Source organism: Dromiciops gliroides, chromosome 3 (genome assembly GCF_019393635.1).
Source record: "Dromiciops gliroides isolate mDroGli1 chromosome 3, mDroGli1.pri, whole genome shotgun sequence".
NCBI classification, from domain to species: Eukaryota; Metazoa; Chordata; class Mammalia; order Microbiotheria; family Microbiotheriidae; genus Dromiciops; species Dromiciops gliroides.
The window spans coordinates 527959410-528247767 of record NC_057863.1 but is presented as its reverse complement, the minus strand read 5'-3'; the positions used below and the strand labels follow the sequence as shown (position 1 = coordinate 528247767).

The following is a 288358-nucleotide window of genomic DNA, read 5'->3' as shown; positions in this document are numbered from 1 at the left end:
ACAATTTAGAGTACCGTATTTAGTTCTTGGTATCTCATTTTAGAGTGTAGACAAGGTGGAATGAGTCCAGAAGTGGGTGACAGGGGTGGTAATGGACTTGAAGACTTCTACATAGAGGGATCAGTTGAAAAAACCCCAGCACATTATTTTTTTTTCTAGAGAAGACTGGTGAGGATCTTGAAATTGTCTTCAAGGATTTGAAGGTCTGCCATGCATAAGATGATTTAGATTTACTCTCCTAGGCCCTAGAGGTCAAGAGGAAATGGTGGAAATATGGTGGAAAGAATGCTGCATTTAATGTTGGAGGGTTTATGTTCAAATTGCACTTTTGACACTTACTACCTTTCTGACCTTGGATAAATCATGACCTCCATGGGTCTTGGTTTCCCCATCTACAAAACAAAGGGATTTGACTAGATAGCCTCTGAGAATGCTTCCATCTTAGACCTATTATCCTAAAACCATTGTCTCAATATGATGAAATACTGCTGTTCAAAAATGGAATGGGTACTTCAAGAGTGAGTTCCTTATTACTGGAGACCTTCAAGCTATTGCTGTAAAACTTCTTGTTAGAAATGCTGTCGAGATTATTCATGTTTAAGGTATGGGTTGGACTTGATGACTTTATGATTCCTTATGAAAGCATTGTGAGACAGCAATGGTAGCACTGTTGGCTTTTATCATCCCATTCAAAAAACAAGTTGGCAAAAACGCTCATTTTGATGTTACTGAATGATGTTCAGAAAATTCTAAGTGTTAATTTATTAGCAAACCAATCAATGATAAACAAACAAATGCAATTCATGTTAATGGACTTTTTGCTTCATTACTTAGCAACACATGTATACTGAGCCCAGCTGAAATGTGCCTTTGATGATTCATTTGTCACACTTGTAATTGTGCAGAAACAAGCACCATTTGTCTATGGCCCTGAGGGTCTGGGCTGCCCAAGTTAGAAGCATCCTGTGCTCCTGTGTCTAAGAGGCAAACAAAGATTTCCAAGTCTAACTCAGTAAGTATTATTTATTAAGCACTTACTAATTGAAAGACACTGTGCTAGGCACTGGAAATATAAACATGCCCAGAAAAAGAAATGGTTTCTAACTCAAAGAGCAGGATACTTAATATAAGTAAGGAAATTATAAAAGAGCCCCTATAGGCAACTAGGTTATGGTACAATGGATAGAGTGAGTTCAAATCTAGCCTCAGACACTTATAGCTATGTGACCTTCAGCAAGTCACTTAATCCTGTTTGCTTCCGTGTCCTCATCTGTAAAATGAGCTGGAGAAGGAAATGGGAAACTACTCTAGTATCTTTACCAAGAAAATTCCAAATGGGGTCATGAAGAGTTGGACACAAGTAAAACGACTGAACAACAACAAAAGAGCACCTAGCTGTTCTTGATAGGTTCAAATAATTTAGCCCCTATGAATTATATTTTGGGGTCTAGAAAGAACTGGTAAGGGCGATTGCTGAATCACTTCTAGTGACAAGATTATGAAAAATGAGAAAACTACTGCAGGATAGTAAAAGACAAATGTACCACTTTAAAAAAATAGAAAAGAATACAGTTTTCTAATTGCAGCTTGATTATGTCACCCAGGTGAAGCCCACCCCTCAAAAGGCAGAGGAGTCTAAACTGGGTTGAAAGCAGAAAAGTTTTATTAGGAGCGAAAATCAGATACTAGTGATGAGGCCCCCAGTACAAGGTACCAAAGAACTTGTGGTCCAGGAGAGGCAGGGAAGATTTATGCTGGAAAACCACAACGGGGATGCTAAGGGAGGGGTTGAGCACAAGAATAGACAATCTTTCCTAGGAACAGGTAGACATAGAAGCAGGATGTTTTGTAGGAATAGTTGACTGCAAGGATGATTTGAGCCCACAATTCAGAATGGTCAGCCAACAAATATAATTAAAGGTATCTGGGAGTGAACATGATTTTTGCTCACTGCAGGCTCCTGATTGGCTCCTTTCAGCAAACAGGCTTACTCTGTGTCTAGTGCATCTGCCTGGTAAGGTAACTCATAGAAAACAGACATATTAATTTCAGGGGTATTTCCCCAACTTCAATTCCTGGGAAAGATCTAGAATGTCTTATTAAAGAGATGGTTAGTAAACATTCACAAAAGGAAGCAGCAATCACAAAGGGTTAGCATGATTTCCTCAAGACTAGGCCATGCAAGACTAATTTTATTTCCTTCTTTGACTGGGTTATTAAACCAGGAGGTCAGGGAAACAGTGTAGTACTTTGCCAACCTTTAAGTGTTCTATAAATACAAACTATTGTCATTATCATCATCATCATCATCATCATTGTTTTGGTGAGGCAACTGGGGTTAAGTGACTTGCCCAGAGTCACACAGCTAATAAGTGTCAAGTGTCTGAGGTCAGATTTGAACTCAGGTCCTCCTGACTCCAGGGCTGGTGCTCTATCTACTGTGTCACCTAGCTGCCCCTATTGTCATTATTGCTTAGTTTTTAGCACAATAATTGATTATGTCTTCCTACTCTTATGAAAAAAAAAGATAGAAATGTGGGCAAAATATTACAATTATAGAGAACTGGAACTGGTTAAATGGTCAGACTCAAAGAGGAGAACTGTACTTGATGATTCAGTGTCTGCTTGGAAGGTCTCTGGTAGAGTGCTCCAAGGACCTGGGCTTGGCCTTGAACTGGTTTTCATTTTTGTCAGAGACTTGTATATTAGCATAGATGGCATGCTCATCACAATTGCACAGGACACAAAGCTGAGGGGCCTAGCTAAAATGTTGGATCACAGAGTCATCCAGAAATATATTGATGGCTAGGGCATTGGGCTAAAGTGAATAAGATGAAATCTAATATAAATAAATGTAATCATATACTTTGGCTAAAAACCTGACTTCATAAGTTCAAGGTGGGGGTATATTTTGACTTCAGTTAGACGAATGAATGTTAAACTAGAAGATCAATATAGCAGAAAAAAGCTAATACCATTGGAGGCTATGTTAAAAGAAAGAAGAAAAGAATGGTTACTAGGAATAAGTAAGTCATAGATAGTCTTGTTGAGCTCTGCCCTGGCCAGACCTTATTTGTAACATTGTGTTCTGTTCTGACCATCTTTTAGGAAGTATATTTATTTAGAGAGCATCTAAGGATCCTTAACCTTTTTTTGTCCTGTGAATCATGGACCTCTTTGTCTTTCTGGTGAGTCCTATTGAACTCTTCCCTGAAGAATGTTATAAAATGAATAAAATAACATCCACAGGATCACAAAGGTGAATAATTATATTGAAATAGTTTTCAAAATATTTTTTCAAAAAGAATTTTATAGAATCCCAGTTAAGACTCCCCTATCTAGAAGATGGCAACTAGAAGGATGAAGGACCTTGAATAATGCCATATATGGATTGGTTGACGCAACTGGGGATTTTCAGCCTTCAGATGAGAAGACTTGGGGGGACGTGAAAGTTGTCTTTAAGTATTTGAAGGGCTGTCATTGGTTGCTATATTTTGTCCCAAAAGGAGAACCAGTGACAAGAGCTAAAATGTTTAAAGAGGCCAATTTAGCAGAAATTAGGCATAGACCAACGTCTTACACCTTATACTAATATAAGGTCAAAATGGGTACATGATTTAGGCATAAAAGGTGATACCATAGGCAAATTAGGAGAGGAAGGAATAGTTTACCTTTCAGATCTTTGGAAAGGAGAACAGTTTATGACCAAACAAGAGATAGAGAATATTATGAAATACAAAATGGATGATTTTGATTACATTAAATTTAAAAGTTTTTATATAAACAGAAGCAATACATCCAAAATTAGAAGGGAGGCAGAAAGCTAGGAAACAATTTTTATAGCCAATACTTCTACCTCATTTCTTTTTTTTTTTTTTAAGTGAGGCAATTGGGGCTAAGTGACTTGCCCAGGGTCACACAGCTAGTAAGTGTTAAGTGTCTGAGGCCGGATTTGAACTCAGGTACTCCTGACTCCAGGGCCGGTGCTCTTTCCACTGCGCCATCTAGCTGCCCCAAAAGGCCTCATTTCTAAAATATATCAGGAACTAAATCAAATTTATAAGAATCCAAGTCATTCCCCAATTGAGAGATGGTCAAAGGACATGAACAGGCAGTTTTCTGATGAAGAAATCAGAGCTATCTATTGCCATATGAAAAAATGCTCTAAATCACTATTTATTAGAGAGATGCAAATTAAAACAACTCTGAGGTACTACCTGACACCTATCAGATTGGCTAATATGACAAAAAAAGGAAAATAATAAATGTTGGAGAAACTGTGGAAAAATTGGAACACTAATGCATTGTTGGTGGAGCTGTGAACTGATCCAACCATTCTGGAGAGCAATTTGGAATTATGCCCAAAGGGCTATAAAGCTGTGCATACCCTTTAACCCAGCAATACCACTACTGGGTCTTTTTCCCATAGTGTTCTATGAATGTAATGGAATTCTATTGTGCTGTAAGAAATGATGAGTAGGGGGCTTTCAGAGAAACCTGGAAGGACTTGAATGAACTGATGATGAGTGAGATGAGCAGAACCAGAAGAACATTGTACAAAGTATCATCAACATTATGTGTTGATGTGATAGACTTGATTCTTCTCAGCAATTCAATGGTCCAAGACAGTTCCAAAGGACTCATAATGGAAAATGCTCTCCACATCCAGAAAAAAAGAACTGTGGAATAAGGATGCAGATTGAACCATACTATTTCTTTTGCTTTTGGTGCTGTTGTTTTTCTTTTTTGAGGTTTTTCCTTTTTGTTCTGATTCTTCTCTTATACCATGACTAATGCAGAAATATGTTTAATGTCACTGTACATATATAAACTACATCAGATTGCTTGCTGTCTAGGGGTGGGGAGGAGGTAGGGAAGGGAGGGAGAAAAATTTGAAACTAGAAATCTTATAAAAACAAATGTTGAAAACTATCTCTACATGTAACTGGAAAATAATAAAATATTTTTATAATTAAAAATACCTATCTTCTTAAAGAAAAAAATAAAGAGGCCAATTTAGAATTGGTAACATGAAAAACTTCCAGCAATTGAAAATATCCATAAATACAAATGGGCTACTTTGAGAGGTAGTGGGTTCTCCCTTATGGTTGATCTTTGGGAAGGGACTGAGTATATCATAGTGAATTCATTTTCTGATGTGGGCTAGACTATATGTCCACCAAGGTTCTTTCTTTCCAAAAAATTCTATGATTCTTACTGTATAGTTCATTAAATGCTTTTGCTTTGAATTAATTCTATCCTCAGGCTAAGTGGTAAAAGTAATTGTATTGATGGTGTCTCATAGGCTCTGTGGGCCCATAGACAACTTTGAGGACCTGTCTGGGGGCTCACTTGCTAGAAAGGGATCCATGGAAGCTACACCTATATGGAGTATTAAAAGTGGTCACATCCTGTAGATCCTGTAGCACTCACCCAGCTTGTGTATGACCTTTATCAGACACCTTGGGATTACAGGGGGAGGAAAAGAGAACAATTCCCATTGCATACCAGTATTGCTGCTGGGATCCTATAATCTCTGGAGAGACATAGCCAAGAGAAAAGGGAAGGGCTCAGTAGGTGTTATAACTGGCGTAGTTGTTGCTGACTTTGTGACACAATACAAATACTACATTCCTTTGGCATATATTATGACTTAAGACCTCTAGCAGCTTGGAATATAGCCCTTGACACGACTCCATCTGGCATCACGAAAACTTAGGGGAACACAGATGCAGGCACATAAGGAAAGTCATCATGACTGCCTGAAACTACCACAGTTTTCACTTAGCTCTCTTATTTTCCCTCTTGACAACATAGTCAATTCTCAGCATGGGGGCTGGTTTAGAAAGCTGGCCAAGAAGCCTGGGCTAGCTCTGCTTTTATAGCTGGTTACAGCCAGTCTCAGAGAGAAGAGACAATCTGGTGACCTCATTAGGATTGTGGGTAACAGCTACTGACATCCTGCTTCACACATCAATGGTCCTACCTTGCTGGTTGTGGCAACAGGACCTTATATATTTCAAGGACTCCTGACTCACCGAATTTTTTATTCTGAACTTTAATTTTCATTAGAGCTTGACTGCCACTTCTTCCAGATGTGTCTGCAATCTCTTTTTTTTTGTTTGTTTTGTTTTTTTGTGGGTCAATGGGGGTTAAGTGACTTGCCCAGGGTCATACAGCTAGTAATTGTCAAGTGTCTGGGGCTGGATTTGAACTCAGGTCCTCCTGAATCCAGGGCTGGTGCTTTATCCACTGTGCCACCTAGCTGCCCCTGCAATCTCTTTTAACAGAGCTCAATTCAACAAATGTTGCCTGAACTGAAATTATTATTGGGTATGTTTAGAATCCAAAATATGGTATCTCAGATTTGAATAGGATTTTATCTTAAGAGCTTACTGTGTGTTCATGGATGATTCATTTATCTTCTCAGGGTCTCAGTTTTCCTATAAAATGGTTATATGTTTTGCCATGCTTCTAGAGATTTATCATATTCATCCTTTCTTATAGCATGATAATATTCCATTACATTCATGAACCATGATTTGTTTAGCCAATCTTAAATCAATGGGCTTCACCCATGTTTCCAGTTCATTGCTCTTACATAAGTGCTGGTAAGTATCTTGGTATATATGGGACCTTTCTTTTCATCATTGATCATCTTTGGGAATATTCCTAGTGGTGGAATATCTAAGTCAAAGTTTAAGAGTTTACTGTGAAAGGTACCTAAGGAGACTCTCTTTAGCTCATGATTACTCTAACTGGGAAGCTGGGAACTTTTGTCAAGAGCAGAGCAAGAGACAATGACAATAGGATAACAGGGGCCAGGGGAAAAGTGTTCTAGCTTCTACCTCCTCTGTAGCCACAATTACTGAAGACTTGGAAGAAAAAGTTTTTAAGTTCTTGCTACCAAAGTTCTTGGCACTGTCTAGTGGCTCAACATTAGAACTAGAAATAGTTTTAACCAAGCAAATGCCATAAAATAACATTCATTCCCATCTGCCTTGTCAGGGTGCCCTAAGGACCACTGACTGTTTCTGACCTGTAACTGAAAACTCCTATATATGTTGTCTCTCCCCATTAGAATGTGGGTTACTAGAGAGCAGGGAAAGTTTTGCTTTTTTATTTGTATTCCCAGCTCTTAGCATAGTGCTTTGCATATATGGTAAAGGCTTTTAGTTTATTCATTCATTTATAATATTTGTGCTATAACCTTATAGGGTTGTTGTGAGAAAAATATCTTGCTAAGTTTAAAGTACTTGATGTTATTAATAATATTTTTATTTTAGGGGCAGCTAGGTGGCACAGTAGATAAAGCACAGGCCCTGGATTCAGGAGGACCTGAGCTCAATTCTGGCCTCAGACACTTGACACTTATTAGCTGTGTGACTCTGGGAAAATCACTTAACCCTCATTGCCCCACCCCCCAAAATAATACTTTTATTTGGTTCAACCCTTATCTGAAGCATAGTTTCCTTCTCTACAGTTGACAATCTAGCTTCTGTTTGATTGAATGTGTCCTACAATGGGGAGTTTACTATCAATGGAAGCGGTCCATTCCATTTCTGAATATAAATAATTGTTCAGAATCTAATTTTGTATCAGGCTAAAATATGCTTCCTTATAACTTCTTCCATTCCATGTTTTGCCCTCTTGGAAAAAGCAGAAACAACTCTAATTCCCCTCCTATGTTAGAACGATGATCATTCCTCCATGACACCCCCTTCTCTCCCCTCTTCCATCCAAGTCTTTTCTTCTCTGGGGTAAACATCCCTAGGTACTTCAACTACGTTTGGTTATTATGACCTTAAGGTTGAGATTTGTCACATTATTGCAGTAGCTTTTCTTCGGATAGCTTCTAGTTTATCAATGCCCCTGCCAGAGTTTGGCTCCCCAAACTAGTCACACAATTCCTGGTTAGATCTATACAGGAGAAAATACAGTGGCATTATCACTCTGATCATTAGGATGCCATACTCCTTACTCATGCAGGCTTAGATCATGCTACCTTTTATTTTTTTTGCCTACTGTTACTGCCAAACTGAATGTGCAATTCACTAAAAACCTGTGAAAGTTTTTTTTTTAAGTTTTTTTTTTTAACATGAATGATTATCTAGCTATGTCTGACTTGTACAATTAATATTTTGAACCCGAGTTCAGGACTTTATCCTGATCCAAATTAATTTTTTTCTATTGGGTCTAACAAAATCCTGCTACAGGCACAAATGATTCCATTCCATGCTGTTTTCTTTGGTTTCCTAATATCTTACACTATACTTCACTCTCCCTTCACTTATTCTGTGATCCAGTGACACAGGTCTTCTGGCTGTCCCTCAACCAAGACACTTGCTCTTCCAATTCTGGGCATTTTTATCAACTGTTCTTTTTCCTTGGAATGCTCTCCTTCCTTATCTCCCTTTCCTGGTTTTCCTGGTTTCCTTCAAATCCCACTTTCTATGGGAAGTCTTTCCTGATCCTTCTTTTTTTTTTGGTGAGGCAATTGGGGTTAAGTGACTTGCCCAGGGTCACAAGCCAGTAAGTGTTAAGTGTCTGAGGCCAGATTTGAACTCAGGTCTTCCTGACTCCAGGGCTGGTGCTCTATCCACTGTACCATCTAGCTGCCCCCCTGATCCTTCTTAATTCCAGTGCCTTCTCACTGCTATTTCTAATTGATCTTGTATATAGTTTTTTAATATATATTTGTATGTAATCTCCCTCATTAGCTTGTTAGTTCTTCAAGAGCAGGGGCTATCTTTTTCTATCTCCAGCACTTAGCACAGTTCCTTGCAGACAATAAATGCTTAATAAATGTTTATTGGTTAAATCTTTTTGAATCACAACTCAGACATCACTCTCAGCTTCATGCCATCCATAAGTTTGATAAGCATGTCATCAGTGTCGTTACCTAAGTCACTGATAAAAAGATTGAAAGGAATAGGCTTAGGATAGATCCGTTAATCAACACTACCTGAGTACTGTTTATTCATTAAGGCCCAAATCTACATAGAGTACATACAATTCTACATCTAGTCCATAGCTTTGTGTCTTAGGACTAAAGATCTGGAGCTATATGGGAACTTAGTGCCTATCAAATCCAAACCTCTAATTTTATAGATGAGGAAACTGAAGTCCAGAGAAGTTAAATGACTTGTCTAAGGTCATACAGGTAATACGTACCAGAGGCAGCATCAAAACCTATGCTTTCTTCTCCCTAGTACCACATGTCCATAAGGATCTTATGAGACTGTCAAATTTTATGATGAAATACAGGTATGTCTATGCTATACCCCAATTTAGTGGTCTAGTAACCCTGCCAAAATAGGAAATGGGGTTAGTCTGGTACAGTATGTTCTAAGTGAACCTATTCTGTCTTCTAGTGCTCACCATTTCTAACTGTTAATGAGTTATTCCTTAAATAATACATTAGGATATTTTTCTGAGAATAGATAATTGTAAGATGGGGTAGTTAGTTGTTGAAAACTTCCAAATGAATTTTAATTTTTTCTCCTTTTGTCTTCACTCCACTATGCTTCTTAGGTTTGTGCATTTATACAGAAGTATAAACCTGGGGGGGCAGGTTTATGAAGAGTGCTTGGTCTGAAGTCAGGAAGACTCATCCTCCTGAGTTCAAATTTGGCCTCAGACAGTTACTAGTTGTTTGACCCTATGCAAGTGATTTAAACCTTTTTGACTCAGTTTCTCATCTGCAAAATAATGAGCTCTAAAAGGAAATGGCAAGTCACTCTAGTGTCTTTGCCAAGAAACCCCAAATGGGATCACAAAGAGTCAGACCTGACTGAAACAACCGAACAAGGTCATACAGCTTGAAATTCAATGCTATTTCACTTCCTTTTCTATCAGAGGTTCAAATTAGACTTCAGAAAATGCAGTTCTTTAATCAGAAAAAAGAAATGTCTTTCCTTTCCCCTGGTTTTCTCTTGTCCAATGATATTGCATGTTAATGAAAAGTGCTTTTGGGTCTCCAGGAAGGTTTTTCAAGAGACAATTTGCACACTGATTAGTCATGGGATGCCCTGTAGGCAGCTTTCTTTGGTTAGCAGAAACCCAAATATTTGCATTTTTATTTGTCACCCAAATGTGGACCCTCTGGGTTTCTTGGAAATAGCTACAACTTTCTCTTGCTAGCCTGGATGAAAAGGATCAGTTAGGTCCATTTCATTTTCATTCTGAAGGAGAATAATGAGGTTTACAGGCACTCTTCTTGTTCTTGGGATTGAATTATGGAGGTCTAAAAGACTGAAGTTTCATTTGGCAAAATGCAGTCCATGAAGTACTGTATTTTCAGTGGTGATTCTTCACATTTAGCACCCCTTTGCCACGGATGTAAAGAATCCCAGGAACTTCATCATAAACAACTTTGTTGACAGGCAAATGAAATTGCCCACTTTTTGATAAACCTCTGTAAAAAGAGCAGAATGATAAACATTACATCTGGATTCTAAATCGTATCCAAGAATGGCCATTGTATAAAGCTGTTCTGAGCTCTGTATTACAAAACAGGGTATGGATTTATTCTGAAGGAAAACCAAGGCTCCTAAACTGAGGAGAATGAGCAGGTCAGATTCAAATGTCTGTGACCCAGCCCTCTTCTGGGCAGAATGATATATTAAACACAGTTTGTCCCCTGCTTTCCCATTCTGTTCCCCTTTCCCTATTAAGAACAGTTCTCTTGTCCCATTATCCTTTCTCCACTGACGGTAGCAGCCCACCCAAGCTTTCCCTTTGGGTATGATATCACACAATCTAAAATAATCTCTGCCTCTTGTCATTTCATACTCAGTGAAAACTTCCATTCCCACAAAACCCTGCTTGTAGCTAGGAAAGTGAACAGATAGATAATCTTGTGTTAGAAATGAATCTCTAAAGGCAGAAGTGCAGCCTATGTGGGAAGTGCCAAGACAGGCGATCCTTTGGGGGCAGAAGGACCTTCATGGTGACTCCAAAATCATACCACAAAACAACCACTGTCTACTCAAATCAATTCAGCTCAATAAGTATTTATTAAATAATCTTTATGTGCCAGGTCTCATGCCAAGGTACATATACAGAAAGTACAAATGAAAAGCTCCCTGTCCTCAAGGAGGTTATAATCTAATCCATCTGAGTGGTAATACTGGTTCCTCCAGGGATCTTTTAAACACTGAGGTAAATGACCAAGTGGAACATTTTACAGAATTAGTATTACTGTTCAGTAGATACCTGGGCTTCTCAAAAGTGGAGAGAGCAGGGATGCACTTAAAGCAGAGGATGAGAGGGCATGCTTAAGCGGCAGTGCCATAGTCTGCTTTATCTCCATGGAAAATTACATCACATGCATCAATGCTGCAGAGCCTTGGATGAAATCTAAAAAAAAAATGTGGTAGGTAAAGGGATGTATTTGGAGTCAGGAAAGCCTGGGCTCACATCCTACCTCTAACACTTATCACCTGTCTTATTGTGGGTAAGTCACAACATCTGAAAGCATCAGTTTTTTTCTTCCTACTTGTAAAGTAGTAATAGTAATAGAATCTACTTCACAGGGCTGTTGCGAGGCTTAAATGAGATAATGTAGGTAGAGAGCTTTTTCAGCCTTAAGGTGTTATGTAAATATTGGCTATTATAACTGGGTTATTTGCTGACCTCAAAGGATTTCCCACCTCCACACTTTTGAGCAGGCTTTTCCTTGAGCCTAGAATGTACTTCCTTTTCTACCTCCATCTCTTAGAATTTCTATTTTGTTTCAAGTCTTGGCTATTGTTCCCTCTTCTCCAGGAAATCTTTCTTGGTTTTTCCTTTTTTGGGCTACCACAATCCATTAGTTTGTGAACCTCTTGAGGGAAAGGACTGTGTTTTGACTTTTTTTTTTTTTGTATATCCAGTGCTTACCACAGTGCCTGACACATAGTGCTTAATAAATGTTTATTGATTATTATCGATTGATTACCATTTCCTATTCCTCAAATTATCAGTAATACACTTATCTGTTTACATATATTCTCCTTTAGGGCAGGGATTTTTTTTTTCCATTTTGTTTTTGTTTTTTCAGGGTCCAGCACAGCATCTTGTATATATTAGGCACTTGATATGTGTTTGTTGCAGTATATTGGAGTTGTTTGGAGGACGGCCTGTAGAGATTATGAGAAAGTCCTTTGAAAATTGTAAATTGCTATGTCATTATGATTTTAAACTTGGTTCCTATAAAAGCACTGAGCCTTTGTTATTCAGGAGATTGTAGGAATTTTTTTTTTCCCTACAAAAGACATGTCACTATGCAAACAGTAAACATTATAATGAAGTTTATCAAAGGGAACTCCTAGGTGAGGAACTTCTCCCAATGCAAGTCAACATCTTTGTACTTATAGACTTAGAGAACTGCCTAGGGCATTGAGAGTAAATGATTTGCTCATGGTCACATGGCCAATATGGATCAGAGGTGAGATGGGAACCATGGTTCTTGTGGCTTTGAGGTGAGCCCTCTATCTACTATACAACACTGCCTTTTGGAGTTTATGAAAAGAAACAAAAAATTCAACATAGCTTAATAGTAGGAGCTTAAAGATTCTCAAAATTTCTCAAATTATCCATAATTCTCATTTGCTTTCTATAGCAACCCTTTGAGGCAGGTAGTGCAAGTTTTATTATTACCCATTTTAAAGATGAAGAACCTGAGGCTTAGAGAGGTGAGGTAATTTGCTCAGGGTCATGAAGTCAGAAAGTGGCAGAACCAAGGACTAAGACCCACATCTTCAGATTATGTGCCCATTCCTTTATCCACAAAGGCAGAACTGCCTAGAACCAGTGGTATCAAATTCAAAGAGAAACAAATCCCTGCTGATCACATGTTGACTTAGAATACAACAAATTAACATTATCTATGTTGAATTTTTATTTATTTTTATACTTCCCAATTACATTTTAGTCTGGTTCAGTCACACTTGGGAGTGTTGAAGGTCAAATGTGGTCAGTAGACTGCATGTTTGACATGACTGGTGATGAAGAAGGAATGCTAAATGTGGTGTCAGAAGATGTGGTTTTAGGTCCAGGCTTCATGTGAACTATTGAAAGGGAAGGGAACCTTAAAGGTCCTGTAGTTATTAATCCAGGGGTCCAGTAGTTATTAATCTTTAGAATTCTAGGCAATCTATTGAAATAGATAATATATACAGTTTTCTAAGATTTATATCTGTCTGGGCTGTACCACACTGTAGTTAGATCTTCAGTGTTATTCTATATGGTTTCATATTTGAACAACTTTATGAGGTTAGGGAACTATCTATCTATCTATCATCTATCTCTCTCTATATATCTATCTCACTAGCTATCTATCAATCAATCTATCCATCTATATGTACATACATATTTGTATTTCACATATATGTTCTATATCTCAGATATTTAAATCATCAAATACGGGTTGGGAGGATGACTCAAGCACAGTATTATTGTCACTAAATTTTTGTTTGCTTTTGGTGGGGCAATTGGGGTTAAGTGACTTGCCCAGGGTCATACAGCTAGTAGGTGTCAAGTGTCTGAGGCTGGATTTGAACTCAGGACCTCCTGAATCCAGGGCCAGTGCTCTATCCACTGTGCCACCTAGCTGCCCCCTGTCACTAAATTAGTTTTAAAGTAAAAAACATACACATACATACATACATATGTGTGTATGTGCCTTTGGCTTTTTATTGCAGAATCTGTATTTTATAGGAATTACAGCCAAAAGTCATTGCTTGCCTCCTTTCTTTCAGGGGGATCCCAAAAGAAATAACTGAGTAAACTGTGTGCATGTGTTATGTGTGTGTGTGTGCAATCTGAGGTGTATTAGCAGAATTACTTTTGTTACATCACTGAAAGCATTAGGATTATGAAGTTGTTTTTTTTTTTAAATAGATACTGCTGGGGGCAGCTAGGTGGTGCAGTGGATAGGGCACTGGCCCTGGATTCAGGAGGACCTGAGTTCAAATCTGGCCTCAGACACTTGACACTTACTAGCTGTGTGACCCTGGGCAAGTCACTTAACCCTCATTGTCCCCCCCCCCCCACCAAAAGCAAAAAATAAAAATGTAAAAAAAAAAAATAGATACTGCTTATATTCACTGATGGAAGCTATAGCTACATATCCAGTCCAACTTAAAGCCTGCTACTGGGTTCCTGGGGCTCATCCTGAATTGGACTGTGCTCTAATCTCACCCCAATAAGACAGACCTTTCCTGTTGACCTTCTAACTTGTCTTATGATGAAAAATTGCTTCACCCCTTCTTTTCTTGGTTCTGCTGCTTCAGAATCCATGTTGAAACATTAAAGTTGTTTGGAGGGGAATTTAGGAATGCTCAGGTGAATCTCTGCCTTTACTCCACCATATTGGCTCTACCTCCCTCACATTTTCTATTAAAAAAGGTCCCTCTATGCTTATGTTTTGTAAGGTTTTTAGCATAATTGAGTATTGTACTTTGCCAAAGTCTTTCCCTGCATCCATCAAGATGGTTGTGTAGTTTGGGATGCTTTGGTTTTTATTATAATGAATTATGTTGATTTTTTCCCCCTAATGTTGAACCATAGTTGCATCCTTGCCATAAATCTTATTTGATCATAATGAATGATTCCTTGGACAAATTGATGTAGTATATTTGATAGGATTTTGTTTAATTTTTTTGAGTAAAATAAAATATCATTAAGATTGAAAAAAATTTTGTGTCAATGCTTATTAATGATATTGACTTATGGTTTTCTTTCTGTGTTTTATGCTTCCCTGATTTAAGTATTGGGACTATATTTTTCTCACAAAAGGATTTTGGTAAGAGTGTTTATTACAGTATTTTATACTTTCCTGGTTTAGGTATTTGGACTATATTTGTCTCACAAAAGGATTTTGGTAGGTGTTTATTCTCAATTTTTGAGAATAATTCGTTAAGTATGGGTACTGGTTTTTAAAAGTATGATAGAATTCTCTCATGAATCCAACATTACCAGGAGGTTTGTGTTTGTTTGTTTTGGGTTTTTTGATAGCTCTTTTACAGCTAGATATACTTCCTTTCCTATGATTGGGCTAACTTTCTTGTTTTCTGATATTTTGGGTGTTGCATATTTTTGAAGGTATTTCTCTATTTCCTTCATATTCTCAGTTTTGTTAGAATATCACTGTGCGTAATATTTTGTGATAATATTTTTATTTTTATTTCTTCTGGTTTTGCTTTGATTTCACCTTGCTCCTTTGCTATTCTATTGATTTGGTTTTCTGTCCTCTTTTTAAAAAATCAGATTAGCTAAGAGTCTATACATTTTATTAGTCTTTTCAAAGAGCAAGCTGTTAGTTTTATTTAGGATTTCAGTTGTTTTTTTTTTGTTTACAAATTATTTCCCCTCTAATACTTAGTATTTCCTCATTTGTACTTATTTTAATTTTGTTGATTTTTTCTAATTTCAAAAAATGGATATTCAGTTCATTAATCTTTTCTTTTTTATTTTATTGGTGTAAGTTTGTAAAAGCTATGATTTTCTCCCTAAGGTCTGCTTTAGTGGAATCTCAGAAATTTTGGTTTGATGTTTAGTTATTATCATTCTTTTTTACATGGCTATTGTTTCTATGATTCATTCTTTGTCTGACTCATTATTTAACATTCCATTTTAAAATCTCTTTTTGAGTCTGAATTTTTTTTTTGTTTTGGATCCTGAAACAACTTTTATTTTTATTGCATTATGGTTTATAAAATAAGTATTAACTATTTCTGCCATTTTACATTTGCTAGCAATATTCCTGTGCATAGTACATGGTCACTTTTTGTAAAAGTTCCATATGATACAGAGAAATATGTATATTCCTTTGCTATTCCATTTAGAAGATTCCACAAGTCTTTGAATTCTATTTTCCCAACAAATTTGCTCAGTTACATGCTTTGCATTTTATCTTTCTATTAGACTTATCCAAAACTAAGAGAAGGATATCAAAGCCTCCTGTCACTATTATGTTACTGACTATATCTTATAGAAGCTCAGATAATCTTTCCATTTTGAATTTGTATTCTAAGGTATTTGGAGCACAAAAGTTTATTACTGATATTAGGTTTTTGTTAATGGTTTCTTCCAACTTAAAATAATTTACTTGTTTATCCCTTTTGATTTTTGAATGTTTGTTTTTGACTTGTCAGGTAGCATGATGACAGTTCTTGCTTTTTAGGATTCACTTGATGCATAATAATTTTTTTCAACCCCAGTTTTAGTTTGTGTATGTATTTGTTTTTCCAAATGTATTTCTTGTTTTTTGTTTGTTTGTTTTGTTTGCTTTTGCAGGGCAATGAGGGTTAAGTGACTTGCCCAGGGTCACACAACTAGTAAGTGTCAAGTGTCTGAGACCGGATTTGAACTCAGGTCCTCCTGAATCCAGGGCCAGTGCTTTATCCACTGTACCACCTAGCTACCCCTCAAATGTATTTCTTGTAAGGAAATAGAGTGTGGGGTTTTGTTTTCTTATCTAACCTGTCACTTTTTAAAAATGTTATTAGATTGTTTAAGCCATTCCCACATATGTTTCTAAAACATTTTACAGTATTTATAGTAGAAAAGGAGAAAGATGAAAACAAAAATGTTTTAGAAACATATGTGGGAATGACTTAAACAATCTAATAACATTTTTAAAAAGTGACAGGTTAGATAATGAGTGGTCACCAATAAATTATAAGCTTTAGCAAGAGTTAGACTTCTAGGCATTTATTAAGGAGAATAAGAATTTTGTAAAGAGAGAGAGAGAAAGGCCTAGATTCCTCTATCTATTAAAGGGAGAGAGCATTCCTAGCTCCACCCTCCGCCAGAGTCCACAGGAAAGAGAGAGAGTCAGAGTGCCAGGCTCCCCCTTCTTCCTCCCACAAGCAAACATCACTTCCTGACACCAAAGAAAAGACGCATGGTCTTGCCCTCAGAGACCTTCACCTCATAGGTGGAGCTCCTCTACAGTAAGTCTCCAGCAGGTGGCATCATTTCAATAATTACAGTATATTATTATGCTCCTTCGAATACTTTAATTTAATCTTTTCAAGGTGGTCCTGTTCCCACTGGTTCTCTTCCCCTCATGCCTCATCTAATCTTCTCATTTGTTACCCCTTTCTCTTTAGCATTTTATTAGTTCCTTTTTTTCTCTTTTATCTGGTTAAATTTCCTCCCCCTCTTTTTTCCTAAGATGGCCAAGTAGATTCCCCCTTCTTCTCTTCTTCTATAGCTAATCCTGTTCATTAGTTTTTTTGTTAGTTTGTTTGTTTTTTGTTGTTAGTGAGGCAATTGGGGTTAAGTGACTTGCCCAGGGTCACACAGCTAGTAAGTGTTAAGTGTCTGAGGATTTGAACTCAGGTACTCCTGACTCCAGGGCCAGTGCTCTTTCCACTGCACCATCTAGCTGCCCCTCATTAGTTTTTTAAATTTCATTTTTTTGCTCCTCTTACCCAAAAGTATTTCCCTTATTCCCTTCATCATCTATCCTCTCTGTCTATTTTAGACTCATTTTCTGATTCATAATCTCTATAATTATCTGATCTCTTTCTTTTCTCTGTACTATTCATTCAATCAAAGCTTCCAAGGTATCCATTCTAGGGTCTCTCCTTTAGGTGCTTTCTCCCACTGCCTTGTAGGGTTTGTCTCATAGATTCCCCTTTTCCATTGTGCTTTACTCCTAGAACAATGTCAATTGTCACATGTCAGAGAGGACACTGTGCACCAAGGTAAGGCCTCTGCCCCACATCTTTGATTTTGCAACACCCACTGATCTATACCTTTTATTGTGTACTTCCCCTCCCTTACCTTTCCCTTGAAATCTCTTTCCTGTATCTATGTTCTCCTACTCCTCCAGGTGCCAATTGTCCCCAGAGGTTCCAAATACTCCCCTTCCAATGTAAGACAAGAAGACCTATTCATATACCAAATCTCATCCATTTAAAATCCTCACTTTTTTGCACAGACCATCTCCCTTCACCCAAAGGAATATTCATCAATGGAATGAACCCCTTCCTTCATCCAAAGTAAGGCCTTTTTCCTTTCCTTTCACTTCCAATCTTTCCTCCTTTATTCACTCCTCTGCAGACTCTTCTCTTTCTGAGACCACAGAAGTCACCTTTCCCTTATTGCTAGCCCTTAATTTGACCCCAACACATCATTTACTCCTTTTTATTCTTCTTTTTTCCATCCTCATTTTATGTACCCTCTGATGTTATAATGTAGTCCCACAAAAGAAGCATTTACTTGTAAATAGATTGTTGCCAAGTCTATCCATAATGGGCCCTGTCCACATTTTCACTGTCAACTATGCCAGATTTCTGCCTTCATACCTGTCTCCTTGTGTACATTTAGAAAAAAGTCTCTTATTGTTTTTTACTGTCACATAGTAGTAATTATATACATATATACACATGCATATATAACACACACATATATCTCTATATGTATCTCTATGTATAGAACTTGAATTACCTGAGAACAGTGACTATTTTTCCTTGGAGTCCCCAGAACTCAGCACAGTTCTTGTCATATAGTAAGCATTTAATAAGTTATTTTTATTGATTAATATAATCTTTGTGAAATGGGGATAATGACACTTGTGCTACTTACTTTTAAAAGGTTGTTGTGAGGCTCATATAGGATAGATAATACAGTGGATAGAGTGCTGAGCCTGGAGTCAGGAAGTTGTTCAGCTGTTTCAGTCATGTCTAACTCTTTGTGACCCCATTTTAGGTCTTCTTTGCAAAGATGCTGGAGTGGTTTGCTATTTCTTTCTCTAGCTCATTTTTCAGATGAGGAAACTGAGGCAGACAGAAGTTAAGTGACTTGGCTAGGGTCTCATACCTGCTAAGTATCTGAGGCCAGATTTGAGCTTAGGTCTTCCTGAAGACTTGAGTTCAAACCTGACCTCAGACATGTATTACCTGTGTGACCCTAGCCAAGTCACTTATCCTCTGTCTGCCTTAGTTTCCTCATCTATAAAATGGGGATAATAGTAACACTTGTCTCCCAAGGTTGTCATGAGAATCAAATGAAATAATAATTATAAAGCACTTAGCACAGGGCCTGGCACATAGTAGATGCTATATTAATGTTAACTATTGTAATTAATTACTCTTATAATTCCTGTAAAATATTATTGTAATAATAAAGTACCATGGCTAGTATCTCATAGGCATGACACTGCAACCCTTTTCTCTCTTTTCTTTGAATTGGCTTACTTGCCCTAACCTGCACTTGCATACTGACAGGTCTAGGCATTCTACAACTGCTAAAGTTAGCTTTGAGTTGTAGAGGGGTAACCCTGGTGGATGGATTACATTCCTGCTTCTGTAAATTGCACCTCCCAAGCACCTATCAGTGTTTTCTATTTAACAGAACAGACTATTGAGTCTGAACTGAAGTCCCTTAACTCTTTAAAAAAATTATTATTATTATCATTATTAATTTTGAGGGGCAATGAGGGTTAAGTGACTTGCCCAGGGTCACACAGCTAGTAAGTGTCAAGTGTCTGAGGCCAGATTTGAACTCGGGTCTTCCTGAATCCAGGGCTGGTGCTTTATCCACTGAGCCACCTAGCTGCCCTTCCCTTAACTCTTTTTTTTAAAGTGAGGCAATTGGGGTTAAGTGACTTGCCCAGGGTCACACAGCTAGTAAGTGTTAAGTGTCTGAGGCCGGATTTGAACTCAGGTACTCCTGACCCCAGGGCTGGTGCTCTATCCACTGCACCATCTAGCTGCCCCTCCCTTAACTCTTAATCAGAAAGATTTACTAAGCAGAAGGCAAAGCAAAAAATAATAATAGCATCCTATTAATAAAACAGGCACGCACTATCTCAGTGATGCACAGTGTCCATGGAGAGAGAATGGGCATAGTTATAATCATCCACCTCTCATGCAACAGGGAAAAGCAAAGTAAAAAAACCAAACGTGTCTTTCTCCAGTGAGTCAGCAAGTGACATAGTGGATTGAGTACTGGATTTTGGGTCAGGAAGACTTGAATTCAAATCCTGCCTCAGTTACTTACTGGCTGTGTGACACAGAGTAAGTTGTTTAACTTCTTTGTGCAATAGTTTCTTCATCTATAAAATGAAAGTCTTGGACCTTGTGATCCCTAAGGTTCTTTCCAGCTCTAAATTTTTGTTCTTGTGGCCTAGTAAGTTCTTGCAAGTAGCTGGAAGCAGTGAAAGCTCTGAGGTCTCTTCCCAAACCCTAGCTGATTTTTCCAGTATTTCTCATAGCTGTCCTTGGTTCTGCCCTTTTCCCTTAGCAAAACAGTCTACATCTAAAAGGGGCATCTCTTTGCACTAGCAACCTTTATAGACAAGTCCTTAGAGATGTGGGGGAAAAGTTATCTTGTCACAGAGGTTGTGATGCAGGGCTTATGATGAGCAAAATCTTTCTATTGCTATTCCAGTTTGTTGAGGTACTAATTAATTGATTGACAGGGTCAAACTTTGGACTTCTATCATCTAGGACAGCCTTGGTCCTGAAGCACATGGACCAAACTGAGGAACCAACTGTCTCAAAGTAGGATGGTTGGTTAGGTTCAAAAAATATTTGTTGTTGGTGATGTCAGTCACGAAATCTTAGCATCTTAGAACTGTAATTGGGCCTTAGCCTGAGCCCTACCTGAAATAATGTGATGATTAGAGATACTATATATAGATACTATAGTCACTGAGCTGAAGGAGTTTAAATTATTATTTTTTTTGGGTGAGGGTTGAGTGACTTGCCCAGGGTCACACAGCTAGTAAGTGTCAAATGTCTGAGGTTGGATTTGAACTCAGGTCCTCCTGAATCTAGGGCTTGTGCTTTATCTACTGTGCCACCTAGCTGCCCCTAGATACATTTTCCATATTCTCAAAGGGGAAACACAAATATCTGAAATGTAGATAATGGATTTGAGAGCAAAAAACTTTGGAAAGAATGATTGTTAATGATGATGATCATGATAGGCAGGCAATATGACTAGTATTCAAGAAAACCACAGTTTGTGTCCCACCTCTGACACATGGCCCTGTGCTTTTTGGCCCTTGGCAAGTAATTTTCCCTTTTAGTAGGCCAAATAATGCTCTAAGACCATAAATTAATGAGCAGATACTGAAATACATTGGTAGAGGGGGTTTATTTAACAGGAATTCCTCATAGCAATGAAATCACAGGATCAAAATAAAGTAATAGCATAGTGTTTTAAGGATTGAAATATAAATATATGTATTATTATATGTATATGTATGTGTGCATATATATTTATATGCAATTTCATTTTAATTCCATAACAACTTCCTGAAGTAGGTCATACAAATAATATTATCCCCATTTTATAGATGAAGAAACTGAGGCTCAGATAAAGTAAGTAACTTAATCATGTCTCCACCTTAGCAAATATTTTAGAATGAATTTGAACCCAGTTCTTCTGATTCTAAGTATAACACTCAACTTTATAGCATAACCCAGACCATAGAGGGATCATAGTAGTGATACAGTTCTTTTCATGAAATGATGATATTCCTTATGAGAATGTAAAGGATTAATAATACAAAAATACTTGTAAGAGATTGAATTTAATCTTAACAGAACTAAATGCATAGCTAATCGAATCCTATAAAAATGTTTTCCACCAAAGGACTTGAAGATGTCATATCTGCAGTACTGCAGTCCGTATGACATAGAAATTTCAAGAACAGTGGGAGACAAAGGCAGGAGTCAAAAATAGAAGCCTACTCTTGATGAATTTCTTGAAACAAATCATGGACAAGTTAGAGTTTCCTTTGGGTCTGACTGTAACAAATGTGATGTTATTTTTCAACTTTTCACATAATGCTTTGATAGCAAAACTGAAGGAAGCAGAGTTGGATTAGGAAATGGGGAGTGAGTCTTGGCAGATTCCCTGGTATGTGGATATCTGGTGCAAGTGAATGAATGAACAAATGAAAAAAAAGCATTTGTTACGGTTGTATTATGTTGTAGGTGTTGTGCTTAGCTCTGGAGATACAAATACAAAATACAAAAGGAAGGCATCTCCTGCCCTTGAGGAGATTACATTTCAGAAGAGAGTGAGAACAAACATATGAGTGATGATTTAGCAGGAAAAGGCTATCTGGGAGATCTTATTGATGGTGAGTTGATTCTTAGGGAAGTCAATTGAGACAATCTTTCCAGGAACAATGATAGTATTTCTGTGATAACTCTGTCCAGAGTAAGTGTGTGTGTGTGTGTGTGTGTGTGTGTGTGTGTGTGTGTGTGGTCTGGTAGTAGGGTTGATAGCAAGATGGCTGAAGTATATGGATGCATGGGATGTTAAGCATTTTTTTATATGGGTCCTGGAGCCAGGGTGATAGTTTTTTTTTTTTTTTAAGTAGTATTTAATTTTTTTTTTCAATTACACATAAAGACAGTTTTTAGCTTTCATTTTTAAAAAAATCAAGTTCCAAATTTTTCCCCTCCTTCCCTTCCCTGTCCTTTCCTTAAAATGGTAAATAATTTGATATAGGTTACATATGTGTAATCATATAAAATATTTCCATATTAGTCCTGTTGTGAAAAAAGACACGGACCAAAAGGGAAAAAATACAAAAAAAAAGTTAAAATTGTAGCTTTGATCTATATTCAGACTCCAACAATTCTTTCTCTGGATTTGAATAGCATTTTCCATCATGAGTCCTTTGGCATTGTCTTAGATCATTTTATTGCTTGGAAGAACCAAGTCATTCATAGTTGATTACAGCACATTACTTTTATTGTGTACAATGTTTTCCTGGTTCTGCTCATTTCACTTTGCATCATTTCATGTAAGTCTTTCCAAGTTTTTCTGAAATCTACTGCTCATCATTTCTTATAGTACAAGAATATTCTATTACATCGATATACCACAACTTGTTCAGGCATTCCTCAATTGATGGGCATCCCCTCAATTTCTAATTCTTTGCCATCACAAAAAGAGCAATAAATATTTTGGAACAAAAAGGTCCTTTTCCCTTTTTTATTATCTCTTTGGGATACAGACCTAGTAGTTGTATTGCTGGATCAAAGGGGATGCACAGTGTGATTTCCCTTTGGGCATGGTTCCAGATTGCTCTCCAGAGTGGTTGGATCAGTTCACAATTCCACCTACAATGCACCCATGTCCCAATTTTCTCACATCCTCTCCAACATTTATAATTTTCCTTTTCTGTCATATTAGTCAATCTGATAGTTGTGAGGTGGGACCTCAAGGTTGTTTTAATTTACATTTCTCTAATTGATTAATGATTTAGACCATTTTTATATGACTGTTCATAAAATTTAAACATTTATCAATTGGGGAATGACTTGTATTAGGATAGTAGTTCTAAAAAAGAGTGGATTAACACCCTCAGGGGCTGGTATGGGAGAGTTGGATGGTGATAGATGTTTTCTGATGCTTTAAGCACAGTTTGGAGGTACAATATATTGCAGGTAGAGAGAAACAGAATCAGGGGAGAATATTTCTTCTGGAAAAGTTTTAACATTCTTGGACTTTTAGTTTTTACTTTCATTAAACTCGATCATTGAGTCCATATTTAAAAATGAGGTTTTTGCTAGGTCACCTCAAAAACTTCTCTTTATGCCTCTGAATTAGCCTTTGTCAGGGTTTAATCTTTATTCTGATACTTCAGCCCTGAGTCAGCACCCAAACCACAAGGGAATCACCTCTTCATGCTGTTTCTGAGTGCCCTGTGGGTAGATATAATCAAGATCTCTCCCAACCTTCCTGCCCTGACTCTGTCAACCGATTTGAGAAGTCTTCAGATTTTCTTAGTTAATAGACCATGAACTGTTCCTGAACATGAAAATGGGTTGTTTTCCAAGAAAGATTCAGCAAAGGTACACATTCACTTAATGGCTATGTGAAGGGTACTTTAAAAAAGAAGCACAGTTTCAATACTTTCTCTTTTATAATGAAAACAACACATCCTGTTTATTTGGTGGAAGGGAAAGGGGTGGGAAGGAATTTGGTTTGGTACTCCAATGCATTCCTTCTTTATATAGTGGGAAGAGAATTGACTGGGAGCATCAGTTTTCTTGTCTTTAAAGGAGGGATAATAATCCTCCTCTAAGGATTGTTATGAGAATCAAGTGAGAAATAATTTTTAGAATTAAGAATTAAGTAAATTAAAAGACCATATATGTGGCAGTTATGAGTATTACCTTATTTCCCACCTTGATCATCCATATAAAGGGGAAAAACAACTGGAGATTGAGTTTGCCATATATGAATGATTTACTTTTAAAGATGGCTTTAGGTAAGAGAACAGTGTGACATTTTTAGGATTTGGAAGAAAGATTCTTTTCTACATTGTGGATTGTCTATAATCCAAGGAGTATGTCAGCACTTTTTTTTCTCTTCTCCTGCCCTGCCCAATAATCACAAAGCTTTCAGTTTTGTTATCTAAGCATTTTGTAAAAAGGAGAAAAACACAATTCATTTTCCTAAGTGGGATTTTATTTTTAAAAAATGTATGGTTAGCATTTGTTCAAAGTTATAGCTACTGTCCTTTGTCCAGAAATCCACATGTATTTAAGTGACCCACCTGGGGGGAGTTATATAATTACAAGTACTCAAGTGACCTAGAAAAGGTTGCTTTTTGTCCCACAATATTTCAAACCATTCCTGGCTTCAGCCAAGGAGTTTACACAGCTTCCTTTGGAAGTATCTCACCTATGTATGGGTATGTGGGAAGGAGGAAGTGGTCAACTATACCAACTATCTGAAATCATGGGTATTTTCTGGTCCTCTATAATATACTTAGGCACTATGTATCATGAAACATCTTAACAGAAATGTTATTCATGAAACCTTTCATTTAATCTTCAGAGCAACACTTAGATAATAAAAGGGTTATAATCCTCATTTTAAAAATAAAGAAACATCCCCAATGCCACAATACCTACAGCCTCTGACTTTAAATCTAGTGCTTTTCCTACAATACCATCCTGAAACCTCTTTAGCTTTATGAACAAAGTGTCTTTTCTAAGAGGTTAATTATATTATATTGAGATTAAGAATTCTTATAAGTATAATAGTTATTTTCCTATAGAAAATAATTAAGAGACATACATACAGTGTTGTTTGAACTTTCTTTTTATTATTATGTCATATCTCAGGATTAAAGTTTTAAAAAAACCAAAGTGGTCTGGCAATCAGAAGACCTGGGTTTGGCATAGCATCACCAGACCTCAAACTATTTTATCCAGCAATAATCATCAAAGATATTTGGTCCTTTAGTTACCAGTAGAAAAATAGATGAGTGGAACAGGCTAGAGAAGCAATACTCAGAAGCAATCATAATCAATGTTCTATAAATATAAGAATATAAACTTCTGGAAGGATGATTCTCTATTGAACAAGACATACTAGGAGCAGCTAGGTGGCACAATGGATAAAGCACAGGCCCTGGAGTCAGGAGTACCTGAGTTCAAATCCAGCCTCAGACACTTGACAATTACTAGCTGTGTGACCCTGGGCAAGTCACTTGATCCCAATTGCCTCACTTAAAAAAAAAAAAGACATACTAAGAAGACTGGAAAATGGTTGGACAGAAAGTTAGACCAGGACCATAAAAAGCTCTGGATGAAATTCAATCCAAATATCAAAACTCATATCATTAACAAAAATAAAGAATTAAAGTAAGTACCATTCAAAATTATGCAGAAGGAAAATTTCTAACCAAATGAGATAGAGGAGATCACAGAAGACACAATAGACCATTTTGATTTTAATTTAATTAAAATCAAATAGATTTTATACAAAAAAAATGCTGCTAGAATTATAATAGAAACTAGGGAGTGGGGAAAATCTTTATATGAAATATAACAACAACAACAATAATAATAATTTACATATATAGAGAACATTAAGGTTTGTGAAATACTCTACAAATATTATCTCATTTGATAAAATCTAATATCTAAATTAAATAGATAATTAACACAAATAGAGAAATGCAAGGATATTTCTCTAATTTGTTAGTCTGTCATGCAGTTGTATCCAACTTTTCATGACATACTGTGCATGGGGTTTTCTTGGCAAAGATGCTGGAGTGGTTCACTATTTCCTTCTCCAGTGGATTAAGGAAAACAAAGGTTAAGTGACTTGCCCAGTTTCACTCAGCAAATAAATGCCTGAGGCTAGATTTAAATTCAGGACTGACTCCAGGCCCAGCCAGGTAGCTGCCTCAAAATCTCTAATAGAAGAGATTAAAATATATGAATAAAAAGTTTTCTAAAAAACTTCAAACTATAAGTGACTTTATACTTCAAATCAATAATGATGGAAATGCAAATTAAAATAACTTTAGATTTCACTTCATACCTATCAAAATGGCAGAGATGAATCAAGAAGAAATAGTGTTGGAGGAACAATGGGAAGACAGGCATATCAATCCATTGTTTGGTAGAGTTATGAATTAGTTCAAGTGTTACAGAAAATGATTTAGAATTATGCAAGAAAAGTGACTAAACTTCCTACACTTTGACCCAGTGATCCTACTATTGAAAAGATCCAGGGCACCCCCCCACCCCCACCTTTTTTGTGGTAGCAAACAGATAGAAACAAAGTGCCTGCTGGCTGATGGCAGAATAAAATATGATATGAATGCATTGGAATTGTTTTGTGGAGTTAGAAATAACAAATATAAGAAATTAATAGAAGTATGGGACCATTTGTATGAACTGATCCAATATAAAATAAGCAAAACCAGTAGAACATATACACCATCACTATCCTAATGAAAATGAAGAACCTTACATAGAAACTAAATTCTGAGGAATTGTGGTGATCAAACTAAGTCTCTAAGTTGTAGAAAACAGCTAATGAAGCAGCCTTCCCTCTTTCTTATGTAATGATTGGAATGATGCCACCTACTGGAGACTTACTATAGGAAAGCTCCACCATGAAGTGAAGGTCTTTGAGGGCAAGACCAGGAGTCTTTTCTTTGGCGTCAAGAAGTGACATTTGCTTGTGGGAGGAAGAAGGGGGGAGCCTGGCGCTCTGACTGGGGCTCTTTCCTGGGGACTTTGGCAGAGAAGGGAGCTAGAAATGTGCTCTCCCTTTAATAGATAGATGAATGTAGGCCTTTCTCTCTCTCTTTACCAAATTCTTATTCTCTTTAATAAATGCTTAAAAGTCTAACTCTTGCTAAAGCTTATAATTTATTGGCGACTACTCATTAGATATTTTAGACAGATTAGCTAGAATTTTACCCTTAACACTTACTTTCTTTTTTTTTCTTTTTTTTTTTTTTTAGTGAGGCAATTGGGGTTAAGTGACTTGCCCAAGGTCACACAGCTAGTAAGTATTAAGTGTCTGAGGCCGGATTTGAACTCAGGTACTCCTGAATCCAGGACCGGTGCTCTATCCACTGCACCACCTAGCTGCCCCAATGCTTACTTTCATTAGTGTGATGACTATGTAAATGGCAGAAATGTGTGGGGGCAACTATGGGAGCAGAGTATTGGATATGTTGTCAGACATGGTCACTGTACTGATTGTTTTTGTTTAATAGTTGTTACTAGGGAAGGTTTAATGTCAGAGGTATATGGGGATGGGAACTATATCCAGGAATGACTTTTATGCAAAACCAAAAAGCATCCCTAAAACTCATGATTAAGGTTAGATAAATTTGGATGAGTCATATAGCATCTCTGAGCTCATTCCTATTATCAATAAAGAGACTAATATTTTCACCATGGAACTCTCAGAATTGTGAGATAAGTGCTTTGGAAACTGAGAAAAAAGTAAGGATAGAGACTAGACCTGTGGTTTTGCTGTTTTAGGAATTTTCCAAATGGGGAAACACCCTCTACCAATGCAGGTTGGCAGTCTTCCTGTACCTGGTAGTTGCCTAGTACACTGACAGGAATGCATAGCCACTAGCTATCCAAGGTGGGACCTGATCATAGGTCTTCCTGACTATGAGGCCATCTGTCTATCCATTATGTCATGGTGCCTCTGTAAACTGGAAAACAATATAAAATATGAATTATTATCATTACTCACAAGTGTGATGAGCTTTTAGTAAAAATATCAAGTTGCATTTATAGTAAATCTGGTGAAGTGCTATGGCTTTTGCTAACAAAGCAAATGATGCCACTTGCAATATGGGATTATTTAATTTCTGCCTTTGTATCCCAGCACCTAGCATAGTGTCTGATTGTTGAGTTGATATTAGGAATTACGGAACACACCTCCCATAAAAATTGCAAAGGACCACAATCTCAATTCAATAAAGATTTACGAAGTATCTACTATGTGCCAGGCAAAGTGTTAAGTACTAGGGATACAAATAAGAAAAAGAGATGGTCCCTGACTGCAAAGAGCTTACAACCTAATGGGAAAAGACAACACACAAAAGAAATCAGAAAAACTAGGTGGGAGGAGGGGGCACCCATCAAGGGGCATGTTATTCCTTGGAGTTGTGGCCAAGTGGAGCAGCTGATGGAAAATGGAGTCACCAGGAAGGCTTTGGGAGGAGTTTAGCACTCTGTGCTTTAGCCCTTCACTTATTGGGAGAGGTAAGAGAAGAAATTCACTGCTTTTGAATGTCTTCTAGACAACAGGACTCTGGATCAGGAGCCAGAGGACTGAGGTCTGAATCCTAGTTCTGCCACTTTTACTCCCTGTGTGACCTAGGAGTTGCTCCTCCCCAGGCCTCAGTTTCCTCATGCTTGATCTATGCTTACTAATTGATTGATTGGACTAGAAGGCTTCTAAAGTCCTTTCTAGCTCTAAATAATATTACCTTGCCTTCCTTTAAATGACCTTGTTTAAAGTAAAAGTGAAACCCTTGACTGTGCAAACTTGGCATAGCAGATGCTTGCATATTTTGGTGCTTCAAGGATAGTCCTTATGCTCTGAGGAAGATCTCAACTCTTCTAACTACTTAGAAGATGGTTTTTGAGAATTGCTGTGCTAAATGCCCAAAATAGGGCGTCCTAAAAGTCTAAATGCATATTCTAAGCTTTATACAACTACACTAGGACTTTAGGGACACTGTACCTAATTATCTTCATCATAGTAGGCACTTAATAAATCTTTACTATGACTGTGTTGACTGTTTTGCAATTATGATCCTACTTGATCCTCACAAAAACCCTGGTAGATAGATGCTATTATTATCATCCCCATTTTACAGATGAAGAAACTGAGGCAAACAGAAGTTAAATGACATACACAGCTAGTAACTGTCTGAGGTAGAATTTGGACTCAGGTCTTCCTGATTTTAAGCCTTGCGTTCTGTCCACTGTGCCACCTAGCTGTGATTCTATGACTAATCTGCTCATGAGCCTCTTTGAACTTAGATGGACACATATTTGAAAGATAGATGTCTAGTCCATTGCTGGTCCAAACTCAAATATTTTCAGCTGAGTATGACCGACCTGAGATTGCTATGGAGACTAGCCTTTGAGAATGCTGAGTCACCTCCACCACCATGATGAAGCATCACAGCAGAATTCTAGTGGAGGAGATGTTTATTTAAATAAAACCATGCCTGCTGATCCATGGGAATTTAATGTGAACAGAGAAAATGCCAGGTAAAATGATAAGACTGTTTCCTTTAAGAAGCACACTATCCCTTCCATGTAGTTGCACTGGAGACCTAGACACTGGCTTCAATAATGCTGCAGGTGGTCAAACTATTTCTGGAGGTTCTTTTGTGGAATCAAGTTTAGGAGCAATTCCTCATTACTTCATAATGATACCCCAATTATCACCTAAGGAACAGCACTGCATAACTTACCTTGTCCTTCAGAGTTGATCCCAAATGACTCCAAAAAGACGCAGATGTGGTAGAGTGGAATGAGTGTCTGGATTCTAGTCTCGGTTCTGTTACCAACCAGCTGTGTGGCCTTGGGCAAATTAACTAACATCTCTGGGTCTTAAAGATTCTCATCTTGAATGAGGGGGTTGGATGAATGGATTTATGGGCTCACTTCTAGCTCAGACATTTTGTGATTCCAAAGACCTCTTTCAGAGGATAACAACAATAACAACAAATGGTTTGCAAAGCACCTTACACATGTTATCTTACTTAATCTTCACCATATCCCTGAGAGCTTGGTGGTTCTACTATTATGCCCATTTTTGAGAAGAGGAAACTCTGAGAGAGGTTAAACGACTTTACCAGTGTCATTAAGCTAATAACTGACTGAATAAACAGTTACAAGCAGATAGGGCATGCACTGAGCTTGAAGTCAGGAGGTCTGAATTCCAATCCAACCTACTTCCTAGCTGTGTGACCCTGAGCAAGTCCCTTAACCGCTATCTGTCTCAGTTTCCTCATCAGTAAAATGGGGATAATAATAGGGTTGCTGTGAGAATCAAATGAGCATGAATTTAGGGTTAGTAATGTACTTAACACAGTGCTTGGCATATAGTAGACAATATATAAATGTTAGCTGTTATACTATAGTGTCTGAGGGCAGTTCTCAAAGTATGAATTACAAAAACATTTTGAGCAATGAAACCGCCATTGGAATAGATGCAAAGCTTCTCCTTGTGGAGAGGAAAACCCTACTTTAAGGGACAGCATTCATTTGGAAATTCTGAAAAATTTGTATAAAAATCAGTAGTGTTATTATCTCAACTCAGAGATGTCAGACCACATATCCCAAAAGCTTTTTCAGGAAGTACTTTTTGAGCATACATTTTAAAAGTGATATATTAAGTATAACACAGGAAAAATGGCTGTGTCAGCACAGAAATTATTATCACATTTTAAAAGCCCAAGGCCAATTCCTATTTTATGCAATATAACAATTATGCTATTAATCCATTACTTAGTCTTTTGATGATTACACACTTATTGAAAGAGATGCCAACTATCAATTCCTTTTAGTCAAAGAAAATATGTGGCTTAGCAAAGTAGTTTTCAAATTGAATTCCCCAAATCCTTGAGGTTCTCTAATGTGGTCTTGAGTATTCTTCAAGGTAACAGTCATTGTACTGGATGGACCCACACAGCAAACCCATCTACTTCATTGTTTGTGTGGGATGCATCATGTGGTTGCATGTGTATGTGTTTTCTGCCACTATAGGAAATCAGTAGAGATGGACTGAAATTGATCACATGTGACTCAAAAGTTTGATTTGAATGGTCTCTATTCAATCATCAAATCCTATCTATGGTAAAATAATGGAATTTGGCAGAGCTCAAAGAGTGGCAGAATTAATCCCTTGCATGGTATCTATGGGGCCTTTAACAGTAGAACATTCATTTTTGCTTATGCCTGATGCTCTTGTAAATCTATTAGGTCGTGATCTTCTTTGTAAACTTATAGCAACCATATCTTGTGCTCCAGATGGGGCTGTCTCCCTACAATTGCCAGAGGATACTATTCATTTATTACCAGTTTTGATTACAGACACTCAAGGAACAGTAGGGGATACATCCAAAATCCCCTCTGACATTCCTGAGTCCCTATGGGCCTCATCTTTTACTGAGGTGGGGCTTCTTAAATCTGCTATGCTTGTTACCATTAAAGTTAAATGGGGACCACCCCTATACCTTCCACAGTATCCATTGTCTAAAGAAGCTATAGAAGGAATCACCCCTATAATTGAGGCTTTGAAAAGCCAGAGTATTATTGTTCCATGCCATCATTCTCCATGCAATACTCCCATTTTGCCAGTTAAAAAACCCAAGCTTGGGCCAGATGGTAAACCTATTTATTGTTTCTTACAAGATCTTAGAATGATAAACTCTTATGTTAAGGCAGTTCGGAGGGGAGGAAGTTTTGGATCTAGAGGTCCCTCATTATTTTCTGAACCCCAATATTACAGTGTCACCCAATTAACTCTCCCCATATTAAATTTGGCCTCTACATATTTGAATCAGGTCATATGATCCTATACCAGAAAGCTGGAATGTTCTGACTTTAAACTGTATTTGCTCATGTCAGTGATGTTGCCGGGCAGCTATTGGGGACCTTTAAGTGTGGCCCATGTACATTTACATGATTGAATACATTTGATGATTGAATATAAACTAATCAAAAAGAAACTTTTCAGTCATGTGATAAATTTAGACCAATCTCTAAGAGTTCTTTATATTGACTGAAGTTATGCATGGTCTGCAACCAACATCTATAGCAAAGACAGTGGGTTTGATGGTTATTTTGGTACACAATTACAACTTTTATTTTCAGGGAACCCCATTAGATTATATATAATTATTTTTTAAAAACACCTGAAGGATTCAGTTAAATAACTAGTTACTAACCCTTCTTGGCATTTTTCACGTATGTTTCAAGCAGAAACCCTATCAGAACCAAAAAGGTTTCCCCTAAAACAGTTTGAGGAGGAAACTTTTTTTGGGGGGGCAGGGCAATGAGGGTTAAGTGACTTTCCCAGGGTCACACAGCTAGTAAGTGTCAAGTTTCTGAGGCTAGATTTGAACTCAGGTCTTCCTGAATCCAGGGCCGGCACTTTATCCACTGAGCCACCTAGATGCACCTGGAAACTTTTTTAAAAAGTATTTTTAGTTCATGAGTTTGCTTTAGGGAGCACAGCGATCTGGTTTGTATATGTTTATCAATTTTGTACTTAGAAATATGGAGCTGGAGCTCTGGGGAAAAGGATGGGTTGGGAGCACAGATTTGGGAGTAACCCCAAAAGATGTACATGTACCCACTATCTATCAATCAGATAGCAATCAGAAGGATATGCTACTTAGGAAAACATTTCAGTTTTATTCTTTCTATCCCTTTAGGTCCTTTTAGGTAGGTAGTTTCTCTAGTGTTTAGCCCTATAAACTTACCCTACATTCAATATTTTACAGTTAACAGCATACATGTATTTCAGGTTGCAACAAAAATAATTTTTTTTTTTTGGTGGGGCAATGGGGGTTAAGTGACTTGCCCAGGGTCACACAGCTAGTAAGTGTCAAGTGTCTGAGGCCGGATTTGAACTCAGGTACTCCTGAATCCAGGGCCAGTGCTTTAGCCACTGCGCCACCTAGCCGCCCCCAAAAATAATTTTTTAAAGAAAACTAAAATTTAGGACAGAAGTAAAACAGTGAAGTTTAAAAAAATAAAATTATACTAATGACTTTTGTTTTTAATATCACTTAAAATTTCTTCTACATCCCTCTCTTCACCCCTTCCAGAGACATCTCTCATAACAAAGAATTTTTCTTAAAATAAACAAAAGAGAAAGAGAAAAAAAATCAGCCACGTTTATCAGTACATTGAAAAAAGTCTTACAATATGTGTTATGTTCTACACTTATGGACCCCCTAACTCTGGAAAGAAATGGGGAGGATGTTTTCTCATATCGCTTCTTTGTGATCAAATTGGTTATTTGTAATTTTGTAAAATTCATTTTTAGTTATTTTGCATTTATCTTATTATAATCATTGTGTATCTTATTTTCTTTGCTTTACTTCACTTTGCATAAGTTTATGTCTTTCCATGCCTTTCTGTTTTCATAGTCTTATATTCGTAGTTTCTTACAGCACAACAATATTACATTACCTTTATATACCATAATTTGTTTAATGCTTCTCCAGTAGATAGTTGTGTACTTTATTTCCAGTTTTTAAAAAAACAACTTTAAAAATTTTGCTTTTAGGGGCAGCTAGGTGGTGCAGTGGATAGAGCACCAGCCCTGGAGTCAGGAGGACCTGAGTTCAAATCCGGCCTCAGATACTTAACACTTACTGGCTGTGTGACCCTGGGCAAGTCACTTAACCCCAACTGCCTCATCAAAAAAAAAAACAAAAAAAGTTTGCTTTTAATTTATGGAGTAAAACAAGCATTTTCATAACATAGAACAATAAAATGATGATTGTACATGAAACTGCAAATTTACTATGCACAACTTGCTATTGCTATTCCTTTAAAAAAATGCAACACAATTATCACGTAAATTTCTTTTTTTTCCTTCCCTACTTCCTCTTGCTCCCTCTAGATATGGCTAGATATGGACACAAATAGGTGCATATATGTAAAATTATTCTATACATACTTCTATTTATTAGTTCTTTCTCTGGATGTAGATAGTATCTTTCTTCATATGTCCTTTATAGTTAATTTGGGTATTTATTTATTTATTTATTATTATTATTATTTTTTTTGGTGAGGCAATTGGGGTTAAGTGACTTGCCTAGGGTCACACAGCTAGTAATTGTTAAGTGTCTGAGGCCGGATTTGAACTCAGGTCCTCCTGAATCCAGGGCCGGTGCTCTATCCACTGTGCCACCTAGCTGCCCCCTGCCACCTAGCTGCCCCCAATTTATAATATTTATATATTATATTATATATTATATTATTTATAATAGAAAAAATAACTTATTTGGTCAAAATTTTTCTTAAAATGAAATTGCTGTTACTGTCTACAAAGTTCTCTTGGTTCTGCTCATTTTGCTCTTCATTATTTAGTGCAAGTCTTTCCAGGGTTTTCTAAAATCATTGAGGTCATCATTTCTTAGAGCACAGTAGTATTGCATCATAATCAAATACCACAACTTGTTCAGCCATTCCCCAATTGATGGATAGCCCTGCAATTTTCAGTTCTTTGCCAACACAAAGAGAACGGCTATAAATGTTTTAGAACATATAGGTTCTTTACCTTTTCCCCTCGTCTTCTTTGGAAATAAACCAAGTAGTGGTATTGCTGGGTTAAAATATAGGTAGTTTAGAAACTCTTTGGGCATAATTCCAGATTGCTCTCCAAAATGATCGCATCATTTTACAATTCTACCAACAATGAATTGGTGTCCTGATTTTTCCCCATCCTCTCCAATATTCGTCACTTTCCCCTTCTGTCATTTTAGCCAATCTGGTAGGTGTAAAATGATATTGCAATGTTTTAATCTGCTTTTCTCTAATCAATAATGATTTTGAGCATTTAAAAATATGACTATAAATTGTTTTGATTTCTTCATTGGAAAACTTTTGACCATTTATCAATTAGGGAATATTTCAAGCTTTTTTAAACCATAGAAACTGCTCCTATAAATATTTTAATATATACAGAGCCATTCTCTTAGAGTATGTGTCTGGCAGTGAGATAACTGGGTCTACAATTATGGACATTTTAGCCACTTCATTTACATAATTAGAAATTGTTTCCATGAATGGTTGTACTAATTCACAGCTCTACCAACTATGTATTAGCATCTCTATTTTTCACAACCCCTCCAACATTACTTAAAAGAGTAGTTTAAATTAATTTCACTCTAAGGACTAAAGGATGGATCTCAGAGAAGGGAGAGAACAAGGAGAGCCAGAAGGCTCAGGGAAGAGTTTTTGTAGGAAAACCTGAGCTAGGTCTTCAAGGATATTCAGGTTTAGGGTGGGTACAAAGAATAGGGAAGAATTTATACCATGGGAAAAACCATATGAGCAAAGGCACAAAGGCAGGAATAAACTTGGCATATGGCATATGTGAAGGGTAACAATAAGACCAGTTTAAATTTACAGAAGGTTGCAATGGGGATGATGTACTGGAAAGAGCCTTGGACTTGGATTCAGGTGACTTGGATTCAAATCCCTCCTTTGCTATTTATAAGCTGTGTGACCTTGTGCAAATCATTTCCTCTCTCTGAGACTCAGTCTCCTCATCTGTCAATAAAGAGGCTTGGGGCGGCTAGGTGGCGCAGTGGATGGAGCACCGGCCCTGGATTCAGGAGTTCCTGAGTTCAGGTCCAGGCCTCAGACACTTGACACTTGCTGGCTGTGTGGCCCTGGACAAGTCACTTAACCCCATTGCCCCGTAAAAAAAAAAAAAAAAGAGGCTTGGACTAGATGATCTCTAAGGTCCCTTATGGCTTCAAATCTGTGACTCATCTGTGAGAAGGAATAAGTGGGAGATAAGGATAGAAAGGTTGAAGGCAAAGTGATGCTCATTCAGCAACTTCAAACCAGGAAAGATGATTAAGACTATTAGAACTGGTAATGTTATCTCCCAATGTTTGTTCTATATTGCTCATAGTGACACAGACATAATGTTGACCTATAAACATTTAAGAACAATATTGTAATACCAGAGATATCACCATAATAAATACTTATAATCTCCAAACTATGTGGAATGAAAAGCTTTCAAAATATAGAGACCCAGTAGAGGATATTAAAACCATGTTGGAACAAGATGAAATATCCTTGTTGTCCTGAAGGCTACTGAAGTTCACTCAAAGATGCTTTCTGTAAGTTTACAGAAGAAGAGTTTACATTTTAATTCTTTTTAAATTTAATTAATAAAACTACTGTTTCATCTACCTGGGTGTAATAGTTCCTTGAACATTAAGAATAAGAGAACAACACAAGTCACATAAGATAGTGATATGTCCAGACCATTTAAAAAAATCTGATTTCCAGTAAATATAAGAGTAAAGGAATGAGGGTACTATACCACCAAGATCACTACCAACAGAAATGACAGGACTCATGTTTTTAAAGCACTATAAGGTTTAATGTTGTTTGTAGCATCTGTTCTTTGTGACCCCATTTGGGGTTTTCTTGGCAAAGATACTAGAGTGGTTTGCCATTTCCTTTTCCAGTTCATTTTACAGATGAGGAAACTGAGGCAAACAGGGTTAAGTGACTTGCCCAGGGTCATGCAGCAAGTAAGTGTCTGAGGCCAAATTTGAACTCAGAAAGAAGGGTATTCCTGATTCCAGGCCTGATACTCTTCACTCCCCCATTTAGCTACCCACTATAGGGTTTACAAAACAAATTAGATTTAAAATAAAACTAGAGAGAAGGCCTGGATGTATCATTCACTGGCATAGAAAACTACAGGATGAAAGAGAACTCCTTCTGCCAAAGTAGATTGGCTCAGTTCTGGAATTTACAGTCTTAGAGAGTTGCCCAGGGCACTGAGAAGTTAAGTGACTTGACTGATAATACCAAAGTGAAAACAAAACCCGTAATAGCCTTTAATATAGCACAAGACAGTGCTGAACTCCAGCTAAGGGAATTTAATAACCAGAAGTACTAGAAAGGTCTTATTACATAGTCTTGTGGCACAGATACCAAGCCTGGCATGTCAGTGAGACTCCCAGTGTGATTTGTGCTGATGTGGCACCTTGTTCCTAAGTATACACAAGGATGCTGAACTCAGCCTTGGCCTTCAGGCTCCCTCACAGCTCCCAGGTTTCTTAAGGCCTTTGAAGTCAAATCCTCCACTAATGGTTTCCTTTCAGACTAAAGAGGCAGGCAAAAGCTGCAAGAGGGAAATACTGAGGTTTATGAAATAAAGGATATTGGCCTCTGTGAGATGATCATTTGCTTCCTGCTGTTTTTATCCACTTCTTGCCTGCCCTGATTTATGTGGAAGAACATAAACCATGTTGTGCAGCTCCACCTTGTCCAGAAAACAGCTGACTCATAAAGTTCTTACTGTTCTTTAGACAGGAATATGTTCTTTAAGGGTTTTTTTTTTTAGTTTAATTTTGTCATTTACCAAGAGAATTTTAAGGAGCAAACATATTTTGAAAGTAAATCCATTTCTAATATTGCCTGTGTATGTATATCCTTCATTCTTAAAAAGACTTATGAATTCTTTATGTTCTACTGGTCTTTCTATTCATGTATGCATGTGCTTGTGTGTGTGCTTGTGTGTTTTTTTTTGTTTGTTTTTGGTGAGGCATTTGGGGTTAAGTGACTTGCCCAGGGTCACACAGCTAGTAAGTGTAAAGTGTCTGAGGCTGGATTTGAACTCAGGTCCGCCTGAATCCAGGGCTGGTGCTCTATCCACTGCGCCACCTAGCTGCCCCTGTGTGTGTGTTTTTAATACAATAGCTGTTTAGTATATGTCTTCTCGTCAATAGGACTTTTTCTTGTAACAATGAAAATATGAAAGAGGGATTAGATCTGGTTTTGTTGTTGCTGATGTTTTGGGTTTTAATTTAATATAATCTTATTTATTTATTTATTCATTTATCTTTTTGTTTGTTTGTTTGCTTCAGTGGGAAGAGGAAGAAACAGGGAGTGAAAATTGCAAAGAATTAAATTTGCCTCCAGGGCAGGAAACACTTAGTTTATCTGAAAGTGGAATGAACTACCTTTGGAAGTAGTGGGTTCCCTGACTACCATACCACCAACCTGCCACTTGTCAGATATGTTGTAGGGGGAAAGTCTTCAGGCATCAGTGGGGCTAAATCTGAGATTCTATGATTCTATGAAGACCAGTTAAGCAAAAATGATGGACAAGATGAATGCTTCTGACAGTATGTGCACCATTCCCCTCTTGCAGTTGGAAAGCATGTTTTGTTATCTTTTCTTTAAAACCAGTGTTCAGCTGCCTACTAGTGTTTGAATTTTCATTACTGTAGTCACTGTGTATATTGTTTTTCTGGCTCTGCTTTCTTCCCAGTAGCTAGTGCCATTCTCCACCTCCAACACCTTCTATCTCTTTGGTAATTACCTACATATGTGCATATTTCTTCTGCTAGAATATGTAAGCTCCACAAGGGGAAGAGGACTTTCCCAATTTTGTCTCTGTATCCTCAGCACTCAGTAGTCAATTAACAAGTATATTTCAGTGCTGTAATGTGCTGAGCATTGTACAAAGCATTGAGTGTACAAAGCAAGGCAAAAAGATGGTCCCTGCTTTCTCTCAAGAAGCTCATATTCTAATGGGGAGGAAATTAACAAATAACTGTGTAGAAACAAGATACATACAGTTTAAACGGAAGGTGATCTCAAAGGGAAGGCTTAGCAGTAGGAGAGACTAGGAAAGGCACCTTGAAAAGGTGATGTTTGAGGGAAAGGATGGAAATAATAATTAATAATGATAATAAAAACAACTAATAGTTATATAGTACTTACTATGTGTTAAGCACTGTGCTAAACACTTCACAAGTATTATCTCATTAGATCCTCATAACAACCCTGTGAGGTAGGTGCTATTATCACCCCATTTTATAGTTAAGGAAACTGAGGCAGACTTGATTCAATAATTATTCAGGGTCACACATTAGAAGGTATCTGAGGCTGAATTTGAACTTAGGTCTTCCTAACCTAGTTGCTGGGATGTAATGTGAGTCTTGAAAAGCTAGGAGGCAGAGACAAGGAGGAAGGGAGACAACAAGGGTTAGGAGATGGAGTGTTATTTGCAAGAGGCAGGTGTTGCAGATTATAACATGTACACGGAGGAGAAAATTGAGACAGGACAGGTTGTAGATGGCTTTAAATGACAAATAGAGGACTTTATGTTTGATCCTGGATGTAATAGGTATCTGCTGAAGTTTATTGAGCTTTCAATTCTATGTAGTTTGGAGGTAATGAGCATTTGTTATGGTGATATCTACAGTATTACAAATATTGTTCTTAAATGTTTATAGGTTAATGTTATGGCTGGGTGATTGTGGGCAACAGAGAATCAGCATTTGGGAAGAATATTACCAGTTCTAATGCTCTTTTTTTTGGGGGGGTGCAGGGCAATGAGAGTTAAGTGACTTGCCCAGGGTCACACAGCTAGTAAGTGTCAAGTATCTGAGGATGGATTTGAACTCAGGTCCTCCTGAATCCAGGGCCAGTGCTTTATCTACTACGTCACCTAGCTGCCCCCTAGTTCTAATAACTCTTAATCATCTTTCTTGGTCTGAATGAGGGTTTCTTTGTCTTCAGCCTTCCTGTCCTTACCTCCCACTTATTCGTTAATAAAGACTACTGAGTCAAAGAGTAGATCCAGACCTTAGAAATCACCTTGTTCAATTTTCCTCATTGACAGATGAGAAAAGTGAGGCTCATAAAGAAGTAGCTTCCTGAAAGTCTTAAAGGTAGCTAGATGGTCCAGTAGATAGAGCCCTGGATCTGAAGTTAGGAAAATTTGAGTTTAAATATTTAAATTTCCTCATCTGTAAAAGAGGTATAACATGAATGCCAACCTCTCTGGATTGTTTCAAGAACAAAATGACATACTGTTTGTAAAATGTATTGCAAAACCCAAAGCTGTATGTAAATGCTAGCTGTTATTAAGATCAATTTGCCTGGGGACAGCTAGGTGGCACAGTGGATAGAGCACTGGCCCTGGATTCAGGAGTACCTGAGTTCAAATCCGGCCTTAGACACTTGACACTTAATAGCTGTGTGACCCTGGGCAAGTCACTTAACCCCCATTGCCCTGCAAAAAAAAAAAAAGATCAATATGCCTATTGAGTAGAGGATGGTTTGGAGTGGGGAGAAATGATGTATGGAGACTAACCACAAGGTTATTACCATAGACTGGGTGAGAGGTGATAGGTACTTGAATTGGATGTATGGGTAGAGAGAAGGGGACACATTTGAGAAATGTTGTTGGAATATAAATCACAAGATTTGGGTACTTATTGGATATGTGGAATGGGAGAGAGAATGACACTTAGGTTGTGAAGCTCGGTGATTGGTATGAAAAATGATAATTGATAACCAATAATTTTGGGGCAAGAGATTACTCTCTCTTTCCTTCTTCCAAAGTCCTGGCTTAGTCCAATTTTTGATGAATCTCAATCATTGATAATGAGATTGCATTAACTCTCCTCTTGGTTAGAGCCCACTGAACCATGCAAGGAATTTGATCTAGGGTAGGGGAGCTCATTGTGTTCTACTCAGGCTTGCATGGAAACAGATCTTTTTGTCTAGATAATTGAAGGCATCTCTGTCCAGAGGTCACTCATTCCCCCCCCCCTCCCCATTGAAGAGGGGATATATTCCTTGATTTGATAGCCCAAGGCTGGGGGTGGCCTGAGTAGAGATAATATCTCTGTGCAGGGGTCAACTCTCAGCCCCACTGACCACCTATTGTTTCAAGGGTATATAAACTGTGAGCCCTGACACCATGATTGTCTTTGGGCTAAGAGAGACAATCAAATCATCATCCTTTTATTAATAACCTTCTGGTCTTGTTAATAAAATGCTTAAGTTACCAAGAAACTATGTTTCTCAACTTTTTAATTGTCACACTAGGAGGATAGTAGCATCTTCAACAGTAACAGGAAAGTTGAGATGAGAGGAAGGTTTATTTTTGGGTGGGGGGTGGGGTGGGCAGGAAACATAATGAGTTCCACATTTGACATGTTGAGTTTAAGATGTCTATGGAACATCCATTTAAATATGTCCAAAAGTTATCTGGGATTGGAACTCAGGAGAGAGAGATTAATCACATATATACATGTATACATACATATATACACACATATACATATACACATACTCAGATATATAATCAAGTTACAAATCCTCAAAGTTGTTAATTTTTCACATATTCTTGCCTTTTATCCTTAACAAATAAACTTATTTATATTCAAATAACATGTCAGAATGGATAGAAAGAGTTGGCTTTGGATCCAGAAATACCTGACTTTGTCTTATCTATGAAACATACCAGTTTGTGTGACTCTGGGCAAGTCTAACCACTCAGGACTCTAGGCAATTCTCTAAGACTCTAAGTTGTGGAGAAACTGCCAGCCTGTTTTGGTGAAGGGAGTTTCCTGGCTTGGGAGTTCCTTATATCAAGGAAATCATAGGCTCGTCCTTATCTCTGTATGTTTTGCAGTACTTAGCTTTACATATAGTAGGTGATCAATAATTTTTATTTACTCATTAATTTTTCTTTTGGTGAGGCAATTGGGGTTAAGTGACTTGCCCAGGGTCACACAGCTAGTAAGTGTTAAGTGTCTGAGACTGGATTTGAACTCAGGTCCTCCTGAATCCAGGGTAAGTGCTCTATCCACTGCACCACCTAGCTGCCCCTATTCATTCTTATTTATTATTGCTATATGATAATAGTTTGTCATTCATTCTTGACATTTATGTAGTGTTATAAGGTTTGTAACATGCTTTACACCTATTTCATTTGATTTGATTTTCATAAATGTGAGGTAGGTGCTATTATAACCTCTCTCTCTCTCTCTCTCTCTCTCTCTCTCTCTCTCTCTCTCTCTCTCTCTCTCTCTCTCTCTCTCTCTCGCATATATATAATGTATATCATCTCAGGTCTTCCTTACTTAATGTCAGGCTATCTCTCCACCTGGGTGCCTCATGATCCATTCATTGGATTTTTGCATGATGGACCACCTGGCTAACTATATATTGAATTCAACTAAATTAGAAGCAGTCAATTAGAAGGTTGGGGACTTATTGGGATGAACCAGTAGCCCAGAAATTTGGACAAGGATAGACCGAGTAAGTGCAGGATCATAAAGGTGGTTGAAGGATCAGGCATTTCAATATAAAATATAGAGAATGAACTGAGTGATGCCATTAGTCATATATTCAGAGGTAAATGAAAAGATCAATGTGTCCTCAGCAGTCTGGCTTACAATGTACATATGTAACTATTATCAGGGTCTTCTTGCACTTTTTGACTTTTAAGATTTCTGAAAGAATAGGGAAGGACTTAGAAGGTGTTGTAAAGGATACTGCTGTCACTGACCTTGAGGAATAGTCATTATTTTCCAGCCATTTGGGCTTTCTTCCAGAAACTGTGCACTCTTTATATCATAGCACAAGACTTTCCCCAAGAAGGCACAAAGCACAACATTCTACCATGTGTAAAGCAACCTAGCTGAATCTCAGAGCAAAACGATCTAATAGGTCATTTGGTTTAATCTGTAGCTGGGTAGGAATCCTCCCTGTAATATCCCTGACAAGCTATTATCTTTCTTCTGTTGATCAAGTCCAGATGATTATCTCTGTGCAAATGATTCTCAGATGTGTCAAACCCTGTTCTCTTCCTGAGTTTCAGTCCTGTATCACCAATTTCCTACTGGCAATTATTAACTCAATGTCCTGGGGGATCTTGAACATGACATGTCCAAAACAGAACTTATTATAACTCTCCCCTTATCCATGCTCCACCCCCACCCCCAATCCTCTGTTCTTCACAACTTTTCTATTACTTTTAAGGGCACTACTCTACTTAGCATTCAACACTCCTTACATAATGTCCCTTTCCTATATTTCCAGTCTTTTTTTTTTCTTAACACATTTTCCCTCTCTCCTTTCTATCTCCATGATATTACAAGGCTGCTCCCCATGCCTAGAATTCTCTTCTTCCTTACTCCCACCACTGAGAATTCCTGGCTTCCTTTAAGACTTGGTTCAAATTCTGCCCCCACTCAGCCCTGCCCCCCCCCCCCCCCCCCGCACCCCCCCCCCCCCGCAGCTGCTAGTCCTCTGTCTAATCTATAACTTGTATATACACATGTATAATTTGTCTCATTATTAGTATATAATCTCCTTGAAGGCAGGGACTATTTTTGCTTGCATCCCATCTGGTCTCTTCTTGTCTCCTACCCTCCCCTCTTCTCTCTTTTCCTAGTGTTTAAGCACTGTACCTGACACAAAATAAGTGCTTTATAAATGTTTGTTCCTTGAGGGATTAAATTAGCTTCTGCTGGGGAGATCCAAAGTTTAGATTCAATGCGTGCTTGTCTTCTTGAAATGTATAGTTTGATACCCTTTCTGGTACTACTGGCATTGATTCCTGCCTCCTTGCTTTCACAGCTTCAGTGACCTAAACCACCTTTGCTCTATGGTGCTGGTTGATACTTATAAAGCCCAACCTTTTAGCCCCCCAAACAATTGGCCCTTCCCACTGACTTCTGCACTCCACTGGCCAGGAACATAAGAGTAATGTTTAATAGCTATCACAAAGCCATTGTTCCAAAAGACCCACCACATCTTTAATTTCTGTCCACCAGGTAGGACTTTCTGATACTATAGCTTTCTACCAGTTCATAGCTGGAGTCATTATTAGAGATTCTATTTACATTTTCAGTCATCAGAAACTCAACTTTGTCATTTGTGTAAAAGGGGGTCTTTCTTCCCCATTTGGTCTTTAAGAGGAAGAACTGGAGGATGTGTAATATTATTTGCAATTTCAAAAAGGACCCCTTATAGTTACTCTTTTCAGCTACAGTGGCCTCTTTTTCTCTTAGATCAGTAGTCATTTAAAACAAGTTGTTGAAAATCATCTAGTAGTCACCTACTTGAACTCATTTTCTGTGTGACCTTGAGCAAATCACCTTACTGTTCTGGGCCTCATGACTGTTTGGTCATCTATAAAATGCAGAAGATTGACTAAATGAACTCTAAGGTCCCTTTCAGCTCTAATAGAACCCAATCTACTTCAACCTAATAAGCATTTTAAAAACACTTTTTACTTGCTAGACACTGTGCTAGGTGCTGGGGCTACAAAAATAAAAATGAAAGTTTTTTTTAATAGTTTACCGAAAGAGAAACAACATGTACACAGATAAAAAAGACTGTATACAGAACAATTTTGGTGGGTGTAGGGGTGGGAGTACCAACAACTGGGAATCATCAGGACATTGTGATGGTTAGCTTATTTTTTGTAAACAATTCAACCAATGTATTTATTTATACATTGAGCAGAACACTACGTGGGACTAATTTCCTATTTATTCCTGCCTCTCCATACCATGGACAGCCACCTAAAATCATGTGTAGGAAGTATCTGTTGAAAACACCTTCTTCCCTGATGAACAAATCCAAGCCAAACACTATATGCTGCTACTGTACCCAGCCTGGTGCTGATTTGGTTGCTATCCCACATGTTTTAATAAAATGTCAATGACTCTTTCCTTAGAACCTTCTTCCTTGAAAAGCTATGGGTATTCATTCTAGGAGAGAGAATCAAGAAGCCCAAAGAATTTCTTGCAAACAAGCTTTCCAAAGGCAAGCTTGTTAACAAAACACAGCAGCCCCTCAGTGGTTTCTAGTGAAAATCTCATTACACGGTCCCTCAGCAGAATGTCTCCTCATTAAGCAGAGTCACAGTGTTAGTTATTTTAATTTTCAGTCATCGAGCCAGAGTGCATCTGAGCTGACCAAGAACACCACTGCTTCAGAACCTGCCCAGTCATCCTGGACTTGAGTTGTACCTCAGTCATTTGTTCAAATGAGGCTGGAAAAAATTATCAATGATATATTGCAAAGGTGATTCACTGTAAGTAAGACACTATGTCACAAACTGTCTTGTTTAACAGGCTTACATGGTATTTATGGTTTCCATAGAAACAAAACTAAATCCTTACTTGAATATAATCCTAGGGGTCTCTGTATGCTTGTGAAATATTCTGTGAGCTGTCAAAACCCTTTTCCATTTAACAAGGAGAAAAAAAGAATTTGTTGTTCTATCATATTGTTCTGTGTTGTACAACTTGCCTGTGATCCTAATTAGAACTCAGACTTTCTAGATTACAATGGATTTTATCTCTCCCTCAGTCTTTTATTTCACCCCTGATTTCAACAAATGTGTCTGACCAAGAGAGTTCATTCTGATGTCTTTTATTTCATTGTATGTGTTTTTCAATTTATAGATATACATATGTACACATATGTATGTATATTTTGTATATATACATAGTTGTATATATATCCTAGAATCAAAAATATGTTTCAGATCAAAACTCACTCTACTTTCTACCTAGATAATTTCTAACTTCATAATAAAAATTCAAAATGTGTCACTGCCACCCTCAACATAAGTACTGGTTTATTCAGTCCATCTTTTTTCATTTTTCAGTAGCATTATGGGGAAAAACCCTCAAAGAATTTTCATCCCAGTCCTTCTAAGTATATACTGTTACTTTGGAGTTTTTTCTAACTTGTATGGACCTCCATGTATTGATCATAAATGGAGATGTATATGTTGATCTATGTTATAAGAAAGCTTTGGAATGCATAGGAAAGAAATGATAATGGTTTCAAAAGTATAAAGTTCAAGCACCTCTTATTAGAACTGAGGCTGGATATCTTCAATGGGGAATAGTTTGTTAGTATAAAATTAATGCAGTCATAAAACCATTGATTTAGAACCAAAAAAACATCCAATTCCTTCATTTTACAGATGAGGAAACAGGCACAGTGAGGTTAAATAACTTACCCAGAGTCACAACAGCTAGTAAGCATCTGATGTAGGATCTGATCCCATACCTTCCTTACTATAGGTCTGGTGATTTTTGCATAACATTGTGTTGACTCTCAACCCTTACTAGTTCAGTTATAATGGAAAAGCAAAATACTGTGGCAACCTTAGGAATACATTGGGCAAGGAAAGAAGACATCCACTACTGAGGAAGTAAAGATCTGAAGCATCAAAAATTCAAGCAATATTTTAAAACACATAAAAGGAAAAAGCAGAAACTCATACCTTATCTTCCTATCAACTTGATCATTCATTCAGAGGTTGATTTATCAAGTTGTGGGTCACTTGTATCCTGAGTCTTTTCTTCTTTTTCTTAAGTCATTTAGTTGCTAATTAGTATCCCATTTGAAACCTGCAAAGTATTAATTTCACCCTAATTTGAAGGACAGTGTTTCCCTCTCCAAAGCTCACTATCTCTAAACTTATTTGGGAAGGGCAGGGTTTTTTAATTTTTACTTTTTGTTATCGAAGAGATTGATTGTGTAAATGATGAAACATATTTTGTGGCTTTAAAAAAATCACAACTCTTTTTCTATTTCACAGTATTCAAGAAAATCCCACCCCCCCAAAACCTATAGTGACAGACTCTTTGACTTAGTGAGATATGATCTGCTATTTTGGAGCTCTGCTGTAGTTAAAAGGATGGTAAGATTATATGGTAAGGAAAAGTTGCATAAGAAATGTAGTTAAAATGCAACATTAGTACCTTCAGAACCCAGGTGCTAGAGGGATTCCTATTTCAGGAGCCACTGGCCCAAAATATAATTACAATTAGGATTCTGGAAACTGTAGCTGTGTCTATATGATGCCAAAACATCTGGATGGAAAATGAAAAATTCAGTCAATCATCTGAATATTAAATGTTGCCAAATGACAAGCTATTTGCAACAAAGCTATACATACACACGTATGTACATATGTACATGTATTTATATATCAGCTTTATATATAAAGTTCATAGGTCTGGATGTGGTATGCTCAGACTGACTGATTTTTTCAATTTTTGTCTGGATGTTTTAGGGCAATGTGGATACAGATAAAAATTGAGATTTGAGGCCAACTAAGAGATAGAATCAGCTCAGAATATCAAGAAAAAAGACTCAGCTGTTGTTTGATGGTGAAAATCTTACCTTAGGAAATAATATTTTAGCTTTCTTGGATACAGAAGCTTCAGCTAAACCTATTTCCCATAGGTACTGTACTCTGGTTATTGTCCAGATTACTGACCTTTTGGGCTCCAGTGGATTGCTGTGTGTTAAATGCCTTGTGAGAACTCTTTTCCCTCCCTCCCTCCTTTCTTTCTTTCTTTCTTTCTTTCTTTCTTTCTTTCTTTCTTTCTTTCTTTCTTTCTTTCTTTCTTTCTTTCTTTCTTTCTTTCTTTCTTTCTTTCTTTCTTTCTTTCTTTCTTTCTTTCTTCCTTCCTTCCTTCCTTCCTTCCTTCCTTCCTTCCTTCCTTCCTTCCTTCCTTCCTTCCTTCCTTCCTTCCTTCCTTCCTTCCTTCCTTCCTTCCTTCTTCCCTCCCTCCCTCCTCCTCCTTCCTTTTACCAGTTGACTTCACTTATGTTCATAGAATTACAGATAATTAAATATTATCAATTAATATAGAAAAGTGATCATTAAAGAAATGATTATTCCATCCTTTAAAAATGTTGAGGGACCAAGAAGGAGCTAGTTATTTTGGAACTGATTCTTTAACCAATAAGGAGGAATGAATTGCTGAAGCAGAGTTTAGGTGAACTTTGGTGGAGGAAAAGATATCACTCCAATGTAGCATTTGTAGTTGAGAAGGGATTGAAAGCTGGGTATCATTTGATCTCTGGAGAATAGCTATTGGAGAATCCAGGGAAAGTATAAGTAGTATGCCATGGCCTAAAACCCTATAGGGGAAATAAGTTTAAGAAGAATAGAAAGCTCTTAGGAATGAAATTCTGAAGACAAAAAGAAACAATTCAAATGAAAAAGAAAAATGGCACTTCTCTAAAGAAACTGATGTGGATACACAGGAAACACAAATAATGACTTAGATATTAAAAAGATGAAACCAAATATGGAGACAGGACAGTGAGCAGAGAATGGATACAAAAGGGTTGATGGTACTATGAGAATAATAAATCTCAAAACAAACTGAGATTGTCAAGGAAAACTAAACACAAGAAAAAGGTGTTTCCCCTCCACCCCCCAGCCCCTGCCCCCAAAGCTAAATTGGTGAAGAGAAGGACCTTAGAAAGGATATAACTATTGCTCATGACAATTGCCAGAACAATAGAAAGAAGGCTGAGTTGTTCACTTCTCATTTTCCTTCTGTTTTATTGAATAATATTTCAACTGGAAAGGATAGAATAAAGATGGTAATAGTTGATAGCCTAGTCAAATAAGGAGATAGTATGAGAACATTTAGTTGCCTTGATGAGTTCAAATAACCCAATTCTGGTGAACTGCATCCTCAGGTACTAAAATAACTGGTAGGTATAATTGCTGAGCCACTGTCAGTGATTTTTGAAAGTTTTTGGAGAATTGGAGAATGGAAGAAAGGAAAATGAGAGAGAGACAGACAGACAGAGACAGAGAGACAGTGAGAGAGACAGCGAGACAGAGAGGGAGTTTAACTTTAATTCCTGGCATCATGAAAGAAATGTTTAGTGGAAATCTGGAGAGGGAAGCTGTGATCATAAAGAGCCAATATGGCTTCATTCATCAGGAACAGCTCATGTCAGTCTAGCTATGGTTAAAATCAGACAACAAATTGTTTGCAATCCTTCTTCCCTTGGTGTACCCTGTTCCACCTGGCAAAGAGAACTCAGTCTTAGCTTCCTTTGCTGCTATATGGAAATGCTGCCCTTTTAATACACTTACTATTGGGTCCAGTCAAAGAGAATATATTGACTAATGACTTCAGGATCTGAAATATATTCTCTTGGTATAGAAAATTAGAAAATAACGCCAATCTGGGAAAGCACAATTATACCCACTTCACAGAATCTTGGCCTCCTCACATAATAACAATTTTTTGCAAAATGGAAGAATTGGGATGATTTTTAATTATGAATGGGAAAGACCAACATATTTCAGTTGCCATGTTCAATATAGTAGAACTAGAAACAGTTATAACAAGGTTAGGCAGTATAGTTTAGTTCTTCTGTACATTAAGTACTTTCAAAAAAAACCCTTTGAAATTCCTAAAGAACATTGTAGCAACACTAGAGACAAAAGAAAACCCTAATCATTATCTAAGGTTATGGTCTATGGTTCTTTTTTAATGCTTGTCTGCCTTTCTTCTGTACTTGTACCTACTTAGGATTTGTAAACCCAGCATGTTCTCACCTTTGATTCCATTTACATTTTATTTTATTTGGCAGAGGTCGTGGCAAAACCCAAGAATAATATTGGACAGAACAGAGGGTACCAGAAGGAATGAAAGTAAGCCAAGGACATGAGCTAAAGACAGAGAATACCTCTTTGAACAGGATTACTAGATTGGTAGATCAGGAGAATTCTGTATGAGGCAGTATGATATAATACAAAGAACACTGGGCTTGTAGTCACAAGATCTTGGTTCAAGACCCAGCTTCAGCATTTATTAGATGTATGGCCATAGGCAACTAATGAATCTCTGAGTGTCATTTTACTCATTTGTAAAATAGGGATGATTTTCCAGGTCCCTGTGATGTGTGGCAGAGGAATGTCCAAGAGGCTAGAAAAGGCTCAGAAAGCACTGTCAAGGAGATATCTTGTGCTGTACTATCCGGTATCACTTTGGTAGATGGAGTGTCTTTATATATGGATTATATGTTTGTTGTCCTTGCATAACCTTCTCCCTGGACATCTACAGAACACAGAAGAACACAAACATAGGAACTTGGGGAAACCGATTTAAGTTACCTAGATCTGATTTGTTCTGCCACACAGACTATCTTGCTCCTTGATAATACAGGTACTGCTATATAAAATCAGACAGTATAGGAATCGTTGGGGGCAGCTAGGTAGTGCAGTGGATAGACCATTGGGCCTGGAGTCAGGAATACTCATCTTCCTGAGTTCAAATGTGACCCTCTCCAAGAGACTTAACCCTGTTTGCCTCAGTTTTCTCATCTGTAAAATGAACTGGGGAAGGAAATTGGCAAACCAGTCCAGTATCTTTACCAAGAAAACACCAAATGGTGTCACAAAGAGTCAAATATCACTAAACAACAACAATGAAACCCTGGCCCAGAAATCTGTGCAAGTTTTGCTTTTAGAGACAGGCAACCCCAGAAGGGGAAAGAAGTCTGTCCCCTTCAGATTAGCCATAGATACCACCTTCCCATTCTCTACATCATTTGAGCTCTCTTTCTGATTTTGGTAATAATGATCCAGCTTGCAACAATACAACATGCACCAAGAAAAAATAGTGTTGTTGTAAAGCTGAAATTGCTATGGAAATGTGAATTATTCTCATTGTTTTGTGGGGGGTTTTGTTTGCAAATACCCATGATTTCATCTCTATCAAGAATGACTGGTGGTTAAATTTCTCAGTATAGATGCAAACTGGAAAGTTCTCTCTAAGTTATAGTCTTAGAAATGTGTCTGGAGGGGCACCTAGGTGGCACAGTGGATAGAGCACTGGCCCTGGATTCAGGAGGACCTGAATTCAGATCCAATCTCAGACACTTGACACTTACTAGCTGTGTGACCCTGGGCAAGTCACTTAACCCACATTGCCCCCCACACACAAAAGAAAGAAATGTGTCTGGGATACTGAGAAGCTAAGTAACTCACCCAAAGTCACTAGATGTGTTAGATGCAGGGCATAAAACAAGGTTTTTATGACTTCAAGTCTGGTCTTCTTTCCAATATGCCACATTGTGCTAAGCACTAAGGATACAAAGAAAGGCAAACACTGTCCTTGCTTTTTTTGAATTCTAATGGGAGGGGATGGCAGGCTGCAAATAATTTTATCATCATCATCATTGTGATGGTGGTGGTGATAGTGATGATATTCATTCAGCAAGGTATCTGAGCTGTGAAAGGGAAGCATGCCAAAATATAGATATGAGTGTGGGTGGTTCAACTCCAGGTGGGAGAAGGCAGGATGAGAATGGGAATGGGGTAGTGAGGAATCTAATTGGGCCACCTGTAGAGTGCTTAGATGGAAATAACTTGAGTTCAGCCTGGAAAGGCTGATTGGAGCCAGAGTGTGCAGAGGTTTGAAATGTAATAGGAACTTCCCTTAGCAAATACCAGTTTTTGATCAAGGGAGTGTCATGATTAGACTAGAAGCTTTAGGCAGATTGCAGCATAGTACAGTGACTGGAGAGACCCTTACAGCCAGAGAGACATGAATTCTAGTCCCACCTCTGACATGCTGGCTATATGTCCATAGGTAAGGCACTTATCCCTCTCAGTGCCCTCAGGGTTGAGGGTTGATCTTTCAGTGTCTAGGGAGAAGAGAGTTGTTATAAATGTGAACAGCCACTGACCTATAGAAGTTGATTGTATTTTCTCACTGGGAGCTTACTACACTGATGAAATCATAGTACTGGGACCAAAAAAAAAAGCAACCTTTTTATGGTGGCTAAAAATTGGAAATCAAAGGAATGCTCATCAATTGGGGAATGGCTAAACAAACTCTGGTATTTGATGGTGATGGAATATTACGATGCAATAAAAAATGACAAACAGGATGATGTCAAAAAAGCTTGGAAAGACATGTATGAAATGATGTATCAGGAAATGAGCAGAACCAAGAGAACACTGTACGCAGAGACAGCAATACTGTTCAATGAAGAACCATGACTCTCTTGACTTTTCTCACCAATATAATAATCCAAAACAATCCCAAAAGAATATTGATGAAACATACTATCCACCTCCAAAGAAAGAAGTGATATTGATATTGATGGAACAGACTGGAGCATGCTATTTTTCACATTCTTTCATTAAGTGACAAATATGGTGATGTTTTGCATGACTGTATATGTATAAGCCATCTCAGATTGTTTGCCACCTCGGGAAGTGGGGGAGGAGAGGGAGAGAAGGAAGGATAGAGATTGGAACAGAAAAATATAAATAAAAATGTTTAACCTGAAAATAAATAGATAGATAGATAGATAGATAAACAAACAAACAAACAAACAAATAAATAAAATACTTAGGAGGTTGGAGCTGGAAGCAAGTCAGCCCAGATTCCTAGAAGTCATCAGTACATACAGATAGCCAGCTGATAATGCTTTATAAGGATCAACCCCAAACAGTCCACAGTCTTGACTACCTCTTCAACCCATAGTAGTCTCCATGGAGCCACTGCCTTGGAAATAATAGAGAAATAAAATATCCTAATAAGTATGTTATTAAAAAAAAGAGAGAGAATTCAGACCCAAGGTCATGTCAGCCTGTACTGGAAAGGTAGCAATGGAGGAATGCGTCACAGTTCCCCCCATCCACTGCCCCTTGGAGGATATCTCAGCTGTAGGTTTAGCTGCCTGAGAGAATGAGGCCTACTCATATGCTGGAGCCTTTTTCTCAACATGTAAGAATCAGCCTTTCTTTGTTTTAGAGTTCCATTGTATAACAGACTACTTCAAAGCAAATCAGGCAAAGGCCTGCCTAATTCTGTAATAAGTTTAAACATCTGCTGAAAAAAAAAATTAAAGGAGACTTTGAGTAAATATGAGATGCAATGGGTTCCTTGGATGAATTAAGTGAATGACTGTGTTTTATCATTGTTTTTATTTCCTTCATTTCCTGCATAGACAAATGAAATCTCTAATGACCCCTAGGGGCATTCCCCTTAGGGGCACATCCCATTCTTTGCCTGATGGAAGTTTTGATTAAAGGAGGAGATTTAGTTATGTTTACTCTGGCCCAGAATATTTGAACATAGTTAAATTGTGTACAACATAATTTGAAAATAACTTTGGAGAAAAAAACAGGAATGGTGTTGCCATGTTCGAGACCATGTATGAAACAGATGTGGCAACAAGTAGGAACCAAAGATCCTGAGGGATAGATGATATAATAGATAAAACAATGAACTAGAAGTTAGGAAATGCTGGATCCAAATCTTCCTCAGGGACTTATTTACTCTGTGACCCTGGGCAAATAACTTAACCGTGTGGACTTCAGTTTTCTCATTTACAAAATGAGGCTTTTGGCCTTGGTGCCCTTTAAGGTCCCTTCCAGCTCTGTTGCTGTGATCTGATAAGAGATTCTTTTTTTTTTTTTTTAGTGAGGCAATTGGGTTAAGTGACTTGCCTAGGGTCACACAGCTAGTAACTGTTAAGTGTCTGAGGTCAAATTTGAACTCAGGTCCTCCTGAATCTAGGGCCGGTGCTGATCTACTATGCCACCTAGCTGCCCTGTGATAAGAGATTCTTAAAGTGGACTCCTTCCTAAGAATATTAAGGCTATCAGACTGGTTTTCAGTAAAGCTTGGAACCTAGTTACCTTGGATATTATATATAACTTTACTTCTGGAAGTCACGAGTATTAATTCCAACTGTGCAAAATCAATGTGACTTGTAATGATTGTCTGAATTCAGTATTCTGGTCATGACACTAATACAGATTCCATTGTATTTGAAAGACATTTAATTTGGTTATATATCGCATGATAAGAAAGGGACAAATCTTGAGGTAGAACAATAGAGGGGTGGAGACAATTTCCCTAATTTCAGTATCTTTTTCCCAGGTTCCCACAAACTATCATGCACACACTTGAAAGAGTTGAGGAAGCTCGTTCTGAATGGGCTTAATCTTTTAGCAAAGAAGGAAATGACATTTGTTGACAGTGAGGGTAATGTAAGTGGAACAGAGAATATGAATGTTAAGTGGAAAAAGGAGAAAAAGTTTAGAATGCCTTCGATAGAATAGGAAGTTGATCACAAACCATAAAAAGATGACTGAATCTATGTCACTGACACCTAACCAAATAGATTCAGAGAAATATATTGGATTAAACAAGTGGATTAAAGGAGTGGGGGAGGGAAGCAGATTTGCTTTAGGAAGGACTGGCTCCTAAATTACTGCGTCTTTTCCTGCCTTGGTTCCTTGGTGTATTTGTAGCATGAAAATGAGACACTCCTTTCTTTTCCTCCCATGAGAGTTGTCAAAATGTCAAATGAGATCTTTTTTGGAAATTATTATCCAGCTGTTTCATTTAGGGGAAGTCTCTTAACCTCTCTGACCTTTAGTTTATAAAATCAACTTCTATGAAATCACAAGTTTGGACTCTTAAAGTCCTTTCCTGTTTTTTTTTTGTTTTTGTTTTTTTTTTTTTTTTTGCAGGGCAGTGGGGGTTAAGTGACTTGCCCAGGGTCACACAGCTAGTAAGTATCAAGTGTCTGAGGCCGGATTTGAACTCAGGTACTCCTGAATCCAAGGCTGGTGCTTTATCCACTGTGCCACCTTGCTGGCCCCCTTCCTGTTTTAAAGTTCTAATTGTCTGCTTGACATTTCCAGTTGGATGTCCCATGTAAATCTTAAACTCCCAGTCCCTGCTAGTGTACTGTTCTTGCTATACCTGCTAATCAAATGTCCTGATTTCTCCTCCAGTGCTCTTTCCTTTACATCATGCTACCTTCCTTCAAAGAGTCATTTCCATCTGGATCACACCTGACTCTTAGGATTCCTTCCTGCAGTGTTTTCCCCTTACCACATTCTGTGCCATCAGTATGAACTGGCTCCGGATTGTATTTTTCATTCCTCCTTTTTTGTTTTTCACTGGTCTCTTCCTTTGAAGTTTCCATTGGCAATTTTCTATGTTGGTCCCCAGTGTCATTCAGCACTGCATAGACGCCTTTCTCTCTGATTTACTGGTCTTTTGTTTCCATGTCTTTGTTCCCCAAATCTTTTTTCTCCTAGAGAGTTTCTACTTTTGTCTTCTAGCCATTCACATTCTTATCTCTTGACTCTTGGCTTCTCTTGTTTGCCCATCCCATCAACTACCTTTCTTCCATATTTGCCATTTCCTTTATGACCCTTCTTTCCTCCTTCCCAGTCTTTCTGATGAGACTGCAATAATGGAGATACTTCAAGGATCTGTGATTTCGTCAGTTTGCTTAGTCCTTCCAGAAGTGGAGATTGTAACCTCTTGGTGTCTTTTATTGTTTTTGAAAGCAGCTGTGGCTGAAAAATTCATCACCCTGCAGAGAGCCTGGTGATAAACCTCTTTGAATGTAGCAAGGCCAACACTGAACTTGTATTTAAAGCCCTGTCATCTTGGTTTGACCCAAAGAACTTGTATTTCCTTGGTATAACCTTCAAAAACACTGGAGTGGGGAATTTAATGAAGAATCATATCTCACATTAAATATGAAATATTTATTCGTCCCTTTTATCTATCTCAAAGCATTTTCACACCTAGTACCTTGCTCAAGCATCAGAATAATACTTCAACTTAGATGGTCCGTGAAAGAACAGAAGCACAGGGAATTTATATTGTTTGCTAAAGGTCACATAGCAAATCATTCATTCAACTCTCATTTATTAAACAGTTATGTGTCAGGCACTGTGCTGGGCCCTGAGGTTACAAAATCAAAAATAATTCTTGTCCTCAGGAAGCTTATTTTCAACTGGTCCAGAAACAATTAAAGAAAATTAAAAACTAAAGAAAAAAATGAAAAATTAAAGGTAGAGTCCAGATTTTCTAAGTTCCAGTAAGATAAAGCAATCAGGTTATATAAAGTGAGTGGTAGAAAGTTTGATCTATCCATTCTCACTAATTGTCTTCCCATATCTTTCCCTCATTTTGGGCCTAATATCCTTGAAAAGGCCATCTATAAGAGGTGTCTTCACTGCCTTTCCTCTCATTTTCTTCTTAACTATAATCTGGCTTCCAACTTTATTATTCCACTGAAACGGCTTTCTCCAAAGTTACCTATTAATTGCTAAATCTCATCACTTTTTCTCAATCTTCATTCTTTTTGACCTCTGAAGCCTTTGAAATTGTCGATCACTCTATAGCTTGATATTTTCTTATCTTCAGGTTTTTGTATCATTTTTCTTTCCTGGTCTCCCATCTCTCTGAATACTCCTCAGTTTCCACCACTGGATCTTTATCCAGGTTATGCCCATTAAACATGGATGTCCCATAGGGCTTTGTTCTATGCCCTCTTCTTTTTTTTCCTTTATACTACTTCATTTGGTAATCTCATCAGCTTCCATGGATTTAATTATCATATCTATGCTTGTGATTCTCAAATCTACCTATCCAGCCCTAATTTCTTTGCTGACCTCCAGTCTTGCACCTCTAATTGCCTTTCAGACATCTCAAACTGGGTGTTTAATAGACATTTTAAACTCAACATGTTCAAAGCTGAACTCATTATCTTCTTCCCTAAACCATCTCCCTATTACTGGAGAAGACACCACCATCCTCCCTGTACCCAAGGCTCAAATACTAGGCATTATCCTTGGCTTTGAAATTATTATTTTCTGTTATATTAATAACCAATTATTAAATCAGGATCTAGGCTTTTCTTTTTTTATTTCTTCATTGGGGACTGGCCCCTGTAGATCAGTCAGCCAGTCTCTGAAGGGTGTGGCTGATAGAGACTGCCCTAATTCACAGGGTACATGCTCCTTGATCTTAGGCAGGACCTTACCCAACCAGGAGACCTTACTTTTCTTTAGAATATAAACAGAATCAAATATAGGTGAATTTCTGCTACAAAGCAATAAACTCAAGCCCTTGTACCCCTCTATTGGAGTTTAGGGTGAGCCAGGTTAGGCAAGAGAAAACCAACCTGAGTAGAGATGGATTCCTTTGTCCAGATTTCTGGAGGTATCTGAGTCTCATGATCAAGCCACGTTCTCATCCGGAGGAGCTGAAGATTTAGCCCACCCCCTCATTAACTGTTCACAGATCAGGGTTGATTTTCATTTGTCAGAGGCACCTCTTTTCTAGAACTATATTAAAGCTTCCAGTCTCTTCATGTCTTTGTCTTTGGTTCCTAAGAGAAATCACTGACCATTGATGTGATTGTTAGCAAACCTAATTAATTAATTACCCAGAAACTCTGCCTCTCAGATTTTTCTTTCATTAACAGCTTCTCACTCCCTTTCATCTCCCATATCCAATATGTTGCCAACGATTGTGAATTTTGCTTTTGTAGGACCTCTCACACATGGCTCCTTCTCTCCTCTGACACTGCCACCACTTTGGCGCAGGGCCTTGTTATTTCATGCTTTGCTTATTGTAATAGATGCTTGTTGGTTTTCTTGCCACAAGTTTTTCCATACTCTAAACTATCCTCCACTTAGCTGCCAAAGTGATCTTATAAAATTGAAGAGTGATTATGTCAATTCCTTTACCTCCAATTCAATAAATTCCACTGGCTCCCTATTATCACCAGAATCAAATATAAGATCCTTCATTTGGCATTCAAATGCTTTTATAAACTGTCACCCTTACTTTTCCAGCTGGTAACACAAAGGAGAGAGTTCTGGACACGGAGTCAGGAAGTCCTGAGTTCAAATTCAGATTCATACACTTACTGGCGGTGTGACCTTGGTCAACTCACCTAATCTCTGTCTCAGTTTCCTCATCTGTAAAATGGGGATAATAATAGTGTCAATGTTATTATGAAGATCAAATGAGATGATATTTGTAGAAAGTGCAGAGCAAAATATCTGGGAAATAGTAGGTGCTATATAAAATTGATATTGCTTTCCCTTCAAGTCTTCTTATGATTCCATCACCTTCCCCAGTGTATTCTTTGATTTAATCACACTCACCTCCTTGCTCTAGCTCAAACAAAACACTCCATCTCTCCATTCTGGTATGTCTGTCCCCCATATCTCTACCACCTTGTTTCCCTGGCTTCCTTCAAGTCCCAGTATACCTTTCCCATGCCCTTAATTTTAGTGCCTTCCCTCTGTCGATTTCCACTATCCCATCTATAGCTTGTTTGTATGGAGTTGTTTGCATGTTTTCTTCTTTGTTAGACTGTGAGCTCCTTAGGAGCTCACCTTTATTTGGATCCTCAGCCATTGCACACTTCTGGCACATAGTAGGAGACTTAATACATGTTCAGTGACTGACTGGCCAAGCCAACTCCCATTTTCTTTCTCTCAGTTGCAGAAGATGCAACAATTTATCCTTGCTAGTTAAGGGGAGAAAGCCTGACTTCTGCAAGGAAGGGAGCATGACACATAGAGTGAATAAGAGCTTGGGAAAGATTTCGAAACTTGGCCTTCCAATCCTGCCTTAGTCATTGAATAACTGCAATGTTAGGTGCAATGTCACCTGTAGGAGCCTCATTTTTCTCAACTGTAAAATAGGAATAATGCTTGCACTACTGCTCTTATAGGAGTGTTCTGAGGATCAGGTAAGGTCATGGAAAGATCAGGATTAGATCTTTTCTCTTGGGACCCAGAAAGGTGATGGTAGGTTTGAGGAAAGGAAAAACTTCCTAACCTTTGAGATACCCCAAAGTAGACTAGACTGCCTCAGAGGATTGTGGGTTTTCTTTCCCTGGAGGTCTTGGATGATCATTTTCTGGATGTGAGAGTGGGGATGCTTCTTCAGGTATGGTTTGGAGTAGATGGCTGCTGAGTTCCCCTTCAGCTTGAAGATTCTGAGATTCTGTAATGTTTGTAAAGTGCCTTATAAACCTTAAAGTGCTATGGAAGAGGGAGTTACTATTACTACTCCTTTAGGAAGGGCACAGGCCTTTACATACCTGGACAGCTTTTTTCAATGACCCTCTAGCTGCTCAGCCTCCATCTCCCCTTATAAGAGCACAGAGCTTAAGGATACTTAGATATTTCAGTGCACTTGAAAATTAGGTACAGATACTTTGCGGGGGGAGGGGGGGCAATTCACTCCTCCTCCTTGATATTTCCCATTTCATTTTGTATAGCCTTTCCAGCTGGACCCCAGAGATGTTCTAATCATTTCTTAGGGATGAGATTGTATAGATTCCAATGGGCATTGCCTTTGGGCAAAAGAAATTGGTTCTCTTCTGTAATCATGTTTTAATACTCTGGCATTTGGACAAACCTGAATTTGGCTCTTTGCTTCCTGGGTGATTTTTTTAATTCCTTTTTTCCCTTGGTACATTGCAAGAACAAAAATGTATATCCTATGGTGGGCACAAGTCAATAAAAGAAGTATAGTGAGTGAAGGGTATCAGAAAAGGGTCAGAGAACTGGAGTCTCTTTTAATTCTATCACCAATCCAAGAGGTGTCCCTGAACTCTCTCTGTAACTCAGTTTCCTTTCCTGCAAAATAAGTGCAAAATGACATAAACAGAGTAAAGGAGTCTGCTCTAAATTAACCCCAACTGGATTCATGTACTCCATCTACACTATTAAAATTCAGCAATCAAATGTTCAAATCAACCAGATAAGCTCCTAAAGGCCAGGGATTGTGTCTCATTTATCTTTTTTATCTTTATAGCTTTGCATGTGGGAGCTGCTTAATAAATGTTAAGTGTTAAAATCAAAGTCCAAAGTCTATCTAGTTTCAGTATCAGCCAGACAAATTTGAAGGCTTACTCAATTATCTGAGCTTGGAGAGGTATCATCCATGAATTGACATGCTGATAACTGATAAATTCTCAAAAAATATATAATCACTTCCATGCAACTTAGCACTTAAATTACACTGTTTTTATTGTTCTTTCTTGTTCATATTCCTGGACATCAACCATCTCTTGAGCTCCTGAAACACAGGAACTGTGTCTTGAGTTTTATTTAGAAGCATCACAACACTTAAAGTGCTCCTGGCACATAGTAGCTATTCACAAATACTTGTTGCTCCATTAGTAATAGTGGAAAATGTGCTTGACTTGTGATCATGAGAACTGGTTTCTTGCTCTGCTTTTAATCTGTTCAATGAAGGTTTAGAGCAGGCAATCATGAAATCATAGACTGTAAATCCAGAAAAGATTTTAGAGAGTGTCTAGTATATCAATTTCATATTTCCGCTGAGGTAACAGAGACCGAGAGAAAATAAGAGACTTGCTTGAGGCTTCCAAAGGCAAAGCTTTCTAAAGTACTTTCCAACTCTAAAATTCTATGGTTGTGATTTATTGTTCCTCTGCCCACCACCATTTATATCTGGAAGAGATGACAATAATATACTAAATACCATCATAATTTTATTCTTTGGGAACAAAGCACATATCATTTTTGTGTGTGAGGAAATTCAGGGTAAGTGATTTGCCCAGGGTCACACAGCTAGTAAGTGTCAAGTGTCTGAGGCCAGATTTGAACTCAGGTCCTCCTGACTCCAGGGCTGGTGCTCTATCCACTGTGCCACCTACCTGCCCCAGCACATATCATTTTAATGAGTCTGCAGTGACGGGGAAAGACAAACTACTGAAGTCAAGAATAGTAGTGGAAATCACATCTTTCCCCTTTTATCCATTCATATAGCCAGCACTTTTTTCTCAGGTGCTTGTTGCCTCTTGCTTGGACTATTTCAATGCCATGTTAATTGGTCTCTCTGCCCCTAGTTACTTTTCTCCCCCCAATTCTTCTTCTTCAATTTAGCTCCCAAATTACTCAAATACTCAAAGGATCTTTGAGTTTACTAATTTGGGAGTTCCCTCCTACCATACAGATAAAAACCTATCTATTCCTGACTATCCCATACAATGCATTTATGTCTTTATAGAAATTTGTCACAGGGGCCTATTAGTGGCCTTTCTCATTTCTCCCAATATTGACAGGGTAACAGTGGGGCACTCATGTTTTCTTGTGCCAAGTGCTTGGGATATGAATGCAGAAGACAATCCTTGCACTCTCAAGTAGCTCACAATGTTCTCTGGAAAGAAAAAAAATGAATAATTATATGCAAGCAATGGACACAGCATAAATTGAAGATAAGCAATGGAGAGAAGGCATTGGAATTAAGAGGGATCAGGAAAGACTTCCTGTCGAATGTGGAATTTTATTTCAGATTTGAAGGAAATAAGGGAAGTTAGGGGGCAGAGATAAGGAGAGAGTTCTGGGCACGGAGGATAGCCCCTGAAAATCCATAGAATCAGAGCTTCCTGTGTAAGGAAGAATAAGGAGGCCATTAGCGCTAGATCACACAATATGGGGAGAGAATAAAGTATAAAAAGATTGGAAAGCTAGGCCAGAGAGAAGAGAAGAAGGCTTAGGGCAGAGCCTTTTGGGACATCCATGGCTAGCAGGTGCAACGTGGATCAAGATCCAGTAAGGTAGATAGAGAAAGGGAATCAGATAGATAGGAGAACGAGTATAGAGTAGTGTCCCTAATAAGCCTAGAAAGAAGGGAATTTCAAGAAGTGTGATCAACAATATCAAAGGATATAGAGTGTTCTAGGATAAGGTTTGAAAAAAAAGATCATTATATTTGGCAATTAGATCATTGGTAACATTGGAGAAAGCAATTTTGGTTAAATAATGAGGTCAGAAGTCATATTGTAGAGAGTTTAGAAGTGATGAGAAGAGAGGAAGTAGAAGCACATACTTTCTCAAGGAATTTAGCCACAAAAGGGAAGAGAGATACAGAACAATATTTAATTGGGATGGAAGGATCAAGAGGGTAGGCATATATAGGTATGTTATGGGCTTATGAGGTATTTTGGGAGGACCAGAACCTCTTGTGTGAGGACTTGCTGAGCCCTTTTCAGGGTTGCTCATCCACCTTTGGTATCCATCTTCACCCAACTCTCACCTGTGATTCCAAGAAGCTGCAGCATGCAGAGTGGCCACACCCTGGTAAACTGTCCCAGCAGATGTGCTAAGTCAGGTTGAGGGTACCTGAGGGTATCAAACCCATCAGTGAGTTAGGGGGTTGTCTAGCCCAAGCAGATGAAGACTTTTCCTGGCAGAATAGGCAGATGAGAAGAATTTGTTGCAATGGCCATGAAGGCAGCTGAAGCAGGTACTGTGGGGTGCTTAGAATTTGCTTGGACACTGAAGATGCCAAAGTTATCCACTGCATCCCAGGCCATTGCCATTTGTCTTAACTCTCATCCTGCCACTGAACTTCAACAATTCTGGAAGAGAGAATGAGGCCGATGACTTTGTGTATCTCTGCTTCACTTAAATCCAATTCACTGCAAGTCAAGAGAGCACCCTGTGATGTTATCCGTCCTTTTCAAAAACAAAGGACGAACAACAACAAGGCAGTTGGTAAGGATCCAGCAGATAGGGAGAAATTACAGATAAATGAGGGATTGAAGATGATAAAGGGAGAAATACGGTGGAGAAGATGAGGTGGGATGGGATCACCTGTACATCTAAAAGTGTTTGGCAAGAAGGGGCCTTCTCTTCATGTGACAGGGATTAAAGGGGAAATAGTGTCATAAGGCATCTGAGTAATGTGAGATAAGGAGGAGAAAAGAGGGAGCTCTCAATTTTTTCAGAGAAATATGAGGCAAGATTTCCAGTTGAAATGATGGGGAGGGAGTGAGGGAGCCAGGGGTAGTTTGAGGAAGGATGAAAAGGTTTGGAAAAGCCACTGTGGTGAGCAGGATAATGAGTCAATAGGGGTAGGTTATAAAAGGGTTTCCTTGCCTCAGTGAGGACCCAGGGGATATTATATACCACAAATTTAGTACTGGATTCAGGCAGCATGATTTCATGATTTTCTCTAGCTCCATTCAGTAGCATATGGGTAAGAGCCAAGTCAGTATATAGTAGGAGTAATCCAGGGCTGAGGATAGGATATTTGACTGAATATCAATATATATCCATGAATATGAGGGTAGGAGTTAAGGAGGAGAGAAAGACTGTGAACCAGATACTGAAGTCGTTGAGGAAGGAAGAGGAATATCCTAGAAGTCTTTATACAAGAACAACAGAATCTTGATTAGGTGATAAATGTGCATTGAATGAATTTCAATCACTGAGAGATGGTGGTAGTGGGACAGCCTGGAAGTAGCAATGGGTAACAAGGAGTATTCCTACTCCCCCACCATGGCCATGAGTAGGGGATGGTGGTATGTGTGAAAGTTCAAGCAGTGCTAGAAATGGTGACCAGGGAAGCTATGTCATCAGGAGGGAGCAAGGTCTTAGTGAGTGTGAGAAAATGGAAGGATCAGGAAAGGAAAGGGTTTGAGATGAAAGGCATTCCAGAGAGCACAGTGGGTAGCTTTACTATGAGATAATGATGGAGTTGGGTGAGAAGGGAATAAAGAAGTGGCTAGTGGGGGACCAAGAATAGGGTTCGAACCATAGCAGCCAGGGGTTCAGAATTATAAGGAGGTGTGGGGGGGAGATAATGGGATAAAGCTATGTTATACGTTATAGTAGAAACACAAAAAACCCAGGTTTAAAATGTTCTAACTCTGGGAACTAACTTCACTATATCCTTTGTATTATGAATATTAGATGTAATATATTCATATATTTATATTTAGGTCCCTATATGTCTTTGAATAAATAAATACATAGGATGAGGGATGGAGTCAGCAGTCAGAGATTTCATCCCAGAAAATTCTGGCCAGATAAGAGTAAATAGGCCTGAGTTGGAAGGTCAGATATAATTAAAATATCAAAATATAAGTAACTTTTCATCTAAAAAGTGATCTACTGATCGGAAAGCTCTTAACAATCAATTACAGCTGGCTAGTTATACCTGCTTATCCAGTATCTCAATGCCAATTACAACTATAAACCTTCATTTATAGTTTGATGCAGCAGTGTACAGAAGAAAGAAACAACACTGACACTGGAGTCAGATGATCTGGGTTCAAATTCTGTCTCTGATATTTACTACCTGTATCACCTTAGGTTAATCACTTAATCTCTTTGGACCTCAGTTTCTTCACTTGTAAAATTAGGGGGTTGGACTAGTTGGCCTCTGAGGTCACTTTTAGCTGAAGATATATGATCCTGTGGCCTGGATTTTATAGTGGCCAAAGAAATACTATAGATCATATACCTTGGAGTAGGTAGAGGTGCTATGTATATTTAATCAAAATGTGGTAATAGGGAAATACTATGGACTACTTGACCTAGATAATGAGGATGAGCTGGCTATGTTAAATGAAATTAGGGAAGCAATAAAATTAGGTCAGATGGTAATAATAAGGTCCTTCAATTATCCACTCAGAGATTGAGCAAATACTTGACTGAGATGAGACGTGGAGAGAAGTAATGATTGCTTCTTAGAACAAGCAGTTCTAGAAGGCACGAGGCCACATTAGGACACCACATTTCTCATTAACAACATCATTGCAGTTGAGGGACTACCAGGACACTCCAGCTGCATTAGATCATTGAATTACCAAATCTCAGACTTTGTAAGCAATTTCTGGGACTATCTAGCCTAACCTGAACAGGAATGCAACTTCCTTACAACTTCCCCAAGTGTTCATTCAGTCTCCATTTGCAAATGTCCTGTGTTGAAGAATTCACTATCCCCTGAAGTAGCCCATTATTCTTTTGACCAGCTCAAATTATTAGGATTTTTTTCCTTATGAAGAGCCAAAATCTGTCTCCTAGCAACTTCTACCAAATATTCCTTTTTGGGTCCAAGAAAAATAAGCACAATCCCTCTTTTATATGACAGCCTGCCAAACACTTGAAGGCAGCTATTATATCTTTTCTTCTCCAGGCTGATACAAAAAGAGATTGGGCTAACTATCCATCCTGAAAAAGTCTTGCTATGACATGAAGCTAGATAGGCAGCCTTTTGAGTCAGTCCATTAATTGATACCATTTTGGACAGGAACAAAATCTTCTCTTTTCCAGGTCAAATACCCTCAGTTAGTTCAGCTAATCCTTGTTTATATTTCTGGCATGATTTCAGGACAAGGGTCATGTCAAAACTCATCTGTATTGAAGAAGATTGAAAAGGAAGTCATTATTTTTGACTCAAAGGTCAGTGCCCTTGGTTTGTGACCCCAGCTTTTGCATCAATTCCGTGCCTGTTCCTAGCTTCCAAGATGCTGAGATTTCAGATCTGTTTTGGAGTCTCATCATTCTTATATCCCTCAGCTGCTCATACCTTGAAACATTTAAAACCAAAAGCACCCTTTGCATAGTACTGTCCAGTCATTAATTTTTATCCCTTACACCTGTACCTAATCCAGTGGATTGGATAGTGGGAGTTTTGGCAGGTGTTTTAAATGATCTCGAATTAGTCTTTAGCCTTTGGGGCCTCTTTATTGCATCTGATATTTCTAGGCCATGGTTTGATAGCTAAATCCAGCTTTTTACAGTTAGCCCCACTTCAGAGGGCCCATTTGAAATTCAAGATTAGTTACCTGAGAGACCAATTAATCTAATTTGGGTCTCTAAGCAACTTGGGCCATTTACATGCTGTCTGATCTAAAGCCTGGGTTCTTCCATTTTGTTTTCCTAGAGCAGCCGGGGAGAGGCTGAGGGTTGCTCAAGATTGGCAGGCCATGCCCTTCACATCTCAGGCAGGTGTCAGGATTCCAGACATGCCTTGGCACACAGTGATGTTTTCCCCTAGTTCTCCGGCTGCCACCAGACTCTTGGATGAGGGATGGAGGGCAATGGAAGAATAAATCAATGTGCAGAAGCACAGCTCTTTCCTTCATCAGTTGCCCCCACACTCACTCCCAAATTGGCATTTTGGGGGAAAAGGAGCATCAAGGCGTTTGTTTCAGCGGCTGTCTCCTCTTTGACTAGCTCATTTGTCAGCAGTGATGGTGCCTTCTTGAGCTTCTGTGACTTATGAGCTGAATTGCCACTGACTGCAAATTGGGCTGGTTCTCCAGACAAGGACTGAAATGAAATCAAGCATGTGGTGGGGGCTGGGCAGTAATACAAATAAGGGACCTGATTCCTACCAATGGAGTTGGGTAAGTGTAGAGGGAGTACAAATCCTCACAAAATTAGAGATTCCCTCTTTGTCATAAATGGTAGCTGAAAATGAGCCTGTAGAAGAACAAACAGCACTTCTGAACTGGCCAGGTAGTTATTGGCCTGAATGCCTTTTGGAGAGCGCCGTGATGACATTATCAGAGAATATCAGCAGCTCTGTGGCACAGAAGGTACTACTTGCCTCAGTCAAATGAGTGTCCTCTACACAAGAATCCTGGTCATAGGAGGTTCTGGCATTATCTTTCATGTATGTTCCTTGTATGTTCTCCATACGTATTCCATGGTTATGAGATCATATCGTTAAAGCACTTAGCGCAGTACTCAGCACATAGCAGGTGCTAATGTGCTAAAGGGTGGTTGGGTGGCACAGTGGAGAAAGTGCTGGTCCTGAAGTCAGGAAGACTCATCTTCTTGAGTTCAAATCTGACCTCAGATACTAACTAGCTGTGTGATACTGGACAAGTCATTTAACCCTGTTTGCCTCAGTTGCCTAAAATGAGCTGAAGAAGGAAATGGCAAACAACTCCAGTATCTTTTTTTTTTTAAGTGAGGCAATTGGGGTTAAGTGACTTGCCCAGGGTCACACAGCTAGTAAGTGTTAAGTGTCTGAGGCCGGATCCGAACTCAGGCACTCCTGACTCCAGGGCTGGTGCTCTATCCACTTCACCATCTAGCTGCCCCCACTCCAGTATCTTTGCCAGGAAAACCCCAAATGGGGTCATGGAGAATGGGACATGATTGAAAAAAAAGACTGAACAACAATGTGCTAAATGCTTATTCTCTCCTTCACATGTGTTCTCTGTGCCTATGCCCTTCTACTCCTGGTTTGGCATCCTGAAGAAGTGTACCCTAGGTATACACAGAAGGACCTATTTTTGTCATTTTATTTGCTAGTTTATCTGCAAGTTTAATTGAATACGTCTTGCTTAGAATCAGTGTGTACCTTTGGTTGGCTGGTAAGAGTAAACACATTTGTGGGGTACTCACCCACAATCTGCCTTGAATCTGCTTTTCTAGTGGTTCATGCCTTAGAAGGGGGTAGAACTTATACCACATGCCGGAGGAGTAAATTAATTCTTCCAAAGCTAAGTAAGGTAATTATCAGACAAAAAGAAAGAAAAAACCCCAACAACCTTGAATGAGGTGCTACATAAATTCCTGGAACCTATAATTAATTGTTTGTTGACTTGACAGAGTACTGTGTTTAGAATTGCACAAAACTAGTGAATCAAGCTCCTTCTATCTTTGGAAATGGAAGCTAAATCCTAAAAGGGGTTTAACAATCAGGGATACCCTCAGAGCATCTGCTTAAGCTAAAGATTTGTCCCTTTTCCTGTAGAGTCAATAAACAACATTTATTGAAGTTTTTTTTTAATTGTAGAAAACTCAGCACAGTACTATGAAATGGAGTTGCAAAAGAAAAAGATGGTCTTAGTTTCAATAAGCCCTTATCTAGCTTGGAACCTCAACTTTAGAGATCTGAGAAAATCCACAAATGTGACATATCCCTCAGCTTACCCTAAGACTATTTCCCCACTTGCAAGCATAGAATTTACATGCCTGAAAAAAGAAGGAAGTTTTAAAAGTTTGTAAAAGCAAATCTCCAAATAAAATAGAACAAAACAAAACAGAAAAGTCCATAGAAAGCAAGGCTCATAATTATCATTTAATATAATAATTATATCATATCAATCATAATTATCAAGTTGATGAAAATTGCATTGTTATATTGTTATATCTCAATATTAAACCTCAATCAATCAACAAGCATTTGTTACATACTTGTTATATGCCAGGTACTATGCTAGATGCTAGAAATACAAATACAAAGAATGAATCAATTCTTCCTGTGCTTCCCTACCTGTTTTCAATTCCATGGAACAAGATGCCCCTCTCAGGATAAGCTCATCACTTCAAAAGTCCCCACCATGCTGCTAACTCCAACCTTGACCGACACGACTTCCCTCAGCTTCCTCTCCCTTCTGTGTGGAGGGCATAGTACCAAACTCCTCCCAGTGCCTTCTTTACAGAGAGCAGAAACTGAACTTTTTGGATCATTCCACTTTGTGTCTGTTGCCCTGCCTGGCTTCAACTCCATGACACAAGAAGCTTCCATGCTAGGCATCTTCTGGTATCCTATTCCTTCCCCTCTCTTTTCTGCTTCCTTTTTGCATTTTGCCTCCCCCTTTAGATTGTAAGTTTCTTGAGGGCAGGGACTATCTGTTTATTAATTGTATCCTCAGTGCTTGGCACAATACCTGGAACACAGTAGGCATTTAATAAATTTTTTTTGGATTGGATTACTTACAAGGATATTCCATTCATTTGGATTATATTTGATGTTAACTTGTGTGTGTGTGTGTGTGTGTGTGTGTGTGTGTGTGTGTGTGTGTACAGTCAAGAGAAAATAATGCATGGGAAGTAGGAGTTTCCTTATCCAGAAAATTTCCTATGCTAATGATGAAATCACAGGTCCAGTTTAGATCCTCATCTCTCTGATTATGGGGGACCTTTTCCTCTTTCTCTTTTTAAAGGAAGGGTGTTGCCTGAGGCAGTTGATGCTGAAGACCTTGGGGAAGCAACACTCTTGCCCTACCCCCTCCACTTTAGGTGGGCCTGTAACTAGTAAGAAATGCCAAATAGTCTTAAAGTGCCATGTAAATATCAGCTATAACAATTGTGATGAACAAATGCAAATATACATATAATCACACTCCAGAGCTATTACACTTAGAACACAGGAGAAGAGTAAACCGAATGTAGGATATTTTACTGGAAACATTTTCAGCAAATTGTGTATCGGAATTAATGAGATCACAGAGCCCCAGATCTGCCTACCTGATTCCCCACTTTCCCCTCCAGCCCCCATCCTGGGTACAGAGGTAGAGTCACATCCTATTGCATGCTAGATGGTATCTTAAATAGAAAAAAAAATTCCTGGCTCTTCTTCCCTGAAGAGCTATGTGGAGCAAGCCATTAGAAGAATTCTTAATTATTTACCAGAGATTTCCTTCCTGTGTACAATCATTACAAAGAATGACATGTTGACATGCCTCCCTCAGCCTCTTTTAACACTACTTCATTCAGTTGGGGGAAAGAGTAGTGTTATCTTCAGCTGGAACCAGGGATTCCAAGTAAGAAACTGGCTAATCCCTCTGAAGATTAATTTGCAATAGTGAAAGAAAAGACGCTATTGCCATAGAAAAGTTCTTTGTTGATAATTATGAAAAGCTCCGGGGATTTATATTATTTCTAATGCTTATTCCATTCTAATAGTCTGTTTTGTTCATGCAGAATGAAAAATAAAAACTTTCCTACTCAGTCACGACCCTGATTTTGGCAGGGGGATGTTGTAGGGGCTTATTTTGTTTCCATTTTGTCTTTATGGCCTTTCTCCTTGGACCTCACAAAGCCCTTTCTTTTGTAATTCTCTCATTTGATTACCTTAAATGTATGTTAGTTAGCACTATCTGTGTTGATATCTCACCCCCCTCCTAGACTGCAAACCACCTGAGGGCAAGAAATGGTCTTATATCTCTATTTCCCCCAGCGCATAGTGTAGTACTCTGCACACAGTAGACATTTAATAAATATTTAATGAATGAATGAATGACATTAGTGTTGAATTTTCATGTTATGGGGCTAAAATCAAAACCATGTTTGAAAATCTAAGGGCCTCTAGCATTGTTGGATGAATGTATAGGGTGACAGGTGGGAAGTAGGATGAGAATTAAGAACATAACAGCTCAACCAAGAAATGAAGGGAAAATACAAATTGCTAAGTCAAATCCTCACATCACAATCATTTATAGGTGATTTTGTTGTTTCAAACAAGCTAAGGGATACCATAAAGGTTTGCTTATAGGTCCTATGCAAATCTAGATATGTCCACAAATCTTGTTTAACTGGTTCCAAGTTCTTTTTGTATTTAGTCTAAGACTTATGAGTGAATTGACTAATTGGGCATCTTGAGTAAATTAATTATCCCATCCTTGCATCAGATTGATGTATCAAGTAATTATAAAATATAGCCTATTCTAAATTGGTAAAACATTTACTACTAGCTAGGGATGGCATAATAAGGAATGGTTTTATTGAAAATAGGATAGACATGGGATACCTACCCAAGCCCCTTCTGCTAGCTCCCTTCTGGCATATCTGGATTTGCCCAGGTAGATCTGAATAAACTCAATTTAACATCATTTTAAGGACCAGCATTTTAATGATTATGTTGCTCTCCATATTAATGTTTATTTGGATTAGTGACCAAAGGATTAGCTACTAGGTGATAAATTTTATGACCACAGAAACTTATGAAATAATTTACTAAGGTGATTTAGTAATCTATCCAAGCTCAAACAGCTAGTAGGTTAGCTGAGTCAATATTAGTAATACTGAGAGGTGGTTGGGAGGGGAAATAAGTCTTGTAGAGAGAAGAAAAGGAAGTTTCTTCATGGAAGGTCTTCTTTAAATTGCTGTGAAGGAATGAACCAACAGGTGAACAAACCCATTGGATACACATAAAAATGACCACTGGTTTGTAGCTGCACCTTATCCTTTTATGGATCTGTTGCTGTTGGCAGCTTTACCTCCTCCTTTTACTTAGAACAGTGCCAGATTCCAGATGGCCATGTTGGGTGGGTGGGGGGTGTTCATTCTAAGCTGTCCACAGATTTTTGAATGAGTTGAAGTTACATTTAAGTTAAATTTCAATATATACATTAATGGGACTGAAGGGGACTTTTCAGAGGTGCCAGTCAATGCTGAAAGCAATAAATCAATTTATTTGGCACATTTAAAAGAAAACTACATGGCTTAAGTAGAGACATCCAAGGGGGCATGGCATGGAGGGTTGGAGCAGAGCCAGCAAGAGAAGGGTACTTGGGTAGCATCTGCACTCTCCTCTCAAACTAGTATAACGGCACACCCCTAAACCAGGGAAGCACATTCACACATGTATAGTCGACCCAAGACTGATACTTCCAAAGTATCAGGGACACACTAGGAATGTTTATGGGGAGCTTTGGGCACAGTGATCGCCCCTCAGAAAGGAGTCAACTGTGGTCTTGTGAGAGGCTGCTCCCGGTACTTGTTGTACCTAGTTATTTTGGGCTTCCTGGATCTATCTCCATGTTTCAGGGCAGCTCAGGTATTTAAAGGGATGGGGGGGGGGGCGGGGTTCCTGCCTGAGTACGGACAAGTTTGCTCAGGTGGATCTGTCTAACCGATTTCCCACACCTGAGGTCACTATCAGAAAGACTCTAATCAGCTTTGAAACAGAAAGTTTCTGGCTTGGAAGCCTCCTAAAAGATCAAGGTAGGGGGCAGAGGGTTACAGAGAAAGGGCAGGGGAAAAGGAATGGATCATAGATAAAGTTAGAAGGAATCTCATGATCCAACTCCCTCAGCTTACAAACGAGGAAAAAAGGCAAGATCACCCAGATAGTGACCGAGTTCCTCTGATTTCAGAGTCAGTACCATACTGCCTCTAAGGGGTAGGAGGAAGAAAGAGGGCTGGGGCAAGCTCAAAGACTGCTTGTTCTATGGAAAAAGACCAAGCCAGAAATGTGGCTGCAACATGTTCAAAGAAGCAATGTGACATGGTATTTGTAGTCTTGGATTTAAAGTCAGGAAGACTTTGTTTCCAAAGTCGTTTCTGACACTTACTAGCTGAGTGACCCTGGGCAAGTGTCTTAATCTTTATGTTTTTCAGAAATATCCCCAGGATTTTTCTACTGTATCATAAATGGCCGAGATCACTGGGCTGACAAAATCATGTATGCTTCGAATATATACTTAAAAACTTTCTTTTGTCCACTCTGCTTTTGTTAAAAAAATTCTGGATTATATGGCAGATAATCTTTTCTTAATATTTAGTATAATATTGACTTCATAGGTGATATATGTGTTAAAAAATCCGGATGTGCTGTCTAAGACAGGTCCAGTTCTGATATTGATGGAGGAGGCAAAAAAGGGTTAACAGATAAACTGAAGCTTGAGTACTTATCAATAAAACCTAAAAGGGTTAACAGAGAAACTAAGGTTTGTGTTCTTACAGTATCCAAGAGGGTTTGTCCCTATCAACCCTCACTATCAACAGAGACAGTAACCAGGGACCATTAACCATTAATAGCCATTAATATTTCTAGATGACAGGACATCTAGAAACCAGATCTTAAGTAAAGAGATATCATAAACACAGAGACCTTCTGGGTTTGACAAGTTTAAGCATGTCTTTATGTACATGTGCAGAGAAAGCCAAATGTGTCCTTAGGTTCACCTTATGAACCCCCAAAACACACCTCCAAGGAAAAAGGTACCCACCTCAGAGGTTGTCTTAGGACCCCAGGTAATCCAAATTGGGATAAAACCTCCCATGGCCCTCCCACAAGGAGGAGATTAAGATAATAAGGAGATAACCTATTTTTTTCTCACTATAAATATAACCATTTTCATCTCCCTATTCCAGACACTTAGCTCTTTGGTGCTCTCCCTGTGGTCAGCACAGTATTTCACTAAAATTTAGGAAACTGAGTCTTGTAATTCTTTGGGATGCCTCATGATCAATTTGATCAATTAAACCCACCCCCCACATGAGTATCACTCCTGCTCCTTTTTAAATTCAAGAAATGCAGTTAGATTATTCACCTTAGCCTTAGGTATTTACTTAACTACTTCATTTACTAAGAAATACCATCTTGGTTGCTGAGTGAATGGCTGCCTGCAGAGGTAAGGCTTAGCTCTGCCACAGTGGGAGAAGTTACAGCTTTATTGGTCCTTCAGAGACTGGCCTTGAATCTTCTAGAAGTACTGTTAGAAGTAGTAATTTCACTGAGGTTTTTATTTGTAGACCTCTTATAGAAGTGGGCTGGCAAAAAAAAAAAGTCAACAGGCTAATAACCCTCTAATTATTCACAAAGTAAAGTTCTGGAATATTGAAATCCTTCAAACCCACTTTTGTTAAAATGAAAAATTAGGTAAAACCCAACTCTGGGCATAATTTGCTGATTTCACAGGCTTAATTAACATTTGCAGGATACAAACAAGCAGCTTGCAGGATACTTTGTGAGGATGAATATCTGAAAGAGAGGAAATCCTACTTTCTGCCCTCCAATGAGCTGGTTCCATTCTGGGAATGGGGCGATATCTGTGGGAGTGATGTTGCCCAGCACTCATCCATCAGCATAATTACCCACCTGTTCTTTTTGCTTCATTCTATGAATGAATGGATGAGTGAATGAATGTTATATTTCTATTCTCCCATTTTTGTCTTAGAAATAGATCAGTAGGCAGCTGTGGTATAACTGAAAGAAAAAGGGATTGACTTGTAACCAAAACACCAAGTTCTGTGTATTAACTATGCAGCTAGATGGCTCCATGGGTAGAGTGCTGGGCCTGGAGTCAGGAAGACCTGAGTTCAAATTTGGCATTCAGACACTTAGTAGCTTTGTGACCCTCAGCTAATCACTTAACCTCTATTTGCTCTAATCTGTCGGAGAAGGCAATAACAAAGCACTCCAGTATCTTTTTTTATGGCAGTGCAATAGATGGAGGGCTGGGCCTGGAGTCAGGAAGACTCATCTTCCTGAGTACAAATCTGACCTCAGACACTTACTAGCTGTGTGACCTTGGGCAAATCACTTGCCCCTGTTTGCCTCAGGTTCCTCATCTAGAAGATGAACTGGAGAAGGAAATGGCAAACCACTCTAGTATCTTTGCCAAGAAAACCCCTAATGGGGTCATGAAGAGTTGTACACCACTGAAAAATGAATAACTGATTTGGGGTTACTTTCCTACTCTGTGACCCATTTCCCCCATTTTAAAAACAACTGGGTTGTAGTAAATGACCTCTAAGGTAAGTTACCAAACTAATATATTATGGTATTATGAATGTCTTGTTAACTTCGGTCATCAGTTGCTTGAAATAATCAAAATTCTGAATTAAAGCAATAGTAACTCATAATCTTTATAGCATGAATGCATTCTTCCTCTCTTCCTCCTCTCCCTCCACACTAAATATGAAGCTGGCATCTTTTAAAAGGTAAAAGCAGCTCAGATTGTATATTAATATCTCCTTTCCATCAACCTGGTGAAATGAAGGCTTTCAGGAAAGAGGTACTACTTAGTAATTACAGTTATATTGGCTTAATTTTTCAAACACCCCAGAAATCTGTTGATGCTTGGCAATAGTGACACTTCGGCAAGCAGCTGATTTTAGATTTCTTTGCTATATCAGTTCATCTGAGGCTTTTCATTGCTAATTGCAGTCTAAATTCCTCACTTTTGCAAAGAAATCCTGTGAAACTAATCTATCTTGCAACAACTCTCTGAAACTGCAGCTAAATATGGAAAGTGGTCTCATTGTCAGGGTCTTATGTACCATGAGACTCTGATTTTTAATATGTGCAATCCTACTGTGACATGAAGGACATGGATTTATGTATGCCAAAGGTCAATTCATGTTCATTCTCCAAACATACCAATTGCAAGCTGTAAAAGTGTACTGTGACTCGGCTATTCTTTGAGACAATTGTTGGTTATGGCAATCTCTGTGAATGTTATTAAGTGATACACTGAGATATTTTAGGTTTAAAAATCCTTTACACAAAAGCTTTCCAGATAATGATCTTGATTTCTTAATAGGTCTGGAAATTGAGAGTGATGTTCTCTTTGGATGTCCCCCCCAAAATAAATCATAAAACAGTAGCAACCAGGAATAAAAATATCAATCTTCATATGTATAAGACATGGTTAGTGGGCCAAATTTTAAACTTAAACTTAATTTAAAGCACCACCTTTGTGCAGTGGACTATGTGCTGGGGGAGAAACAAAGATTAAATATTAATAACAACTGACATTTACATAGCATTTTAATGTTCTCAAATTGCTTTACATATAGGACCTCCTTGGAGCCTGTCAACAATTCCATGAAGAACAACAGTTTTTTACTGTCCACATTCTATAGATGGGAAACTGAAGTTCATCAACATTAACTGACTTGCCTATGGTTGAGCAGCTAGTATGCATCATAGGATGAATTTGAATCCAGGTCTTCCTGGCTCCATATTCAGCAATATATCCATTGTATTATACTATCACCTCCTCAGATATGTTCCCTTCCCTTTGGGAATTCGCAATCTAGTAGGGGACTGGGATTTACATAAGTAACTGGAAAAAACATAATAATAGCACTTAGTAAGCACTTAATACCTTTTTTTGAGTTAAATAAGAAATCCAACATTATAATGTGATAAAATAATGGGATTTGGCAGATGCTCAGGGGCCCCCACCTGAAGATTGATTTGGAATTGATTGAATTGGGTGAGACTGAGAAACTGACTGAGAACCTACTTAAAGTTGATAAAATCGAGACCATGCCTGGCCGGCCCTGAGTGGGGTGTTGTTCTCAGAGGCTGTGGACTACAACATCAAGAGGAGACCACCCTCAACCAATCAGATTGAAGGACCTCCCCTTTTGGGGAGGAAGACAGGAAGTAGGAAGGTGAGGGTGGCTCCCTGGATCACTCTCTTTTCATCCAGGACTTTGGAGAGGTGGTAGAACTTCACGTGGACTGCTAGGAAAAGGCAAGGTTTTCTCTTGGGCTATACTGAATAGATCTAAGCTAGGGTTTTCCATTCTATAAGAGATCTGTTCTCATCCTCTCTCTCTTCACTAACTTCTAATATACTTTAATAAATACTTAAAAGCCTCAACTCTTGCTGGATTTATCAGTAAATCTTAGCTAGTTTCCCCACCAAAACTGGGGGGGGGGGAGGATAAAATGAGGTAATATTCATAAAATATTTTGCAAACCTGAAAATACTAATTATAATTATTAACTCTCAGTTTTAAGTCCTATAACTCACTTAGAATTAGAAAATTCCTTTTAACTCCTGTTGAATCTTGAATTTGTGTCCTCAAAATCCATTTTACCCAAAACAACCTTATAGGAGCTATGTTGGGTGAAGAAGTTCCCCTCAATTTCTAGATCCCCTTTAATTGACATGCAAATGAAGTTAGGAGCAAAATCAAAAGATCAGGTCATTATCCTATAGCCCTTTCGCATCTCTGCCTTGATTATTTATATCTGCCAGCAACAGAAGCACTGGTACCTTAGTTTTGTATTTTTCCCAGCATAAAAAGTACCATCCTTCCACTTAATAAGCTGTTGTAATTTTGTTATTTCACCATAATCATCATCATTACTATTATCCACCCCAAATGAGTGACTAGAACTGTTAGGTTTCCTTCTCTTGAATGTATCTTGAAATCTGAAGCTAATGTCCTCTCATGCTTCAATAACCTGTGATTTTGTTGTTGGCACCATCCCCTCTGCTGGGATCTATCACAACCCTTCTATGACATCATAGTCTTTGACCATTGCAGAATTCATCACGTTGTGTCCAAACTGCTCCTGATAGTTTCTAAACTTAGCTAGGCTGTTTCTCTGATGACGGGCACACTGAGCCTTTATTAGGAACCTTTCAGCTTGATTGGACCTGACAAGACTTTGTGATTTTCTGTCATAGTCTACCTAGTAAGGTATCAGAACAGGATTTTGGTGGTTGTACCTTTTATGATATTTGATGGAATGGGAGTCTTTCCTAATTCTATAAAGCTAGAAATCAAATCTCTTTGTACAATAGTTAGCCCTTTTTTATTCGAGGGGAAGTGTGGGTAAGACCTCTTTGGGCTGCCAAGATTTGGGCCATTTCATCAAATCAGCATTTCTTTATCAAGGAAAGAGAGAGAAAAAAGGGTGGGAGGTTCTAATCACAGACAGCAGTCCTGAACACTACTGAAGGAGAAGATAAAGGAGATGATGAATGACTTAAACAAGGCTTTTGTGAGTTTCCCTATGACACTTTCAGAGCAGGCCATATGTCATATATGGTCTCCTTTTAATACTCACCTTCAATTACTTTTATCAGTCTCCTTGTACCAGAGACATCTCTTGCTCTGAGTAGCACTAACCTTTTCCCTTTAGTTTTAAAACATGGAATGGATTCTGTGTGTGTGTGTGTGTGTGTGTGTGCGTATGTGTGTATATGCATGTGTGTGTAGCATGTCTAAACATTCTTAGGTTTAATACCTCCTTTTCTGACACAGGGAAACAATTCCACTTGTGAGCACTTTTCACAGAAAAGGAAGAAAAAAAATCCAGAAGTGTATTTTACCCCTGCTTGTGTAGCCAGAAACAGACATTGGATTGTGTCCCCAGCTCCCTGCTTACCTCACTGCTGGACCTACTTCGTCAGCACCAAGGTAAACATCAGTCGTCATTCACCTTCCAGCCCGGCAAAATTTTTCCAGGATGGAGAAACTCCTTGCCTGCCAAATGGAACAGGCTAAAACTGGAAGGGAAATAAATGTTATTTTCATGCTTCTAGGAGCATATTACAAAAATAGAAGCTGAACACAAAGGGAAAAAAAAAGGGAAGAGTTCAGTTTTGCTGTCGCACACATGAATGAAGATGAAATTTCTTTAGGGGATTGTGGGTCCAGAGCATAATCATCTCCAGCATCCTGGGTACAGATCAATAAGATCTTTAACAAGTTTCATCTTTAATTCAGGATGACTGCATCAACACAGTGTAGCTGTCATTCTTTGTTCCTCTCCTTCATATCATCCTATGAGTAAATATTTCAGAAGATTACCTGGAGTCCTCCTGCTGGCCCCATTGGCTACTGGGACAGAAATAGTTTTTCAGGTTATTAAATGGTTGATGATATTTTGCCAGTGCCCCTCAAAAAAACCCCATTAAATTAAAAAGCAAACAAACCAATGCACCCCTAACCCCTGCTGTTTCTAATAAAAACATTGTCACCAGAGGAAATGTGGGTTTTCATCTTTTTCAGGTCCAGCATTTACAAAGTTCCATTAAACAATGAATTTCCATACAGGAGCGGAGAAAGAAGCAAAGGAGGCCTGGTTGCCTCAGGGCCCAGAAGTAATAGGCTGGTTGAGAAACCTGGACACGTTCACCGTGTTCACTGTACCAGGGGACAGCCAGGGGCTGGAGTTAATGCACATCAGATGAGATGTCACACTTTCAGGAGTAGAAAAGCAGTTAATACAGGCCAGATTCTCTGCTCTTTGCATTCTCTGTTTCAGTCAGTAGGGACCAAACTTTTAAAACATCACAGCCAGGCTGACTGGCTTACAGAGAGCAGGTAGCAGAAAGAGAAAGAAGGATAGATTACTGGTAAAATTGGGACCTGGGGGATAGTGTTTTAGCCCTGTTCATCTATGAAATTAAGTCAATGTGTCTGGATCTTGAGGTAAGTCAGAGTTATATTTTGTTAAATTGCAAGCATTGAAAGGATTCACCTTTTTTTTTTTCCTTTGATAGTATTTTTTTTCCAATTACATAGAAAGATAGTCTTCAACATTCATTTTTGTAAGATTTTTGAGTTAAAAACTTTTCTCCCTCCCTTCCTCCCCCATTCCCCTAGACAGTAAGAAATCTGAAATAGGCTATATATGTATGATCATGTTAAACATATTTCTGTAAGGATTCACCTTATTGAGTTGGTAACAGAATAGAGAAGGAGCAGCAGATAAAGCCTAGAGTCAGGAAGATCTGAGTTCAAATCCAGCCTCAGACACTAACTAGCTCTGTAACCTTTGTTTGCCTCAGTCTTTTCTTCTGTAAAATGGGGCTAATAATAGTACCTACCTCCCAGAGCTGTTGTGAGGATCAGATGAGATAATATTTATAGAGCATATAGCATAGTGCCTGTCACATAGTGCTATATACATATTATTATTATTATTGGTATTGTTGATAAATAATAGAACAGCAGTGTGATCTGAGCAGTGTTTGTGTACTCATGCATGAATGCGTGTGTGTGTGTGTGTGTGTGTGTGTGTGTGTGTATGTATGGGCAGTTGTGTGGGTAAATGAGAGTGAAGGTGAAACTCCCAGAGAGAGAGAGATGGAATGCATGTAAGTAAAGAGGGTTAAAATTGTGAAATATTTGAAATATAACTTTGGTGCTATCTTTTTTTCAGGGCTCTCTCTCCCATCATGGGAGCCATGGCCTCTTTCCAGCTTACTGATGCCCCATAGAACCATTGCCCATAGCTTGTTTTCCCAGCTGGGCTGAGCATTATCAATGACTTTTAAGGTGCTCTCTTGAAGCTGAACACCTAAAAGTTAGTCTCTACTAAGATTCTCACATGAGCCTTCCTTCTATTAGCGCACTATTCTGCTCTCCTCCCTGCCTACCTTCCTCTTCCCTTCTAATCTCTTTTTGTTGTTGTTGTTGTTTTGTGGGGCAATAAGGGTTAAGTGACTTGCCTGAGGTCACACAGCTAGTAAGTGTCAAGTGTCTGAGGCCGAATTTGAACTCAGGTCCTCTTGAATCCAGGGCCAGTACTTTATCCCCTTTGCAACCTAGCTGCGCCCCCCTTTTCATCTCTTAAGCTCTCCTTTCCCTCCATAGAAATGTACTTGTATCTTATCCCTCCCATATAAGGCAAGTGGTTTAATTCCTAAGATCCTTACTTTAGTAACCTGAGGATCTGTAATTTTGTTGGTGTGGGTAATCCCTCTACCAGTGCTAGTTTCTATAATTCTATAATTCAGTATATGGCTATGAAAAACTTCTATGGTCAAAATATTTACCTGATGCTGTAGACAAGTTGGTGATGAGCACATTCAAATTTTGCAAGGCCAGGGACAGCTAGGTGGCACAGTGGATAAAGTACTGGCCCTGGATTCAGGAGGACCTGAGTTCAAATTTGGCCTCAGACACTTGACACTTACTAGTTGTGTGACCCTGGGCAAGTCACTTAACTTTCATTGCCCTGCAAAAAACCAACCCCCCCCAAAAAAAAAACCCCAACCAAACAAAAGCCCACAAAACTTTGCAAGATCGACCTGATTTACACACCTTTGCAGCCTGATGGTATCTGCCGCATCTTGTTCTATACTGGTATAATCTTTGAGAGTCTGAAGTTATCTCTCCCTCATAGTGAAGTATAACAATTGGACTTTGTTCTCAATCTTCTGGAGCTATCTACTAACATATTTGCAAACTCATTGGCTTTAATATGCGAACAGGAAGCTGGGTGGCACACTGGGTAAGAGAATTTGACTTGGGAGTCTGGAAAATCCTGGCTCAGACTCTTGCTAGGGCTGTGTGACCACGGGCAAGTCATTTAACCTCTGTTGCCTCACTTTCCTCATAGAACCCACTTTCCAGGGTTGTTGTGAAGATCAAATGAGATATTTGTAAAGTACACAGCACAGTACCTGGCACATAAGTTCAATGTAAATGCTATATTAATAATAATAATATCATTTAGGCAACTTAAAGGTTAGGCCTTTTAGGTCATATTGTGAAAGAAAACACAGACCAACCCTCCTCCCCTCAAGAAAAATAAAGTTAAAAAAAAGTAGGCTTTGATCTGTATTCAGACTCCATCAGTTCTTTCTCTGGAGATGGAAACTATTTTTCATCATATACCCACAACTTTATTGACAATTTTTCTCAATTTTCCCACATCCCCTTCAACATTTGTAACTTTCATTTTCTATCATATTAGCCAATCTGATAGGTGTGGGGTTATGCATCAGGGTTATTTTAATTTGCATTTCTATAATTAATCATGATTTAGAGCATTTTATTCATATGACTATAGATATGATTACTTTGTCTGAAAACTGCCTGTTCATAGTCTTTGACCATTTATCAAATGGGGAATGGCTCTTATTTTTACAAATTTCACTCAATTCTCTATATATTTGAGAAATAAGGTCTTTATCAGAGAAACTTGGTACAATTTTTTTTCCACAGGTATGATTCCAATGTATTTTCCTTCATCCTATCCCCTGCCCTCATGTATCCTACTCTTTCTCTCCTTTCACTCTGTTCATCTTCAAAAATGTTTTGCTTCTGACTACTACCTCCCCTAATCTACCCTCCTTTTAATCAACACCACCTCCCTTCTTTTATTCCCTTCCCCATCTCCTTTCCCACAGGGCAATATCGATTTCCATGCTCAACTGGGTTCTGATGAGAGTAAGGCTCAAGTGTTCCCCTTGCTTCTCCCATGTTTCCCTCCAATATAAAAGTTTTTTTAAACATCTTTTATGTGGGGCAATTTACCCCATTCTACATCTCCCTTCCCCTTTCTCCCAATGCATTCTTCTTTCTCAGCCCTTAATTTTAGTATTTTTAGATATCATTCTATCATATTCAACTCATACCCATGTACTCTGTCCACATATACTCTTTCTAATTGTCCTAACAATGAGAAAGTTCTTAGGAGTTACAAATATAATCCTCCCATGTAGGGATGTAGAAAGTTTAACCTTATTGAATCCCTTATGATTTCTCTTTCTTGTCTCAGGTCTAGGACCCAAAGACCCTGAGTCTCTGGATCCATGGACATTTATACACAATGACTCCTCCCACTATTTAATATAATCCAAGGGGTACAAATACAATAAGTATAGAATAGGAAAAAAACCTATCAGTCAGATACTAGCACGGTCATTTGTCATCCTATATATCCTACTTAAAATAGCCCTATTAATTTTTTTTTTTTTTAGTGAGGCAATTGGGGTTAAGTGACTTGCCCAGGGTCACACAGCTAGTAAGTGTTAAGTGTCTGAGGCCGGATTTGAACTCAGGTACTCCTGACTCCAGGGCCGGTGCTCTATCCACTACGCCATCTAGCTGCCCTAAAATAGCCCTATTACTAAGTAACAGGCTCATAACATAATAAGCCATCTACTGGATTTCATCTTTGCTATCACGTACATAGCCTCTTTGGTCTATCTTTCTCTGAGTTGTTTCTCAGCTATCAAGACTTTCCACCATATCGGTTAAGCTTGGCTTTCCAACTTCTCCCTGCTCTGATTGGTCCCTTAAAACTCAGAAGTTACTATTTTAGGTATCTGAACTTTAAGCTGATTGGTGGCTATACCTAACCACAATTGGAAGTCAAATAGTTGAATCTTTGCTTAAGCTTGTGTTGTTTAAAAATCTAAATGTAGGTTCTAATCTGTCCCCCGCAGGTTTTTTTGGGAAACCAGCTAAAATCGCTGCTAAATTCACCAAGAGTTTAGGGTTTATTAAAAGATATAAGATAGTAAAGAGAGAGAAAGTTTGAGAACAGATTTCTTATAGCATGGAAATCCTAGCCTTCCTAACCTCCCATGTGAAGTCCTGCCACCAAGCCAATGTCTCAAACCCAAAGAGGAAGAACCCCTCCACCAGTGTCTGCTTCCTACTTTGTGTTCTCCTCCAAGAAATGGGAGGGTCCTCGAGTTGATTGGCTGGTAGCTTTGATAGACAGTACCCATGAGCAAATGTCACTTTCTGATGCCAAGGAACTGATCATATGGCTTGCCCTCAGATGCCTTCTCCTCATGGCGGAGCTTTTCTACAGTAACTCTCCAGCAGGTGGCATCACTCTAATCACTACATTGTGGAGTAGACAAGTTACCATTTGCCTTAGCTCCTTTCAATATCTATCTTACTCTTAAGCTACTAAAAAAATCAAAATGTTTTAACTCTTAATTTATAGTCTATAAACTGATTAGTACTATAGTTAAATCACTTGTATCTGAGAAGTGGGGAAAATCTCACTCACTGGTGTCCTAGTGCTCCTTCTCACCCTGGGACTGCAACCCAGGATTATGATCTGGATCTACATATGGTCAGTGAAACAGAATCCTAAATCCAGTGCCAGCAAAGGGACCCTTGTAATCTTCTCACCAATTGTCTGACCCCCTTGCCATCCATAGGAGCTCCAGAAGCCATTGCTTCCACAGCTGATTCAGTCACTCTCAAGGCCTACTGCTGGTTTGCTGGGTTGTTACCTTCAATGGTGCAGTCTGAACTGTAGTATATTCCATTCTTACCCTGCTGTGACAGATGTTTATTGCCAACTTTCTATAACCTTCTATCTTGGGCTGGAAAAAAATTTTCCCCCTGTCCTTTTATGGGTTTTGCCACTCCAGAATTCATTTTGAGGTGTTATTTAAAGTTAGTTGGAGGGAGATTTGGGAGAGCTCAGATGAGTCCCTGTCTTTTCTCTGCCATATTGGCTCTACCCCCAAGTGTTGTCTTTTGAGAGACAGAGCCAGTTTAGCTGAATTGCACAGTGCATGAAGGGAAGTAAACACCAGTAAGGCTGGAAAGATAGGCCAGGGTCAGATTATGTAGGGCTCTAAAGGCTAAACAGAGGCACCAAGAAGCCACTGGAATTGATTGGGGAGTCACATGGTCACCTCTGTGCTTAAAGAAAGTGACTGTCATAGCAGGGTGTATGAGGGATGAGAATGGTAAAAGACTTGAGGCACTGAGAAGGCTGTTGCATTAATCTTTTTTTTTTTTTTAAGTGAGGCAATGGGGGTTAAGTGACTTGCCCAGGGTCACACAGCTAGTAAGTATTAAGTGTCTGAGGCTGGATTTGAACTCAGGTCCTCCTGAATCCAGGGCCAGTGCTTTATCCACTGTGCTACCTAGCTGCCCCTGCATTAATCTTGGTAACAGGTGATGGCCTGAACTAAGTTGGTAGCTATGTGAGTAGAGGGAATGGGTTGGATGGGAGAGATTCCTTTTCAAATATCACTGTTTTTATAGGGAAAGAAGTCAAACAAGAGTTGAGCTGTAGAAACCTCTCTATCACTGCTTATTTTCAGCCCATAGAGATCATTTGGATTAACTCATCAAAGGCATATTTAGCATGCAAATGTTATCCGGGAACAGCCGCATTCACCACAGCCTTTCTCTGTTGCTTTGTTGTGTTGTAGAGGTAATCCTGGAGGCACAAAGTTTAGGCTGGTTGAGCACAAATTTCTCAGGTCCTAGCAAACTGGGACAGCTTCAGAAGGAATTGTGGTAAGGGACTGTGTGTCTGCGATCAAAAATCCACCTAGTTAACTTCAGAGAGGTTCATCACATGACAGTTGCCCCAAAGCAATGTGTACTTTAATCGCAGCAGTTCATGAACATCGTCTTTTTAGGTCTACATGGTTCACAATATTGGATTTTTATATTTGTATCCCTAGATCTTAGTGTAGCATCTGGAACATAGTAATCACTTAATAAATGCTTTTTCTTTCATTTATTCACTGAATGGAGTATCCATAAAATGAAATTATATATTCTTGAAGTATAGAAGTTGCTGGGAAAGGTAGGAAATCAAGGAATTACCAGATATTTACATTTTAGTTTGAATTAGCTAGCCAGTCTACTAAGGGTTCCTCCAAACTCCTGATACTGACACATAATAAGGGAATGAATGGTTCAGATGGCACTATGAACACTTCAGTCTTTTCTAAGCATATGATATAGCCTCACCTTTATGGGTCATTTTGATGTTTTCTGTGCTCAGGATTTTGGACAGCTTAGCATCATGGCCCAATGCACAAACCTATGTGACCTTCTCTCCTGCTCTCCCAACACAGACACAGACACAGACACAGACACACACACACACACACACACACACACAAACACACGATTGTGCATAGTATAGGAGAAATGTATACATAAATCAAGAGGGGAAAATCCCCAAGGACAATCAATTCTTATAGTCACACTACTACCCTGTGACAAGATTCCACATATTTTCTTTAAGTAACACATGTTCTTCATAGGAAATATGAATCATGGATCCAAGAGATGGATGTTAGAGGTCATCTAGTCCAACCTATTCATTTTAAATCTTAAGTAACTGAGATGAGTGAAGGGACTTGCCCTACATATATAGAATTTGTGAGAGGTATGCTTTGAACTCAGGTTTTATGACACTAGACCCATTGTTCTTTCTTTTCTCTGTACCCTACTATCTGGTTGATTAGGGCTGACTTCCAGACAGAATCAGGGAATGCTTGATTCTCCTATTTACATGTCTTGGCTTTAGGGAGCCGAAGCGTGGAACAAAGGTTGGTATACTTCTCAGATCTAGAGACTATGGCTGCTACTTTTCTGCCCCCATAGCTCAGATGCATGACCTTCTATGCTCTGTTACTTTAATGAGAGGGAAATAAGGTCATTTCTTCATGTCTCATTTTTTTTTGTCATCTGCAAACTCAGAAGTTTTGACCAGATGTCATCCAAATCTCTTTCAACTTCAACATTATCTGACTCACCTGATTCCAGAGAAGGCAGATCAGAAAAAACATGGGTTCATTTGTGAGGGAGAATAGGCTCTGATGGGGGTACCATAGTGGAGGGCCTTAGGAGATTGTGTTGAAATTGTATCTTTTCTGGTCCTCCTGACCACCCTTCACCTTCTAGTCAGTATAGCAAGTTTAGAAGTAGGCACTATAAAGTTACACTAGGAGGAAGTAAGATTACCAAGGTGAACCTAGAAGTCACTTAACAGACTGTCTCATAGGTCCAAGGAGCATAACAGTTACCTGCCAGACTGCATAGTAACTAAAAATCACATTCTGAAACTGTGTGCTACATCAGGGGATGCCAGGTAGGCCTTTCTGTTAAGGACTTTTGGTCCTATGATCTCTATGCCCGCAGTAAGACCAACAGGACACCAAATATTGTTGATAACCTTGAGGGGATGTAGATAGGATAATGAACTAACCCCAAGGTGGCATGAATAGGAATTAGTCTGTCCCCCACCAAACTGAGACGTCATATTCCTTCTTCCAGCACTCCTCCATCTCCATCTGACTTGATTCTACTGAGTTCTCCCAACTCCTACCTCATTACATGAGTGACTCCCCATTTTCTTCCCTGCACTGCCTGCCTTACTGCGCCACCCCATCTTCATCCCCATATTGTCTGCCTTTGAACTCTTCTTGCCCTTGGCCTCTGTACTTACCATGCCTCTTCACCCCTATACCTGCTGTGCTTTATTAAAGTGTGATTGCAGCCTTACTTCCTGCTTCTGCCATGTCTTTCCTGGATAATACCCAAAGAACCAGGTGTGCCTGTCCCCATTTAATAGCTCCATAATTTAAGTAGCAATCCAGAAGTCATGGAACATGAAGTCATTGGCAGGCGCGTTAAACACAGGGGAAGGGGAGACATTGGGCAGAGCACTGAATTTGGAATTATCTGAGAACTGGGTTCAAGTCCCAGCTATTACCTTTATACTTACTAGTCATGTGACTCTGGGCAAGTCAATGAATCTCTCTGAGCCTCAGTTTCAGGATCTTAAAGTAGGAGTGATAGTTGTGCACTGTTGAACATACATTTTGCCACAGAAATTGCTTGGTGAATTATACATTTTTGATGCTGAATTTAAAAATGCAAACACAATTTCCCACCCACCATTGTTGAATGATATGCATTTTGCTATAAATTATGCTATATGATAAAGTAATAAAATATGGTTTGTTTAATAGGGATATGTGTGAGGAGGTGGGTGTAGTTTAATGAGAAGTCACTAAATAGTTTGTTCTCATATGCTTAGTAAATGCACATCTGATTTGCTAGTTGGCTAGGAAGGTTCAGAATTTTTTAGGCCTGCCGGCTCTCCTAATTGGTGAGTTCCCAGTCCAGTTGTCATTTTTGGAGAGAGATCAGCCATACTTACTTCACTCCTCACTCAACTAACCCTCCAGGCTATTCCACCTCCTTAGCAGCAAGTCTCCTTAATGTTTTGTCTTCCTGTATTAGAATGTAGATTCCTTAAAAGTAAGGTGGATAGGGACAGCTAGGTGGTGCAGTGGATAGAGCACCAGCCTTGGAGTCAGGAGGACTTGAGTTCAAATCTGGCCTCAGACATTTGACACTTACTAGTTGTGTGACCATGGGCAAGTAACTTAACCCTCAATGCCCCACAAAAAAAAAAAAAAGATAAAAGGTGGTGGTGGTGATTGTTGTTGTTCCGTCATTTTGTAGTCCTGTTCAACTCTTTGTGGTTCCATTTTGGGGTTTTCCTGGCAAAGATACTGCACTGATTTTCCATTTCCTTCCCCAGCTCATTTTACAGATGAGGAACTGAGGCAAACAGGGTTAAGTGACTTGCCCCGTCACATAGCTACTAACTCTCTGAGCCCAGATTTGAACTCATGAAGATTAGTTTTCTTCATTCCAGGCCCAGCACACTATCCACTGTGTCACCTAGCTGCCCTGAAAGTAAGGACCATCTTGTCTTATTGTATTTGTGTCACTAGCACTTACCACAGTGCCTGGTACTTAGTAAGCATTTAATAAATGATCTATCATCTCTATCTATCTATCTATCTATCTATCTATCTATCTATCTATCTATCTATCTATCTATCTATCTATCTACCATCCATCCATCCATCCATCCATCCATCCATCCATCCATCCATCCATCCATCCATCCATCATCATCATCTATCCTCACATGTGTTGAGTCATGCAGTAATACTCCCAATATGTAGCAGACTATTCTGTCAGTTGTATTCCAGACGTCATCTGGTAAACATCATTACTGTTTCTATTCTTGATTTTTCAAATATTTTGTATTCCGTAGCTGTTGGTGTGCATTGCTCAAATTCTCAGTGTGCCTCATAAGGATGTCAATCATTTGAATAGTTTTTGTTATTCATGTGATAAGCTTTTAAATCTTAGAGACAAAACTTTACTTCTATAGTTAAGAAAGCATATGAGTCCTGTTTTACTTGTAAAATAGGAGAAGATAAATTTTGGGCATATTTTTTTCATGCTGCATCTCTTATGTTACACTATTAACTGCTAGGATACATGGCCCTTGTCATATACCCTTGGTGTTTCCTAGGATTTGTTAAGAACAAAAAACCCATTCAATTGATTTCTCTTTTTGCTAAACATACTTATCAGGGATTACTTCCAAGTTTAAACATACTCTATAATATCCAAATTCACCATATCTAAAAGGCCCATTTTGCACAGATAAAGAAAGTGATTCAGATTGTCATAATGAGGCTTAGCATGACAAAGTATGAGGCCAGAAAGGTGGTGATTCACCTTTGAAGTAGCCTTTCTGTTCTCAGATCTTAATTTAATAATGCAAACAGACTTAAATAACATTCTTTATGAGCTTAATAACTTATGCAAAGGACTGGCTAATCTTGACAAAAATTATATTTTTTCAATGAATAAAAACTATCTATTTCTTTTTCCCTTACCTCTGTAAAGAATTAATTGTTATTTGAGGTTTTTATGACCCCATCTTTTGGCTAGATTAAAAAAAAACCCAGCGTGCGCACTGACCTGGGGCTCAGACACAGCACCTCTGCAAATGCACAGCATGGTGTTCCACCCACTGGTTGTAGCTGTCGCCATGGCGCTGACACCTCATGTCATCACCACTCGCTGCCTACATGGGGCTGGCAAAATTATAATGACTGGAATCCCAGTGAGGGCAGTCATGTGACTGTCAGAGCAGCCAGCCAATTGGCTTGGGGCTATGTTTGGTCAGCCTGGGGTCTGCTGAGAAGAAGGGAGGTTTTTTGCCATTCTAGTTTGAAGCTGGAAGGCGACAGGACGCTGCTGTATGTTCTCAGCTGATTCCTGGGCGGTGGTGTGATTCAGGTTGTATTATTTCCCTTCCCCATTTTATTTCCTTTCCCTTAATCCTACTGATCCTGTTTGTGTTTTTTAAGTTTGTTCTTGTTAAATAAATCCTGCTCTGTCTTGAGGGAGGCTGTTGGTCTCCTTGCTTGCCCCAATATTTTGGCGAGCCGCCTAGCTAACACTCCCCAATTAAAATTGGTCCCTTAACCTCACCATTGTACAAAGAAAAGAAAACCCTAAATATTTTAACAAGCAATCAAACAAACCAAATTCTTGCATTGGCCATGTCCAAAGAATATGTGTCTCAAATTTTACCACGAGGCCATTTGGGTACCATGCTTTATCATTAGCCTCTGGCATCCTTGTTGGTCATTATATTGGTCAGAGATCTCAAATTTTCCAGTTATATGTCTTTGTAATGCTGTTGTTATTATATAAATTGTTCTGCTAGTTCTACTTGCTTTACTTTAGTTGAATATTAAAATATAGTTTTTGTATCTGCCTGTCTCCTACAAACAGATTAGAGAAATAATGTTTAATCTCTCTTATAAAATTAATAAACAGATCAGAGAAATTATAATATCTTATAATACCTCCTACTAATTAGATCAGGGAACATGATATCCATACCTGTCCTCTTACGAAATAGATGAGAGACAGACAGAAAAAACATAATATCAATTTAATATTTTGTCCCAAGAAGAAAGACTTAACACATGGTGATGTGGAGACTTCCCTCCTAAGAGGTTTTTAAGAGTTTTTAAGGTTTACTGGTTACAGGGTGATGTCAGTTTTATTAGCATGATACAAATTAACCTAAAGCAAATACTATAAAAGGTAGCTTAAAGACACAGGACAAGGATGTCTAGATATTTGCTCTATTTACTCTTTGGGGGAAAAAAGATAGTGAATGGGGACTTAATAGTTGAAGTTTAGTCAAAAGGGGCATTTTGATTTGTTTACTATCTGGGATCAGCCTGAAGTTTTAGCCAAAGGGCATTTTCCAGGGTCTCATAAAATCCATTTGGATAGTAAGGAACTCCATCAAATCCAGGTGATCCATATATTCATATTAACACTTTGTATCAGTTCATCTAATTCTTCCCCGGTTTCTTTGGAACTGATCCTTTCATAATTTCTTATACTATAATTTTCTCAACTATTCCCTTATTTTCCACAAAAGAGCTTTTATCAATATCTTTGTACCTATGAGGCCTTTTTCTTTAATACCTTTTTGATATAGGTCTCCTAGTAATATTACTGCCTTGAAGGGTATTCAGAGTTTAGTGATTTGGAAGGCACAGTTCCAAATTGTTTTGAAGAAAGGCTGGTCTAGTTCAAAGCCTCACCAACTATTTATTATCTGTCTAAATTTTTTGTTTCCAGACTGAAAGGATGAATTCCCTTACAAGGGGACACTAAAATGTCTTTGAATCCTGAGACTTCCCTTGATAAACTTTAAGTATAGAAAGCATTCTGGATGGATCTGTGGGGATATAAATGATTGAGCTTTTACTAGGATTGCAATTTGAGTTTAGCAAATTCTGCAGCTTTATTTGAAAATGGGGTAGTACGGACAATAAAAATTTCCCCCAATAAACTTGAACTAAAGAAAAATTTTATCTAGTTAATGGATCAAACTAATGCTAGGCCTATAGTTAAAAAGACCTGATTTCAAATCCAACTTTAGATGCTTTCTAGCTGTGTGACTTCTCTCTGACTCACTTTTCCTATCTGTAAAATGAAAATAATAGTAGCATTTATCTCCCAGGGTCATTGTGAGGATAAAATGAGATAATATTTGTAGAGCACTTTACAAACCTTGTAGTGCTATAAACACCAATGTTATCATCAGAGAAAATTTGTTAGGATAAATGAGGCTAAAATCAAAACAAGGTCTAAATAAGAGAAATTTTGAAAAACAAATATTTTGAAGAACAGTAGAAGAAACTGGAGAAAATGAATGGAAATAATTTTTAAAAGTTACCAAAAACTTTTGGGGAAACTACAGAGCAGAAAATAACCAAGAAATTGTTCATGATCTTTTCAAAGCCTCAAAAGTTATGGGATATAACACATTACTTGAAATCCATTTCTTGGATTCATATTTGGATTTTTTCCCAGAAATCTTGGATGCTATCAGTGATGAGAACAGGGCATGTTTGCATCAAGAAATCTCTACAATGCAAAAATGATACTAGGGGGAAAATCCAAGCAAGCTGGCTGATTCTGATAGAATTCTGAGGAGGGGTGTTTTATAGGCAAAATGCAACAGTAAATCAGCAGGAGCTACATTTTAGGTGAGTTAAATGAACACAATTTTGCTTATTAAAATTATTTTAAAATAAATGTGGCATTCATGTGAAAACAGTAGGTGATCCTCAAAATCTAAAGCCATATTTGTATTCAGTACAAAAAGTTTCACCTATTTTTATGGACATGACAGAATTTTTTTTTTTGTTATTGTTGGACAGTATAATATTTCACAGAGTTACTGTGAAGAAAGCATTTTGCAAAACTGCTATATAAATGTGAGAAGTTATTATTTATTATAAAAGCATGAGTGAGAACAGAAAGGAAGACAGTGGAGCTCTGGAGAGAATTTCAACTACTTTAAAATTTTGCCTGGGGCAGCCCTGATCCTTCTGTCCATATTTTGGACATTTGGATGCTCATTAGCATCTGCCCTCAGGTTGAGCAAGACAAAGGAGAGCCAGTCTGCAAGTATTGATTAAGTGCCTTAAGTATGCTAGGTATTACTGGTGATACCAAGCAAGTAGTTGACAAAGTCTAGCCCTCACAGAGTTTGCAATCTAAATGGGGGAAATAAAACTAACACATAAGAAAGGAGTGTTAAACTGAGTGATATTAACATTGCTGTACATTTGGAAAATTCTGGTCAATCTAGAGTTCCTCATTGGTGCAAATTTAGTTCTCTGGAAAGTAAATAGAATGAATCTAATGCTGAATTTGAGGTTTGAGGGAAAGCTGTGGATTTTCATTGATTTACCCCCCTCTACCTCTCATTAACCACCCCCCCCCCCAAACCCCAGCTGGGAATAAGAATAACCCTGCTGGGAATAATAGAAGAATCTATGATTTCGTCATCATAGGGAACTTTGGAAAGGAAGCTCTTTCTTTCTGGAAAGCAGATAATACCTGTGGTTTCTTTTAGAAGTCCTAGAAAGTTGACTGAGGTTTATAGGGATTAAATGACTTGCCCAGCATCACAACTCAGTTCTTCCTGGCTCCAGGCCTAGCCCTCTATAAACAGGCCCCATGCCATGCTGCCTCTGTAATCTGACATGTGGAAGGAATATCTTGATAGCCAAATATGTCATAACTCCAGGAATTAATTTTTCCCCTTAGAAGAGACTAATATTTGAGGGATACACTTCTTATTTTTCCTATACTCTTCTCTCTACCCCTGTACTGTTACTTCCCTTACCATCCAAAGCCCCCTCTCTCTAATATTCTTGAATGAATGAGAACACATATGTTAAACACTTGCTATGTGCAAGGCACATTTGGAATACAAAAATTAAAAGAGCTAGAAAAAATAATAACAAAATTCATCTAGAAAAACAAAAGTTCGAGGATATCATGGGAATAAATAAAAAATACAGAAGAAGGTAGTCTAGCAGTACCAGATCCCAAACTGTATTATTATTATTATTATTATGGGGCAATGAGGGTTAAGTGACTTGCCCAGGGTCACACAGCTAGTAAGTGTCAAGTGTTTGAGGCTGAATTGAACGCAGGTTTTCCTGAATTTAGGGCTGGGGCTTTATCCATTGTGCCACCTGGTTGCTCCTTCAAACTGTTTTATAAAGCATTAATTATCAAAACAATCTGGTACTGGCTAAGAAATAGAAATGTAGATCAGTGGAATAGAATAGACAGAAATTACACTATAGTAAATGACTATAGTAATCTAGTATATGATAAACCCAAAGATCCAAGCTTTTGGAACAAAAACTCATTGTTTAACAAAAACTGCTGGGAAAACTGGAAAACAGTATGGCAGAAATTAGGTATAGACCAACATCTTACACCATATACTAAAATAAGGTCAAAATGGGTACATGATTTACACATAAAGGATGATACCATAAGTAAATTAAGGGAGTATGGAATTGTTTATCTTTCAGATTTATGGGCAGGGGAAGAATTCAGTAACAAAGAAGATATAGAGAATAAAATTAAATGTAAAATAGATCATTTTGATTATATAAAATTAAAAAGCTTTTGCACAAACAAAACTAATGTAACCAAGATTATAAGGGAAGTAGAAAACTGGGAAAGAATTTTTGAAAAAAATATCTCTGCTAAAGGACTCATTTCTCAAGTATATAGAGAACTGAGTCAAATTTATAAAAATACAAGTCATTCCCCAATTGATAAATAGCCAAAGGTTACGAACAGGCAGTTTTCAGACAAAGAAATCAAAGCTATCTATAATCATATGAAAAAATGCTCTAGATCATTATTGATTAGATAAATGCAAATTGAAACATCTCTGAGGTACCACCTCACACCTATCAGAGTGGCAAATATAACAAAAATGGAAAATGTTGGATGTTGGAGGGGATATGGGAAAGTTGGGAAGCTAATCCACGGTTGGTGGACTTGTGAACTGATCCAACCATTCTGGAGAGCAATTTGGAACTATGCCCAAAGGTCTATAAAACTGTGCATACCCTTTGATCCAGCAATACCATTGCTAGATTTATATCCCAAAGATATCCCCCAAAAGAGAAAAAGACCTATTTGTACAAAAATATTTATAGCAGCTCTTTCTGTGGTGGCTAAGAATTAGAAATCAAAGGAATGTTCATCAATTGGGGAATGGGTAAACAAACTGTGATATATGATTATGATGGAATAGTATTGTGCTATAAGAAATGGCAAGCAGGATGATTTTAGAAAGGCCTGGAAAGACATATATGAAATGATGTGTAGTGAAGTGAACAGAATCAAGAGAATGTTTTGCACAGAAACAGCAGTATTGTTTGATGAAGAATTGTAAATGACTTCACTATTCTCAACAATACAATGATTCAAGACAATCCCAAAGGGCTATTCATGAAACATACTATCTACCTCCAAAGAAAGAACTGACATTGATGGAACAGAATGAAGCACACTATTTTTCACTTTCTTTCATTTTTTTTCTTTTAATCACATTTTCTTAGTTTAAAAAAATTATTTTAATTTTTTTTGGCAGGGCAATGGGGGTTAAGTGACTTGCTCAGGGTCACACAGCTAGTAAGTGTCTGAGGCCATATTTGAACTCAGGTCCTACTGAATCCAGGGCCAGTGCTTTATCCACTGTGTCACCTAGCTGCCCCCAATCAAGTTTTCTTGTACAAAATGACAAATTATGGCAATGTTTTACATAATCATACATATATAACCCATATCTGATTGTTTGCCACCTCAGGGAGGAGAAAGGGGAGGGAGGGAAAGAGGGATAAAAATTGGAACCCCAAACTATAAATAAAAAGGTTTATTATTATTTTTTTAAAAAGAATGAAATGAAAATATTATTTTTTTCAGAGAGAGAGAGAGAGAGAGAGAGAGAGAGAGAGTGGAGTCTTTACCCTCAGGGAACTTACATTCTAATAGGGGGAGACAAAGCCTAAAAAGGATAGAGGTAATAAGGGAAGGTTTTTTTGTTCTGAGGAGAGGAGAGGGAGGGGAGGAGCAAAGAGCAAAAGGATACCTAGACAGGAGGATGGTGAGATGGCTTAGGAGAATAATTGAATGGGAAGACACTGAAGCATGAGCTCCTCTAATTGGTAAGATCTCCCCTAACACTTCACCATTTGCAATTTCTTCCTACAGCCATGAATCTGAGAGATAGGGGCTTTGACTGGCTGTAGAAGTGCAGGAGGAGATGGAAGAGGGAGAAGAGCTGTATTATTGGACATATGGTCATGCTTTTAATAAACAAAAGGAAATGATGTACCATGGGGCCTGAATGAGACCAGCACACTCCAATCTCAGTTTCAGCTTGTTCTCTTTTTATTCTGATAGGATTTGATGAATCCTTTAAATAAATTTTTCATTAGTCTCTCAGATAACCAGAAGACATATGGTGCTAATGTTTCCCCAGCTTTTTATGAAGAGGAGCAGCTGGTAAGCTGAAAGGAACATTTTTAAAAGGAAAAAGTGAGCCTCTGGGGAGTGAATTTATGTATTAATCTCTCCAGAATTCCCCTCTCTTGACTAGGAGAATTATACAGAGAGAGGAAGGAGTGGACATGGACTCACTGGAGCTAAGTGGCTTTAAAGGAAGTTCAGAAACTGTTGGCTGGAATAGGACTGAGGCCTGGGTTTTCTGTGGAAGGAGTTCAGTAGGCAGTCATTACACATTGTGGGTCTGTGGGCCATCAGCAGGAACGGAGCTAAGAAGAGAACCAAGCCTCATGTGCTCTGTACCTGGAGCTCCCTTCATCAATTCCACTCTGGGAGCAGGGAGAGGGTAATGAATAAGAACAGACACTTTATGAATGGCTTGGGATTTGTAATGTATTGTATTTGAGACTTCTCTAAGGTTCAAGATAAACCTCTCTCACTTGCACTAGCATCTCTCTCTAAATGTTTACAAATTGTTCCAGTGGTGACTTGAGCTGGGATCCTGCAGGATAGGATGCTCACTACTTGAGGCTAGGGATTGTTTCATTTTTGTGTTTGTATCACTAATGTCTAGAACAGCACCTGGCACATGGTAGGCTTTCAAGAAATGTTTGTCGAATTGAATTGAATCTAGCTTCAACATCCAACTAGGAAGGATTTTTAGTCTCACCGAACAGTCTTCTGGAAAACTTCTATTAGGCTAGATTCTTCCATAACATTTTCTTTATGACCAAGTTTAAAATGTATGAAATTCCTTGGGCTCTTATTTGGGAAAGGGTATGGATTTCTTTAAAATATCCTGAAATTTCTAGACAAAGATTTCTACAAGATGGATCCTCCCAAGCATTTTCAACTCATCTTCCTAATGAAGGTTCCTGAAAATCATTTGAAACTGTGGGTCTTAAAGAACAAAAGGAAGTTTGGAAGAGGACAAAGACAAGCAAATCAATGGGGAAAAACATATTAAATTTGAAATAAACCAAGAAACTTAATCATTACTAACAAAAAATCCCCCGAAATTATAAATAGTATAGATTCATAGCTTCATATGCCATCTTATGTTTCTGTTCTTTGTATAGGGGAATCTTTATGTTTGTTTGTAAGTTCATAATAATAAGTTCAAGTTCATAATAATAATAAAACAATAACAAATAAAAAATATTAAGATAAAAAGAAGAATTTTTAGAAAAGAGAGCGTGTCATCCCAGTTTTTTAGCCATGCCTATACATACAGAGAGCATAGACACTATGAGGAGAATGGCAGATTCTGTGAGGGATAATCCTACCCCACAATGGACAATGGAGCCTATGTTTTATACTTTATTTAAGATGACTCCTTATGATCCTACTCTAGCATCTTATTAGGGTTCTTAAAAGCTATTGTGTCATTTGAAATATTGGGGGGAAGCCTGTCTCTGTTCTGTTATTGGGGAACATTTCTGGGGTTTCTAATATATTGCTGTTTTTAAATTAGAGGCCACTGCTCCAGTTTTGGCATGAAGCATTTATTAATTATATTAAATGTTAGCAAAGAGAAAGCACATGGCTCCGAATTAGAGTTCAGAAGCCCTACATTGCCTAGATAGAGAGGAGAGCAAGGGTGGGGGAAATGTGGCTGCCTCCTTCAGCATCCCAGGCCAAGAGAGAAAGCAAGCTTCCTGGGGACCAGAGGAGAGGCGACCCTTAAACACTGTTCCAAGCTAATTGGCTAGCATTGTTCAAATCTATTGGTTTACTGGACCTGAGGGTGGTCCATATTAAAATGAGCAATACTTGCTGAGCTCAGGGTCTAAGCCTTTGCTCTGAGGACAAAGGCTTTCAGATATGTGTGGTTTCTATTGTTTACTAAATGAATCTGATCTCTAATTTCTACTGACTTTGGGCTGGTTCTAAGAAACCAGCCAGAGCCCCTGAGTGTGTATGGGGGGGGGGTCCCTGGGTCCCCCCCCCCCAAACTCATTATTAATAATTATTTTCTCATACTATGATGGTGGAACACAGGCTGTAGCAGGTCCTACCAGACCATAACGGCCTCATATTTTGTCCCTGTAATGTATTGTTTGTCTATTTTCCAATGACCAAAGTGGTTAGTTTTGGAGAGACATCACCAGGTTGGCCATGAGATGATGCATTTTTCAGCCACATCGACTGTCAAAAGTCATCTTCTAAGTTATAAAAGATGGGTAAATAAAGGAACTTCTCAGTATTCTGGGTGAGTAAAGAGAACTTCTCACATCAGTAAAACGATGGTCCTTGAAACTATGTAGTATTTGAGATGAGAAGGACAAAGGTAGGTTGGATCTCTCTGGTCATTTGCCCCAGTAGTTTGCCCTATTCTTTGGATATAGTTCAGTTCTAGTTCTGCAAATAAATGGATAAAGAATTTGTTTTTTTTTTAAATTACATTTTATTTTTTTCAAGTTTTATGCATTTATTTTTTCTCTTGCTACCTTTAGGAAAAAAGGAAAGAAAAACACGACTAACCCTGCTAACAAATAAGTATAGTCAAACAAAGTAAATTCCATATTGGTCATGTCCAAAAATGTTGTGTTTTATCCTGTACAATATTTGTAAGGTATATTTTGCCAAAGTTGGGAGACATAAGTGTTCTGGCAAACATTTTTCTCCAAAGCTACTTTTTCAAATTGGTGATGAGTGTTGCTAGGGAAAACGGCGGAGCAGTTAATCTTCTGAAAGGAGTGAAGGTACAGTTTCCACCAATGTGTGCTCCATTAAGTAGCTGAAATAAATAAAACTGTCAGGCGATTTTTTTTCAAGGTGCCAAAAATGCTTTTGCCAGCCATTTCTTTGTGTTGAAAAACTCAAAGAGCAGTTCTTCATTTTCTCAGCACCTGACATGGGATTAAGCACTGAAAGGTGATACCAGATCTGATAACTAAAGGAGCATCCTTTGTGATCCAGAAAGAACATTTCTCATCACTTTTCATGTATTAAGCATAAAAAAAATGTGGGCCTAGTTCTCTTTCTTTTTTTGTCCAGCTTTGTACCACCTGATTTTAATGGAGTCATAATTCAGAAAATAGAGATATAGATATAGCTATCACTACTTAAATAGCCAATGCTTTGACAGAGAAATTAGGTGACTTGCCTGAAGCAATGCAGCAAGTTAGAGGGAGAGTCAATATTGGAATTCAAATCTCCTGTTAATCTATTTATTATTTCCACTATTCGGTACTGCTACGGGCCATGCAAGGGGTTCATTAATTCTTTGAAGGCACAAGGATCACAACTATAGAGTATACTGCATCTCTGATATACATTTAGCAAAACATTTTAAAATATTTTATATAATATTCCCCCAATTACATTAGAACAATTTTTAACATTTAAAAAAAAGTTTTGAGTTCTAAATAATGTCCCTCCCTGCTTCCCTCTCTTCTCCCTTCTCTGAGATGGTAAACAATCAGATATAGATTATACTAGCATCATACTTTTAGAACGGGAAGGGACTTTAGAGAACATCTGGTGCAAACTTCTCATTGCTTTGCCTATTATTTTATAGTCGGGGCTCAGAAAGATCAATTGGCTTGTCTTTGGTCATAGTTGTACATGGAAGAACTGGGATTTGAACCCAGGTGATATAATACTAAATATAGCTCTTTCTGTTGTACCATTCATTCTTGACCGAAGATCACTGCTGCCAGAGCTTTACTGTTCCCTGGTTCTTCACAGCTCTTCACAGGCTCAAGAGGAAAACCAGATGTAGTCACTTTTCCAGCACTCTTCATCATGTTGGGATCTATCTGACTATACTAAATTCTTTAGTGAATCTCACTTGTATACATTGGGCTGTTTTAGTTTTCAGTAGTAGGGCAATCATGCTTGCCACATGACCATTCACTTAAAGAACATTTGCTACTAAATGTTGGAGGAATAGCAAGAAAGACTGATCAATTCTTTAGCCTGTGAAATTCCTTCAAATTCATGACATCTGAAAAATGGAGCCAATAACTAGCAACTCTTGTGACTATTTTTACTTCAGTCATTCACTAATATAGCCATTCCCTGAACTTTATCACTCAGAACCACTTGATCTAAATTCCCTGTCCATTGTCCACCTATCATTTAGTTTTTCTCCTACCTGGCCTCCCAGTTTGTCTCCTACCATTCCCTTACTGAACTATTCCACTCTCTGTTCCCCACCCAGACCTCTTTTACTCTTCAGGATGACCAACTAGGAAAGGAACATTCGTGTATATTCAAGAAACAATGTTTGTTACTTTTCTTTTCTTTCTTTCTTTCTTCTTCTTTTCTTCTCCTTCTTCTCCTTCTCCTTCTCCTTCTCCTTCTCCTTCTCCTTCTCCTTCTCCTTCTCCTTCTCCTTCTCCTTCTTCTTCTTCTTCTTCTTCTTCTTCTTCTTCTTCTTCTTCTTCTTCTTCTTCTTCTTCTTCTTTTTTGTGAGGCAATTGGGGTTAAGTGACTTGCCTAGGGTCACGCAACTAGTAAGTGTTAAGTGTCTGAGGTCACATTTGAACTCAGGTCCTCCTGACTCCAGGGCCAGTGCTCTATCCACTGTGCCACCTAGCTGCCCCAGTATTCCTCACTTTTGATGATTTTAACTGACATTTATATGACACTCTAGTTTGCAAAATTTTTATGTAGAATTCTTGTGTACATTGTCTTATTTGAACTTCATTTCAAACCCCCATTTTAACGATGAGGCTCAGAGAGGATAAGTGACTTGACCCAAGTTACAGATCTCCTAAGTGTCAAAGGTGAGAGCTGAATGAAAAATAGTAACTTTCAGTGGGTCATGGTTGGCCTTGTCAACCTTGAAAACATAGGGAAGAAATAGAGATCTTCCCAGAAAAGTCACTGAAAACCAGTGCTGCTAGAGATCCATTTCTTGTCCAGTAGCTACCCTGGAGGTTTAAGAACGTCAGAGCTAGAAGGGACTTTTAAAAAGCCCATTAAGTCTAATAGCTCTCTAAATAAGAATTCCCTTTATAATTTTTCCAACAAGTCGTTACACATCCTCTGTTTGATCCAGTCAGCCAAGGGGCCCATCTGGGCATCTTGCCATTTACTCTGCCTCCCTCCTCTCCACCTGACCTTCAGACTCCATGTTCCTTCTTCTGGGGAGAACTAACCCACTCATCTTTGAAAAGCCACCTCGGGGCTGAGCGGTTCCTTTTTGGTGAGTGCAAACTCACCTAACCCCCTCCATGCAGCTGGCTCTAGAATAGTCTCTGTATTCCATCAAGTTATATAGGAAGAAACACAGGCCATCTTGCCATTTGTCCTGATTTGACACTATCCTTCCCTCTCTCTTCCCCTTCCTTGTGGCTCTGCTCACAAGCCCTGTGATTCTCCAGACCACAACTCCCTTCCTTAGCCTCTACCCCCAGAATGTGTTGTCTCCTCTGGTTAGAATGAAAGCTCCTCAAGCCCACTTTGGGATTTGCATCCCCGGTGCCTAGCACTGTGCCTGGTACACAGTAGGCACTTAATAAATGCCTTTCATTCAATCTCATGAACTCCAATAGGGCAAAATCTACTTCCTGAGGCAGCCCATTCTACTTTGGGAAAGCTGTAATTGTTAGTAAAATTTTTATGTCAAGCCTAAATTAGCCTCTTTGTAATTTTCCCCCATTGATCTTTGTTCTACTCCCAGGGGCCAAGCACAATAAGCGGACTGAGTTAATGTTCCTGTCTAGGTACCTAATTGACTACTTCGGCACTGGGAACATGGAGTTTCTGGGAGATCTGGGGAACCAATTTTCTTGGGAATTGGGCTGATTTTCAAGTCTAAATGATAAAACCTCAGGATTCTTCTTCACCTGCTGTGACTGAAGCAGATTAAGAAGACTTGGCAGAGAAAGCTAAATCCGATCCATCTACCCAGGCTGTCCTTATTAATCACAGGCTCCTCATGTTGCACTGAAATGAAGGTCCCCTTGGTGTTCTCTGCTGTTCTTTAGAATACATCAGCGTGGTGGTGCTTGCTTTTCTACCCTCCACTTAGGCTCTGGAGGAAAAAGTGCTTTGTGGAGGGGGAGAGTTTTGTTGATGCATCTCATTTAGGAATATATCCCACACGTCTAATACCCTTAAAGACTTCCATGGTTGTTCTTGCCTGGGTGAAAGCAAAGTACCTCCACTTCTCTCCTTTTGGAATCTCTTCAGGCAGTTCTGGAACTGCCAATAATATTTGCTTTCTTGACTGGTTCTGCTTGTAGAGGGGAACAATTTTGTATCTTTGTTTCAAATATGCAGCAGCAGAGAATAACAGCCTTGCTCTCTGAGACTGAAAATAATGGCCAATGGAGCACAGCAGGGCTGATGGTCCTACAGAGTCAGTCAGTCAGTCAGTCAGTCAGTCAGTCAGTCAGTCAACAAGCTTTTATTAAAGCAGCTTCAGGCCTGAACGAACAGATGGGTCTGACTTCAATATTTTTTTCCTTCATCCCTCATATTTTTGGGCCAAAAGAATCTTATTCACACAGAGTAATGATCTATGTTTGAGCAGCAGTAAAGAAAGTTCTATATTTTGGGAGAGGATGGGCTGATGACATTTTGGGGGGGTCTGGTCATTTTTTTCCTTTTTTCAACATTACACTGAGAGAATACAAACACCTCTCTGCAGGAAAAACTAAAACAAAATCCCAGAGTTCTCAAACACAAATTCCCAAGAATACCAACATTCTTATTGAAACCTCAGAGCTGTTATTCCTATAACTTCCTCTGCTAATTAAATCTTACCACCCACCACCTATCACTAATATCCCCTTTACATTATCCCTTTTATCTACAATTACAATTATGGATGGAACCATTCCTCCCATAATCTCTTTTCTAGTCAGCTCATTCTTCCCTCTCCTTGGGCCTAATCCACTGTTCCCTATAGAATATCCATTTTATTGTCAAGAAATACTGATATATTTTTAGGCAGCTAGATGCCCTGTGGATAAAAGGACTGGGCCTGGAATCGGGAAGGTCTGAGTTCAAATACCACTTCATACACATACTAGCTGTGGGACTCTGGGCAAGTCTCTTAACTGCTGCCCACCTCAGTTTTTGTTTTTGTTTTTGTGGGCCAGTGAGGGTCAAGTGACTTGCCCAGAGTCACATAGCTAGTAAGTGTCAAATGCCTGAGGTCAGATTTGAACTCAGGTCCTTCTGAATCCAGGGCCAGTGCCTTATCCACTGCGCCACCTAGCTGCACCCCCACCTCAGTTTTTTCTATTGCAAAGTGGAGATAATAATAGTACTTATCTCACAGGGTTGCTGCAAAGATCAGATGAGATACTTGTAAAAACATTTAGCAAAGTTCCTGGCAAATAGTAGATTCTTAATAAATGCTTGTTCCCTTTCTTCCCCCTTTTTATCTTTCTATAAAATGCTTCTTGGGTAGCTAGGAGACACAGGGGACAGACTGCTGGGCCTGGAGTCAGGAAAACCTGAGTTCAAATCTGGCCTCAGACTAGCTGTGTGACCCTGGCAAGTCACTTAACTCAGCTTGCCTCATTTTCCTCATCTGTAAAATAAACTGGAGAAGGAAATGGCAAACCATTCAAGTATCTTTCCCAAGAAAACCCCAAAATAGGGTCATGAAGAGTTGGAGAAGACTCAAAACAAAACAAAACAAAACTGAACAACAAAATGCTTCTTCCATTTCCTAGCTTCAAACAAAACTGACTTTCTACAGATTATATCCCTTCTTTTGCAGTCCTCTCCAATGAAGACCATTCTTTTCCTAATACCACATGAATCAGAGAGGAGTTAATATCTTCACTCCCACTTCCAGAATACCTTTCTACTAACACAGAACAACCTCTTTTCAGTTGAAGTACACACCATCTTCTCTACTGACAATTCTCACCATCCTTGTTGCTGTTGTTTACTGATCTCTAGGTCACTCTTTCATTTCTCTTTGTAGCTTCAGCAGCAGGTCCTCAGTCTTTTTTCTCTAGCCCATCCTTAGGCATTATCCTTGGTGCCTTCAGTAGCTATGTTGATTTCCTTTCCAACATCCTGGCCTCACAATTTTTCAGCTTTCTCAAGTCCAATCACCTTCTGCCCCATTTAAGTACTCACTAGCACAACCATACCTGGAAATACACCAACATTTAGAATTGTTTGCTTCTAGCTTCTGTCTCTAAAATTCCTCTCTAACCACAATCTCCAATTGCTCTACTTTTTGAGCCTACTCCTCACATTTGTTGAGATGGCTAATTATTCTGTCCTTTCCTATTCTGAACAAGCAATACTCTCTAGGATTCCTTTACCTCCCTGCTTGTCCTAAATCCTGTAGACAGTCCTTTCAAAGACACTCTTGTATGTATTTTTATTTTTATCTCTCAGATGCATTCATCACAGTCTAATTTAGTAGGGGCAGCTAGGTGGTGTGGTAGATAGAGCACCGGACTCGAGACAAGAAATCCTGAGTTCAACTCTGGCCTCAGAGACTGGGCAAGTCACTTAACCTCTCTTTTCCTCAGTTTCCTCACCTGTAAAATGAAGATAAAATAGCATCTACCTCTCAGGGTTGTTGTGAGGGTCAAATGAGATATTAATAAAATAATAATTGAAAATAATAAAAATACCTGATAATCAAGTGAAATAATAATAAAGCACATGGCACATAGTAAGCATTATATAAATGTTAGCTATTATTATTGTTAATGTGAATTATAATTATTAAATTACCTGTCTTATCTTTCCTATTAGAGAAGAAACTACTTGGGTTCAGGGATTTATTTTTATTTATCTTTGAATATTGCTCAGCATGGAATCTGAGTTCAGTTACAAGAAGAAATCATTATAGACAGTCAGGTACTCCAGATGTTCCTTTTGATGGATGATATCATATTGATTTCAGAAAACTCTAGAACACTGCAGTCATCTATAGCTGTATAAAATAATTCAGTAGTCACTAATCAATAAACATTTATTAAATACCTATTGTGTACTAGATACTGTGCCAAACACTAAGGATACAAATATGAAAAAAGATAGTCCCTGTCCTCAAGGCACTTACAATCTAACAGCAGAAGATGACATAAAAAAAGGAAGCTGGAAGAGGGGGGCAGAAGGTATCAGGGCATGTCAGAGAAGTCAGAGAAATCCCAAAGTAGTAGCCATATGAGAACAAATCAAAATAATTCATTCTCACTATCCTCACACAAACAGACAGATGAAGGATTCTTTTTGTCTAGAGTACAATTAGCTTGGTAACCCAAAGGACTGTTCCATATACCTTAGACAGACACTGTACGTGGACAGTAGACTGGCCCCAGAATTGAATAGATGGAGGGCAGCTTGCATGGCCTTTAGACAATTTTGCAGCATTTTAAATGGCCTCAAGCTGCTTCCTGAAACAAAGGCCCTTATTTCAATAACATTAACATTCTCCTGGTGATTATGTATGATTGTGAGTCATGTAATGGTACAGTCTCAGCAGATTTAAAGTTGTAGGTCACCCAAAGGATAATGGAAAGTTATATGGTGGATATGAGTAGTTTGTAACATATCACCAATAAAGAACTGGGAAAGAAGTAGAATAGAGTATAGCTCAGAGGGATGTGTGACTGGAAAAGGCAACGGGTTCTTCATTTAGTCAGAGAAAGGGATTTATTACTGGGAAGACTTTTATCTACAAATTGTCAAGAGATCTAGTGTAAGCTTCCTGGTATGTTAAATACCTCCCTCCCCCAGAGGATTTATGGAAAAATGTGAGGAGGAATTACACAGAATGAAAAGTCAGGAATAGGGTATAATCTATATCCTATTTTGAGAGGACTGACCACATAGATGCAATCATAGATGCATTAAACAAATTCTTCAGAGCCAATATAGTCATATGCAGATTGTAGTTACTCGATAAGTGTTTCCTGAATTGAATAAACTTTTATAATAAAAATTTATGAAGCTAAAATGAGAAAATCCACATGAAAAGACTTTGAGAAGTTAAAAAAACATTAAGCAAAGGTAAGGAAATATTATTTAGTAACTACTGAAATGTCACAACCTACTAGCTGTATAAATTGGCATAATTAATTGCATCTATGTGAAACACCAAATCTCAGTGCAAAATGGAAGCAATGGTGTCAACCTGAAGCTTTTAACCTGAGCTTGCCCCAGAGGAGCTGTCCATAGTAGTGACAGAGGACTGAGTATCATGTTTCCAGGCAGTATGGAGAGCAGGCAGTTATTTCTAATGGCTTGCGTCTAGTATTCGATGCTTGTCTTTCTGTCTGCTGTGGAAAAGAAACTTCAACCTGGGCTCAAAGTACAGGCTAGTCTCCTTCCTAGAAGAGAAGCTGAAAGGGCTAGAGGAATATCTCTTCAAATTCCATGTTATTAGAACAAAGAGTTCCTTTAAATAAAAAACAAACAAACAAACTTCAGGATAAAAATAAAGGGAATCTCAAGAAGAAGAGAACCCAGGAGATCAGGAGTCCAGAGGATGGAAGAATGTAACAGAAAGAAGAAAGGGAAGAAGCATCATCTAACCCTTGGCACTAAATAATGTATTTGAAGATCCATATAACTTGTGAATCCATGGGTACTATCAGGAGAGAAAGCATTCAAAGAGTGATGATCAGTGGTTGGTGTAACTGTGATCGCTGATTCTCTTGAGCAATACAAAAATTGGTTGCCCTAACATTAGCAATAGAGGGGCCTGCTGCCTTCCCCCCAGCATGTATCTATTATTGATTAAGCCATTATTGTATCCTCTTCAGGGTCAGCCATTCAAATGGTACTAAATCCAATGCTAGTGCACATTTCTCTATCTTTGTCCACAAAGATAACATGGAAGACTTTGTCAAATTCTTCACTAAAATCAAGGAAGCCAGTAACTGCTAAATTTCCCAATTTATCAGTTTACTAACCATGTCAAAAAACAAATAAGGAAGGTAATGAGGTTATTCAGCCATGGCCTGCTCTTCCTAGCTTCTTCCATCTACCATGGAAATTATTTTTCTTTAAATTTTTTTCATTGATAACTTTTCTTATTCACATTGTTTAAAATTTCTCCTTAGGATGGAATGCCTGTTAGAACCCTGAGGAAAGTAATAGTCATCCAGCCCTATAGGGATCTCAACCAGCAAGTTGGGAGGAGTGGCCCCAGAGGTAGTATTACCCCATGTATCCCTTGAGAACATCAGTTCACTTGAAGGTCTATGACCAAATCCCATGGCTTCTTCTCTTATCCCATCCTTCTCAGCTTTTGATGTTGTTGACTCCTCCCTTATTCTTGAAATTCTCCCATTTTCCTGTGGCGTGCTATACAAGGGCTTCTTAAACATTCCATTCATGACCCCTTTTCACCTGAGAAATTTTTACGTGATCCTGGGTATAAAGGTATATAATACAATACAATACAATACAATATAATATATATTACATAAAACCTTTTACTGTTGCTAAATTTTTTCAACCCCCCCATTCAGTTCAGTTACATGACCTCATATGGGGGTCAAAACATACAGTTTAAGAAGCTAGGCTCTATACTACCCTCCTGATACTTACTCTCTGATTTCCCTTCTGGTTTCTTTCCCTTCTCTCTCCCCTTCAATATGAGCATTCTTCAAAATCTTGTTTTTTCTCTCTCCTTTTCTTCTCCTATGTCCCTTGGAGATCTCATTTAGGTCTACAGCTTCAAATATCACCTCCACATGGATTCATATTTGTCTAGCTCTATCTGCTGTCCCAAGCTCCTGTCAGTTATGCCTATTTATTATGTAACATTGGAACAAAAAATTTAATGTGTATAAAAAAGTAAATACTGAATTTCCTTAAAACCAATTTTTTTTTTCCTGACGCTTGATTTTTTTTTTTTGAGTTCTGGATTAGTATTTAATAGTGTTTAGTAGAACACTCATTTTTTTGTAATAAACATTTTTATTTATAGTTTTGGGGTCCAATTTTATCCCTATTTCCCTCCCTCCCTTTCCCCCTCCCTGAGGTGGCAAACAATCAGATATGGGTTATACATGTATGATTATATAAAACATTACCATATTTGTCATTTGTACAAGAAAACTTGATTAAAAGAAAAAAATGAAAGAAAGTGAAAAATAGCATGTTTCAGTCTGTGTTACATTAATATCAGTTCTTTCTTTGGAGGTGGATAGTCCTTTAGAATTGTCTTGGATCATTGTATTGTTGAGGATAGTCAAGTTATTCACAGTTCTTCATCAAACAATATTGCTGTCTTTGTGCACGATGTTCTCTTGGTTTTCCTCACTCCACTATACATCAGTTCATACATATCTTTCCAGGCCTTTCTGAAGTCATCCTGCTTGTCATTTCTTATAGCACAATAATATTCCATCACCATCATATACCACAGTTTGTTTAGCCATTCCCCAATTGATGGGCATTCCTTTGATTTCCAATTATTAGCCACCACACAAAGAGCTGCTATAAATATTTTTGTACAAATAGGTCTTTTTCTCTTTTTGGGGACTGACTCGATTTCTCTAACTGCTATAGCTATTCTTTCTTCCTGGAGACCCAGGAAGTCTGTGACTTCCTGTTTCACCCAGGCTAAAAGCACAGGGCTCTTACCGTCATGGTCACTTCTGCATCTGCCTCATGTGATCAGCTAGATAGTCAACTCCTGGAGGACAGGGAAATGGTTTGTATTTATTTGTATCTTCTGAAAAACCTTGCAGAGAGGAGGCACTCTACAAATATTTTGGAATGAACAAATAAGCCCCCCTAAATGAAATTAAACAGTGAAAAATTCTAAAAATCATAGAATTATGAACTCTTTGGGAATGTAGACACTATCTAGTCCAGTTTCTACTCAATGCAGAACCCCCCATCATAAAGTTTGACATTTACATTAAAAAATCAATTGCATAAAAGCAGGATCAAGGCATCCTGGCTTGGCAACAATTCATGTGGAAAAAAAGAGATCTGGAGTTTGATTAACCATAAATTTAATATGACTCAACAGAATGATGCAATTGCTAAAAATGCTAATGTAATATTATGCTGTATAAACAGAAATACAATGGAAAAATATGCTGATGTGCATAGGCTGAAAAAAACCATCTAACTACAATACAAAGTTTGAGCAAACAATATGTGCCCAGATAAGTGCCCAGCATAGAATCACAATTTCAGAATTAAAAGAAAACTCAGAGTTGAAGTCTAAGCTACACCTGAAATGGAATCCCAGCTACCATGCCTCTCTACAAATACTTATTAAACTTGAATGGAACAGTGAAACTTAAGTTCCTTAAGGGCAGAGACTATTTCTTTTTGGTATTTATGTCCCCAGTGCCTGGCACGGTGCCTGGCATGTACTAGGTGCTTAATAAATGCTTGTTGAGTGATAGAATGATGGATATTCACTCTTTTTCTTGGAACTGTCCTCCCTTGGCTATTGTTGGGGACAATTCTCAAGGCCTCTCTGAAGATCTTTGGAATTGATTATGAAATGTGAGAGATACTGGCAAAGGACCACCCAGCATGGCAGGTTCACATCAAAGAAGGTGTTCTATGAATGAAGCAGAATTGCAGTAGCCCAAGAGAAATGCACAAATTTAAAGATATCTCCACTCCAAATGTTCACATGAACTATTTGTGCCCCTTTTGTGGTAGAACCTTCTGAGATTGTGTTGTTCTGATCAGCCATAGTCAGACACACCGTACCTTGACTCCAACATAGTGATGTCATCTGGTCCAATTTTGAGAATGAACAACATCAGTGTTGGGGAGCATATTGCCACCTGTGGTAGAATTGAGAAGACCTGGCAGCTCATTGGATATGGGGTAAAGATGAAAAGGGGATACTAGGATGATATCAAGTCTGTGAAGATAGGTACCTGAAAGTTCGAAGTTGTCCTCTAGAGAAATAAGGTAGTCAATAGGAGGGACAGATTTAGAGGAAAAGAATATGAGTCCCATTTTGGATGTGTTTGAGTTCAAGATGTCAATATGGTATCCAGCTAAAGATGTCTTTCCAGCAGTTGATGATGAAGAACTGACATTAAGAAGGAAGACTAAGGCTGGATATAGAAATGTGATAATCATCTATAGAGAAATGGTCATTTAAACTATGGGAACAAAGAAGATCAACAAGGGGAAGAGTATAGAGAACATAGAGAAGGGTGCTTAGGAGGCAAAAGAATTTCCAAATGGGGAACAAGGAAGGAATTTCTTAATGGGGGCAAGTAGGTGGTACACTGGGTAGAATTCTGGACTTGAATCCAGACAAAGCCTGAGTTCAAATCCTGCCTTAGAAATTAACAAGTTGTGTGACCCTGGACTTACTCTGCCTCAGTTCCCTCATTTGTAAAATGGGAATAATGAGAGAAGCTATCTCACAGGGTTGTTACAAGGATCAAATGAAATAACATGTAAAACATTTTACAAACTTTAAAGCATTGTGTAAATATTAGTTATTATTAGTTGTTGTTACAATAGAAGCCAAGGGAGGAACGTTCCAAGAAAAAGAGTTAGACATTGCAGACAGTTTGAGGTAGAGGAGCAATATGAACAAACTACTGAATGTAGCAGTTAAGAGATCACTGGTGGGGCAGCTAGGTGGCGCAGTGGATAGAGCACCGGCCCTGGATTCAGGAGGACCTGAGTTCAAATCTAGCCTCAGACACTTAACACTTACTAGCTGTGTGACCCTGGGCAAGTCACTTAACCCCAATTGCCTCACTTAAAAAAAAAAAGAGTTCACTGGTAAGCTTTGAGAGAGCTGTTCAATGGAGAGGTGGGGTCATAAGGGAAATCTCCCAGGATTAAGAATCAGTTGAGTAATCAGAAAGGCAAGGCACAGAACACAGAACACTTTTCTAGGACTTGTGCCATGAAAGTTCAGAAATATAAAGGATGGAGGGATTGTAGGGTTGAGTGAATATTTTTTAAGGATTGGGGGTGACCTAAACATATTTATAGTGTAAAGGAACAAAATAGTGGGCAGAAATGGAAGATGAGAGCAAGGAAATTATGTATCCCACAGGCTGCTAGAAGAAGGAAAAAGAATTTTGGAATGTAGGTAGAAGTTAACCTTGTCAAGGACAATAACTCTTTCTTTCTCAGGTGCTTAAGCAAAAGAGGAGAGGAGACATGCATATTTAGAGATGTTTTAAAGTAGGGAGTGGGGGATGTGAGGTGCTCACAGCAATCCCAGTGGATAGCAGGGGCAATACAGAGTGACAAAACTCATATTTTTCTTGTTTCTCCTACTGAGAGGAATGATCTTTAGGTTGTTCATTGTTAGGACACTGAAATCCAAAGTAAAGGAGAGAATGGTAAGGGCAGCTAGGTACTGAAAGAGATTGGGAGATAAGATTGCTGAATGTCTGTTGGTAATACTAGGTCAAGGTCAAGAAGAAAGATAATGAAGAAATTAATAGAAATATCTATGATCAAGAAACATTCCCCAACACACATGTTGCCAAAAGGATACAAGCAGACAGTTTTCACAACAATTACAAAACCATAACAATTGTCCAGGTAAGAGCTAAGAGACCAAGGTAGGATAGTAATGGTGTTAGTAAAGAGATGAGATTGAATGCAACCTCTGGATTTTGAAAGGCAATTTTGTGACAGAGCATGTATTTGTCCTACTTGGCTCGAGAAAGCAGAGCTCAGAGCAATGGATAGAAGTCCCTGAAAGGTAAATCTTTGCTTGATGTAAAACTTGCTAACAATTAGTACTATTCAGGGTGGCAGCTAGGTGGCAAAGTGGATAAAGCGCCAGCCCAGGATTTAGGAGGACCTGAATTCAAATGTGACCTCAGACACTTGACACTTACTAGCTGTGTGATCCTGGGCAAGTCACTTAACCCTCATTGCCCTGCAAAAAACCAAAAACCAAAAAAAACCACCCCAAAACCCCCAAACCAACAACAAACAAACAAAAACAAAACAATTAGTGCTATTCAAAAGCAGAATAGGAAACATGGGGAGGTACTGGATGTCTTCAAGAAGAGACTGGACTACCATTTGTCAGTAAGGTTACAGAATAGCAGGTAAGGACTTGTTTAGATGACCCGTGAGGTCCCTTTCAACTTTGAGATTCTTCAATCTGTGATGCTAAAGAGGGAATATACTTATTCTGCAATCCAGAAATAACATTAACAGGTAGAAGTTGTAAGGACCAACTTTCTAATGACTAAAGCTGTATGATAATAGAACAGGCTTCTTTCAGAGCAGTTTGTTTGAGGGAAGGCACTATTTTGTTTTTGTTTTTGTATACCCAGCACATGACACAATGCCAGGCACATAGCAGGTTTAGGCCTAGGGACTGGACCTGTGATTTCTTTGGTTGATAACTTTTCTGTAATGTAGAGTCTTAAGGTATTGCCTAGAGCACTGAGAGGTTAAATGACTTGCCCAGCAAATATATTAGAGGTGGCACTTGGTCAAGGCTAAAATTTTAACCCCACTAGGCTAAAATTATTTTCAAGTAGTATTCGACATATTTTGAGTTCATCCCTATGAGCAATTTCTTTGACTCTTTTGACATAAACAAATTGGGTCATTTGTCCTTGACTGATGTGTTGGCTCAATAAAAAGGCATGACATATTTTGGATGTGATCAACAGCCTGCTTCCTAAATAGGAACCTTATATGTACTTCGTTTCTTCCCAATGAGATAAATTGATAGGCAAGCAGACAGACAGATTGATCAATCTACCTGTCATATTGATTGATAGATAAATAGATAGATACATACATAGATATTGGGCATTTGTTTAGTACTCACAATGACTAGGCAGCACACTGGGGGAACAACGGCAAGCAAGGTAGTCCTTGAGCTGAAGGAGCTTAAATTCTAATGGAAGAAGACTACCTAAAGGAGCTACATAAAGACACTTCCAACCCTAGGAGTTGGACATAAGGGTGGAGTGTACAACAGAATGGTGTGGAGATGACCAAAAAATGATATGCCTGATTCTGGGCAAGATAAGACAACAGTTGACCTGTCATAACTTAGTGACACAGTGCCAGAGTCCAAGATTCTAGTGGGAGGTAGATGAGAAAGTTGGAGGTCAGGCAGCACAGTGTGAGAACAACTGGGAAGAGATTATTTCATTCTTTATATTTGTACCCCCATTACCTCAAACAGTGGGCCTGGAAGTAGGTGCTTAATAATTTCTTCTTGATTCATTCATAATGCTTTTCACACATAGTTACTGTAAGAATACTTCCTCTTGTGTGGAATGAAGAAATAAAAAAAAAATCCCAACAATGAGCTAGAACTGAAAAAGGAATTAGAAAGAATGTAACTATCTCCACTGGAAGTTTATTTCTAAGTGATGAGATAATAGCTATTGTTACACAAAGGGCCTTGTCTTGGCTATAACATCATCATCATCACAACTAACTGGCACTATGTGCCAGGCACTGTGCTAAGTAAGCACTTTACAATTCTTATCTCATTTGATCCTCACCACAAGTTATCAACCAAAGAAATCACAGGCCTAGTCCCTAGGCCTAAACCTGCTATGTGCCTGGCATTGTGTCATGTGCTGGGGATACAAGAACAAAAACAAAATAGTGCCTGCCCTCAAACTGCTCTGAAAGAAGCCTGTTCTATTATCATACAGCTTTAGTCATTAGAAAGTTGGTCCTTACAACTTCTACCTGTTAATGTTATTTCTGGATTGCAGAATAAGTATATTCCCTCTTTAGCATCACAGATTGAAGAATCTCAAAGTTGAAAGGGACCTCACCAGTCATCTAGACAAGTCCTTACCTGCTGTTCTGTAACCTTACTGACAAATGGTAGTCCAGTCTCTTCTTGAAACCTCCAGTACCTCCCCATGTTTCCTATTTTACTTTTGAATAGTACTAATTGTTTTGTTTTCGATTATTTGTTTTGTGTGGGGCAATGAGGATTAAGTGACTTGCCCAGTGACTTGTCAAGTGTCTGAGGCCACATTTGAACTCAGGTACTCCTGAATCCTGGGCCTGCCCCACTTTATTCACTGCAACACCTAGCTGCCCCCGTGTTCACTGTTTTTGATGATATTTTATCATCCTATCATTTGATGTTTGATGCTCTTGTTTCCTGTGGGGCTAGGAAGTAATTATTACTCTTCTTGCTTCCCCTGAAGAGAACTATTGCCACTTATGTCTCTGCTCTGCTTCCCCTGACAAGACTCATAATTTGCATAGGAATGGAGACTGGGTAACAACTTGTGCAGGAGCAGGAACTTTGTGTAAGGAATAGAGTAGCAGCACCCTAGACTAAGGCCACCGTGGAAATCTCTCCCCTCATCATATTGAGCAATAAATGGCAAGAAATCCAAATAGGCTGGAAAAACATAAAACAGTTTGAGTGTAGTCCAGCTTAGATGTAGGAGGTTGGCCAAATGGCCTTTAAAACTTCCTGAAAGCCATGGGTCGTAGATTTAGAGCTGAAAGAGACCTTAGAGAACTCCTCCAATCCCCTCATTCTAGAGAAGTGGAAACTGAGGTTTGATAAGGCTACAATGACATGCCCAAAGCCACACAGGTGGTGATTATCAGAGTTAGTACTTGAGTCCAAGTTCCTTCAGAACTAGTACACTAGAATCCCATCATTGCATGGTTAGGATCATAGGATTTGAAACTAGGGCGATATCTGTATTGTTTTTTGTAATGATTAGCAAGGACAAATCAATATTGGAAGACTGCCCACAATAACAATTTGGGGAAAATACAGAAAACATTTTTTTTAATTGAGATGAATCGATTGTTTCCAATAGGCTGCTCTAAGAACTAATTTCTTAAAAGGATTGCACCTCCCTTTTCTGAAATTAAAAAAAAAATAAATCCATCTTAAACACAAACCACGAGGTAGATCTGTTTGTGGTGGCAAGATGTCACTGTATATGTGTTCTTAGTGGTCATAGGTTCCCAGAATAGACATTAATGGTATTGGTTCATTCAGGCAAACACAACTTGTTTGGCAAAAGCCATATGTTCCAAATAACCGCATTCCAGGTTACAATGGGTAGTGGTTAAAAGATGCAACCAATGGGCTTTAGTCTGTTGGACATTTGGGTCCTACCATTAGGTTAGTTGAGAGTATGTTCTTTGCTGAGAAAATAAAATGCATACATTCTTGGGGGTGGGGGTGGGGCAGAACTCAGTGCCTATATTTTTTTCCTTTTCCTTCTTTCCCTTTTTTCTTTTATTTTTCCCTTCCTTTTCCTTTCATTTTTCTCTTTTTAAAATTTGAAATGGCATTTTGGACGAGAACAAATAGAATAGGGATGAAGAATGAGCCCAAATTAGAGAGGGAGGGGTTTTTCACTTTTAGAACATAATTGCAATCTCCCTGGTGTCAGAGCCTTGGGCATTTATGGTTTAAATGCCTTTTAACTTTGGCTGTGAAGAATTGAACTGGCAAACCAAATACCTGTTACTATAGGAGAAATTTGAATGCTTAAATAGGTAAAACCCAAGATAGTTAATTAGAATAAGTGCTGCTGGGGAAGGCTTTCCTTTGAAGTATTGCCAGGAGGCAGGATAAAGAATTTAGAAAAATTAATTTTGCATTCAGGGAAAGGTGAAAGATGCCCAATGATTTGCTCAGTGCCTGTTAAAGACATTTTGGCATCTGAGCCGTAAAGCAAAATGTCAACCATGTGTGAGTTATGTTCCCCTGCTTGTTTTCCAGGAGACACTAACAGATTCAACATCGACACTTCCTTTCATTTTCTACTGCCAAGTTAATGACTTAAGACTGAAATGGGATGGGGTCCACGTATATTGTAGAATAAATGGGCAAAATAAGGCAAGACCAAGGGCAGCTGTGCTAACTGTGGAGATAGCAGTGCAGGAGTTGTTGCTATTCTCATCTGTGACTTTTAATTTTAGAGTGTAATAGCTTTCTCAACATTTTCCCTCCATGATTTTCATTTTGGCATTGAAGAGCTTCCATAATCTGGCTTCTCACTACCTTTCCAATCTTGTTTCTCTGATACCCGGTCCCCTTTATGAATTTCACTGTGTAGCCAAATTGGATTATTATTAGCAAGCAGTTCTGTGTACTTGATTCTTCAAGTCCTAACTAGTACTCTACTTTTGTATAAGCTAGTTCCCTCCAGCCTGGATTTCACTCCTTCGATTTACACTGCTTGGAATCCCTTGAAGGCTCAACTGAGCTCCTGCCTCCTCTGTGAAATCTTTCCTGATTCCTTTAGTTAGTTCTCTTTCCATCCTCCATTTTCCTTGTACTGTGCTGCTCTATATGAGAACTATACTTAGCTATGTGTGTAAAGGGTGGATCCCTGAGGAAAACCTACTCTACTGGAAGGCAAGGATTTTTACCAGCTTTCTAACCCCATCACCTCCCATAGGGCTTTCCCATAGCAGTCATTGAACCAGTGTTTGTTTAACTGAATTGAAGTGACTGTCTATCTTAGTTAAAACCACACAGCAATGGGGGCTGCTAGGTGGCGCAGTGGATAGAGCACCGGCCCTGGAGTCAGGAATACCTGAGTTCAAATCTGACCTCAGACACTTAACACTTACTAGCTGTGTGACCCTGGGCAAGTCACTTAACCCCAATTGCCTCACTAAAAAAAAACAAAAACAAAACCAAAAAAACCCACACAGCAATAATAGCAAGAAAATCCCAGCTCTTTTGTGTACAGATGTCATCCTGCTTATGCAAAGACTTATGGGGTGACTAGCAGGTGAGCCTAGCAAACACCACCCAAAATAACAGAAAAACAACAGAGTAGGCTTGATAGGTAACAGCAATCTTCTTTCACCATCCTTCTTTGGGCATCATTGAAATCCAGCTATCACATGGCTTAGTGAGGAGACTATGGAAGGGCAGGTTACCCTATGGGAGGAGCTGGTCATAGCCCAAGGAGGAAATGGTAGGAAATAGGATACCAGAGGAGCCAGATGGAGATTGGGGGTGATTATATACCTCTGCAGAAGGGACATGACTACTAGATGGTTAGTATTTACGTGGCAATTTAAGGTTTGCAAAACACTTAACAAAATTTTGATTTTCATAATAACCCTGGTAGCTAAGTGCTATTACTGATTCCCATTTTACAGATGAGAAAACTGAGGCTGACAGAGGTTAAGTGACTTGGCTAGGGTTACACAGCTAGATTGGAGTTGTCTGAGATTGGATTTGATCTCAGGTCTTTCCTTACACCTAGCTGTCATAAGGAACCCTTGTAGAACTTGTGTCCCATAGGTTGGAGCTTCAAGAAATCAACTTCTGAGCCCCAGTGACCTCTGGAAAAGTCAAAATTTTTGCTAATCACACAAAAGATATTTATGGAGTTCTAAAGGAGACTTCCATGTATCTAGCAAACACTACTCGCATACATTACCCACTTCAGCTAAACCTTCTAATTTGATTAAAAAATTTTTTTTCTGGGGCAATGAGGGTTAAGTGACTTGTCCAGGGTCACATAGCTAATGTCAAGTGTCTGAGGCCAGATTTGAACTCAGGTCCTCCCGAATCCAGGGTCAGGGCTTTATCCACTGCGCCACCTAAACCTTCTAATTTGTAGAAAGCATACACTTGACAGTAATCAATCACATTTTTTGTTGGGGGGGGGGAGGGATGGCTAATTACTTTAATCTGCACAGGAAGCATGTAGAAGGTGACAAAGGGAAAAGAGGAAAGGTAAATGATCCCTTCCCAAGTACCTTCTATTTCTTTCTCTGAAAACTCTGTGTGTGTGTGTGTGTGTGTGTGTGTGTGTGTAAGTCTGGCCTCCAGCCTCTGACACTATGAATTGCCCTCATTTGAGCAACTCTCTCAAAAATAAGAATCTCCATGATTTATTAATGTTCAATCTCCAGTTAATGTTTCTTGACCCAGGAAACATCAAAATACCACTAATTTCTCTCCCTTTAAAGGACTCTTAGGTTTTGTGAGGAAATAGGGAATGGTCTCCTCTCAATAAGGATATAATAGTTGGTGGGGCAGCTAGGTGGCGCAGTGAATAGAGCACTGGCCCTGGAGTCAGGAGTACCTGAGTTCAAATCCGGCCTCAGACACTTAACACTTACTAGCTGTGTGACCCTGGGCAAGTCATTTAACCCCAATTGACTCACCCCCCCCCCAAAAAAAAAAGAAAGAAAGAAAGAAAGGAAGGAAGGAGGAAAGAATATAACAGTTGGGGCAGCTAGGTGGCACAGTGGATAAAGCACTGGCCCTGGATTCAGGAGGACCTGAGTTCAAATCTGGCCTCAGATACTTGACACTTACTAGCTGTGTGACCCTGGGCAAGTCACACATTGCCTCATTGCCCTGGAAAAAAAAAAAGAATATAATAGTCACCATTCAAATTACACTCCTTGGAAAAAGGTCTCAGTCCCCCTCCTTCCCCTCTAGCAAACAAGATCACATGATCCAAGGAGCCCTGAGCTGGTCTCAATTGGGTCCTCTCATGAGCTATGTTCATAGAAGGGAGGATTGAAGAAATGCCCCTGTGTCATCTCCCCCATTGGCTAAGGACCCAAAGAATAATTATGGAAATTGGGGTTAGGAATACTGCGTTCTGGTTAGCTAGTTTTTGATCATAGATTGTAACCCTTGAGTAATCAGACCAGTGATGAAAAAGGGGAGGGTCCGTTTGTGTTAGGGACTGGGGTTTAAAACGGGGCCTGGGAGTCTCCATTCTTTGCATCCACCAGCTGCACACTGGGTTGCCCTTTCTCACAAGAATGACAATAAATGAGCCTTTGACACATCCCCGCCACTGAGTTCCAGAGAATTATTGAGCGGGAGTCATTTTCCTCACAGGTTTCTTGCATGAATTCAGACTAATAAGATAGAAAATAAAGAACATGTTATTTATTCTGACAAATGAGCAAACCTGCCAATGTCCCTGAGCCTTAGTTTGTTCAACTGCAAGAAGAGGTAAATAATTTTGTGGTTGTTCAGTCATTTTTTTTTCAGTAGTGTCTAACTTTTTGTGACCCCATTAGAGTTTTCTTGGGAGAGATCCTGGAATGGTTTGCTATATCCTTCATCTTACAGAAGAAACTGAAGCAAGAAGGATTAAGTGACTTGTCCAGCTTACAAGTGTCTGAGGCTGGATTTTAATTCAGATTTTCCTGACTCTAGGCCTAGCACTCTCTCTACTGTGTCACCTAGCTGCTCTGGGGCAATAGTAGCTAGCAGTTATTTAATACCCACTATTGACCAAGTACTGTGCTTACTACTTTGCAATTATCATTTCAGCCAATTATTTTAACAGCCCTGTGACAGGAGTGGTATTATTATTCCTATTTTGCAAATGAGGAAACAAGTAAATAGAGACTAAATGACTTGCTCAAGGTCAGCTAGTGTCTGAAGTCAAATTTGAATTTAGGTCTTCCTGCCTGGCAGCTCAGTTCTCTATCCATTGTGCTGCCCCTAATATCCACCTAGCTGCTTCTGATAATAGCTGTAATACCTGACAGGGTGGCTGCACAATTTAAATGGGATAATGTATGGTGACTAAAATCTCATTATGAGGCAGCTAGGTGATGGGTGCATAGGGCTCCTTGGTGAACGTTCCTCTGTTTTCCCAATCCTTCTTCCCCTTTGAAGGTATAGATAATTTGATCAGTGAGCCTCTTTCCATGTCAGAGAACAAATTGATTTTGTCAGAAGTTGGAGCCTACCTGCCATACCAGTAATATTTCGGTCACTATTATAGAAGGTGAGTATATGCTGTCTATAAATTTGGAGGTGTGGCTTTAAAAACTATATGTTTAAAAAAAGGGCAGCTAGGTGGCCCAGTGGATAAAGCGCCGGCCCTGGATTGAGGAGGACCTGAGTTCAAATCCAACCTCAGACACTTGGCACTTGCTAGCTGTGTGACCTGGGGCAAGTCACTTAACCCCTATTGCTTCAACCCCCCCCCCAAAAAAAATAGAATTATATGGTCTCCTTATTTCTGTCCCAAACTAAGGGAAAATTAGCTGGGGTTTCTAATATATTGCTACATATAAATTAGAAGCTTTAGCCCCAGTTTGGGGCATTAAGCATTTATTAAAGCATACCAAATATCAGTAAAGAGAGAACACGTGACTCAGAAAGTTAAGGCCTATCTAGCCTAGTGGAGAGATAGAGCTCAGCCTGGCTTCCTTTTTTCTCCAAGTCCTCCACTACGAGCATGTCTGAGAGCCTCTCCTGCTCTCAAGGAGAGCCTCCCTTCCATCCAGCTGCAAGCTAATTGGCTAGCATCCTTCAAATCTATTGGTTTACTGGACTTGAGGGTGGTCCATGAGCAGAACGTGCTGAGGTCAGAGTTCAGAGAACACACCCTCTGAGGGCCAAGCTTTTAGGTAGGTGTGGTTTTAATTAAGTTAACTTTAAGTGAGTTAATCAGCAAAGTCAATCCAATCAATCAATATTATCCCCTTGGGGTGGGTGGGGTGGCTATGGGCATCCCCAAACCCATTATTTTCTCACAGAGGATTTAGCTGAAGCGAGCATTTTCATCTCTTTTTCCATTTTCTGTTATTGAATGTGTCTATTTTGCACTAAGGCTCTATCTCTTCTCTGCCATTTCTGTCCTGTACCAGTCCTTGGAAGAATTCGGTTCTTTTTGGTGGTTGTATGACCTCCAAGGCTTCTCTCCCAGCCTGTGTGTAGCCCAACACCTCTCTGTGTGCTTGTGTCTCTTTTTGTCCTCTCTCATAGGAAGGCATCACTGCAGTTTCTGGTGTCTCCTCTTAAAGGAGAGTATCATAGGAACATAGATTTTGAACCAAAAATGATTCTGAAGTTCAAATTCATCCTCCCACCCATTTTGCATATTAGGAAACTAGAGCACAGCATGGTTAAGTAATTTGCTCAAGGACACACAGCTAGAATGTGTCTGAGGCTGTATTTGAACCCCCTTCCTCCTGACATTATGTTCAGGGTCCTAGCCACAATGAAACTCTGTCTCTATGATAGTCTAATTTGGCTCTTTTGTCTCCTTCTTGTTGGTTTGTAGAATTACAGAGTAATCTTCTTTAAAAAGCCAAGCCCTGAGTCCAGCCCAAGTGAACTATGACCTACAGGAGGCTTTAAAAAAACACAGACACTAGGGGCAGCTAGGTGATGCAGTGGATAAAGCACAGGCCCTGGATTCAGGAGGACCTGAGTTCAAATCTGGCCTGAGACACTTGACACTTACTAGCTGTGTGACCTTGGGTAAGTCACTTAACCATCATTGCCCGGCAAAAACCCCAAAAACATAGACACTGTATATACCCACCTTACAAACAGACATATTGGATAAAGTCATACATTTTTAGAGCAGGAAATGGCTTACATTTCCATAGCACCACAAGGGCTCAAAGGCATGTGTTATCACACCTGATCCTCACAATGCCCCTGTGAAGTAGGAAGTACTGATATTTACCTCAGAATCTCAGAGTTGGACCTTAGAGTCCAATTAGTCCAGTGTTTTCAGACTCAACTAGGAATGGATCCCTGAAGGCCCCAGATTGATCTAGAAAATCCACAAATTAACATTACCTATGTTGCTTTGTGTTTTTATTTATTCTGTTAAACATTTCCCAATTACATTTTAATCTGGTACCGTGCCACTAGGGAGTCTCCCAGCCAGGGGTTTGACATCTCTGATTTAGTGCACCCTGTACTTCAACAGTGTTTTCCTCTTTAATATCCCAATAAGTAGTCATCCAAACTTCACTTAAAGACTTAGTGAGAAGGAAGCCATTGCCTCCTGAGACAATCCATTTCACTTTGGACAGCTCTAATTGGGAATCTCTTCCTTACACTGAACCTAAACCTGCTCTCTCTGAAACTTGCACTCACTGATACAGTTCCTTCTGCTCACCCTCTGGGGCCAAGATGAATATATGAGAGCCCTTTTCCACATGACAGTTTTTCAAATACTCAAAAGAGTGTTATCTTGCTGGTTACTTCCATTTTATAGTTAAAGAAACTGAGATTCAGAGAGATTAAGGGATTTATCATGGAATTGGAAAGCAGACCAGCTGGAATTTGAACCCAAATCTTCTGACATGAACTATACTATAACATGCTGCTGACACTTTAGGGAGCATAGTTGTAATGATCTCCTACCATTGCTGTATGTGTTCTCATCCGTGATCTCCCTGGTGTAAATTGAGTTCAACAAGTTCAAATTTGTCCTTAGACACTTACTAGCTGTGTTACCCTGGGCAAGTCACTTAACCCAGTTTGCCTCAGTTTCCTCATCTCTAATATGAGCTAGAGAAGGAAATGGCGAACTGTTCTATTATCTTGGCTAAGAAAACCCCAAAATGGTATCAGAAAGGATCTGATATTACTGAAATAACTCAATAACAACAATAACAATGACAACAACAACAACAACAAAAGGCATAAGTGAGCACCCCAGGCAGTAAACTCATACACACAACTTTTATTCTAACTGCAAAAGTGAACATAACTTTTACCTAATAAAAATGCTCATTGTCTTAAGAAACATACATGTAAGCAAACACAACTAGAAAAAATGATATCAATCTGACAAGTCAGCAGGTTTAAAAAAATGAAACAATAGAATCAGTGTTCAGCTTAAAATGATGTTTCTTGTTACTCTAGCTGCCAATTAGTATAGTGTATGAATTGGTGGAACAAATGAGGAGTATAAATGTCAGGACCATTAATTATGTCTTGCTGTTAATTAAACAGTAGATGCATCATCAGGAAGACCTAGCATGTCCTGTAATGGTTATATGAACTTTTGTATCCTAATTTTATTGCTTAAAGAGAATGATCAGCATTTGTGGTGCTTAATGGTAAAATATACACTGAACCTTATTATAATGCTCTCTTTGGGTTTACTTTTTAAATGAAACTATCTACCATAATGTCCTTTTGGGAATTCAGCAGTGAAAGTTCTCTGATTAGATTTCAAGTTGGATCAGCCTTATTCTGAATTCTACTGTCTAGAAGATAGTGTTATTGTGAGATTCTAGAGTCAGAAGATGCCAAAATGGGAAATGAACAACCTCCTTAGGACTTTGAGTGATGATTCCTGTGAAGACATTTGAGTGACATGTGAGAATTGGAATGACGCCCCCTGCTGGAAAGATACTACAGGAAAGTTCCGCCATGAGGAGAAGGCATCTGAGGACAAGTCATGTGGCTTGGAAGGTCAGTTCCTTGGTGTCAGGAAGTGACGTTTGTTTGTGGGTACTGTCAATCAAAGCTACCAGCCAATTAGCTTGGAGCTGTGTGTGTGTGTGTGTGTGTGTGTGTGTGTACGGGCTGTTTCCATTTTTGCGGGAGGCTTCTGGGATGAAGAAGGGGGTGAGGCTCTCTCTTTTGCCGGGACCTTATGTAGAGTGGAGCTGAGATACTGGCTCCCTTAGATAGATAGATGAAGGCATCTTGGCCTCTTTCTCTCTCCTCACCAAATTCTTATGCTCCTTAATAAATGCTTAAAAGTCTAAACTGTTGCTAAAGCTTCTAATTTATTGGCAACCATTAATTAGATTTTTAGACAGTCTAGCTAGAATTACAGACATCAACTTTACCCTTATGAAGTATCAAGATATGCACACCATTCCATTACCTCTGAATAGACTGAGAGCTAGTGTGCCCAAGATGGAGGGCCAGTTTAGAAGGCAGGAAAGAGTTCTAGTTGCTTCTGTAGGTGTGTCATGAGCAAGGGAGACTCAAGAATTTAATGTGGAAATCTTAAAGAACCATGGGAAAAAGGCCTAGGTGATATTTAGAAAGAGAGTGTGCTTAGGCTATTGCTCTTGATATAGGAAAGGGCAAGTAGAACTAAAGGAAGATTGAGAGTAGGAATAGAGACAAACTTCCTTTGGGAATTGAGTTAGTTCTCTGGTTTGATTATATCTAAAGATAGGATTTCTGTGATCTATAAACTTGTCAAATATGTATTTTGTATACCTTTTCATGTTCTTTAGCTCTTTTAGGAAAAACATTGTCTCAGCAACTATTGTTTTAATTGTACCAAGAGATGGAGAAAGGATTGGTTCATATTTAACCCTAGATTATTACCATAGTAGATATAATAATGACTATCAGGGAAAGGGGCCGCCAACCCAGACAGAGCTGGAGGGGCTGGTATACTAGAGAGTGAGGAATACCTCAAGTATGATAAATGGAGCACAGGATTGAGTTCTTCCTTCTTTTCTGAATGGGATATTATCTTACAGTAATTCAATCATTTAGCCCCCTCCCCCCTTAATTAAATAAATAAAACATAGGGTATGTTCAAGAGTCGTTTCCAAACTCTACCTATGGCATGACAGGTGACCATTTATAGATGTAACCAATCATAGGCAAGTCTAAAGATCCTAACACCAATTATGATTATTGATGTATGTCCGATAAAGGTGAACTACAAAGTATTTCATTAAGAAATTGTGTGACTGCTAACCACAGAAAGCACTTGCTATTGCTGGTAACTCTATGCTCTAGGAATACCTCTTAACGTGGCTTAACCTTATTCTAAAAGATCATTAGTGCCAGAATTTTGGGCTTGTAATTTGTTGTATTCATTTGAGGCTTATTTGTTGGATATTTTAAATATCATGCCACCTAGGTGCCCCAAATCTGACCTATATTTATTTATCATCTCAAAAATGCTAAGCAATAGAGGCAGTTGGTGATAGAATGCTAGATCTGGAATCAGGAGGACCTGAGTTCAAATCCTATCTCAGATGTTTAGTAGCTGTATGACTGTAGGCAAGTCACTTAACCTCTGTGTCAGTATCCTCAACTGTAAAATGGGGATAACAACAGCATTCACCTCTAAGCATAGTTGTGAGGATCAAATGAAATAATACTTGTAAGAACACTTAACACAGTGCTTGACATATATTAGGCACTATACAAATGCTTATTCCCCTCCTTTTGGGAAAGTTTTCATCGAAATAAGGATATAATAATTGCTAATCAGCTATAATGCAACCTTATAAAAGTGACTCAGTTTCTTGAGGGAAGAACTTCTACAGATTAATCAATGTACTTGCATATTATATATAGCAGGGTAAACAATGCCTTGGAGTTCCAAGATGGACTCCTGTCTCCTTCCTTCTAATAGACTTGGATATTCACAGTGTATCTGAGAACTGCATAAAATTAACTTCTGGACAGAACAAAATAAAACTTTTCAATAGAACAAACAGAACTCTTTGAATAGGACACTGAGGGAAAAGTTTAAAGAGGAGTCATGCGGTTCATCAAGGGTTTATATGAATGCCCTGAAGAGGAGAAAATGATTTTGCATTCAGCAAACATCCTAAACAATATTCCAATGGTCTTAAGTTTGGTGAAGTCTGAATCACTTCTTACTCATGGCACAGTTTTTTATTTATCTTTGAACCAAAGTGAACTTCAGCTTAGAGAAAAATTGAATTTAGTTACTTCTGATTCTTTTATATTCCACTCATTGCATTGTTGTTTTAGAGGAGTCCTTGGGTATCCATTGAATGCTCTGTCCCTTCTTATTCATCCTTAAGGCTATTTTTACTTTAATAAAGGAACTTTAATTTGATCATCAGTAAGGGAATCAAAACTCATCAAATATGTTTGATTGGGTACACAGAACCCATTAAATTTGAGTGGGCACAGGAAATATATTCTTTCTACTCTAGTCAAAACAAGACCTTGGTTTCTCTAAGTCATGTTAGCACTCAAGCAAGACCTTCAAAACTTATACCTGGTCTTACTGGGTTTATTACAATAAGAGCTTCTTTTTTTCCTTTTCTCTTCATGGTATACCAAACTGAATGGGTCCTATCCTATCCTATCCCATCCCATCCCAGCATAGCCTAAGCTGAGCTGGCCTAGTTTGTTCCTTTTGTTTATTTTGTCTTGGTGTGGATGTTAAATTAATTGTGTTTGCCTATAATGATAACAGCAAAGGGAGGAATAAAGAAAGCCTGAAAACATCTTGAGACAGTGAAGGGGAAACCATGTAGAATATGGTGAAGAATAGCATATCAAGTTGTTACTGTAGAGGGAATTGAGTTAACAAGATGCAATTACCAAAACTGGAATTTGGCCAGGATAATATTGCTCAAAGCCTTGATTGAAAACCAGGGTATTAGACCCCATTCTTCATTTTTTCCCAACTGGTGAAACTGTGATTGGAGTCAAGGAAACAACAAATATACTTAAATATAATGTAATGGGGCCATATTTCTCAGAGATTTGAGTTTCAGAAGAATACTTTCTCTTTTTGTTTTCCTGTGGCACTCCCCAAAATGCTTGACACACACCAAAGTCACCCTACTAATCTCTGATGCTCTCCACTGGCTGTTTTAGGAAAAAGTCAATATCTATCTTCTCGCAATTTCACCCCTCCCACTTATTTCTCTATTTCTGTTGAGGGCACCACCGTACTTTCAATTACATAGGTTTATTTTCTACTCTTCCTTCTCCTTCTTACCTACAATTAGTTGGCAAATCTTTTTGATTCAACCTCAATTATCTTTCACATCCACCCCCTTTTCCTAACACTTTTGTCTTCTATCCAAATTCAGGTCCTCTTGATGTCTCACCTGGATTATTTTAATAACCAACTGGTCTTCTAAACTCTCATATTTAGATCATTATGGCACACAATTTCCAGATATGAGTTTCCATTGCCACCACTAACATCGGATACACAGAATTCTATAGGCACATTCATAGTACAGTAACTGCCTGAAATGGGTCCTTAGGAACGTGTATGCAATTTGCAGGGCTGATATTTTGCGAGAACTAATCTCAAATGCCCATGTGTTTTCTTTTTTTAGATTCCTTTTTTAAAATTTATTTTTATTTATTTCATTAAATATTTTCCAATAATATTTTTTTAAAATTAAGCATTGGAACATTTTCCAAGGTCCAAATTCTCTTCCTCCCTTCCACTACTCCTCTATTCCTTGAGAAGGCAAGCAATAAGATATCAATTATATGTCATGCAAAATGCATTTCCATATTAGTCATGTTACAAGAGAAAACACACAAAAATACCTGTGTATTTTCAATTAGTTCTTGCTCTGGAAATACCCAATTTGATAACCTTGTAAAAATAACACCCTATGATCATAGAATTGGAGCTTCATTCATTCATTCACTTATTTGTTTGGGAGGGACCATAAGCCCTTTTTGTATGATATGATTGATTTATTCCTTCCTTTCAGTGGAGGTTAAGAGAAATACTACAATATGCTCTGGATGCTATACCTATCTCTAAGTCACAGAGGTAAAGTTTGTCTTTGGCACCCCTGGTCCCTTCTCATTTTAGAGGTGCCCATTCTCATTCACTTAGATGCTTAATATCAGTATCCTCATAGCGGTTTAGGGATGGAAATGTGATTTTCCTTGCACCCCTTCCCCACCTCCCCAAATCAATTGTTGAAGTCACAAAAAGTAAAGAATGGATAACAGAGGTAATGGAGGGTTAATATGTTAACACCCAGCGGTCACTTACAAGGTACAACAATTTCTCTGAGTCAGAAGTGAACATTATGATTGGCTAAGCCAAATATTAGCTACCTTCGTGAGGACTTTAAATAGCTAAGGCTTAAGCAGCTGGGGAATGAAGACTGAGAAGCACTTGGTGGAGGAAACCCTTGCAAGAAGGAGAGGAGGGGATTTCTCACTACTCCCCCCACCCACATAAGTATGGAGTCTAGCACCAGCATACTAAAAACAAAAGACAAACAAACAAAATGAATAAACAAACAAACAAAATGAATAAACAAACAAACAAAAAACCCCACCAAACCACCCTCTGATAAAATCTATTAAAGATAAACAATGAACTCTGATCAAATTTAAGTAGGAAATTGGGCTAGATCACATTTGGAAAACTAAATAGGGACTTCAATGACCCCAAGTTTGTTTTCTGCCACAAACCCAATATCTTTAATGCCAATATTTTGTTGGTGATGCCATATGGCTGTGAAATTCAGTAATCCAAAGAACAATAGGAATTCACATGGTAAGTATAAGTAGATGGAATGGTATGAAAAACTGACCATTTAGGACATTCAGGAACAGAAAAGTGTGTGTGAGAGAGGTAGTTATATAGTAATATAATTGATTTTCTTTCTTATTGTTATACATGACACTAATCTCCTGTTTCTGTGTCTTTGGACTGATGATCTCCTTTGCCAGGAAAGTATTCCCTCTTTACCTCTACTTCTTGGAACTCCAGGTCTCCTTCATGACTCAGGTTAAGCACCACCTTCTTTGTTAAGCTTTTCCTGATCCACCCTTCCAGCTGCTGGTAACTTTCCAGCCAAGGATGCCATATATATGTTTTGTTTATACCTAACATATTGTCTTCCCCACTAGAATAGAAATTCCTTAAGGGCAAGGACCATTTTGTTGTCTTTGTTTCTCCTGTTCCAGACACATAATAGGTGCGTGATAAATGCTTGCTGATTGATTAATAATGGGACAATAGCCTTAATACTACACCTGTGTGACTTTGACCTATTAATTAGAAGGACCAGAATTGAATAATACCTTGAAGGGCTGAGCTATGCTAATGGAAGCAGTGCATTTTTTTCAGTTTTATGCATTTTTGATGGTAGAAAGTTATGCCATTCAACTTTGTCTGAAAAGGAACAAAAGACAAATGTTCTCAGGAAATTAGAATACAGTGGAAAGGAGAGACACACGGGTCCTATTGCTAGTCAGTACAGAAATACTGAGAGGGAAGAACACTCAACTTCATTTATATTTATGATTGAGTATTTAGCAGGGTCAGAATTAGATATTGGACAGATGTATTAAAAACAGGCCGAAGTTGTTCATTATTTCCATTACAGGAAGTAAGTAGTGAACTTCTGGTGAGAACTTTGCTTAATCATTTAGCAAATAGAACTGTAAGGAAAAGAGTAGGCTGGTTCTTGCACCTGTATTGGTGGTCGCATGTGTATATATGAGTTTGTGTGTATTCATTTGTGTTTGTATGTGCTCAGCTTACTAATGTCTATATAAGGTATAATTGTACTTCCTTATCTACCCTTCCCTCCCCACACATCACAAGCACCACTGAATGTACTACTAATAATCAAGGAGGGAAGGAAATAAGCATTTATTAAGCAACTACTATGTACTGGGCACTGTGCTCAGTACTTCAAAAATATCTCACAGAAAGAAGCAGTGCATTTTTTAAAAAATCCATAGTCAAAGAAAAATAGAGACAGTAGGATGAAAATGTTTATTTCAAAGTAAAATTCTCATATATTTTTAATAATTGTTTGTATTTAAAATTCATTTGCACATATAAGAGAAAATAAATTATAGTGGATTATCATAAAACTATAAAAATGGCATTAATTTGTATGCTTGGTTTTTCTAGTATTTAAATATCCAGTGGAAGGCCTCAGGGAAGTTGGATTATTCCCTATAGAGGAGTCCCATATGAATACTCTCTCAATATGGATAAGAATCACATGGATGAGGAAGCATGAAGAATTATATGATTTATATCAGTGGAGGAATTGTCCCTGTTGATGAAATGACAGATATGTCAAAGTATCTTCCTAGGGTATAGAAACATTGAATGAATGAATGAACAAACAAAAAAGCAGTTATTAAAACACTGGGGATATAAAGTAGAAAAAGTTACCTTTAAAGAGCTAACATTCTCATTGGGAAATCAACATGCACATAATTATACATATATAGCAGACAGAAATCAACATGTATATACAGATGAAAGACATTCATATATATGTACATAATACATGTATATGTATGCATGTGTGTATATGTGTGTACATATATGTGGTGTCCTAGGAAAGTATAGTTATTAGGGTTAGGCAGGAGATAGAGGGTAGTTTTCTTTCTTTTTTGGGGGGTGGGTGGGGCAATTGGGGTTAAGTGACTTGCCCAGGGTCACACAGCTGGTGTTAAGTGTCTAAGGCTGGATTTGAATTCAGGTCCTCCTGAATCCAAGGCTAGTGCTCTATCCACTGAGCCACCTAGCTGCCCCTCTGGTTTTCAAATCAACAAATAGAATAGTATTATTGAACCATAGAGTACATGGAGGGGAATGGTAGGTAAGATTGTTAAGGTAATAATAGTAGGCTTCTGCCAGTCCTGGACGACCATGGATCAGCGCCTTGAAGAGCCACAGGCCACATTGTGGCCGTGCAATCCGATACGGGAGCTGCAGCTTTTGGATCTCAGACATGAAACATTGAACAGGCCTCCATCCTACCAGGAATTCAGATAGATGCCAGATGTTTATACAGTACTTGAAGTTTTATGAAACACTTCACAAACATGATCTCATTTGATCCTCACAACAGCTCAAGGAGGTAAGTCCTAGTATTAATTTTATTTTACAGATGAGGAGACTGAAGCAAACATAGATTAAATGACTTGCCCAGAGTTATATAACTAGTAAATGTCTGAGGCGGGATTTGAATTCAAGTCTATCTGACTCCAGGTCCAGCACTCTATCCATGGCATCACCTAGTTGCCAAAGATAGAAAGGGAAAAGCTCATTAAGATTTTTAAGTGATATAAACAGAAGTTTATAATTGATCCTAGACGTCATATGGAGTCACTGAAGTTTATTGAATAGTGGAGAATGATGGTCAGACCTACTTTTTAAGAGAAAGTAAAAGAACTTCAGGTCAGAGTAGGGAGAGACTTGAGGCAAGGAGAAAAATTAGGAAACTATTGCAATAGGCCTGGTGAGAGATGATGATGACCTGACTGAAAAGTTCGAGTAGAGATAATGGGGTGAAAGATATAATGGTGACAGAAAAACTTTAATGATCAATTATAGATATGGGATGAGTAAAGGTAAGAAGATGACACTGAGGTTTTAAATCTGGACAACTAGAAAAATTGCAGTGCCTTTCACCATACCAGGGAAATTGGGAAGAGGAGTGGGTTTATATGGAAACATAATGATTTCTGTACTTGTTAACTTCCAGATGCCTATGGGTTATTCAATTCAAAATGTCTCATAGGCAGTTGGAGATCTGGGATTGGAGCTCAGAGGAGAGACCAGTCTGAATCTAGAGATCTGGAAATCATTAGTATGATAACTAAATTGCAATTATCTGGTGAGGTTATCACGTGAGAAAATATAGATTAAAAGAGAGAAGACAAAAGACAGAGCTCAACATTAGTAAGTATGACATGGATGTTGATCATCCAGAAAAGGAGGTAGATCAGACAGAATAATCAGACATGTAGGAGGAGAATCAGGAAAAAAAATAGTGTCACGAGAACACATAGAGGAGAGAGTATCAAAGAAGAAGAAGAAGATTAACAATGGGAAGTATGGAGAGGTCAAGAAGGATAAGGACTGAGAAAAGATCCTAAGATTCGGCAATTCAGAGGTCACTGGTTAAACATGGAGAGGACAGTTTCAGTTGAGTGATGAGTTTGGAAGCCAGATTTCAGAGACCTGAAAGTGAGAGAAGAGAAAATGAAGGCAACACTCAATTACTTAAAAAAGATGTCTATACCAGTGCTGTTTTTCTCATAAGAGACATCTTTGGGTCCAAAGGTTAGGGAAGTGAGAATGCTTTTGAATCATGGTCTCTTCATAGTTTGTGGTGTGATATATAAAAAGTTTGAAAGACAGTTTCTAGGTAATTAATCATTTTATTAATCATGCTAGCAGATAACTAACAAAAGGAGTCAGTGACACTTTCAAATGCCAACAGCAGAATCCACTTTTACCCAGACCTGTCTGAATAAATCTCAATGGACCAGAATCCATCAATTCACCTAAACTAAAATTTCTTTACCTTTTGAACAGATCTGAGTTTTCCCTCTCCCTATCCGCCCTGCACTTCAAGGGTTCCTTGAATAGTCAGGGACTGATTTCTGAATGAGGAAGTAGAAAAGGGGGAAAACCTTAGTCCTAATTCAATAATTAGTTATTGTTAAAGGAAGAAATAATCATTTCTTTCTGTTACAAAGAAGATGTGCTCTCAGGTAGGTGATGGAACCCAGATGTTGCTGTTCAGTTTTGTCCAACTCTTCCTGACCCCATGTGGGGTTTTCTTGGCAATGATACTAGAGTGGTTTGACATTTCTTCAGCTCATTTCACAGATGAGGAATTGAGGCAAACAGGGTTAAGTGACTTGCCTTGGGTCATACAGCTAGTAAGTGTTTGAGGCCAGATTTGAACTCAGGAAGATGTCTTCCTGACTTCAGGCCCAGCATTCTATCCACTGCAGCACCTAGATGCCCAGAACCTATATGATATCACTTAATAACCTCTGTTTGGTTGTTATTGTTGTTCATCCTTTGTTTTTGAAGAGGACCAATGATATCACTGATATCTTGATATGTGTCAATTGGATTTAAGTGAGACAGAGTTGCACAAAATCATAATCCAAACTTTTTCTTCCTGAGTCATTAAAGTCTAGTGGCAGGACAAAAGTCAAGATGACTGGTGATGACTGGCCCTGTTTACTAGACAGTAGAGTTCTCCACAAAGTAGGATTTTAAAGCAGTTCAGATACATGCTGAGGGGGAAATGGGAGAAAAAGAAAACGGATGATATAATACTGATTACTCTATCTGGCAAAACTTATTCAATACAGTGTGTCTGGCTTTTAGAAGCCTTTCTTTTTTTCCTAATGAAGATGCAGTGGGGCATCCTAGTATGTGGCAAATGATAAAGCCCAAATGTTACAAGAACAGGCTGAATAAAATAGAATAGAATCTTATTGCTTTGAAATGCAAAATGATTGTGTTTCTATTTTTATACTTGCCTTTTTATTTCTGATGTTCTTTAAGTATTTTAGCATAATTTCAAGCTCAAAAAGATGCATATCAAAAAGATATTGGGGAGTGGAAAATGTGGCTGTCTAGTCAAGCAGGATAAACACACATCCATTGATAGAGTTTCATTTTAAAAATTGACTTTCTGGCCCTTTTAATTTTTTCTCCTCTTACTTTAGCTGATTCTCTTTTTTAACATTCTACTTGGGCACACATTAATAGATAGTCTTTTGTATGCAGAAAGGAGAATTTTCAATGACTGGCCTGTACTGCTAAGTATTGACTCTTGACTTAAATGAAAACAAGGTGTTTGATGTTTTCTTAGAGACTTCTGTGTGATTCTGTGTATCCTCCTGAGATTATGAAGTCATGCCCTAGAGAAGATCAAGCCTGTGAATTCTTCATATTCAAGGAAAAGTGTAAAGTAGTTTAGCCTCTAGTTTTGCACTCTCTTAAAATGAATACAATAGCTATTCTACATAGTAGTTTGTGCATTTTAAATACTTTAAATCTATTACTCTCTTGAAAATACACAAATAGGTTCTATTTGATCCGGCTCCCATGTCCCTGCACAATTTCATTTGCATTGTAGACTATAATATTTATATTTTACATTTGCTGCAATAACTTTCCTTTGGAAAGAATGGGACAGGAAGGATGGAAGTAAGGAGGGAAAGAAAAGAGGAAGAAAAAGAGGAAGAATATATTTTTGGAGAAAGATAATGAATTTTATTTTGAATAAGGTCAGTTTAAACACCTTTAGGATATCCACTAGGTAGCTGATGATGTGAGACTAGATTATCAGGAGAAAAACTGAGACTTGATATGTAGATCTAGGAATCATCTTCATAGAGATGATAATCAAGTGTATAGAAACAAATGAGATCATCAAAAGAAATAGTGTAGTTTGAATTGAAGGGGTCATGGTCCTAGAGCAAGATGGGAATTCATTGTACATCTATCCAACCCCATAATTTTACAAATGATAAAACCAAAGATGGAAAGAACTCTGGTCCTGAGTGAATCAAGGGTCAAAGGACCTGAGTGAAATTCCACTTCTGCTCCTGCCTAGGTGACCTTGGGGAGAATCACTTCATATTGTTAGGCATCAGCATCCTTAATAAAATGAGGGGTAGAACTAGATGTTCTCTGAGGTCTTTCTATTTCTATATCCATGATCTGAAGACTCAAGAAGGTCAGGATGGAGTTTGGGTGCACCTGCAGCTACGGGATAGAATATGAATGATGAGCCATTGTAGGAGATGAGGAAGAAGAGTTAGACAGACAGTGCATTGGAGAACCAAGAGAGAGATGTCTTGAAAGTCCCAAAACTTCTATACCTTCTCACTTGATGACCTTGATCACCAGTTAATGGTAAAGAGGAAAGATTATCCTGAAGGAAACTATGTGCTGTGGTAGTCAACAAAGTAGTGAAGGAGGAAGATTGAGAAAAGGCAATTGAATCTGTTACTTAAGAGGTGATTGGTAACTGTGGAGAGGGCAGTCTTACCTGAATGATGAAATTAGTAATCTCTATGTTGGATCTCTTCCATGACAGCAATGAGCAAATGTTTGTTGTTTTATGTTTCTCATGTGTCTGACCATGTCACTCCCTGGCTCCCTAATACCTTTTGGATCAAATACCAATTCTTTTGTCTGGCATCTAAAGCCTTCACAACCTAGATTCAACCTACTTTTTTAAACCTTATTTGATTATAAATATACATAAAGTAATTTTGAATAGGTAGGCAATAACCACTGGGGAGATAAAAACTCCATGAGAGATGGGACCGTGTCTTATCAATCCAAACAATATGAACACTGATAACTGATACATTGGATGCTTCACCATAATTTATTGGATACAATGAGTTATATTTTCTAGGCCCTTAGCCTGTGTTTAAGAATATGTCTACAAAAAGTTCAAACTGATTGAAGAGTGAAAACTCTTAATTCGTCACCACTTGCTTTTGGAATCTGGCTGCCTTATAATGGGTGTAAATATTTTTTAATCAATTTGCCTTATTGAGAAGAAGCATTTGGAGTCAGAGGACCTGGCATTGAATCCTGGTGACATTTCTCAGTTCCTATCTGACTTTGGGTAAGTTATATAACTACCCTGTAATTGAGTATTGTCTGTAAAATGAGGCAGTTGGACATCATCATCATCATAACATTTACATAGTGCTTTAAGGTTTATAAAACACTTTATATATATTATCTCATTTGATTCCTACCATATCTAAATGCTCTCTATCCTAAGATTTTCAATATAATTTAAAGTGATGTGAGGATTTTTTTTTTGCTATTTTCATGTTATTTGATTTCTAGACTGAATTATTTAAGGCTCTGACATATATGTATATATGGAAATATATATGTGTGTGTGTGTGTGTGTGTGTGTGTGTGTGTTGTCTTTAATTATCCACTCTATCTGCTTGCTATTTGGCAAATCTCAATTTTACTATGTGCTCTGTTATATTTGCTTGCTCTTCATGGGGTAAGGTATAAGAGCACAATGGAAATAAATGACACATTCAATAAGTAAGATTTCTTATGTTACTCTGATGTCGCAAAAGTGGACCCAGATTCAGAATCTAGGTCTTATCCTTGGTTCCTGACTAACCACTCTCCTATCCAATCAGTTGTTAAATCTCATTGATTTTCTGTCCCCCAAATTTTTAACATAGCTTCTCCTCTTGTACCATGGTGTCTCTTATTCAGTTCTGAATCTCCTCTTATCAATACCAAGGCAACACCCTCCTAATTGGTCTCCCTGCTTTCCATTTCTTTCATCCTTAACATAATCTTTGAATAGCTGCTAAGGAATTAATCTTCCTAAAGTATCGATCTGACTATGTCACTCTGTTTAAGAGACTTCAGAGGCTCCCTCTTGCCCCTTGGATCAAATATAAACTCCTTTTGGGCCTTTAAAGTCCTTTGTGGGTTTGATTCTAGTCTATCTTTCCAGACTTTCCAGAAAGATCACTTTCTTCCTACATTCTAGGATCCATCCAAACTGGCCTCCTCAAACATGTATTTCCATGTCTTCCCTTCCATACCTCCCCAATGCATGGAATTACCTGGAATGCTTTTCTTTCTTAACCTTGAAACTTCTATTTTACTGTATTTGGAACCTTAATCTTGGAATCTTTTTTATCATATTGTATATATTTTGAAAATATCTTGTATTTACTTATCTGTGAACATGTTACATCTCTCTAGTGGAATGTAAGCTTCTTGAGGGCAGAGACTGTATCACCATTTGTATTTGTGTCCAGTGTCCAGCAGAATTCTTGGAATATCAGAAGGACTTAGTAACTGTTGATCAATCAATTAATAAATTGATAAAATGTCCTTCCTTGCTATATAGATATCCTGGGTTGGTCAGATTTTTCAGTTCAATTTGCTCGTTGTTGATACATAAACATGGCCTTAGTGTACATTCAGACATTAGCGGCTCCACTGAAATTGCCAACAAGGACACCAATTAGTGCAAATTGTAGCAGTAATTGTAATGAGAATTTGTTTGGAAAAGACTAGATACTGCCAATTCATTTCACAAAACCCCTAGTGCATATAATGATGCTCAGTGAGTGCTGGCCCAGACATGAGAAAACAAAGTAGCATTTTATAAACCCATTTTACCCAAGGGTATTTATTATTCATGGCACCATTAGCCATGCCTTTGACAAATTGTTTATAAGGAATATCTCCTTGTGTTTTACATAAAGGATATTACCTTCCTTCCATCTCCGATATTCTGTACATCTCTGATTCTATGTGGTTTGGGAGATAGGAAGAAAACCATTACAGTGTGGGATCTGAGGGGAGGAACTGTGGGAGAGGAACCAATCCAAGAGGAAGGATATGATCAATGGTGTCAAATACTACAAAGAAGTTAAGGACAATGAGGAGAGAAAAAAATTGAGTCATTCACTAGTGGCCTGGGAGTAAGTTACCTCAGTATATTGGAAATGGAGGCAAGATTGCAAGAAGGTAAAGAGCAAGTGAGTGGAGTCAGTGAGTATAGACCAGTTTTCTAGAAATTTGATCATAGATAGCAGGAGAAAGATAAGATGGTAGTTTAAGTTGATAAGAGGGTTGAGGGAAGATGTTTTAGGGTATGGAAGACTTGAATGCATTTGTAGACTAAGGGAAAACTCTCACAGAAGGGAAAGATTGAAGAAAGAGGAGAGAAGCACACACACATACAGACAGAGAGACAGAGAAAGACAGAGAGAGACAGAGAAAGACAGAGAGGGAGGACAGAGAGAAAATAGTTGAGGATACATGGGGGGTTGGGGATGAGGGTCCAGAAAGAAGGTTTAGCTTTGATAATGAGGAGGGAACCTCTTTGGAGAACAGAGGGAAGGAAGAATAAAGAGGAGAGGAAGAAAGGGATATAAGTTCAGTATGAGTCAAGGGCATGATACAAAAACCATAAAAGCTTGTGAGATCTTTGGCTGCATCAAGAGAAGCATAGGTTCCATGTATAAGGAGGTGAGAGTATATCTGTAGTATTGTGCTCAGTTCTAGATACTAGATTTAGGAAGGACATTGGTAACCTAGAAAGCTCCCAGAGAAAGGCACCCAGGATAGTAAAAGTCCTTGAGTTCATATTGATATGAAGATTATTTGGATGTGCTGAGAATATTTAGCTGGGAGAAACAAAGATTCATGGTAGAAGATGGGGCATTAGTGTAGTATTCCCTCTGCATTACTCAATACTCAACTCAATACTCACAGTTTGGTAGGTTGAGCCCTTTGAGGTCAGTCGATACTCTCACAGATTCTTGGATACTTTAAAATGGAACTATACTGCTAATAACATAGATTGTGAACCCCAATGAGTATGCTTTCCCTTTACTGTAATTCCAGCAGACAAATTCATTTTCAGAAAAGGTATTTACTCAGAATAGTAAGAACAGTTGCTATAAAACATTTCCCCATAAAACTGGGACACACCCTCTTACAAATATATGCGATATTCATAGAAAGAGTAGGCACAAACTTGAAGCATAATGATAGTGAGACACAAATGGAGAGAACACATTTGTTCAAGGCAATTCTACTAGGAGGCCGAACTAAACCTAGGTATTGGGATAGTGCAAATGATTAACTCAGAACAAATGAGAGATTTAAAAGAATACGTGTATTTAGTTTATACTGATATAGCTGTATAGTACAGAGCAATGATATGTGTTGATAGTACTTGTATTGATTCTATGTCTGGTCCTGGCACTGTGTCCCCTGCATTGGATGGTTTTATATGTCTGCAAGATAGTCAAATACAACTTTACTAGCTCAAAGCCTCTGTTATATATGAAACAAAGACACTTTTGCATTCTAACTGCCTGTGTGGCAAGGGGCTACTACTGTCCATCAGCCCTTTCCAACACCCAGTGGTTTATAATTTCATGTGCTCCATAGGTTGGGGACTTTGAAATTTTATCTATATCACAACTTAGGAATTTGGACCTACCCTGGAGTTGCTTCCTCCATTGTGATGTGTCTAGGCTTGGACATAACCTCCTTTCCTCTACTCACAAGGAAGAGGGAAGGGAAGGTGGAGGTCACTTTCGCATTTTCTAGATGAAAAAACTAAAGCCAAGAGAAGGGAAGTAATTAGGTCAAAGCCACATAGGTTAAGTTTAGTAGAACGAAGTTTTAAAAGCAAGTCTCATGATTCCAGATCTACTGCTCTTTTCACCATAGATATAGGCAGGAGATGGCAGCAGGGCAGGTAACAGAGGATAAGTTTGGGACAATGATCCAGCTGAGGTCAAAAGCTCAGAATGAACTGAGGCTGGTGAGGAAAGCTAAACACATAATTTATCTCTACTTCACCTTGGCCTCCCACTTCTAGAGTGTGGTTTTAAGTTCCGAGCACCACTGTTTAAGAAAGACATCGATGAATTGGAGAGCTACCAGCAAGATGAAGGGCCTTGAGGCAATGAAGTTCAATTGAAGGAATTGAGAATAGTTAGCCTGGAGAAGAGAAGACTCAGAGTGAACATCAAAGCTCTCTTTAAGTATTTGAAAGGTGGTCATTTGGGAGAGGGTTTAGATTTTGTAGAAACAGTTGGTGGAAGTTGCCAAGAGAATTTAGGCTTAATGTTAAGGGAAGAGGTTTTTTTTTTTTTAATTTTCTTAAAACAATGGGAACTGTCCAAAGGCAGAAGGAATGGGTAGCCTTGAAAGTTATCAGGCATCTCCTCTTGGAGGGCTTCAAGCAAAGGCTCTTTTATTACCTTTTATGAATACCATAGTGGAGACACCCCTTCTAACTCCAAAACTTGGTGACTCTGTGAATGTGGACTCTGAATGGCTAGCATGAGTGTAATAGAAGAGCAGAATGTAAGAGTTGGAAGAGACTTCAGAAACCATTGTTTCTGAACTCCTCATCCAGAAGCAGCTGCTGTTTGGTATTCTAGAAATGACTTTTTCAATCTACATTTGCAAACAGAGATTATAAGCATCAGCCGTTAATGATTTTTAAAAAAATTACTAGGGAAACATATGAGAGGCAGAGTAAAAGAGTGGATAGAAAGCTGGCTGTGAAATCAGGATGACTTGGATTTCCCTTCTGAGAGAGAGAGAGAGAGAGAGAGAGAGAGAGAGAGAGAGAGAGAGTATGGTGGACACCTCACTTAAAATCTCAGTGCCGTTGGGTAACTAAATTGGAAAATGCAGAGAAGGTGCCCATCTGTAGTGGTAGAGGAAATTCCATGCTGTCCATGCTGGGAGCCCTTTGAATTGATTAAATCATAAGTCTGGTTGAAATTTATACACACACAATATATACATATTGTTGTTCAGTATGTCTGACTCTTTGTGACCCCATTTGGGTTTTCTTGGCAAAGATATGGGAACAATTTGTATTTCCTTTCCAGTTCATTTTACAGATGAGGAATTGAGGCAAACAGGGTTGCCTAGGGTCACACAACTAGTAAGTGTCTGAGGCTAGATTTGAACTCAGGAAGAGGAGTCTTCCTGACTCCAGGCCCAGAGCTCTATCACTGCACCAGCCAGCTGCCTCCCCCCCCCCAGAATGCATATATTGTAAAATATAAACTATATAAATACATACAGACATATGTATATCATGAAATATAAGCTATATCTATATACATATGTATAGGTATATCATATTTTATTCTACTTTTATATCATTCTCATAGATGACATAGCATTATTTAGTGGCAAGAATGCTTGATCTGGATCGGAGACCTGGGTTTAGATTTTAGTATTGATATTTCCTACCTGTTATTTTCTGTTTGTTATCTGCCTTCCAGCTAGGCAAGATTTTGTTTAGTTGCATCTCTTGCCAAGCATTATTTAAAATGATTTTTCTCTTCACTACTTCCCTCTTTTTATGAGGCAATATTGCTCATATTCTTGTGCTATCCTTCTCAGAAAATTATACAGATTAATTTATATTTTAAATAAGAGTTGCATTTAATTGCCATATTTCTCTTCTTTGTAACTTGTGTTTGCTGACTAAGGTGATTTGAAATGCTTTTGATCTTGTAATTATGGAAATACTCTATAGAATATTGATTAAAATATCCCATAAAATTATCTAATCCACCTGTAACACATTTTTCAGCATCAATAGCTTGTTTAAATAGTTCAGAATGTATTTTTTTCAATTTCATACAATATCTTCTCATTTTCAGGGATTCAAAATCATGTTTCCTTAACTGCTGGCTCATCTTGGAACTTTCTTCAGTGCCTCCCTGTCCTAGAATACCCTACCCCCACTGCAGTCTGCTCAACTTGTTATACTCCTTTATAAGGACCTGTCCCTCCCTCCCACCCCTGACATTTTCACATTGCTGAGTTCCTCTTGGAGTCTTCATTTTGTGTCTGATCTATCTTCATTCCCTTCCCAGTCCTTTTCATGACCTTCCAGAATTCTAAACCATGCTCATGTGCCAAATCCTTTCTTCTTCCCCTTCACTCTCTGTCCTTTTCAGCTCCCTTTTAGGTATTGTCTTCCCCTATTAAGAGTGTGAGCTCCTTAAAGTCAGGTATTGCCTTTTTATTTTACTTGTAATTGTATTTCCAGCACTTATTGCAGTGCCTAGCACATATTAAACATTAATAAATGCTTGTTTATTTTTTGTATCCTTCCTTCCTCCCTCCCTTCCTTCTTTCCTTCCATCCTTTTTTTAGTCTTCTAATGTTAATATCATGCCTACCTTCATAGACTTTGAGAACTGATTCATAAATCTTTATGTTTTCTTTTTTTCCTTGTAACACAAAATTCCTCTATGTATAATTGATCTAATATAGCTGCTTTTTGAATCTGTTTGCTTTATTGCCATTCCTATTCCCTCTATTCTCTATTAAGTTGATGGTCTGTCCATATAGAGTTTACCAATTCAGTAATGGTTCCCATGTCAGGAAAACATTTTTCCCTGTCTGTTAAAATATTACTAATTTTATTTTTTTGTGTTATAACTTTTTGGGGTGGGGTGGGGCAATGAGGTTTAAGTGACTTGTCCAGGGTCACACAACTAGTAAGTGTCAAGTGTGTGAGGCTGTATTTGAACTCAGGTCCTCCTGAATCCAGGGCTGGTACTTTATCCACTGCACCACCTAGCTGCCCCTGTGTTATAACTTTTTACTTGCCATTTTTAGTACCTTCCTTTTTTTTTCTCCAAGGAAATTTTTAGTACTATATAGCTGTTCACATTTTTAGCCATTTCATTTCTTATATTGAATCAATATTCCAATGTTTTTCTCTGTCTTTAACTATTCTAACTTTTGTATTAAAGTCACCAAGTATCAAAACACAAGTTGATTTAATTTAAACAATTTAAATCAGTTCTCCATCGAATTTCTCTGCTTCTTCTTACTCTGCAACATGATATGAAAGGCACAATTATTTTCATGGTGGTCTTTTTTTTTTAAAGTAAAAACTTATTGTGAGCTAGATGATCAAAATTTCTATGAAATGATTTTTCTTATTGAATTTGGAAGCATGATATGACCAATACTGTCAAATATACCTCTCTAAGGAGAAGCTATGAAACATCCTTCCATTTAGCCATAACTTCTTGGAATTAGAAAATCATAAAATTGGAAAGGATCTCAGCAGCTATCTATTGCAATCAACACCCAAAAGGAATCTTCATTTTAACAGACAAGTGATCATCAAGATTCTGCTTGAAGACCTAAAATGAGAATGAACCCACTACTTTTTTTTTTTTTTAGTGAGGCAATTGGGGTTAAGTGACTTGCCCAGGGTCACACAGCTAGTAAGTGTTAAGTGTCTGAGGTTGGATTTGAACTCAGGTACTCCTGACTTCAGGGCCAGTGCTCTATCCACTGTCCCACCTACCTGCCCTGAACCCACTACTTCTCAAGGCAGTTACCTCCATTCTGAACAACTCTAATTTTTATGAGGTTTTTCTTGACAGCAGATTTTTACAGCTTCCACCTTTTGCTCATGAGTCTATCCTCCAGGGCCACACAGAACAAGGCTTTCACATTACAGCCCTTCTAATCTTGAAGACAGTATCATGTTCCCCCCAAGTATTCTCTAGATTAAACATCTCTAGTTCCTTCAATCAGTTTTTCTGTGACCTAGACTCAAGGCTATCTACTGGTTTGGTAGCCCTTCCCTGACTGTCCTCTTGAGTATCAACAACCTCCTTAAACTATGGCATTCAGAACTAAACACATACTTCTGATGTAGTCTGACTCGAATAACAGGGACTGTCATCTCCTTATTGCTGGAAGTGATGCCACTCTTAATGCAGGCCCAAATTTCATTAGCTCTTTATGTGATAGCACATTGCTGACTCATTGATCTTGTAGTCTACTGCAGGTCAATAAAGAATAAATGTAAAGTATTATGCTTGTGTCCAAGAAATCAGCTTCACAAGAATGGGAAGGCATAGTTAGCAGTTTGTTTTAAAACTTTATGGTTTTTTTTTTAGTGAACTAAAATGTAATATTTAGAGATAAGGAAGGGATCATTTTGGTCACAGTCTGTCAGGTGAGAGAGCTGTGGGCAGGATTAAGGGGGCTGGCCTTAATGAGAAGGGTTATATATTCATCAGAAACTGAGTAAATGAAAAAAAAATATGGTAGATGATGTCAAGGGCTTTTGAGATGTAGAAAGCAGGGAGAGGTAGTAATTCATGGCAAATGGCTTCTATTTTGTGGGCAGCTAGGTAGTGCAGTGGATAAAGCACTGGCCCTGGAGCTAGGAGGACCTGAGTTTAAATCTGGCCTTGGACACTTAACACTTACTAGCTGTGTGACCCTGGGCAAGTCACTTAACTTCAATTGCCTAAAACAAAACAAAACAAAAAAAACCTCAAAACAAACAAAAAGATGGCTTCTATTTTCTCAGCAAAGTATGAAGTGAGATAGTATGGGGAGAGATTGGCCTGGGAGGATTGAAGAGAAGAGGTTTAAAACAGCCTTGTGGTGATTATAATAGACAATCAATTCTGGTGGAGTAAAAGGATTGTCATTCTGCAGTGAGGGCCCAGCAGAGATTAGATGGAATAACTTTGTAATGAATCCCATCAGCCACACATGAAAGGAGAAGAGGCAGATGGGAAGAGTAATCCAGGGTTGAGGTTTGGCAAGACTTGAGCTGAAATAGGACAAGGAGTAAAGGGATTCTAGGAATTTAGTCTATATCTAACTATATAGATAGATCTCTGTATATGCTCATGTGTGCAACATCTTCTGATACCTTGTGGGGTTCATGTTATGCTCAACAAAGCTAGGTGAGATTACCCAATTAATTAATTTAGCTAATTAAATAACCCAGATTTTGCTAAGAAACCTGTCCAAAGGGTCAAAACCTATAGAAATATTGGAAAAACCTCATTATAATTCACTTTGACCAAAATCTTGAAGATGGTACTTCTGAATTAGTTTGTGCCTCCTATACATAAATACATATGTGTATGTATATATGTGTATTTTATCTAGGCTAAATAATGAAAGGATATTGACTGTATACATGCATATATATGTAAGTATATGCACATATACATGCATGTGTGTGTGTGTAAAATCTTTAGCTTTCTATTTCCTGATTTTTTTCTCTTATTTCACTTTCTTTGGTATGTATCTGGGTTCAGTTCAACTGACTATAGAAATAGGGAAAAACTTCCCTAAAAATGATTGGGGAATTATCATCACTGAATAGTGTAATTAGTAACAGACTGTGATATCAGCTTTGATCTCAAAATTGCCACTCCCTTTAGCTTTTATTCTTCATTCTAGTTTATCTTTGCTACTGTGATTTGCTGGCCTCTTGTGTGTGATAGTAATATGTCTCTTCTGGCATTTGTTGCAAAGGCATAGCTATCAAATTAGCAGTGTGTTTCTTCAGCTGGTTATCCCTGAATTGTAGTGGCATTTAAATCTCATTTCTAGTTCTCTAGACACAATTTTAAAAAAGAAAAAAAATCATTACATACTGTTACCAAGAACTAAGAACCCCCAAAATACTATTTTACCAGTACAAAGGACTCCACTCACTTTAGTCCTCAAGTCTCTTCTGTTATAAATATCTAGAAGAGACACATTAACTCTTTCATTCCAGGAGAAGAACATTTAGTGATCTCTAACAGAAAGTGCACTAAATTTAATGCATTCATTTCAGTTAATCAATCACTCACTCCATCAGTAAGCATTTATTATGTGTCTACTTTGTGCCAGGTAATGTGTGAGGTGCTGGCAATATAAACACAAAAATGAAAAATTGCTTCTCTCCTCAAGAAGCTTACAATCTAACTAGATTAAGACAACTTGGACACAATAAATGGATGCAAGGCAATTTGGCCTGGAAGCCTTTAGCTTTGGTGGCAGTGGGGGTGGGTAAATCAGGAAAGGCTTCACGTAGAAGGTGAGATGAGTTGAGCCCTATAGGAATATAAGGATTTTGGAAGATAGAGTTGAGGAAGAAGTGCATGCCAGGTATGAGGACCAGAAAGGCATAGGCACAGAGGCTGGAGATGAAGTGAGAAGTAGTTAAAAAGTTGAGTGGACAAACTAATGATTATGAAGAGTCTCAGTTTTTTGGTTGGAAGACTTCTGATGACACAGAGTTCAATGCTGTACATATGGGAGTACCTACACTGCCTTAGAAGGGGAAAGAATGGGATTTAGACACCACATACTATACAATGATGTCTTTGCTGCCATAGTCTCCATTTACCAGTCCTATGTAATTACATATTTATATTAGAATGTGGGTTAACTGTGGTATATCATGTGAGGCAAAGTGATGCAACAGTCAAGCTTGAACTCTCCTAAAGAGCTATGGGTAGATTCTAGGACTAACTAGCAATTTTTCCACTTGGACCAAGTGACACAAAATATATCAAGAGGTCCTCAGTTCATCAGAATGGGGTGGGGAGGAGCTCATATAATTTTTAACCACTAAGAGAGGAAGCTTAGTTGTTAGTAAGTCAGTACTAAAAGATAGCAAATAATGTCAGTGCTCTCTCAATTTCCATACTTTAGAGGCATAGCTTCAGTAATCCAGCATAATTATGGCTCTTCTAGGTAAAATTGTACCTTTTATACATAGAGAGGAAAGGGAGAGACCAAAAGCAGTGATCCCTCATTTCTAGACACTTTATCTACTGGCATGCTATCATCATGGGAATTTACCTTGTTGGTACAAGTCACCTACCCTTGGCTTTCAGACATAGTATTTTCATTTAAGAATACCTAGCATTTATCTAGTATGTTATGGTTTGCAAAACCCTTTACAACAACCCTGTGAGGTGGGTGCTATTATTAGCCCCATTTTACAAATGAGAAAACTGAGACACAAAGAGATTATATAATTTTCCCAGGGTAACACAGCTAGTATCTAAGGTAGTATTTGAATTTAGGGCTTATTGATCTAATTCTCTAACCATTGTGCCACCAGCTGCTTGTATGTCATTCCTCAGAAAGAATGTGTCTACTGATAGGTCCTGGATGTATTAAAATATAGAAATGTCCACAGTTAAATGAAACTTTGTTATAAAAATATTTATGAATCTTGACCTTTAATGATTTATATTAGGGAAATGTATTGGGGTGAATTTGATTTCCCCTCCTCAATTTTGTTTTATTTTTGCTCAGTCCTAGGGGATGTAAACAAATTGGGGTGAGCCTAGGCAGAACTCCAGAGTCTTTAGGATTCTACAGGGATGAGGTAGATTTATTTCAGGACTTTGAGTGAATGAATAAAGCACATGGAGCAGAATACAATGAAGAATTGGAGAAGGAAAGGGAGCAGCCCTTGACTGAACAGGAGAGAATGTACCAGAAAACATTATATTTATCCAGTATCCAATTTTTACCTTTGGTGGTGGATGATTAAAAGATAAAATCACTCCAAAACCTGATTTAGATTTCTTGCCTTGATGTTTTCCAAGTTTGGACTTTGGAGTGGGAAATTGCTATGAATCTAAATATGTTTCTTCCTTAAAGCAAATCATTCAATTCTCTGCTAAATTCACTTATATGTAGGCTTTCACAGATCCTATTTCTCTCTGTTTTGCCCACTAAAAATATCAGTGACAGCTTTTGTAATTAGTTTCTTTTTTTCTAAGTGGTTACAATTCTTATGAAATCAAATTTGAATAATTATAGTCTTTTGGGATTTATTTTTTAAAATCTTATCAAGTATCAAGTAAAAATGTCTAATGCCTCATTTAGCCTTCCTGAAGAAAATAAGAGATATTAAAATATTTTGAGTTGGAGGTTGAGAATGACCAAAAAAAAACCCCAAGCCTTCAGACAGTGACTACTGATTATGCTTGTGTTTAGCATTAGTTATCCAGGAGGGATTACAAAGCCATTGAACTACATTTAACCTATAGGATTTTCCTCCGGACACTGAAGATTTCTGGCTCTGGTTGATTATGCCATTTAAGTCAGTGAAACCTGACTTTGCAAACCTATGATTCTATTTTTTTTAAACTAAAATAAATTAAAATGACCTTTGGAACTAAAAACCCCAAACTCCTCAGTGAACTATGTTCTTTGAGATCTATGAAGACTTCAAATTGGAAAACAAAGGTGGAGACTTGTTATTCTTTACTCTTATGCCAAGAATCTACTGGTTGTATGTGTATCTTATAAATTCATGCTATTGTTTTGCATTCCCAGGTAGGCTTTCACTGCAATTCAGGAATATTTTTATTCAGTTCTTATTGATCCTCAGAGAGAGGCAGTGTGGCATAGCACAGCAGATTGCCCTTGGAGTCAGTAAGACCTGGTTCAAGTATTGCTTCTGACATACTATGTGACTGTAGGCATGTCATTTAATTTCAAACTATAAATTACTGATGAGTTGTTGATCTTCATTGGTGGACAGAAATGTGCTGCATTGGTGTTGTGCCACCACTGGCTTTCTATTTGGTGCTGCTTTCAACCACATCTCTGAAGGCAACTGGCCCCAGGTTGTTCACAAACATTTTTCCCATGTCTGCGCACAGACTTTCTATGTTAACAATTCACCATGTGGTGTTTGGCTACTCTTGTTTTCGTGATTATACTTAGTAGCTAAACTACTAACATCCCACAAAAACTTTTAACTCTCCTAAAGTCACCAGCTCTTCCTTAATCTCAGCCAATGGCCTCGTCTGTTTTATTGAGGAAGTTACTTCAAGAATCTTCTCCCTCTTTCATCTTCCATGAGAGTGTATTAAGCACTTATTATAGTGACCTGCATTTGACTCTGATGAAGTTTGGTTGTTGGTTTTTCTTTTTTTTTTGGATAGCACTTGTGACCTGTGATTTCATTAATTCTCAATCAATGTAGGTCCCACTTTCTCTGCAATTCATAGTCTTAGAGTTGTCTGGGGGGCACTTAAAGGTTAGGCTTCTTGTTCAGGTCACACAGACATATGCATCAAAGATGGGACTCAAGTCAGGTCTTCTTGACTCTGTGATCAATTCTCTGCCTATTATGCTAACCTGCCTCATTGATGAGCATACAAAGATCAGACAGGATGCTAACCCTCAAAAAGCTTGAAATTTAGTAGGGGTATAACTGCATGAATATAAATAAATACAATACCAACCATCTTCTTGGAGTAAGGTAAATCAGGAATGAGGGTGGGGATCAGGGAAAATTTCTTGAGACAAATGACATTTGACACATCAAAACTCTCTCCTTATCAGAGGAAATGGTGGATCCTCCTTTTTGTTGTGGCTAATCTGTCCAACTATTCCCTTGCTCTCATTCCTTACTGCTTTCTTTGGGACCTTGTTCCTTCAATAATCCCCTAGTAGGCCATTCATTACTCTCTTCCTCTCCACTATTCTGCCTCTTCCTACAAAGATTCTTAGGTACCATGTTTCTAAGATGAACTCTTAAGCTCTTTTACAGATGTGCCCCCAAACTTCTCCAAGCCTTTGCTGGCTACATCTACATATGAAAGAGCCAGAAATGTGACTGAGAAGATGAGGAAGAAGACTTTGAGCTTGACATTTTCTCTCTCTTTCCTACCCATTCTCCTACATGAGAAAATTGAAGAGACAGGGTTCAAGAATGTTGGAACCCAGGGGGCGGCTAGGTGGCGCAGTGGATAAAGCACCGGCCATGGATTCAGGCGTACCTGAGTTCAAATCCAGCCTCAGACACTTGACACTTACTAGCGGTGTGACCCTGGGCAAGTCACTTAACCCCCATTGCCCCGCAAAAAAAAAAAAAAAAAAAAAGAATGTTGGAACCCCAGAGCTTTTCTGGGTAGTTTGAGCAAATAATCATCATCTGACTCACAGTAGAACTTTCAGAAATAAAACTGAGAGGCATATAGAATACTGACTATGAACAAGAGTGGAATTTAGGCCAAAGCAAAACTTCAGCATGAGAGCCATTAGTTAGTTGGGAGAAACCTTTTATTCCAAAGAGTTTAACACGCTTAGTGGACAAGACCAGAGAAATTAGAAAGGGTTTTAGCCATTTCCAGGCAAGGATTTCTCCTTTTTTTTTTTTCCTAAAGGAATTGTAGGAGGAAAAAGCCTATGCACCTTAAGCTAAAAAAAATTAATTTTTTTTTTTAGAACCTAGCAATACCCATTCTTCTCTTGAGCAAGAGAAAGTCAAGGATTCCTGCTAATCCAAATTTGGACATGGTGAACAAAGTACAAATGTTAATAAATTCCATGTTTTGGGAATGGTTAACTACCACTATTTTTACTCTTTATTTCATTAAATATATTTTTCTTCAAAAAGTAATTATAATAGGTAGCATTTATATAATGCCTTAAAGTTTACAAAATACTTTACACCTATTATTTCATTTTTATTCTCATAACAACCCTGAGAGGTAGGTGTTATTATTATTCTCATTTTACAGATAAAGAAACTGAGGCTTAGAGATATTGAGTGACTTGCCCAGTGTCATAAAACCAGTAAGTTTTTGAGACAGGATTTGAACTTAGGTGTTCTTGACTCCCAGGTCTTGCACTGTATTCACTCTACTTCTTGGCTGCCTCTGATAATTATGTCTTTCTTCTTCCTCTATGTCTACATCTATGTCTTCATCTTCATCTATGCCTTCTTCTCCTCCTCCTCTTCCTCCTTCTTTTTCTTCTTCTTCATCTCCTTCTCCTCTTTCTTTTCTTCTCCTGCTTGTTGTTCTCCTCCTCCTCCTTGTTCTTGTTCTTTTTGTTCCTGTTCTTGTTCTTTTCCTTCTCCTCTTCTTACCCCTCCTTTTCTGTCTTCTTCTCATTAGTGTTACCAACCATGATATTGATCATCAAATAAAGGCTACATTCCTTACATTCCTTAACCTGATTTTTAAGGGCTTCTATAGTTTGTCATTCCCCTTTGGTGTACTATAAACTCAAGCTAAACTAGATTATTTCTCATTCCCTTAAAATATCCCATGATTCCCTGACTCTGTTCCCTTTCCTATGTGATTATTCTCTAAGTTTAGAATACTTTCTCCCCATTTCTACCTTTTGAAATATTACCTGTTGTTCAAAGCTTATTTCAGAAGGTACTTTCTCCATGAAGGCTTTCTTATTCCTCCATCTCAGGAAACTCTCCCTGCCTTCTCACCCTTCTCTCCCTCTTTTTCTCTCTCTCTTTCCCTCTTCCTCTCCCTTTCCCTTTCCTCCCTTTCTTTCACATAGGGTGCAGGATATAAAATCAGGAAAACCTGAATTTGAATCCTGTCCTATACACACTTATTAACTGTGTGACCCTGGGCAAGTCACTTAGCTTCTCTTAGTTTCAGTTTCCTGACATCTAAAATGGAGATAATAATAAAACATACCTCAGAGGGTTGTTGTGAGGATAATATGAGGAAATATATGTGAATCACTTTCCAAACCTTAAAGTGCTATAGAAATGCCACCACCATCACCACCATCATCATCATCTCTTATAGCAAGCACATTGCCACATTCTCATTCACTTAACACAATCTATTTTGTATCATTTTGTATATGTCTCTTACTCTCTCCTACAAGGCTTTAATCTTAAAGGAAGAAACTGTATTTAATTTGTTTTTGTATCCTATTCACCACCTAGCATAATTCCTTGAATGTCTAGGCACTTAGCAAATGTTTGTCGAGTGAATAATATAACTTTTAAAACTTTGGTAATGCTCCAGGGTATTGTATATGACTGAATTATTAAATAAGATTGATTATGACAGATGTGGCTGGTCCTTGACAGCAGAGTGATCAATCCTGGCTACACAGTGTGGAATAAAATTGATTTTAATTCAAGGAGGTATTTGAGGTAGGAACAGAACAGTATCATATTTAACTAGGGTCTGAAATCAGCTAGACAAGGCTGCATCATTGGGTAGTTTTAAATAGCAGGACTCAACTATGTCCAAAGGGCTGGGGATTCATCAGTGTGGGTGCTTTCTCCATTGATGTAGGGAGGGGGGACTCATGCATTCTTTTTTTTTTTTTTTTAGTGAGGCAATTGGGGTTAAGTGACTTGCCCAGGATCACACAGCTAGTAAGTGTTAAGTGTCTGAGGCCGATTTGAACTCCTGACTCTAGGGCCGGTGTTCTATCCACTGTGCCACTGAACTGCCCCTCATGCCTTCTTTATAAGACTATCTTCATGAATAGCAGAAGAAAAAAAAATCACTTAGTGTCCAACCTCCTGGTGGGGAGTTATTCCTTTCTAAATCCAAGACAGCTTTTGGAGGGTCTGGATGCTTGGTATTGATTTAACAAGGCAATACTTATCAGGCAGTAATTTGGGTTATTGATAAAAGTAAGCCAAACTGCTTGAGGTAGAAAATGGAGTCAGCTAGCTAGCTATACAGAATTCTAAAGATAAACCCATAGGTAGCATGGGACAGTGGAACATGAACTAGGTTCAAATCTTGACCCACATACAACCTTTGGCAAGTTGTTTTACCTCCAAGTTTCCTCAGTTTCCTCATTTGTAAAAAAGAAATCTCAATTTTCTTATGTGCAAAAGGAGAACAATAATACTAATACCATCTACCTGATGGGTTGTTTTGAGGACCTAATTGATATTATGTATTGTAGGGGCCAAATTTAATATGGGGAGAGTTAATTGGGTGGCTCACCTTAATATTGGGGTTGAGAAAATAATGAGGGACCTCTAGGTCCAAAGTTTCCTCCCTTCCAAACTGCCCTTTTTTAGTTATTTCTCCCAGGCCAATAAGAAAGGAGATTAACAGCCTCTTTTCTACAAACAAACCAGGTTTTATTAATGGGAATAAAATACACAGCAAAGGTGAAATTAATTAAACCAATGACAAGGGAATAGGGAAAGAGAAAAATGGATAAGCTCCCTGGCTCTAGCAAAGACTGACACAATCCCCGAACTTATTTCCAGCTCAGCTAATTCAAAGAACTGGACTCATTTTTATTAACTCACCACCTGGGGCCCATAGTTTTAATAGGAGACAGCTGTGCAGCCCCTCTGCAGTCTGCTCTCAGAAACTCACCGACAAGAAAGATGCGCTCCCCTCAGTGAACATTCCCTTTTCTACTTTTACTCTCCCTCCCCCAAAAGGGAGGTCCTTCAAGCTGGATGTTGGTGAGTGGTCCCCCTGCTGACATCAGCAGCATATGTCACTCAGGGCAGGCCAGGTGTGGCCCATATCCAATCATTCCAAGCAGGTACCTAACTGGTTTCCTCAAACAGTACTAGATCATTCAGGTGGGACCCGTGGGTGTCTGCCAAATTCTATTATTTTATCACAGCATTTAAAAGTCATAAAGTAACATATAACAAGATATCCCAAAAGCCTAGTATTATTGTAAGCTTTAAAAAGTTAAAAACCTTAAAAAAAGTTAAAAATGTGTGTGTGTGTGTGTGTGTGTGTGTGTGTGTGTGTGTGTGTGTGAGAAAGAGAGAGAGAGAACTTCTTAATACTGAAATCCCCAAGGGGATGAATCTCTAATGTCATTAATGTGAGTATTCCATCCAAAAATGCAAAGCACAACCCATCTATGCTTGTCCATCCTTTGTGGAACATGTAGATTATTATTATTGAGTTAGAAATTTACTTATTTGTTCTTAGCATTCTTACCTAAAGGAGACAGGATGACAGTGGAGAGAGAACCTCAAAGTCAGGAAGATCTGGGTTCAAGTCCTACCTCAGATACACACTATTTTATATGATGCTGAGAAAGTCATTTAACTTTCTCCTAGTGCCCTAGGCAACCCTCTAAGACTACAACTTGCAGAACAGGTGCTGACCTGAATTGCTGGAAGGAATTTCCTCATCCTGAAATTCCTTATGTCAATGAAATTTCAGTTAACAATTCTTACCGATGTAGAATAAGTAGTGAGTGAAAGAAGAAGGAGGAGGATGGGAAGCCATTTTAAAAATTGTATGTCTAATATTAGCCTCTTTTATAAGCAAAGCTTATATTTTTTGAAGCAACTAGGTGGCACAGTGGATAGGGTACTGGACCTGGAGTCAAGAAGACCTGAATTCAAATCCAACCTCAGACATTTACTATTTGTGTGAGCCTGGAAAGCTCACTTAATCTTTGTCAGCATTAGTCTTCTCATCTATAAAATGCAAATAAATAATAGCATCTATTCCCCCATCCCAAGGGTTATGGTGAGGACAAAATGAGATAATGTTTGTAAGGCACTTTGAAAACCTTAAAATGTTAAATAAATGATAAAAATAGTGATATTATTATAAATTATTACAAATAGCATTAATAATGAGAATTAATTTTTAATATTTAGAGTGTTTTGATACATAGAAATTGTTATTTGCCTAATATCAATGATATACCATATACAGTTTGCAGGTTTGGAGTCAAAAGACTTGTATTCAACTTGCTAGCTCTGTTACATACTATTTGTGTAATCATTGGCCTCTCTGGGTTTCAGTTTTATCATATGAACTAGATGATCTCTATCTAAGGTGGCTTCCAGTTTTATATCTATGATTCTATGCTCATAACCCTATTTTGCTCCTGGACTGTCATCGGTATTCCTCTGTATGATCAGTACTACTTTGAGAATTCTTTCTTATTCTGCAGTGGTACAATGGCTTAAAGCTTCAGATATCGATTATTGGGTAGATGCTGCAAATGGATGTACCAGAGCAAAGAAAATTGTCCCCAGACAACCATTTCTCTGAAAGACAAGACCAAATTGTCCCACTTATTCAAAAACTCTCTAAGGTCCATTAAGCTCTCCAGGGCCTGTTTAGTGAAATCAATAGGACAGGCCATATTATTAAAGAATTATGAGGGCCCAATTGAGTGCTTGAATGCTTCTGGGTATGTGGCCAAAGGCTTGGACAAGATGAAGCCAAAGGAATATTCTCTTCCTCTCTCTATTCTTCTTGATGAAAGTATCCCAGTGACCTCTACTGAGTATTATACAGGAAACCTGGTAATAAAAAATAATATAAAGGAAAGTACATGCATCTAGTCCTATGCAACAGACTTGACAGTCAAAGTGGTCAACACAAAGGTTTCCCACAGATCTTGGCAACTGCTGCAGACACTACTCCCTGATGTTCCCTTTTGCTCTTGCTGCAAATGCTGTGGTATAACTAATGGTGATGGTGAGATTATGATTTTTATCACATGAGAATAATTATTATTGTTATATATCACTACAATTTCCAGTATATTGTATCATATAGTAATTTTCCCATATATCATGTGTATTATAGTTTAGGTCTATTGTTTTAGACCCCTGTGTGATAACCTTTCAAAAGAGGACTGTCAAACTGGTAATTATAATAGCCTCCTAAATGGTCTTCCTGTCTTCAGTCTAGCTTATCTCCAGCCCAATTCATCCTTCATACTACCACCCAAGAAATTCCACTCAAAAAAACTCCCTTGGTTCCCCATTGGCTATTGAGTATATTATAATCTTCTGATTCTGAGGTTCAAAGATCTGGCTCCAGCCTATCTTATACTATTTTCCTTCAAATACTGTACATTATAACCTGGTCAGACTATAATCTAGCTTTCATTTGCACACTGCTCTCCCATGTTTCTGTCCATTTGCTTATGCTATTCTCTCCACTTAGAGTAGTCTCACCATCTTTGCCTGTCAAATATCTTCCATTTTTTTTTTTTTGCAGGGTAATGACGGTTAAGTGACTTGCCCAGGGTCACACAGCTAGTAATTGTCAAGTGTCTGAGGCCAGATTTGAACTCAGGTTCTCCTCTAGGGCTGGTGCTGTATCCACTGAACCACCTAGCTGCCCCCATATTTTCCTTTTTTTCAGAGCCAACCAGCCTATTCCCAAAAACCTTCCTTGCCCCACCCACCTCTACTCCAGGTGAGAGTGGTATTTCTTTTCTCAAACATTTCACCAAAGTTTGTCTAAACCTCTCAATTTTATATGTGTGTGTGTGTATGTGTGTGCATATATACAAACAAGTGTTTATGTATATGTATATTATCAGCCTATCTAGATGTATATTTTTCACCTATTAGATTACAAACCTATTAGATTATTAACTTATTTGCAGAATAGGTTTGTGTTGTATTTACCTCTGTATCCTTAATGCTTAGCATAGTGTCTTGAACATAGTAAATGTTTAACAACTGCTTGTTGAGTAAATGAATGAATTTCTGTTCTAGTGAGGAAGGGTAGGATATAATTGGCATGTGAGTTTCCACTAGGTTGGGGGTAGTTACAGACCCCAGGGATGGGAGAGAGGCAGAGAAATGGAGATGAGGTGACAACAAAAGGGTCATGATAATGGCACTAAAAATCCTCTGAATCAGTTTGCTTGTGACAGACTCCTGTCTTTAGCTTTCTATTGTGAGGGAGTGGAGAACTTTAATCAGAAATATTTTACTTATCTTCATGGGAGTTTCCCTGAAAGTTCTGTTCTCTGCTAAAACTTGGTTCTGTCGTGGGAGAAATTGGTGGGGGAGAAGAAATGGAAGCATTGTTAGATTTTATATTCTTGGGCTCAAAGATCACTTCATGTAGTGACTATAGCCATGAAATTAAAAGACTCTTGCTCCTTGAAAGGAAAGCCATGGCAAATTTGTACAGTATACTGAAAATCAGAGATATCACCTTGCTGACAAAGGTCTTTATAGTCAAAGCTTTGGTTTTTCCAGTAGCAGTTGGACTACAAGGAAAACTGAGTACCACAGAATTACTGCTTTCAAATTGTGATGCTAGGGAAGACTTTTTTAAAATCATAAGAAAGCAATCCGATATAGGTTATATATGTACAATAACATCAAACATATTTCTGCATTAGTCATGTTGTGAAAGAAGCATCATAACAAAAGGGAAAAACCTCAAAAAAACAAACCCAAAAAACCAAAAGTAGGAATAGTATAGTTAAATCTGCATTCAGAATCCACAATTCTTTTTTTCCAGATGTGGAGAACATTTTTGATCATGGGTTCTTTGGAATTGTCTTGGATCATTACACTGCTAAGAAGAGCCAAGTCTATCACAGTTGATCATCACATGATGTTGCTATTACTGTGTACAATGTTCTCCTAGTTCTGCTCACTTCACTCAGCATCAGTTCACTTAAGTCTTTCCAGGTTTTTCTGAAATCTGCCTCCTCCTCATTTCTTACAGTACAATAGTATTCCAGGGGACAGCTAGGTGGCACAGTGGATAAAGTACTGGCCCTGGATTCAGGAGGAACTGAGTTCAAATCTGACCTCAGACACTTGACACTTACTAGCTGTGTGGCACTGGGCAAATCACTTTACTCTCATTGTCCCACAAAATACAAAACAAAACAAAACCCACACCAAACCAAAAAACAAAACAACACCCCCCCAAAACCCCCCAACCCCAATAGTATTCCATTACATTCATATTCCACAACTTGTTCAGCCATTCCCCAATTGATAGGCATTCCCTCAATTTCCAACTCCTTGCCACCACAAAGAGAACTGCTATAAACATTTTTGTACATATGGGTCCTTTTCCCTTTTTCATGATCTCCTTGGGATACAGACCTAGTAGTGGTATTACTGGGTCAAAGGGTATGCACAGTCCCATAGCCCTTCAGGCAAAAGGATGAGGATGAATGTTCTCACTTTCAATATCCCTGTGTATGTGTGTTAGTATGTATTTAACTAGGTATAATATTACTTTCCTTGTTTTGGATACTATATCTTTTAATTTTGTCTAAGATCAAATTAGCTTTTTTTTTTTTTTAGTTACCATGCCATACTACTGATTAGTTTTGAGGTTGCAATCCACCAAAATTTCTCATTTCATTTTCATAGGAACTGCTATATAACCATATCTCTTTCATTCTATATTTGTATAATTGAATTTTTGAACTCAACTGTAACATTTTGCATTTATCCTTTTAAAATTCCTCTGTTGGGGGCAGCTAGGTGGTACAGTGGGTAAAGCACCAGTCCCAGATTCAGGAGGACCTGAGTTCAAATCTGGCCTCAGACACTTGACAATTATTAGCTGTGTGACCCTGGGCAAGTCACTTAACCCTCATCACCTGCAAAAAAACAAACACACAAACAAAAACCTCTGTAGTTTAGCCCTACTGATCTAGCCTTAGAAGATCTTTTTAGATTATATCATCCAAATTACTAGATATGACTTTCAGTTTTATGTCATCTATAAATTTAATCATTATGCTTTTCTCTAAATTATTGTTTAAAATGTTGATCAGCACCCAAAAAAGACAAATTATTGCATTACTCCACTGAAAACTTCCTACCAGGTTGACTTTGATTCATTAATCAACACCCTTTGAGTTCAGTTAGTTAACTAATTTTGGACCCACCTAACTCTTCACTCATCCAGCCCATAGTTCTTTGTCTGGTCCTCAATGCTAGACTTTGTGAAGTGCCTTCCTGAAATCCACCTATAGTTAATCTATGACATTCCTCACATATATCAGTCTAAAATGGAGAGAAAATAGTGTTGCATTTAAAATAATTACAATAGACACCAGATAACAAGCATGTTATCAGTTTATCAATTTCTACCAACCAGGGATTGACAAAAAGGACTCTAACTTTTCATGGTCCAGAAAGAGGCATGGCTACCTGTCCAGGCTTTTTTTTTATCTCTTTTCAATAAGAGGCAGGTCATTATATATTAATCAAATCTAATCAGGCCATTAGACAGCAATCAAATCTAATTGGTTAATGTAATTAAAACTGGATTACATCAGGTCAAAGAATTCAGACCCCACCTAGACTGCACCAGGACTAGCTACTATCTGGGTGTAGTCCTGACCGGGCAGCCAGTCTATCTGACAGCATGTAACACAAAGGGGAATCTGAAGTTCCCTATACACTGGTAATCAATAATTGTTTTCTCACAATAGGATGTGGGGGGGGGGCAGCTAGGTGACACTTACTATCTGTGTGACCCTGGGCAAGTCACTTAACCCTCATTGCCCTACCAAAACAAAAAACAAAAAAAACCACAATAGGACATGGGATGAAAACAGTCTAAGCTGTTTACACTTTGGGCTTAGTTGGGTACAGCATGCTAAAACAGATATTAGGTCTTCCTTTAGCTTTTCTATTTATTCTTGAGTCATATTCATAGTCTGAGTTTAATTCTGGTTAAACTTAAATGGAAAATAAAGTCATGAGCTTTAAGAGTGCATGGGGGCAGCTAGGTGGTGCAGTGGATAACGAACTGGCCCTGGATTCAGGAGGACCTGAGTTCAAATCTGGCCTCAGACACTTAATACTTACTAGCTGTGTGACCCTGGGCAAGTCACTTAACCCTCATTGCCCTACAAAAAACAAACAAAAAATAAACAGACAAATATTTTAAAAAAAAGAGTGCATGGGGTTGGTTCTCCTCCAAGGTATCAGAGATTAGGCACCTGAAAATTATTCCCTTCATTTTCAGGTGGGAAATCAAGCTCTACTCATGGAAACTTTCTTCATAATTCTTTTTAGCAATAGGTCAATCTAACTGGGGCCTAGACAAATCATCTCTAGTTGTCTTTTCACACACTGGGACTTAAGAATTTTAATGGATTCCTTTAACACATTAGATGAGTCTACTGGAGATTGAGACAAATTTCATTTTTTTTCTGTACCACAGGGTATCCAAAATTTCCCCAAAGAATCTCTTCTCATGCATTAAGGAAAGTCAAATGGAGTTCTTAACTCATCTCTCACTAGGATAAGTAGCTTACATTAAAGGGGAAATAAATGTTGAAAATCTCCAAAGAAGTGTTGAGCTCCCCAAATGGTATAAAACACTTGGGGGTTGATTTTTAGGGTTTTTAGACTGACAGAAAAACCTTACCTACCACCTTTAGTTCATTAAGCCCTTAGACTGCCTGAATTCACATCATAATAAGGCAAGTAGTCTGTCTGCTTACAAGTAAAACAGGAAAAAAAAAGAAAAGAAAGAAAGAAAACAGCTAACATTGATGAGCTGTCCCATTGAGCTCTAGGTGAAACACTAGGTCCTTATATTTCTGAGCTACAAAAATCCAAAATGAAAATTCCATGCTGCCTATAGTAGCTTCAACATGTGACTAAGTCATTGCACAATTTTACTCAAATTAATAGAGTGGTACAACATGTATTAGAAGTAAAACATTCAAATATGCAAAGATTGACATCAAGAATCAGGTCAAACTTGTAAGGAATCATATGAGAAAATGTTTAATTTTGTTCAGTTGTAGTCTAAAAGATAAAAAAAATCCTTTAAAAAAGGCTAAGAATAAGATTCCTAGGTGGAGAATCTCTCCAGTCTGAGTTTGCAAATGTGAAAGACCCCAAAATTATCTTGCACAAAGCTCCCACAGTGTGTCATGTTCTTTGGGTCTATTTCTTTAAATCCTACTCTCATTGGTTGGCTAGGTCACTAGAGGGTAATTACTACCTTCCCCTCTCAGGATTCTATGATTAGATGGATAATTCTGTTTAAAATCTAATAATTCTATAATTAGATAGAATACTAATTAATACTAATATCAGACAGAATACTAATTAGATATAATCATGAGGTGGGGATAGGTAGAATCCTGAGGGTTATTGTGGTATTCTAGTAATGCTGCTCATGAACCCCCACCAGTGTGTTTTCCATTAGTTATCAGATTTAATTCACTTTTACAAAGTGTTTACTAAATAGGGTTATCATGGAGACTTGGTACAAGAAAAATCTCCCAAAAGTCTGGGACACTTTCCACCACAAATACATACAAGGCCCATGGGAAGAGTGGGCACAAACTTAAAATACAACAATGGTGAAGCACGTGTAGAAAATGCATGTGGCCAACACATAAACTCATAAGATTCTGATCACCTGGCAAGATAAGGTGTTGAACACTGAAATCTTTTCTTGAGCTGACCTGACAAGCATTCAAACCCTATTGCAGAAAGTGAAAACTCCAATGGGCTGGCCATATTGTACAAATTGCCAAAAGTATGTTTGCCTAACATACTATTTTTATGGAGAACTCATACAAGGCAAGAGCTCAACCAAACGTCAAAAGAAACAATACAAAGACACTCTCAAGATCTCTTTGAAGAACTTTGGAATTGATTTTGAGACATGCAAAATACTGGCACAGGACTGCCCAGCATGGCATACTCGCCTTAAATTAGATGTGCTCTATGAGCAAAAAAGAATTGAGCAAAGCTCAAAAGAAACATGAGACGCACAAATTTAGAGACATCTAAATAGAGACATCTCTATTCCAAATGTTCATATGGACTAATTTGTACCCAACCTTTGGTGGAGCCTTCTGAGCTGATTAGTCTGATCAGCCACAGTTGGACACATTGTACATTGACCTCAACATAGTGATGTCATTTTCATCTTTTTTGAGTACAAAGGACAACAATCACCTTTCTTGAATCCATTGTCAGAATTTTTTCCTCCAGTGGTAGGTGGGTGTCATATTTCCTCAAACATCTTCCTTCTTCTAATGACTGTCTTTCTGCATCTGTGTTTGTCCTCAGTCTGGCTCTATTCTCCTGGATGGATATTTGTTACTAGTCTGGTCTCTGATGACACAGTCAATGGTGTGTGTGTGTGTGTGTGTGTGTGTGTGTGTGTGTGTGAAGGCACACACATATAATACACCTTCTGGACTCACCATCCTCCCCCTACCACCTTGTCCTCTGGTACTGACACAAGAATTTGCCTTCTTAAGGCAATCCCAGCCCAGATAAAAAGCTCCCAAAGTTGGACTGCCTTCTGTTGAAATTCTTCTATTTATTTAAAATCCCCCCTCTCCCTCCGAGGTTTGGTCACCTTGTTTACTTAACCAATTAAGCTTGATCCAGAGATTCATATCTCATTATGCTGCTCACACATATAACAATTCATAAAGACACTTGAAAACTATATTAAAATGTTATTATAAAAGCCCTATTATTCTAAAAGGCTTTATAATGATTACATTTTATTCACTGATGTAAGAAACAGATAAACTGAGGCAGGACCCCCAGTCTGGGGCAAAGCAGGAAGGCCATTTATTCTCAGTCTTGCATGATTGGGCAAGTACCCCTTTGGGGGGATACTGCAATTTGTTCCAGTGAAGTTCCCCTTTTTATCCTAGATCTAATGCAATGTCCCTCCCCCATCTGGGTTGACATTCTTCATGACACTTATAAACATGTAGATCACCCCCCACCCCAGATGTGGTGCCACTGCTGCCCCCACCCCGTGGGAGCACTAGACCCTGAGATTTTACAATCTTTAGTTCTCTTAACTTTAGAAAACCTCTGTTGACTCATCAGGGAAAAAGAAGGGAAATTTTGGGGAGTGGGAATAAGCTTTTAGGGTTTGGATTATGTAGTTTGTTCTTATCTGAGAGAAACACACTCTACTGGTTAGCTATTAACTCAGCAGGAAAAAAGAAGGAATGGTAGAGATGGGGGGAGAAGCCCCCAGGACTTGAATAATGTATCCTATCAACTGAGGCAGACACACCATTTCTATCAATTGAGATAAGGGTATGGACTACCCCTATAGATGGAAGTTTTTATCTATAAAAGGTATATAGTCATTTGAGCCCAGGATTTTTATATCTCCTTGATTTTATTGTATTTAAGCTCCAATAATGGGATAAAGGTCATGGATTTAATCTCTATTTGGTCTAGTTAGTGTCATTTTGCCATGTGACCACCGACTGCATCTTTGACTGCAACTGTTTGATAAATGGATATTGTTGGTGGCTGTGTAAATGAATGTGGGGGGATTTAAAAACAAACAAACAATTAGGGATTACCTTGTAGGAAATGGTTTCCTTTTAAACTGTTCTTTCCCCTACTTTTGCCCATTCCTTACTGTTTCTAAGGTTGAGGTAGACTCAGTTTTTCACTCAATTTTTTTAAGGCTTCAGTTTCCTCAAATGTAAAATGGAATAATGGCTCCTAAGGTACCTTGGAGCTCTAAATATATGATCCTATGATCCTGTAACCTTATGAGAAAGGAGGTAAGAAAGTTTAATTATAAGCTGATTGGTTGGGCCAAATATTAGGGCTCTCTTAGGAAAATCAGATATCTCCTCCCCTTTCCAATTCTCTTTTCTTCCTTTCTATTTCCTCCCCCCTCCCCCCCCCCACCCATGTCCTTGCTCTCCCTCCTTCCCTATGCAAACCATGTCTTTGTGTTCTTACCTTTTCTTCTATCAAATCCTATTCTCAGGAAGCTAATTCTGATAAACTCAATCACAATGAAATGAACATGAATATGGTTGTAAGAAAGGTCAAATATTTCACCTCTTCCAGGGGTATTTTCATTTTAACAGGTGAATACCTTTACCCAAAGGAAGAGGTAATATGTTATGAAGTTTCAGGCATTAGCCAGTACAGATGAGAATCTGTTAGTGGGTAGGAGGCCCTCCCTGCATCTGAAATCTTAGACATTAGAGTTATTTGTCTATGTCATATCCCTATCCTAGACTGCAAATTTCAGGAAGACACTGAGAGGTTAAGCACGTTGTCTGAAGTCACATAGCTGCTATCTGTCAAAGGCAGCACTTGAACCTAGGTTTTCCAAACTGAGGCTGATCTTATGCATTGTGCCATGCTGCTCTTATTTTCAAATATTAGAAATATCTATATAAACATGTTATTATTATAAAAGGCCGAGGTTAATAAAGGGCAAAGTCCGTGTGAATATCAACACAATTCTGTTTGAAAAGAATTTTGAGTTCCTCAAATGTCCTAGTCTTTTGTTAACATTTCAACATCATTGTGCTTTACATAGGCCCTCATTAGTAGTAATGTTATGTACCTTTGTAGCATCATTAGGAAGAAGATATTTCTTTTGCCACTAAATTCGTGGGCAAAGAGGGTCGCATTAAGAGTCCTCATCTATTATCTTAGCCCTATGTCTTCTAACTGTGTGATTTTGGACAATTCAAGAGGCACAGCCCCTTTATCCTCCGATTTCTTTGTCTGTGGCCATAAAGTGCACAGAAAGAGTGTTTAATGGTCACCAGGAAAATAGAATTATAATGTCATGGGGCGCAGAGCACCCCAGAATTTCTCTGGGGCACACCGAGGAATCTTCTCCTTGAGAAACTAAACCAGAGGACAGATAACTCCTAGAGAGATAAGCTGAACCAAATCAGACTGAGCTAGCTTTGGATTCCCACCCTTCATTCTGGTCTCCCTTATCCTGGGGAGATAAGTTTGGGTGTGGCTTCGGCCTTTGTGTTCTGAAGAGGGATCTGTAGCCACCCCTCACCCAATTCCTTTAGTCACTACCAGTGGGGGATGGTCCTCCACTGCTCACCCAATTCCCCCAGCTACCACCAGTGGGGGATGGTCCTCCCTCACTAAAGGAACTTTCCACAGGAAGATGGTCCACCCCCATCAGTCCTATATAAAAGTACCTTCCAGTCTCCTGTTCGAGGAGATTTGGTACCTCTGAGTCATGTGCTTTATGCCAAATCTCCCCATGAAAAGTCCAAGGATTTCTTTCATGGTTTCCCTCCCCCCACCCTTCCCTTCCCTTGCTCCTAAATAAACTATCACCTTATTCTAACTAAGTTTTGTGTGCAAGAGGGTGTAATTCTTTAAAGAGGAATTCCTAAGAACCCCAACCCGTACCCCATTTCCCACCATATCAATAAGCAGCCCTATACTGATGAGGCATCATGGTATAGCCATAATCTTGGGTTCTTGAGGGCTAAATCAGCAGACTACAAGCTGGGAAAAGTCCTAACACATGGAGAAGTTTCAAGTGTAGGCCTAGAGATGAAGAGACTGCATATCTGTGGTCTGAGGACCAGCCTAGCTAAGTTTGGAGAATGTCATTACCAGATTATCCACAAAGTAATAACAGGTCATGAAGACTGTCTCACCTGGCTGAACTCTTCTTCCTATTCAAACTTTTCATGACTTTCATCATGCCCCTCCTCCAGGCACCCTACTTTCCTATCTCCTGTGCTTTTCAGTTTCATTTTGTATGTTGTTTCCCCCCATTAGATTGTGAACTCCTTGAGGGCAGGGCCTGTGTTTTGTCTTTGTATCCGGAGCACTTAGCATGGTGCCTGGCACATAGTAGCTGCTTAATAAATGTTTATTGACTTACTGCTAAAGCAAAGAGGGATTGTATCTGGTGTTATTGGAAGGGATACCCACACTGATGGAAACATGGGTCTTTGAAGTACTGAAGCATTTGATTATTATGTCCATTTTCAACATTTCCAGTGTTCCAGTGATATTACTTTTCTTCTGTCCTGTGAGTTTAAAAATTAGAATCACTCTACAAGAGGCAGGAGAGAAAAGATCATACTAGTTGCATGATCCATGGCGAGTCACTTAGCTTCTCTGAGTCTTAGTTTCTTCATATGTAAAGTAGGAATAATAGTTGCAGCACTTACCTCAAAGTATTACTATGATTTAAGGTATTTGTAATCATAGAAAAATTATGGAAATATGATTTGTTGTTACTCCATACTTTCCTTGAAGCCATCACTAAATCTTGCTGATTTTTTCAGTAATGGTTTCTGGATTTTCCTTTTTCCTTTTTCTCTCCTAGACATAGTCCTGGAATAGGCCCTAACCATTTTAAATTTGGGCTACTGCCACAATAGTAAACTCACTGGCACTCTTGGGAGTATCTTTCTATTTGCTGATGCCTGGGCTCCAAATGAAAATACCCTTCTATTCTTCTTCACTTTACAAAGTGGTAAAGGAAACATTAAGTAGAAATGTTTGTTTACTGTTATGCCAACATTTCCAGAATGGCCATAGACAGTCTTTATCTGCAGATGCTGTCCTCTAGACCAGCATTTTTTGTTAACTCAGGAGAAACAAGGCAAAAAAAGAGAGAATCCAATCAGCATCTTCCAGTGTTCCTGAATCCTTAACTACTATCAAACACTATCCAACTATAAAGTTTTGTCATATCAACCAATCGAAACCATGACTGACTGGTTGGATGCAGATTAATAGGGTAGGAGAAGGGAGGGATGATCTCCTAATATAACAAATCTAGTAAGAATAGACATTTTTATTGAACCATACTATTTCTTTTGTTTTTGGTGCTGTTATTTTTCTATTTTGAGGTTTTTCCTTATTGCTCTGATTCTTCTTTTATAGTATGACTGATGCAGAAATATGTTTAAAGTTGTTATGTATGTGTTTATGTGTATATATGTACATATATGTATATGTGTATATATCTATATCTATATAAAACCTATATTGGATCGCCTGCTGTCTGGGGGAGGGGGGAGAAAATTTTGAAATTGAAAATCTTATGTAAACAAATGCTGAAAGTTATCTCTACATGTAACTGGAAAATAATAAAATACTTTTATTTTTAAAAAAAGAATAGACATTTTTATGTGGCTTCTAGCCATGTTGGAGATTTATTTAGCACACAATTATTATTTAGCCTAGGCTGTTCCAGGACCTCTAAGTTGTATTCTTTCTTCCATTGTCTCCATCAAACCACATGAATTTCCTATATAGCTCCAGTATCATCAATTCAATGAAGTCTTTCTAGATCAGATCCTTCATACTTTACAGGTATTTCAGTCATTGTAGCATCTGTCAGAATTCAGATACAAATAGAATCAGTTGTGTGTTTTTGTTTCTGTGACACATGTTCTTGTATTTTTAGTTGGTGTCTTTCCCAACTCCTCAGATAACCCATTCCCTGTCAAAATTAGCTTTAACATAAACTGCCTAAAATTGTACTTCCCAAAGATATTCAATCATAATTGAGAAAATAATTTTTTAAAAGAAGAGGTAGTAATTAATGGGGGCAGTGGTAATCCTTGAGGGCAGGGACTCTATTGTTTAAAACTGTACATTCTTATTAGGACTAGTACTGCTGTGCAGTAAACAACTGGGTGGCTCATTTAAAGTAGGTACATAGGCACAGTCAACAAGTGGATTTTTTTTAATGACAGAATGAGTAAGTAAATGAGTGAATGAATGTATGAATGAATAGATGAATGGATGGATGGATGGATGGATGAATGAATGAAAAGCCTTCTTCAGAATTATCAGTATCCATCCCCCAGTGCAGCCAGAACTTTATCATCATACCATGGGTTATATCTTTCTTTGCTTTTTGATGAGCCAGATGGTATGCATACATCAGAGAGAATTGAGCTTGACATCCATTTGAGTCACACTGAATATATGCTTGGTTAAATATTTTTCCATTTTCTGAAAATTGTTCTTACTGAGTATTTGCTCTAGAGAGCACAGCTTTCTTTTCCCCCTCTAAAGCACAAGTCAAACAGTGAGGAATACTGAAATGAAGGGAATGAATAATGAGGCATGAAGGGACCTGGATAGCCACTTGCCATAAGACTTCAAAGAATCCAAGCCCTATCATGAACTGTGAGCTTCTCTTCATTATAATAGGCAAACAAGGTCAAGAGTCAACCCTTTGAGAGAGGATGTTACTACTTAGGAAAGGCATCCTTTGACCCCATTCTTCTGTAGTTGCACATACTTTGTTAAATTGCATCTAAATGAAGCAGGAAGTCCTTGGTGTTCCTGATGAAGATCATAGCCCTAAAAATAGCTTACTTTTATAGAGCACTTGAGAGCAGGTCCTCCATATTTTATCTCATGATCCTCACAATCACCTTGTCATGTAGATGGTGCAAAAATCACAAACATTTTATGGATGAGAAGGCAGAGGCTGGCAGAGGGAAAGTAGCTACAGTTATTAAGTCACGGGGGTCAGGACTTGAACGCACATCTCAATGCTTAGTTGTTTAGTGCAATTTTCCAGGACATTGAACAACTAGACCTAAATATTACAATAAACTTCCTAGAAAGGAAGACTTTTTCTCCTATATTATTATGGGTAGAGCTTCATTATCTCTATACAATATTTTGTAATATCTTTGGTTTTCTGACTTTATTTCTTTGACATAAATTTTCTCTTGTTAGCTATGTAAGTCAGTGAATGAATAAACATTTATTAAGTGCCTACTATATGTCAGGCACTGTGCTAAGCTCTGGGAATACAAGGAAATATAAACACCTCTTTCTTCAGATGCACTTATTTCTAGGTAAACAACAATCAATACAATAGTCAAATGTAGTCTATGATTATGTTGTGCCATCAATTATATTGTAAATATTTATAATGTCCCTCCTCATTCAGAACAATTTGAATAGGTAAACATGCCTAACTAATATGGAGTTTGTTTCAGTCATATACTTAGGAAGATCTTACATTACATCACAATTTTATTTGGTTATTTTCCATTTATGTCTGACTCTTTATGACCCTGTATGGGGTTTTCTTCAAAAAGATACTGGAGTGGTTTGTCATGTTCTTCTCCAGCTCATTTTATAGATGATAAAAACTAAGGCAAAGAGTGTTAAGTGACTTGCCCAGGTTCACACAGCTGTAAGTGTCTGGTACCAGATATGAACTCAGATGAGTCTTCTTGATTCCAGGTCTATCATTATAGCTATCCCCTGTGCTGCCCTTTATCACAATAAGAGAGCCGATGTAGGGAAGCCACTTCATTTTAGGCATATTGAAACTCATCTATGACCTAGTAGTACATTCTAAGTATCTGCCAGTGATACACAGAATTTAAGAAGCTTGCTCAGGGATATTATACTAGCTTCTTAATTGGTTTTCTGCCTCAGGTTTTTTTCCTTTCCAATTGTTTATAAGGCCAACAAAATAATCTTAAGGCACAGGTACATGTCTCCTTTACTCAAAAAATCTTCAGTGATTTTCTGTTGTTTTTAATATAAATATGGATAGAGTTCTGGGTTTGGAATCATCATCTCTGTGTTTGAATTAATCTGACTAGGGGTAAGCTATGCTGGTCAGTGAAGATACAAAACCCAAAAGGAGACAGACTCTTAGAGGCTGTGTGTTCTCTTAGGTGGTTCTAATATGAACATAGAAAAATTAATCAAAGGAAATTTGGGGAGGGGGAGAGAACTTATAACTCGGTGCTTAGTTGTTTAGTGCAATTTTCCAGGACATCGAACAACTGGTACATTGTTGGTGGCATTGTGAACTAGTTTAATCATTCTGGAGAGCAATTTGGAACTATGTCCAAAAGGTTATCAAACTCTGCATACCCTTTGACCCAACAATACCACTACTAGGTCTGTATCACAAAGAGAACAAGGAAAAGGGGAAAGGGTTTCTTTCTTTTTTTAAAAATAATAATAACCATTTTTATTTATAGTCTGGAGTTCCAATTTTTATCCCTCTTTCCCTCCCTCCCCTCCCCTCTCCCTGAGATGGCAAATAATCATATATGGGTTATACATGTATGATCATGTAAAACATTACCATATTTGTCATTTGTACAATAAAACTTGATTAAAAGAAAAAAATGAAAGAAAGTGAAAAATAACATGCTTCAGTCTGTTCATCAATATCAGTTCTTTCTTTGGAGGTGGATAGTATATTTCATCAATAGTCCTTTGGTATTGTCTTGGATCATTGTGTCATGGGGTGCAGAGCACCCCAGAAGTTCTCTGGGGCACATCAAGGAACCTTCTCCTTGAGAAACTAAACCAGAGGACAGATAACTCCTAGAGAGATAAGCTGAACCAAATCAGACTGAGCTAGCTTCCCACCCTTCATTCTGGTCTCCCTTATCCTGGGGAGATAAATTTGGGTGTGGCTGCGGCCTTTGTGTCCTGAAGAGAGAGGTCTGTAGCCACCCCTCACCCAATTCCTCTAGTCACTACCAGTGGAGGATGGTTCTCCCTCACTAAAGGAACTTTCCACAGTCAAATGGTGACCCCTCCCCCCATCAGTCTTCTATAAAAGTACCTTCCAGTCTCCTGTTCAAGGAGATTTGGTACCTCTGAGCCATGTGCTTTGTGCCTATCTCCCCATGAGAAGTCCAAGGATTTCTTTCATGGTTCCCCTCTCACCCCCTTCCCTTCCCTTGGCCCTAAATAAACCACCACCTTATTCTAACTACTTTTGTGTGCAAGAGGGTGTAATTCTTTAAAGAGGAATTCCTAAGAACCCCAACCCTATCCCAACCCATACCCCATTTCCCCACCATTGCAATTGTATTGTTGAGAATAGTCAAGTCATTCACGGTTCTTCATCAAACAGCGTTGCTGTCTCTGTGCACAATATTCTCTTGGTTCTGCTCACTTCAGTATACATCATTTCATACATGTCTTTCCAGGCCTTTCTGAAGTTATCCTGCTTGTCATTTCTTATAGCACAATAATATTCCATCATCATCATATACCACAGTTTGTTTAGCCATTCCCCAATTGATGGGCATTCCTTTGATTTCCAATTATTAGCCACCACAAAAAGAACTGCTATAAATATTTTTGTACAAATAGGTCTTTTTCTCTTTTTGGGGATGTCTTTGGGATATAAACCAACAATGGTATTGCTGGATCAAAGGGTATGCACAGTTCTATAGTCCTTTGGGCATAGTTCCAAATTGCTCTCCAGAATGGTTGCATCTTTTCACAGCTCCACCGATAGTAGATTAGTGTCCCAACTTTCCCACATCCTGTCCAACATTCAATATTTTCCATTTTTGTTATATTTGCAATTCTGATAGGTGTAAGGTGATACTTCAGAGTTGTTTTTATTTATTGCAGGGCAATGAGGGTTAAGTGACTTGCCCAGGGTCATACAGCTAGTAAGTGTCAAGTGTCTGAGGCTGGATTTGAACTCAGGTCCTCCTGAATCCAGGGCCAGTGCTTTATCCACTGTGCCATCTAGCTGCCCCCATCCAGAGTTGTTTTAATTTGCATTTCTCTGATCAATAATGATTTAAAGCATTTTTTCATATGTATATAGATAGCTTTGATTTATTTGTCTAAATATTTATAGCAGCTTTTTTTATGGTGGCAAAGAATTGGAAATCAGGTGGATACCCATCAGTTGGGAAATGGCTGAACAAGTTTTAGTATATGATGGTGATGAAACACTATTGTGCTATAAGAAATGATAAGCAGGATGGCTTCAGAAAAACCTGGGAAGACATATGAACTCAAGCAAAGTGAAGTAAATAGAATCAGGAGAACATTATACATAGTAACAGCAATACCATAAGGCTGACCAACTGTGAAAGATTTAGCTATTCTGATCAAGAAAATGATCCAAGACAATTGACAATGACCAATGATGAAAAAATGCTATCTGCCTCCAGAGAGAAAACTGATGAACTCTGAATGCAGGTTGAAGCACAATTTTATTTTACTTTCTTTATTTTTATTGTTTTATGTTGTTTTTTGCAACATAGCTAATATGGAAATATGTTTTGCATGATTATGTTGTGGGAACTTGCAACCTGGTTGGGGAGGGCTAACTCACCCAAAGAATTGGAGGCTCATAACAAATTTTGTAAAATAAAAAGATTTATTAGGTGAGAGGAATATATGACTGGGAGATAGAGTCATTATGGAGACTGTCTCTCTGAGTAAGAAAAGAGCTGGTCTCTTTATATATTTACAAAAAATAGAAAACTGTCAAAACAACTGGAGAGGGGATTAAAACAACTGGGACAAAACAACTGGGGAATGCCTAGAGTTTGAATAATGAATGGGCTATCAATACCCATCCATATGTTGTATATCATCTTTTTTCCTTGCAGACCAGGGTCTTTGTGCTCTGGCTACACCCACATTCCTGAGGTGGGAGGAAGACCTGTTTTTCCCTTTGGAAAGTTTAAGGATTATTAAATTTCTTGGGGCTCCACATTCCACTACACCCATTATGTTTACACATGTATAATCAATATCAAATTGTTTGCCTTCTCAAGGAGGGGTTAATTATGGGAAGGAAGGAGAAAATTTGGAACTCAAAATTTAAAAATATGATTGTTAAAAACACTTTTTTACATGTAATTGGGAAATATTCATTCAAACTAATAAAAATAATTATAAAAAATTCACAAATGCATGATGAAGGAAGTATAAGTAGGTAACATTTCTTTTAGGGGCTTCAAGGCAAGATCATTATGAATGAGAGAATGAGAGAAATTATTTCTCTCTTGTATTAATAACTAATTATTGAATCAAGACTAAAGTTTTCCCCCTTTTCTACTTCCTCATCCAGAAATCAACCTGTGTGGTAAATCTTTCTTAAAGGCTTTCCCAGGCAAAGATCCAAAAGAAATTCTAAGTTTAGACTAATGGGTGAATTCCTGCTCATTATATTCACTCAGACAGATATGGGAAAATGTGGGTTCTCCCTTTTGTCAGATAGGTGACATGGAAATTGATATCTCTTTGACCAAGACATGAATAATCATTCCTCAAGATCCTCATTTTAATATAGCCAGTATCTCATTATAATATTCATTCTCTCATTAGTTTTTAACCAATCACATTGCCACATTCAGAAACACCTGATCTTCCAAGAGCATATAAACTGTGAGCCGACCATCAATGAGGGGCCTTTGACATTTTAGCCACTGACTTCTTTTTATTATTAAATGTTAGCCTTATTAATAAAATAATTAAATCACCCAGAAACTATGTTTTCCAAAAATTTTAAATGTCACATTAATCAACAGCATGATATATTAGCAAAAAACCCCAACCCTATTGTATTTTTAGTTTGCATTGAGAGAAGATTAATGTCCAGTATAAGGGAAGTGATGGTCTCACTGCATACTGCCCTGGTCAAAGCATTTCTATAATATAATGTGCAGATATGTATACTACATTTTAATACTCAGTTTTACAGTACTACTTTGACCAACTGAAGTGTATTTTGTATACTGAGTGGACTGGATACCATGCTATAACTAGATTGGTTGAAGGAGGTTGGGAATTTAGATTGGAAAAGAGACGACAAGAAGAAAATAGGAACTTGCCTCAAGTTTTTGAAATGCTGTTATCTGGATATTTTCAACTTGGCCCTGAAAGGCAGAATTAACAACAGTGGGTGACAGTTCCAGAGAGGCAGCTTTAAACTCAACCTACCAACCAAAGTTGTATCAAAGTAGGTTGAACTGCTTCTGAGCTAGTGGGGTCCCTTTCACTAGAGCTCTTCAAGCAGAGAGCTTGGGGATATTGGAATTGGGATACTGTTGAACTAGATGGGCTCCGAGATTCTCTAACTTCTTATGAGCCTATTGTGTGTAAGGCACTGCAGTAACTTGCTAGGCACTGGGGATGTCAGTACAAATAGGAGCACTCCTCCTGCTTTCAAGGTGCTGACAATCTAATGGGGGAAGTGTTCTAACGTGGATGAATTGGGTAGAATGTAACAAACAGAAAGAAAAGCTCTGCACAAAATGCCCAAGGGAGACTGGAGGAGAGAGAGAGATTTCTTTTATCTGGGAAGATAGGGGAAAACTTCACAGAGAAGGAAGCACCTAAATTGTACCTTGAAGCAAGAGAGGAATGTCAGCAAGTAGAGGTGAGAAAGATCTGTATTCAAGGCATGTATGAATCTGCAAATATAGGAGAGGGCAGGATGAGATCAGGGGCTGCTAATAGCCTAATTTGGCTGGAACATAGAGTTCATGAAGGAAGATAATGTGAAATAAATCTGGAAAGGTCAGTTGGAGCCAGATTGTGGGAAGCTTTAAATGCCAGGCAGAGAACCTTGTGTAACAATGTGGCATAGGGGAAAGAGGGCTGCATTTGTGTTCAGGGGAGCGGGGTTTGCATTTTGGATTTCCTACTTACTATAGGAGTTACCTTTGATGCCATGTAACCTCTTTAGGTCCAGTTGCTTCATTAGTAAAAGCTGTGAGTTGTATTAAATGATCCACCTTTAAATCCTATTTTAGGTGTTAGCTTCTGAAGATTTTGGAGTAGGAAACTGAGCCTGAGATCAGTCATACTTGTTCATTGGAAGGATACAGTACTAAGTGGTTCAAAGTGATTTGGAAATCTACCAAACTTTTAAGGTCAATATTATTTGGCTGTTTGGTTCTTTTAGATAATAAAATCCAGGAGCTTCATCATGATTCATTGCAGTGCTGCTGTTTTCTTGGCTCTGTGCATTTCACTGCTGCAGGCAAGAAGTGAGATCAATGTGGCTTAGGTGTTTGTTTCATTGTTGATGTTCTGTGGTCTGTCACCTTTGTAGGACAAGGCATGCATACAGTAGACAAGGAGCCAGGGGAGATCTGGCATATGCCAGATGGGGGTGTGTGATACAGTCTCTATGGACAATGGGAATGACTAGCTAAGTGGCATGCTGAGCAACAAAGCATCTACCTATTGCTGGGTTGAATTAATTACACTCAATCAGCTATGTGCCAGCTAAAAATAGCTATTGATTTGACTACATTTCCATTTTGGAAGGCTTGATCTTTGCCCAACAAAAGCATCATCTTTTTATTGGTGTGTTTCTTGGAAAGTAATGCAGGTGCTATCTCTCTCAAGGAGATACAGGTGAATTCTCAGCAAGACATTGGCATTTTAAATACATTTTTATTCCAAGAAATTTGATCTAGTTGGTAGTGACTGAGCCTTTGTTGCTTCCCCTAACATGTTTAATTGAGCTTTATGATGGGGTTTTATTTTGTGAGCAGTCTGTATTCTTTGCTTCTACAGCAAAATGGATTTAAAAACATTGCTTATTATTTACTGGGGTATATTTCATGTAACTGTTTACTTTTTAGTTAAAACTAATCTCTGTTAATAGCTCAAGTATTATTCTAATAGCTTCTTAATACTCAACCTAAATTGAATAGATTATTTTTTTCCCCATTTAGAATTTCCAAATGGGATGTTCATGGTTTCCCCCAATGATTATGGAAGGTACTCTTTTATCCACTCCCCTTCCTCCTAAAACCTCACAGTTATAATTAAAAAAAAAACATTTATTTAAACTGCATCTTTTTAATGAGTGATTTGATCTATTATGAATTTGTATTTTTTGGATCTAAAACACTTCTAGGTTGTTCAGTTGATAGAAAGCTAGGCCTGGAATCAGGAAGACCTGAATTAAAATCCAGCTTTAGATACGTGCTAGCTGTGTAAACAAGTCATTTAATCTATTTACCTCAGGTTCCTCAACTGTAAGATTGGTATCACAATAACACCTGCATCTCAGTTGTTTAGTGCCTGACCACAGTTGTACTTAATAAATCCATCCTTCCTTCCTTCTTTCCTTCCTTCCTAAATGTACTGTACTACCTAAATGCACCTTTTTATGAAGATTCATCATTGTTTCCTTAGAAAATTAATCATACATTAATATTTCTTCAAATGGATAGTACTCATGTAGCTTCTCTTTGTTAAACTGTTTTTAAAAGTCCCCCCAGCTTTTTGTTTTAACCAACAACATTGTAAACAAAGGCCATTAAAATCTGTTAAAAATCCTGCTTTGAATTCTTCAAATGATTTCAGGTCTCAGAGTTCACAGTTTGTAGTCTAAATTTTTTTCTAGATCATCTTAAATTAATTTTCAATTGTCTTTGATTTGGAGGAGCTTCTGGAAGCAGGATCAGTTTTCTGATAACTGCTGACATTGCTCTTTTAGAATTGTAATGGGTCTTAGAGACTATAGTAGGAAGCATGGTGGCATCTCAATAATTAACAAACCTGTATTAAGTGTGTAATGTGTGCGAGGCATTATTCTAGGTACAGGGGATAAGACAAAAAGGGAAAAGGAAAGAAAAGAAAAAGAAACAGTACCTGACTAAAGGGAGGGCATTTCTAGCAAGGAAAGAAAAACACTATAGATCTTAGAATCAAAGACCCTGGAGTTCAAATCTGGCCATTGCATTTACTGCCACTGCAGCATTGATTAAATTCCTTAACTTCTTTGGATCTTGGTTTCCTTTTCTGTAAAATGAGGATTGGATGTGATGACCTCAACAATCCATTTCAGTTCTAAATCTATGATTCTATCCCAGCCTAATCCCATCACTCAGCAGAAGATCCTGAAGCAGAAATTTAAGTTACATAACCAAGATAACTCTCCAGTTATTGGCAATTAGAACTACAACCTAGGTTTTCTGGTAGCCATAGTAGTATAATTTCCATTACACCAAGCTTTGATTCCACAACAGCATTGGTTTTGGGGAAAACTAAAGGTTTCCTCGAAATCATTCAGTTGTTAAAACAAAGACCTTTTATGTATTTGTCTTTCCCTTCATATGGTCTTTTACTTATCAGAATTAAATGAATTAAGTTAAGACAGGTTGCCAAAGTATAGCAACAAACAATATAAAACACTATAACTCAGACACATTTCAACTTTACAATAAAAAGGAAATCTATCAAGTCCAGTAAATACATTAGAGTAAAATAGATCAAATACTGAATTTATTAAATTACTGCTCATCAGTGTCAAATCCCAGTACTGTCTGGAACATTATTATAGAATCATAAGGCAGAAAGAAATCTTCCAGAGGTAATCTAGTCTATTCTCTTAGTTAACTGAGGTTGGGAGTAGGTGAGGAGTTTGTGTGTGTGTGTGTGTGCTCAAGTACATGTGCTCAAGTGTGTATGTGCATAGGATTGTGTGGAGGGTCAAAACTTTTCTTAGGCAGTGGTGGGGGAACTTTTTTTTTCCTAAGAAAGATAAATATAAAATATCTAACTCGCCTACCTTAAGAATTAGGAATAGAGAATTTAAACTTCATTTGGTAGGAAAAACAAATAATAAATTTTCAATTTTCAGATTATAAAATGTTGAAGGATAAAGAGAATAAAAAGTCCCACCAAAAGAAAGAAGGAAAACCATAAGAGAAAGGAAAAGAAATAAGCACTTGTATGGCATGTACCACATGTGAGGGTCTTTGCTAAGCACTTTTTATAAATATTATCTCAAATGATCCTCACAACAATCCTGGGAGGTAGGTGCTATTATCCCCATTGAAAAGTTGAGGTAACTCCTTCTACTTCTAATGAACACCAAATGGAGGATGACTCCGGTGTTGCAGGAGGAGCTGGAGGCCCTGGGGCCCCAGAGTCGGAGGCCGAGGGGGCTTCTTCAGTGGCTTCTGTGGTGGCTTTGGCAGTGGAGGCTGAGGTCGGGGCCGTGGTCAAGGCTGGGGTCATAGCTGCAGGCCCGAGAAGGAAAGGCCAAAGATAAGGAGTGGGTTCCTGTCACCAAGCTGGGTGGGCTAGTCAAGGACATGAAGATCAAGCCTTTGGAGGAGATCTATCTTTTTTCCCTTCCTATTAAGGAATCTAAGATCATAGATTTCTTCCTGGGGCCTTTACTGAAGGATGAGGTTCTGAAGATCATGCTTATTCAGAAACAAACTAGAGCTGAACAATGTACCAGATTCAAGGCTTTTGTGGCCATTGGTGACAACAATGGCCATGTTGGCTTGGGTGTCAAGTGCTCCAAGGAAGTAGCCAGTTATTCGTGGTGCTCTCATTCTGGCCAAGCTGTCCATCGTTCCTGTGAGACGTGGCTATTAGGGGAACAAGAATGGCAAGCCTTACACATTGCCTTGCAAGGTCACTGGGCACTGTGAAATGATTTTGGTGCCCCTGATTCCCTCCCCTCGAGGTACTGGCATTGTCTCAGCTCAGCTACACTTCTGCAAGGGGCTGTACTGCCACTCTGGGCAACTTTGCTAAAGCTACTTTCGATGCCATCTCCAAAACATACAGCTACTTAACCCCAGACCTGTGGAAGGAGACTGTGTTTATTAAGTCTCCCTATCAGGAATTCACTGACCACACTCCAGTATCTGTCCAGAGGACCCAGGCAGCTGCTATGGCAACCACATAAGATGTTTTTTATAAACAGTGAATAAACAGAACTATGCCTGTTAAAAAGAAAAAAAAGAGAGAAGAAAGTTGAAGAAACTGAGTCAAATAAGGTGAAATGACTTGCCCAAGGTCAAACAGCTAGTAAGTGTCTGAGGCTGGAAATAAGCCCAGGTTTTCCTGATTTCAGGACAAGAACTATATCCAATGTGCCATCAGTTGCTTCAAAAGATAGATGGAGGAAGAGAGTTAGGGAAAGAGAACTTACTTAGAAGCTGTAAAGAATTAATTGTTATTTGAGGTTCTTATGACCCCATCTTTTGGCTAGAATTTTTCACTCCCCAGTTAAAAATTGGTCCCCACAGAAATATCCCCAGAAAGACAAAAGCTTCAGTTCTATCATAGAGTGGAAAATGCTTTTATGTTTTAAGCCAAAATACCTGGGGTCACATCCTAACTTTACCATTTATTACCTGTGTAATCTTGGAGAAGTCACTTAACCTTTTCTGGCCTCACTTCATAAAAGGAGAGAGATAAGAATAGATTATTTTTAAGATCTTGTTCGGGTCCAAGTACTAATGGCATCAATATTTTAAAGGAACAGAACACAATAGACATTTAACAAGGTTATCAGACTTGATATATGCCACAAGTCTTAGTGCAGATATAAGCTTTAGCTTAAATATTTTAAGCATTAGCAAGGATTTGGGGGACACCTTTTACATTCAAACAGGTTTTTCTAAGATTCTAGTAGACACTTGGGTTAATGGAAATGATTGTGTCTGCTTAAATTTTTAAGTCTTTGTGACATTTAGTGAATTCAATAAATACTTATTAAAGGACATATTGTATGCAGAGCCCTGTATTGAGCCTGGGAGGATGCAAAGATAAATATGAGTAGTTCCTGACCTCTTGGATATCAGTAGGCAGGTTAGATAACTTTGGAAAGCCAGTTCTAACATTGTACACATGTATTTATATAAATCAAGGCTTCTTAAACTTTTTCCATTCAAGAACCCTTTTCACCTGAGACATTTTTATGCGACCCCAGATATATAGGTATATAAAACAGTTATACATAAACTTTTACTGTTGCTAAAATTTTTTCCAACCCCCACATTCAGTTATATGACCCCATTTGGGATCACAACCCACAGTTTAAGAAGCTTTGATGTTAACACTAATATAAAATGTGAGAGGTACAATCAAAGTAATATGATAGGTCCTCCTAGGAAGGAAAGGTAATTGTTGTTGGGTTTTTTTTTTTTTTTTTGGTGAGGCAATTGGGGTTAAGTGATTTGTCCAGGGTCACACAGCTAGTAAGTGTTAAGTGTCTGAGGCCGAATTTGAACTCAGGTCCTCCTGAATCCAGGGCCAGTGCTCTATCCACTGCGCCACCTAGCTGCCCCAGGTAATTGTTTTTTTTATTTGTATTTTTTTACAATTTTCATCAACTTTATTTTTCCCATTTATTTAGAATTTTATTTTCCCCTCAATTATATGTAAAAACAATTTTAAAAATCTATCAGTCTAAAGATGTAGCCTAGGATCATATTGCAGAGGGGTTGGAATGGAGTTTGCACTTTATTATTAGACAATAGGGAGCCATCAGATAGGTTTTTTTAACCGTGAAGCACATGATCAGAACTGTACATTAGAGAGGTTTATCAGTGTTGTGCAGGATGGATTGTTGTGGGTGATAGTGTAAAGGCTGGAAATACTGAAGAGACACAGTAGTTCAAGTGGATGGTGATTAAAACCTGAACTAGGGTGTTGATTGTGGTAATGATAAAGAAGGACAAGAATGCAAGTTATGTGGTAGTATCAAAGGTGAAAGAGTGAGGCAAATGGGCTGTGATTATGGGTGAATAGGTGAGTTACAGCACCATTGCCAGAGAGAAGGAAGGAAATCAGGAGAAGAGTAGAGGGAAAGATTGTAGCAGTAATAATGAGATTTGAGCTACTCCCTGGAAGTCTAGGGAGAGAGTTCAGAGGGATCTGGGCCAGAAACATGAACTTGGCAGTCTTTTGGGTAAAACTGATAGTTGAAGCCCTGTGAGTAAATGAAATTGTCAAGGTAGAGAGGAAAGAGAGAAAGAGAGAGATGGAGAGACAGAGACAGAGACACAGAGGGAGACAGAGACACAGAGAGACAGAGAAAAACTGAGACATAGATAGAGGTAGGGAGAGAAGCATACAGATACACACACACATACAGAGAGAGAGAGAGAGAGAGAGAGAGAATAGAACACAGAATAAGACTTTGCAGAAATCCAATTAAGGGATTGGGGTGAAAAAGAGGACTTGTGAAGGAGACAGAGAAAGAGCTATTGGAGAAGTAGAGGAGTCACAAAATCAAAGGAGAGAGAAAATATTCAGAGGAAAAGGACTAGTCAATTGTCTAAATCTGAAGAAGTTATAGGAAGGTCATCTATGGATGATAATATGTGATATGGTACTCTCCTGAGTCTTGTCCTACTTCTCAGTTTTTTTCCATTTCCTTGGGAGGATGAGATATGATACTATAAAGGATAGCATGATCAATCAATCAATCAATTGGCATTTATTTGCAACCTTTTATGTACCAGGCACTATAGGAAGTGCTGGGAATACAAAGAGAAAAATGAAAAATGAAACAGTCTCTTCCTTCAAGGATTATACATTTTATTTTCAGAGAGGGAAAAATATACACAGATAAGTAAATATAAAATATTTACAAAGTGAATATAAAATCATTTCTTGGTCAGGGTTAGGAGTACTAGCAGTTGGAAACACCAAGGTAAGGTTGCTATAAGGGGTGGTGCTTGACTGAATCCTGAAGGAAATGGGGGTTTCTGGTAGATGGAGATGGGAAAGTAGAATATTCCATGCCTAGGGAATAGCAAGGAGATAGGAAATCAAATGTATATGAGAATAGTAAGGAATCATGGGAAGGAGAACAGTGTTCATTTAACTAGGATAGGTAGGCCAGAGGCACATTATGAAGATATTTAGATGTCAAATGAGTTTGTATTTTATCCAACAGGTGAGAAGGAACCATTGGAATTTTCTGAGCAAAGAAGTAATATGATCAGAACTTTGTTTTAGGAATACGGCTTTGGAAATGGTGTGAAGGAAAGATTAGAGAAGGAAAAAAGCTGAGGTTAGGAGATGAAATCATCTAGATGAGAAGTGAGTGACAAGGGCCTGATTGAGGGTGGCAGCCTTTGTGAATAGAGAAAAGAAGGGTAGAGTAATAGAGACACAGAGAAAGAGAGAGAGCGAGAGCACTGTTTTTATTTTTGCAACTGTGTAGATGATGGATTGAAAATGGAAAAGACTGTGGGGCAGCTATGTGGCACAGTGCATAAAGCACTGGCCCTGGAGTCAGGAGGACCTGAGTTCAAATCTGACCTCAGACACTTGACACTTACTAGCTGGGTGACCTTGGGCAGGTCACTTAACCCCCATTGCCCCGCAAAAAAAAAAAAATGGAAAAGACTGGAATTAGAGAGACCAATTAGGAAAATGTTGGAATGTTTTAGAAAAGAGGCTATATGAGTAGAAAGATGAAAATGGATGAGAAAGATGTGGAGGTAGAAGTGACTGGGTTTGGCAACTGATGAGGTATGGTGGGTGAGGGACTGAGAAGAATTAAAACATAAACCAGAGGTTGTGAACCTAAGCGACTGGAAGAATGGTGGGGCCCTCAATATAAATAAACAATTGAGGAGGAGGAACACCTTCACAGATGGATGATACTAAGTATCAATTTAGGCAATGTTCCACTTGAGATGCCAGTAGAGTGCCTAGTGGGAAAAGCTAAACAGACAGTTGGTGCTAAAGACATACTTATAGCGAGACTCATGGAGAGACAGAGAGAGCTATAGAGATGGAGAGGTAAAGAGAGATTGAGGAAAGATCACAGAATATAGAATGAAACTTTGTAGAAACCCAACTTTAAGAAATAGGGGTGAAGAAGAGGAACTTGCAAAGACAGAGGAGCTGGAGAGGCAGGAGAGAGATGAAAGTTTTTATCTGTCTTATGTATCTATCTACCTATCAACACACATACATATATACATATAATAGAGATGTCATATTCCAAGTTCTAAAGATATAAAGCTTAAATTCAGGGATAACAGGAATATAATCAATCCAACATTGGACAAGTATTTTTCTTCTGATATTCTAGAGTGATAATCACAGCTGAATTAGGCAGAAACCTTGTATTGACTTTCACATTTGTAGTTAATATCATTGTTCTAGAAATGTATAAAGGAACAGTTGGATTCTGATGATGAAGATAATACAAATATCCAAATCTTCATGCATTTTGTGAATGACAGAGCATATGGATCATTTAAATGCATCATACTTGACTGTGAGCATGTTAAGCCTGTTCTACAAAAAAATATATATATATCAAAACCAGAAGAGATGTATTATCTTTCTAGCATATGGATGATGGCTTTGGCTGAAGTATTAAACTTCCTGATTTCCCAAAATGCATGAGGCTTAGTGAGGGCTGTTTGAACACATGGACGCCTAGAATGTTGCTGCTGCTTCTACTTCTGATGAGTTTGAGAGACCAGTTATCTACAGTGAGCTATTGATAGCAAGCAGAGTCTGCATAGCAACATATAGAAATAATTAAGGAGAAAGGTTTTTCATTGGGCAGTCCTTTAGTCATTAAGTATTTTTTTTTAATAGTCATTAAGTATTAGTTAAGGAGAAGGGAGTGGAGAGAGAGAGAATATGGAGCTAAAAATGTTAATTTTTTAATAGAGAAAAATAAAAATCAAATGTAAAGAAAGTATTAATTAAACACCTATTGTGTGGCACATACTTAGTACAAGTGCTGGGGATACAAAGAAAGGCAAAAACAGTCCCTTGCCCTTAAAAAGCCTACTTTCTTATGGCAAACACACATAAAAGGAAGTACTTACAAAATATATACAAAGGTCATCTCAGAGGGGGAAGGTAACCTCAGAGGGGAAGGTAACAGCAACATCAACTGCTAGTACCCTCTCCCTTAAATTTATTCTGTATATACATAAACAGATTTTAAGCTTTCAATAACCAGAAAACTTCACGAAGACTTCATGTATATGTAGGTGTATATGTGTGTGTACATGTATACATACATCTGTGGGTATATGTAAGCTCATTGAGGGCAAAGACTGACTTTTTTTCTTGTTTCTCTAGTACCTAGTATAACGTCCAGCACTAAGTAGATATTTATTAAATGTTTGTAGATTGATTGATTGATTGATTGACCAGGGTCAATACTTGGCCATTGTCTTGCTCTTGGAAAAGTGAAAGGAAGTTAATATGAATGAATTGATACTGTCTGTGGTAATTAATTGATAGTTTAGATTAAATTTAGAGCTTTAGAGGAGATCATTCAAGTAACCTATGCTGGAGAATAATAAATGTTGATTGGACTTCATTAGACCTATGTTTGCCATGGTTCATCATTTACATTTATCTACATTAGTTTAAAAAACAACAACAACCTATCAGAGTTCTATTATCTAAGTGGAGTAAATGGATGGTAATTTTACCTTTTGTCATACTAACAGTGTTGTAAATAAAAGAAAGTACTAAGTAAAGTTTTATATTTGTGCTTGTTTATCTTGAAGATTTCACATTTTTACTCATTCTCTAATCTATATCCATTCTGAAATGATTTCATAACAATCATATTATAATTGAAGATCAAATTCAGAGAAATCTAGTTATCAAGCTGTAGTTAATTCTCATTTTGCTAATTATATCTGAGTAATTACTAAATTCAGAAAAATACAATGGCCAACTTTTAAAATTAGATAGAAAGGTAGTAACTATATTGAACAGGCTGGAACAAGTTTCATTTAGCATTAAAAGGTCAGACCAGAGACATTTCTAAATGACATTTCCAAGAACTGTGAGGCTCTTATTGCCAAACTGAACTGAAAGAATAAAAGACATTTTCTCCAAATTGTGTACATGTAAAAATAAATCAAAGAAATTACCTCCAGTTTCATTCTTTTAACTGCATGCCACTGATCAGCATGAATGTTTGCTCAGATAGCCTGTTTAATGACTTTGTAAACTATTAGTTTCCCCAATGGCAGTAACTGTTGCATTGGGTAATAAGGATTCATCTCCCTGTTCCTTTGGAATGGCTTGTCAAATCTCTGTCTTTCAGAGGCTTTGATACCTTTTAAAAAATATTTAATTGTTAGGGTCAGAGGAGGAAAACTTATGGATCCTTAGGCTACTGAGTAGCAGTCATTTCTAGCATAATTTTTGTAAAACTCTCTTCCCCAAGTATCTCAAATCACTTCATGAATTCTTTCTAGTATCTTCATAGTGCATACCGGGATAGCTGGTGAATCTTCATCCATTGCTGTGCACTTAACTGCCCCTGGCCAAAAAAATCTCAAAAGGTGGTAGCATTTATGCCTATGGTTTCAAAAGTACAATGAGGCTTCTAAAACCCTTAGTGGCAATATTTAAAATGACCACAAGATGGCGATATAATTCCTTGAAAGTTTCTGCTCCACTCTTCTCTAGACAGGAATTCCAGAATCTTCTCTGAGGAAAAAGAGAAAAAAAACATTATATTGAGCAAGTGTATGTTTCACAACTTTATTAATTGAAATAATGTTAATATAAACTTGTGTAATCATTCATTTTGAAGTTATTCATTTTGAAGCCTAAATTGTCATTATTTACAGAGCAATACTAACACATGATTTAGATTTTTACATACTAGATTTTTTACTAAGAGCCATGTTGCATTTTTGCAACAATAGGCACACTAGACTGTTGTGATCTTCTGGTTATGTGAAATATTTACATGAAATTAAATGACCATTAAGAATGTGGGATTTCTGTGATTTTTGTTGTTTGCTATGAAATTTATCTTTCACTTTTGTTTTCTGTTTCTCTTCCCACCTTTTCCTTTCCCCCCATTCTTCTGTTTCTCATTCCACACCTCTCCTTATACTTCAGTAGTTCTAGAATTGATGATTTTTATCAATACTATGTCTATTGATCAAAACCATTCTATAATCTAGTAGATGGTCATTGTGAGATGATAAATGTGGCAGAAATGTAGAAGAAAAAAAATGATTGCCTGGTGGCCAAATTTCTGGTTACTAGTTTTTCTGTATCTTTCTTAAGATGAATGTTTCTCAGTGGGTCACTACTTGAAATCTTTCTGGCTTAGTAGGAACTGACAGAGTTCCACGCTATTTTGTCTTTGAGCATAACCTTTGAGAACTCAAAGTCATTCCCATACCATATTGAGGCATTAAAAGAAGATATTATTGAAAGCTTTTCCCCTTAATTGACAAAATATATTCCCATATATGTTTTAAAGTAATTTGTTCAATTGAGCTTTATTTTACCTCTTAATTGTAAGTGAAGCATTTTGAATTTTTTTTACCCATTCTCTAACAAGGAAAACAAATTCCACATTGATAAAAATGTTAATATTTTTTCTTTTTTTCTCTCAAGAATTGTGTGTATGCGCGCACGTGTGTGTAAATGTTATTTGAAGACAAAGGATACTCTCTCCTGCTTGAGATTTTGAAAAAAAATCAATGTTGGTAATTGGGGGCTGGAATTTTCGTAATTAAAACAGTCTATTTGCATCTTATCAAAACATACAGGGGGCAGCTAGGTGGCACAGTGGATAAAGCACAGGCCTTGGATTCAGGTGGACCTGAGTTCAAATATGACCTCATTCACTTGACACTTACTAGCTTTGTGACCCTGGGCAAGTCACTTAACCCTCTTTGCTCCACAAAAAAAACCAAAAACCAAAAACCAAAACAAAACAAGAATTAGAGCTATGGAGTTCAGTCCCCTTATTTTACAAATGAGAAAACTGAGACTGAGAAAGGTTAAGTGACTTGTCCAGGGTCATATAATTAGTGTCTGCTATAGGATTGAAACTTGTTTTCCTGACTCCAAGGCCAGCAACTCTATTTACTATCCTACCTACTTGTTGCTTCAAATTCTTTATGTTGAATTTATTCCAAATAATATTTTAATCCTTCTCAATTTAGGTTTAAGATGTGAAAACCTTTAAATGGTATCTCATCTCTCTGATTTACTTGTCCTTACCCAGTCTAATGAAAACAAAACAAAACTGGGAACATTTGAAGTTAGATCGAGACTCAGCTGCTCTCCATCTTCAAAGATCTGGGCAATGCATAGGAATGAAATAGTAAAAATATTTAATGTGGATAGAGAGAAATATCAAATTAAGATGGGACACAATGTTGGTACATGTTTCCAAATGTGTACTATAGCTTGTCTACTTTTTACCCCTGAGTAGTTTGGGAAATAAACCCCTATATGATTCTAGAATCATATAAAACTGTGGGGACCAATTTTTAATTGGGGAGTGCTAGCTAAGTGGCTCGCCGCAATATTGGGGCAAGGAAGGAGACCGGCAGCCTCCCTCAAAATAGAAAAAGATTTATTTTAACAATAACGAACTTAAAAAAAACCACACACACAAACAAGATCAGTAGGATCAAGGGAAAGGAAATAAAATGGGGAAAGGGAAATGATAATACCTGAAAAAATACCACCGCCCAGGAATCAGCTGAAAATACTCAGCAGAACGCCTGTCACTTTCCAGCTTCCACCTAGAATGCCCAATTCTCCTCCCCCAAACCTAGAAATAGCCCACACAGTCCCAGCCAATGGGATGGCTGCTCTGACAGTCACATGACTGCCCTCACTAGGATTCCAATCATTATAATTTTGCCAGGCCCATGTAGGCGTCGGCGAGTGGTGATGATGTAAAGTGCCAGAGCCCTGGCAATGACTTGTAACGATTGGAATAACGCCACCTGCTGGATACTTACTGTAGAGGAGTTCTGCCCATAAAGGGAAGGTCTTTGAGGGCAAGACCAGGAGTCAGGAAGTGACGCGGGCTAGTGGGAGGAGGAAGGAAGAGACTGGCGCTCAGTCTCGCTCTCTTTTCCTCTGGACTCTGGTGAAGAAGGGAGCTAGAAATGTGCTCTCCCTTTAATAGATAGAAATCTAGGCCTTTTTCTCTCTCTTTACCAAATTCTTATTCTCCTTAATAAATGCTTAAAAGTCTAACTCTTGCTAAAGCTTATAATTTATTGGCGACCACTCATTAGATATTTTAGACAGACTAGCTAGAATTTTAGCCCTTAACAGATGGCTGACCACGAAGAGGAAAGCTAACCCTCAGTCTTCTTCTGATCTTGGGTTGGGTAAGAAATTTCCCCTCCCTCTCCCTTTAACTGCTAAGTACTGGTGTACTGGCTGTGTTTTCCTTTAAATTTTTTCGAATGGACCTTTTAAACTCCCTAATTACCCTATTTTTGATTTTAGTCTGTTTAACCAGACAAATGGGAGATAAGATCATGTTAATGCTTTGTTTTTGTGGATTTTCTATTTTTCTTTTTATTTTTGTTAAAAGAGCCAGCAACTTACTCGCACAAGGAAATATCTCTCCCTCTCCCAACCATGCTTTTTCAGAGAAACCTGAAGAGATTCCTGCAGCTTTTCCCAGTTCTAACACTAATTGTTGCTCTAATTTTGCATGCCTGGAGGCAATGACCCACCCTCTAGAAGCTTTTAATCCCCTAGCACCTGGAGGCAAAGTGGGGGAAGAGGAATCCAGGCCTGAGTTCAAAATCAAGTCTGATTCAAATTGCTCTGGTCCCTCCCCTCTCCAGACCCCACCCTCTACTCCTCCCATGGCCAAGCCCATTGCTTCCCCTGCCTGGGAAGTCCAGAGAACTGATGCGCATGCTCAACTTTCTCTAACTACATTTGCAGCTTCAGGCTCAGCCCTTCCCCAGCCTGGCTGTGCTTCTGAGACAACCTTAAAAAGCCCTTTAAATTCCAGATATGCTCTTTTTGTTCATAATTTTGCTAACCTGCTTTTGTCTTTAATTAGTAATCTTATAAAGCATTTGTATGGTGAAAAGACTGACAGACAATATAGAGGGGTTAAAGAAGAAAAACTTAAGCCGAATAAGAATGACAATCATCACCATAGTTCAAGACTCCGCTTCTTTTGCCATGGAAGGGTATATATTTTACAGAAATGTAGAAGTAAGCAGCAAGGTATTGATATGAGTATTGGGGATTTTAGATATCGGAATCAAAAGTGTTCTGAATTCACTCAGAGTATTAATGTCAGTTCAGAGGTTACATAGGATTTCTATGCTATTATATATACATTTTGAAATTAATGGTATGGGTTTATTTTCATAGAGATTTTCATGCTTTTGAGATTGTGTCTTATACTTAGTTTCTAAGAGCAAGGAGAATATTTGTAAAAGCTTTTTATAGTCATGTGATCAAGTTTATATTTTATAATACTCTTATTAATATTAAGTTCATATTCATTTAGATTTCCCTAGTTTGAATTTCATTGTCTTTTATTGTTCCATGTGTATTTTTTTCTATTTATTCATCTCTAATTTTGAAACATTGCAAGATGGTTTTGATTTCATAATACAATGTTAATTCTAGGAGTATTGTGCTCCCATATTCTGAGTTGTTTGTTTTTGTTATTTTTTCTCAACTGATTATTTGATCAAACTCTTTAAAGCATTTCCCTGGCAAATTGTTTGCCATGGCAAGTGTAAATTGATTCTAGAAGTATTATTTTTGATAAGCATATTCCAAAAAAAAAAGAGAGGAACATTTGTAAAAGTTGTCTTTGAGATTGTGTTGTGCTTTAACTTGTATTCAAATATGTTCTGATTTTTCACAAAAGTAATTGTATACTAAGTAAAAAAAAAGGGGTATTATTTGAAATTGTTGCATAATTATATATTATATTCTGAGTCAAGATGTATTCACATTTTTTGCAATCATTATCCTCGATTTTAAATCCATATGAGACTTGGATTATGGGAACTTATCATTTAAGACATTAATTGCCTTTATTCTGAGTTATCAGACGCCAGTTGGCCAAGATGCCATCCAATCACAAGAGGAATACATGCAAGAGCAGACACTGAACTGTCACATGAGGGGAGACATGCATGAAGTCAAGGTATGGCCGAGGGAACGGCTTTTGACTAATGTTGAGGTTGGATTCTCTTGGTTTAATATTTTATTTTATTTTTCCCCACAATATTGTACAGATGGCTGGAAGTGTTCATCCCACCCATATCACTTTTACACCTGGCTTCTATGCTCCCTCCTATATGCCTGATGCCATGGACATCTTAATCCCATGGATCTGATTAAGTCTGACTCAGTTTCCTCCAATATGTTCGGTGGCATGGACATATATTCCATCCACCTATTTTAAGCCTGGCATACTGTATGGGCAGTACATATTGCTCAAGTGTGGGAATGCTCATATCCCATCATTTCTCTGTTCTTTTATGGTAACCCCCATAATTATCTCAGGTGTCATGATAAATACAGTGTTGAATTTGGCCTTGACACCTGTTACCAATTATATTAGATTTTTTTAATTTCTCATAATGGCATGAGGATAATTAGGCAGATGATGCAAAAAGTGATAAAACAAAGATAAAAATTATTTTAAAAAATTAATATCACAGCAATTGTCTTCTCAATTACCCTCCATAAGGGGGGACTATAGTAATATTATAATTTTAAAGAATGTTTCAATTTTTGTTTTATTATATGTTTCATGTGTAACAACTAAGATTCTGAATTCCCTTAGACATGTTTTTGAGAACTTTCATTGTTTGATTTGATTATTGACAAAGCTATTTTAAAGTTGTGTTAAGCTCAATTTTGTAGGAAATTTTCCTGGCTGATTACCAGCATCCACACATCAACCCCTGAAGAGACTTCCATTCTACGACTACACCTAGAGGACATCTGAGAAAAGACTTTCAGAGACTTTAAATGAACAGTTTTGATTTGTTGTTTTTGTTGGTTTTTTTCTCTTTCTGTTATAATATACACCATCTGTAACATGTATTCTCTGCAGAAGCCTCCCTTTGCAAGACTAATGTCAAAGCGTCGGTTCATGAGGACAAAAAAAAAATCGCCCCTCTGGACAAAACTTTCCTCTCTTCCTTTTCTATATTGTTGTTCACATATTATTAGTTAGCAATAGTTATTATATTCTTTTTACTGTTCCGTCAAGGAAACATTTTGTTTCTTGAGGAACAACAGGGGGGACTGTAATGATTGGAATGACGCCACCTGCTGGATACTTACTGTAGAAGAGTTCTGCCCATGAAGGGAAGGTCTTTGAGGGCAAGACCAGGAGTCAGGAAGTGACGCGAGCTAGTGGGAGGAGGAAGGAAGAGACTGGCGCTCAGTCTCGCTCTCTTTTCCTCTGGACTCTGGTGAAGAAGGGAGCTAGAAATGTGCTCTCCCTTTAATAGCTAGGAATCTAGGCCTTTTTCTCTCTCTTTACCAAATTCTTATTCTCCTTAATAAATGCTTAAAAGTCTAACTCTTGCTAAAGCTTATAATTTATTGGCGACCACTCATTAGATATTTTAGACAGACTAGCTAGAATTTTAGCCCTTAACAGACTACAACCAGTGGGTGGAGCACAGTGCAGCCTGCGGAGCCCCAGGCCAGTGAGCTCGAGGCATAAAAAACCCTCAAATAACAATTAATTCTTTGCACTACACACTAGAATGTGTGTGCCTGGGTAGGAGGAGGTCTGAGTCTTGATATTGCTACTTAAAACTCTTCTTGCCAATCCCTGCAATTTGTCTCTTACTTCTTGCTTCTATGCTGTTCCCTGTTTGGCTAGCCTCAGGCACTACTTGTCTTTCTAGTCTTAGTTATTTCCCAGATTCTTGTGCTCATTTCTCCCTCTATGTAGTCACAAAACCCAATAGAGACCTAATAATTAGCATTTGTATTCTTCCTCTTCTTCATCTGAAAGTCTCCTTTAATGCAATCAACCTGAACAAGGCTAGACACAACTTATGGGACCTGAGGTTCTTGTTTTTTCCTCTGTTGAGCATTAATCTCTGGGCCCAGGCATCTTTGAAAATGTAGCCTTTCTTCCATCTCAGTTCTATTTGTTGTATTCCTTTGGCATGTTTTCGAGTCTCCTCATTATCTTAATTGCCTTCTGTTTATTTTCCAAGTATCAGTGTCCCTTCATGACATGAGATACCTATATACTCAACACATTATTTTTTACCAGGGCAGAATATAGTGGATTATCATCTCTCACTCAAGAGAACATTCTTCTATAATATGTAATCTCTGGGCTCACTCTCCCAATCCACAATTCCATAAGGCTGGCTATTATTTCCCCTTTAGGTCCTAGGGGTAATTCAGAGGAATTAGGGTATCTTTATTACTCACAAGCCCCTATTTCATGTGTTTCCCCAATATCATTCAACCATTTAATATTTCCCTAATATTACCTAACCAGTGATTTGTTCACCAATTGATATTGTTGATACAAACTCATTGATATCAGGTCCATATCACTTAACTTCAATGAGCATATACAACAGAATATTTACTGAAAAGATATGCTAATAACCAAAGCATAAAACTCTCCAAAAATGTCAAGCCACTCTCACCTACCACCTCAGTCCCTGAGAAGAGTGAACTCTAATTTTAAGTGGTTGCTACAAACATCCTCAAATGTACTTTGGAGTGCAGCATAGTCAATGGGAAAGTCACTTTTTTTGCTTGAAAATACAGTATCTTCAGAGCTGTGTCAGTTGGCTACTGGGCTAGATCAAGCAAATCACTCCTCTGAACTGGTGCCTCATTGGGCTTAGCTGCTCCAGCTATCTCAATCTCTACTCTGCACTACAGTTTTTGGACCTTTGATTGTTCTTTTGACTTTTTGAAGTTGATAAATTCATGACCTGGTTTGTTCCATCTCTGGTACCCATTCACTTAAGATCAGGAAAATAGAAATACACTAGCAACAGAAGAAACAAGGATCCATGAATTTACATCTAAATGGCAACTTGGGTGGGGAGATAAGCCATCTAACAGCAGAACCTACTACCTTTTTTGTTCTGGTAAGAAGCTTGCAAATTTTTTTTTCTTTTTCTCCTCACTCAAATGTGTGTGTGTGTGTGTGTGTGAGAGAGAGAGAGAGAGAGAGAGAGAGAGAGAGAGAGAGAGAGAGAGGAAAGATAGATTAAGGGAGTCAGTGGTTAGAAGCCAAACAGACTTTTGAGGAGAGGAAAGGGTAAAATTAGAGCAAGATAAATAGAAGAGAATAGGGTAGAGGGAAATTTACACTTAACAATTATAACTGTGAACATTAATGGGATAAGCTTACTTTTGAAATGGAAGAAGATAGTAGAAAGGAATAGAAAATAGAGTGCAACAATATGTTGTTTACAAGAGATATACTTGAAACAGAAAGATACAGTTAAAATAAAGGGCAGGAGCAGAATTTATCATGCTTCAGCTGAAATAAAAAAGACAGAAGTAGCAATCATTGTCTTAGATAAAGTAAAAGCAAAAAATAGACCTAATTAAAAGAAATAATAAGGGAAATTACATTTTGCTAAAAGGTACCATAGACAACAAAATGATATCAATACTGAACATATGTGCATAAAATGTAATGTTATCCAAATTATTGAAGGAAAAATTAAATGAATTAAAGGAGGAAATAAACAGCTAAATAAAATTAGTGGCAGCCCTTAATTTACCATTCTCAAACTTAGATAAGTCTAACCATAAAATGAAGAGGAAAGCAGTTAAAGAGATGAATAGAATTTTAGAAAAGTTAAATATGGTAAATTCCTGGAAAATACTGAATGGGAATAGAAAGGAATATATCTTTTTTTCTTAGCTGTACATGGAAACCTTACAAAAATAATCACTTATTAGGGCATAAAAAGTTCACAAACAAATGCAGAAAAGCAGAAATATTAAAAGCACACCCTTTTTGGAACATAATACAATACAATTACATTCAACAAATGGCCATGAAAGTATAGATTAGAAATAATATAACTTTTTTTGTCCTATAGAATTATACTCAGTCTTGCTGGGTAGATTATTTTTGGTTGTAATCCTAGGTTCTCTGCCCTCTGGAATATCATATCCCAAGCCTTTTGTTCCTTCACTGTGTGATCTTGATTGTGGTTCCACAATATTTTAGTTGCTTCTGTCTGTGTTCTTGCAATGTTTTTTCCTTGATCTGGGAGCTCTGAAACTTGACTATAATGTTCCTATGTATTCCAGAAGGTGATTGGTGGAGTCTTTCAATCTCTACTTTGTCTTCTGGATGTAGCTATCTGGGCAGTTTCCCTTTATAATTTATTGAAATATGATGCCTATACTTTTGTTTTGATTGTGAATTTCAGGCAGTCCAATAATTCTTAAATCATTTCTCCTCAATCCATTTCCAAATCATTTGTTTTTCCTCTGAGATATTTCAGTTTCTTATTTTTTTGTCTTTTGACTGTTTTATTGTTAATTTATTATCTTTTTTTTTTTTTTGGCAGGGCAATGGGGATTAAGTGACTTGCCCAGGGTCACACAACTAGTAAGTGTCAAGTGTCTGAGGCCGGATTTGAACTCAGGTACTCCTGAATCCAGGGCCGGTGCTTATCCACTGCGCCACCTAGCCGCCCCTATTGTTTCTTGATATATCATGAAATTCTTAGCTTCCACTTGACCAATTATTATTTTTAACGATTTGTTTTCTTCAGCGAGGTTTTGTACCTTTTTTTTTTAAAAAAACATTTGGTCAATTCTGATTTTTAAGAAATTATTTTCTTCAGTATTTTTTGTCTCTCATTCTTGTTCTTATTGTTGTTGTTGATTCATTTCAGTTCTGTGTAACTCTTTGTGATCCCATTTGGAGATTTCTTGGTAAAAATACTAGAATGGTTTGCCATTTCCTTCTCCATCCCATTTTTACATGTGAGGAAACTGAGGCAAATAGGGTTAAGTGACTTGCCCAGTATCACACAACTAGTTATGTGTTTGTCCCTCATTTAGCAAGCTGGTAATTATCTTTTCATAGTTTTCTTCCATTCTCTTTTTCTTTTCCCAATTTCTCCTCTACTGCTCTTATTTAATTTTGATTTTTAAATTTTTATCTTTTTTTTTTTAAAGAGACCTCTTCTAGGAATTCTTGTGGAGCTTGTGTCCAATATACATTTTTTTCCTTTGAGGCTTTGGTTGTAGATTGTTTAGGACAAACTGCCTCAGTTTATCCAAATAACTCGAGGAGACCACCAAGTCAAGCAGAGACAGATTTATTATATCCTCATGAGGATGGGCAAAACCCAATTACACACTGAAGTCTTGCAAAGATATACCCAATCCTCTAGGTTTTTATAGTAATCTTGAAAAGGACTGTCCCCACGTACATCTAGGGTGGATGAGCTCACAATCTAACATCCAATCCTTTCTCATCCAAGATGCATACCCAGCTCATGATCCATGTATGGAGACATGTCCAAGAACAAAGGGGAGAATGGGAAGGGGTACAAGTCTGAGGAATGTGTTAAGGGCTAAAATTCTAGCTAAACTGTCTAAAATATCTAATGAGTGGTCGCCAATAAATTATAAGCTTTAGCAAGAGTTAGACTTTTAAGCATTTATTAAGGAGAATAAGAATTTGGTAAAGAGAGAGAAAGGCCTAGATTCCTATCTATTAAAGGGAGAGCACATTTCTAGCTCCCTTCTCCGCCAGCGTCCTCAGGAAAGAGCCCGAGACTCCGCGCCAGTCTCTTCCTTCCTCCTCCCACTAGCCCGCGTCAGGAAGTGACGCCAAAGAAAAGACTCCTGGTCTTGCCCTCAAAGACCTTCACTTCATGGGTGAAACTCTTCTATAGTAAGTCTCCAGCAGGTGGCGTCATTCCAATCGTTACAGTCCCCCCTGTTGTTCCTCAAGAAACAAAATGTTTCCTTGACGGAACAGTAAAAAGAATATAATAACTATTGCTAACTAATAATATGTGAACAACAATATAGAAAAGGAAGAGAGGAAAGTTTTGTCCAGAGGGGCGATTTTTTTTTTTTTTTTTGTCCTCATGAACCGACGCTTTGACATTAGTCTTGCAAAGGGAGGGCCTCTGCAGAGAATACATGTTACAGATGGTGTATATTATAACAGAAAGAGAAAAAAACCAACAAAAACAACAAATCAAAACTGTTCATTTAAAGTCTCTGAAAGTCTTTTCTTAGATGTCCTCTAGGTGTAGTCGTGGAATGGAAGTCTTTTCAGGGGTTGAGGTGTGGATGCTGGTAATCAGCCAGGAAAACTTCCTACAAAATTGAGCTTAACACAACTTTAAAATAGCTTTGTCAATAATCAAATCAAACAATGAAAGTTCTCAAAAACATGTCTAAGGGAATACAGAATCTTAGTTGTTAACACGTGAAACATATAATAAAACAAAAATTGAAACATTCTTTAAAATTATAATATTATTACAGTCCCCCTTTATGGAGGGTAATTGAGAAGACAATTGCTGGGATATTAATTATTAAAAATAATTTTTATCTTTGTTTCATCACTTTTTTGCATCATCTGCCTAATTATCCTCATGCCATTATGAGAAATTAGAAAATCTAATATAATTGGTAACAGGTGTCAAGGCCAAATTCAACACTGTATTTATCATGACACCTGAGATAATTATGGGGGTTACCATAAAAGAACAGAGAAATGATGGGATATGAGCATTCCCACACTTGAGCAATATATACTGCCCATGCAGTATGCCAGGTTTAAAATAGGTGGATGGAATATATGTCCATGCCACCGAACATATTGGAGGAAACTGAGTCAGACTTAATCAGATGCATGGGATTTGAGATGTCCATGGCATCAGGCATATAGGAGGGAGCATAGAAGCCAGGTGTAGAAGTGAGATGGGTGGGATGAATACTTCCAGCCATCTGTACAATATTGTGGGGAAAAAGAGAATAAAATATTAAACCAAGAGAATCCAACCTCAACATTTGTCAAAAGCCGTTCCCTCGGCTATACCTTGACTTCATGCATGTCTCCCCTCATGTGACAGTTCAGTGTCTGCTCTTGCATGTATTCCTCTTGTGATTGGATGGCATCTTGGCCAACTGGCGTCTGATAACTCAGAATAAAGGCAATTAATGTCTTAAATGATAAATTCCCATAATCCAAGTCTCATATGGATTTTTAAAACTGAGGATAATAAATGATTGCAAAAAATGTGAATACATCTTGACTCAGAATATAATATATAATTATGCAACAATTTCAAATAATACCCCTTTTTTTTACTTAGTATACAATTACTTTTGTGAAAAATCAGAACATACTTAAATACAAGTTAAAGCACAACAGAATCTCAAAGAACTTTTTTTTTTTTTAAAAAAAGAAAACTTTTACAAATGTTCCCCTTCTTTTTTTTTTTGGAATATGCTTATCAAAAATAATACTTCTTTACACTTGCCATGGCAACCAATTTGCCAGGGAAATGCTTCAAAGAGTTTGATCAAATAATCAGTTGAGAAAAAATAACAAAAACAAACAACTCAGAATATGGGAGCACAGTACTCCTAGAATTAACATTGTATTATGAAATCAAAACCATCTTGCAATGTTTCAAAATTAGAGAGATGAATAAATAGAAAAAAATACACACGGAACAATAAAAGACAATAAAATTCAAACTAGGGAAATCTAAATGAATATGAACTTAATATTAATAAGAGTATTATAAAATATAAACTTGATCACATGACTATAAAAAGCTTTTACAAATATTCTCCTTGTTTTAAAAACTAAGTATAAAATACAATCTCAAAAGCATGAAAATCTCTATGAAAATAAACTCATACCATTAATTTCAAAATGTAGATGTAATAGCATAGAAATCCTATGTAACCTCTGAACTGACATTAATACTCTGAGTGAATTCAGAACACTTTTGATCCCGATATCTAAAATCCCCAATACTCATATCAATACCTTGCTGTTTACTTCTACATTTCTGTAAAATATATATACTTCCATGGCAAAAGAAGCAGAGTCTTGAACTATGGTGATGATTGTCATTCTTATTCAGCTTAAGTTTTTCTTCTTTAACCCCTCTATATTGTCTGTCAGTCTTTTCACCATACAAATGCTTTACAAGATTACTAATTAAAGACAAAAGCAGGTTAGCAAAATTATGAACAAAACGAGCATATCTGGAATTTAAAGGGTTTTCTAAGGTTGTCTCAGAAGCACAGCCAGGCTGGGGAAGGGCTGAGCCTGAAGCTGCAAATGTAGTTAGAGAAAGTTGAGCATGCGCATCAGATCTCTGGACTTCCCAGGCAGGGGAAGCAATGGGCTTGGCCATGGGAGGAGTAGAGGGTGGGGTCTGGAGAGGAGGGGAGGGACCAGAGCAATTTGAATCAGACTTGATTTTGAACTCAGGCCTGGATTCCTCTTCCCCCACTTTGCCTCCAGGTGCTAGGGGATTAAAAACTTCAAGAGGGTGGGTCATTGCCTCCAGGCATGCAAAATTAGAGCAACAATTAGTGTTGGAACTGGGAAAAGCTGCAGGAATCTCTTCAGGTTCCTCTGAAAAAGCATGGTTGGGAAAGGGAGAGATATTTCCTTGTGTGAGTAAGTTGCTGGCTCTTTTAACAAAAATAAAAAGAAAAATAGAAAATCCACAAAAACAAAGCATTAACATGATCTTATCTCCCATTTGTCTGGTTAAACAGACTAAAATCAAAAATAGGGCAATTAGGGAGTTTAAAAGGTCCATTCGAAAAAATTTAAAGGGAAAACACAGCCAGTACGCCAGTACTTAGCAGTTAAAAGGAGAGGGTAGGGGAAATTTCTTACCCAACCAGAAGATCAGAAGACTGAGGTTTAGCTTTCCTCTTCGTGGTCAGCCATCTGTTAAGGGCTAAAATTCTAGCTAAACTGTCTAAAATATCTAATGAGTGGTCGCCAATAAATTATAAGCTTTAGCAAGAGTTAGACTTTTAAGCATTTATTAAGGAGAATAAGAATTTGGTAAAGAGAGAGAAAGGCCTAGATTCCTATCTATTAAAGGGAGAGCACATTTCTAGCTCCCTTCTCCGCCAGCGTCCTCAGGAAAGAGCCCGAGACACCGCGCCAGTCTCTTCCTTCCTCCTCCCACTAGCCCGCGTCAGGAAGTGACGCCAAAGAAAAGACTCCTGGTCTTGCCCTCAAAGACCTTCACTTCATGGGTGAAACTCTTCTACAGTAAATCTCCAGCAGGTGGCGTCATTCCAATCGTTACAAATGTCAAAGAAAGAGGGAGGCAGAAATCACTCCCTTATTTGCCATGACAGGGACTGGGATTCTGACATGTGAGAGGGGAGTTTTTTTTATTACAGGCCATAAACTAAGGTGTAGCTGGCATGTGGGAACTAAGCAGAAGTAAAGTAAATAGTGCTAATTGGTAGAACTGTGACAAGTAATAAAACTTACTGGGGGACTGGCTATCTCTCAGACCCCATCCCCAAAGTTTACAGAACTGTCCCAAGTCCATTATCTCAACCATAAAACTTAAAGGAGACAGTGAGAATTTGACAAGCAATTAACTTTTAGGCAAAGCAAGAGGTTAGTTATCCTGGCGGGGGCTAGGTATCTTTCAGACTCCATCCTCAGAGTTTAATCTGACTCAAATCCATAACTGTCCCACACACAGATATTTTAAATTAATTGACTTCTAAATTTGTCTTGAGTTTCTCTGTCTCCATAATAGATTTTGATGATTAGGTTCCTTTTTTTTTTCTTGTTCATTTTTCCAGCTTATTTCTTCACTTTTGTTTTTATGTTAGAGTTGGGTTCTGCTTATCTCTGGGTTTTGGGGTGGGAATATCTGACCTGATCTTTTCCTGGGTGGGTGTACATGTGTACATATGGGGTAGTGGTGCTAGCCTAGGGAAAGAGTTACTTAATCAACAAACATTTTTAAAGCATTTACTATGTACCAGGTTGTATCTAAGTTCTGAGGATACAAAGAAAGGAAAAAAACCCCACATAGTCCCTACTTTCAAGGAGCTCACATTCTAATGACAGGGAACAACATGCAAATAACTATGTACATTTAAGATGTATGTATGTATGTATACACATAATATAATAAATAATAAAATATATAATAATATAATATAATAAAATTTAATTTCAGAGGGAAAAGCGCTAGCAGAGTAAGAGCGGGAGATAGAATTTAAGAATTTAATTGCTGCAGAAGATAGAATTTAAGATAAATCCTAATGGAAGTCTGATCCTATATTTGACCTCAGGATCCTATGGAATCATCATGCAGAAGTGTCTTCAGTTGGTTCCCTCAGGGTTTTGTCATCATCATGTCCACATCTAGGGGCCCTTCTCTCCAATCTTCATAGGGGAAAAGCCAAGATTCTTAAGATCAGCGACCCCTTACGGATGTGACTACATCTATGATAAGAGACTGTTTTTTTATGCCACCTCTCCTCATCTCCAGTGAAATTTGCCCTCACCATAGTCAGGTGTAATTATGGCTCTGGATATGACTCTGTCACTTGTGTCATTTTGGATAAACCACTTTGTTTCTCTGTGTGTCATTTTTTTTTTTTTTACTTTGTAAAATGAGGTAGTTGAACTAAATGATCTCAAAGGGACCCCTGATGCTCTATGATCCTATGATTTTGTGACAGTTCTTGGTTTCAACTGACCATTTCTCAGCTACAACATAAATTACGAATTTCTAAGACTTGGCATTTCGGATGTGACCTTTTCTGTAATCATACTAATCCTATCCAATTCTTTCTATAAATTGAAAGATAATCTTACTTCTTAATTTCTAAGTGGCAGATTTTTTTTATCCCTATGATTCAGAATCAGCTAAATCTTTGAAAGTAGCTCCTATTAGAGTATGAGTATTAGAGAGTAGCTCGTGTAGCACCGTATGGTGTCCTAAAATTCCTATTAAATTATAGAATATCATAATTATCCAAAGAGCCATAATTATTTAAAACTATAGTTTCCAGGGGTAGTCAGCTCCATAGTGAAAGGTAGCATGGTGGATTAGAAAACTTGATGGGCTTGGAGTCTGCAGGCTCTGGATCTGTGTCCCACCTTAGACCCTAGCTGTGTGAAATGGAGCAATTTACTTAACTTCTCTAACCCTCAGTTTTTTTGTCTGTAAAACACCTCCTTCATATTCCTTGTGTGTTTTGACTCTCCATAAGATAAATAATTTGATTTTAATCAATGGATCAAAAGTTTAATAGGTGCTTACCATCTGTCAGGTGATAGGCAGTATGACAAAGTGGACAAGGCCTAGCCTATTTTCAGGAAGACCTGGGTTCGAGTCCAGTCTGTCACAATCTAGTGTGAATTTTCTCTTAATCTTCCAGTTCCCTCAGACAGCTTTATAACATAATAAATTGAAGATCATTTGTCAAACTGCATTTATGAAATCCTAGGTTTATTAAAAAAAGTTCCAAGCACTATACTAGGCTCTGAAGATAAAAGGACAAAGGATAAAAACAAAGTGGTCTCTCCTCACAAAGATTTTACCTTCCATTGTCTGTCCTATACCTAATCTTTAGTGAGCTGGAGGGTTTAGTTTGAGTGGTTATTGTATTTAAATGCAGCATTTGAGAGTGGATTTCAGTGCCAATCATAACATTAAGAAAGTTAAGATAATTAGGATGATGATGATGATGATGGTCAGAATTAATATAGTGACTATTATGTATCAGGCATTAATATTTTATTTGCTCCTCAGAAAACCTTGGGAAGTAGGTGCTATTCTTTCCATTTTGTTGTTAGGTTGTTTCAGTTTTGTCTGACTCTGTGACCCCATTTAAGGCTTTTTTTTTTTTTTTTTGCAAAGATACTAGAGTGATTCGCCATTTCCTTCTCCCTCTCATTTTACAGATGAGGAAACTGAGGCAAACAAGGTAAGGTGACTTCCCCAGGGTCACACAGTTAGCAAATGTCTGAGGCCAGATTTGAACTCAGGTCTTTCTGACTTCACAACTCCACTCCTGACTCCACTATCATCTATACTATTACACTTCTCTTTCTTTAAGGAAATTAGCTGCACATTTGGCTTATCACATCGGTCAGAACTTATTGTTACTTCTCAGTCTCTTGGGGCTCCTTAAGTTTCTGGTCTTGGCCATGCTGAATAATATTAGAGAGTGACTACAGGGCAACACACCCTGAAGGATATCTTTTAAAAACAACAAGCAAAAGAACAGGAATTCTGGCTAAAGACTGTCTTTTTTAAGACTGAGGAAAGATAATCTTCAACTTCTCTAACAAGATTGTACTCTGTATATGGAATGTGGGGATGATGTGTAAATGCCTCATATGTGAAATGAAAGGCTTAGTCTCAGTGACCTCTAGGGTCCCTCCTAGATCTGGTTCTATGAATCTAAATATATATATTTTCAAAACCTAAAACAAGTATTTTAAATGTTCAAGGGATTTTATTTTTATTTTATTTTATTTTTTGCAGGGCAATGAGGGTTAAGTGACTTTCCCAGGGTCACATAGCTAGTAAGTGTCAAGTGTCTGAGGTTGGATTTGAACTCAGATCCTCCTGAATCCAGGGCCGGTGCTTTATCCACTGTACCACCTAGCTGCTCCCAGGGGATTTTATTTTTGATTCATATATTTTACCTTAGGGGTAGCTAGGTGGCACAGTGAATAGAATGCTGAAAGACTTATCTTCCCTCATTCAAATCTGGCCTCAGACACTTCCTAGCTGTATGATCCAAGTCACTTTAAACCTGTTAGCATCAGTTTACTCATCTGTAAAATGAGAGGGAGAAGGAAATGGCAAACCATCATTGCCAAGAAAACTCCAAATGGAGTCACAAAAACTTGGCCATGACTGAAAAGACTCAACAACAACAACGATAACAACATGATGTTAAAATATAGAGCTTGACATTTGAAATAATACAAGGTATATCATTATGTGGATCCATGTTCTAATCCTTATTGTCTTATTTTCAGTGCAGAAATCTTGCAAATCAGCTTTAATCTCCAAGTGCTGGGCATGTATATTCTCTTCTTCTTAAGCTAAATTCTTTAGGGTAAGCATTGTTAGTATTCATGGTGCAAATGTATTTTTTGTTTTTTTGTTTTATAAACTTGCTATTAGTAGCCAAGGTACACTTTGTATTTTGCCTCTGGAACTTTTATTAAAGATTAGAAAGACTGACTCACTTAATGATTTTAAATCCTCTCTGAAATCTAACTTGTTTGCTCAGGCTCCTTTCACAGGGTAGGCATTTGTCTGATAATTGCTTGGAAAATGACATAATAAAAATATAGCAGGAAAGAGGAATTCTTACAAAATCACAGGATCTATTGAAAACCACCCTCCTTCTGCCAAATGGTTTTCTCTTGCAGGTCTCATCTTTACATAGGCATTGCTGACTGGGTAAGACCAGGAGAAGTATCTACCAATTAATTTTACAATAAGATAGGTTTGAGTTCACTTTTCAAATAATTAATTCTTTTCTGGGAAAATGTTTTCCAAACAGATTCCCTGAACCTCTTAACATCTCCCTTTTCTGCAAATCTCTAATTCTAATTCTAAAGGTCCATAGGTTACTAACTTTTCTCTAACCTTCTCTCTGGTTGGTTATTCCTTTATCTTTTTCCTCACTGAAAGAATTATTATAATTTTTTTTAAAAGTTTATAAAATATTGATTTAGCCACATTTATTTTTGTGTTGCTTGGTACATAGTTTTTCTTTTTTTCTTCAATTTTCAGTTCCAGTTTCTCTACCTCCTTTTACTCTTCCCCCATCCATTGTGAAGGCTAGAAATAGGATTATAACTTACATATAATGTCATGTAAACCCTTTTCCCACAATAATGTTACTCCATTTTCCAAAGGAAGCAGAATAAAGCAATGAAAAGTATGTTTCTATCTCAACACTGAGACCATCAGTTCTCTATGTGGAATTGAATAGCATTTTACATCATGAGTCTTTTGGAATTGTGGTGAGTTATTGTATTGATCAAGGTTTTGGAGTCTTTAACAGTTGATTATCTTTTTAATATTGCTATTATGGTGTAGATTGTTGTCCTGCTTCTGCTTACTTCATTTTGCATCAGTTCATCTAAAACTTCCCAGGTTTTCCTGAAACCATCTCCTTCATCATTTCTTATAGCATGATAGTATTCCACTACATTCATATACTATAACTTGTTCCACCATTCCCCAATTGATGGACATCTCAGTTTCCATTCTTTTTGAATCAAAAAAGAGTTGCTATACATATTTTTTGTATATATGTGTCCTATTTCTTTTTAAAAAAAATCTCATTGGGATGTAGCATAGTAGAAGTACTGTGGAATTCTAGGGTATGCATAGTTTTATACCCCTTTGGGCATAGTTCCAAATTGTTCTCCAGAATGGCTAGACTAGGTTGGAGCTGTGTAATTTAAGATTCTAAATGTGGATTCTAATCTGTTCCCCCAGTTTTGGGGGAAACTGACTAAAATCACTGATAAAACAAGTTTAGGTTTTTAAGGGTTTATTGGAAAATAGAAAGAAAAAGATTGACAACAGAATTCCAACAGCCTGGCATTCCTATCTTTCCTCAAATTTCCTGTGAAGTCCTCTGCCGCCACCACCATCCAGTCAGGAACCCAGAAAGCCCCAGAGCTCTCTGCACAGGCTCCCTTTCCTCCTTCCTGTCTCCTCCCAGACCATAGGAGGCTCCTCAAGTTGATTGGCTGGTAGCCTTGATAGACAGCACCCATGAGCAAACGTCATTTCCTGACGCCAAGGAAAAGCCACAATGCCTCTGAGGCATTTTCTTCATAGTGGAACTTTCCCACAGCAAGTCTCCAGTAGGTGGCATCATTCCAATCATTACAGAGCTCTACCAACAGTGCATTAGTAAATATATTTTCTCACATCCCCTTCACCATTTGTTATTTTCCTTTTCGGTCACCTTGGCTAATTTGATTGGTATGAGGTAGTATCTCAGAGTTGTGTTAATTTATATTTCTCTAATTGTTAATGATTTCAAACATTTTTTTCATATGAGTATTGATGGTTTTGATTTCTTCCTCTGTGACCATTTATCAATGATTTATATGTTTACACATTTGGTTCAGTTCTCTCTCTCTTTTTTTTTTTTTGCAGGGCAATGGGGGTTAAGTGACTTGCCCAGGGTCACACAGCTAGTAAGTATCAAGTGTCTGAGGCCAGATTTGAACTCCTGAATCCAGGGCCCGTGCTTTATCCACTGTGTCACCTAGCTGCCCCACCAGTTCTCTATATTTTCAAGAAGTGAGACCTTTATTAGAAACTATTTCTTGTTTAACCATGAATTCTTCCCATACTCATAGCTTTGATAGATAATTTTTTCTATGTTCTCCTAATTTGTTTATGATATTTCCCTTTATGTCTAAATCATATGCCCTTTTTGAAATTATTTTGGTGTATAATGTAAGATGTTGGTTTATGCCTACTTTCTGAAGAGTACTTTCAAATTTTTCCAGCAGCTTTTTCTTAAAATAATGAGCTTTTGTCCCAATAGCTGGGATCTTTAAGTTTATCAAACACTAGGCTATACTGCTCCTTTGCTTCTGCATCTTGTTTAATTTCTCTTTCTCTCTCTTCCTGCTGGGTCTTGTTGGTAATATATAGTACTGATGGGTTGTGTGGGTTTATTTTATATCCTGCAACTTTGCTAAAGTTGTTCATTATTTCAACTAGCTTTTTTAGTTAATTCTCTAAGGTTCTCTAAGTATACCATCATATCATCTGTAAAAATAGTTTTGTTTCCTCATTCCTCATGTTTACTCCTTTAATTTCTTTTTCTTGTCTTAATGACTACAATTTCTAGTACAATACTGAATAACAATAGTGCTTATGGACATCCTTGCTTTCACTCCTGATCTTATAGGAAAGGCTATTATTCCCATTATAGGTAACGCTTGGTCTTGATTTTACAGATATTACATATCATTTTAAGAACTCCATTTATTCCCAAATTTTCTACTATTTTAAATAGGAATTGGTGTTGTATTTTGTTAAGCTTTTTCTGCATCTATTGATATAACTATATGATTTTTGTTATTTTTGTCATCAGTATGGTCAATTTTGTTTATAGTTTCCTGACATTGAACCAGCCCTACATTTCTGATTAAATCTAACCTAGTTATGATGTACAATATTTGTGATATATTGCTGTAATCTCCTTGAAACAACATCTTTTGGGATTCTGGTTTCTAATCCATTCTACTATCATCTTCTGTTTTATGGATGAGTTCATCCCATTCACATTCACAGTTATGATTGCTAACTGTGCATTTTCCTCCAACTTATTTTCTTCTATTTATCTTCCCCCCTTTTTACCCTGTCTCCTTCTCAAAAGTCTGCTTTGCTGTAGAACACTGTTTTCTTTAATTGACTCTCTCTCTTATGATCACTCCCCACCCCACCACGTTCCAACCCTTTCTATATCACCATCCCTCCTATTTTCCTTTTGGTAATACAAATTTCTATACCTATGTGTGTGTGTATATTTGTCTATCTATATGCATATGTATATATAAATATATATATATGTGTATACATAATAAATATATGTACGTTTGTGTGGGTATATGTATGTCTATCTCTTTAACTGTATGCATATGCATATATAAATATATATTTGTGCACATATTATAAATACATGTATGTTTGGGTGGGTATGTGTATGTGTCTATCTATATGCATATGTCTATATAAATATATATGTATGTATGCATAATAAATATGTGTGTGTATGTAGTTTCCTCTTTCAACCAGTTCAGATGAGGGAGTGAGGTTCAAGTGTTGCCTGCTCCCCTCCCTGTTTTCCACACCATAGTAAAAGCTCTTCCTTATATGCCTCTTTTATGTGAGATAATTTCTCTTGTTCTTCCTCTACCTTTTCCCTTTTTCCAATTCATCTCTCTTTCTCACCCTTACATTTTTAAATTTGAGATCATTCCAATATAAATCCATGACCTTTCTCTAAGATTCCTCCTAACTGATTTAATGATGATAAAGTTCTTAGAGGTTACATGTATCATCTTCCCATATAGGAATGCAAACAGTTTAACTTAAATAAGTTTCTTATGATTTCTTATTCATGTTTACCTTTTTATTCTTCTCTTGAGTCTTGTGTTTGAATCTGAAAGTTTTTACTCAGCTCTAGTCTCTTCATTGCTATTTTTCTCACTTTTTTCAGTCTAGTCTTGTCTTTGGATGGTATTAGAGTTGGACTCTGCTTACCTTTGTGGGGGTTGGAGGGAAGAATGATTTGCTTAAGCCTCAGTCTTTTATATCTTGCTGCTTTCACAGCTAGGTCTTGGGGCCTATATGATGTTGATGCTTTCATAGTGGTATGATCTGGGAAGTATTCTGGTCCTTGCCTTCCTGGTCTGTCTATGCTCTTGTCTTTACCCAGGTAAGGCTCCTGCTTCCTTGTAACTGCAACTGTTTCTTTACAACATGGAAATGTTACCTGAAATGGGCAATAAGCAAAGGATCTGCCAAATGATACAGAGTCTTATGCCCAGTGCTAGCACAGGGGTCCTCTGGAATCTCTTTCTGACCAGGTGTTCAGTCTCCTTTTCATCTCTGTATGTTAGGTGCTTGTAATGCCTCTGCAGTTGCTGCTGCTGCCATCTCTAAGGCTCACATCCAATATACTTTCACTGTGCCACCATTCCAGTGTCCACAGGTCTCTTTCTGTCTTCCTAAGCTTCCCTGGGCTGGGAAAACAACTCTGCAACTTTTTTATTGGCAATTTATTTTAGTGAGATTGGAGTTAAAAAAGAGATAGTGGCAGAAGTCATCTGGGTGATGTGAGATGGGAAAGAGGTGAGAAGAGGGAGTTCATGGCGAATGGTTTCAAATTTTTCTCTAAAATATGAGGAATGGTTTTTAGCTGAGAGGGTAGGGGAGTCATGGGAAGTTAGAGTAGGAATGAAAAGTATTGGAAGAGCTGTGGTGGAAAGTGGCTCCATATTATGTGATCTGGGCATGCTCTAAAGCCCAGATACAGTATATATACAAAACAATTACTAAATAATTTTGAGTAGGAAACTAGCAGCTAAGTGAGTCAGGACAGGCATGTTATTAAAAGTGGTCTTAGAACGAAGTCTTTTTTTTTTCGGGGTAATGGGGGTTAAGTGACTTGCCCAGGGTCACACAGCTAGTAAGTGTCAAGTGTCTGAGGCCAGATTTGAACTCAGGTCTGCCTGATTCCAGGACCGGTGCTCTTTCCGCTGTGCCACCTAGCTACCCCAGAACTAAGTCTTAAAGGAAACAAATAATTTACAAAAGTAGAGGTGAGGGGCAGCTAGGTGGCGAAGTGGATAAAGCACCAGCCCTGGATTCAGGAGTACCTGAGTTCAAATCCGGTCTCAGACACTTGACACTTGCTAGCTGTGTGACCCTGGGCAAGTCACTTAACCCTCATTGCCTTGCAAAAAAAAAAGTAGAGGTGAGTCAAGAATGCATTCCAGAAATAGGAAACAGCCATTGAAGAAACAGGGACACATAATTCTCCTTAGGGGATGGTATCATACCTTAATTTGTTATTCATGTTGGGTCTTAATATGAGTATGAAGAAAAGTAAGAAGGCCAGTTCAGTTGGATGGTGGCATGGTGAAAGGGGAGTAATACATAATGAGGCTAGCAGGACTTGCTGCATCCACATTATAAATGGCTTTAAATACTAAATGGAGGAGTTTATGTTTTATTCTAGAGGCAATGCTGGAGTCTATTAATTGGGAATGGAGGTTGAATATGATATGGCCACATATGAGCATTGGGAAAATCATTTTGGCAGTTGTGTGAAGAATTGATTGGAGAAGGTAGAGAGACCAGTTAAGAGGTTGTTGCAGTCATTCAGGCAAGAAATGATATGGGTCAGAACTAGCATGATGGCTATAAAACTGCAGAGTAGGGGTATGATATGAAAGCTATCGTGGAGGTAGAAATGAAAAGATTTGCATCTAATTGAATATGTGGGGTGAGAGTAAGGAGTCATGGATAATGCTGAGGTTGCGAACCTGGGGAACTGGAAGGATGGTGGTGTCTTTAAAAGAAATAGGAGTGGGGGCAGCTAGATGGTGTAGTGGATAAAGCACCGGCCCTGAATTCAGGAGTACCTGAGTTCAAATCCGGCCTCAGACACTTAACACTTACTAGCTGTGTGACCCTGGGCAAGTCACTTAACCCCCATTGCCCCATAAACAAACAAACAAAAACCAAAAAAGAAATAGGAGCATTGGGAAGAGATGTTGGTTTAGGTGGGGAGAAGATAAAGTTCTGATTTGAATATGTTAGATTTGAGATTTCTATAGCACTTCCAGTTTGAACTGGAAGTGCCTGTCCTCAACAGGCAGTTGATGATGCAGGATTAGAGGTTAGGATTGATCATAACTCAATAAAATTCCACATACTGTTCATCACTCAGGAAATATGTAATGTAGGGAGAAAATATAGGGGTTTTACTGTATTCAGAGGCATTAGAGGGGAGTAAGGGAAAGCAAAAAGACTCAAGGAGAAAAGTTCCAGGGTTGAAAATAAGCATTCTTCCATGTTTTGCATGCAAAGCAGTCAAAATCTTGTGCCTTGCTTTTCTGAGATCCTTTGTAAAGGGAAAATTTACTGAATGTTGGGTCTGAAAGAAATTTATCTAAAAAAATCTTGCTAATGATAACTAAAGTGCCTTCTGACCTTGCTACTTGTCATTTTAGTTAATGAAACACAAACTATGGTTTATATTTACTTCATGGGGACATTATCTCTAAATCTTTGGATGTAATCTTTGTATTGGAGACAATTACCAGTTGTCTGAAGAACACAGAACCCTGACTGGGTAATAGCGAGCATTGTACTTAATATAGTTTTGAGTTTTAATGAAGATTTGTTATATTTGAATTGATGAAAATTAACCATAAACCTGAAATTAACTTTGAATGGAAAGCATGATGACTTTCATGAGCGTAAGGAAGCATTTTTTAAAAATTAAATTAAATTAAATTTTGATCATATCCAACAAAAATGTCAAATCTAGAAAGTAAAGAAAGCATTTCAAAAGACATTACAGGCAATAACTGAGATTCCTTCCAGATGCTTAAAAGGAAAGGTAAACAACTCCTATATGAATATGTATAAGAATGTCTACTTACCCAAGATTAGAACTATAACCCCAAAATTATACTTTTAATGATTCAGAAAGATAGGGTCCTAACCCTGTTTTACCTTTCACCAAACTATGAAAAATACATAGTTTAAAACTGACAATTTTTCTAATTTATCTCTCTATCTTCATTTTGTCCTCCTTTCCTGACTCCTTACTGTCTGCCTGTAAACCTATTTAGGTCTCTAACGCCAATTTAAAAAAAACAAACCATTTCCTTAGCAAGGAAAGCTGTGATCCAGCACCTCTCCTTCCTTTCACTGCCAGTTCTGGAAAAAGCAGTCTCTACTTGCTCCCTTCATTTCACTTCTTCAGCACTCTGTAATCTCATTTATAGACCCACCATTTGAATTAAAACTGCCCTTTCTTGGGTAACCAATAGTTTTCAATTCCATGTCGAATGGTCTTTTCTCTGTCTTCATCCTCTCTGGTCTTTTTATATTATTTGACATTGTGACATAGTGGATGGCATGCTGGCCTTGGGGTAAGGAATATGTGAACTCAAATCTGACTATAGGTCATTACTAATTGAATGACTGTGGGCAAGTCATGTAAACTACTTGGACTTCAGTTTCCCCATTTGTAAAATGACAAGGTTGAACTTTTTTTTTTTTGCAGGGCAATGAGGGTTAAGTGACTTGCCCAAGGTCACACAGCTAGTAAGTGTCAAGTGACTAAGACTGGATTTGAACTCAGGTCCTCCTGAATCCAGAGCCGGTGCTTTATCTACTGTGCCACCTAGCTGCCCTGACAAGGTTGAACTTAATGGCCTCCCATGCTTCTACAATGATGATCTAAAGTATAATCCCATGGACTATTTTCACTTTATCATCCTTGATAATCTGATGAGATTAGTCTCAGGTGAGGTGAAGCTTCAGAGTGGTTTTTATTTGCATTTCTCTTACAATTAATGATTTGTGTAATTTTTTATATTTTTGATATATTACCTTAAATTTTTTGAAAGCTGTTTATGTCTGTTCATCGCTTATTTACTGGGGGAAGAATTCCTATTTACATATCTATGTCAATTCCCTACAGATTTTGGCTATATTTCTTTTTTTTTTTTGGTCTTTTTGCAGGGCAATGAGGGTTAAGTGACTTGCCCAGGGTCACACAGCTAGTAAATGTCAAGTGTCTGAGGTCGGATTTGAACTCAGGTCCTCCTGAATCCAAGGCCAGTGCTTTATCCACTGCACCACCTATCTGACCCTGCTATATTTCTTTCATGAGAAATATTTGATGTAAAGAGTCTGTGAATATGTGAAGAGAGATCGAAGAGGACATAAGGAGGAAGAAATAGACAGGAAGAGGAGAATGAAAAAATTTAGACAAAATAGGAGAAAAACACTTGAGGAATTAACTTAGAAAAGATTGGGGGAGGGATATGACATGACAGCTATCTTTATTTGCAGGGATGTCATCTGGAAGACTTTTACATCTTGGACCCAGATGAAAGAATTAGGAACAAAGGATGAAAGTTGCAAAAATATAGAGATTTAAGCTTAAAATGGGAGAATGGTTATTCAGTACCTGCTACATGTCAAGTAGTGTGCTAAATGCTTTACAAATATCCCAATTCATTTCTACAACCACCCTCTTTGAAGTAAGTGCTTTTATTATCATTCCCATTGTGCATTTGAGGAAACAGGCAGAGACTTACCTAGGATCACACAGCTCTTAAGCATCTGGAGCTGGATTTGAACTCAGTTCTTCCTGACTCTAGGTCCAGTGCTTTATCCACTGTACCACATGACTTCCCCTACATGTAGAAAGACTTCTTAATTATTAAAGCTAATTGCAGTTCTGATCTGTCATTTATATTCTTGGCTCATATTTCCTCTTATTTATAAAAGATTATATCTTGAATGTCCTACTGTCACTTCAAACTCAATATTGAATTCATCAAATTGAACTCATTATCTCATCCTTCAATTATGCATTTCTTCTGTTTTGAACAGAAACCCCGAGGGCTTTCCTCTCCCAGATCTTTTCTTTTCTTTTCTTCTCTTCTCTTCTCTTCTCTTCTCTTCTCTTCTCTTCTCTTCTCTTCTCTTCTCTTCTCTTCTCTTCTCTTCTCTTCTCTTCCCTTCCTTCCTTCCTTCCTTCCTTCCTTCCTTCCTTCCTCCCTCCCTCCCTCCCTCCCTCCCTCCCTCCCTTCTTCCTTCCTTCCTTCCTTCCTTCCTTCCTTCCTTCCTTCCTTCCTTCCTTCCTTCCTTCCTTCCTTCCTTCCTTCCTTCCTTCCTTCCTTCCTTCCTTCTTCCATCCTTCCTTCTGTCCTTCTTTCCTTTCTTCTCTCTTCCTTCCCATTTCAATAACCCTCATTAAGGTCCTCATCACCTCATATTTGGATTATCAAAATTATCTCCTAGCTAGTTTCAATTTCCTATAACCTCTTCCTCTTCTTCAACTCCTCATGACCATTGCTGCCTGAATCACCTTTTTAAAAAACAAATGTCCTTATGTACTGTGAGAATTGGAATGACGCCCCCAGAGGGGAGGGACATTGTGAGCTCTGGCCTGAAAAGAAAACATTTGACTTCAGCTTCTGGAAGTTGTTTCTGCTGTCTGTGGGTCCTGTCAATTAGTGCTACCAACCAATTAGCTTGGAGCTATGTATAAGGACGGCCCTGCTTCCTGTTTCACAGGAGGCTTCTGGGAGAAGCTGCAGGGGAGCAAGGTCTTTTCATTTCCAGACAGGGGCTTGGCGGCAGAGACAGGCAGGGTAGGGAGAGCAGGCAAATCTGATACTTTATCCACGTGTTTCTCTTTACTAACCCCTAATATACTTTAAAAAATACTCAATGCCCAAAGAGTGGTGCTATACGTTTTCTAATTTAAGGTAACCACTCATTAGATTTTAGACATCACAGCTAGAATTTTAGGCCCTTACAGTATGCTGCTTTTATCATGTTTCTATTCTGATTTTAAAAACCAAACAAAAATAACTGTTTGCTTTTGTTCCCAATGTAGAATCCAGACTTCTTATCCTGTTGCTCAAGGCACAATCTGGACCCAATTTACTTTTTCAATTAGACTGCTTACTGCTCTTTAACCTTATCGCAATACACCTTTGTTTCTGGTTACTTGGCATTTCAAATGTTTGGAATTTTCTTTCCCTTTCTTTTTGCCTCTTTAATCTTTATTCATCCTTCAAAGTTCAGCTACTTATGTTCTACAACAGTTTCTAGCCCATAGTGTTTCTCTGTCTTTCTCTCTGTCTCTGTCTCTGTGTCTTTCTCTCTCTCCATTTCTCTCAGTATGTATTGTCTACACCACATTTAGCACTTAATTTTATATCTATATATGTATATGTATGTGTATATATATAATATATGTATATGTATGCTAATATATTGAAGACATTGTGTTTCCCAAGTGTCTAGCACAGTGTGTGGTACTTGTTCACATGTTCAATCATTTTTCAGTTGGATTCAACTTTTTGTGACCCCATTTGGGGTTTTCTTGGCAAACTGTAGTAGTTTGACATTTTCTTCTTCATCTCATTTTATAGATTAGGAAACTAAGGCAAACAGGGTTAAATGACTTTCCCAGGGTCCCATAGCTAGTAAGTCTCTGAGGCCAGATTTGAATTCAGGAAGAACAGTCTTCTTGCCTTTAGGTCCGGCATTCTATCCACTGTGCTACCTAGCTGCAGCACTGTACTCAAGTACTTAATGTCAGTTGAATGAATTTGTCACAGCTAGACACATAGTAGGTTTTCAATATTTTTCTTTCTTTGCTAGATACATAGCAGATTTTCAATAAATGACTATTGAATGAATGATGTAAGGAAGAAATGAATATAGTTCAGAATGCTTAATCAACCACAATGGATAAGGTTAGAATAAATGGATGAATTAGTGTAAATCTGTCACCTCAACTGGAAAAAACAACTCAAAGGACATGTTCTATAAACCATAGCATCTTCTATGTATCTGAAAGATAACTTCCCTAGGTTCAGCTCTATGTTAAGAGATAAGAGATCTCACTTAGTCAATCAATAAGCCTATCAACTCATATTTATCTAGCACCTACAAAATACTAGATACTGTGCTAAGTACTAAGAATAAAGAGAAAGGCCAAAATAGCACCTTGTTTTCATTAGGTTACAATCTCCTGGAAAGCAAGGAGGACCTTTGGCTTTTCTTTGTATCCCCAGCATTTAGCACAGTGCTTGGCACATAATAGGCACCTAATAAATGTTTATTGAGTAACTAACCTTAATGAGCTTACATTATGGTGAAGGAGACAGCATTTAAATAATTGGGCAAGTACAAGGTGGAAAGTTTCCTAAGAAAGGAAAGCTCTAGCTGGTAGAGAATAGAGGGGCTGCCAAGGTCTACTGCAGAGAGTGACATTTGAGATCAATCTTGAAAGAATCAAGGATTCCAAGAGGCAGAGATGAGGAAGAAGAACATTCCAGGCATCAGGAAGCAGCCAGTGCAAAGACACAGAGTTGGGAGGTGGAGTGTAATTGATGAAAAATAGCAAGTAAGTCCATATAGCTGGACCACAGAATATGTGGAGGGAAGCAAAGCTTAAGAATACTGGAAGGGGTGCAGCTAGGTGGCGCAGTGGATAAAGCACTGGCCCTGGATTCAGGAGGACCTGAGTTCAAATCTGGCCTTAGACACTTGACACTTACTAGCTGTGTGACTCTGAGCAAGTCACTTAACCCTCATTGCCCTGCAAAACCAAAACCAAACAACAACAAAAACAAACAAAACCAAAGAATACTGGAAAGGTAGGCAGGGGCCAGACTGTGAAGAGAGTTAAAATGCCAAACAATGGACTTTATATTTGATCCTGGAGGTAATAGGAAGCCGCTGGAGTTTATTGAATCAGGTGGAGGAGTGATATGGTCAGACCTACATCTTAAGAAAATTGCTTGGGCAGCAATGTGGATGATGGATTGTAATAGAGAGAGAGTCAAGGCAGGGTACCCAAACAGAAGACTTGCAACAATCCAGGTAAGAAATGACAAGGACAAGAAACAGGATGTTGTCTATGTAAATTTAACAACCAATTTGATATAATGAATTCTGTTTTGGACATGGTGATGATAAAATACCTATAGGTCATACAGTTCAACATATCCAGTAGGCAGTTGGGGATTCATGACTAGAACTTGGTGGGGAGATTAAGGTTGTATATGTAGGCCTGGGAATTATGTGTATAGAGATATTAACTTAACATTATTATGAATTTTATGAAACTGTACTTTGAATAAGACAAAATACTATCTACCTCAGTTTCTCCATTATGAGAAAGGTTACTTTTTTCTCTTTTGAGCCTGAAAAGCTAAATGATATAATAAGTCCTATCTCTAACCTTCCCCATTTTTTCCCCAGGCATTGAAAGGAGTTGCTATTTTTAGCAAATTATTAATTTATTTAAAAAGAGAAATTTATATATTCAGAAATTCTTTTAAGATTTCTTTATTTCACAACAATAGATTAAATAATACTCCACTAATCTGATAAACTATCAGCATATGATTTCCATGGTAATGAAATTATGCATAATTTACGTAATAAATACCTAAAGGCAAAACCAGCTATTGAGGGTAGTTGATGTCTAGAAACTCATAGAAAATTCATAAAATGGAGCATTCCAACAACGTTAGAAAAAATATGTGGGCTTCATATAATACAACACACATGTGTAATATGTAGCACATAAATACATTGTGTTTTGATATAATGTTATGCTGTAATTTTTTATTTTTTATGTAGTTCACTCTCTTGCTTTTGATGTATGAAAATTTCAGAGAGAAAACATGAAAATGCCTACAGAAATAGAAAAATGGCATGCCAAGATGCCATAAAAATGAAGTAGAGATATATCTGTATCTGTTCTGTTTGCTACAGAGTCAAATTAAAGTTATTAAAATTTGATTTGGCTATATCTATCAGTAAATTCCCTGGAAAGGGCTGAAGTATTTTTGGATGAATGGCTAGTGCTTGGAAACATGAATCATTTCATTCACACATCATCAAGATGGTTTTCACAAGACATAGGACAAGTGAATGTTTTGATCCTAGTCTGATCTGGTTATGAATACCTTATTAGTGATTTTTTTTTGTCAATGGAAAGAGTATAATAGGTGACATATCTCATCTCTAATTGAGATGTCTTTTGGAGATGCATTAACGATATTTTTTTCTATTTTGCTTCCAAATTTCTAATTACTTTCTCTTTTAGAAGAGGGGAGAATCTCCATTGAAATTATTTTGAGTTTTATATATATATATATATACACACACACATTTATCTTTGGACTCAACAATTTCTAGAGCTACTTGTGTCATTTTCTTCTTTGGAAATAAATCTAGTACCTCAACATGTAAGCATTTCAAGCAGGAAAGTAGCACGAGTACCTTTAGGAATACAGGAGATTAAAACTAAATTACAGAACAGTATTGTTATCTTCAGACAATTAAATTATTTTTTGTTTCATAGGCCAAAAAAGAAAAAATAATTATCAAAGTATTGAAGCTAATTAAAGCAGATTTTTCTTTGTCAGGAACAGAAATACTTATATTCTGAAAATTAATCATCATTAGTTGTTTCTTAAAAATCTTTTACTTAGAAAATTAGTACTGTGGCTTACTTTAAGCCAATAATGCTTAAGCAATTACCATAGTTTCATTCCTATTACTAACATTTTTAATTTCCTTTTTCATTGTAAATTTAATTATCAAGAAACAAAAATATTGCAATGTACAATGAAGAATAAAAAAGAGAATTATATATGAAACCATGAACTGCTGTGAATAGTTTGGTTTTTGTAAGTGTATATTGAACTTAAAATAGGAACATAGATCTAGAGGTAAGAGAAATATTACAAGTATTTAGTCCAATCACTTCAGTTTTACAGATGTGGAAACTGAGGCCAAGGAAGGTTGTGACTTGTCTACGGTCCTCCACATAGTAAGCACCAGAGGTAGATAGTCCATTACTCACATTTTACTAATGTAATTTTACTTTATGTTTTGTGAAAAAGAATATAAAAAGTTATTCTTTTTTTTTTTTTTTGGTGAGGCAGTTGAGGTTAAGTGACTTGCCTAGGGTCACACAGCTAGTAAGTTTTCGGATTTGAACTCAGGTCCTCCTGACTTCAGGGCCAGTGCTCTATCCACTGTGCCACCTAGCTGCCCCAAAAGTTATTCTTAATTTGAACACTTTAGATATTTCTAGTATTTCTTTCCAAATTGGATTTTTAATAAAAATAACTACTCACAAATTATATTTAAATAATAGATTGTACATTTCCTACAAATTGAAAATATTTAAGTAAATGTCTATTAAGATTAACAAAGTTACAACAAGTCACATTCTTATTGATAATGGATATTTATTATTGGTAGTTGTCAAGCATGTTATACTTGTTGAATAATAAAGACATAGACATGAAGATGTGATTTCTTCCTATAATTGAATAGAGGAGACAGAAGAATTAGGTTACAAAAAGACAGGGAGATGGTGAGCAGCTCACCAAATACAATTGATTTGAAATATTTCTCTTTTTCTTCCTTTAATGTTGTGGATTCTGCCCATGGCGACATTGTACAAAGAACAGCCTCGGGTAGTTAAAGAAGGGATTTTCAGAGGAATTAATTTCTGAGAAGAGTTTTGCAGAGGAAAAGAAAAGTCACCCTGGTGAGGGAAAGACATTCCAGAATCTGGAGGCTTTAGAGGAAAATGTATGTGCTAAGAAATGGAGAAAAGCAACAAACACTAATTAAACACCTAATATGTGTCAGATACTGTGCTAAGTACTGTAAAGATATTTCATTTGATCCTCACAACAATGAGGTTAAGTGACTTGCCATGGGTCACACAGGTAGTAAGTGTCTGAGATCAGATTTGAACTCAGGTCTTCCTAACTCCCAGCCCAGTGCTCTATCTACTTTGCCACCTAGCTACTTTAATAGGAAAAGGGAATATGCATAGAAAGAAGGAAGGATTGGGGGTATTTATTGGCTATTGATTATTAATGTGCCAACAACTAAAATCATTAAATTGTTCAGATTTTTTTTCTTTCATGATATGGGGGAATACAGGAAAAATGAATACTGTAATGATGTAGAAAAGAGCAGAGTGCTGAAGAAAATAAAGACCAAAGTTATTGACAGAATACAAGAGAGGAAATTCAGTACAATTTGGATAAAACTGGAAATGTACAAGAATGGTTGGGGTAGGGCACATAAAGGTCCTAGTGGATTATGAGATAATCACAAATACTTCAGTATTTTATCCTTTGATTGGTATAGATCACAACCCTTCTACACTTTCTTATCCTATGTGATCCTTGTCCAGGTCTGGCCATAAATGATCCATAGAAGAGTCATTCAATGTGTAAGAGGCCTCCCTCTAGGTCTTTTAACAATATAGTGCCCTATAGTTCTTTTATAAAAACCTCAAATGAAATGTTTGTGTACATTAAAACATTAAACATAAAATATTCAACATTAAAACATAAAACATTCAAAACAAACAAACAACAGTAATCTTCCATGATAAGCAACACTGAAAACTTCTCCCAAGTATTGTGCTTAGGTCTTAAGCTTCTCTAATTAAGAGGATTCTGAGTAGAGCTATTAAGATAAAGAAAGGGCTGTAAAATAATGATTATAAAGAAAAGCTAAAGAAGTTAGGATTATTTAGCCTGTAGAAGAGAAAGCTAAAGTTGTTTGAGAAGTCAAAGACGTTAAAAAATTTATCATGTTATTGTGACTTGCTATAGCAATTTCTATCCCTCCTCCCTACCCAATGGCAGTTTGTACTGAGTCCCAGAGGGTAAATACAGAGCTGATTACAATGGTATGGAAGGGTAGAGTGGGCTTTTTATGGCTGCATTTTACTAAACAATGCTGATTCCATTTATTTTATAGACCAAAATAATCTTAGTATGTTTGAGGCAGCCAGGATACAATGAATAGAGCATTGGGCCTGGAATCAGGAAGGGTTAAGTTCAAATCCAGCCTTGGATATGTACTAACTATGTGATCCTGGGCAAGTCACTTTATTTCTGAATTACCGCTGATCTCAGTGCTTAGTACAGTGCCTGACACATAGTAGGTGCTTAGTAAATACTTGTTGACCTGACTTGACTTGACTTAGTCATGTGCTTATATTATCTTTCTCATATGTATAATATATATTCATATATCTATACAATATTAATATATTCATATATATTTAAATTCTTTGACAGACTGGTATTCTCTCAATCCATTCTTTAGCAAGGTGAACACTGGAAGCAAGGGGAAAGGAGAGAGAGGGGAAAGAAAAAGGAATAGGAGGAAATATGTGCCTTTCACCTACAATCAGGGAAAAGACAAGCCAGAAGTTTTTAAGCATTGGACTACGGCTAAATTAAATGCGATACATTAATATAGTTGGTTATTACTATGTCATAAGAAATTATGGATATGAAGAATTCAAATAAGCAGAGGAAGGCTTATTTGAACTTGATGTAGAGGGAAGTAAGAAGAATCAGGAAAACAAAATATGGCTAGAAAAATAATATAAAGAAATGGTCAGCTAAGTGATGCAATGAGTAATAGTACTGGGCCTGGAGTCAGGAAGATCTAAGTTCAAATTTCACTTTAGACACTTACAAGCTGTAGCCTTGGGCAAAAGACCTAACCTGTTTGCCTCAGTTTCCAGGGTTGTAAGGGTCAAATAAATAATATTTGTAAAACATAGCACATAGTAAGTGCTATATAAATTCTTATTCTCTTCTGATCTTATTAATGCATTATAAATATTATAATGAAATTAACAGTAACTAGACTTGACCTTGGAGAGTAAAGAAAATTCACCTCTATTTAAAAAAAGATTTTTCTTCCTCTCTTTCTCTCTGTTCTCCCTCACTATTTTATTATATTAAAAGAACCAGAGGAAGGTTTCAATGCCATAGTTATTTTTGAAGATCTATGGAAAGACATGACAAGGTGGGGCAGTTAGGTAGGGCAGTGGATAAAGCACTGGTCCTGGACTAGGAGGACCTGAGTTCAAATCAAGCCTTAGACACTTGACACTTACTAGTTGTGTGACCCTGGGCAAATCACTTAACCCTCATTGCCCTGAAAAAAAAAAGACATGACAAGAACCACACCAAAAGGGAACTTTTGGGAGGGATGCTATTTTCACCAGTGGAGGGCATTCCCATAGACTGGAATTTATCTAAGGATCTAGTAGACAGATTGTTGGCTTTGGAGTCAGAGGTCTTTGCTTTGAATCTTTTCTTTTTTTTGTGGGGCAATGAGGGTTAAGTGACTTGTCCAGGGCCACACAGCTAGTAAGTGTCAAGTGTCTGAGGCTGAATTTGAAATCAGGTCCTCCTGAATCCAGGGCCAGTGCTTCATCCCCTAAGCCATCTAGCTACCCCCCCCCCCCCAACTGTATGTACTTGTGAACAAAAGAAAGAAAATACCCTTCCCTCCCCTCATTGTAGAGGGGATATATAGGGATGGAATAAAACTAGATCAGTCACACTTGGTCCTGCTAAACTTTGTTCTCTCTTTTTTAATCTTTATAACAAAGGAAAGTTCATTGGGTATTGGAGGGATATATTAAAAAAAACCCAACAACACCAAATGGGCTATAAAAACAAAAAGCATGAAACAAAAACAAAGAAAAAAGAAAAAAAAAAGGTCAGACTTTTGCTTTACTGTTGCTCCTCCCTTTGCTTATCTTCACCCACATCCTTACTAAAGTATTCCCCTAAGAAAGTGTCCTGATTTGGGGACAAAATACCTGGATTCTAATATTGGCTCTGAAACTTATTACTTGCATGGTTATGGGCAAGGCAATGCAATACCCATTTATTAAGCATTTACCAGGTCCTAGGCACTGCATTAAATACTGGTGATTCAAATACATCCCAAAAGAAAGACAATCCATGCCCTCAAGCACAAAAGGGAAATAAAGTAGAAGGTACCCTGATACTGAAATTTGTAAAATCTTTTGACATTCTGGAGGAAAATGAAAATTGGATGGTGTGGGCCTTCCCCAAATGGAGGCCCTTATGAGGAACTTAAAAAAAGGGAAAAGGGGACAGTATGTGGGAAAGCTGGAGCAGCTAGTGACCTGGAGTCAAGAAGAATCATCTTCCTGAGTTGAAATCTGGCCTTAGACATTTTAGCTGTGTGACTCTGGGAAAGTCACTTAATTCTCTTTGTCCCCGTTTTCTCATCTCTAAAATGAGTTGGAGAAGGAAACCCCTTCAGTATCTTTGCCAAGAAAACCCCAAATTGGATCATGAAGAGTGAGACATGACGGGATGACAGTAAATACCTAAAATATGAGGGAAAGGTATTCCAAGGTGAAAAATCTGCAGAGGAAGATGGATGTTTCAGGGTTAGGAGGCCCCAGGTGGTCATCTCAGGATGAGATTCATCCTGAATGAACATGGTTTTGAATTCTGAAAAGTAAGAAGCACAGCTGGGACAAGAAGCCACTTACTGTGTGGGTGCCTCAATTTCCTTATTTTTCAAATGAGAGTTGGAGTAGATAACCTCCAAGTTCCCTTCTTGATTTAAATCTAGGATCCTGTGATCCTCTAGAGAAGGGATTCTTTTTATTTTATAATTTTTAAAATTTTTTAAAATTTAAAATTTTTTTTATTTTTTTAGAGAAGGGATTCTTAACCTGGGCTCCATGAGCTTATATTTTCTTTTAAATTTCTGTGTTTCAACATAATTGATTTTCCTTGGAATACTATGTATTTTATTTTATATATTTACAAATATTATTCTGAGAAGGGGTCCATAGGCTGCCAAAGGAGCTAAAAAGGTTAAGAATCTTTGCTCTGAAATCTATCTCCCATGAAAGCCTAGGGCTTCCTGTGACATAAAATTCTAGCAGATAAAAGGTGCTTTCACAAAGAAGAAATCAGCTCTTTCTATCTCACTAAAGACAGAACAAGAAAACATGGTTCCTGGAGTTTAGAAAAAGCTTTAGATGGAATGGGAGAATGCATATGGGAATCAAATTTATTTTTAAGAAGGCCCAAAGATGTGTGGTTTCCTTCTTTCTCTCATACCTAGCATAAGAATAAAGTTCAATTTAGGGAAGAATTTCCTGGCAGTGAAGGTTGTTAACCATTGGATGGATTACTGAGGGAGATTCTAGCATTTCTGTTATCTCATTAAAACAGTATTGAAAATAATTTGTCCAGGATAGTAGAGGAATAAATTAGCTGACCTTTCAGACTCCTCCACTTTTCTGATCATAGAGTGACTCCCTGAGGATTATGTAGGTGACATATCTTCTATGCTTGCTATTCTCTGCTTTTGTCTCTTTTCTTGCCTTTAAAATGTTATGTGCAAGCATACACATGTTACACATATACATATATGATTTATTATTTCAAGAAGTTTAAATGTTTAGGTTTTACCTAGGACCTCTGGGTTCTGAATGGTATGTTCAGGTTCACCATAGAAAAGGCAACTCTATTCAGGAAAAGAGGGGGTAGCTAAGTGCTGCAGTAGATAGAGAGCTGGGCCTGGAGTCAGGAAAACCTGAGTTCAAATCCAACCTAAGACACTGGGCAAGTCACCTAACCCTGCATGCCTCAGTTTTCTCATTTGTAAAATGAGTTGGAGAAGGAAATGGCAAACCCCTCCAGTATCTTTGCCAAGAAAATCCCAAATGGAGTTATGAAGAGTTGGGCATGACTGAAAAGTGACTGAACAACAAAATTCAGGAAGAGTAAGACTATTTAGTAGGCAGGGATTAAGGTGGGTTAGGTGGGTTAAATCAGATGAGAAGCCGACTTGGCATAGAGGGCAGATCTCAGGAGTCAGGGTTCAAGTGTTGCAATGTATACTAACCCAGAAACTATCCATGTTGGGAGAAGGGAGAGAAAGGAATAAAGATTTATTAAACACCTTTGATGTGCCAGGCACTGGGCTAAATGCTGTACAGATATTATCTCAGTGATCCTTACGACAGTCCTGGGAGATAAGTGCTCTTGTGATTCCCATTTTACAGTTGAGGAGACCTAGGCAGTCAGAAGTTAAATGACTTGCCCAGGGTCACACAGCTAGGAAGTGTTTGAGGCTGGTTTTGAAGTTAGGTCTTCCTAACTCCAGGGCCAGCACCCTATCCACTGAACCACCTACCTACTTTTTTTCCCCCCAGTGGGATCATTGATCTTTTGATTTACTGAAATAGTGAAAATGTGGTGAGTAGGTTAAAAGCCATAACAAGATCCTTTAAATTGGTATCATTTTTCATCTTTGTACCTCAAGGACCTTATACTGTGCCTTGTGTATATTAAAAACCATGAACATTTGTAGAAATGGATTTATATGCTCTGATGCTAAGAAAAGAAAGTGAGCTGTCTTTCTTCAGGCTCCTTTATATAATGGGCAAGATGGACAGTGCTCATTTTGACATTTAAAAAAATATTTATATTAATTGATTCAAAAGCCTTAATCAGATGTAAATTAGGGAATTCTGATTACAGTTACCCTCTTTGAGAATATAAAGTGAATAATTGATCAGGTAGTGAAAGATCATATGCAGGGAATATGTATATGACAATATTTGCATTAGGTAGGAGTGAGGAAATCATCTTGACTGGAGATATAGGGAAGCTTACCCCTTCCCCCCCATAAGAACCTAAGCAGCCAACATATCTCCACAGGAAACTTCTTTAATGCTACCTTCATGTTTCTTGAGTTGTTAGATTTATATGAAGTTTGTATATATTTTCCCCATATACTGAGGTTGTGGAAGAGCTAAGCTCCAGAGGCATCTATCCAAATGTTAGGGGTTTTCTTGACAGGGATTTGGAAGGATAAAAAAAGAATTAGAAAAAAGCCAGAAGTTCTGGATTATAGAAATTTCTGGCCAAGGAGTACTTGCAGTTTTTATTTAAAACTGATACACAGCTCATTTTTCCTCATCAGAACAAGAGACATCTTTCTCTCTTAGAAAAGGAATGGTCATTTTCAACAAGGCAAGAAAGGACTGTTTTCCAAGAGGGTCCTTCCCAAATGATGGGATGATGGTATATTGGAAAGAGCATTGATTGGTGAGCCAAATATTCTGGGTTCCAGTCTTGCCACTGCTCACTAAATAGCTGTGGAACTTTTGTTAAGTTGGTCAACCTTTCAAGCCTCAGTTTCTGCATCTGTGATGAGGGTTTCACTGTCTAAGTTCTAAATGTTTTAAAATTTAAAGTACATATTTAGATAATTATCAAGAGGCAGCTTGGCATAGTGGATAGAGAGCTGGCCTTAGAGTCAGAAAGACCTGAATTCAATTCTGACCTCTTTACCATATTTTCGGTGTAGCCCTGGAAAACCTTAAGGTTTTAGGCTACTTTCTAAGACTAAATTGCAGAAATGGCAAAGACCTGAACCTGTTTTAGGGAGGCAGTTTCTCACTGTCAGCTTTCTAGAATAATGTTGCTAGATATCTGGTTTAGTAAAAATAGATATTCACTAAGGTGGTAGGAGAGTCAATTCCCCTTTTCCTATTTCTAATGTAGGGCTATGCTTTAAGGAAGAGTTTTCTTTACTTTCTGCCACAATAAACTTGATAAGTCCAGAACCTACTGAAGCAATGAATAAGGGTTTCTAATTGTCTGGGTTTAAGTAAGTTATTTAAATATATAAAAAGATAGTCCAGGATATTTACTCACTCAGTCTTTTGACTTATTGATAAGATTCTTTTTTTACTTGCTTCTAGTGTTTTTACTCCTTTTCACATTTTTTACATAAAATAGGAAATTTTACTCCAAGTGGTGAGGTTTTGAAAATACTCTATCAAGTACTACTTCACAAAATTCTCTCAATTAGGATTTTTTTAAAACTTTGCACACCAATAGGAATATACAAGAAAGCAGCAGGAGCTATATTTCCTCTACAGTTCTCCAAGTATTTACAATGAGAAATTCAGCCCCAAATTCCACTTTTCAAAGTCTGGTAAAGTATAATACCTACATTGGTAAAATAGCTAGAAAATATAATAGCAATAACAAATAATTTGACTTTATCCCCTTCCAAGTTTTTGATTCAACTGGTGCCTGCATGTGCACACACATCTCAAAGGTTGGCAACAAACTTGCCCTGAAGAGAAAGACTAGCTACTTGGACCACATACAATGATTAGAAACAAGTTAGATACATGACATTCCACTTAGTGATTTTGACTTTGAGGAAAACACTAAGATGATTAATTAAAGAGCCCAAATTTTCATTTTAACCATAAGGTCAATAACCATTGTCATGCTGGATCATTTGTGTCCAAAAAGAATTCACTGAATAAACGTCGAAGGCACAGTCTTTCTATGTGAGTGCAAGATAACATGACAATTGAAGTTCATCACTCAGAATAAAAAAGGCAATTAAGGCCTCCAGGCTGCTGTGTTCCAGATGATATGGCACAGCAAGAAAATTCAACAGTTTCTTAAAGTTGGTATTATCTCTAGTGGATTTTTTCAAGGCATCTATTTACAACTGTTCAGCAAGGACAAAACCTGAAAACAGTTTTTTAATTTGTATTGATACTTGTTCTAGCCATAGAAGAATATAGTTTATGCATGATTTCCATTGGAAATAGTACAAAATTAATTTAAGAGAAAGTATGTAGCAGTGCCATAATTTAATTCAATTCTATTTTTAAATTTGAAAAGGGAGAGCTTAGGAAAATTATTTCCCTACTTTTAGCTCAAGACAACGGCATATCAGAGAGCAGCTGAGGTGTCATGGAAGGAACAAGTGTAAGACAACCTAGGTTGGAGTCCTTGTTTTGTCATTTGCTGATTGTGTAGCCTTGGAGAAATCACTTGTCATCCCTAAGACTCAGTTTTCCTCTCTGTAATATGGGATTAATAATATTTGCATTACTTAGCTGACAGAGTCAGCATGGGACCAGATAAGATGTATGCAAATACATTGCAAGTTCCAAAGTCATATATGACTGAGTTATGATTAGCTAAATCAGGCAAATACTGGTGGTTGCCAGACATGGTAAAGCAAACTTTTTCCCTTTTTAATCCATAATGCTTATCTCTGAGCCTAATGGTAGGGCTTTCTTCTTGTTGCTGCTAGGACAGTTAGTTGCCCCAGCTGCTGCAGTCTTCAGGGAGGACACTCACTTATTTGATTGCAATGTAGAACACTTCTTCACAGTCACCCCAATCAAGGTCGGAGTAGGTCGATGTTTTTCAGGGAGGTAGGGAAAGCACCATTGGGTAGGTGCTGAATGACCTGCTTGTTAGTTACTACAAGATTTCGAGTGAAGTGGGTACCTAAGAAAGTACAAGTGATCAGTTAACAGTGAAGATGTTATTTTTATGTGTTGCATTTACAGGCAAATTCAAAGAAATTTTGCCTCTGGAATAAAAAAGATGTGAATGACCAGAGAGCTCTACCTTCCTGGCCTCTCTCCTCCTCCTCCACCTAGGTGCAAGAGAACGCTGTGGAGCTACGTTAGAGCTTTGCTCAGTCTCCGGGAAATCTGCGGCAGGTAGAAAATGGAGCTGTCCAGCACTTGTTCAGAGCCTGGGAGTCCCTGTAATTCAGCTACAGGGCTCTTTCTCTAAAGAAAGAATCTCTTCACACAAGTTTAGAGTCCCGGTTTTGGCTCCATACCTACCTGGGCTCTCTCTCCAGTGACTGGGAAACAGTCTAGTCCCTGGCACAGGTTCTTGCCGGGAGTTGTGCCAAAGTGTTTGTTCCCTTCTCCCTTCTCCCGGGGTTTCCCAATTTTAGGGGTGACAGGTGACTACTGGGGATTGTGGAGGCACCTTAAACTGAATAATAGCCTTTCCTTTTGCTTCTGCATTCACCTGTTAAATGTGGCTGGAAGACCCGATAAAAGGCAAACATGTAATCAAATGTCCACTCACTTCCCAATCTATCTTGTACCCATCTAACTTTAATCCCACACTAAATACTCTTCATTTTGCCCCAGGGGAAGTGTCTTCTATGAATCTTTTCAGGTCCACACACTCAACCCGAGGGAATTCATTCCTTGGGGCTTTCTTTCTGACGTCTCGAAATGAGGGGGGTGGGGGCTGTGTCAGAGGTTTGCTCCGGTGACTTTCCACTCTAGATCTCCTTTTTATCCTCAATCCCAATCCCCCCCCCCCCAATTCTCTCCATACCCTTTCCAAGAGTTAACTCTACACAGCCTGCCTATAAGTGGGAATCCAGGGATCTGGGAATAGTAGTCAGGAGAAAATTGGGTGTGGGGTCATTTTCTATCCCTTTTATCTTGAGCTCTGCACCCCGCCCCCTTCTATCCACCACCCCAGCCTATCCGGCTGGGAGGGGAAAGGAGGAAAGCAGAGTTAAGCACGGGGAGGGGGGGCAAGTTGGGGTGGGGGAGAGTGTCCTCATTGCTTCTGAAATGTGGCGACAAGCTAGGGAAAGACTCCAAATGAGTCTGATGGCGACACGTGATACCGGCGGAGGGAGGGGGGAGAGAGAAGAAGGGAGGGATGGGGGTGGGGAATGAAGGAGGAGGAGATAATAAAAAGAGAAGGAAGGGGGAGAGTGAGAAGAGAGAAGGGAGGAGAAAGAAGGAAAAGACTGGATGGGAGACTGAGAAAAAAGGGAGACAGAGGGGTAGCAGAAGCGTCTGCTTTCAAAATCACAAGGTCTCCAACCTCCTCCCGCCCCTTCTCTTATACACGCACACATACACAGGAGCGCGCGCGCGCACACACACACACACACACACACACACACACACACACACACACACACACTCACTCACTCACTCACTCACCCACCGCCCGCCTGCCCCCCTCTCCGAGAGCGCAGCGCAGCCGGGGTAGAAGATGCGCTGAGGCTAGAAGCAGCAGCGGCCGTGGTGGCGGCAGCGGGAGCCGCGGCGGAGGCAGGAGCAGCAGGAAAGCCCAGCTCCGTTAGCCGCCACAGCCAGAGCCCGAGGTACTACTGAGCTACCGGAAGGGGGGGGGGGAAGGTGACCAGGACGCCTAAAGTTCCCGCCATGAGCAGCCGATTCGCGGGGCTCCGCAGCCCCTGGAGTTCCTACCCGTCCGAGCCCGCTGGTAGCTCCGCGCGGCCGCGGCACATCTAGTTCTGCCAGCCGGACTCCGGTCCCCGGCACCACCCGCCGCCTTCGCCACCGCCACTGCCACTGCCACCGGCGCCGCTGCTGCCGCGCTCCCGACACGCTTTTGCACAGCGCCTTGGCCATCGCCGCAGAGGCAGCAGCTGTAGCAGCATGTCTCGGAGGAAGATTTCTTCCGAGTCCTTCAGCTCTTTGGGATCGGACTATCTGGAGACCAGCCCAGAGGAAGAGAGCGAATGTCCCCTGTCCAAGCTCTGCTGGAACGGCAGCCGAAGCCCTTCTGGCCCTCAGGAGCCCAATGCAGTTGCTACCGCCACGGCTGCCACGGCCACTGCCACTGCCACTGCCACAGCGACTGCTGGGGCTAGGCGTGCTCAGCGCCGGAGACGGGTCAACCTGGATTCTCTGGGCGAAAGCATCAGTCGCCTGACGGCGCCCACGGTGAGCGCTTGGCAGCAGAAGGGTGGGGGGTGGGGGGGGGAAGAGGGAGGGAGGTGGGCACAGAGGAAGTGGAGAAAGTTGGCTGGGGCGGGGGTCAGGGGGTGGATGAAGAGCTATGGGACAAGCTTGGCCACTGGAGGGGGCAGCAGGACCTTTCACCCTGACGCACTTCCCCTTTGGTCACTTCTGCATCGCTCTCCATCCCTCCCAATTTCACAGCTCCTGATTTTGAGAAGATGGGATGATACGAGATTCGGGGAACACGATCATTGTCTTCTTTTCTCTCATTAGGCTCTTCGGCTGTGTCTTTGCACCCCTTTTGAAGTCTATCACCTCAAGAGTTTGGTGCCCCTGTTCTTCACTCCCTGCTACCTAACATTCCAGGGCATCTTTTGTTTTATCACCCCCTAAACTTTCTGGGCTTTTCCTCAACTACTTCATCCAAGCCTCCATTCTCCTTCCGCTACTCACTTAATTTCCTTATTGTTAAACATCCCTTTGTTAACAGTCCCATTGTTAAACACCCCTCTCCTGAAAACCTTTTTACTACTCTGTGCCAACCTATCTGCTGTTTTCTGAATCTCACACCTGTGCTTCAGGTTGCCATATTCCCCCCCTCCCCCCCCCCCCCCCGATCTTCACTAACTTTCCACCAAATTACTTTTGAGTTGCCTCTTGTCCTGGAAACCTTTTATTAACCTATCCATATCTCTGCCCACCTTCACACCTCTCATCTGGTTGGAGACTCATTGATGGATCTTTCTCAATCCTTGTTGGTCCCGTTTCTGGTCCGTCCCCCGAATTCTTCTGATTAATTTTATGTCTTTTCTATCCCACATTCATCCCGATTCCATTCCTTTCATTCTCTTATGTCTTCCCCCCACATATGCCTGGATATTTTCTATATCTCCCTATTTTCAGATTCCTCTATTGTCCATCTCAAATTTACATCAGATCCCCCTTTGTCCTTGAAATCCTTTAAAAATCACTTCAATGCCTATTGTCTTCTTCCTTGGTCAGGGTCCTTTTTTCCTTCTGAGTTTACCAGCCCTTATCCATACTTTCTTAGTGACAGACACTCTAGATCATTGTCTAGATAACAATGCCTCCTGAGCTGTGTAGTTTCTCCTACTGTGTCCACTCTTGAAACACCCACTCTGATGCAGCCAGATTCAGAGTGAGTGAAAAAAAGATATTACCACTCTGTGTTTCCTTAAGCCCCCTGAATTCTCTATTCATTCTCTCCTCTCTTTTCATCCCTAATAACTAGCTCATTGTCACCTTGGCCTTGATCACAGACCAGGCTCCTGACTGGAGAACTTCTTCCTGCTGCCCAAGTACTCGCAGTTGCTTTAGAAGGCTCCTGAGTGCTCATAATAAAGCTACACATACAATTTGGCTATATTTAAGACTTCCCTTTGGGAAAATGGGCAGCTGTGGGATTTGGATGGCCGGTCTGGTGAAGTGGAGTATTTGGGAATCAGGATTCCATAGGTTGTCTAGATTGGTCAGGAGTCCAGAAGCTTCTGGTAATTCATGATGGAAATCTATGCAGTGAGAAATAATGGACTATTAGAAACTTTTATTTAGAATCTATGAAAATGCCCCCCCCCCTCCTGTTATTTTTTTCTCTTCCTCTAATTTAACTCACTTCTACTTCTGAATGGAAACAAACAAAAACCTTAGGCATAAAATCTAAGCAAGGTTATTTTCTCTTCCAGAATGGATTGAATGAAGTAAGTATACAGTTCTTAAATGGGAACATCAGCTCGGTATTGCACAGCCTTGGGGGGTGATGTTATGTCTCAAACCACAAAGTAGAAGCCCTGAGAAAAGAGAAAAAATCCTAAGATACACATATAGCAACATATTCTTCTGTGATTTATGCCAGTACAAGGAGGGGAACAAGAGTGGCATTTGTTTCCTTTACACACTTTTCATAGAAGAAGTTGTAAATTTCCACAAAAGAAATAGAATTTTGATACAGTGATTTTGCTGTCATTTTGATTAAGATAAATGTTTGGCTTTGTTCGAAAGCATTTTGCCTCTCAACAGTTATTTCAGATTGCTTAAGAAGCAGGAATTTTCAAAAGTAAGCCAAGACACGCTTACCTAAAACCACTTAAACAACTTCTTTGAGGTATGGAGAAATCAAATATTTAATACAAGAATAAGAACCAATGGGAACCTTTAGAATTCATGATTCAATGACTTTCATTGATGCCAATGTAAATAAATATATGTACCAAATAGGAAATCTTTAGTATCAGGAATGTTTTTAAAATATAAAGTTTTACAACGCATGTGTGGCTATTTCATTCATGATTTAGTTTTGTTTTGTGTTAACAGATGTTTAGCAGTCATTTAAAGTCTAGTTTGAAACATTAAGTCCTTTAAAGTAATGACCTAGTCAGTATTAGTTGACCAAAGGGGTCCCCATTAGAGTCATCAAAACAGCTACTGAATGGATTAGGTTTTGAAGCTGCTTTGGTTTTGTTGCTCACCCTCCCCCATTACCCTCAATTTCTTCTTGCTCTGTAAGCTGGAACTCATTGTCCCAAAAAGTTCCGTTGGAAATGTTAATGAGAAAATCATGCAACAATTTCATTTCCCAACTCAGCCAGAAAACCAGACTTTTCTGAACACACCTGAGAGGCTCATAGAAAATCCTAGGCATTTCCCTCTAGGTTCAGCTGAGTATTCCAATGCTTCTGAATAATACTGATAGCCCACCTCACTTTTAGTTTTGGATTTACTGTAGGGACTGATTTGGTGGCGCTTTGGACTGTCTTTCATAGTATGTTTTGGGACAATCATTGGTGGACTTTGATAGCTATTTTCCTTCTCTAAAGAATCCATACTGAAGAAAACAAGTAGGTAAAAAAGATCAGTTTAATTAGGAAATAAGATAATTGAAAGTGGTTAATATTAGTAGATGATTCAGCAACATTTTATTTTTATTCCCAGGAGAGAATCTTGTAGATTTTTCCACAGAAGATATTTTAGTGGCTTAGATTTTCATATCGCTTCCTAGTTTACCAAGTGCTTTTCCATTCTTGATTTCCTTTGCCCTTTTGAGGTAGGTCAGTCAGGTGTTGTTATCTCTAGTTTATAGATGAGGAAACTGAACCGATCACAATCATCTAGTTGTTACTAATATGCACCATGGGGTAGTGGAAAGAGTACTGGGCTTGCAGACAGGAAGACAGGGTCATTTCCTATCTCTTTCAATTTGCTAAATTTATGACTATGGAATTCACCATTCCTCTCCAAACCTCAGTTTCTTCATCTATTAAATGGAGACAATGATATCTGTGGTCTCTAACTCACAGGACTTTTGTGAGGCTCATCTATAATGTCAGACGTTGTTATCTAATTTTTATAGTATGATCTTAGCTTTTAGAATTAAAAAGGGAGGTGGTCATAAATATAACATTTCCACAACTAAAATGACCAACACAGAACAAAATATATGCCCTTCAGTGGGCAATGGGTCAGTAGAATCCTATTTATAGTTAGCATAATTTTGAGGGTTTAAATTCTTTGAGAAAAGACTGCCACATTGGTGTGCTGATATATTCCCCATCTCATCTGGAAAATAGTTAGGCAGGCATATTTTCCTCATCCTATAGAGGAGGAAATTGAGGCACTGTGGGGTTAAATGACTCCTCTAAGGTTACACATCTAGCTCATGATGGGGCCAGATCTTCCAACTCCTAGTCTTATACCATACTATATCGCATTAAAATATACTACCTCAGTTATTTCAAGGCCTCCAAGATTTTGACTATTTTTAAAAAGGGAAACTCCATTGAGGGAGAGCGTGAAAAAACAGGTGGAACAGTGGATTGAATGCCAGACTTGGGGTCAGAAAGACTTCAGTTCAAATCCAACCTTAGCCATTTACTAGCTGTGTGACCCTGGGCAAATAATTTAATCTGCCTGCCTCAGTTTCCTCACCTGTAGAATAAGGACAATAATAGCACCTACCTCTTATGGTTATAGTGAGGATAAAATATTTGTAAAATGCTTTGCAAATCTTAAAGCAATATATGAATGCTAGTGATGATGATGATAAAGAAGAATCCTATAGTCATACAAGTAACCTTCTGTACTTTGTTCATCATGATTCCATGGGGGTACAGCTATTATCATCATCATCTTTGTAATCATTGTTCCCATAAAAAATCCTACAGGGCTGAATTAAAAATGAAAACTGAATTAGAAGTTATTTAATTTGAAATAATTTAATACTTGGGAACACATATGGAGAAACAGCTGGGCTTTTCACATCTAGAGTGAATTTAGTAAGTCATTTATTCTTGAATTTTTTTCTTTACAACTTAAGGAACTTAGAACATTGGCATTAGGCATCAGTTTTAGATCTGCCCTACAGGGTCAGCTGGCTACTGAGATATTCCATGAGATCAGAAAAGATTTAGTAGGTACTCCTTGCAAGTGAAGAACTCATAGTACTTTTGGTACAATACAGCCTAAAGCAGAGGGATTTGGGAGGCATCAGAGAGGAGATCTGCAGAAAAAGAAGCATCATAATAGAATGACCGGCATATTGAACAGTGCAAAGTTTTTGAGAGAGAGAGCCCATAGAGAACATTCAAGAAGGAGAGATGAAAGGGAATTAGTATTCAAGGGGCAAAAGAGTTCAGTATTTAGGAAAGGCAAGTTGCATTTCTGTGAGTCAAAAAAATGGAAGGAAGGAATAAATGAGGAAGAGGAATAAATAAGGTCATAATTAGGCTCTTCTAATACTAAATATGAATAGATTAGCACCACCCAGAAAAGTAATGTAAGAAGCATAAAAACAATGAAAAAGCAATGAAAAAGCCACAAACATACTAGCTTATTTTAATGTATATTTAGAGTAAGTCCAGCTTGCTTTTTGTTATTTTGAATGTGAAATTTGACACCTAATTTCAAAATGGTGTTGTTATGGTTTGAAAATTTAGATGAGATCTATTTTTGGTGTATTATAGGTTTTTAGCTTTGTACATGTTAGAAAATATATTTCTAATGCACACATATATATCAAGCTATAGTCACTTGCCACATTGATCCTACAAGTTATTGACTTCCATTCATTTCCGTCAGTTATATTTGAACATCTTTAAATCACTTATCTCTGAAGTTTTTGAAAATTTGCTTATTTAGTTATCTATTTACTGTTAAGGTTTACATAATGTGTTAAAGCAATCAGTACCTATATACTGTGTGTACACAAATATACATAAACATGTCTGTGTATACATGTATACATATATATGAACACATGAAGGGCATAGATACATAGAAATACATGTCATTTTAGGTGTCATTATGTTGTACTCAATTAAACAAATTAATAATTAAGCACCTTTTCAATACATTGTCTATTGCTATTATTTTTAAAAAGTTCAGATTCATGTATATCCATCAAGCTACTGAAAGATAAATAAACATAAAAATAATTTCTACATCTCTTTTCTTAAAAATAGCCAGAGATAGACATTTTGAATAATGGACATGTTTTTAAAAATAGCATAATATTAAATAAACAGAAGGAAAGGAAATTGCTTCCTTAAACTGCTGATAGCATAATTTTGAGGGTTTAAACTCTTTGAGAAAAGACTGCCACATTGGTGTGCTGATATATTCCCCATCTCATCTGGAAAATAGTTAGGCAGGCATATTTTCCTCATCCTATAGAGGAGGAAATTGAGGCACTGTGGGGTTAAATGACTCCTGTAAGGTTACACATCTAGCTCATAATGGGGCCAGATCTTCCAACTCCTAGTCTTATACCATACTATATTGCATTAAAATATACTACCTCAGTTATTTCAAGGCCTCCAAGATTTTGACTATTTTAAAAAGGGAAACTCCATTGAGGGAGAGCGTGAAAAAACAGGTGGAAAACAAAGTTTCTTCTTTGTAATATACAAAATGTTGTATACCTGTGTTCAGGAAAACATAATTTGTGAGAAGCAGCAATTACCTAGACTGATGTTATATATATCTTGCATAAGTGTGCTATCCTGTATTAGTATTTTTCTGCCAGATTGTTCGACCTTTGTCTACATGATTCATTTTGACAGAGCATAAATGACATAAATGAGCATTAGATAGCACATAGAAATGACATATGATTATATATTTTCTGCCTGTAGCATATTATTTATCTACCTTGAAGGACTCTGAGATGTATAGGAAGAACATTTATGTTTCATTATGTTTTTTCTCCAAGTCTTTATTGTCTCTTGTAATTTTTCACATTTGCTTTTGGATTATTGCCTATGTGTGTACACCTGCATGCATACATGTATGTGTACATATATGTGCATGTACATACATGGTGTGCCAAAAGTCTTTTTGAATAACCAAAACTTAAAGCTGCACTAAGACTTTTGGAACAACCTATATTGTTATATAAATATTTACATATTCACATATTTATTATATATACATACACACAGCTACATATGTACATGTTTATACAATATTGATGTATAATGCATGAAAGAAAAAATATATCTTTTAAGGCTCTTTTGTTGACTACTTTAATAGGACTGTAGTCTCACTAATGTGGATAACTCTGCAAGAGAGCAGATTGTAATTCATTTATGCTCTAATGTCATATCCTGTGTGATGATTATCCATATCCAACCAGAAATGCTCTACAGGGGTTCTACCTAGTAGCTTAGAAGCATTTCTTTAGACCTCTAGATATTGGGTGGGTATCAAAGGATCATACCAGCTATCTGTCCAGTCATTATCCTTTATTCTAGCTACATCACTGGCTCATCAGTCATTCATTTATCTGATGATAACCTTTATACTGCATCTTCTGAACAATTTTTTCATCTATGATATGTTGTAGCCCATCATATGCCTCTCTATTGTTATTTGGATGATGCACAACTTAAATTTTTTGGAGAGAGTGGTATCACCAGAAGAATATCTATGTTAAAAAGATAGCCCTGAATTTCAGGGATAAGCTTAGGGTCATTAAAATCATTTTTCAATTCCCCAAAGATAAACCAGTCTGCTCTCTGGCCCCTCCTATTCAACTCTATGTCCAACTTATTATCTCTCCCCAGTGCCTATATAAAATAAGTGTGCTCATGTATCATCTCTGTGGGTCATACAACTGTACAACTGTAGACCATTCTCTGAACAACAGTGTTCTTTTTCCACTTAGTTTTTCCTGTGTGGATAGTTGCATTTCACTCTTTTGAGATATTATGGGTCTCACTAGGATCCTCTGTAATGTCCTGGAGTTTCTGTAATCAGTATGATGTGTTTTGCAATCAGGAGTCTTTCTTTGTATCTCTCATACTTAGCACAGTGTAAGTGCTAAGTACTTTATAAATACTTGTTGACTTGTTGTAATAGGTACTTTACAAATACTTGTTGACTGATGGACTGACTGAGGAGAATCTGAAAGACCCCATCATTTGTAAGAAATCACTTTCATTCGCACTCTGCTCTTGACATGCTCCATAATAATAACAAATACCTTTGGCAATTTTCTCGAATGTAGCAGTAAAATAGTTATTTTTTTCTGAAGGAGTATATTGCCCACTGTATGTCTCTAACGAGGTTTAGTCATTCCTACTGGAATTATACACACATCCAGGAGCAATTTAAACATCATGTATTCCAGTACTAAGCTGTGAGAATATTTTTAGGTGCAACATGTGGCTGCCATATGGACTTCAGTTTTTTCTCAGTTTTTGTAGGAAGTGTGATCTAGAGATTCAGCCCAAACCTTTAAGTTCCCATTTGAGCACCCTTGCTCTAACCTTGACTTGTGTGTGTGTGTGTGTGTGTGTGTGTGTGTGTGTGTGAATGAGGGTTAAGTGAGTTGTCCAGGGTCACACAGCTAGTAAGTGTCGAGTGTCTGAGGCCTGATTAGAACTCAGGTTCTCCTGAATCCAGGGCCAGTGCTTTATCCACTGTACCACCTAGTTGCCCCCCTGGTCCTTTAACTCTTGCAGTTCTTATCCTTAAATTTAATTGATAATATTCTCACAACTCATGCACACTACCTCACAATGTTTCAGTGAGATTTAAATGCAATCATGTATGTGGAGTACTTTGGAGCAGTAAAGTACCTCACCAATATAAGCTATTATTAGCATTATTATTCTAGGTTTTGAAGATCTATAATTTAAACAGTGTGCATATTTCCTCTGCTAATGCAAATATAAAAATTCTATGATATATTAGATGGTCTTTAAGAATTACTTGACCAATAGATTTATCACCTGCAGCCAACTTGATGGTATCTTTTCAGATTTATCTATATTGATCCTTTGACATCTACATAGATTCCTTTAAAGGGTAAGTACTAGAAGTCTTTCTAGCATGGCCCTATTAGGCCTTGTGTAGCTGATTTAAGGGGTCAGGGCCATTTCCATACCACCAGGACTCACTAGAATAGGATTTTAGAAGAAGATTAATAATAATAACATTAACAAACAGTATGGTATAGTGGAAGAATGGCTGTGCTTGGAGCTATGGAGAATGGGTTCAAAGCCTTCCTCTTCCACTTACTAGCTGTATGACTATGGGCAAGTCACTTACCCTCTCTGAGTTTCAAGCCACCCCTTAAGGCCTCTATCACTTAGCACAGTATCTGGCACATAGAAGGTACTTAACAAATATTTATTGATTGATTGATTTATCTCCTAAGTTGTTAATGGATTGTGATCTGCATTAGTGGAAGGAGTTCCCATGCTAAAAGTTCCTCACTCTGATGAAATCACAGATTTCTTAGTAATGATATTACTTTGTGATATCATTTCCACTCTATCTTGAATTCTGCTTCAGAGAATATAAGCTCCTGGAGGGGAGGGTCTGTTTTTGGCTTTGTATCTTCAGTACTTCTCCTGTCTCTAGGATAAAATTCAGATTCCTCCATTTGGCATTTAAAACCTTGTGCAATCTCCTCTAGACTGTTCCCTAGTTGTATGTATGTATGTACACACACGCATATACATATATATATAGATAGATAGATAGATAGATAGATAGATAGATAGATAGATAGATACATGCATACACACACACATGCTCCTCTTCACATACTCTATAGTCCAGTCAAACTAGCTTGCTTGTAATTCTTACATAGCATTCCATCTTTCTTTCTCTGTACAGAGTGTTCCCATGCCTAGGGAACTTCTCCCTTTCCTCCACCTCTTATAATACCTAATTCTGTTCAAAGCTCAGCTCAAGTAGCACCTGTTATATGATCTCCAGATGCTAGTTTATTTCCTACTCTGCACCCTCTGGCAAGTTAACTTTTATTTTGTTTTTTTATTATTATCATTATTTTTACTACACCTGTGACTTCACTGTTATGGGGAAGCTCCCAAGTAAGAGATTTCCTCTTCCAATGCAGATAACCTTGTATTTATGGTGTTTTCTGCTTATTTATGCATGTACCTCTTGTTGCCACTTGCAGAATCTAAGCTACTTTAGGACAGGGACTGTTAATTGATTTAATTATTTATGTTGGCAACCCCAGTACCTGGCACAGTGCCTGACATATAGTAGGCACTCAATAAGTGTTTGTGGGTTGACTGAATAATTGCTTAGTCTATAGTTATTGAATGCTGAATGTATTCTATTGGTCTGCACGCTATGACAACTTGCTTGCCTGGTTGAGCTGATGCTCTTGCTTCATCAGCCCTATCACAGCCTGATTCTGTCCTTGTGCTAGACTCATCAGTAAGAGTGGAAATCAGGTCATCTATTATTATGACATTATAAATTATAGTGCTTTTAACTTTGCAAAACACTTTCACATCTATTTATTTAATTTGATCATCATAATGGCCCAGCATATGAGAAAGAGAGCAGATAGTATTCTCCCCATTTGAAAGAAAAAGAACTGAGCCACTGAGATTTTAATTAATTACCCAATCAAATATTGATGGTATACTTCCTGTGTGTAAGGCATCACCACATTATACCATGTGCTGCAGGATATGCAATTTTCAAGTTGTTAAGTTTAGTTGAGAAGATGACAAACATTTTTCCTCAAATGTAAAATGGAGGATCAGAATTTTTTGAATGTCCCTTCCAATTATAAGCTCCCATGGGCCTATGACCTCATGTGAAAAGTGTAAATAGCAATTTGAGGTTAAATAGCAGTTTTAAAAGACAAGATAATAAAGATCAATAAACAAACACTTATTAGGTACTTCTTATTTGCTGGGTGCTATGGTAGGGGCTGGAGAAAGAGACAGATAACAAAGGTCACAGGTTTATTCATTTTAATTCGACAAATATTTCTTAAGTGTTTTAGTTTTGGAAAGCTGAATCAAGTAGTAACTGTGTTTTAAAGGGTTCATGACAATCTGATGTCACCCTTTTGTTGTTGTTTAGTTATTTTTTCAGTCATGTGCAACTCTTCTTGATCTCATTTAGGGTTTTCTTGGCAAAGACATTGGAGTGGTTTTCTGTTTTCTTCTCTAGCTCATGTTAAAGATGAGGAAATAGCCAAACCAGAGTTAAGTGACTTGCCCAGGGTCACATAGCATTTAAGTATCTGAGGCCAGAGTTGAACTCAGGAAGAAGAATCTTCCTGACTCTAGGTCTAGCACTCTACTTCACCTCTTAACTGCCCCAGTTTCCCAGAAGATTCCAAAGTGTCAGACTCTGTGACAAAATGGGCATATAGTGTAATTTGTGAGCTCAACTAAGTCTATAAAGTGCCCCTTCTGCTGGTAGCTTTAGGAGACCTATCACTGTAGAGGTTGCCACACCATCTTGCAACTGACCTAGAGACCTTGTCTAAGGTCTATACTAATTCTGATTTCTCTAATTTCCTTCAGCAAATGAGGCAAGTCTAGAATACTCTGTGGAATTTCTAGTCTAGACTGGAGAGTTCCAGGAGATGTAAAATTGACCAAAGATTCCTCAGAATTGTCCATTTCATAACTATGGATGGGATCCAGAGGAGAGGGTTCCAGAACTATTTCATCTGTCCACAGTGCCTGAGGGAACCAGTTTCCCACCACTTCTTGGTAACTTGGAGCACTCTAAGAGGCAGTGTGATGCAGTGATTGGAATGTTCAACTTGGAGCTGGCAAAATATGAGTTTGAATTGAATCTCATATTTACTGGAGCAGCTAAATGGTGCAGTGGATAGAGCACTAGGCTTGGAATCCAAAAAACTTATTTTTCTTTGTATGGATGCAGATAGTGTCCTTCTTCATGTATCCTTTGTAATTAATTTGGGTATTTTTAATAGTCAAAATGACTTAGTCACTCAAAATTTTTCTTAAAACAATATTGTTGTTACTGTATACAATGGTGTCTTGGTTCTTTTCAGTCTTCATTATTTTATACAAGTCTATCCATGTTTTTTAAAGTCATTGAGCTCCTGTATCCAGAGAAAGAACTGACAAATTGAAGTATATATTGGATGGTTTTACATATATATTTGTATTTGTGTCTAATGGTAGCCACCTCTAGGTCAGGGTGGTGAGGGGAGGGGAAAAAAAGGAAAAAAAAGAAGTTACACGATAACTTTATTATATATTTAAAATGAATATCAAGTTGTACATAATAGATTTGCAGTTTCATGTACAGTCATCTTTCTCTCCCCCCATTCTACTTTGTTATAGGGGGGAAGACTCATCTTCATGAGTTCAAATCTGGCCTCAGACACTTACTAGCTTTATGACCCTGGGCAACTCACTTACCTTGTTTGCCTCAGTTCCTCATATGTAAAATGAGTTGAAGAAAGAATTGGCAAACCGCTCCAGTATCTTTGCCATGTAAACCTCAAAACGAGGCCACAGAGAGTTGGACATGACTGAAAATACCAAACAACCACCGCAACAATATGACTGTGGGTATGATCCTTAGCCTGCTGTTTCCTCAGTGTAAAAAGGAGATAACAATAGTTCCCACCTTATGGTTTGTTGTGAGGATCAAATGAGATAATATATGAAAAGTGCTTTGAAATAATCAAAGTGCCATATATGTGTTGTTATTATTATTTTTTATTATATTTTTGGAACCAGAGTTTCTCCATCTGTAAAATGTGGATAATGACACCTATAGCTTCAATCAATCAATCAAGCATTTATTAAACACCATGAATACAAGTATGACTAATTAGACAATTACAATGAAGCTCAAATAGTATAATATATAATGGTCTTTGCAAACTTAAATGCACAATGCAATTACTCCCCCTCTCCCCCCCGCCTCCAAGTAGCCCTGAATTTCTTTCCTTAATGGGGATTAGAGTTGCCTCAGAGTTGTGATTCCAGGTCAAAAGAAATGTCCCAGAATGGACTCATTCAACCTAGTGCACCAAATCAATTATATAAGTAGGCAAAGCTGGGGTTAAAAATTAATCAGAGACATGTTTGGGAGACTTGGATGTAACATCCAATTATTTGAAGGTCTGTCATGTGAAAAAGGGATTAGACTTGTCTTGTCTGGTCACAGATGGCAGAATTAGGAGCAGAAGATGGCAGAGATAGATTTCAGCTTAATATAAAGAAAAAACTTAATAATCAGAGTTGTCCTAAAGTGGAATGTACTACCTCAGGAGTTGGGGAGGAAATTCTTCAGAGGCCGGGTGACTGCTTCAGAAGGATGCTATAGAAGTTGGCAAAGGGAATGAATTAGATGAAGTCTGAAGTTCTTTCCAGCTCTGTGAATCTGTGATACCAGAGCACTAGTGTTTACCTACCAGAACATCTTATCCCAGGATGCAGCCAAATGCATCTCTGCCCTTGGAGCACTCTTTATATTTTGCCACATCCACATTTACTTCCTATGCTTGGAATATCTTCCCTTCTCTTCAATTATTGAATTGGACATATCCTTTCACACTCAACTCAGCTGTTATTTTCTCCATGAAGCTTTTCCAGATCCTCCTGTCCATTAATAATCTTTCTTTTTTTTTTTTTGTGGGGCAATGGGGGTTAAGTGACTTGCCCAGGGTCACACAGATAGTAAGTGTCAAGTGTCTGAGGCCGGATTTGAACTCAGGTACTCCTGACTCCAGGGCCGGTGCTTTATCCACTGTGTGACCTAGCCACCCCCGTTTAATAATCTTTCATGTTAGTCTACATATAACATTTTAACAAATGTCTCTTATGCATGTATGTGGTATTGTGTGTTATAGTTGTTTATATTTTGTATCTTTTCCCCCTACTGGATGAAAAAGCCTACATGGGCTGAGTGAGACTGGATCTTATCTGAACTTTGTGTCCTCTCCAGCATTTTGTGTGCTGTATATATAGCAGATGTGCAATAAATGTCTGTGAATTTAAAATGAGTGAAGCCAAATGCCTGCATGTTATTCATTATTAAATGCTAAACTACAATTTACTGAGTAACTACCACATGTGTAGCACTATATTAAGCATTTTAGAGAATACTAGAGAAGTACAGGATAGAACCCTAGGACCTTCAATTTATTCAAGCTCACATAGAAATGTGGATCAAATAAATAAGAAGAGGAGAGAGTATGTTATTAAATGCTGAGATTAGAGGTACATATTGTACATATTATAGAAGTTCATAGGAAGATGAGATTAATATATATGGGAATGTTTGGTTCAGTCTTCATGGCGGGGGTAAGAGAGATATTGACAGAGAGAGGGTATAGAGGCATTTCAGGTAGGCAGCACAGAATGAACAAAGGTATATACATGTGAATTTGCATAACATGTTCTGGGGATAATATAAAGTGTAAGGTTAGTATTGAGAATAGTGGGAGAAAGATGGTAGAATGGTAGTCCTGGGCCAGATTGCAGATGCATTTAATTGTCAATCTTGGGAATTTTGTTTCTTTTTTGGTGACATTTTACAATTTTCAGATGCTAGTTAAAGATTCACTGAGGCTTTTCAGATGCCTAGGGAATGTCTGGGTCTTGTTTTCTGAATAGATATTCAGTTGATTTTCTTTCTATTTTAGACCATAATCTCTTATCTTAAACCAGAACCAGAAAGCCTGATAACTACTTACTAGTATTTCCCAAACATCAGTTCTTGCAGTTTGGGTCTTAGGTTTAGATTAGGTTTTTAAAAAGTCAATGCCAGTCCTCAAAGTGCCAGGATGTTTTGCTTGTTTATGATGATGCATTTAAGTATACAAGTAGGTTTAATTCATATATTTTACAAGGTTAATTTGATTCATTGAATCCTGTCTCTTAAACCATTGTTCCTTATATCCTTGATGATGGGGACCAGATAATAATTCAGTTGGGTGATTTGGACATGGCTGGATGACTAACCAGCAATCATGATGATCAAGAGCAGTGATCTGATATTTGAAGGAAGTCTTTCATGGAGTGCCTCAAGCATCTCCTTGGATCTGTTCCTGTTCAATCATTTTTTCTTTTTAAAACAATGACTTGGATAAAGTCCAATTTTTCATCTGACACCAACCTGGAAGAGATCTCTGGCACCTTGGATAACAGAATTAGTCTTTTTTAAGTGATGGTACTGACTTACAGCTCCATCATTAATTTACTAGTGTGCTTGTCAACCCCTTAACCTGAACAGTCAAAACTTCAAGGTTGTTTTCATTTGTACTTCTCTTACTATGCAGGATCTGGAAAATTTTTTCATATGGTTGTTAGTAGTTTGCATTTTTTTCTATCTCTTTTGATCACCTTTCTATTTGGGAATAGCTTTTGATCATGATTTCTTAAAATGCAATTGATTTCTTAAGCCAATATAGGGTTTACATTTTCTTTATCAAATTTCATCTTATAGGATTGGACTCATCAATCTACCCTGCTACACCCTTCCTAGAATTTAAACAAATTATCATATGTAGATATAGTGGAATATCACTGTACTGTAAGAAATTGTTGATGTGATGAATATGGAAGAAGCATGTTAAAGTCTATGTGAACTGATGCGGAGTAAAAGCAAGCAGAGTCAAGAAAACAATCTACACAGTGACCACAATCATGCCAATGGAAGAACTCCCTTCCCAATTAAAGTCAAAAGTGATTTTTGTACAACTATATCTCATACTAAATTCAGTGCTAGATATCCTACTTTACCAATAACATGTACAAATTGAGCATATCCAGAAGAAGGCAAGTGTGGTTATTTGTTGCAGAACTGGGTATGTTTAACTTGGAGGAGACATACTGAGAACTTCAAATAATTGAATGGCTCTCATATGGAAGAGGGTTGAGTCTCAAAAAGCAAAATTAAATATAGTGGGTGGAAGTTGTAGGGAGCTAGAATTCTGCCTGACTTAAGGAAAAAAAAACCTTCCAAATAATTAGAACTAACTAATGGTTTGGCAAAGGAGGCAGAGTGCTCCCCACAGGTAAAACCCTTTAAGCCAGGGATTCTTAACCTTTGTATCATCATTACTTAGCACAATGCCTGGCACATTGTAGGTGCTTAGTAAATATTTGTTGATTCACTTTTGGCAGCATGTTGAAGCTTAGGAACCCTTTATCAGAAAGAGGTTTTTAAATGCGTAAAATAAAAGTGTCATTGTTCAGTTGTATCTGACCCTTTGTGACCCCCATTTGGGGTTTTCTTAGCAAAGACATTGGAGTGGTTTGCTATGTCCTCCAGTTCATTTTACAAATGAAGAAACTGAAGAGAACAGGGTTAGGTGATTTGTGCAGTGTCACACAATTAGTAAGTTTCTAAGGCCAGATTTGAACTCAGAAAGATGAGTCTTCTTGACTCCAGGTCTGGCACCATATCCACTGTGCCACCTAGCTGCCCTAAAATAAAATACATAGGATTATAAAAGATTATAAAATTATATTAAAATAGTTATCAAAATACTTAAAATTATGATATGGTAATTTGTCTAAAGGTAGGTCTAATAACTACAGTCACCCCATTTTGAGATGTGAAATCATTAATGTAATATAAAATATCTATGATTTGTATTGGTCTAAGTTATAGGTACTATTAATACTGGGGCAGCTAGGTGGCACAGTGGAAAGAGCACTGGTCCTGGAGTCAGGAGGACCTGAGTTCAAATCTGGCCTCAGACACTTGACACTTACTGGTCGTGTGACCCTGAGCAAATCACTTAACCTTATTGCCTCAAACATCCAGGACCATCTCCAGTCATCCTGATGTATATCTTTCCACTGGACTCAGATAGCTCTGGAGGAGAAAGTGAGGTTGGTGACTTTGCACAGCCCTCCTTCACTGAAATCCAATTCATTGTAAGTCATGACATCACCTCCCAATGTCATGGTCCTCTTCCAGAGCAAAGTAAAAAAAAACAACAACAACAATTGTTAACACTCTTATGATTTGTTGTCTACATTAATAAGTGAAGGAAATGGTCAATTTCAATAAAAGATCAGTCAAAGTAAAGATGTATTTTTTTCCCATCCAAATTTATAGATCTCCTGAAATCTACTGATGGACCCTATGGAAGGTGGTTCACAAACCCTTGGTTAAGAAGCCCTCCTTTAAACAGAGGCTTGCTGACCACTTGTCAGCAATGCTATAGTTTTTCTCTTCTGGTTGGATTTAGACTAGCAACCTTCTAAGGTCCTTTCCTGCTTGGAACTTTTCTGATTCTATGAGTCTAGAATTCAGTGTTGTGGGTAGTTTTCAGTATTACTGCCTTGATGACATCTCTACCTGAATGTTCTAGGAGCCCTTTAGATTTGACACATCCTACACGGAACTCATCACATATTCTTTTCAAACTGCCAGTTATTCCAATTTTCCCATCCTCCAAACAATTCCTCCCATTCCCCAGCCTCAAACTTTTACTGTCATCTTTGGCTTTTCTCTTGCTCTAAGCTTCTATATACATACAGGTTCCATAGACTTACAGTTACTAAGTCCAATTTCACTGCCCTCCACAGTGTATTGTTAAGGGCTATAATTCTAGCTAGTCTGTCTAAAATATCTAATGAGTGGTCGCCAATAAATTATAAGCTTTAGCAAGAGTTAGACTTTTAAGCATTTATTAAGGAGAATAAGAATTTGGTAAAGAGAGAGAAAGGCCTAGATTCCTATCTATTAAAGGGAGAGCACATTTCTAGCTCCCTTCTCTGCCAGCGTCCCCAGGAAAGAGCCCCAGACTGAGCGCCAGTCTCTTCCTTCCTCCTCCCACTAGTCCGCGTCACTTCCTGAATCCTGAAGAAAAGACTCCTGGTCTTGCCCTCAAAGACCTTCCCTTCATGGGCAGAACTCTTCTACAGTAAGTATCCAGCAGGTGGCATTATTCCAATCGTTACAGTCCCCCCTGTTGTTCCTCAAGAAACAAAATGTTTCCTTGACGGAACAGTAAAAAGAATATAATAACTATTGCTAACTAATAATATGTGAACAACAATATAGAAAAGGAAGAGAGGAAAGTTTTGTTCAGAGGGGCGATTTTTTTTTTTTTTTGTCCTCATGAACCGACGCTTTGACATTAGTCTTGCAAAGGGAGGGCCTCTGCAGAGAATACATGTTACAGATGGTGTATATTATAACAGAAAGAGAAAAAAAAACAACAAAAACAACAAATCAAAACTGTTCATTTAAAGTCTCTGAAAGTCTTTTTTCAGATGTCCTCTAGGTGTAGTTGTGGAATGGAAGTCTTTACAGGGGTTGATGTGTGGATGCTGGTAATCAGCCAGGAAAATTTCCTACAAAATTGAGCTTAACACAACTTTAAAATAGCTTTGTCAATAATCAAATCAAACAATGAAAGTTCTCAAAAACATGTCTAAGGGAATTCAGAATCTTAGTTGTTACACATGAAACATATAATAAAACAAAAATTGAAACATTCTTTAAAATTATAATCTTACTATAGTCCCCCCTCATGGAGGGTAATTGAGAAGACAATTGCTGCAATATTAATTAATAAAAATAATTTTTATCTTTGTTTTATCACTTTTTGCATCATCTGCCTAATTATCCTCATGCCATTATGAGAAATTTAAAAATCTAATATAATTGGTAACAGGTGTCAAGGCCAAATTCAACACTGTATTTATCATGACATCTGAGATAATTATGGGGGTTACCATAAAAGAACAGAGAAATGATGGGATATGAGCATTCCCACACTTGAGCAATATATACTGCCCATGCAGTATGCCAGGTCTAAAATAGGTGGATGGAATATATGTCCATGCCACCGAACATATTGGAGGAAACTGAGTCAGACTTAATCAGATGCATGGGATTGAGATGTCCATGGCATCAGGCATATAGGAGGGAGCATAGAAGCCAGGTGTAGGAGTGAGATGGGTGGGATGAATACTTCCAGCCATCTGTACAATATTGTGGGGAAAAATAAAATAAAATATTAAACCAAGAGAATCCAACCTCAACATTAGTCAAAAGCCGTTCCCTCGGCCATACCTTGACTTCATGCATGTCTCCCCTCATGTGACAGTTCAGTGTCTGCTCTTGCATGTATTCCTCTTGTGATTGGATGGCATCTTGGCCAACTGGCATCTGATAACTCAGAATAAAGGCAATTAATGTCTTAAATGATAAGTTCCCATAATCCAAGTCTCATATGGATTTAAAATTGAGGATAATAAATGATTGCAAAAAATGTGAATACATCTTGACTCAGAACACAATATATAATTACGCAACAATTTCAAATAATACCCATTTTTTTTACTTAGTATACAATTACTTTTGTGAAAAATCTGAACATATTTAAATACAAGTTAAAGCACAACAGAATCTCAAAGAAAACTTTTTTTTTGAAAAAAGAAAACTTTTACAAATGTTCCCCTCTTTTTTTTTTTTTTGAATATGCTTATCAAAAATAATACTTCTTTACACTTGCCATGGCAACCAATTTGCCAGGGAAATGCTTCAAAGAGTTTGATCAAATAATCAGTTGAGAAAAAATAACAAAAACAAACAACTCAGAATATGGGAGCACAATACTCCTAGAATTAACATTGTATAATAAAAACAAAACCATCTTGCAATGTTTCAAAATTAGATAGATAAATGAATAGAAGAAAGTACACATGGAACAATAAAAGACAATGAAATTCAAACTAAGGAAATATAAATGAATATGAACTTAATAAGAGTATTATAAAATATAAACTTGATCACATGACTATAAAAAACTTTTACAAATATTCTCCTTGTTTTAAAAACTAAGTATAAAACACAACCTCAAAAGCATGAAAATCTCTATGAAAATAAACCCATACCATTAATTTCAAAATGTATATGTAATAGCATAGAAATCCTATGTAACCTCTGAACTGATATTAATACTCTGAGTGAATTCAGAACACCTTTGATTCCGATATCTAAAATCCCCAATACTCATATCAATACCTTGCTGCTGACTTCTACATTTCTGTAAAATATATACCCTTCCATGGCAAAAGAAGCAGAGTCTTGAACTATGTTGATTGTCATTCTTATTCAGCTTAAGTTTTTCTTTTTTGACCCCTCTATATTGTCTGTCGGGCTTTTCACCATACAAATGCTTTATAAGATTACTAATTAAAGACAAAAGCAGGTTAGCAAAATTATGAACAAAACGAGCATATCTGGAATTTAAAGGGCTTTCTAAGGTTGTCTCAGAAGCACAGCCAGGCTGGGGAAGGGCTGAGCCTGAAGCTGCAAATGTAGTTAGAGAAAGTTGCGCATGAGCATTAGATCTCTGGACTTCCCAGGCAGGGGAAGCTATGGGCTTGGCCATAGGAGGAGTAGAGGGTGGGGTCTGGAGAGGAGGGGAGGGACCAGAGCAATTTGAATCAGACTTGATTTTGAACTCAGGCCTGGATTCCTCTTCCCCCACTTTGCCTCCAGGTGCTAGGGGATTAAAAGCTTCTAGAGGGTGGGTCATTGCCTCCAGGCATGCAAAATTAAAGCAACAATTACTGTTAGAACTGGGAAAAGCTGCAGGAATCTCTTCAGGTTTCTCTGAGAAAGCATGGTTGGGAGAGGGAGAGATATTTCCTTGTGTGAGTAAGTTGCTGGCTCTTTTAACAAAAATAAAAAGAAAAATAGAAAATCCACAAAAACAAAGCATTAACATGATCTTATCTCCCATTTGTCTGGTTAAACAGACTAAAATCAAAAATAGGGTAATTAGGGAGTTTAAAAGATCCATTCGAAAAAATTTAAAGGGAAAACACAGCCAGTACGCCAGTACTTAGCAGTTTAAAGGGTAGGGGAAATTTCTTACCCAACCAGAAGATCAGAAGTGAGGTTCAGCTTTCCTCTTCGTGGTCAGCCATCTGTTAAGGGCTATAATTCTAGCTAGTCTGTCTAAAATATCTAATGAGTGGTCGCCAATAAATTATAAGCTTTAGCAAGAGTTAGACTTTTAAGCATTTATTAAGGAGAATAAGAATTTGGTAAAGAGAGAGAAAGGCCTAGATTCCTATCTATTAAAGGGAGAGCACATTTCTAGCTCCCTTCTCTGCCAGCGTCCCCAGGAAAGAGCCCCAGACTGAGCGCCAGTCTCTTCCTTCCTCCTCCCACTAGTCCGCGTCACTTCCTGAATCCTGAAGAAAAGACTCCTGGTCTTGCCTTCAAAGACCTTCCCTTCATGGGCAGAACTCTTCTACAGTAAGTATCCAGCAGGTGGCATTATTCCAATCGTTACAGTATCTCTCACATATCATCTTTTTCTCTCTCCCTACATCATCTTCACTGCATTTCAGGACCTCTTTACATCTTTCATGAACTACTTAGGGTTTCCCTGCCTCCAGTCTCTTCCCTTTCTAATCCATGCTTCACATAACTATCAAAATGATCTTCCAGATGTACAGGTCTAACCTGCCTCTCATTTTCTTGCAAGCCTTCAGTGGCTTCCTTTTGCCTTGAGGATACAACAGAAAACTTCCTGGCCTATCATGCAAGAGAAGTGTTCTACTGTTTTACCCCAGTCTATCTTCCTAGCCTGATTTTACCTTACTTTTCTTCATCCATTCTGTATTCTAGTGAGACTGGATTACTAGCTATTGCATTTTTTTGGGGGGGGTGAGGCAATTGGGGTTAAGTGACTTGCCCAGGGTTACACAGTGTCTGAGGTCAAATTTGAACTCAGGTCCTCCTTACTCCAGGGCCATTGCTTTATCTACTGTGCCACCTAGCTGCCCCTTAGTAGCTATTCCTTATCTTGTCTTGCACACTCCTGCCTCCATGAGTTGGACAGAACTATCGCTCATGCCTGGAACACACAAACCATTCTCACATTTCCTGGCAAAAGTCCTTCTCTTCTTCAAAGTCCATTTTAGGTGTACCTGCTCCGTAATATCCCCTGCTGGCAATGAGTTGCCACTCCTCATATTTCTTATCGAACTGTACCTTTACCTCTCCTTTACTGTTCTTACATTCTATGCTACATTTGTTTCTGCACATGTTTTTATTACCCTATTACATTGCAGCTAGTGGTGCAGTGGATAAAGTGTCAGGACTGGAGTCAAGAACACTTCTCTTCCTGAATTCAAATCTGGAATCATATACTTACTAGCTGTGTGACCCTGGGCAAGTCACTTAATCCTGTTTGCCTCAGTTTCCTCATTTATAAAATGAACTGGAGAAGGAAATGGCAAACCACTTCAGTATCTTTGCCAAAGATAACTCAAATGGGGTTACAGAGAGTTGGACATGACGGAAAAATGAGTGAATAGCAACAAATTACACTATAATCTCACTGAAGTCAGGGACTGTGTTGTTTTTTAAACAAATTAATCTAATAATCAGTTTATTACAGTGCCTTATGCATAGTAGGCATTTCTTGACAAAGTTGAGTAGGTAGCAGACCTTTAACTATTTAAATAAATGTCTAGCACACATCCTTAGTGTCTAGCACAGTGTTTTACATACAGGAGCAAACTCTCTGCAATCAAGCCCAGTCAGGAAATGCAAGGATCTTCTTAACTGGGTTAGCATATAAGGATCATCACTAATTAAGGAATTAAAATACAGCAAAACATACATAACAGTAAACATATAGTCCCTGTAATTTGTACTTTCTTTGGTGATTCTGAAGGACCTTCAAGATATTGTAGTATCTAAAATCAACCTAACAAATTTTTATTTCATTATGAGCCTGAGTTATCATTGTAATGCAAGCACTGGTGAATTTACTCAGAATTTACTACTTTGTGCAGCATGTATATAGTAAATGGTACTCTGGTGGCCCACACAACTTAATTTGTCCTTCATCTTGTATTCTATCATGGTATGATTTGGGCCCAGGGAGAAGAAGCCCATAAAATATGAGTCTTTACTCTTCTTTAGATATGTCTATATTTAGTTGTTGAGTTTATCATGTTTTCCTTGAAAAGTGCCTTAAAACTTGATGATGATTTTTTGGGCTGTGACCTTTACTGAATTCTGATTCTGTCTGGTTTTGATTTGACTTTTGGGGAAATGGCTCTTTTTCTATCTTCTTTTTCCATCTTAGCAATTGTAGATAACACTAATCTGTCATTCAGGAATGAACCTGTAATGAAATGTGAGCATTGGCCTGAAGACTTCATGTTTACTATTGATTTTTTCATACTGCTACCTCATTGCTTGAGGCCAAAAAGTATGGACTAGTTTAAGAACACACACACACACACACACACACACACACACACACACACTATCCCCTTTTATCTTGTTCTCTCTAGCTAGTTATAAATTCTGCCTACTTATGTTTGCATTCAATCTCATGTTCTCTGTAACTTCAGTGAGTATCAGTTGATATAGTTATATCCAGGTATTTGAAGGAAACTTTCCAATAGTTCGATATCTCATTCAGTGTTTTATGAACTTTTTTTGAATATAGAAATATCATCCCACACTATTTAGTGAAGTAACCAATAATGACAAGGATTCCAAATAATGCTTTTTATTGGTTTCCTTTACATGTCTAATCAACATTTTTGTGCTTTTATGAGAAAACATCTTCAATATTTTTTCCCATTCAAATATTCAGCAGGCCCCCTTACTGATTGTTTCCTTGGCCTGGCATTTGTTTACTTCTTTTTCATTCATTCATTTCATTTTCATTCAAAGAAAGCCCAAATTCATTGTTTGCTTATTTCTATATTTACATGGATTTATGATTTCATCAAAGTGGAGGGATCTCCCATTGAAGGAACTCTATTCACTTTAAATCATAGTAAACCTACAGTCCCCATCATTTGAACTTTCTTTGGTGATTCTGAAGGTACTTAAAGTTTTATAGTGTCTCAAATCAACCAAACAAATGTTTTATTTTCTCATGAGCCTGAATTGTCATCACAGTAGAAATACTGGACAACATAATCCAGATAATTCAGAATTTGTTGTATCAAGCAGCTGTTAGGTAGTAAATGGAACTCTCGTGTCCTGTGCAAGTAAGTAAGCCTTAGAGAGTTTTCTTTTGGTCCTGGCAATTTGCCTTTCCTTACATTACATGTCAGAGGCAGGCCTTGATGTCCTGGCTTAGGGGCTGGCCCTGTGTATACACCTTGATGATTTGAAGGTTTAGTATTTTTCAAAAATTATTTTTTTGTTACATTTTGAGTTCTAATTTGTGTGCCTCCCTCCCTTCCAACCCTGCATTACAGAAGGCCAACATTTGATACACACATATATGCATACATGCATAGATACATATAAATATATTTGTATATATATGTGTGTATATATGTAGCCATAATTCCATATATTAGTTTTTTCTCTGAAGATGGATAGCATTTTCTTTCATAAGTCTTTTATAGTTGATACGAATGATCATATTACTCAGAATGGCTTAGTCATTCAGTTACTCTTCGAACAATATTGCTATTACTATATACAACATTTTCTTAGTTCTGCTCATGCTCATTTCACTTTGCATTATTTCATGCAAGTCTTTCTGTGTTTTTCTAAAGCCATCCTGCTAGTCATTTCTTACAGCACAGTAGTATTCTATCACAATCATATGCCAAGATTTATTCAGCCATTTCCAACTGATGGGCAGCCCCATAATTTCCAATTCTTTGCCACCATGAAGAGAGCTCTATAAATATTTTAGAATGTACATGTTTTTTCCTTTTTCCCTGATCACCTTGGGAAACAGACTCAGTGGTATTGCTGGGTCAAAAGGTATTCACAGTTTTATAACTCTTTGGGTACAATTCCAAATTACTCTCCAAAATGGTTGGATTAGTTCACAATTCCAGCATCAGTGAATTATTGTTCTAATTTTTCCACTTCCCCTTCAGCATTTGTCATTTCCCCCTTCTATAATTTTAGCCAATCTGATAGGTGTGAAATGGTATCTCAATGTTTTATTCATTTGCATTTCTATAATTAATAATGATTTAAAGTATCTTATATAATTCACTATAGCTTTGATTTCTTCTTTCAAAAACTGCCTGTTTATATTCTTTGACTACTTATCAATTGGGCAATGACTCATATTCTTATAAATTTGACTTAGTTTTCTATTTATTTGAGATTTGAGGTCTTTGAGAAACTGGCTAAAAATACTTCCTCTCACAATTTTGTTTTCCTTCTATTCTATTCTTATTCTTCCTTCTTACATTGGTTTTATTTGTACAGAACCTTTTAAATTTAATGTAATAAAATGATCCATTTTATATCCTATAATTCTTTCTATCTCTTATTCATTCATAAATTCATCTTTTATCTATAAATCTGATAGGTGATATGTTGCATGCTTCTCTAATTTACTTATGATATCTCTCTTTATTTCTAGGTCATGTATCCATTTTGACCTTGGTAAATGTTGTAAAATATTGATCTAAACCAACTTTCTGTCATATTGCTTGCCAGTTTCCCCAGATATTTTTAGCAGTTGGTTTTTATCCCACAAGCTTAAATCTTTACATTTATTAAGTGCATTGTTACTATAATAATTTCCTATTGTATATTACATACCTACTTCATTCCACTGATCCACCATTCTATTTCTTAGCCAGTACCATATAGGTTTTTTTTTTGTGTGTGGGGGGCAATGGGGGTTAAGTGACTTGCCCAGGGTCACACAGCTAGTAAGTTGGCAAGTGTCTGAGGTCACATTTGAACTCAGGTCCTCCTGAATCCAGGGCCAATGCTTTATCCACTTCGCCACCTAGCTGCCCCAAGTACCATATAATTTTGATAATTACTGCCTTATAATAAAATTTAAGATCTGTACTGCTTAACCACCTTTCTTTACATTTTTCATTAATTCCTTTGATATTCTTGACCTTTTGTTTTCCAAATGAATTTGGTTATTATTTTTTCTAGTCCAATAAAAAAAGTGTTTGGGTAATTTTATTGAGATGGCAATGAATAAGTACATTCTGTTAGTTAGAATTGTCATTTTTATTATATTGACAGCCCACCCATGAGCAATAAATATTTCTCAAATTATTTACTTTGAACTTTATTTGTATGAAAAGTGTTTTAAAATTATGTTCATAAAGTTTCTGGGTTTGCCTTGGCAAATTCCCAGGTATTTTATAGTGTCTATCATTATTTTAAAATGAAATATCTCTTATTATCTCTTCTTTCAGGTTTTTATTGGCAATATATAGAAGTAGTGATGATTGATCTAGGTTTATTTGATATCCTGTTACTTTGCTAAACATTGTTTCAGCTAATTTTTTGCTTGAATTGCTAAGATTTATCAAACATACCATCAAGTTATCTGCAAAAAAAGATAGTTTAATTTCCTCATTATCCATTCCTTCAATTTTTTTTCCTTATTGCTATTGGTAGAATTTCTAGTACAATATTGAATAATGGTGATGATAATGGCCATCCTAACTTTTACTCCTGATCTTGTTTGGAAGACTTTTAGCTTCTCCCTATTAAGGATAATGCTTGCTGACAGTTGAGGCAGATGTTTCTTATCATTTTAAGAAAATAATCCATTTATACCTATGTTTTCAAGTGTTTTTAATTGGAATGAGTGTTGTATTTTGTCAAAAGTTTTTTCTGCATATATTTCAATAATATGATTTTTGTTGACTTTTTATTAATATAATCAATTATGTTAGTAATTGTATGTACAATGAACCAGCACTGCATTCTACTTCATCACAATGTATCATCTTTTTGATGTACTATTGTATTCATGAGTGAAATTGGTCTATAATTTTCTTTTTTCTGATTTTGCTTTTCCTGGCTTAGATATCAAAACCATATTTATTTTGTAAAAGGAGTTTGGTAGGACTCTTTCTTTGTCTATTATCCTAACTAATTTATTTAATATTGGAATTAGTCTATCTTTAAATGTTTGGTAGAATTCACTTGTAAATACATTTGGTCCTGATGCCTTTTTTCCCCTTAGGAAATACATTCATGGCCTGTTCAATTTCTTTTTTAAAAAATAGGTTTATTTAGATTTCTATTTCTTCTTTTGTTAACCTAGAGAGTTTAATTTCTGTATTTTTTCATTTCACTTTGATTAACTTTGTTGGCATATCATTGGGCAAAATAACTCCTAATAATTACTTTAGTTTGATCTTTGTTAGTGGTATATTCACCCTTTTCATTTTGACATTAGTGATTTGGTTTTCTTTTTTATCATATCAACCAATGGTTTATCTATTTTACTGTTTTTTCATAAACCAGTTCCTAGTTTTATTTATTAATTTGATGGTTTTCTTACATTCAGTTTTATTAATCTCACATTTGACTCTTAGGATTTCCAATTTTCTGTTTAATTGGTGATTTTAATTTGTTCTTTTTCTAGTTTTTTAAAAAAAACCAATTTATTAATCTGCTCTTAATTTTGTTGACATAAGTTTTTATAGATATAAAATTTCCTCTGATTAACACTTTTGCTGCATTCCATAATTTTTGGTATATTGTTTTACTACCATTCTCTTTAATGAAATTTATTGTTTCTGTGATTTGTTCTTTGATCCACTCTTTCTTTAAGATTAGGTAATTTTAGTTTTCCAATTAGTTTTTAATCCATGTTTCTATGGTCCTTTATTAAATATAATTTTTTATTGCATTGTGATGTGAAAAGGATGCATTTAGTATTTCTTTTTTTCTGAATTTGAGCATAAGATTTTTTGTGCCCTAATGTATGATACATTTTTGTAAAGTTCCCATGTATCACTGAGGAAAAAGGTGTATTCCTTTCTATTCCTATTTAAGTCTCTCCAGATTTCTATCACATCTAGCTTATCTAAGGCTATCTCTTGGACTTCTTTCCTATTTATTTTTTGGTTAGATTTATCTAGTTCTGAGAGGGTAAAGTTGAAGTCCCCCACTATTATGGTTTTTACTAGTTCCAACTGTAATTTGGTGCATATGTTTAGCATTGATATTGCTTCATTATCTATGGGACATTGTAATATGTTATTTCCCTGGTTATCTCTTTTAACTAAATTTATTTTACCTTTAACTTTATTTGAAATCACGATTGCTACCCTTGCTTTTTTTTTACATCAGCTGAAGCACAATGAGTTTTACATCAACCCTTTATTTTTACTCTCTGTGTGTGTCTCTCACTTTTAAGTGTGTTTTTTGTAAACAACATATTGTTGGGTTTTGGAATTTTTAAAAACAATAAACATTTTTAAATTAAAGTTTTGAGCTACAAATTTTATTCTTCCTTCCTTCCCTCCCCTTCCTGCTCCCTGGGGTGGCGGGCAATCAGATATAAGTTAAATATATGCAGTTATGTGAAACATTACCATATAAATAATTTTGTATAAGAAAACTTGAAGAGTTCCTTCCTTGTCCCTTCTAATTCTCTGTCAGTTAAGAAAAATTTTATATCTAACTGGATATGTATATCTTACTCCTTCTTTAACCCAGTTCCCATAAGAATAAGATTCACAGGCTGCCTGCCCACCAACACTTTTTTCCCCTTCATTTTAAAACTTCTTCCATTTATGCCTCTTCCATTTTACCTTTCCCTACCCAATTTTATTTTTTGGGATCATTCTGTTGTAATCAACTCAAATCCAAGCCCTCTATCTATGTATACTCTTTCTAACTACCCTAATAATGATAATCTTAAGAGTTACAAATATGATTTCCCCCCATAATATAGTAAACATTTAAACCTCATTAAGTCCCTTATGATTAGTCTTTTATGTTTACCATATATTTCTCCTGATTCTTGCATTTGAAAGTCAAATTCTCTGTTCAGTTTTGGTCTTTTTCTCAGTGCTCATTTCACAGGTATTTATTGAACACTTATTGTGATAGGCTTTTTATGATATAAAAGAAAGATATAATACATATAATACATAGTTCCAGCCATCATGGAAATAAACATTTAAATAGCACAGAATTTGTGTATAAATTAGGGGTTTAAAGTCCAAATTAATGTGTTCTATGATCATAGAATGTTAGAACTGGAAAAATTATTAGAAATAATTTACTTCAATTCCCTTATTTTATATATGAAAAATGCAGGCATATAAAGACTTCCCCTAGTAGAATAGTGGATGAGAAGGATTTGTGCCAATGTCTATGAAGGCAGCTGAAGAAGGCACTGTGGAGTGCTTACAGATTGGTCAGACATCGAAGACACCAAGGCCATACACTGCATTCCAGGCCATCTTCAGTCCTCTTGACTTTTGTTTTGTCACTTCAATGAGTCTAGAAGAAAGAGTGAGACTGATGACTTTGTGCAACTCTGCCTCACTTAAATCCAATTCACACACAAATCAAGACATCACTCAATTGGTCTTATTTAAAATTAAGGACAAACAACAAAAAGGGATTTAATAGAGATTTGTTGAGAGTAGTATTCCATTCAACACAGCATGAGCAGAACCTTGGAATGTACAAGGTGTATTCTGAACTCATTGAGGAGACAAACTTGACTGGAGCAGAAGGTGACTATTGATAAGCAGCAAAAATAAAGTTTGGAAATAGATTCATTCAGCAAACATTCAACATTCAAATGTTTTAAATATTTTAAATCCTTACTGTTTTCAGAATACTGTGTCATGTGCTGGTAGGGAAGGAAGGGACAAAGTTTAGATATGACTTGACACATGTCCTCAGATAACTTACATTTAAGGTTAGGACCATATTTTAGAAGGCTTTAAATGCTTTACTAAGGAATTTGAATTCTATACTGATGCCAATGAGGAATTAAGCTGTCTAATCTCTGGAATGGATTTCAGGCAATTCAGGGACATAGTATAAAGATTAGTCTGCCTGTGATATGGAGGATGGATTAGAAGCAGGAGCAATTGTGGGCAGTAAAAACATGTAGAGGTTTAAAATAGTAATACAGGCATGAGGTAATGAGGGCTCAGGTAAAGGTGATGGTAATCACAACAGATTTTTAAAAAGTATTGATATGAGACCCTTTAAAGGAAGAGTGGTAGAAATTGAACTCATAGGGGTGAATGAGAGTCATGGGTCAAAGTTGACTTTCAGGTATGTTTCCAGCCTGTTTGATTAGGAAAATGGTGTCACCATTGGCAGAAATCAGGAAACCAGGAAATTTGGCTTCTTTTTAGGGGAGAGATGAGACTTCTTTGGGGAATATTGAGTTTGAAGTGACAAGACATCTGAGGAGAATTTTCAAATATTCTTTGGAGATATGAAGTGGAGCTTAAGTAAGAAATTAGAAGTTAGAGCTATAGATTTGGGAATCATCCATATAGAAATGATATCTGAGGCCAAGAGAATGGACAAGTGCTGTAAGGAACAGAGTGTGAAAAGAATAAAACTGAGGACAGGCTCACTGAGCCTTCAGGAACATCCTGTTTTGGGGGTGAAAAGTGGAAGAAGAGCCAATTAAAGAAGTGAAAAAAGAGCAGGTTATAAAGACAGAGAGTGAAACAGGATAGAGGAGGTCAACAGCTGCAAATGCTACAGTTATATTAAGGACAATAAAGCCTAAGAAAACATCCTTGAATTTTTAAGGAACTTGCTGGTGAACTTGGAAAAGGTAATTTCAGTCACATGAAGGAGATGAAAATCAGGCCACAGGGCTTTAATCAAAGAATGATTAATGAGTTGGAGGCACAGGAGTAGCTCACTTTTTTAGACCAGTAGTCTCCAAAGTGGGGGCTGTGACTTTGACACCCAGGGGGTATGTAATCAACTAATCAGAGTAGGAAGATGGGTCTCATCTCACCCATCTCTGTGTTCACCAATCATGGGCCTTGTTTTCAACACAACCACATTTGAACCACTTTCATTTTCTAAAGCTTCCCTATCATATCCCTCTCCTTCCATGGTATAAGGTCCCATCATCCCTCCTTTCCTTCCCTCCTGAATGCCCAGGTACTAGTTCTTCATGGCCATTGTAACCTAATTGATTTCTGGGCATCTATGGCATTAAATACTAAGGTACTATTGATCAAATTATTCATATCTCTACATTTTTGCCTCCAGACCTCCAGATTACCCCATAAATGTAATAGGTATTCCCTAAGAGGACAGCTCCTGGGGTAGTAACAGGTGAATAAGATCCCTGCTGTCCCCACCTTCACCCCCTTTTATTTTGGGACAGAGTGAAAGCCATAGGATGAGCAAGAACCTGAGGTCAGATTTGAACTCAGGAAAAGAAGTGTTCCTGGCTCCAGGCTTGGCACTCTATCTACTGCATCACCTAGCTACTCCAACCCCTAAACCTATCCTCTTCCAATTTTCCTCTTACTGTCAGGGTATCATGATGGTGGTATCATCCTTCTAGTCAATAAACTTCACAATCTCAGTGTGACCCTCATGCCCTCAACTTTCTTTCATCACTTATATCTAGTCAGCTAATTAGGTACCATGTCTTCTTGTTTCTCCAACCACAGCATTTTTTTAATCAAGTGACTTTTCTCTATACCACTCTAGTTCAAGCCTGAACTATTACAATGATCTCCTACCTATCCCCCATGCCTTAAGTCTCTCCCAAACCCACAGTTACCAACATGACTTTCCTAAGGCACAGATCTAACCCTATCATGCCCCTACTCAAAAAAAAAATTCCAGCAGCTTCCTATTGCTTCTAGGATAAAATATCATTTTCATTTTTATCCCATCCTTTTTCATTTTGTAAATTTTATAATTGTGAGAAGATCATAGTTGAGGTACTGAGAAGGAATGTAAGTGTTCAAAGCAATTTCTAATCTGGCAGTTTGTTAATCATGATGATAAAAACATGTGACTCCCCAGCCCTACACTCCCTCAGGGAGAATAGATAGTGGATCAGGAGAGCAGTGGGATTTGTACCTGGATCATGAATACAGGTCTCTGGGGCTGTGCTCTTATATTTCACTGTTGTTGCTGAATAGATTCACATGACTGAATGGGAAGAGGAACTTAGGTGCAGTTGATCAAAGGGTGGTCTGGACTGTAACACTCCCTTATAATGGCATACTGATTAGGATGTTTGCTAATCATGCATATGTGGATTAATGAAGTTTGCTAAATCTACTGATTATGATCAATAAAGACTTGCATTCCTTTTATAAGTGTAGCTGACTAAACCAGTATTGGGTTCAAAGGAACTTCCCTGCACATAGGCAGGTAAATCAACAGTCAGATATGTTATTTCTGTCACCTAGGACATAGCAATAGGCCAGTATTTACAATAATGTGCATAATTATTAATACAAAAGTATACACACATATATGATTTTTAAGAAAAGTAATTATATACATTTTGGGAGGGGTATTCAACATTTTTTTATTGATGGGAGTACATGATTTAAAAAGTTGGAAGACAACTGATCTAGTCAGTGAACTTTGGCAATGAAAGAGAACAAAAAGATATTAAATAGAGGCAGATTATAGGATCAAGTAAAGGTATTTTTCCAGACAAGGGAGGCATAGGTATTTTTGAAGGAAGAAAGTCACCTGTGGAATGAATAAGACTCTATTAAGCACCTACTATATGCACTTTACAAAGCTTTGGGCATATAAATCCAAAAGGAAAGACAATTCCCACCCTTAAAGAACTTGTATTTTAATAAAGAAAAGTAATGCATATAATGGAGTGGTGGCTGGAGGTGTGTTTTAGATTGAGAAGCTATAGTGATGGTGAATGGAACCATAGGGCAATTAATTGAACTGTGCTTTCTAGGAATGGCAGTAGTTGATTTGCTTACTATTCTGAGTGCTAGGGGTGTAAAGGAGAGTAGAGAAGAAAAGGACCCAGCTGCAGTATAACATGAAGATGTTTGAAGAGCAGCAGCATGGTGGGTCTCAGAGTAGCTAGTTATGGAGAATTCTCATCAATCAGGAGCCAGGAACCAATGACAAGAATTGGAGAGACTAAAGATGCTGAGGAAGATGAAGAAAAATTATAAAATAATTCTTAGGAATTGGGAAAGAATGGGATCAAGCACACAGGTTAATCTTTGAGAGGAGGAGGGACACCTCATATGGGAGTTGGGAAAAAGGATGAAAAAAGAGTGATAACTCTCCCAAGGTTCAAAGAAAGGTAGATGAGGGGGACTTATAGCATTACCTCCTTGAGAACATTAAGGTAGAAAATAGTCAACTTAGTGCACAGAGAGGGAGGTGGTACGATTGGAGGCTGGAACAAAGAAAATGTCTAGAAAGAGGATCTGGAAAGGGTGGTAAATATTGGGTTGCATTATATTTTGTAAGAAGGATATTTAAGTTGATCAATTCCACTACTTAGCATTCCAACTTGGGCTTTCATTTTGATGAGACCTATCTAATCAGACAGATCTGTGATGTCTGTGATCAGTCTTCCCAAACTTGGACTGCATGACAATGTCAACCAAATAGAAGAGGAATAAAAACAAAGTCTATTTGGTCTAAAGATGTCTGTACAGTAGACAAAACAGGCAATGAGTTGATTTTTTTTTCATTTTTCTCTTGGTTGACTTGTCATTAAATGGACACAGTCTAAAACAAAAGGGAGAAGAGTATCACATGGCCACAAGGACAGTGTGATGTTGCATAAACAGAAGAAAAGCAGTGTTTTAATCTTTGTTTCTACTTACTTATCATAGTTTCTTCTTGTATTTATTTTTTCTTGATTCCTGGAACATAGCCACAGCCTGCAATTATGTGTGTGTGTGTGTGTGTGTGTGTGTGTGCTCGCGCGCCCATATACACACACACACACACGAATATATGAAAACTACCAAAAATTCCATAACACTTAAATTTCCACATCACCTAAATTTCTCTTGACATTTCTTCAATATAATAATTACATTTCCTGTTTTTAAATGAATTTTTAAATTTCAGCACAAAGTTTTTTAAAGTTCTCCTTCCGTCAGTCATTTTGTAGTCAACAAAGATAATATCTTCCTATTTGTGCCTCTATTTCACATCTAACTTGTGATTAGGCTTAGACTTCAGCATTTCTCCTATCCATCTGGTGATGAAGCTCGTACAAATCAGCATCATGTGGAAGACAATCTCTTCTGAAAGTGTTTGTGTTTGATTTTCTTTTTCTTGTTTTAAAGGTAATTTGATATTTCTTTTTTTCCATTGGCCCCTTTCTCATCACCCTCTGCATCACTGCTGGCTCTCTCTTCAGTGAGCACAGTTCAGTGAGTTTTCTTTGATATTGATGGTGAGGCCACTTAGGAAAGAGGCCTTGGAAGTAGCAGAGAATTGGGCTTTGCTTTGCTCTCCTTTTTTTTTTTTTCTTTCTTTCCTTTTTTTTTTTTTTTTTTTTGGTGAGGCAATTAGGGTTAAGTGACTTGCCTAGGGTCACACAGCTAGTAAGTGTTAAGTGTCTGAGGCTGGATTTGAACTCAGGTACTCCTGACTCCAGAGCCAGTTCTCTATCCACTGCGCCACCTAGCTGCCCCACTGCTCTCCTTTTTAATAGAATTCACAACACAGGAAAAGTGGACAGTAGGGAAGTTGAAATAAGGCCAAGAAGGATATAAATAGCCTGTAAAGAGATCTTTTTATTTTATTACATATTTTTGTTCTGTTTTGGGAATTCTGACTACTCCATTTCCTCTGTTTCTTCATCTGTAAAATGGGGACAAGTGTCACCTCTTTGAACCTCAGTCTCCTTATAAAATAAGGGAGTAGGACTTGATGTCCCTTTAGGTCCCTTTAGTCTCTAAATTTATGATTCTATGATCCTTATCTATCCCAAAGGGATATTATAAATATCAAAATGGAATAATAGATTTGGAAAACTAAAACCAATATTTTAAAAAGTTTTATTATTCCTTTTATTTTCAGCTAGAAGGAATCATGCATTATTTTTCCTCTTGTGATTCTCCAGAATCCTGGGGAGATGCATAATCACTACCTTATCACAACAAGATACCTTTGACTGCACACTAGGGAAGACATAGAAATTCTGTCCTTTGTTGATCTGAAGACTTAAAAGATGGCAGGTTTTACATGTGTTTTACTGCCCCCAATTCAACTGTAATCCGATACTCTAAGTTAATGATATCATATATCTGGATAGAATGGCAATTTATTACAATCCACATGGATATTTATGATTACTCATAAATGACCTAACTAAAAGATTTATTTCTTGAAATGTCTCTGCTCTGTCTCTCTCTGTCTCTCTCTCTCTCTCTGTGTCTCTGTCTCTGTCTCTTTCCTAAGTTGCATAGAAAGTGCTTCCTTAGAGTGATAGAGGGCCATCCATACTGGCTTTGTGACACTGACTGGGAAAGCCACTTAATGCCTCAGTGCTTCAAGCAACTCTCTAAGACATAGTTGTAAAGGTGTCACTTTTCACTGGAAATGGGAGTTTCCCAATTTTTACAGCCAGTGTTTCTGATAAAGGTCTTATTTCTAAAATATATAGGAAACTAAATCAAATTTATAAGAATGCAAGTCATTCCCCAATTGAGAAATTGGTCAAAGGATATGAATAGGAAGTTTTCAGATGAAGAAATCAAAGCTATTGCCATATGCACAAATGCTCTAAATCACTACTGATTAGAGAAATGCAAATTAAAACAACTCTCATATTGGCTAATATGATAAAAAGGAAAATAAATGTTGGAGAAGCTGTGGAAAAATTGGAACACTAATGCATTGTTGTTGGAATTGTGAACTGGTCCAACCATTTTGGAGAACAATTTGGAACTATGTCCAAAGTGCTATGGGACTGTGCATACCCAAAGAGATCATCAAAAAGGGAAAAGGACCCACATGTACAATAATATTTATAGCAGCTCCGTGGTGGCAAAGAAGTGGAAATCAAGGGAATGCCCATCAATTGGCGAATGGCTGAACAAGTTGTGGTATATGAATGTAATGGAATTCTATTGTGCTGTAAGAAATGATGAGCAAGCAGATTTCAGAAAAAACCTGGAAGACGTAAGTGGAATGATGCTGAGTGAAGTGAGCAGAACCAGGAGAACAGTGTACACAGTAACAGCAACAGTGTGTGATGATCAACTGTGATAGACTTGCCTCTTCTCAGCAGTGCAATGATCCAAGACAATTCCAAAGAACTCACGATAGAAAATGTTCTCCACATCCAGAAAAAAGAACTGTGGATTTTGAATGCAGATTGAACCATACTGTTTCTACTTTTTGGATGCTTTTTTTCTTTTTTGAGTTTTTTCCCCTTGTGCTCTGATTCTTCTTTCACAATATGACTAATGCAGAAATATGTTTAATGTGATTGTACATATATAACCTATATCATATTGCTTTCTGTCTTGGGGGGGAGGGAAAGGAGGGAGGGAGCAAAATATGGAACTAAAAATCATATGAAAACAAATGTTGAAAACCATCTTTACATGTACCTGGAAAATAATAAGATACTTTTATGATAAAAATAAATTAATAAAAATATTAACAGAGGGGCAATAAAAGGAAATGGGAGTTTCCTTACCTGGGAGTTTCCTATACCAGTGAAAATCAGGGGTGTAGTCCATATTTCTCCTCCTTTACAGGAACTTGAATACATTTTAGTTAATAGCAAAAAAAAGAATATGGTTCACACTTTTTATTATAAAAATACAAAATTATAAAAGTCAACATTAGCCCAAGAATAAATCTAAGGAAACATCACATTTCTCATCTAAGGAGCATTTTTAAGTGCCTACTATGTGCAAGGCACTGTGCTAAGCATTAACAATATAAGGAAACATTAAAAAACCAGTTCCTGTCCTCAGGAGCTTATATTCTATTTAAAAGATGTTTCATTTTAGCTCTAAATCAGGTGGCCAATTACTAAAGTGAATAAAAATTTCTTTTCACACCCCTACTTTATGCCTCTCATTGAAAAAAAAATCTATATTTTGGCTAAATCTTTCTTGGTCTCTCTTCACCTCTCTGCGCCTTTGCCCATTTCCTTTCTCATATAATTGATGAAGTATTTGCATGACATATCTTTTTCTTTATTTTGATTGCTATTATATATAAGTGGGGGAGATGGACAGATCAGTGTCAAACTCATATAGAAAGGGGGTCACTCATTCATATATTAGGATCATGGAGGGCTGTGTACTGAATTAGTTTAAAAATGTGATGTTATTTATATTTTATTATATTTTAGTTTTTGTTAAATATTTCCCAATTACATTTTCATCTGGCATTGGCCCACTAGGAAGTGTTGCTAGCTGAATGGAGCTGTGCGTTTGCTACTTCTAGAATAGATGATCTGTGAGGTCTCTTCCAATTTTAAAATTCTATGATCTTATAATTTGCTCTTTGAATGATTGATCTTGGGGAGTTTGCTTGAGCAGTCATCTTTTAGAATGAACATTAAAAGAAAAAGGGCAATTATCAAAACCCAGACACTTACCAGGAGACATCTTAAAATTATGCTGTTACTATTTCTTCACAATATTGTAGAGCTAGAACTCATAGGTGCCTTAGAGGCCATTGAATCCAACCTCTTTCTTTTACAGATGATTAACCTGAGACCCTGGGAAAGTTAAGTGGAGGATTTGAACCAAAGTTCTTTGACTTCAGGGCCAATGCTCTTTTCTAGTATACCAAACTGCCAAAATTCATGTCTCCATCCATGCAGGATGCAGGTTGCCCTCTGTCATGCCTAAGTATTTGCTTTTTATAAATTTTTATGGCCATTTTTTTGTTTTACTATCTTTTGGCTAACCTTCCAGCAGATGCCTCTTCAGTATGAGCTGGGCCTGTCCTTTGATGTTGACGTTGTACTCTGACTTGAAATCTTTCCAGCTTGGTAGGACCTAACAGATCTTGCACTCTGAAGACAAAAAGCTTTTGAGAAACAAGGGTTACCACCAAGGCCTAATGAGACATCAGAGTAGGGCTTCACTAGAAATAAAATATAGCTTATTTTACACAGGGTTTGAACAACAACAGTAGTCAACTGCAAAGGGCAGGGGGGAAATAACTTGCTGTCATTTCATTCTGAATAACCAATACAATTTCATAGAAATTTGGAGTAAGCTTAATTGCCCATTTCAGGTCTTTTACAAAATTAGATGCATGTAATGAGAATATCTTTTAACTTGGATAAAAGAATCTTCCTCCAAAAGCATTCATTGTAAGGAGTCATAATGATGGGATGATTGTGTTGTAATGGAGCAGAGAATTAGAGGAAGAGTAAATCTTATCTCTAAGCTATTGTAATTTCATCTGAAGTTTCAGACAGAAATGAGGCAGCTTCTAGTGTGGTTGCTGGAGATGAGAGATTTATCATTCCCCCATACAAAAATCAATAAATGCTTTGTGGGCCTGACAATGTTTGCAAGCTGGAAAGTCTCTTTTTCTTTCTGTGCTAACTGTGGGTGCCATTAAAATCACCTTTTCAAGAAAAGCTTTCCTTTTGTGCCTTAATTAAAATTCTTTCTGCAGGTGGGTGCTTGTGAAGAACTCATCTAACTTTCTGGCTGAAGAAGAATTCTATGGAATTTGCTTTGGTCAGATGAGCCAGTTAGCATGGAGTGTTGTGTGCTAAGCAGAATTCACCTCCTTCATCAGGCTTTGGAATAGGTTCTGTTCTCATTTAGGGATACCCTTTGGGAGAGAGACCAGCTCCAAATCAAGTTATAAGTGGAACTTGCAATGGCAAAGCTAATTTTCATTACTAATAGGAAAATCCAAATCATTTAGGCCCTGAGTGAATTAAAGGAAGAATTCTATAGTGGAGTGACCTGAAGTCTTTGAACAATTGCCTCTGTCAATCTTCTTACTTCAGTCTTAGAAACTTAGTATGTTACAATAGTGATTATTAGAAACATTCATAATCACAATAATTATTAAACTACTAAAACAATTGAACATAATATATTGGAGGATACATAATTTTGCTTCAAATGACATCAATAAGCATAATAATTTTGCTAAGATCATACATCTGAAATTAGTACTCAATAGTGGTATAATAAAGAAATTAACACTATTCTGAAAGTATGAATTAAAATATTAAAAATCTATAAGCTCTTTTTGGTTAGGGTCATAATAATATAAAAAAATCTTATCCAATAAATTATCTAGTCTGCCATTTGGTATTGCTAAAGCCCTAAAATTTATTGATATAGCTGACTTACTTATTAGAAATATCACAAAAATTATGAAGATAACTAGAACAGGTATGTGGCTCTAGTAGAGGAGCTAATGTAAAAATTGAAGCCAAGGAACATTGGTATTGGTAGTTATCATCTCAGCCCTTGGAATAATTGATCATTTGAATGACTAAAGATTAGGGCCTAGAAGAAATTGTGCAGTAAGCAAAATTTGTCTTTTGTTCCCTAATGCTTCTTTTCCTGGTTCCTTTTTTCCTTTATCAAAATGTGCTCAAAAAATGATGGGATTTGAGTTATTATACTTTAGTGTAACTATAAATCAATGCTTTAACTCTCCCAAGGGTTCTTATAGTCACATCTTTATCTAATTGTGGATTAAAAGGATTTTCCCCACTATGAAAGGAATCTCAAGAATCAGTCAGCAGGTGAAAAATTTGTTTTGTTTTGGGTATCTACCTTTATGTATGTGAAAAGATTCCTTAGTGTCCCTGAATTTTTGCCACTTATGTAATTGCCAACTCTATCTCTGAAAATGGATAGCTTATATTTCTCCTGTATATACTCATTTATGTGTATTGTATCTCTATTGTTAGAATGCAAGTTTCTTGAGGGCATGGAGTGATTAATTTTTTTTTTTTGCAGTGCAATGGGGGTTGTGACTTGCCCAGGGTCACACAGCTAGTGTCGAGTGTCTGAGGCTGGATTTGAACTCAGGTACTCCTGAATCCAGGGCCAGTGCTTTATCCACTGCACCACCTAGCTGCCCCAGAGTGATTCATTTTTATCTTTATATCCAAAGATGTCTTGAAGTAATGGTAGAGAACTAGCTTCAGAACCTGGAATATTTCAGATCAAATTCTACCTATGACACAACCTGGCTTGGTGACCCTGGGCAAGTCACAGTGTTGGGCAGTGCTCTAGGCAGAGAAATTGCCACCCTGCACAGAGTTTCCTCTTCTGGAAGATCTCCATGTCAATGAAATTACTGGTACAGCTCCTATTCCCCATCTCCAGTGCCTAACATATAAAAGGGACTTAATAAATGCTTATTTATTGATTGGTAACTCATGTTTGATAACCAGGTTTTAGAAATATTTATTGTTCATGGCACTATGAGTTTTCTAAAATAGATTATTGAAATGTTCTTGGATGGTAGGGTTCTTGCTGTTACTATGAGATAATGCCAGATCATCAATGGATAATTTGAGTTAGCATTAACAAAATATTATTTTACCACCATGGCTTGATATTTTAGTCATTAGGAACTACTTCAACTCCATGGGAGCTCATTGTGCTAAATGAGATTGAGGTTATCTCAAAGGGATAAAATGCCCAGAGAACTGAGCATTTGCTATGTAAAAAATTAACACTTTATGAATTGCTTCATGGGGTGTAAACTATGGATGGCCCAATATTAGGTTCCCAAGACAATTTTCTTTATATGATTCTTAATGGTTATAAAGCAATTCAGCTTAACACTGGAAAAATGAATGATTTCAAATCAGTTTTTGATTCTTGTGTATCATCAAAACCCCTTGTTATGTTGGATATGTATGTATGTGTATTTACATAAATGATATAGGTTAGAGTTTGATATTTGTGAAGCTAAAAAACAGGGTGAGAGTGCAAATTGATGTAGTGTTTTAAAGAGGAAGGTTTTGAGAAAGAAAAAGTTTCCACTCTGTCAAAACTATTTCCCACTCTTAGACAGCTGTTCTCTATCTCTTTCTTACTCACATCCTCTATCACTCCCCCTCTTCTAGTTACTAATTTTCCACTAAAAACAGAGAGAAATAAACTACCAGAAGTACACTAATGACTTGTTCTGATGAGAACAAATCTAATAGTCTTTTGGTTAAAGTATTTTGAGTCTCCCCCCTTTTAAAACAGTTCAGATTATAATGACCCTTTGTATGATTTTTTAAGAGAAACCTTTATTTTGATTAATTACTAGTATAACTAGATTGTGAATTGGAATATTCATCAGAGGAAAATAATGACTTTACCATCCCAAATATTTCTTGATACCTTTCCCTATGCATCTCATTGACCTAATCTTTTAAAGTTGTCCCTCCTTTTTTCTTTTTGTTAAGAGAATACACTGTGAACATTAATTTGTTGAAAGAATAATTTAGGCAAAAAACGTTAAGTGACTAAGACCTTTTCCTTACTATAATTGGGAAGAGGCCCCAGTCACCTTTGCAGTTCATTTATCTCATCAAACCATACAACCTTCTAATATGTGATCAGTGTAGATCCATTCCCTTGCCTTCTTTGGTTTTCCAATCTTGAATGTTCTTGAGAGTTGATAAGGAGTTTCCTATTAGCTATCGGGTAAATTTTCCAGTGTATGTTATTTAATCTTTGACTTTGCGAGGAGTCTATATTCCTAGCAGTCTAAGAATGGCCAGTTCCTACAATAGATCCTCATATGACATGGACTCAAACCCCTTTTTTTTGGATATTCTCCAGCTTATTAATATATTTCTTATAAAGTGGTGCCCAGAATTGAACATGATACTCCAGATGATATCTGTAGAGGATAGAATACAGTGGGACCATCAACACCCTATTCCTAAAAGCCACACTTCTCTTAAAAGAGTCCAAGACGGCATCAAATTTTTTGGCTGCCGCATCATACTACTGACTCATTTCAGTTTACAATATACTAAAACTCCTAGATATTTTTCGAGAAAGTTACTGGCTAATCATGACTCCCCTATTTTGTATTTGTGAAGCTTATTGTTTGTACCCAGGTGTAATATTTTACATTTATCCCTTATCTAATCAGTCCAAAAGAATGGAAAAAATATCACAGATACTCTTTCTAATAAAAAGGCAATAAACAATTATAACTCCAATATTCCTGCTTTCTCATCTCTATAAGAATTTTTCCTGAGAATGGTATAGGTAGATATCAATGATGAAGACTATTACCTATTTCCTGATAGAGAGGTGAAAGATTAAATTTCCAAATGAGAGACATAATTTTGGACATAGCCAATGCAAGATTTTTTCCCCTTGAGAATGTACATTTGTTACCAGGTTTTTGTTTTCTTTTCTTTTTTTCCCTGGGGGAACAGGGGTGTATGAAAGGGAAAATAAATCTTTGATTATTAAAAAAATACAATCAAAACAATTTATTAGAAAATATATAGTTCTTGTGGTATAGATTGATATTTTAATATTGGTAGAAATAAAATTATTGAAAACTTAGATAATATGAGACCTACTAGCCCTCCTACTTTAGAGTTTTTTTACAAAATTTTTGTGCATTTGGTCTGAGTTGTTGTTGTTGTTGATCTTTTATTTTTGAAGATGACCAGTAATATCAATTATATCAGTGATATTAAATGAGGCAGAGTAGCACAAAGTCATTAACTTCACTCTTTCATCCAGAGTTCTTGAAGTCCAGTAGGATAAAGTGAAAGACTCTTTTCTCCCCAAAATGGCATCTCAGAACTAGAGAACCAGAAGTTATCTACACGGCTGGCATGAATGACATTTTGAAGATATTTTCAGCATGATGGTTTCTGAATAAGAAAGTACAATGTTCCCATTAAACTTTATAAAGCATTACATGTGTTATATATATATATATATATATATGCACACATATATAGCAGCTATACATATAGTATGTTTATATTTAGTATTTGTATGTACATACATCTGTTTATGTATATATGCACATATATGTAAATGTATACATATATGTTTTTATAATCTCATTTGAGCCTCACAAATACTCTGAGGGAAGTACTACAGAAGTATTACTAACCTCATATTATAGATAAGGAACCTAAGACTGAGGTGTTAAGTGACTTGTTCATGGTCACATAGGCAGTGTCAGAAGGAGAATTTTAGCCACAATCTTCCTCATAGCAGGTCTTATACTACTCTCCCTAGAGCATTGGCTTTTCATGTTGGAAGGATTTGGAGTATTATTTAGAAGGCAGGTGTTCAAAGGGCAACACAAAGATAATCTAAGAGTCTTGAAGTTTTGTACTTGTACTCAGTCCATTGGTTTTCTTTTTTTTTAATTAAATTTCCCTACCAATTATCTGAAATCTACCTTTGTTCCCTCCCACTTTCCTTGACTATATTTGAAAAAGCAAAAAGCAAAAAAATCTCCTATTGGCCTTGTCTAAATAAATGCTTCAGTCTTAACCCCGAGTTCACCACTTATCTCTCAGGAGGTAGTTTCATCATGAGTCCTCTAGAATTGTGATTGGTTATTGCTTTGATTGGAGTTCTCAAGTCTTTCAAAGATGCTTGGGTTAATTGGTTTTCACAGTAGGACCATGCCAATTAGATCATGTTTTCTGTAGAGAATACCCAACTACATTACCTGATTTTAGAATTGGGAGAAGTTTGAGGAATGTATATCAGCCTGGATTAACATGAAGCACAATTAATTTCTCCACTCTGGGAGGGACAGTCTGAGTATACATTTTAGGCTATATCCTAGGTCAGCTAAAAGGTACTTGTCTATTCATGGTACATCCTTGGGTAAGGGGGAATAGGGAGGGTAAGGACTTGACTAGTTTCCCCAGAAATTAATGGTCCAGTACTGAGATCTCTCAGAACCAATCCATCTTCTTGGGGAGTCCTTTGGTGTGAACAAGCTGGCTCAGAGCAAGCCATAGTGGGTCATCCATAGCTAGTTTTAGAAGAAGGCAGGGACCCTTAGGATGGATACATCCACTGATATGAATAATATGACATGCCCAGTGGCTCCATTTTGTGCTGCAGGAAATATAAAAGACATAGAACCTTTTAGTATGGCAAAGCCAAAATAGTCCAGAACACAAATAAGTTAATCACTTCTAAATTGTCACACATACATACACACACATACACACAACCTTATTAGGAAAAATTAAAGATATAGAGATGATTTAGTTTGGAAAGCAAAGAGGTTGAGAAGTGTTATGCTAACAGTCTGCAAACTGTTTGCTAACATATTTGCAAACATGGGAATATGGCTTTATGCAGCTGTTTTACATCCTCAGTAAGAGCACAGGAGGAAATGAGTCTAAGTTGGATCATAAGGGATTTAGGCTTGACATACAGAAAATTTCCCAGACATGAAGGTTTTAAGCATTGGAATGAGTTATCAAGGGAGTTTGTGGAATTTTCTCTGGAGGTGTTTGTAAACAGGATGGATTTTTGTAGTCCATTGGTTTGAAATTGATCTTTGTATCCTTGGTGCATAGTACAGTACTTTGCAAATGGGACACTTAATAAATTTTGTTGACTGGTTGATTACTTTAAATATAATCTTATTTCACCAAAGAGGGACGTATTATGTAACTTTTCAGGGATGTGTCCCCTTCAAGTTGTTCTTTTGAACCTTCAGATATGTCTTTGATGAACTGAGTTACACTGAATGGGGAATGAATTACCTTTTTTTTGAAAGGGATTAAAATGAGGTAAAGGTGCATTTTTTTTTTAAGTGAGGCAATTGGGGTTAAGTGACTTGCCCAGGGTCACGCAACTAGTAAGTGTTAAGTGTCTGAGGCCAGATTTGAACTCAGGTACTCCTGATTCCAGGGCCAGTGCTCTATCCACTGCGCCACCTAGCTGCCCCTGCACTTTTCAAAAACACTTTGAAAGTAAAGGACTAAACAGAGGAGATAAATTATCACAAAGTTGATTATCTATTAATTTTGCATCATTTGGAACAATAACAATGATGGGACAGTTTTCTTAGCTGATCAGAATATGATTTTAAATCAAGTCAAAGTTGAAACTTTGGTCCCCATGTATGCTAGTTAGTTTTTCTCTGTTCTAATTTTTTTTTAGTAAGGCAATTGGGGTCAAGTGACTTGCCCAGGGTCACACAGCCAGCAAGTGTCAAGTGTCTGAGGCTGGATTTGAACTCAGGTCCTCCTGAATCCAGGGCCGGTGCTCCATCCACTGCGCCATCTAGCTGCCCCTGTTCTATTGACACATTTGATATCTCCCATGCTTTTCAGTTTGAACAGAAATGATAATACTAGGCATAGCAGGACTTGGGGTGAGAGTGTGGATAGAGCTGTACAAATCCATTACTACTATTGGACAAATAGTTCAAAGAGGATTCTATTTACTGAAAGAGGGCCAGTAGCATTATTTTCTTATACACAAAATAACACATTGATTATTTTAAAGTCATTTTATAAATTGTTCTGAATCCATTTAGTAAGTTATTGCTGCCATCCCTTTAAATAGTGTCCCCAGGTCTCTTTCATGAGCAATCTAATGGTTTTAAGAGATTGAGACCGATAGGACAAAAATGTCATATTTGTTAAATGCTCAGGAATTTTGTTGTAATTCTACCTCATCATGACTCTGGGAATTATGAAAATATTTGCTAGTATTTTCCAGATGTGGAAATGGAGGCATTTTCCCAAGGCCTGTTGGTCCCAGGTGTAGCCTTGACCTCCTGAAAAATTTCAAAAGGTCAATTACACAGCTGGGATTAAGACAGAGGTCCTGACTTCAAATGATATATTTAGTTTACAGTCTGTATTTCCTTGCTTTTTATGTTGCCAGTAGACTCATAGGCTGGGAAAGCACAGAGGTTCAACACATTCACCTACATTGACAGCTGCCTGTTCATTCGAATTTCAAAAAGTATTCAATCCACTGGTTGGATTGAATTGACTGGTATCCTAATGGGTTTTATTGATATTTTGACTGCAGGCAATCTTTAAACATTAAAGCAGTGCCCTAGCTCCACACAATGGAAGACGTTCAGCAATATAAACCCTATTCCTATAAAGAATTTGGTATTTGGACTGATTTTAACTGCTGTCTCCACTTAACTGCCAATTATTGACTTACCTAGGGGCAGTGCAGGAAACAAGGAGTAGGAAAAGCTATTTGAGTTGAATTAGGCACCACCTGAAGAAGGCTGGCCTGGGTGAGGTTCCACAGATGGCTGGGGAGGGCTCAGGGTAGTAACAGTTCTGTGGAAAAGGGGGAGGAAATAAGGTTCCTAACAGCTGAAAAAGGGCCAAGAAAATGTAGGTAGGAAGGTATTGAAGACAAATCACCATTTTTACTCTTTAACTAAGGGTGGGCCTTGTTGATATGACTTTGATTGAAATATCTAGAAGCAATCATAAGTGAGCCAATGATAAGCACTCTTGCTAAATACTTGTAGCACTTTGTGTATAACATCAACTCAATCATTTAGTCTTAAGGAATAAAACCACCATTGCTGTTGTAGAAATTTTAAGCATTGGAAGAGGATGACTTAGTAAAGGAGTGTCAAATCAGCCAATCAATCCCACTCCGAAGATATATACATACATACATATATATATATACACACACACACACATATATATATAGTTAGGATATTTTTTGTATTATTAAAACTACACTAATTTAAACTGACATTTAATGAAGATTTCTGAGTGTAAGAATCACAGTTTTAGGGCTAGAAGAAACCTTAGAGTCAACTATCCCCTCCTTTTATAGATGAGGAAAGCTGAAGAAGTTAAGTGATTTGCCCAAAGTCACACAGATAGCAACCATGTCCCTTCCCTTTTTGCTTTCTATCATATTATGTGAGACAAGGCTTTATTTAGGGCTGTCTGCTTTCAATCCATGGCTACTTCCTTGATTTATAGCATTTGCTTTTAGATTCACTTAGCACATCATACCTAAATTTATGTACTAAAGGATTTCCAAATTACCTTCTTATACTCTTTTCTATTTGGAATCATGTCACAAGTTTCTGGTGGTTAATTTTAATCATAACTACTCTAGAACAATATAAGGGAAAGTAATTTGCTTATTGTCTATAACTCAGAACTAAAGCTACTTTTAGCTACTTTAAAAAATAAACAAACATGGTGGTGACATTGATGTAATGATTTCTTTTATGCAACTTGATCCTTGCTATTACCCATTCATTGAATAATAATAGTACTGTGCAAAAGTGTGACAATGATAGTTTCCAAGGCACTTTTACAAATTCTTTCAGTTGAACCTCACAGCACTCCTTCTATGTTGGTAAACTCATATCAATTCTTTTCTTTTGATATCTGTGATGTATTTTACCAATGAGATTATAATATATCCCTGCTCTGTTTCTTGCAATTGTCTGACTAAAAGCAATAGAGTTATGACTCACCCATAAATACCAGTATATTGAGTGGTAGCTAACATATAAGGAGGGATCTTTATGTGTCCCCTTTGCTTATCTAACTCAATTGGTTCTGCCTTGATTATAAAGATACATGTGACTGTCAGATAGGGAAACCTTGTTAACATTGAACAGTTAAATTTGAATTTCCTAAGTATTGGACTTAGCAATCAGTTTTACTTAACATCTCCCAATGGGAACCCCACTAATTAAGGCTCAAGGAATGATTTAAACAAAGAGTTATCAAAATATGGTCTCCCAGACCATAGCTGGTTGATCTTCAATTATTCTTTAGGGAACCTTCAAGCTGGTACCTTAAAGGATTAATACGTAAAACATGATCATATCTGTACTTTACATGTTTACATGTCATAGGTTATCTTAAAATATCAGTTTCTGAACATCTCATCAAAAGAGAATCATTCTTTCCATTTCTTCTGTGTGTGTATGTCCATGTGTAACATAAAACAGAAGTGCATAGAGAATAATGGACTTTTGTGCCTAGTTAAATCACTTAACTAACTAACTAGATTTTACTTTTGTAATTAAAACATAAACTAGAGGGCAGCTAGGTGGCACAGTGAATAAAGCACTGACCCTGGATTCAGGAGGACTTTAGTTCAAATCCAGCTTCAGACACTTGATACTTGAGACTTACTAGCTGTGTGACCTTGGGCAAGTCACTTAACACTCATTGCCCCACCCCCCAAAACAACATTAACCAGAGAATGATTTATGTATTAGCTATTTCTTCTTTCTCATGGTAGCACCAGTTGACAGTCTGTTTTAATGTCTGAATTTAAGCCATTTTGTATATAATTCACAGGAAAGGAAACAGCACCAGAAATAGTTCCCTGAACTTGGAGTCAGAACACCTGGGTTCAAATCCTAGCTCATGTCAGATTTATGTGGCTTTGGGAAAGTTACTTAACTTCTTAAGTTTTTGTTTTTCTCATCTCTAAAATTAAAGAAGTTGAATTAGATGGCCTTTAAGGTCCTTTCTAACTATAAATATATTATCCTGTGACCTCCAAAGTCTCTTCCAACTCTAAAAGTCATGATCATCTGAATATTTATAGTGGGAAGGCTCAACATTTGTTAGTAACAAAGTTATAAGAGATCATTTTTTGCTAGGCTTGAGTATGGGTCTCTCACTTTATAACCTGTGGGACAGGAGGAACCCCCAATGAAATACTTATATAGAGTCAGTGCTGATGGCATAAATGCATTTCTGGCTCACAGAAAGTGAAATTGGCATGCTAAGCTAGGCCTCCCACCCAGCAGTTCTTCCTTTTGTGATGGACTCTTGTATTCTGAGTGATTCACTGACATTCAATTTAGCATCCTTTCCTTTTACCCTGGGCTGCTTCTAGGCCTGCTGGAATTCTTAAAGTTCAGATACACTTGAAAATTACTGTTTCTTCCATAGGCCTCAGATCATTAGGAGCCATGGTTCAAGAGCTTTAATTCTATGGGTCTCCCTGAAGAGAAGGACCTAGGTTAGAATCCTAGCTCTATCATTATTATTTTTTTTTTTGCGGGGCAATGGAGGTTAAGCGACTTGCCCAGGGTCACACAGCTAGTAAGTGTCAAGTATCTGAGGTCGGATTTGAACTCAGGTACTCCTGAATCCAGGGCCGGTGCTCTATCCACTGTGCCACCTAGCTGCCCCCTCTATTATTTATAATATTTTGTAACCCTGGGCAATTAATTTCATTTTTCTGGGCCTATGTGTCTTCATCTTAGAGTGAAAGGATAAAGTTAGGATGCCCCTAAAGTCTTTTCTAGCTAAACAAAAACAGCACCAAACCTTATAAAATGCTCAGCATCAGTTAATTCATCATTCACTGGGTTAGAGTCTTGTTTCCTTTTGTGGACTTTAATTGACTCTTATGTTTATTCTCCAGCTATTTTATCAATCCTCTGCCCAGTCCCACTTTCCAACTTCCCTTTCTTTCCCTGTGTCCATTTGGTGGTGGGAATGTGTAGAATATTAGGGGTCATTTTCTCACTCTCTATCCCAAAGGAGACCATACTGGCCAGGATGTACCTTTAACCTGGTCTCAAATTTTAGTTTTGAGAATTTTTCTTGTTTAGTCTCCCTCTCCCTTCTCCCTATTACCCCCCCCCCCACATTTTGGTGATTTGGATATGTTAGGCAATTTTAACACATTGGGATGTGTCAGACAATTTGGTCACATTATTCTTGGGCTAGTGGAATCGGTGCTATCCCCTTATGCAATATATCATCATCTCTACCACCAACATCATCATTATAAATAACAACAACAGGCTTTCAAAGTTCAGAGATCAAAATCATGGTGGAGAAGCATGAGGTATCAATTGACTTCCTAAAATGTGGATCCCCTTCTACCCTCATTTTAAGAACCATAATTCCATCAACTATCATCATTCACAGAAGGGATGTGTTGGTCTCTTTTTTTTGTGATTCGATTTACTATCCTAGAAGTTTCCAAATTTACTCTCCATGGCCAGCACTTCCCTTTGTGTGGTGTCTTCCCTTATTAGAATGTAAGCTTCTTAAAGACAGAGACTGACTTCACTTTTGCATTTCTGTCCCTAGGGCTTAGTATGTACTAAACTCTTAAAAGTTGTTATTCATTCATTTATCTTATCCCTGCTTCCTGTCTTTTAGTGGACTTGTTTCAAGGATGTGCTCATTTGAACTTATAGAAGATGAGCTAATATTCTCATACTTTTATTCAACTACAAAAAGCTCTTTTGTAACTGATGTAAATTATGTACAAGATTTGATGGATTTTATCCATCATTGCAAAAGTTTGTGGAACATTGAAAATAGCAGGATATCTACTTGTTCCAGACCCATATCTGAGACACATACATACAGACAGAGTGACAGAGAGAGACAGAGAGAGAGATAGACACAGAGAGAGAGATAGACAGAGACAGAGAGACAGAGACAGATACAGAGAGACATAGAGACAGAGAGAGAATATCATAAAAGAGAGAAAACAAGGTAACAATAACAATATTAATAACTGATATTTGTACAGTAGGATTTGTGAAACACTTATGTCTCATTTGATCTTCATAGCAAACTTGTGAGGTAGAGAGTAAAGATATTATTAGCCTTATTATACAGGTAAAGAAACTGAGGCTCAGAAATACTGAGTGACATCCCATGTGAAGTCAAAAAGCACTCACTAAGCACCAACTTACTATGTGCCAGGCATTGTGCTAAGCACTGGGCATACAAAGAAAAGCAAAAACAGTTCCTGATCTCAAGGAGCTCACAGTATCTCTCTCTGGGCAAGACAACACGAAAGCAACTCTGTACAAACTACATATATATATATATATAGTATAAATTGGCCATAATCAACAGAGGAAAGTCATTAGAATAAGGAGACCAGAAAATGCTTCTTTCAAAAGGTAGGATTTTAGTTAAGACTCAAAGGAAGCCAGGAGGCAGGGATAAGGAGGGGGAACATTCCAGGCTTAGGGGGAAAGCCTGTGACAATGCATAGAATTGGGCAGTTAGGTGGCACAGTGGATAAAGCACTGGCCCTGGATTCAGGAGGACCTGAGTTCAAATCTGGCCTCAGACACTTGACACTTACCAGCTGTGTGACCCATGGCAAGTCACTTAACTCTCATTGCCCTGCAAAAAAAATGCATAGAATTGAGAGATGGAATCTTGCGTGGAAGCAGCAGCATGGAGGTCAGTTTCAGTCCCCAAGGTCTTGCATGTATTTCCTCTACATCTCTTGGATCTGCATCCTTCTCTCCACTGGCACAAATAGAACACTGGTTCTATTTGTTTAGACCCTCGCAACCTCTTTCCTGAACTATAGTCATAGCCTTTTAATTGGTTTCCCTGACCCAAGTCTCTCCTGTTTCCAATACATCCTCCTTTTGCACTGGCTTTCTTTTTTGCCTGAAATGAACTCCCCTATTATGTCTACATCTTAAATTCCAAGTTTTTTCAAGGCTCTTTTCAAGAGTTACCTTCTTTGTGAAGCCTTTCCTAATCACCTCAGTTGCTAGGGGCTTCCCTTTAAAATTACGTTGTATTAGGGAGCAGCTGGGTGGTACAGTGGTTAAAGCACTGGCTCTGGATTAAGGAGGACCAGAGTTCAAATCTGGTCTCAGATACTTGACATTTATTAGCTGTGTGACCTTGGGCAAGTCACTTAACTCTCATTGCCCCACAAAAACCAATTACAAAAAAAAGTACAAAAAAATTTCATTATATTTATTTTGTATATATCTATATATATACATCTCATCTCATTCAGGCAGATTGGAAGCTCCTTAAGGAAAGGGACAAATTCACTTCTGTCTTTGTATCCTTAGCACCTAGCATAGTGCCTAGAGCACTGTGGTTCACAATGCCATAAGAGGCCATGCAACTGAACGTGGGGGGTCGCAAAAATTTGGCAATGGTAATAGGTTATGTATACCTATTTTATATACCTATATACCCAGGTTGTGTAAAAATTTCTTGGGTGAAAAAGGGTCATGAATGGAAAAAAAGTTTAAGAACTGTCACAAACCAGAACACTGTGTTTATTTGAATTTATTCATTTGACAATTTTTGGCCAATTATGGAATTTTTTCAAATGTGAGAAGATTCCTTTCAAATGGTGGTCACTTCCCTAAGCAGAGTGATCTTGTATCTTGAAAGACAGGCTGCTGCAAAATAAACCTTGATAAACCAGAAGATCAGGACATTTTCCGTTAGGCAGTAACCAAAGATGTAGATTGGTACATTGGAGAAGGCTCACTGGTTAACCATTGGTTTGATATAGAATGACTTGGCTTACCAGAAACTCTGCAGAATGTTCCCAGAGGATATTATCCTTTTAATGCATTTCAGAGGCAGCAAATTTAACTCCTGCTGAGAGCAGGAGTAATTGCTTTACACAGGGAAAAAAGTTCTTTAAAAGGTTTAATCCCTTTCGCGGGAATGTGCTTTCTGACAACCGTTTGAGTTTTAAAGTTGGGAAATTCTTGGTAAAGAGAAAATAATTACACTTGAGTACAAATGAGGCTGTTCTTGGGGTAACTGACCCCATGTATTCTGGTTTCTATTTCTACGTGTTTTGTGATTAGACCTATTGCACAGGCCAGTCAAGCCATGGTATTCTCCACCCTTTAGACACATTGCCAAAGGGAAAATTATCTTGGCTCAGGAATTGTCAATCTAGTGCCAGAGACATTGGAATCCCAGGAGTCCTGCCAATGACTAATGATAGTTTGGTTTAGGTTGTCCTTGGGTTAAACCCTTAAGGCACATTTCCCTTCCCTGCAAACTACTGTAAGTATTAGGATGCCTATATCTGCCTGTTTATACTTAAACCTGTAACAATTATGACTGTGCTACAGTAGCCAAAAGGCTCCTCTTTAGGTTTATTCATAGTTTGATTTCCATGTTTTCCATGTATAAGGATGTCTTATTTCCCCTAGGTTTATTGCATGGACCATAATTTGAAAAGGATTGTCTGACACACTAAGTAGCAAAGAAATAGAACTGATATTTATCTAGTTCTATAAAGATTACAATGTTCTCTATAGACACTATCTCATCATTTGAGCCTGAAAATAAACCTTTTATTCCTATTTTATTGATGAAGAAACTAGGGTAAGAGAGGTTAAGCATCAGAGGAATTCAGTCTTACTCCAAGTCCATTCGTTCAGTAACTATGCCATTGTTCAATGTACCTGATTATAGTCTTCAGTTACTTTTCCAATCTGGTTTAAATGAAATCTATCTGTATCTATGTATCTATGTATCTATGATCTATCTATGATTCATCTATTTATCATCTATTATCTATTTATTATCTATCTATCGATCTAATCTATCTATCATCTATCATGGGAAATAAAAGCTAAATATCATGGGAAAACTTTTATGAATTGATGTAGAGTGAAATAACCAGATCCAGGAAAACAGTATATGAAAGAACCTCTCCCCTATGCTCATGCTTTACCCTACTCTTATTCTTTCTTTCTTTCTTTCTTTTTTTTGGTGTGGCAATGAGGGTTAAGTGACTTGCCCAAGGTCAAATTGCTAGTAAGTGTCAAGTGTCTGAGGCTGAATTTGAACTCGGGTCCTCCTGAATCCAGGGCCCGTGCTTTATCTACTGAGCCACCTAGCTGTCCCCCCTGCTCTTTTTCAACTTACAATTTTGTGGGGACAGCTGAATTAGGAAGAGACATAAGTAGGATGTTGAAGACATAAAAGGATAAGGCTCTTGGATGATTCCTTACATGAAACAAGTGAGACAAACTGTCAGTGGCAGATACTTCATCTTCTCCCTTCCTCCCACTCTGGCACATTCCTGATTTTGCTGCAAGGTGACCTCCCTTCAACTTTTGACCTTTGGTCTTGGAATCATTTCTTGATTTCCTGCTTGCTTTCTGGATCAGTTGTCTTTGTAAGGTCCTAGTTTTAGAGTTTGGCTCTTTGTTTACTCCTTGAATCCTGGTGTATTTGCTCTGTACGATATCTCTGATTTCTACCACAAGTTGTCTACTTCTTTCTCAGTGAATAGATGAATTAATTACTCATTCAAGTCCTATAATGTTCAGTACAATGAAGAAAGCATTGGATTTGGAGTCAGAGGGCATGGGTTCAAATCTATAGCACTACTACTCACTACCTTTGTGACCTTAGAAAAGTCACTTTATCTCTCTAAGCATCAGCTTCCTTCATATATAAAATGAGGGGGTTGGACTTGATAAATTATAAGGTCCTTTCCTACTCTAAATCTATGAACTTGTGATTATCCCAGAGCTTTTGATCACTTATCAACACAAACTTGAGGGGTCTGTGTACAGAAAAATCATCTTTGTGACAAATCACTGAGCTGATAATTTTATGACTGATATGGAGATTTTTCCCCTTCCTCATTGATTTACTCAATATTTTGCCCATTATTGTTTTACTGAGTATCCTATTAGCAAAAAGTTACCTTTTGCTTCCATTTTATTTTGTGAGGGATGTGTTTTGTGATCTTTATGTCTTTCCTATAGCTTCCTTGGGCTGAAGAATGCTAAGAATAGATTCACTGATTTTCATGGGATTAAAAAAAAAATTATCCTGAGTTATCAGAGAGAGGGAGTGGATTATAAAGCTTTGTCAAGAACTGTTTGGGAGTTGGCAGCAATTTAATCTCCTGCCCCCAAGTCCTTGTGACTGCCCCAGAAATTCCCCAGTGTTTTGATAACAAACCCATGGGGCCCTTGAGAAAATTAGGTTGGTGATTGCTCTATTCATGAATAGGTTGTGTCATTTAAAATGACCTTCTCCCATTAGCCTCATGGTAGAATCACATTCCTAAAATACAGTAGATTTACAAAGTCCTCTTCTAGTAAAAAGCCAAAAATCTCTTTATAAAAAGAGAATTCTTTCCATAATCCTTTCTTCATCATCATCTCCTCCCTACAAGAAACTCCACCCCTGGAGCTTCCCTGGGCTCTGATAGGTGAACTTTCACCTTATCTTGCTAGGCCATGTCTCACTCTTGTTCTGTCTGCATCCTTCCCCACTCCTACTCACCCCCCCCCCCCATTTTCCAGCTTCACTTTATATGCTGTCTTCCTCTAAGTTCCTTGAGGTCAAGGACTTTCATTTTTTCTTTCTTTGTATCCCTAGCTCTTAGTAAAGTGCCCAGCATATAGCAAATACTTAATCAATGCTTTATCTAGCTGGCTATCATCTTTCACTTAATCTATTTTACTGCCACTTGATTTGAACATCCTTTGAAATTCTGGTTGAAATAGAATAGCAGGACTTGTCAGAGATCCCTTCCGGACTGGACACTATCTTTCATGGTTATATGTTTCATCTCATCAAACATATTGTAAATTCTTTGGGGGCAGTAATAACCTCATCACCCTCAGTCCCGGGCATATTGAAGGAACTCAATTTTAAAGTGAATTGAATAACTGGGAGGAAGAATCTGGAAGAAACAGCCAGGAATATAACAGGATATTTCAGATAGAAAATGTTTAGGATTGTGGAGGCCTCCTGTTAGTTCCTGTGGGGAAAACACATGGCAAAATGTAAAATGGGTTAATATTGTAAAACAAACAACGTTACATGATAAATCAGTAGCCACCTAGCTGCCCGTGATGCTTGGAGCAGGGCTGACAATGATTTGCTGATAATATCTTTTTTATTATTATTCTGTAGCCTCAGATTATACAGCAGACTCTCAAGAGGACACTACAGTATTATGAGCATCAAGTTATTGGGTAAGTAAAAAGGATTTTGGTGATTATCGGGGGGTAAATTAGAGGTAATTGCTCACTAATTGTTGTTGAGCAAATGGTTTTCTGCCATCTAGCCTTTGGCCTGAGTGATGTGACCCACTTTCTATCTCAGTTCCTTGATATGCCTATTTGGTATAGCCAGCTATTATGGGCAGTATAAGTGGAGTTCTTTAATGGTTCCTTGAAGTTATTTCCTTTGACTTGTATTTATTCATTTGAAGAGAAATTCCCCTATAATATTAATATTCCATCCTTCACATGTACCCCTCTAAGTCCTATCTCTTATTATTCAATGTTTCATTCAGTGAGGTGTGTTAAAATCCCAATGATGGTCTTTGGATTAGATTTTATAATCTGATAATATGCAATAGTAATAATATCCAGCATTTATATAGCATTATATAGGAGTCCCTTAGGCAGTTGGATATTGGACATCACATCCCTCTGGCAACTCCGGCGGCACTGGTGCCAAACTGTATTGGCTCTGCCTCTCCTTTGGATCCACCAGTGTCGGGGAGAGAGAAAACCTGCTGGATGGGCAACAGCTTGTTTTCCATATTGATCTGCCCAGGCTAGCGCCCTGGAGAGGACACTCCAGCTACTCCTCATGGGGTAGATACAACACGGGATGCGGCAGTTACCAATTATAAGTCACTCAGGAGCTGCGGCTCCCGTATGGGCTCCCGTATTGGACTGCACAGCCACACTGTGGCCTGTGGCTCTCCAAGGTGCTGATCCATGGTCGTCCCTGACTGGTGGAGGCCTACTACTACTACTACTACTACTACTACTACTACTATATAGCATTTTAAAATTTTCAAAATCCTTTACATGTGTTATTTCATGTGCTTCACATGACAACCTTTTTAGATGCTATTATTAGCCCCATTTTACAGATGAGGAAGCTGAAGCTGAGAGAAATCAAGTCACTTGCCCAGAGTCACATAATTAGTAAGTGTCCGAGACTAGACTTGAATATGAATCTTCCTGACTCCAAATCTAGCACCCTTTCTACCGCATGCCAGCTACCAACTGGAAGCCGCACATAGACCTACCACAGTTTTTTTTTTTTTTTTAGATGAGGGTGGCTTAGCTAAAGCTGCCTTTTTTGTATTATCATTTTTTTTTGGTCTGCTCCCTCATTTTCCATGTATGTTCATGGTATATATTGTTAGCCTTTCCCAATGGATCAGAAACTCAATTGTAGCAAGAAATTGGAGATAACTGGAAAATGCCAAAGAGTTTTGAATTCTACTTGCTCATGGGTCATAGATTTTTTTTTTTTTGCGGGGCAATGGGGGTTAAGTGACTTGCTCAGGGTCACACAGCCAGTAAGTGTTAAGTGTCTGAGGCCGAATTTGAACTCAGGTCCTCCTGACTCCAGGGCCAGTACTCTATCCACTGCACCATCTAGCTGCCCCTGGTCATAGCTTTTTACATTTTACTTGCCTTCAGTTAATATGTGTATATATGTTTATGTATGGATGATTATTAATAAACCATACTATAATTCAGAATCTATATTCCCATAGAAAAATTCCTTATAAGATTAAAAAAAACCTATTTGGTGGTGATGTGTGTGGGAGGGTCTAAATTCAGAACACACCCACCCTTTGCTTCCTTTTTTTTTTTTTTTTTTGGTGAGGCAATTGGGGTTAAGTGACTTGCCCAGGGTCACACAGCTAGTAAGTGTTAAGTGTCTGAGGCCGGATTTGAACTCAGGTACTCCTGACTCCAGGGCCAGTGCTCTATCCACTGTGCCACCTAGCTGCCCCCCAACCCTTTGCTTTCTGAGGTTTGTAGCAAAGAATTTGGGAGAAGTCATTGTGGTTGGGATAAACAATACTCTTTTTTTTTTTTTTTACCAAGGAGCACATGGGAAGGAAGCATTCTGGAAAAAAAAATAACCAAGAGAATTTCAGTGACCCTGTGGACATACTCTATAAGGGTTTAATGATTATGTTTTCATTATGGTATTTTTGGGGGAGGAAATTGCCATGTAGTCCTTTAGAGTCAGATGAATCTGGAAAAAAAGCACAGTGAAAATGTTAGTTGAGACCATTAGATATTTTAAACTATATTTATATTAATAGGCCATATATCCATTAGGCTAAATTATTAAATAGAAATATTATGTAAAAATTAATCCCCCTTCTCACATTCCAAAATAAACCTGATCCATCATAGAAAGCTTATTGCTTAAAGTTTATTCTTTCACCCTTTGTAACAATATTAATACATTGTTTTCCTGGAAATTATATTGTTCTGCTTAGTGTAAAATCTGATACCAAGAAATATTCTAGTTTTTATTTCATGGCTAGGTCTTCAAGGTAAATTACATTAGAGAGCTGATAACTTTGATAGTTATAGGCAGCCAAATTGCATTATTTCAATTCAGGCCAAAACCTTTTCTTCAGTAGAAAGTTGGTTGAACAGGCGTCAACTCTTCACTTCATGTTACTGTCCATATAAATGTAACCTGTAGCCAAATCCCAACACTTGCTTCCTGTGTGATGTTGAACAAGTCCTCTCACCTCTCTGAGCCTCATTTCCCCATCTGTAAAAAGAGATGGTTGGAGTAGATAACTTCTGAAGTTCTTTCCAGCCCTAATTCTATCATTCTATGATTTTATGCTTCTATTATTCATACTATATAATCTTTTCCCAATACTACCCATTCTCTATGCAACTCAAAGAAAAAAAATATAAGGAACTGAATTCAATGCAATGCGAGTGTAGTTGACAGTGTGGTCATTTAAAAAGACCTAAAACCTCTAGTATCTCTCAGAGAACTTAAGTCTCACTTGCTTCAGGCTCTCTCTGCTCTGGTTACTAAGTATGCTCCATCTTCCTGCTTACCTTGCCCTCTTCTTGCTCTCATAATTTTGGAAAATTCCATATTATATCCTTGTACCCTCTATTTGTTTCAGCCAGACTCCATGCATCAACCAATATTTAGAATTTCTTCCTAGGACCTGTGTGAGAACCTTCCCTTGTTCCATAAAACATTGCCTGCAATTGTTTCAAGGGTGTGCATCTAGTATTATGGCTTTTGTAATTCTAGCATCCTGAACACTAGATATGGAAAGCCTGTAAAATGCTCAATGGCAATCTTTCCAAAGAGTCATTGCTGACTTCCCTTCTTCTTTCTGCTGTGGCCTGAAGTCAGTAGTGACCAGGGTCCTGGTGACAGACCTGTTTTTTTTTTTTTTAACCTCCTCTTATTGTCCTTATTCTCCTCCCCAGCAAGTTTCAGTTTAGGGTTTGACCTTATACTTGTGTGAGTTAAAGTGAGCTATCATGAAGGCCCATTTTCTTTCTTTCTTTCTTTCTTTCTTTCTTTCTTTCTTTCTTTCTTTCTTTCTTTCTTTCTTTCTTTCTTTCTTTCTTTCTTTCTTTCTTTCTTCCTTCCTTCCTTCCTTCCTTCCTTCCTTCCTTCCTTCCTTCCTTCCTTCCTTCCTTCCTTCCTTCCTTCCTTCCTTCTTTCTTTCTTTCTTTCTTTCTTTCTTTCTTTCTTTCTTTCTTTCTTTCTATGGAGCAATTGGGGTTAAATGACTTGCCCAGGGTCACACAACTAGTAAGTGTTAAGTGTCTGAGGTCAGATTTGAACTCAGGTCCTCCTGAATCCAGGGTCAGTGCTCTATCCACTGTGCCACCTAGCTGCCCCCAAAGGCCCATTTCTTTATTTATTACTGGTCTGCCTAATTTTTGTTTGTTTGTTTTGGTTTGGTTTTTTGTGGGGCAATGAGGCCAAATTTGAACTCAGGTCCTTCTGAATCCAGGGCCAGTGCTTTATCCACTGCACCACCTAGCTGCCCCCTTGTCTGTATAATTTTTGTGTGAAGCCTTCTCTAAATTTTATGCCTGCTTTTAAAGACGGTGTCACTGGTCAGAATTGCTCCAACTATATAGTCCTTGCTCAGTTGCAAAGGGAAGTAGTCCTTAGGATGATAGATATAGAGCTAGAAGGGACCTTAGAGGTACCTAGACTCATCTTGTAGATGAAGAAACAGAGACCCAGGGAGGATACCATGACAGAAGTACTTTTATTCATAACTTCTGTCTGATCCTACAATGCTATTGATAAACAAAGTTAACTTGATAAAATTATTACATGAGATGCACATGGTCTTACCTTTATGTTCCCTTTCCCTCTGTGTGGGATTCTTCTCATCTCTTTATTACCTGCCCAATCCTATTTCTTTTCTACTCAATTTTCTTCTAGAGCCCAGTGCCTTGGAGTTTTTAAAATCCCTTTTCCTATTAATGTAGGAAAGGGCCTGAAAACATCATTTGTGCTTTGAAATTCATTTATGCCAAAGTGTTAATAATCTCAGATATTTATTTTAAGCTTTTTATCACTATTGTTGAATATAAACTCAGTTAAAAGAGACCATATAGCTTTATAGAGAATTGGACAAGTACATACCTTATTTAAATGGAACAAGTTAGATAAAAAGGGTAGTGACAACATTTTAAATGAAGAAGACACAGATATATTTAAAAATTATTAATAACATAAGTTTAATATCAAATATGTTAAATAATTTATAAATTCTTAATAATTAATGTTAGCATTTATTGATAGCCTTTCTAAATCACTGACAGTTATGAAGCCATGTCTCCAAAACACTGTGAAATAGATAGGACATGTATTAAAAATATCCCCATCTTATAGATGAAGAATCAAATCTCAAAGGAGTAAAGCGACCTTCTCAAGGTTACATAGATGATAAGTCAGAACTGGTATGTTAACTCAAGTCTTTTGATTCCAAACTTGTTAATTTTCCACCACAGCACATTAACTCATATAAAAAAACCTTGCCCCTATGTCCTCTTGCCATTCATGTCTTGCCAGATCCCAATCCTGGATCCCTGCCACCACCTTCTTCCTCTAATCCTACTCACATGCTGCTCAACGGAATTGGAGGAAGTCGTACAACCGTACTAATTGGGTCCACAATAAACTTTTGTTCTCTAATTTGAACTGGGGCCTCACAAGGCCATCCTTTTTTTTTTTTAAGTGAGGCAATTGGGGGTAAGTGACTGGCCCAGGGTCACACAGCTAGTAAGTGTTAAGTGCCTGAGGCTGAATTTGAACTCAGGTACTCCTGACTCCAGGGCCATTGCACCACTTAGCTGCCCCAAGGCCATCCTTTTGCTCATCCCTAATTGATTCTCTAGCTTTCTCCATACGGTGGCTGTTCCAGATCTCCTTTTCTTTCCTCAAGCCTCCCATGCCAACTCTTCCTGAACGTCTCATATGAGGATCTCAACTCCTAATTTGCTGAAAAATTAGAGGTTATTCTTTCTTAGTCTGAAGCCAAAGCTCCTTCTGTTCCCTTTCATCTCAGACTTCATTGGAATCATTCTCTATTCTTTAGTTTGGCCTTTGATAAAGAAATTGTACATCTTGCTAAGGTCAGCACACTCTACAAGTATTCTTGATCTTCCTTTTTTCTAAAGCAGATAGCTCCCTTAATCATCTCCATCTCCACTGTTTAGTTTCTTGCTACTTACCAGTTCCTTCCCAATAGCCTTTAATTACACTCAACTCTTTTCTATCCTTCAAAAATTCTCAGTAGACCCACTATGCCTTCAAGCTGTCATCCTGTACCTTGCCTACCTTTCTCAGTAAAACTTATGGGGGAAATAAAAACTGTCTACCTCTACTGCTTCCAATTTTCTCTCATTCACTTCTTTGCAATCTGGCTTTTGACATCATCATTCAATTGAAACTGTTTTCTCCCCAGTTAACAATGATTTAATTTTTATCTTTCTTAATATCTCTGCAGTAACATTGTTAACTACCCATTTCTCCTGAATATTCTTGAGTGTTTTTTGGTGACACTGTCCCCTTTATTCTTTTCCTACCTGTCTGACCACTTCTTATTGGTCTCCTTCACTCATGCACCCATATCACTATATTTATACCCCTTCACTATATTTATAATCCAAAGATCTGTACTTGGCCATCTTCTCTTCTTTCTCTATGCTATCTTATTTGGTTACCTTATCTTCAGCCTTACAGTGTCTCTTGAAGTCCAGGCCCACACCACAATGTTCTGTTAGATATTCCAAACCAGATGTCTTGAAGTCATTTCAAACTCAACACTTCTAAAGCAGAATTCATTATTTTTTCATCCAAATAAGTGTAACAGTAGGACTGTTCATTAGACAAATGGTGGCTCAGGTGGATACCTAGAAGTCCAAGAGTTCTCTTTCTACTCAGAGGCTTACAACATTTCTTTCTTCAACCACCAGGAAGAGAACATGATTTGGCTTTTTAATGCACACCAAGTTCTAGCTCAGCAGCCAGTTAAAGACTTTTCTTAACCATGATGTAATCAAACAGGAAATAATCACAAAATACCTATGCATGCCCTGAATTGGGGACAGAATCCCTCCATTAAATATCCTCATGCATTTCTAGAAGCAGGTTTAACAAATCCCCATATAAATTGGCAGTAGGCTGTTCCCCCTGCTCATGTTATAAGAACCAAATCCCCACTTACCATTCTCTCCTAAATATATATATATATATATATATATATATATATATATATATATATATATATATATATATATATATCCCAATAGAATATAAGCTCCTTGTGGGCTGGTAGCATTTTACTTTTGTCTTTGTATCCCTAGCACCTAGCACAGTACTTGGAATATGGCAGACTTTCAGTAAATATTTGCTTGCTTATTTGAAAACTGATTAATGAAAGCATATTTGGATGACACTAAAAGGAGGCAGAAACAGCATATTAGTTTGATAGACCAACCTGTCAGTCCTTAAGTTTGAACTAAGGTGTTTGAGATTATTCATAGAAGAGATTTAAAAGACTACATATGTTCATTTCAGAATGCAACAGATCAGGTAGAAATCAGTAGTTCCATGGCCCATTTTAATTTTATCTAAACATGAAATAGCAACGCACCTTCAGTAAACTAGTCTAAGGCTCAGCATCTTTTTCTTTGAAGTGGGCTATAGGCTCTATTAGTCAAAGATTTGTGTTTACAAAAGACATTTTCCCATCCTTGAACTAGCCCATAGCCCCATTCATGGGAGGGATTTTTATACTCCAAAGGGAAAATTCTGACAATGCTCTTGTGACATCTCTTGGTACATTTTTATTCAAGGTACCTCTGGGTTAGGTAGAATGTTACGAGAAATGTGACATGAGAAGCAGGATTTATTTTATTTCTGGGAAGGTTCTGCAGGATCTGTGGTCTAATGATAATGTCGGCCATGCTGGGAATTATTTACTCTGGGCCAATTCATGAAGCTACTAATCTTTTGTAGTCCTGTACAAGAGATAATACGATATAATTATATACTATTGGACAGATGGAAAAAATGACAGATGAAGTCTTGAAACAGATTGCTAAGGAAATAAAAGACATTGTTGTGATGGGAGACTGTTTTGGCTGGTGTAATAAGAACTGGGGTCTGTGGTGTGGAAGACCCCCTGGGTCAGGATGGGAGAGTGAAAATGACTCAGATTTTGGTTTAATATTAGAATTAAAAACAAATAAATAAACAAAGCACTCTTGAGGACAGTTCAGCAATGGAATCAGAAATCTGCTGAGTGGACTCACTTGGATTGGTAGTAGAGGTTACATGATTGTCAAGAGTGATATAAGTGGGATTTCCACACTGAGTCAGAGACCAGGCTAGGTGGCCTTCAAGGACCTTTCTATGAATCTACATGATTCAGTAATACATGGTACTAGAGAAAACTGGAAACATTGATGCTGAATATAGATACCGGAGAACTAATAAAGAATGAAATATGGTTTGGCTGTGAAAAAGTAATATTAATTACAGTAATTTATGTGATCTGTTTGCCATTTATGTTTAATCACAACATAACAAAATAATGATTATGCATACCATTAAGCATGTATTCACATCACCTTTGTTGTCAGTTTTATTTGCTTGCAAAAGGTTTATCTCTATACACATAGGCTCACTTATTTGTCTGTCTGTATTATATACGCATAAATTTGCTCATATAATATGGTTATCTTTTCACAGCCTGAAAAGATTAGAGAGAACATTAACTAGGATTATAAATTTTAGACTAGTGGCTAGTAACTTCTAGTTATTAGAAAACAGATCATTTTGGGGAGTGGATGAATGGCATGAATATTCGACAAAAAATAGACAATAGGTTGATAGGTAGATAGAACATATATTAGGCACTTGCCACATGTCAGGCACTATGCTATGACCTAGGGATACAAATAAAAGGAAGAAGGCACTCCGTACCCTCAAAAAGCTCCCATTTTAATTAGGGAAGATAGCATATAAAAAAGGGAGTGGGAAAATCTTCTATCAGAGACTGGGGATGCAGGAGTAGATTTCAAGTTTGCAGTAGGAGAGATGAGGATGATGGCCAGAGTGAAGGCAATATGATGTGGAGTTTGCCAAAGAGTGGCATAGATATGTCAGAAAGGAGGAGCTATAGATTAGAGGACAGGCAAAACACAAGGGTTATTATAGGGCTGAAATCTGAGGGGAACTAGGGATGCAGAGATAATATGATTCATCATATTAATTGACTTTATTAAATTACCCTTTCCTTTTCTTCAGCCTCTCTTACCATGAAAACCTTTAGATCTTTCCAGCATTGAGCCCTTCAAGCAGAATCCAGAAACTGAATTATTCCCTGCATGTTTAGTTCCTTAGCCTACTTGGATCCTTAACGATTTGGCAGAAGGAGCTAGACATACATGCTAACTATTCTCTCAAGCAGATGTTCACATCTGTAAGAGCTGTAGCAAGTAATTGGGTCTCATAGGCTGTAGCTTCCCTGTTATAGTCAAATGTGTATTTGTGTTTCAGATTTCTTTATCTAAACTGGATTCACACTTCTGCTTGATATGTTAACGGGACACATTGCTTTAGTTATTATTAGCAATCAGCCCAGAATCTCATCTCTAGGATCATTTCTCAAAAAAAAAATCATTACTTGTTATGGTTGAATCATAAAATCATAGGTTTTAGAGCCATAGGGAACCTTAGCATTTATCTTGCACAATTGCCCAGTTTTATAGAAGAGGATATTGAGGTCAATATAGATTAAGTATAGGCATCAATCAATCAACAAAGATTTATTAAACATATACTTTATGCCAGGTACTTTGCTAGGCAAAACATAGATTAACTACCTATCTTTCAGCATTGACCAGAAGGTAAGTGCAGAGAAGTCTGAAATGAACTGTTCACAATAAAAAAAACCACTGAAGCATATATAAGAAGATATTCAGAATATCAGAATTTATTTTTTCTTTATGCCAGAAAAAACTAGTTTTCTCATAGACAATAGAATTGTATCTGAAGCTTCAATTCTCTCAACTGCATCCTTGTAGACCTTCCTGGGACAACATACTATATCCAAGACAGTTGATTCCATTTAAAAATGGCTGTAGTCATAAGCAAGTATTTCCTTATGTGAACCAGAGATTTTCTTCTCTATAACCAGCTATTCTTTGGTTGGTTCTAGTTTTTCCCTCTCAGAATAGAGTCAGGGTAATATAGAGAGCTGGATTAGCATATTGGATAGGGGTCCATCTTTGAAGTCATAGTCTTGGGTTAACATTCTAACACAAACTGGATATGTAACAATGA

General features: G+C 37.8%; 1 protein-coding gene and 1 pseudogene across 1 annotated transcript in view; both read left to right on the top strand.

Annotated features, from left to right (window-relative positions):
* Window positions 1-77516: 77516 nt before the first annotated feature.
* On the top strand, window positions 77517-174418 carry LOC122747889 (annotated as a pseudogene).
* Window positions 174419-223709: 49291 nt separating this feature from the next.
* GUCY1A2 (guanylate cyclase 1 soluble subunit alpha 2) overlaps window positions 223710-288358 on the top strand; it is a 424741-nt gene continuing 360092 nt past the window's right edge. Inside the window, exons 1-2 of the mRNA XM_043994631.1 lie at window positions 223710-224004; window positions 278639-278700. Of these exons, the coding sequence (XP_043850566.1) occupies window positions 223717-224004; window positions 278639-278700 (350 nt within the window). The 5' untranslated portion in view covers window positions 223710-223716. The remainder of the gene's footprint in view (window positions 224005-278638; window positions 278701-288358) is intronic.